Source organism: Trachurus trachurus, assembly GCF_905171665.1.
Source record: "Trachurus trachurus genome assembly, chromosome: 11".
In the NCBI taxonomy this organism is placed as follows: domain Eukaryota; kingdom Metazoa; phylum Chordata; class Actinopteri; order Carangiformes; family Carangidae; genus Trachurus; species Trachurus trachurus.
This window is the reverse complement of record NC_139904.1, coordinates 24,290,973-24,553,234: the sequence shown is the minus strand read 5'-3', so window position 1 is coordinate 24,553,234 and position 262,262 is coordinate 24,290,973. Positions and strand designations below refer to the sequence as shown.

Sequence of the window (262,262 nt, the reverse complement as noted above, 5' to 3'; positions counted from 1 at the left end):
GGCAGCTTATAGCCCAACTTTGAGCTGCTGGCCTCACTCCAAGATATAGGCTACGTCGCCAAACGCAAGGCTCTTTCACAAAGCCCTTTAGGCTACACTGAATCAAGGGATTCTGATTTCCGGTGAGATTGCTTCTTCTTTTTTTTTTAAGAAAAGAAAATGTATTGTTAGGTGATTTCAAATCTTAAACAATGTTGTCTTTCCACTTGAATTGTAACCATTAAATCCACTGGCTGACCGCTACGGACAGAGTCAGGCAACACTGTGGTGCTGGTGTACGCCATGTTGAGGAGAATCTAGGTCCTTACAGTAACATTAACTGATGGAAACAGTCCTTATCGATGTTAATGCAACTCTTCTCCTATTTTTTTTTTTGGGGAGGGTCCAGCATATGTGTGCTATTTTAAACCAAGTGCTTTTTTGCAGGCTCCATAAGAAAGAAAAAAAATTGGATGTTTTTTTCCTCCACATATTCTCCTATGGGATGACACCCTTCATCTCATTAGAAAATGGCGGTTTGTGCCCCCTTCAAAAACACATGCCAAGGTACATTTCTTTTTTACACAGCAAATAATGAGTTAATGCTTCCTGGCAAAAATATGAAAAAGACAATTATATCTCAGCTGTTATCTTTGATATTTGAAAAGAAAAAAAGAAAAAGAAAAGAAAGAATAATAGAAAAACTGCAGCTTTTTCTTGTTTTATCCTCTCTTACACATTTTTTTTCTCCAAATAAAAGTTAAATCCAGGAAATTATCATTGAAAGGTTAACTGAGTCTTAATGAGTAGTTATAGAAAAGATGTGTAAATGTTAGGACATTTTTATGGAAGTAATTCATGTCTTGTTTTACTGAAAATAGCCTTTAAAAGCTATTAAGAGCAGCCACACATTGTTTCCGTCACACTATTGTTTTGTTTCACATGTGACAACAACTCTGCCTGTGTTCTTCTGATGAAATATTTGTTTAATTGGATGTAATTTGATTAAATCCTCTGCAGACTGTACTTTCCATGCTGCGTAGTGTGTAAAAGAAACAGCCTGAAAATTCTCCCTTGTTTTTCTTTTTTCACTATTCCAAGATAAATGTGTTTTCTTTTGATTGATTCTTGTATTTTTTGTGATGTTAAGATGGATGTTTTTGTGTGTGTTGTTTTTTAACCGTTGTGAATCATTGGATCAATTAGTTAAACAGAACATGTTCATGTGCTAAAGTCTCACGAAAGTGGGTGTTTTCACGCAGAGTCACATGAATATTTGCAGACTTGGTCACACACTGCAGCCAACTCTGCATGGCCCAGCCTTAGCATGTATATACAGTTTGGTCTCTCCTGCAGGAGAACTTCCCTCCTGGCTGCTGTTGTTTACTGGTTTCAGCACCTTGATTGATTAGTTACACAGTGATTTGTGTTGAGAAAATGTATTTCTTAGCACCTCATAAGCAATCTGCTCCTTCAATATCTTGTTTTCTAAAAGAAGAGAGAAACATGATTTATTGTTGCTTTAGAGTTTTCACACTTGTTATTTTACATTAGATTATGTTTATGGCAAAATAAAGTGTGTGATTTGTTGAATCTGGAGTGGAATATGTCATATTTTTACTTAAGTGGAAAAACTTTAGCAAATTCTTGTTTGAAATTTAACTTTTATTTATTGTACATTGACATAGATTTGGGGGCAACAGTGTTAGAGGTAATTGTTTGTCAACTTTTGGATTTTGATGAATAATTTCATTACACAAATACAATTTATTTAATGTGGATTTAAAAGGGTTTTTGAACCAGCAACCTTTTTTTTAGTGACGTAACAATACAATTTATATTTCTGCTGTCTAAATTGTGAGGTGTATTTATGCATAAAACACTGATCGCAAGCTTCAAATAGTTTTTAAATTGAAGATAAATTATTTCACTATGTTGAGACAAATTACATCAAGAGGTGAAAAGTAATATAAACACATTTCTGGCTCAGTAATGGACTGATTATTTGTTGAATTTGGGTAGACATAAATAGATGAATGCATTTAACCTCCAAACAATGTCATCTGCAGAAAATGTATTTCATTCACTTAAGATGAAGAGACACAGATGAACTTAAGTGAAATGATAAAAAGGCTCATGTGACGTTTCTTCTCCACATCTCACATCATCAACAACTCTGAGTGGTAAATAAGATAAAGAGCGTGTGCTGACGAAATAACAGACACTTGTTAATATTTGTTGTTCCAAGTGCACTCGGATGTTTGTTGCTCAGACGTGAACCGCTCAGGAGGACGGGAATGTAAGCCTATACACCCCCACCCTACACCCCTAACCCCCCCCCCCCCCCCCTCCACCAGCCATCCTGTGTTCAGGCCATATAGAACACATGGACCTGCTGCTGCCTGCTAACCTTCAGACATTGTCCTGTACGTTAGGAGCCCGTCCTCCCACATTTACATAAATCACAAACACACGATGGTGAAGCCACAGGTTACATCTGCTGCAGACCTTGGGCGTGTTCACTTCACTACAATAAATAATTGACATGTACACTAAAACTCTATGATAAAGTTGATGGAAAGATGAGAAAAAATGGTGATGGTAACAGACTCAGGAGTGTTGGTTTCAGAAACACCCATTTATTTTGTGAAGTATAGCCTAAATATAACCTGCCTCCTCTATAAGCGATATACTTAACAATACTCCTGATATTGTCCTTTTTCTGAACCAGAAAAATAGAATAATGTTCTTGTATCTGTCTTTCTTAATATTTCACTCCCAAGTTCTATAGGTGAGCTACGGCTGCAGGAAATCCCAATATTATGTAAACCCATTCTGTCCCCTACTGGTCATCCTATGGCTAGATAGCCCCACGACCACGACACCTGTGTCCAAGGGCACTTTGAGTAAGGAATAAGAAATTCATATAGAACGTCACATTTAAGCACAGATGAAGAAAATTATCAGCATATTGTTAAATGTGTGCACCTGTTCTACATGGTGAAAAGTGGCTGCACTTACACATCAGACCAGGGGACAGTGACTCAAATCCTATAGTCTACTTGATAATGACACAAAGCTGTATAGGTCAATGTCTATGGTGGATGTGTATGATGATCAAAGTCCACTTAACAATAATAAAAAAAAAATCAAAGGTGAAAATGAGTACAAAAGGTACAGACTTGAGCTGACTGTGGCGTTGAGTGTCTTTATTGAGAAAGACCTCATACTTTGACCCTTTTATCCTTCCTGCTAGTGGTTACCTTGGAACCTTAAAGAATTATCTTGGAGTCAGTGTGAATGAACGCATAACTCTGAGGGGCCCCATGACATGTCAGCAGTGATTATTAACCCCATTTGAATGAAGTGCCTTACTATTGGGACGAAGGTCTACTGATAAAGAGCCCTCCAATCGGGGTTATTTTTGCGGTTAAGCCACTCCGTTTCAAGATCTCGTAAACCCCAAATATCTAAACCTGTACCTGTTTGAGACAAATAAATTATTTTGATGTTGTGATGAAACAATCTGTTCAGTGCAGGAACATTTAAATGATCAGTGCTGCATGAAGAACACACCTGGCCTGGTTTCGGTCATGTTTTTTTAATAATATTGAGTACACATTTGTTACTTTAGATAGGGAAATGTTCTAGTAATGCGTTTGTTGCGGTTAAGTACATCACATCATCATCATCACATGAAAGTGAAAGAGGTTTTGTATTTTATAGGCACCATGATGATGTATGAGAAAAGCAGAAGCTCTTGGTGTTGTTGCTGTAAATATTCATTTAGAGGCGTTTTTCCCCTTACATGTGAACCTGTGTGTTATGTAAAGAATGTCACCCAATAAAAACGTATTGGTAAAACTCGATCCTTGCATGTTTTCATTCGTGAGAGGAAACTGAACTTGTGGAGAATCTATTGTGACTCCTGATCAGCTGCTTTATATGTGTGAACATAAACTTATCATGCACATCACCTCGCTCTGTGAAACTCTCCCAGCTCCTTTTCCCACCTCACCCACTCAACTTACAGTAATAACTCCCACCTATACAACCAAAGCTCGACTTCAATTTCATGCATATTAAGTCAGAAAAACACCTTACAAACTTTGGAGTTTTCATAAAGTTATATTTCCATACAAAGAAACAACAATTAAAAAAATTGAAATACATAAAACTCTCTGGAGAAACAGAATTGATGAGTTCCTTGTCTAAAAAAGAAAACAAAATTGAATGTGAGCAGAGAACCAACCACTTATGGCATGGTAACACTTTATTTTACAGCACCATTTACCTGCTACTTACCAGTAAACTCACTTGGCGACAGGCAACACAGAGAATAATCAAATTTCTTATCTTTACTGCACAGACTTTATTAGTAAAATTCCTCACGTAATACAGGTTGTAAAACCAAGTGTCACCGTTTACTTACTAAAATCTAATTTTCAATCTCCATCATAATTAGGATGATGTTAACAGTGATAGCTGAACAGGAAAAAAATATATTGCTGCTGCAGAAAAATTAAGAGGGAAGGATGTAGGTCTAAGAGTGAAGCAACAGAAACCAACAGTCGCTGAGTTCTTTGCTCACACCCAAAGTGGATGCGTGAAAAATGTCTACAAATTAAGACATCCTTTGCATGTAAACAAGAACTATCTCAAACTTAAAAGAGTTTGGTTGATAAGGACATGCTAATTCAAAAATGTACCCCTCGGAGAAAAACAAAACAAAAAACACCTCGATGTGTCACACATCAACTACTGGAGGGAAGCTGAACATTGAAAGAAGCGACTTAGTATCGTCCTGTGAAGAGAAAATATGAAAAGGCATATTAGAAGCAGCACAGTCAGTGAAGTATTAACACATTAATCAATCTGCTGAGAGACTAAGCTACAGTTATGTGCTTAAATATGCAAACTAGCAGCAGTCTGACTTCATGTTCCGGGATGATACAATGGATGCAGATTGGTGAGCTTCTTTATTGTATGCGTTTTTCTCTTCACACTTACGTGGGCTGTAGGAGCGAGACCGTGAGCGAGACCTGTATCGACTGTAGTAGGGTGATGGAGAGCGCCTGCGACTGCAAAGAGGCAAAACAAGATTTAATACATTTTCTCCCACGCAAAAGTGTCGAACGCCGACTTTGTTCTCACAAATTACTCACCTGTACCTGTAGTCGTACTCATCGTATCTGTCATAGCGGTCGCGGTCGTAGCCGCGGTCATAGTACGAGTCTCTCCCTCTCCTGCTGCTGCTGCCTCCGCCGCCGCCGCCGCCACCACCACCACCGCCGCCGCCCCCGCCTCCGCCACCTCCTCTTTCTCCTCTTTCTCCTCCTCCGCCGCCATTGCTGTTGAAATAAGGAGAAACAAGGGTGGTGACTTTCAGGCTTCTTTCTTTCTTGCGAAACACAGCGCTACGTCAAAATCGGCATATGTGGTAACAAATCCTAAAACTTTGTTTCAAGAAAATATTCGCAGTTAGATCTCGAATGATATGAGTAAGCTCTGACATCAGAGCATTACGCTATCCCAGCTCTTCAGTCGCGATGGCTCAAATGAACGTTTATGCTTCTCGGGGACTTCAGCTATGTGATGTAAATCGAATGCTTTCACGTGAAACCGATATGTCAGACTTGACATTAGTGTTGATCTTACTGAGTTGGTCGGCCCATGTAGATCCCTGGTGTCGGGGTATGAGGACGCTTGGTAATGGAATAATCTACCCTGATCCGCCTCCCGTCCAGCTCCATGCCGTTGGCTCGCTCCATCGCCTAGGGAACGCAAGAGGGAGGACAAGACAGAGATGTTATCTGACTGTTGCAAGCTCTTTGGCAAATATTATTTAATTCACAACAACCCACCAACAGTACACACAGTAACCCCCTGCTCTGAGATGCAAGGTGAGGGAATTTGTGGCAAGGCAGACACCTAGTGGTATACTTGTGTAATCACAGCTGAATGAATTGGAAATGAGACAAAAAAAAAAAAAAAAAAAGGACCCAACAGGTGGCCTTATCTTGAAGGACCTTTGAACCTGTATGTACTACAACTATGAAAACAAACTGCAAAACAATATGTAACTGCTAGTGACTATATATGGCTGAAAATCTTACAGAAAAATTTAACAAACTGATAAAAAAAAGTCTGGATTCAACTTGCCAGATCTAAGGATTACTATATTTTACACCCCAGAGACGGTAACTATACATATTAAAATGTAACTACATAGAAGGACAGAAAACAAGTGAGTGTCTGGAAACAGGACTGAAGCTCGCTGGCATCTGACTGAAAAATAAAAACCCCAAACATTTCCAATACCTCTTTGGAGTCATCAATCCTCTCGAAGTAAACAAAGGCAAAGCCACGGGACCGACCCGTGCGCTGGTCGTACACCACATTGACCCCAGCCAGAGGACCGTAGCGTGAAAACACCTCCCTCAGGTCGCGCTCTGTGGTGTACAGGCTCAGGCCAAACACCCCCAAACAAGTGCTGGGGTCAGGGTTCGCCTGGAAGGGTCAACAATAAGGGTCAGAGTTGATGGTACCGCCAACCAATGATGTGCATACAATTACTACTTTGGTATCCAAAACACAATTCATCATGCATGCATGCAGCATTTTACATGTGGAGAGCAATCTCTTTCCAAAATACATACAGATTTAAAAACATCCTTATTTATACATTTGCTTCAGGTTAGTTTTCACTTTTTATGGAGAAAATACGAGTCCAACTTCATTGGATACTTACTCTTTACATTATGACTTCTGGCTAACAACTGTGGCTAGGTTACTTGATGAAAACTGAAAATGTGTTTTACAACAGGGTACTAAAACTTTCCCTCTAAGCATCTCCACTTGTACCAGTGCAAATAACTGCTCAGTGGGTAAACTGTGACAGCTTTAATAACCCCTTAAACTGCTTCCAAAAAGATGCCCTGGGGACACCTATACAAAGTACAAACCCATTCCATTTGCCATCTGTTTGCTTGGAGATTTCCTGCTTTGCATTTTCACATGGACCTCTTAAAGCAGCATTGTGCTACAGACATACTGACCTTACAAACAATCTATTTTATGATACTCCATGCCACATGAAAGACAGAGGAAGTTAATGTACTTGATTTTTATTTATTATTATTTTCTATTATAAAAGCGTAGATTTATTTATTGATCCCAAGCTTGAAACATCAGTGTATCCAGTTTTCTTAAATATTTAATGCGTCTTTGTCACAGTAAAGTTTCAGCATGCATTAACTCAAGATGTATATACATGTAGTTTATCATTTTATCTACCCATACGTTGCTACTTGTTCATATAAAAAGGATAAAGAATATTATAGCTAAAATACATGAAAACTGCATATGCACACATTCATTTGCTTTGGTAATTGAACCAATATATCAAAATCTGTGTAATATGGCATTTTGATTGCAAACAGTCGGTATACTTGCTGTTATTTTCCTTCCACCAGGTGGTATTTACACACATATCCATCATCCTGTACCACACTGGGAGCAGCAACTTTGACCCACACAAAAACATTACATGATTATCCCCCCAAAAATGTCAGAAGGTCCACATACCCTAACATCAGTATCGCCGCCGCCGCCGCCATGACTGTATGCTTCTTTTGTGAAGTCATGGCTCTGTTGATATAATGAAAGGAGGGGAGGGTTAAGGAAAGGGGTTATTAAATGTCACATCAGAGTGGTTTCCCACAGCATTAACCACAGTCTTCTGAAAATTAACTTTCTCACAATTAAAACAATGAGAAGTCCACCTGCACTTGACTTTAAACTATATCATAATATCCTTATGTGTGTTTGTACCAAACTCAAATCCATGTGCAAAAAGTTGTTTTTAACAGATACATGTTTTTCTACTCAGAGATAGTGCTGAATGGATGATCTTAAAATGAGAATGTGTCCGAGTCTTTTTAACTTACAGAAAAAGTATGTACGGTATTTCCAAAACATTTTGACATGACTCATTTTGTGTTTGATCTATCAAGTGACTGTATCTGCTTAATAAACCAAATATGTGAGAAAACATATGTCAAGTGTAGTTGCTTCTCCTCTGTTCTTTTCTCAATCTCGTCAAACTCACCCTGCTGCCAGTGTTGCGGCGCCGGTTGGACATTGGGGAAGTACTCTGGCTCCTCTTGCGGCGGTACTCCGGGCTGTAGGAACGAGAGCGGGACTTCCTCCGATGGGAATAGGATCGAGAGCGTGAGCGGCTGTAACGGCGGTTTGAGTGCCGTCTAGATCGAGACCTGCAAAAGATGGGACAGAGGAGAAGAGGCACAACAGAAAGGAGGTAAGCGGTTGATGGATTTCAGTGTTACATTTCTTTGTGATACGACAGAACAATGGCAGAAATAATAGAAAATGTAGACAGCATACCTAGATTTTGACCGAGAGCGGGATCTGGACTCAGAGCGTTTGGAGGCCCGGGATGGGCTCGGGGTGCCGGACCTGCTCTCCGACTTGACCCGAGCTGGACTCCCACGATCCGATTTAGATGGGGAGCGTGACCCCTATTGCCACAGCAGCATGTTAACAATCTTCTCATGGACACATTCATTTATTTCTTTACACAAAAACATAAGAGTATGTTGCACACATACAGTTCAACTGTCTAAGATGTACAGCTTATGTACTGTGAAGGAAAAGGTTAGTAATCTTACAGTGTCACTGAATAAATAGGTGGTGTACAATGTGGTATGTCATTAACCCTATATAGCAATTGTACATGACAGGTCTATTTCCATGTCCACCTGGGCCATCACGGGGAAAGTAACACATGCATGTTTATGTTACAGAAAGGGAGCATAGTAAAGAAAAGACATACGTGACACAAACAGTATATTTACTTAACCTAGAGACACATTCATTCTTCCAGATTCTTTACACGCTACTGCCTTCTCTCAGGATTTCTATCCTTCTTCATTCTTCTTTTTTCAGTTTTCTCATTTTCTGATTCCAGGTCTGTTTTTCCTCTCTTCACCCAAACTGAAACCAGTTTCATTTTAGCCATTACACCGCAAGCGCTTCTATCTGACACCATTCTTCCGTCACATTTCCTCCCTTTCCACTTCTATGTTCTGCTCTGTACATGTTTTCATTAGCCTTCTTTTATCTTGAAAATTTTCTTCATCATTCTTGGATAAAACTCTTCAAATCCTTCTCGATCAATAACCTTAATGAAAAAAGAACATTCAATAAAATTAAGATCATAGGGTTTAAAAGGAGAAAATCTTAAATGAAATGAAAAAGAACACTGAATGCAGTACAATTACATTAAGTTTTAATTATTCCAGAAATTATATATATGTATATTTGAAAAAAGTGAGCAATATTACAACAATTTAAAATACTATATGATAATAACAAGTAAAGCTCTTAGATAGATAATGTGTTTTTAGCAGTGTTTCAGATGGCTAATTCAGAGCGTGAAAGCAGGGCAGGAAGAGTGGCTTGGTTCAACTACAAGTAGCCTAAATGCTACAACAGACAAAAACCCAGGTGGCCGATGTGCAGTAGCGTGTCGGCCATATTATATATTTAATGTCCGAATTTAAGGCTCGCAAAACGTTCGTGTACCAATAAGTCATGTACAATGGAAATAACCGAAAACTGAAGGTTTGGTCCTCCAGCGGTGCTCGGCCTCAGTGAAACCTGCAGAGCAGCACCGCTGTAGGAGGAGCAGGTCGGCTACAGCCGGTCCTGCTAGCAGAGCGGGAACCACCGGTAATGTGCGACTAGTTTCGGTTACATGGTCGACTAGTAGGGGCATGTACACAGCAACACCCCTGGCTAGGTTTAGCCAAAAACATAAATAAAAAGCGTATAACGTCGATGCTAAGCGAATAATTTAGCATTAGCTCGAGTTTAGATTAGCTCGCGGTGAATCCCTCTACAATGTCCTTTATCGGCAGCCACACGGAGGAGAAAGGAAAAAGGAAGACATGAGGAGATACATTCACGTAATCACTCGACGTGCTCACTTACCCGAGCTTCGCAGTTTCCATCGTCAATGTCGCTCATTGTTGAGTATAAGCTAACGCGACCGCGTGCTTCTAACAGAGAGTAGCTGCGACTGAGCTTTCACACAATATATTTGTCTCCCTGGATGATTATTAGCTAGAAGAAGATGGCGCATGAGGTGGGTGTTATGTTTATGTACTGCAGCATCTACGTCATCTCCTTTCTCGTCGCCCACGCCCCCTTCACAAACAAAATCCAAGGCGTCCTTGAACGCCTCATCAAAACACACCCCGGAGACTCAAAAAGTGACGGCGGTAATACAACGCCATTATCACGAAGACTTTGAAATGACTCCATTACAAACAAAAGTCCGGCAGTGGGGTCTGTGAAATCTGAATTCAAAACCTGTCTTATAAACACGCACAGATTTAAGACACATGTGTATGCCCCATAGACTGTATATAAAAGAGGTATTGCCCTCTTTGGAAAGTGGAAACCACAGCAATGTTTGCATAGAACCAAATAAGGCTGAATTCTTTGTGAGGCACATCTCACCACCCAATGTTTAAGACCTCCTGAATCACATTAAGCATATTTTTTTTTTACCCCTGTCAAAATTAATCTACAATTATCAAGCTGAAGGTGATAATGGGATCAGTTTTCCATGAGGTTAATTTATTAGTAAAGCTATATCACAGCAGCTGACTGCATGGCTCACCACCATCTTTTCAACTTTAGCATTATGAGGCAAAGTACAATATGCTGTCACTCAGAGTAAACACAGTCAAAAGTCAATAAATTCATTCTAGTGACCCGGATATACATACAGGTGTGTCATATGTCGGAAACATGATGTTAATAAGTAAATAAGAAATTGTGACTATTATCTTATAATTTAATCACATTTCTTCATGTCCCCCCCCCCCCCCCCCACTTCAACCCGCATTTACTTTGTCCCAAATAAGTGAAATTGATGAAATTATTGCCCATTTTTGTGGCAGGACCGAGTCATCGTGTAAATGAGTACTGTGATGAGAAAATTAAAGATTTTCCACCTATGGGCAGGACAGGATGAGGTATTTTGCCTGCGCCTCAAATATTATAGAGAACATACTCAGCAGGCTGGCTGGAAGAATGAATATTTCAAAGCCTAAAGTATACCTAAAGTCAAAGTTGGATGAGCCCAGTATTTTTAGAAAATCTCTCACAGAGTCACAGTGCAACATGAACCCTGAACATGTGTAAGCAGTAGGTCAGTAATCTTAACAGCACTACAGGGCTAAATACTGACCACACAGTACATTCAGTCTGTTCCACATCTACATTAAAACATCTCTCAGCAGAGAAACCATTGGGTTACAATTGAGATAAATCTCTCTCGCTCTCACACACACACACACACGCGCGATCATGTTTACAGTAGCAAATAGACATCGTCTCATCATGTTCTGCATATCTCCCCACATTCAATTGTACACACTTATGCTTTCTTCGGAGTGCAAATAACATTCTTTGGATTATGTCTTAGCAGTGAACTATACAGTTTAATTCACCTTGAAATGACTGCATGTCTAAGCTAAAACCTTGTTCATATGTTTTTCGCAGCTGCAACAGCAAAAAAAACAACAACCCTGAAATGTTTCTATTCCTTACTATAATGACTGTTTAGTTCAGCATGTTGATATGTTGAAGCAGCATTGTAAACATCTTTACAATGTAGACAGAGAAACATTTTGAGCCATGTTACATGATTAAGCATATGGGATTCAATTTGAGTTCCAAAAGTTCATATGTTACCTTTGCTTTCGCTTTAACAGTCACCCGATTCAAATATGGCATTATCAAAATTGCTAGAATGTAAGCTGAATAAAATCAGCAATGAAAATATAAAAATGCACTAAACAGTCTTGGTAAAAAGAAAAATAAATATCAGCATATGATAGGACATAGCATGAAAAAGTCCTCTCTCTTCTTAGATGCATCCCAAACTTGAAGGTTCTGGATGTCCATACGTCTCGCTATTGCTTTTCAGTTGTCTGATGCTTTTACATCAGTGATAAATGCTGGAAAAGTGTGATGTGCTAAAAACAAAAACAATTTCCATCTATCAGAGCTATGCTCCTTGATGTGGTCGAGGCCTGTTGGGCATGTGTGGGTGTAGGCGGGATGTCCCTGGGTGGCTGGAGGCCAGAACGCCCCCTGCTGTGTGGGAAGTGTTAGTGGAGGAGGCATTGACCACCAGTTCGATTTTCCCCTCCAGTTTGACCAACCGTGTCAGGATGTCATCCAGCAGCACGGCTATAGTCCTCTTCAGATCCGCTGCGTGTATAAGAGGAGAGACAGTAAATACCACAAAAAATAAAAAAAATCAATGCTATAAAAGTGTTCATATAAGATTAACTAAGTTTGTCATTTAATTTGCGGGAAAGAAGAGTGATCGGCCCCCCAACTTCTTCCACTTACCGTAACCAGCCATGGAGGTTCCCTGCGGCCCACCTGGTGCATTCTGGTTCTCCTCCGTCAGGACCTTCACATATCGCCGACTGAGCTCGAGGATTTGCTCACGCAGCTCAGCGCTGCTCTGATGTCGAGGCTGCTGCACCGTGTAGCGCAGCAGCATCAGACCCCATGCCAGGCCAAATACCAGCAGGAGCATGCTCAGCTTTTGGGACATGTTCCTCCGCAGGAGTGCACCCAGCATGGTACTGGGCGGGGGCAGTGAAGGGGAGGGCCGCTAGAGAGGCCTGGTCTGAGGCTGATGGTCTTGTCTTTGATAATGAGTGTGACAGTTTGTTGATTCCTGTAGGGAAATTCCCGTTTCTGCTGTCCTTATCCTCACAGAGGTCGGGGGGTTAAAGTCCACTGCAAAGCATTCCTAGAGCTGGATTCAGTGTCTCGCTCAAGTAAACCCCAGCAGTGCTTGTGCAATAACCGTACAGTTCAAGAAGTTGCTCAGACTACTAGAGCATCCTGTCCCTGCTAAGAAAAAAGTGTGAGAAAGTGACTGAACAATGGCAGATTGCAGGAAGTGGCTCAAGACAAATGCAGACGCCTGAAGACACTCATAGTCAGTCGGCTTTGTTGACGCCCTGTAGTTTCAAGATTTCCAGCACCAAACCACGCATGCAGATTCAGCCTTCAGGCAGGTTGTCCACAGACATTGTTGACTGTTGAAAAAGTAGAAGAAGAGATGAAATTAATAACAAGGAGGAAGAAACACAGGCTATTATCAACTTTTTATAGATTCATTGAGCACAGATAATGTCATGAATTGGCAAAAGAACCCAACATTCTGCAAAGCAAAAACCATAATCTTTTATGTAGCCCATCTAGGTTAACTCATACTATCCTCAGAGCCCCACTGGGAATTGTGGTTTTTAATGAGCAAAACTGTGAGAATTTCTGAGTGAATAAATGCAACATTTTCCAACACACACAAACATAACCGCATGTGCTGGATGAAGAACAAGATCCACCTCATCATTATTGGCGAAGAGGCTGGTGGCTACATCAAAGTGGCTTTCTAGACTATTAAGCTATTATAAAAAAGACAGATTTCTTTTCTGCTTTGGGTCAGGGTGCACAATAGCCCACTCATCAACAAATCTTTTTCAGCCCTCTTAGCCCAGAAACCTGATTACCAGTTTAGATTTCATGGGTCCCACTTTGCAGCTCCAGATAAAAGAAGCAGCAACAGACAGAGGCATAGAGGGCATTCAGTCCCTAATCCCATCTCCACAATGGTTATCGGACTGACAAATAGCCCGGGAGTGCACTGTGCACATGCAGGGGGAAATTAGACAGTCATTTCTCAGTTTTCACAACTTTGTCACCAAGTTCATTCTCTGTGCTCCCTCTTGGGTGTGGTAGTGTCACTGCTGAGGCCTCCGCAGGGACAATGGCAGAGGAAATAAATTATGAAAAGAAAAGTAACAGAATCTGTTTAGTGAAGCATCACATTGTCTCACACACATACGCATACAGGTCCTTCCTATGATTGGGAGCTACTGTGCATCAGCAGCACACATACTACCTAGTTCGGTAGGTGAAACTGAGATGAAAGAAACTAGTCAGGAAGCAAAATGCAGTCTGAAAAACATGCAAATGCACTTAATAGCTTTGCAAAGCTCTACTACCTACTACACGGTCTAGTGCCATCGACTGATTGATGTTTAGGTGTACAGTGCTTCTCTCTCGTCATAAAAATACAGACGTCACACTAACTGAGCTAATTTTAACTGTTCACCAAATTGCTGCAAAATTTCTAAGAAAACAGTTATTTTCACAGCGCTGGGTTATCTGGTCGACACAGCTCTGCAGATAATGCATGATACACAGCAACCCTATACACAATCGAGGACAGATAATACTTCAGGCTCGAGTTCAAACTCTCTGTGGTAGCTGGATTGTTAACGGATAAGGGTAAGCTATGTCAACCACAGAGCAGAAACTGATAAGCCTTCAGGATGATTTTTTGAGCCATCCATGTGTCAACAAATGGGTCGTATTCACCTTAGGGTTGACACCAGAGGAATTCTGGTATTTTGACACTGACTTCTCTTCACTCTCATGCCGGCTTATTCACCAGAGCCTGTCATTGTTCTGTGGAAAGCCACACCATTAAGACCATAGCCCCAGTGCAATGAATGTTCCACTTGTTTAAATATAGTGTTCCTAAGTGGGATGATTGACAGTGATAAGGCACACATTACTAGCCTGCATACCTAAACTACAAGTTGAATATTGACCACAAGAGCAGTCACGTGTGACTCAGCCGTAGCTGGCAGGGATCTGCAGAGCTTAGACTGAAAATTGAAATGTTAATACAGTTATAGCGAAGGTGGTGACATATATGAAGGTTTGGATGCTGTGCTCAAGTGTCACTTTGAGGCTACAGCAGCGTTAACACAGCGTCAGTAACTAGGCACAGATTGGCACAGATTGACCAGTTAGCTAACATGCTGACTTGCTGAACTTGTTGTGTTTATTTCGATGCGTCAGGTAGGAAAAGTAGGACACCAAACCACACTCTGATAGCCAAGGACGAGAAATGCAAAACGCACTAATGTCAGACACTTGAATACAATACTTTTCACTTAATGTTTGCTTTAAATATTAATTAGCAGCCGAAGCTGTTTCCAACTCCACTGACATTTCATGTTAGCTTGATGCGTTAGCTCGGCCAGCCTTAAACTTGGCCGTTATAAAAAACTAAAACAACAAAAAGGCTTTAAAATAGTAATAATACAACTGCGAAACATTAAAAGAGAGAATTTACCTCCACGTGTTGGCTTCGGAGCTATCTTGCGGCTGAAGCAGGCATGACCAGGCTCCAGAGCAGCAGCGACGAGGCGCCTGTGAGCTCCAGCTGCTACCGCTGGCTGACACTCAATGATGCTTGTTGTCTGACAACACCCGGGCTGCTGCTGCTGCTGCTGCTGCTGCTACTGCTACTGCTGCTGAGGGAAACAAACCCGCTGTCTCCGGAACAACAAAACTTCAGCTGCCGTGGGATCTGCTCACTCACTCTGGGAGTCACTTCTGCGTCTTCATATGGTCTCGACTACGATGGGGTCCTTGCGTACGAAAGTCAGCAGCTTGAATTCCAAGCATGCGACTGTGCGGACTGTCATGGTTCCCCCGAACGTCCACTGCGTGCGTCATTACCACGGAATCATGGGAAATGTATTCACATTCATACACCATAGACATGTATGGCACATTCAATGCAATAAAGCCGCCGAGATACTGACAAAAAATAAAGCTATAAAGACAGAACATAGCACTGATTTGCGTTACTATCCACCAAGAATTAGACGATATTTATTGCGTCCATCGGTCCAAGACCAATTCTGGACGCCTAAACGACGTGCAAACTATTTGGACGTCTAATCATGACCCCACTTGGACGTATGCAGTTAAACATTTGAACGTCAGGCTTGGTCACTTTTTTGGACGTCTAAGACAGGAAATTGACATGATGATTGTAGTAGTAGCTAATGGTGGACAAATAGGCCTAACAATTATCAACATGATTAATAAATACGAATACTGTTTGTGATTAATAATTATTTACCCACTGTGCAAAGAGACGTCCAAACGACATCTTGTCTTTTTATAGCCTAGGTCTAATTTTGGTCCCCTTAAGGTGCAGACTCTTACTCCAGATGACGTCCAGATGTGGGCATTGTAGACATCTTTCCTATGTTCAATTTAAACTCATTTAAGACATTGTTCTTTTTTGAGTAGGCCTAAGCCTACATGTGATATTTTGTTATTTTACATCTTTCTATTTTTCCTACTGTTTTTCCCCCCATTTCATTTCATTTTATTTTTATTTAGCCTATTTATTTAATTGGAACTGCAATTTGTGGAAAAATGTTCGACATGTTTTTCATCTCCTCCTAGGCGTGTGTGTGTGTGTGTGTGTGTTTGTTTTGATTAATTAATTAATTAATTTTATTAATTGTGCTGTTCACTTTGCGACCGTTAGAGGGACGTCGTCTACGTTTCTACCATTGATTTCCATAGCAACCTGGAAGCTGGAGGTAAACAGCAGTTGTTTGCTCACATAACTTTAGAAATTTCTGGCAATGGAGACGATAGATCTGGATGGTTCGGCTCTAAAAGCAGTCGATGAGTACTGGGAGTACAGAAGGTTTGTCCCATCGAAAGACTTTATGCTTTTATGTGCTTGGTTTTAGCTATAGCCTACTCTCTAGAGGGGTTTACACTTGGGAATCATGGCTGATGTCACTGTGCCAGCTTGCTGGAACTACAAAACATAACAATATGTTTTGCTACTGGGTGCTGAGTTTATTGTGTAGGTAAATATATATTTAAAACTGTACTTTACAGTGGTTTGTATTTTTCTAGGATTGTGGGTGATGATGATGGAGGCAGGCTGTTCACCCCACAGCAATATGAGGACTACAAGAGGAAGATGATCCCTCTGCGTATGAAGAACAGGCTGTATGTGAGCTTTGGGATGCCAGGAGGTATCGACTGCAAACTCATTGGTCCTGAGACACAGTGCTTCTGTGCACACAGGTATAGTCCATGACGCCATTACACATTAAATCAGACAATCCGTCTTCCACATGTAGAAGTGCACAAACTCATGTGTGGGTGACATAATCTTGTCCAGGTACAAGCAACATAAAACAGACTTTGAAGTGGTTCCCTCTGAGCGGCCCCTGGCTCTACCATGCCAGGTCAGGGGATGTCTCTGTCCTGCCTATCAGTATGTTCCCCAGATCGGACCAAACCATGTCCGCTGCCGGTGTAAACACTTACCTCAGGATCACAGTGAAGCTTCTGGCCACTTGTGCAAGAAATGTGAGTCTGAAATCACCACATTTAAAGACAGCAGTAGTTCACAGGAACTCCTATCCAGGAGGAATCATGATATAAATGCAATCAATGATCCAGATCATTTTGACATCCCTGTTTCCTAATAACTTCTCTTTCAGGCAATTCCTGTTCTGGGTTCCACAGCCCCTTCATCTGTGGATGTGGCCGGCCGTGCTCTGCCCACAAGACCCTGGTGAGTTGAGTGAAAAATCAAACACATTTTTTCACATGAATTTGCACACTTCACATGATTTCAATTCAAATCAAATTATCTTTTTGCAGGTTGAGACAAAATCTGAGAGGGAGGCACGGGGTCAGCCAGTAGGAAGGGACGTCCCGTATGCTGCCATGGGGGGGCTGACAGGGTTCAGCTCCTTGATGGATGGCTACCTCGCACTGGAGGCCTGTGGTTCAGGTACTGGATATGTGCTGACATACTGGTATCTATATCTATCTGACAATCTATCAAAACAAATAGGTATGTCTGAGCAATATTGTAAGTGAGTCTGCAACATTAACAAAAAACATCAGCTCCAAGGCAGAACAAATATCAGTCAGTGTAGTTCTCTGCTGAGATGTATGCCAGTATTAGACTTTTAGTAGAGGTGTGTGCTCTGAACAAAAGGTAAAGAAAGTTCCCTTCAGAGGCATGTGAGGGCAGCAAAGAGCAGTGCAGCCTCAGTGTTGAATAAGTCTGCAGAGCAGGTTTTTGTTCAGGTCAGAAGTGTAGATGCTTTTCTCCCCCCCCCCCCCCCCCCCCCTCTTTCTGAATGCATTTGTATGGATACATACAAAAACCCATGTTTGTCACGTTTCTGAGAAACTGATTATGTTCTTGTATAACACATTTTGTTAAAAAAAAAGAAAAGAAAAGAAAAAGAAAACATACAACATTAAGTTTGCAGTTATTTCAGACAAATAATGGCTTGGTCTTTTCTGAAAACCATGTAAATTTGATTAATGATTGAATGTGCAACATCATTTACACATTTTTGTCCATTTATGTGTAGTTAATTATGCATGATTTAATATGCTGGTAATTGATTACTCCACAATTTGGCATTTGCATTCCACACACACAAGTAGTGAGTTAAAAGTCACATGTAAATGTGATGCAGGTCCTGGTATAGGTAGTGGACATAACATACTGTGGATATTAAATAAGCTCCACACCTGAGAGATACACAATATTCTCTGTTGGGAACCAAAATATCTGATTTCCCCAAATTCTGCTGTACCTTTTTCAGATCGAGACAGAGAGGGGAGCAGTCATCAGAGCAGAGTCAACCAAACGTCTACTGAGGCCAACCGTGTTCTCAGTAAGAAAAAAGAAAAGAAAAAAAGAGACCAACAAATGTTAGAATTAAATTTTAACTCTTAGTGACAATACAGTATGTCAAACTCTGATAGGCTATTATATTTTGGACAATTAAAATCTACCATATATATTTATGATTTTAATTTGATTGTTTGCAAAGAAGTGCCTTGTCATAACCTTGTAACCAGTGTTGGGGCTCGTTACTCAAAAAAGTAATATATTACACATTACATATTACTCTCAAAAATAGTAATGCCTTACATTACTTTATTACTCCCTAGAGAAAGTAACTCGTTATATTACTAGTTATATTACTCGTTACATTTTTTTAAAAATTGCATTCAAGAACCTGCTTTCAATCATGGAAAGTAAATTAACTCGGGTGGTAATTTTTTTCGATCGATCAGCTGTGTTTACAGTTTCATAGTTCTGATGGTTAGACAGATGAATTAGTCCTCTAACACATCCGTGGGTCAGTTTGACATGTCAGAGTTTTTCAGAAGAGGGGCAAGTCAGGTTTAAGTGTCGGGAGTCACTGTCGGGATGTGAGTAATCTCGTCCCTCTGCAGTCTGTCTGTCTCTCTGCCGGTGCCGCGGTCACACTGTGTGTGTGTTACAGGACTGATTAAAACACACAACGTAACGTACGGATTGTCGAGTCCTTCTGACCTCAGTTTGTCAACTTTTACCCGGTTTCTCTGTGTCCACCGCTATCCTTCACCACGTTGAAAAGAGCTAGCAGCAGCAGCATGTTCTGGTCTTGTTGACGCTTCCATTTTTTTCTCATCTGTCCTTGCGGGTGCCGGCTGCCGGGTGGCGACCAATCGGTGATGGTAAATGATACCTCGTGCCGAACCCCAACCAATCACTGACCCATTCACGCCCCCCCCCCCCTCCCTTCTGTTCTGTGTGATGTCTGTGTGGTGATGGTGAAGTTGCTGCTAGCAATGTAACGCAAGTAACGAGCTTGGAAAACTGTAATCTGATTACTATTTTCAGAAGAGTAACGCCTTACACTACTCGTTACTGGAAAAAGTAATCTGATTACAGTAACGCGTTACTTTGTAGCGCGTTACACCCAACACTGCTTGTAACATAAACAGCAGTCAACAACAGCAGTGATTAAACTCCACCAACACAACTCAACAGTTGAATGACAATGTATTGATCCAATCAGAGGCTTAAGTGAGGGGGAGTCATCAGCAGCGTCTCTATGATCCAGATTTCAGTATATGACATAGTTTTTCTTGTTCACTTTTAAGAACTGAGACTGGAACAAATACCATTTTGATAGAGCTTGAACCAATCTGAATACATATTAAAGATTAAACACATCCGTCATCAGAAGATATTATCTGTGTCATATTGGATGTTGCTTGTGAGCAGTAAAAAAAAAGTCTATAAGGGTAAAATTGCGATATTTAGATTAGTATAATTTAAACATTGTTGAAGGGAGCTTCTTTAAGTTTTAAGTGTCCTATGAAAGATAAAGCCATGTCTATATAAATAAATATGTCCCAGCTGATACGCTACTCCAACTAAGCCATGCTCACCAGCCCCCTTACATTTACCTCTTATTTACCTCGCTATACGTTCCATAAATTGGTCACTTTACACATCTGACGTTTGTGTGATTGATGTTCCCTTATGGAGAGAAAGCCACCCACTCAACATGTCTCCAAAATAACAGCAGAACCGTGGAGCTACGTGCTCAGCGATGAGCGCAGTTTTTAATTTGAAGATAGATGTACTGCCGTCGATTGATTAATCCCATTCCTCACGGCAGATCAGCGGTGATGAGAGCTGATTTAATCCACGTAGTGAATGGAGATTGAAGCGGGTCATGTTGTCGACATTGGCAGCCCACTTTCCTGCGTCTTTAACCGGGAAATAAAATTAACAGGGATCTAAATCAGGATTCACTCCCACTCAAATGTTCCCACTGTGTGGATGGGAAGTCATACTAGATCAGCATCTACATTGGTCAAGTCACCTGTGTTGTAATGTAATTATTACCTGGGGGCACTTGGTTTGTGTGTGTGTGTGTGTGTGTGTGTGTGTGTGTGTGTGTGTGTGTGTGTGTGTGTGTGTGTGTGTGTGTGAGCTGAACAGGTGGTCTTGAAGGAAAGAAAGTAGGGCTACACCTGAAGCACAGCACAGATGCACCTGAGTCCAATCTGTAAACTGACACTTCAGATTCAGTGTGTAGCTACGATGACTATGGCATCAGGTTGCCAAAGCATAAAGCATGCACACACACATTAATGGTCACAGACACACTTTGAACCGCACTTTGAATCATGTTTCTCCTTCTCCACTCAGAAGAGCTTTGTTGACTGTTTGAATCAAGCACCTTTTAAAAAATCACTTGACCTGTTTCCACCGCTTGCTCGTGGGCATTTTTTCCCACAGAGTGGTAGAGGCAGTTGTTGGAGTGTGATGGGGAGAGAAATAGCAAAAAACCCAATTAATTTAAAAAGGGTAAAGGCCTGACACATTAGTCTGCCATAATTACAATTTAGGGTAATTGCCTCTCCATAGCAACCCTGTTTAGGAGGCTACAGGTAATTTACTTCGGCCATTGGTTGAGGGGGATGACTACTACCCTTACCTAATCCCCATGGAAACCACGCCCAACTTGACTGACAGGCTCGACATCACAAATCAGGAGGCAAGGATAGAAGAATAAATTGGCAATTACTGCGCACGGAAACACTTAATTACTCCAGTGACAGTTCTGGTAAGCACACACTGACTCAACTGCAGACGAAGAACACACTCCCCTAATTTCCCCACAGGCGGAGAAAGAGGTAACAAAAACTCAGGGGCACGAAGGAACACAACAGACTGACAGGTACTGACAAATCACTTAAGACTGTTGAGACATATTCCCAAGCAGATGCTGCTGAGAGGAAAAATATGGCTTGAAATAGAATCAAAATGCAATACAGACAAATGAGGACATCCGTTAACTCCCTACCTGTAGGCTATATTTATGTACTGTAGGTTTGAGCCCATTCGAATGGGAAAGTATTATGAGTTCATAATAATAATCTCAGTAATCATCTAAATCTTTGCTTCTATTCTTTTTCATTGTCTTCACATATCATTTTTTTTCAAGTGAGTCAATATTAACGGTGTTCAGAAATGGCCGTTTGTCCTGTTTGTTGCGCCTCCTTCTACGAGTTTCCACGAGTTGCCACACGAGTTTACCTGAGTAAGGAAAACAAATTTGATTGGCCTTTATCGATATTCAGTGTTTGGGGCGAGACCGAGCTCGGTGTGTGTGTGTGTGTGTGTGTGTGTCTCAGACGTTTGATTGACGGATGACGGATCCAATATCAGTGGCTGGTGAATCGTGAGCAACGTGACGCATAATCCGTGCGTCTGCATTATCCAATGCAAAGAAAACTACCACACTTTCATCCCGGATTTACTCGAAAATAGAATTTTGCACAAAGTTTGGGCTACATCGTCTGATAGATGAGTTATTACACTAATTTTATGACCCACAGTGGAATCAAATTCATTTTTCTTTTCTGTACACCTTTAAAGATACACATCTGATCTGTGTAGTGGTAGTCGTTGCAAAGTGTGTTTTAGCACCCTTAAGCTTACTGTTTTGCTTTTTCCATCCTGCAGCTGTAATGTTTTAGCTCACTCTCACATGCTCTCACTGGCAAAGGTTTTGGAACAGGCAGCTGCCTCAGTGAAAAAGCTTCCAAAACTCTCTGAGATCAAGCATCAACCTCCAAGGCTGAAAAATGAAGCCAAGATGGAAGAACCAAAAACTGCACGTCTGGCTCCGAAAGCGAGTCAATCCCCTCTAGACTCCCATGTTAAAATATCCAACTTTAGAGCAGAAATAAACATGTTTACTGTACAGTTTCGCACAAAAACGTTCTGCATAAGTGAGAGCAAAAGCGATCTAATTTCTGATAATATTATAGCATTAACAAAATGTTTCAGAGAGTATTATTATTTAATCTAACATATACGACATTGACATTTGGAGGGAATGCAGATTAGATAAACACATGTGACAGAGAAATAGACTGTGACTCATTCCACAGTAATGCAATATTATTTTCCTGATGTGAAAATATAATTTATTTCTTAAATTTATTTCGCTGTATTATTGTTCACCTATCACAATTCCACGCTGAACATTTGAAGATTGAAGGTCTAGAGCCCTGACAGCTCTCTGTGGTAAAGCTAGCTTTTACCATTTTTTACGATCGCTATGACCCGTTTTTCATTCACACAGTTAGCACAACATCAGCCTGTGTGGGCTATACAATTAACACATTTCTTGTTTGTTTGACACAAAATACATATTTAAAATGTGTTTTCACTTATTTTACACACAAGCTCAACTAAGACCAAAACAGTAGATGGTAACTGCTACATTTTCAATTGCTTTCACACTGTTTGTCAAAACAGAAAACCTCATGTTCAAAACCAAATCTAAAGGCCAAAGTGAACAGCAGTTCACAGTGTAGACTGAAACATATTTACGACCTGTATTTTGTTTCATTATTTTTGAAAAACAGTTGATTGAGCTCATGCAAATACAAATACATCACAGCTGATTCTTTTTTCTTTTTAGTGAATAGTGAATGACAACTAATGTAGATGCTGATTTTCTTTCTCTTTACTCTAAGTAATTTTCATTTGCAAATACTGTTGATACAGCAAATCTTGTAATTTACTGTAAACTCTACATTCTGCAAAGCTGCTCTGAGATGGGTCGTTCACTTTTTCACTGAGTGTTACAAAAAAAGGAACACAATTCATGCCCAACAAATGAAAAATGAAGAGGTGTTCAAAATAAACTACAACACGAGCATCAATTTATGATCAATACAATAATCTGTCTATTGTAAAACAGTAGAGCATGTGACACATGTAAAGTGATTCAGTTTGTGTTATTTCTGACAGTTGTTAGTGTTTTTTATGACATTGTGCTGTGACTGACTACATGTTTCTGTTGGAGGCCAACATGTGTCAGTGTTTTGGTAGATTTGGTGAGTTGTGTTAGTGTATTACGTAAGGGATTTGGGAAATGTGTGTCTGTGTTTAGTTACACTGTGTGATTTTGAGCATGAAATTAACTGTGTTGGGAATTGTGTGTTTTAGGTGTGATGTGTTAAGAGTTTTGAAAAAGCGTTTTAAGTATTGAAAAACGGGTCTTAGCGATTGTAAAAAACTGTAATTATATAATAGCCCTCAAAGCAATTTTCAAGCATCAACTCATTAATCTTCTCAGCCTCACATCAGTCTCCTTTTTCCTCTTATAATCTGTAGAATCAGAATCTTCAGACTGTTTTCTGCTCAGAGCACACGGCTTGTTCAGGTTTAAAGACGAACAAAAAATAATCACAGTTGCCCAAAAGTGCAGCACAGTCCAACATAAGATTCAGAACACGGCAAGCATTTGTGTGTATGTGTGTGTGTGCGATTGTGTGTTGCCTCTCTTTTGTGGAAGACACAGTGGGAAACTGACAATGCAGCAACTCAGATTCGATAACCTCCTGTGAGTGCAGACTTGGGGAGTGGTGAGAAATGGATTTGGCTTTTTCACAAAGTACTGTGATAATGAACAGAAAGGGATGTTGTATGGCTGGGTTAAATCAATAGTAATGTGTTTGACTAACAAAAATGTGGTTCAGCACCTGCAGGCACACACACAAAACTCATACACATATTAATGGCATGTGTCTAACATAGGCCTACTTAGCATGCTGCATAAAGGAAGTTATGGAAGTTAGTGTTCATTCTTGTATGAACAGAGCGGAGACAGCGGTGCCACTTACCAATGGCACACAAAGGGTTTAGAAGAACACATTGTAAATGAAGGTACTGAGTCATAAAGGACTTGATGTATGAGGAGCCCGAGGAGTAAAAACAGCTAACAATGGTTGTCTAAGGAAGAGCTTTGTGTAGGTCTTGTTTTTTGAGGGGATCGAAAGAAGATGGTGTCCCGGCCTAAACCCAGAATCTTTTTGAACACACTCTTAATAAGAAAGAAATTGTTTATATTTTTACATAATGGTAGATACATGGTAGCTACATAATCGTTAGTTGCAGGTTAGTTCCTATCAAAGACTACTCCAACTCCTTTACTACATTTGTGTTTTGATCAAAAATGAGTTGCCTTAATCTGAATTAAAATCAATAATCATTTAGTATCAAGCCTAATTGTTGACCTGGTCTTCCAACGTCAGCAGATTGTGCTGCATCAGTATCTATTTGTCTGTTGGTCAGAATCATGACTCAGGCTACATTGTGATTTCTAATAACAACTTTTCACCATCTCAACATGTGTCTGCACATGTTTCAGAGATCTGCTAATGTGTCCTTTTGCATGACTGCTTGTGCTCAAAGTAATTTTATGTGTACCCCTCCACCTGCTAACTGAATGATAACATTAAATCTGAAAATGACTTCAATTTGCAGAATAAGTATTTGGACACACATAATGGCTGACTGACAACCATCAAAAAAACCAAACAAACATCGTGAATGCAGCACACACTTGAGAATTGATGCTTTTAACCGGTTTTCTAATGCATTAGGTGGATGGATTGCTTATATCATACATTTCCTCTCCATTATCAGGCTCCTTGTCTGTGAAACCCGCACATACAGTAGCATGGTCTCCAATGTGCCGCTAATATATTTAACTTGACTGCATCAGTGCTGGTGAGGCATTGTGATGTTTATCTTTATTTGTGCATAATGTCTTGTGTTAAATGTGTTAATTTCCTACATTAGCATAAACACAAAGCCCAGGCTTTCAACATGTGTTTAAGGTTATTTCTATTAATTAATTTATTTTGTCTTATATAGCCTACATTGGGTCTTTGTTTTAAATTCAGAAATGACTGGACATAGCATATAAACTCTAAAAATGGTCAGCAATTTAACACAGATTTTGTAGTTTATAGCCATATTCATAATTCATAGTAAGCAGTTATTCTTTATTGGATGAGGAAATAAGTTTAAAATGTTTTCAAATTATTATATCCATTCAGTAAGACTGAAAAATTCCTATTCCAGGAGACACGTATAGAAATTATGTGAATACAGAGCACAATACTGGTAAACATAATATATTTGCATTATATGCATTAATATTTAGTATCTTTAGGTGCAACAAACACGCTGAGAACTTGCCATAACACTGACACATCCAGACTGTGGTCTGCCGTAGGTCACAACAGATATTAAATCAAAGTTTGCTGCCCTTTGACGTGGGTATACAACTTTCATCAGGGTTCCTAATGTTCACGCTCAGGACTCTGACCTGCACACCTGAGCCGAGCCAACCTGTCACAGCTTGGCGGCCTGACCCTGTGTGTGTCTGTCAATCAAAAGACCTTATATGAGGTTTCTGTTGACGTGGTGTCTGTGCTGCTTTCACCCTGCGGGAGCAGATGTGGCAGGGACACATTTATATACACAAACAGAGGCAGACTCACTCTCACACAGATTGCAGACGACAGCAAGGAACATTGAGTGAGGAGGTAAAGACAGGTCAATTAAAACACTAGAGTCTAGATGGGGTGACTCTTACAGCTGTGGGGGCTTAATTAAAGCCATAGAAGAACAAATGAGAAAACGACAAAGGACATTCATTTCTTGTTATTCCCTCATTGAGCAGCTGTCAGTATTGTGCTATACTCTGAACTGAACGTGGAGAAAAGCGTGTGTTCTCTGAGATGTTATATGGTTCAGTAATTGTTTGCAAAGGCTGTCAATTAATGTCAAAGCCAAAACAAAGAAGCCGAATTTGGGGAGATGCAGCTTTGAAGTGTTGATAGCTAACAGCCCAGAAGAGTGGATCGCAGAAACATCTTTGGTGGTGAACCAGCTTTGTGAAAACAACCTAATTATTGTTAAGGGATTTGTGCGTATCGCTCCAAAACTGCATCAAAATTGTAGATTTGTTTTCTGTTTCGTTGAACATCAATGCAACACACAAAATAACACAAAAATATTCCATAAACCTCCAACATGGACCTAACATCAAAACCTCTGTTATCAATTTGAAGCCGCAGCCCACAAAAGGGGAAGCCAGGGGGGCTGCCCCTGCCCTATCTAATAGTAGTCCTTGCTTACCAGGAGTAACAGATTGTCGCCAGAGCACAATAGAGAAGTCAAAAGCGGCAATTTAGATGTCAGAGTTGTGTGTAAAAACAGTGTAATAGCCAAGAAAGAACCTAAGCTGCACGAGTTTAGCCTTGTTTTTATTTGTCTCCCCGGTCCGTTCGCATGCAGCTATAACTGCCTGAGAGAGCCGATACAGGCACTGCTGCTTGTCAGTGTTTCCTTTTACAGTTGTACGCACTGTAAATTTGACAAGTGTGATTCACAGCAGCAGAAAATTACAGGCCTTTCCATCTCAACAAATCTTGGGGGAGAACTTATTGTCTAAAGCAGGAGGAAGGCTGATGAGAGGAGGAGAAAACTAAATTTGCATTTAAACAGCTTGTTCTCAAAAAAGACCCGTTCTCTGCTGAACTGATTTCTGGGAACGACCAACCAAGCTGCAAGAAATGTATCTGTACTGTAATGTACTGCTTTACCGAAAGGTAACAGTCTATCACTGTCACACTACTTGTAGGCATATTGATAGATATAATTATGAACAATCAGGTCTGTATTGAAGATGATTGGCATCTATCTTTCTAATAACATTAATATTATTAGATAGATTAGAATGAGTGACCATCTTTCCCCTCATCCCTGTTCACAACATCCCATTATCATTTGTCTCCCTTTGAGCTGGAAGAGCGCCGCCCTCTTCTTCTATTTGTGCTGCACAGAAATCCAGCAGGTTTCCACCAAAACCTGACCTGGTTGAGCCGTTTTAATTATAGAACATATAATACATATTTAATGGATAGAATACTGCCTGAGACTGATACCAGCCTAAGCTTGGACTAATCCTCTCTGTGTCAAACAAGCAGAGAAGATGGCTTTAGGAAAACATCTTCTAACACTGCAGGGTCCTAAGGTGAATCTGTTTATTTTTCATTTCTCAATGCTCCTCATTTTCATTATTTGAACTCACTCTCAACAAATACTTTAAAGGACGTTAGTGAATGTCTTGGTATTTCCTATCTTCTCTACCCTGTCATTTGGCCCCAGGCCCAGTTGCTCCTGCTGATGATGTACATTTTTGAAAGGTTTTGAAAAAGATCAGTCATTAACTAAACTAGGTGGGCTCGTTAGGCTTAGGCAACCACACCTTGAATTAGTTTCAACTGTGCATGCATTGATACACAAATGTTTCACAAATTTCTCTAATGTCTCAACTAATGTTATGCTAAACATATAACCGTTCAGTCAGTCAGCAGAAGCAACTCTGGCAGAAAGATGTATGTTTCTATGGTGATGATTTCGTTTTTATTGTATCAATTACACCTCTCTGTCTGAATGTTTAAAGGCAGTTTGACTCCTGCTGCCATGCCAAGTGCTTCCTTAAAGACACAGATTTGTCTGTGAGTGTTTCTTAATCCACTGTGTGACAAGCATATTTAGTTTGGGATTCATCCACCGTGTTGTTAACATTTGGTTCCACCAGGTTTAGATCAAGGAGCTACGAGGGCTCCGTGAAGAAATAAATGTCACTCTGTAGTGGAACCATTTGGTGCAGCATTTGGTTTGAAGTTCTGGGGAAATTAAATGATAGAGAGAGGGACCATGAAGAGATGCACACGGTCTGCAACAGTATAGAGATGACACACAGGTGGTAATGAGGAGTTCAGAAAAACACTCCCTAACAAATCACTCCCACAACAGTGTGTACTGTTGACACGAGGCATGGTGGATCTACAGCCGGGTTTAGTTCAGGCCAAATTCTGAACAGGGTTTTTTTTTTTTTTTTTTTTTTTTGCCAAAAGTCAAGATGGCTGTCTGACTTGTTGGTCACTTTGGCCCTTTCTAAACCAAAGTAAAATAAATTATTTATTATTAATTATCATGGTGGCTGATCTGTGGTGGTTGATGGGTAAAACATAGAGCGTCCAATGAAGTTTCACAGAGAACCAATATCTATTGTAAGCAAAAATCCAAGTTTTTTTTTATAAACAAAAGTTTCAATATAAACCAATAACTCATTTGCTTAAAAAAGCTCACCAAAATAAAATACAAAATAAACACCACAATAAATGCCTAAATGGCTCCTACAGATGGATTATTATGGAAATGTGTAGAGTTATTGATGAAACATTCATGGAGAAAATGGATTCAAATCCCCTGGGTGACCTTATGACCTTTCCTCTCAGTGGAATGGCTCAGTGTGTATTGGTTCAATTGCTCTGAACATGCACATGGTTCCTGAACTGTAATAACATTTTTGATGCAATGTCATCGGGTCTGAAGCATGTCTGCACCACTCTCATGTGTGTTTGGTGCTAATCAGCAAATATTAGCATGTCACCAAGCTAGTGTTCGCATTTAGCACAAAGCAGCGACATGCAGGCTCACAAAGCTGCCAGCACGGTGGACGACTTGTGTTTTCGGAGCTGACATGAGTGTAACCCTACATGACCTGTCTGCCTCAGTGACTGCTGAGTCTGAATTTAGAAGATGAACATTTGGGCAAATCAGAAGACGTCACCTGTGTCTAGAGTTGACGCACTAACACAACTGACCTCTCAGCTGTGCCGCGGTGCTTTATGCATCTATTCCATTCACGTGGCAGACACTCACGAAGGTGCAAGCTGTTTGCTTTAAAAACAGTCTTATACCTATTGAAGTGAGTCAGTGAGTGTGCATGATCCCCTGAAGAGGACGAGAGGCACTAATTCCTGCCTGTGCTCATCGTGATTCGGTCATGACTTTGTGTTTCATATTCTCTCACTTGTATCTCATTCCTCATCTCCCTCTTGGCATCCTGTGTCATACAAAAAGCCCTTAACACATCCTCTGCACAACTTAAAAAGCAGCTCCGCTGAAGAATACTGATTTTGATAGATTATATGGCTGCGAGCTTGTATACAAAAGGATTATGAATAGGAGGTAAATGAAGCACTTGGTGATACAGATTCATTTGAAGTGCTATTTGGGTTTTCTTATTAAGTGGGTATCTTGGAGATTGGGCTCTTCTTTGGCTGACGTGTCTCGATATTCACATTTTATGGCTTTTGTTCGCGTTGAGTGTCCCAGTCTCTCTTTCCACCCGATGGATTGAACTGCAAAATGAAATTAGTGGACTGATTCAGTCAAACAGCATGTCAAAAAAAGCAGTCGTGAACATGAGTCTGTTTGAGATCTTTTTATCCCAGATCACCCGAGGCGTCGTCATAGCAGCTTCTTTTCGTAAGGAGGCCGCCTATTGAAGGCTCATTTGAAGTTCGCCCACAGTGTTGCATTACTGCCATTCTTTTGTGACTTCAGATGGGATTATTGATCTCATTATACAGAAGAATCAGTAGTTGATTGTGAAATCATCAATCACTGTCTTTCGCACCAACACCAAAATATCACACTGTACGCTTGTATAGGGTATTCATCATGCTGTAACTTTCTGTGAGGATATGGCAGATGTGTGTGTGTGTGTGTGTGTGTGTGGTGTGTGATGTGCCTGCCTACAGACACACCTGCATGTGAGATGTAGAATATAATACGGTAGCAGCACAGTAATTTCTGTTTCCAAATGGAATACATGACACATGAGCAACAGTGACTAATTGGTGAACTTATTATAATGGAATTACTGCATTATCCATGTAATGGTCTTATATGGGATATAGGGATGTGGGCTGTCTTATCTGATCACTTTCCTAAAATGAAATTGTAACAGCTGGATTGGTCGTGTTCTGAAAAAAAAAAAAAAAAAAACACTCCATCAACACACTCCATCTCTCCCTCTGGATCTCATTGAAAACAAGCCTTATTAACTCACTCTATTTTTAGTTTGCAATGTTATTTTACGTCTTAATTTAATAAATAAATAAACAACTGTAAAAAAAAAAAAAAAAAAAAAAAGGACACTAATGACAGCATCAGCTGTGACGTTCACACGGGAAAAGGCTGAGACTTGCGCTAAACGGGCGCAGCTCTGACGCGTGTTTCTGCAGCGCGTCTGGCGCACACGGATATAAAACCCAGCGCACTCCAAGAGCCCAGAAGAGCAGAAGAGACGCCTCGGGACAGCGCGCAACTCTCCCCTTGACCTTACTGGGAATAGTAAGTATCTTGATATTTCCTTTACAGACATCTTGACATGAATGTATTAACTTGTTTAAAGTCTCTCTACTTGACTTCTGGTGCATACGTCCTGGTGGTTTTTGGAGCTCCATCACTATGTTTTTACTTCGACCAATAAGAAATGAAGATGTCTTGGCAATGATTTGCTTAGCTCAGTGAATAATAGTTAATTTAAAGAAAGTGGGAATTGAAGGCACGGTGATGGGAGACTGACAGTTTTCACGTGTCTGTACAGATGCAGCCTAACTTGGTGAGCTGGTTGGGGACTCTGGGGTTCCTGCTATGGGCGCTGCTGTGCCTGGGCGCCCTGACGGAGGGATACCCGGTGAAACCGGAGAACCCCGGGGAGGACGCCCCGGCGGAGGAACTGGCCAAATACTACTCAGCACTGAGACACTACATCAACCTCATCACAAGACAGAGGTAGGCGGACTAATTACAGCTCTCTGCCAGAACAACAAAGGAAAGAACAGAATGAGTTTGCACTTCGAAGTAAATTTAATATATAATTTGAAGGAATACTTTGGATTCATTTTCCTGCTCTGCTAATTGAATCAGTAAAATAGTAGTCCACTGGTCACAATATTGTATTTCTGCTCAATATCAATATACCAGTGTTAAAAAAGCTTTTTTCAGATGAAGAAAATGTTCAGTGCTTCATAACATTCTTCTATTTGAAGCCATTCAGCTGTATCTCTCAACATTCTAGGCAAGGCAAGGCAATTTTATTTGTATAGCCCGTTTTTACAAACAGTTTGTCTCATGGCATCATAACAACATCCTCTGCCCTTAGACCCTCACATCCACTGAGGAAAAACTCCATAGAAAACCCTTTTAACAGGGAAAAATTGGAGAAACCTCAGGGTGAGCGACAGAGGAGGGATCCCTCACCCAGGACGGACAGACATGCAATAGATGTTGTATACCATTTCCAAGTTGTAACAGAGAGAAATTTTGGCAGGTTGCTTGTTCTCCTGGCTGTAATGTCATGAGTTCCTCAAAATGAAAAAAAAAGTAAGCTGTTTCTTCATAATATATCATTGATGTGGCCTTACCTTAGTAACTTGACAGTACAGCAACAAGATGTGAAGGTTGTCCATAAGTCCATTTCTCTTTGTTGGAACTGTCAGTCAGATTCTTGCAGGTCTGCACCTTCTTCTATAAGTCATAGAGCAGGAAACACCTGCTGCCCAGTTACCACCTGTAAAAAAAAAAGAAAAGAAAAGAAAAGCAAAAAAAAGTGAGGAGAAGCGAGCGCCACGGTCAGCATGCCGTGTCAAATCACCCACAGCTTTCAGCTTTCGTCTGAATGTCAGGAGCTTGGACGCCGCTGCAGGCGTTTATCCGTCCCAGGGGCACAAGCACGCCGACACGGCTTATCATCTGAGGGACAGAAAAGGAAATACGACCACCTGTGATGCAACTCCTGTCTGTGCCTGCTGGGTCTCGGCCTGGCTGTGTTCACTTGTCACTGTACTTGTAATTGGACATATGACACAAGGACATGCAGAGTAATAGAGTCAGTTATCTATATTCCTTTTTATGGCTTTAGTCAAAGTTTCTTTGATCTTTTTTTTTTTTTTTTTCATTTGAGTGTCACCTCAGCCTGACACTAAGTCACCAGTTTGCCTGTCTGTCTCTGTGTGTCCCAGGTATGGGAAGAGGTCCAGTCCTGAGATCCTGGACACACTGGTCTCAGAGCTGCTGTTGAAGGAAAGCACAGACACACTCCCACAGTCGCGGTATGTGTGTTTGTCGTACGTTCGCTGTGTGATTGTGGGCACAACTTGTCTATAGCTGACCCTCGACCTTTTTTGCTCCTCTCTCACCAGATACGACCCGTCATTGTGGTGATGCTGACCATCAGCTTTGGCTCCACTACTCTTCACTGCCGCCGCCGCCCCGCCGCTGCTGACATTCTGACCTCTACACATCTGGCACATCACACCCTCCTGCACCAAGATACCACTCTGCCTCTACCCCCTTTTACCCCCATGGGCCGCCACATATATTCAGCCCCTCCTCTATAACCATCAGCTACTGTCAAAACTGCTTATAGTATGTGCCATAAAATTGTAAATAGTTTATTCAGAGTTATCATCTGTGAAACCTCAATGTAAAGTGGGGTAGGGGCATGTTGATTGTATTGTATAATTGTGCTATTAAAGAATCATTGTTTGAAGGAAAGTAGTTCTTGGTATTCATTAAATGTTGTTGATTTTTTACACATGTGATTCACTAAATCATGGAAAACATGTGTAGTTGTCTGGGCTATACACAGTAGATTGTAGTGGAGATGTGAAATCATTAATATTCTACATGATTAATTAATTGAGCCAGCAGACATCCCAAGTCTTGAATGCCACATCTCAAACACTTGTCTGCATGACGTCTTCCCCTCGTGATAAGATCAAGTATGGACTTGCTGTGCCACACCTCGCTTGCCAGCTGGAACCGGCTAATGTGTCTCTATGAGACGGGATAATGGGACAAGCGCAGGAAAAAGGCACATTCAAACTGGGCCTAACAAGCATGAATGGTTCAGTTCAGTAACAAACCTACATGGTCAGAAAACATTTGGCCGATTTGAAGCTGCACAATTGGGTGGCTAATGGCGCTCTCTTGTGGCCATGAAGATAAGTACCTACTCTGAAAGTAAATGGGGGGGGGGGGGGGGGGGGGGGTGAAAGGATATTTTCAGGGAGCATTATTGCAATTACATGAGTGCATGGTTAGTCTACCCGCAACCTGACATCAGATCAGCCCAGAGAGCACAAATCAAGCAATTAGGGGTTGCTGCAGACACATAGTCTCCATATGAAATCAGATAGGCCTATAGCCCAAAGACTGAAGAAACATATCCTATATACCTGCTTTCCTACTGCTTGGACATTTAACCATCAGTGTAGAACCAAACAGTAGGACACCTGTCCCTATATTACACTGAACCATGAGGTGGAGACTTTAAATAAGCATTCGCCGCTTCATTGCTCTTATTGTCCCAAGTGAAAACTCAGATAAAATAGCCTATATGAAAAATAAATGTGGAGTGTGGTAAAGCTTTGTATGCAGCTGTATAGAGCCTCACCCTGATCTCTTGGTGCATAAACGAGGCCTGGTGTAACTGGGTTTGTGGCCTGATTGTGTGTGCAGGTACTCTGGGATGGCTGCATTGTTTATTTGAAGTCATTCTAAACAACAGCTGCTGAAATGTGGCCTGTTTGTGTGAATGGACGCGTGAATGATAGAGGGAAAATACTATATGCACAATACAATATGTAGCTATTCTCCAAGGGAGGGTTGAACCTCGGCCGCTATTGGCCGTTTCTCTATGACGTGAGGGGAGGGGGCGGGGCGTGTCTGTTTGATTGGCATCGTGTTCTCTGGTAGTCTGCTGCGGGACCAGGACAGACAGCTGAGGGGGGTCTGAATGTCCAACCGGGACGGTCGGCTGGACTACCGCGAACTCACGCGCACAGATTCACAGGTAAGCCCCGGCTCGTGCTCATATTCGCGATGTGAAGGTTTTACGTTCATTCATCCGCCGCCGCTCCAGCGGGGAGACAAAGACACTTTGCCGTGTTGGAGGTGCAGCAGCAGAGTTTGACAGAAGGGGAGGTTTTGCCCCCCCTATAGAGCCCGCTGCGCTGGGAGAGCGGGCTGGATTCACACACAAACCAGTTTGCTTTGGGCACCTATTGTGCAGTCGGTACGCGTCCCTTTCCCCCCTCGTTTCCCCCCTTTCTCTCTGCACATCACGAGGAAGGATCCAGCCAGCGGATGGGGTTGTAGTCGCAAGTGTGCGCACGCCACAATGGCTCGGATGGGTAACAAAAAATGGCCGCACGTGTGTGTGTGTGAGGAGATCGGTGTGAATGTAGGGCTACAGCTGTCTGGTCAGCCAACAAAACGGCACGGGCATTTCTGGCATGGATCTGGCGCACGGTTCGAGCCAAGCGCACGGATCTGGATCTGGCGCACGGATGTTTGGCCGTGCGTCACAACCCGTGGCGTAGATCCATGACAGGGAAAGATATACATGAGGAAGAGCGGCCGGTTGGAGCTTATTGGAAGGAAAGACGCGGCACCGTCCCGGAATGATACAGACTGCAACATCTACGGCCAAGCAAAGGGTGGTGGGCTGGAGATAAGACACAGAGCGCACACACACATAGTCATATCTGTATAGTCTGTCAGGTAACATGTTCACACCTGCTGTTGTCTGGATAACTTCCACAACACAGATATCAACACAGCATTATTTGTATTGAGCTGGTGCTGAATGAAAACGGAGAAGGCTTGGCACAGACTGAGACTGGCCAACCAGAGGCGCAGCCAGACGCTCCTATTGATTTTTATTTTTTGTCCCCCCCCCACCTCCACTGAGATATATGAGTGCACCATCTAGCAAATAATAATGCGCTAACACGATGTCAGACCCACTTTATGTGAGCACTTAGTGGAAACATAAAACCACCTACATATCATAACAGACTACAGTGGGTCTTGGGACTCCCTTGCTTCAGAGGAGCATAGGTCACTTGGCGAAGGTTTATAAGCTGTTTAGCCTCCCGCACGTGATGGGGGAAGCCCATGCATGCACATACGCAATATCCTTGGGGATCCTTCCTGGGAGGGGCTACATAGGCCACCAGACCACCAGAAGAAGGAGTTTGCATGGATCTGGTTGCATCAAAATGACAGTTTATATGGGGCCTTTCTTTTATCCATTCAGTTGTATAAGAAACTAATTAGATTTTTTTTTCAAATTGAATAGGAAGAACAAAGGGAGGAAGGGAAGGAGACAGAGACAGCTGAGTGCATTAGAGGGAATGTGTGGTGCCAGGGCAGGGATAAGAGTTTGGAGTCATGATCCAGGATGACCTTTATTGTTGTGCCTCTTGACAAGGCACAAAGTCAGATCTCCCAGCCGTCAGAACCATCCTCCCATCCTCCCATCCTCCTTCCCGTCATTAGGGCGGAGGGAAACACACACTTTTCATAACACACATTCCTGATGTTGGAATGTATGAGAGTGAGTCATTTAGAGATCAGATCCAACACTCTGAAGCTTCTACTATTCCATTATTAATACACAGCTATGGGAGAGATGGTACAGAACTAAAAGGAGGAGGGGGAGAGCATGAGAGAGACAGAGACATGGGAGTGTACACACACACACACACACACACACACACACACACACACACACACACACACACTGGAGTGACTCAAACCTCCCAGCTCCAACAACACATCATTATCTACACACCTACAATCAACCCTCCCTCCAGGCTCCAGGCGGCACCTTCCTGCTGTTCACACACAACTGACCATGCAACAGTTACCATAAGTTAATTGCATCTCTGTGCAAAAAAACAAAACAAAACAAAAGACCTCATCTCTACAGGGAAGAACCTTATATTGAACTGAATAACAGATTTGTTAACAGGCAAGTGAAGGCGAACGTCTTTGGCCATTTTCTTTTTCTTGCTGCAGCCTATAGTGCTGATTCACCAGATTTCATCCATCACCAAGGCCTTAAAGGGGCACGCCACTGCAGATAAACAATAACATAATCCATGGACCACAAGACAGTTTGAGTTTGTGCAGGGAAACACCTCCTTTTGTCCAATCATAGCAGGGAAATGTTGAACCTGGGACGCTCACCTCGAATGTTAGGAGAATTGGGAACAAGATGCGTTGAGATAAACAGCATATTCAACTGAAATGCATTAAAATCATATAAGATGATCATGCATGTCAGATCAAAGTCCATTCATTTTTACTGGAGCAGCTCCTGCTAGAGGAGACCATATAGTCCTGCCTCTATGATGTGTTTGTAATTCTCACCAGTATTCAAAACCAAGACAGAATGAAGCCAAACACACTCCAAGCCAGTGAACTCATATGAGCCTCATTCCTTTTCCTTATCTCTTCCTCTCTCTCTCCCCGGTGCACCCATCACCCTTTTTCTTTACCATCCAACATCACAAAACATCACTTCTCTCATTCCTGAAACTTTGCAGTCTCGTTAAGTGCTGTTGCATCACTCCCCCACCCCCATCCCCTCCCTCTCTTCTCCTTAATACTAATGATCACTAACAGGAGGAGTGGAAGGCAGAGAGACTGAGAAGGAGCAGGCGCAGCCATGTGGCTGCTTAGATTATGTCACGAGGTGCTCGTTATTAAGATCGCTGCATGTGCGGTGCCCAAGGGTTCTGACCAGCTGTGGACGGCAGTGTGGCTCCATCAGCTGGTGAAGCCCAGACGTCCCACCAGCTGGATCATCACCCAGGAAGAGAATGAGGTCACTTTTTTTGGGGTGATGTGGGGAAAGTGCACTGATGCAACAATTGATGTTTGCGTTAAATGATGGTAATTTAGACTGCAGTGTCAGGTGAGGTGAAGAGATGAGCATGAATCAGCAGAAAATGCGGATAAAGCTGCGCCCTCAACATTTGGAGGTGGATTTGGAGAAACGGAGCTGATTGCATCAACCTCCTATTGACAGCCCCGTCAACAGCTGCAGTAATAATAATAGGGCAATGACTGCTATGATGGATATATGCAGATATCGATCTGCTAAGATGGCCATCTTGGGGGGTAGCAGTGTAATCCTCTTACTCAGTGGCTGTGTTAACACATGGAGTGACCTACATAGAGTTTGTCTGGAGGCAGAGGGTGATGGGTGGGAGGCGGGACAGGAACAGCCAGTCATACACGTATGTCGACATGTGTGTACAAACTGTCTCCTTCAATACGTTGCTGGCTGCAGTGCTCACTACCACACCAGCGTCATACAGAGGGGGAGGCTGCTGCTGCTGCTGCTGCTGCTCAGCGCTCGGGGGAAGTTTACTAATTGCTCTCTGCTACCCCCGGAGTCGGCCAATGAAGTGACATCTGGACTCGCAGGCAGGACAGAGCTCACTGGCCTCCTTTGTGATTCTCAAGCCATTGAGAGGAAGCAAGAGTGACGGCTGCTCTCAGAGGCCTGAGCGTTAAGTGTTTCAGGGGAGAATAGACACGGAGAGAGAGCACACAGGCATTATGTCAGCGTTTCCTCCAGGATGGATGCCTTATGGCCATGACAGTTGTGTGTATTCATGTTTCATTTAACTCCATCTGAGGCCGTAAACTCACAAGAAAAAAAAAGCACTCAGTGAGACACGGAGCCAAAGGTAGAGTGAGATTTCCTGCTAGCGTGACTGGAACTGGAGGAATTAAAACCACACAGGCCCTGCTGATGTTTGCCTGTGCTTTTAATAGCGCACGTATGCACACACACACACACACACAAGCTTGTTTACATGTGTGAGACAGCGGTGATGTTTCGTACAAAAACAAACACTCTGATTCCCCCCCACCCCACCCCTTCTCCCTTCATAATCCTCCTCCTCCTTCCATGAGCTGTCCATCATCTGAGTGCTTGGCAACCGGGGGCACTCAGAGGGCTTTTGTTGGCCCACACGCCAGCCAATGGCAGCTGCTGTTTGCAAGTGACCGCTTCCTGTGATTTTCTCTCCGTCCCAGGAGGAGGGAGCAGGAGCGGACAGCGGTGGAGGTAACAGGACATCAGGGCATCGCTGAGTCCAGTCCAGTGTCTGCTCGGTGTTACATTCACTGTGACACGCTCTGGCTCGGCTGCTGAAACATTTAAGTGTGTTGTAACCTATTTCCTACGAGTCCTTGAGGTGACCAGGCTTTTGCATGCAAATATGTGCACGCAGAAACTCCCTACAAATGCCCTATGTAAAGCAGATTCTAAGAGGGCACTAATGCACAGTCCGACACAAAAATACAGTTTCGTGCAGCCATCACTAGAAGAAACCTAATTACCTGTCAGTTTCTAGAGAGTGAAACGGATTTGAAAGGTGTTTGCATGCACACGACCTCTCACGCCACCCTCTTCTCTCTCAAGGCTCTCGTTTCTCCTCCCCTCCTCTCATCCCCACAGGGGAGAGAGGCTTTTCCCACAGCTCGGTCTAATCTTCGAGGATTCTTTCCTCTTTCCTCTTTATGACTCCTAATGTGTCTTTTATCTATCCCCCTCGTCCCATGGTCTAAATCTACTCCTGAAATGCTCCCATTACTTCTGTCCCACCCCCCCTTTTTTTATACTCTTCTCTAAAATCAGGTTGTGAACTTCCCAGTTTTTTCTGATGAGTTTTTGCTCCTCGTTCAGACCTCTGATTGGCCCGTCTCCTGCTCCATGGTGCGGATGACTTGGTGACGAATCGCCCTGGTGGCTTTGCCTCCATTAACATTCTTGCAGGGGATATCTTTCACTTCCAATGAGCGTGTCAGGCCTGATCGTAATCTGTGTTGCGTAATGAATCGACCCCTCGCTTTCTCTCTTCCTCTTTCTTCTTCTTGTACAATAAAAGACCAATTAGCTTGAGCGTGATGAGTGAAAATACGCTGGTACAGCAAAAAGGGGTAATGGCAAAAACCAGTGATGATGAGTGGACTTCCTCTGTGACCTTGTAAAAGTTTTAGCACTTGGGAACTGATCTGACTGAGCATGTTGGTGTGAGTGGAACTAGAGTTGAGTTTAAGGTCAAGCTTGAAGTGGTCGGTGCTGTCGCCTCCTGACTGTGAGTGTACACTAACACGGAGAAACACTCTCAGCCTTCACAACGTTTAGTAGATGCTTTTACACCTGGTGCGTAGGCAGAAGTTGTGACTTTTTCCCAGACCATCTCTCCTTCCCGTGCAGCTCAGGGCGACAGAAGTATATAGAGAAATGGAGGGAAAAGTGGGAGAGGCTGAACGAAATGAAGCGTGCAAGAGTGAAGAGTGATAATCTATTGAGTGCAGGCATCAGTTATTTGTAATCACACAATTTCATTGTTTTTTTTGCTGGCTTGCATTCTCTTAATGGTCCATTTCACAATGGTTATTCACAGCAGCATGAATGGGTACAGAGCTGCCAGACTTTGCACTTCTATTAGACAGATAACGTTTTGAACGTCACACAGCGAGGCAGGGGATGTCGCAGCGGTGGTGGCGATCCGTTCTGTCCACACTTGAGGACAGAGATCAAAGGAAGAGAGGCAAAGAAATGGCCTCTGAAACGCTGGCTTTATGGCCGACAAAGAAATTCATCTTTAATTTGAGTTTGACCTTGAGCATGCTCACTTCCTTGTTCCGCTGCTCTCAATAATCTTTTATGATCTTCATCAGCAGATGTAGTTTGCAGCTGACTATAAAACCTATAATGGTTTTACATAGTTAAAGGTTGAGATTGACATGTTATATTATTAAGGCCCAGAACAAGAGAGTAGGAGGACCCTGAGTGGAGATTTTCCTCAACATGGATCCATCAGGGTTTTTTTTGTTTGTAGCATCAGCTCAGAAATCACATAAATCATTGCACAGATATTTTGGCTGTTTCTAAATGACCTCTTTCTGCTGCACCTGTTCTTGCATAGGAGCCGACATCTGTGACTGTGCAAATCAATCCTTAATTTGACAGTATTGGTTCATATTTGTAAGCTGCTGAAACTTCACTTGATAAGGTTATGATGGTGTTGTATACGCATGAGTGAATTTGCGACATATGAGCCTCTCTTCGAATGAATGCATACTGCTTTGTCATTACTTTCACAGAATAGTGGTCATTTACTACGTTGATGGCGCTGTGCCAGCTGATGATGCGGGCCTCCCTGAATAGCTAAGGGCAATGAATCGCCCCTGAATGGCATAGACAGATGAAGCAGATGGAGAGGGCGAAAGGAGTCTGAACGCCCAAGCAAGTGTGTGAGGAATGATGAAAACCAGTGTGGAGGAATGCAAGTAGAGCTGAATATTCATGCCTCATGAGGCTCGGCCTCACAAAGTTTCATGCATCTCTCTCTCTCTCTTTCTCTCTCCAGGTCTTCACAGTTGACTGATGAGTAGCCAGTAGGACTGTGGTTGGGCTACACCGACTGGCACAGGTAAACACGATTTCCTCCCCGCCTCTTCCTCTGCACCGACTCGCTGAAGATGTTCAGGAAAATGTTTTCTGCATGCTGGCATGATTTTGTCAGTTCAGTGGGAGAAGTGCCAGTCTTTGAAGTGAGGATGTGCCCATCACTTCTCTTAGAAAAACAACTCTCAAGGCAGGAAGGGAGCGGCTGGTTTTCTCATGGCTGTTTTATGCTCTTGTAGATTACAAGGTTATGAGACATTTACTGCACCTGAAGGTTCCTACTCATATCCATCTGAACTAATTAAATTGAAGTCTCAAGGTTTTTAATATACAAATAAAATGTTAATTTTCATTCATTACCTATGAATGACTGTGACTGGAAGGAAGCACATCTGTTACAGATGTTGGGTATCAGAAGGCCTATATGATGTCTCCACATCCTGGTAAATGTTCAGGTCTGGTCTCAGGTACAGAGTGTGTGTGTTTTTTTTTTACCAACAGAAATAGCCTAGGCTTATTGCTCAATAATAAACCAATTATTTTAATTGTATCGCAATCTCTTTGTTCTCAGTAGTGACTGGGAGTTGGTGATTACTTGTTCTCCTAAATTCTGTCGACTTCCCACGATGTTTTGTTTTACCCTGAGTAAATTGTTTCTTTTCACACAGCTGTTCTGCCTCAGTCAAACTGTGTAAAATCAGCTCTCATCTTTTTACTTTCTAAAACCTTGTGTGTCTTCAACAAACTGTGAACTGCCTGTAGTTCTGTGGGGGCATGTAGTTGAAGGGTGCACTGATTCCCACGGCTGGAAACCATCCTCACACTTCAGAGGCAGCGAGTAGCGACAGTGTTGCTGAAGGCCGTTTCAACCCGTCGACAAGCCAGCGCTGTAGTTGTGGTAGAGATGTTTGGGCGCCGGATGTGAAAAGAGAGGGAGAGAGAGAGATTCTGTAATCCCGTGCTTTTTGTGGCCGGATTAAAATCCCATGTCCCGAGTTGGGGGAGGGGTTGACTCGTGGAGTTGAGGATGGAGTGGAGGGAGTGGCGGAGCGGATTAAAGCCTGCAGATCTGCTCCTTGCACAGCTGTGTCGCTGTAGGAGGGGACTGATGGGCGGTGAAGGGGAGGAGCCTTTTTTTTCTTCTTTTTTTTTAACATTATTCACATTATTCTTTTGCTCTGATTGTTGATCGTACAACAGACGCAAGAAGGACTATCTAACAAAAAATAGTCCAAAATATGCTGAGCTTTTGTAGTTGGGTTGTTTTATGTCACTATATATTTGCAATGGCTCAAGGGCGTTCCCTGGCTGCTTGGCAGAGTTAGTCCCCCAACTGCCATCGTACAGTCATTCATTGTCCCCAGAGGATGAATCCTAGAGACTGGAGCTCCCTTGACTTTTAATCTGAAAATTTCCCATTCATCCAATGAAACATCCCATTTGATTCAAACATTCATGATCCCCCAGTTCATGCTTATTTAATTCACAGTGATTATTCATTTGCATCATCACCATATAAAAAAAGGATTGGAGAAAATGGTTTTTAGAAAGGAAACAAGGTTTCTTCTATGAAAGTGCTGCACCCAGTAAATTTGCCCAAAAGTATTTAGCCCCAGGAGTGCAGAAGCTCAAGTTGCAGCCAAAGAAATGTGCATAATCCTGTCAGCACTGTAAGTCCACTGACTTAGTGAGAAGTAAGGTAGTAAGGGTGCATTAATTTAAGGAGGGATGGAGATGAAAGAAGAAACCCAGAGAGCAAAAAGCTCACATTAGGCAGACACATGCTGCTTTAAGGAGGTGGATGACCGCTGAGGGAACACGTACAAGTACAATCTGTCCACACTGAGAGTTTCTGAACCCTGAACAGTGTGAATGAGCGAAAGAAAGAGGGAAAGAATAGGAATGTAAGGTCAGGCTCCATTCAGTAACACTTATGTAAGATTACTTACATAATGGGCCATTGAACTGCTGTCTATGTGCATGTGTGCCTCCTTCCAGACAAGAGGGGCAACTTGACTTTGGGTGGGGTCAGGGAAACACAAGGAGGGGTACTCAAGCAAGCCCTCCACAGCAGGAGAGGATTGTGGGATTATGTGTGCGTGTATGTGTGTGTGTGTGTGTGTTATCAGCAGAGGAGGGGGTTAGGGTTAGGAAGGGAAGGTATTAAAGCCAGAGTGGAGGGAGGGGACCGACCAGCACTGAACGCATGTCCACATCTGTGCGTTCAATCCAGCTCTCTACCTCTCAGCCTCTGGCCATGCCTGTCTTTCTGAACTCATCTTCACATCGGTATCTTCTCTCCTCTTAAATATCTCCCCCTCATCTCTCCTTCCTCTCTCCTCCGCTCCTTTTCCTCTCCTCATCTCTCAATATTCCCCGATCTTAATCCCACTCTATTGTCGTTCTCTTTGTGTTTCTTTGTTTCTCTCATTCCCTGTCCTCAATCTCTCCCCTCTCTCTCTCTCTCTCTCTCTCTCCTCTCCCTTTTGTGTGTTTTCTTCGGGAGTTTAGAGGGTCAGCAGTGCCAGACAAGAGGATTGGAGGACAGAAGACATAGTTGCAAAACTGCTGGTGGTTTACTAGTGGTTAGCCTTAGCATACTTGTGGCAGCAGGGAGGAAGAAGGAGGGCTTGGCGATGGTCACAGCTATGGAGGATGCTTCCCCCAATGGGGTACGGGAGGAGGAGGAGGAGGTGACGCCCCAGGGACAGCCTGGCATGGAGGCGCCACCGGCCATGCGGTCCACCCAGGGAGCAGATACACCTGGAGGTGAGGAAAGGGGGAGAAAGCGGGGTGTTACATACTCAAATTTAGAGATACTGTAGTCCTTTGGTTTGAAATTTGAGATATACAGACTGATGAAAGTGTTTCATGAAACATTTCTAATCAGAAGGGAGCATTAGTAGATGATCTGATCATCCTTTAGAGCAGTGGCTCCTAACCTGCAATGACTGCACCCGTCAGATGATCTTAAGTATCCCCTTCATCAACCACCGATCATGTTCAAAATCTGAATTCATGTTTAAACTGTATGTTCCCTAATATAATTAATATTCTGTATTTGAACTGACAGTATTTAGTCTGACTTGGTAATATTGTTTCATCTATATTAGTAATGGTTCAAAGATGTTTTCAAACTGTCAGTTTTAAGTAAATCTGAGTAGACTTTAGCCTTTCAATTTCTTCATACGGATCTTCAACAATTCAAGTAATTTCCAACCATTTCATACTCTTCATATATTGTTTCATCTCTTCAAGATTGCTTCAGCAGTTTCTTCACTTAATTCAGCGTTGTTTTAACAATTTATTCAGCTCATTCAGCTTAAATTTATTCAGCTCATTCAGCTTCCAGCTTTCAGCATTCACCCGTATTTCCTTCAGGAAATGTATTCTCTAGTTTCAACTATCATTCATGAGCTAAAACGTCTGTTGTACTTTACTTTAACCTTTTGCACATTCATTTAGTCTTACCAATCCATTTTAACCAGTTAAACGTCACTTTTAAATAGTTTAATTGTTAGGTCATCTGTTGCACTTCGCTATTTCAACAGGTTATGCAGTAGGCTACTTTCAGCAAAATGTTTACAGTTCTCTGGTTTTAAAATGTAGTTTCTGCACATTATCAATCCCATTAATATTAATTTCATCAATGCATATCTTTTCATAGTAGTTTAGCTACTCGACAGTCTCTCAACGCAGCATCTGGCAGCTGTAGATCTATGAGCCCTTGGGTATAACTGAGGTTGGGAATCTCTGCTGTAAAGGAGCTTTTGCTGTGAGAGTTGCCTATTTTCCCCCCAAGGTGTGTCAGTGCTCAACCTGCACTGCTGAAAAAAACACAGAAATATATTTTGTTAAGGGCGATGTTACTTTTTTTTTTTTTTTTGCCAGTCAAGGTGCTCCTCTGATCTCCATCTCACAAGCAAAAAAAAAAATCACACGTAATACAGGTTGCCAGGTCTTTCCTTGTGGGATTTGTCTTGCGTTCCTTGAGAAACAGAGTTAGGAATTCTTAAGCAGGGAGTCTCTGCATTGGTATTCAGTCCACACAGAGCCGGTAGGTGTACACAGAGGCGGTGGTTAGATGGTGAGAGACAGCAAGCGCAGACCAGAGAGCCACAGAGGGAAGAGTTAAGAACAGGTAAGCAGGATGATTCATTAACTAGATGAACCAGCTGGGGAAAAAAACACTACTGCACACTGTCCAGTGCTGTAATCTCTTGGCTTTTACAACTTCTTCAGGCCAGGCTTAGCAAGAGGCTGGTAGGTGGTTGTATCACCCATGCCATATTTCATAGGATTATAGAGACTTTGTAGTATAGGCTTTAGTTCATCTCAAATCTCTCACTAGATAGGAAAACATCTCGTGGTTGCCTGTGCTGATGAGTAATGTACACACAAGTACACGTGGCGATGGGGGCTGGGATGAGCAAACATTCCTGTGGTTGAGGACGCAATGTCACAATGAGCTGACCACGCGGGTAGAGGTCAACACACAGAGAGAGAGAGAGCACACAAAACCTTAGTTGTGCAGTCATTGTGTTTACACTGGTGTATTTTTGAGATTCCTGTCCAAATATATTAGTGAGGTAGGTTTAGCCTCTGCTGTGTATTTTTATTCTCCTTCACACAAACCGGCGACTTTATTTTAGATTTACTCCCACAAGTTATTGTGTTTTAATTGTGAAATAGGAAACACATTACTCTCCATATTCCCAGAGGTTGCACCATGACTAATCTTAATTAAAGTGTGAGTGACTGCACTGCAATCAGGCTGGTGTTTTAATACTGGTTTGTGGTTGTGTGGTTGTGTGGATGCTTTTACTAAAACTACCACTCTGTTCTGAAGGTCTGTGTTGTCCCTAAAGAAACTGCACATCCTGCTACTATCTATTGTATATCAGAGCCGAGGTTTAGACTGCGACTTCTTATGGTCTCAAGAGATACATGTATTGCTTTGTGGATAACCAGGTTTAATAGTCTGCAGAGCTTCTCCTATTTGTCCTTTAAAGAGGATCATAAATATTTAAGGTTTGTTTTTTTTGCATGGAGCCTGCTGTTTATGTAGTCTGTCTGTGCTCTGTGTTCAAGTCACAGTGAGGTTCACTTCACTGTGAGATAAATTGTTTTTACAAAATGTCTTCCTTTGTAATCATACAACTATGTGACTTCAATGAGGAATCGCTGAATATGAAAATTAGACTGTCAAACTAGTTTAAATGGTGTGGCAATTTTTCTACTGCAAACCAAAAAAAGTAGAATTGAGATTCTATCTAGAACAGAAATATACTGATTATGAAAGAAGCACACTATCCAGCCCTCACGAAAGGAGACGTGTGAGAGAGTATTTGATGCAGTAGATCCTACTGACATTTTGAAGAAACATATGTCAAACTGCCATGTGAAATGCTCCTCATGTGGTAAAATTCTTACGTAAACTATCTGAAACAACAACTTTTATGAATTTATCACATGTGAAATGGTGTTCCAGCAGCGTGACTGTTTTTGGACGGGCTAAATAGATTTTTATCTCAACACTGCACATATCGCAGCAGAAAACACCTCAAACAACAACACAGTTTCTAATTCCAAGGCAACAATTTAATATGTGTTACTTTGTGTAAACTAGAGTGTGGCTTTATGACATGAGTCAGGGTTATTATGGCGTAATAATGAGCTAGTGGAGCAACGCGTAAAGATATCATGAGAGAGGATCAAGTGCATACAAGTGCTGACTGGACATTTTAACTGCCCACATAAGTGTGTAATGGTACGGAGACACACACATACACACACACACACACACACACATTCCCAGGGCTTTAAGTGTCTTAAATGGGCTTACATGGGCTTTGAGACCCTGGCATTAGGGTGTTAGCTGGCTGATACCTACAGTCCTCACCACTCCCTCTCTGTGTTTGTGAACTTTACAGAGTTCATTTGTCAGGACAACAACATAAATCCTGGACACCTGGAGTGTATTATGTTTTATTACCTATTTAATGGTTCAAATTATATGTTGGCCATTGAACAGTCAAGTTGTGCAGAATGGCATATCATAAGTATATTGAATAGGGATGTCACGATTACTTGTTTTCACAATTAATCGCGGTATTTAACGCCACAATTAATTGATCGTAAAGGTTCATGAATACAGTCGCTTTCTGAAAAAGATTATGTCTGAACCATATCGGCAGATGTGTGCCAAAGTAAAGGTAAATGCACAGATACTGTTCCATTTATCTAAAGTAACACTGAATTGGTAGGAATTTAAATGTTAGCGTGTCATTTGTATTTAAAAAAAAAAAAAAGATTAAAATAAACTTAAACATTTGGTATAGCTAACAATTAATGACTTAAATATTTCAAACACTTACCCCTGGGGATTAATAACTGGTCCTATATTAGGCTATTATAGGATTATTTCTAATTGTACCAAGAAGATTTATTATCATGACATCCCTAATATTGAATATTGTGACGTTTTGTAGCATTTGGGCCCATATTTGCTCCAAGCGGGGAACATGAAAGTGAGAGGCTTGTTCTGACATTCTCAAGCCAAGGACTGTCTCTCTCCCTCTGGCTGCTGCAGTATCCTCAACACCGTTGTGTGTGTGTTTATGCTTTGTATGACTTTCACGCCTGGCTAACTCATCTCTCTTATCTCTCTCCCTCTTTGTCTGTCTGCGGGCGTATCTGTGTCTCTCCACCGTCCACCCAGCCATGCAGCAGGTTGTGGATAACCTGGGTGAGCTGCCCACCTCCACGGGCGCCAAAGACATTGACCTGCTCTTCCTACGCGGCATCATGGAAAGTCCCACTGTACGCTCCCAGGCTAAGGTAGCACACACACATAGCTCGGGGTGAGCAGCAGTGAGCAGACTAACACTGTAGCCAGCTCCGAGACGTTGGCCCCCCCTGCTCCCAGCACTGCTTCGCTCTGCTGTGGCTGAGGCACAGTAAGGCTTTGACTAACAGGGCGCACACAGGAATTACACAAGTGGATACAAGCTGTCAAGTCACAAAATGAAGTATCTCTGCCCTGTTGTGCCTGTTTACTGACAGTGCATGTCTTGCCTCTGCACACAGACACACGTCTCCAGTGCTGTTTGAAAGCTATAGTGTGCTGTGAGTTCAGGTGGAGGACAGCTGCCTGTCGGTCCCGTCAGGCAGGCTGCTGTCATTTTCCACCATTCAGCTTCTGCCCTGCAGGGCTGGAACTTGTACAGATGACAGATGACTAAACATAAACAAAGACTGCTTTGACTTTTTACAGCATAACATCAGGCAGACGGCGGCTTGCTTACACAGCGAAACTAATCCCATGATAACTCGCCTCTATACCCTGTATGCAGAATACAACATGACATCAGCAATCAGCTCTCTTACAAAACAGAAATATTCCTCCATTCATCACATCCGAAAGAAATGTTCCATCCCTGAGCCACTCTGTCTCCCAACAACCCTCCCCCCTTCGCAGGCTCACGAGCAGCTGGAGGAAGTCAAGCTGGAGGCGGTGCAGGACAACAACATGGAGTTGGTGACAGAGATTCTGGGTGACATCAGCCACCTCAAGGTTAAAGACGACAGTGCGGCCGAACTGTCCAAGATACTGCAGGAGCCACACTTCCAGGTGGGAAACTCATGCACACACACACAGGGCCGTTGCTAGGAATTCTAGGCACCCTGAAAGAATACTAAAGTGGGCCCCTGCCCCCTGACTTTTCAACTTTTTTTCTTAGACTACATATGTATTATCATTTTTTCTTTGTTTTGATGCTAATGCAGCATTACTATGAGTATTAGTCAGGGTCTTACGCAGAATAATTCAGTCATACAAAGATTAGACTATGGGGTTTTTTGTGGGCCCTACTGGGCGCTGGGCCCCTAGAATTATCATCACCTTTCTCCCCTATACAACGGCCCTGCACACACACACACACTGCACAATTTACATGCCGCATGTTAAATATTTGTTCTGCCAATAAGCTAAATACAACCTGATTTATGAATGTAGTGGTGCTGCCAGTGGATTGAATATTAACTCATTTTGGGAAGTGCAGGTGGGAGGTGACACTGAACTGGGCGTGTAGTCGTAATGTTTTGACTGTAGTTACAGTAACACAGAGCTGATGTTTTGGATCCTGTCCTCGTGCATCAGTAGGACACTAACCTCTATCCTCAGACTGACCAGGGGCTTTACACAGGCCAGACCAATAGGAGTTGGACTTCTGAGCCTAACAGGCCTCTGCACCAATCAGGGCCCTGTGTGCTGTAAGCTGGAGGATAAGACCCTGTTGACCTACTGAGGGAGAAAGAGAGAGAAAGAGAGAGAGAGAAAGGGAGAGACAGGGAGGGAGGGAAAGGCAAACTGGGGAGAAAAGAGAAGAGGAATGAGGGAAACAGATATTACATCACATACTGAATGTGTGAGTATATGGACTTTTTTTCTGTCACTTGTTGGTGGGTAGTTAAAGCGTAGTCCCGATAGTATATCAAGACACAGGCTAGGACAAAAGCTGGTGGACGGACACTCGGCAAACCAAGAATTAATTGAATGCATTTTGGTTGTAATCCATATTTGGGATTTGTGCCATTAGACGATTAGTTTTTTTTTTTTTTTTAAGCCACAATTTTTAATATGCTTGTGAGAAGGCACATCTGGGAAGTTTGTTGTTTAAACAGCTTTGTGCTCACAATTATCATGCTTTTTTTTTTTTTTTTACCCTGAAATTAAACCCGAGAGACAAATGGTGAATGTTAACTGTTACAGATGCTGCAGCATTGCAAATGAAACACTTATTCTGTGGCGGTACAGGTTTCTGATCGACTGTCTGTCCATGTGCCGGCTGTCTTTGTTCCACCTCTACCATCTGTCAACGTCTTCTACAGCTGTCATCACTTTATCTTTACTTGAGACATCAAGTCACAGTTTTGTGGGCAGTAATAATGGTTCAAACTTAAATGCAAGTGCAGTAGCAGCAAACAACTTAATAACAGAAATACACAGGTCATACCAGACCGTGTACAGGTGTAACAGCAAAACTTGTGAGCGTGTACAGTACAAAAGGTTTATTTTATAGCTCATGGATTCAACTTTTCATTTGTCAGAGGAAGAATGTTCTTTTCTCCTCTTTCAAACTTACGTAAGCATGGTCACTCACTCTCTCTCTCACTTTATCCTTCTCTCTCTCTCTCGCTCTCTCAGTCTCTTTTGGAGGCACATGACATGGTGGCCTCAAAGTGTTATGAAGTCCCGCCCCCGGCTGAAACGGCCAATGACGCGGCCGTGAACAGCGCTCTGATGCAGGCCGATGCTGTGCGCATGATTGGCATCCGAAAGAAGGCCGGAGAGCCATTGGTGAGTGGAGACACAGAATGACCGAGTGTGTGTATGGATCCTGCTGGCAGGGAGTGGTTGAGCACATAACCACATGAATAGCTGCGTGAATCATTCATTGTGTGAGTACGTGTCAGAACAAGGGGGCTGGTGGTTGGAGGTGAATGAAAGAGGGAGTGGATGAAAAAAAAAACAGATATGGGAGGATAAACATCACCGTCCTCCTTCTCTTTGTCTCAGGGTGTGACATTCCGTGTGGAGAAAGACGACCTGGTCATTGCTAGGATCCTGCATGGCGGCATGATTGACAGGCAGGGCCTGCTCCATGTGGGTGACATCATAAAGGAGGTGAATGGGAAGGACGTCGGCAACAACCCCACCGAGCTGCAGGAAATGCTCAAAGACTGCAGCGGGGGGATTACGCTGAAAATACTCCCCAGTTACCGAGACGCTCCTGCACCTCCACAGGTACAGTCGCACACGAGTGTCAAATGAGATGATAATGTAGACACAAACATGCACACTTATGTAATGAGCAGGCAGATGTTGGGCAGTGGTACAGAGCTGGTGATCTGTCCTGCGGCCTTCCCACAATCCCCTGTGCAGGAATGTGAACCCTTGGAGCCCTATTAATAACACTCCACGTCCTATCTAGGTCACACTAGCTGTTTCTGTCTCTTACACACACGTTCCCTGCATGGAAAGTACAGTAATGTACGATATATCTAGTTATTTCTCTCTCATTCATTCATGCACCACAGATTTTTCGAGCTGTTATGCCTCCTGCATAGAAAAGTCCTGCAGAGATTGTGTATCCTGAATAAACAGACATAAACTTGGAAATGCCTGTTTGGCTTAAATTGAATGAACAGCAGTAGAACTGAATGACACGTAATGTAAAATCACATCCTGCTCTGTGGCTCACGGCGCACTGCACTGTATACTTTACTGGCTTGTTTTATTGCTTCCTCTAGCTGCTTGTTTAATCTAATACATCGGCCAGAGCACTTACTACACTGGCTGGCAAAAGCCTCCACCGTTGGCGCAGTGTGAGCAGCTGTGTCGGGTGCAGTGTGGGACGTAATGGGCGTGAATGAGCCGCTGTTTCTGTGTTAGAGTGTGAGACAGCATGCTGGGCTCACGGCCCTTTTGTTTTTCTAGTTTGTGTGTGTCCGTGCAGTTTGTCCACAACCACTTGACCCACAAACATGTAGGAATTAACTTCTGCAAAGGCTCAAAACACTTCATGTGCTCATCACAGGTCTATGTGAGGCCGTACTTTGACTACAACCCAGCCAATGACAACCTGATCCCTTGCCGAGAGGCTGGGATGGCCTTCAAGAAAGGCGACATCCTTCAGATTGTCAACAGAGAGGATCCCAACTGGTGGCAGGTGAGCCGTCCTCTATCTCTTTCTTTCCTTTGTGTGTCTGTCACTGAATCACAGGCACGAAAAAGATTCCAAGTCTTAACTATGACCTAATCTGTAATCTGTGCCAGGCGTGTCATGTGGTGGCCGGAGCCACAGGACTGATACCCAGTCAGTTCTTGGAGGAGAAGAGGAAAGCGTTCGTCCCTCGAGACTTTGACGGATCAGGTAGGCCGCTGCAAACATTTCTTGGCGCTGGTGTGTATAAACACTGTAAATCGTGCTTTGGTTAGAGCTACAACTCAAGTTTCCAGTTTCTCTCTTTAGCGAGGCTGATGTTGAAAAGATGGATTGCCTTTAACTCTGTCGGCGTGTTTGTTGCCAGACCTCTGTCACCTCGCTATTGCTTTTACCACTGAAAACTGATTTATGGTGAAAAAGCCTGGGTAGCCCATGGTTTTCAAACGATCAGAATATGGTCCACACCTGCCCCCTTCTGACCAGATGCTGTAATTGCAAAAAGAGAAAAAGCACAAGTGTCTAAATGGTCATTCTTGTTTTGTAGGGATCCTTTGTGGCACTATAGCTGGCAAAAAGAAGAAGAAGATGATGTACCTGACAGCCAAGAATGCAGGTCAGAAAGCTCTTCGTCGCTCTGACATCCTCATTATCTTTTTCTTTGGTGGGTTCATAGTGTAACTGTGTCTGTGTTTAAACAGAGTTTGACAGACACGAGCTGCAGATCTATGAGGAAGTGGCAAAAGTGCCAGCATTCCAGAGAAAGACTCTGGTTCTCATCGGTGCACAGGGCGTTGGTCGACGCAGCCTGAAAAACCGACTGATGGTCCTCCAGCCCACCCGCTTCGGCACAACTATACCATGTAGGTCCCACATGTTGTCTGTCTGTATTTAGGAATTCTGTCACACCCTAAGCAAGAAAGCTTCACGACGTCCAAGCAAACACTTAACTCTGCTTCTGTCCTCTGTTAGACACTTCGCGGCGTCCTCGTGACGACGAGCTGGATGGCAACTCCTACCACTTCACCAGTAGGACGGAAATGGAGGTCGATGTGAAGGCTGGCCGCTTCCTGGAGCACGGGGAATATGATGGCAACCTGTACGGCACCAAGATCGAGTCCATCCATGAGGTGGTGGGCACGGGACGCACCTGCATCTTGGATGTCAACCCACAGGTGAGAGACAGATTAAGGACTGTAAATTCTATGCAGGGTTAAAGTTTGTCAAAAGAATATTTAACAATATCTCCAGGTACATTTGACTAATGCAACTGTACTTTTATATATTTTGACTAAAATGTCACCTTTTGGTCACCTCTCTCCAGGCTTTGAAGGTGCTGAAAACAGCAGAGTTCATGCCTTATGTGGTGTTCATTGCAGCGCCAGATTTTGATACACTCAAGGGCATGCACAAAGCTGTGGTGGACGCAGGCATCACAACTAAGCAGCTCACGGTAGGTGAACACCAACACCACCTGGAAGAAAGAGAAAACCAGACATATGAGCATCTGATTATACATTCTTACTTCGTACTTTATTTTAAAAGTGGAAATACTACATTATCAACATACTACATCCACACACATAAAACACCTACATTCAAAGTCGTAGTAAAGGTGGCAGTGTGGTTTACATAAATATCCAAGTTTTAGGCAATTTTAGGCCCTTCAACTTGCCCCTTTCAGAACATAGCAAGTATTAAATCTTATTTATGATTCATATTTTTTGTCAAATTTAAAGGGACATTGTGTAACTTCTCCTGTTATCTATTCACGAAAATCGATTATTTCGTTCAAAAGTATGTTTTTCATTAATCAGTAATCCCCCCATCAACAAACTGAAGTGTTCCTTTCAGCTCTGAATTTGCCGTTCATATCATTCATATCTCCATGGAGCGGGTAAGCTCGGTGCTGGCTGCCATGTCGTGTCGCCATGTTTTTACGTTCAGTGGCAGTGTGACGGTAGGAAACCACGGAAACTCAGCGGAGACACCGGAGCTGTCGGCTCAGGTGGAGGTGGCGTCTGTGAAAAGTCACCGTGGTAACGCAGTGAGGAGGAATGGAGCGTTACACTGATGCTGCATTCAGGTGCAGTCGGGCAGACGGCCGTCGGTAACAAACCAGATCTTATTTTAGTCACAGAAGTCGAGAGAAAGCCGGTAAAACGTGGGTCAGGTAAACAATACGACATCGCCATGACAACATATTGTCACGTGTATTGTTTTGCCTCGTGCTGACGGACCACTTGTTTACATAGAGGCTTGTTTATTTTTAAAGGTACTTTATTTGTCACATATACAGCTAGTACAGTGAAATTCTTTCTCTGCATTTAACCCATCCCTGAGGAGCAGTGGGCAGCCACGGTGCAGCGCCCGGGGACCAACTCCTGATTATGAGCCAGTGCCTTTGGTCAGTGGCGCTGACTGGAGGATTAGGCTAGCTGACATGTTTTTAGTGGTGGGGGAAACCGGAGCATCCGGAGGAAACCCACGCAGACACGGGGAGAACATGCAAACTCCACACAGAAAGGACCTGGGCGGCCGGGGATTCGAACCCAGGACCTTCTTGCTGTGAGGCAACAGTGCTAAGCACTGTGCCACCGTGCCGCCTTTATGCCGTTACGTGCAGCGGCTGTCTTCTGTCCACCGTCTACCCAATTTCACGTGCATGCAGCATGAAAAATACGATTGAGTTGCTTGCGATATACAACCACAACACTAGATGGGAGTAATTCCTACACAATGTACCTTTAAATTACAAATATCTAGTAACTGCAACTGTATAATAAATGAAGTGGAGTCAAAATTACAATAATCTCTGAAATTGTGGAAAAGGAATAAAGGAGCTTAAAGTAGCTGTCCTCTTTTTCATTCTGATGCTGATGCAAAATGCCTGGAAAAAAAGTTATTCAAATCACATAATACCTCTCAGTCATTCATCATTTTCCTACATTTTACACTATTTGTGCGTCTCACATTAGCAGCTTGTACATGGCTCCACAACTCACCTGTCTTCTGTGTGTCGGCAGGATGTGGACCTGAGGAAAACAGTGGATGAGAGTGCCCGCATCCAGAGGGCCTACAGCCACTACTTCGACCTGACCATCACCAACGACAACCTGGACAAGGCCTTTGAGACGTTACAGGCCGCCGTGGACAAACTGTGCAGTGAACCCCAGTGGGTCCCAGTGAACTGGGTGTACTGAGGACCAGCAGCATGTGTGTGTTTCTGACCATAAAGGCCAAAGAAGAGAAGAAAAGGGCAGAGATGCATCCGCAAAAAAAAACATAAAATAATAATAAAAAAATACTACTCCTACTGCTCTTTCTCCTCTTAGGCCTGCACGCCGTGCAACTTTTTTTCTACTCAAAACTCAAAGGGAAAGAGTGCTTATTTATTTTATAACTTTTTATGAAAGATCTTTCTATTCAGTGTGGAATTCCAGTGAGAATGAAACAAAAAAAAAATCTGGTCACGCACTTGGGCCATATTTTTACATTAATTTATTGTTGTAGTAGTTACATGTCTTATTTTGTAGTTGTTTCTCATGATTTCAAGTGTTTTTGTCATCTTCCTTCATGGACATATAGGATTTATGATCCCCATCCAATTTACAAATTGAAGACAAGGAGCGAGGAGAATCATCAGAAGATCTTTGATCTGCCATTGTCCAAGAAATCTGTCAGCATCACACATCATTGCCATGTCTGAGTAACCTTTGGAGCTGTGTTTTATTTTCACCCCCCTACAACTGAAACCTTTAACGTTAAGTAGCTGGCCCTAGATCCTGTTCACAGTGTCATCCACGGGATAAATTGGCTAAGAAATACAGAGGTTGAAAGGCATGTTCGTGCACAACTCCTCTGCTTTGTGAAAGAAAAATAACTTTTATTATGTACCTTTTTCAAAGATGAAACACTGGTAATTTGTCTAGTTTTGTTTTCTTACAGTAGTTTTTCATCAGTGTGGTGATTTCTAGTGTAGTGTTCTATCACACATGATCCTTTGCTTTGTTTTTAAATTGTCCTCTTATGCCAGTCAGTCTGGAGTGTGATCATCACAGTGGCATTGATCATCATCCTTACTGTCTATACATGAACCAATTTGTTATATGTGAATGTGGCTCAAACCGACTCCCTCCTTATTGTCCTTACTTTCAGTGTTGCAGTATGCCAAAGCCTGAATCAATACTCCAAATAAAGTTTGAAATTCACTGCTGTTAGATCTGATTGGTATTTCAACTACAGCCTTTAAAATGGATAAATTCTTACTATACTAACACAATAAGACTTTGGATGGTAAATGTATCTAGCAAAGCCAAAGGGTAAAATTTTAGCTGTACTATACAATGTCTCATAATGTTCTGTAAACTTTGTCAAAACAAGGAAAATATGTTTAAAATGGTGTTAAGGTGAGGCCATTTAATTTATCCCCCTTTCAAATTTCTTCTGACAATAACCTATATGGATATTCTCTGTAATATATGTAACATTTTATTATCCTGACTGAGGTCAACCTGTGCCACGTCTAGCCCTGTTTATGTGTTTCACACCAACCTCATGTCTACAGATTTGTTTTTACATTTTTATCAGCAAAGTTATGATGAATAAAGTTTATTAAACCTCACAAAAGTGGTTCTTTAAAAAAAAAAAATGTGTACAGTATATGATTCTAATATAAAGTTAGGGCTGGTTATTAGGAAGGCTACCTTTTGGGGGTAGGCTATATGATCCTACTTAGCCTAAGTGTATAGCACCCCAGCTGTCTGCTAGCAGAGATGATCAGCCAGTAGGCTACTTAGTGCCCGACTGCAGACGACTGAGAAATGGTTTCTTTTTTGAAGTCATATGTAACATTTAATAAGTCTTCCATAGAAATGATAACAAGCACCACACACTGTAGGCTAGGCTATAGATACAGGTTGTAGGAATGAGAGTGGGGGATACAAAGCTGATACCATGTTCCTTAATTAGCAGTTAACGTGCCAAAATGTTCCCTGAAATTGCTAGTTTAGCTAATTGTTAGTTAACCTCTCCATTTACTCGCTGTACTCGCGTTACTTCTACAGTTCCTCTTCTCAACAGGTCACTGACTGCTCCAATCACAAACTGTGTCCCAATCCTGGGGCCACATCCTCCGGGGGCCCTGCTCAAAGAGGGAACAGCCCTCCATCGCTGTCGTAGACACAAAAATGAGACGTCTAGTCCAGAGCATAACGTTTCCAGAGCGTCTAGTCCAGTAGATTGATGTAGTTCAGCGTTTCTCGAACTTTTTTCAGTCAGGGCACCTTTCAAAAGTGCATAAAATCTCACGGCACCCCTGTGTAAAATATAATTCAAAATGACACTGCATAGCCTAAATGTAAATGTCCTGTTTATTTAGACGGGACAGTATTACAGTATTTATGCATAGGTGCCTCTTTAGCCTACATATGCACACACACACACGCACACAATAATCCGCAATGTGAGAGGAAGAGAAAGGTCTACATGCGCGCAGCGCGCAGGCACGAGTTCACATGAATATCCACCGGCGTCTCCGCTCCGTTCTGACTCCGTTGTGAACAATCAGAGAATTTCCACCGGTGGAAGAGGAGAGAGGAGGCTGTGACTCACCATCAATGTGAGACGTGAGCCTGGTACGACGCATTTTTTTCATAGTGTCCGGTGGACACGGACCCTACTGCTCTGAGTGCCCGTGACCAACGGCCTCTCTCTCTCTCTCTCTCTCTCTCTCTCTCTCTGAACGCTGCCGAAACGAGCCGCCAGCGCCGCTTGATATAGCCTACTACTGTAGGCCTATATCAGGGGTGGAGTGGGGCAGGGTTAGAATAAGAAAAATAAGAAATATGGGTAGCTATATTTTGCTATTTCCTTCAGAAGTGGGCACCAGTTAGATCATGGATTTGTATTAAAAGTAGGCTACAGAAATGCTGAATGGTGTGAAAGAGCTGCAATTAGTGCCACTCAAGCTGTTGACCATAACATTACATCCAGTCAGGTATATTTCCCCCTCCCTACTCTGCTCTGCGAATGGATTTTACCGACAGCGGTTTCGGGTCTTGTCCTACTCACCAACATGCTTCGGTGCCCATAGGTTCCGACTCTCAAGTGGTTAAAATCCAGAAGTAACGGTACCGCGTACCGACCAGGTACCGACGTACCGGCCCACTTAGCACGGACTGTGTTGTCTTGTTAAATTAATATAACTTATAAATAACGTGACACACGGGCAGGACTGATAAGCTTTGCTGTTTAGCTTCCGTGAGTCGTTCTATTTTTAGCCGTAGCCGCTAGTTTAAAGATAACTTTCTCAGTTTTTTTCTAGCGCGTTTCCCATTTCCCATGAGGCTTTGCGCCATTCTACAATTTAAGAACGAACAAACATTGCTGGTTATTTTATATGTTTGGTCATGAAAGTTCAGTTATATCTGAACAAAAAGAATTAGATAAAGACAGGAGGCTAAACAAAAATCATTTAGTAGTCTGGATTGATGAGAGTCTGCGTCACCGCAACCATGAGTGAGATGTAAAAAGACAAGAAGTGGTATAAATAATGGTTGGACTGTTAACATCAGTTAATTCAAGGAAACCTTGAAGATTATCATGAGAACATAATTGACTTACATTAGCCTTAACTCACTGAGGCTGGTCATAAAGACCGCGCAACCGCGCAGGGCGATCTGCTCGCTGGTTCGCTGGAGCATATTGGCTGGGCGGCCGACCGGGACATCTCCTGGTCGGTCCTGATAGCCATATATATATATATATATATATATATATATATATATATATATATATATATATATATATATATATATATATATATATATTCAACTCTGAGCGCTCTGAGCGCCGCGACAAAAAAAGTTAAGTCCGACAGCTTTTTTCCGAGCTCCATAGGATCTGAATGGAAAGTAGACATTTCATAGAATACATTCTCTTTATATATGCAAAGGGGCCGTGTCCACCGTCTACTTTCTATTCAGATCCTATGGAGCTCGGAAAAAAGCTGACCAAATTATTCAGAATACCATATTTGTCTGCCACTTTATATAGCTTTTATTATTCTTATTTATTTGATTTATCTTTTATTATTTTGTTTATTACTATTTTTTCCTCTTTTTCATATTTAGTTCATTCGTGTATTGGGATTTGGAAATGTCTGATTGCTTCTACACTTTGTACCTACTATTAGACTTTGTTTATTGTTGAACATAAATAAAGACTAAAAACAAGTTAAAGCAGATATCAGTGGAATGTTTTTGTTAATATAAGTCCTAAATAGTCCTATTTTCCGTCAGCAATCACTTACATGAAGTATTTCAGCCTAAACACGAGTCTCTCCGTCACTCTGCTCTGCTGTAACCCGAGGAGAAAATTTTCCTTGTGGGATACAAGTGTTATCCAATGAGGAGAGAGAACGGCATGAAGGGCTGTGTGTGCAGCCAAGGGATGCGCGTGAATGTGGTGACGTAGCACGAGGACCAATTGATGCCTGACAAGGGCGGGGGCTGCTAACTCATGGTGCGTTCAAAGAAACTCGTACTTTGTGTTTTTCCTTCCTGTGAAGTCATACCAGTTCGATCTGGTACGAGTTCACGGGTCGGAAGTTACGAGTGGCCGTTATAGGGAACTTTCACAGACAACAGGATGGTAAAAACACGAGCTACGGGTTACCTGGAACGCTACCAAGTCGTAGTTGTGACTTGAAGCTGTAACTTACGGTTTCAAAAGCCTGCCTTGAACGCAGCATTAGCCGAAACGGCCGTGAAGCTGATATCTGCTTTAAGCAGTGTAAATGAGCCACCATGGCTTATACTCCACTTAGCTTCTCTCTAGGACCGGTCACTGCTGCACTACTACAGGAATCTGAATATAATCAAGCTGTCTTTTAGCCTAGAAATCTAGACGCACCCTAGCGGCAGCAAACACATTTTAATGATATAGTCTGGCTTGTCAGGCTAGCTGTCTTTGACATTATTAAACAAATTACATATAAACAAAAAATAAATAAATTAGACAAGAGGACCTTTTCAACATTTTTATTAATTAATGCAACTTACAGTCAAGCCAAAGAGTGAACTATATTAAGTGATACGTATTCACATTATGTCCTAACAGGGTTTACAGCATATCTTGTGTTCTGTAAGCATAATTGTTAACAAAAATAAGGAAATGTAAAATAGAAATCAAAAGCTTACAACTTTACAACAACAAGAACAAGGAGCTTAGCAGTGGATGTGAACAAATTAAATCAGCAACATGAAGACCCTCACCAGAACAGGAATGACAGCAAATTCAGTTTTGGCATGTCGTGGTTTAAATAAGGGAGGAGAGAGAGAAAAAAAGAGAGAGAGAGAAAGGAGAGAGAGAGAGAGAGAAGAGAGAGAGAAAGAAATAAAAAGAGAGAGAGAATAAACAACTCAAAACTGAGCTCAAAATGACACAAATGAAGGGAGGTTTGAATTCACACGGCTGTGCAAGGCTGCCTTTGCCAAGAGACTTTGGTCACTTTGCTTCTCCATCATGGCTTACAATGAAAAATCACACAAGGTATAAAATGAAAATGGCCAATGAAGGGAAAAAAGCATTGAGAACAATGGAGTGTCCTGGAATTAATTCTAAGCAAGAATGAATGAGTGGATGAGGGATGTATTATATATTTTGTCAAAAATCTACAGATGATTGTCGTTTTTTTCTGAAATGAGCAAGAAAATCAAAGGTTTTGCAGTCGATTACAACTCCAGGACAGCCCCTACATTCATAGGAGGTAGATAACATGGCAATGATGCGACACAAACTTTTAAAAAAAAATGTGTCTGAACAGGAATCAAGCTCTGTCAAGTCTGTCAAAGTGTAGTGCATAATTTGTTCCAACGTTTAAGGCCAAATAGGAACCTCACTAGAACTAAGGCTACTTTAAGACAAAGGTGTGGAGGGTGGGGGGGGTTTGGGACAGGGACACAGTAAACAGATACAGCCCTTTCACGGCAATACCTGAGTCAACAGTCATTTTATACCTCAGGGCCTCACAGGATGCTCAACGCACATCAACTCTTTGTCAACTGAACCCAATATCTTTTTTTTTTGGCTACACAGACATGGAGAATATGCAAAAACAAAAAGACAGAAAAAAAAAACTAAACAAAAAAACGATGTGGCTACAGCTTAGAAATATTCTGATGAGATGCAGATATAAATTGCATAAATGACACATTCTCATTTGGCCACAAGGAACAATGTACTCCTGTGTTACAACAGACTATCAGATTAACTGGATGTGGCATTTGCACAGCCTGTAGTGACCTTCAACCCTCCCAAAGGGGAAAAATTAAAATTTTTATTGGACAATATGAAGTACACTAAAGAAAAAAGTCAATGCAGCATATATCAGGCTTATGAGGTACTTCATGAATATATATAGATATATCAACCTTTTTAGAAAAGCTCTTCAAAGTCATATTATTCCTTATAATTCCTATTGATAGCATAAAATACCTCGTCATTTCTTTTTACTTTCTGCCCGACCTCACGTGGGCTTTTTTTTGTCTTGAGACTGCTTTGAAAGTGCAAAACACAAATACTGATCGTTCTATGCAGCATCTACACGCAAGGTTGCATGATAATTAAGATTTTTTTTTTCCTATGTGGTGCAGCAGATTTTGTAAAACCTCTATGTTTGAAAGGACTCAGAAACCCAAAGTCGGGGCTGATGGAAAGGAGAGATATCCCACAAAAGGCACACATAAATCGACTACAAACACACCGGATGTATTCAGTTTAGACTAAATGACAAGAATTAATTGCCACACAACCTCATATGTACCTTTTGTTGAAGTTTACAATGGCTCGATACAATGTAAAGTCTGTTCAAATGTGTGTATTCCCTTTGTAAATTGTCGCATGCAAAACCATATCTTAAACCCTTAAACGAAAAACGGCATCGAGTCTGGCTAATCATAGGAAAAGCGGAAATGAACTGAGTAAGAGACAGGGACATCCACCCTGATTTTATTGCAGTACTGGGATAACAACACGGCAGAGAAATGTAGGCATTTGATCTCATGGAGTGGCTCTATCCAGTATGAAACCCTAATATTTCCACATTCTGGTAAAACAGAAACAGAAAAGCTGGTTCTATATGTTTATCTACCCATTTGCTTGAGTATTGTCCTACTAACTCTTAAAGTCTACGATGGTTGTTGAGAGTTGCCTTGACCTTTGTAAAGAGTATAGACTGGTGTATAAAAGAACAAGTGATTGCCAGTAATCCACAACTCACCCTCTGACATTATTGCTGTACATACATCTTTCCAAAAACACCTGCACTGCCACTACAGACATTTTTCAATACCATCAAAACTTTGCTGGAATACGAACACACACTCATAGTGGATGGTAATTACGACGGCACATTTGTCAATATATGGTCCGGTCATGACCACAGTTTATTATTAATTACCACAAGAATGAGTCCTAGATTGCGCTGGGCTATTTTTGTTGCCATCTTTGGAAAAATGAAGGACTTACAGAAAACAATGAGACTCCCAATTACAAAAATTTGGTCCCCTATAAAGTGTAACCAACTAAAGCAACCAACCAGTCATACATGATTACTTGGTTTTCCATTTATTAAGGTTCAAGAAAAGAACAGTGCTCTCACGTGATATTGGCTCGTGTTGGTTTGGTCACTACAATTTTTGATTTTGTTACCATTATTATAAATTAGGGCTAATATTAGCTAGCACCTGTCACTGTTCTGAGGTAGTTTTTTCCAAGTTGGTAAATAAAAAGCCAAGTTATTCAGAAGACTAGAAATGCTTTGAAAAAATACAAAAATACCCACCAGTCTTGCATGATTAGATGCGTGTAGATCAACTGGATGCCACTGGTTTGGTGAAGCTCAGTAACAGTTACCTTCTGTTGAAGCCATATTTACTATGGCCCCATGTAAAACCCCAAATGTCCACCGGATGCAGCTGCGTCACATTCTAGCTGGTTCGGAGGCTGTTTCCCAGCTCCACCAGCAGTTTAGAGCGTTGAGTAATTAAATGAGTCACATTCAGCCACAGAGTTTCAATATGCAAAACAAGAGTCCATAGCCGGGCTTGGGACTCTGTGAAACTGTGCCAACATCAACATGCTAACATGCTTATTACGACAAAGCTAACATGCTGATATTTAGTGGGTGGACTTTTACCATGTTCACCTACTTAGTGTGTTAGCATGCTAGCATTTGATATTCATCACTGTAAGTACATCTGAGGTGGATAGGAATGTTAGTACTTTGGCGAGCATTTGGTCGTAAACCAAACTGTTGGGCAAATTAAAATTTGATTTGATGGTGGCACAAGGTGGAAAGTAAAAGAATTGTTAAATGGATATTTATCGTCTGGACCTGGATTTTTGTACCATATCACTGAATGAGTAAAAACTTTGATCTGCTGGTGCCGGTAGAGGAGTAGTCAGGGGATCAACTAAACTGGTTATGATTCATCCTCCTGGGATCCTGAACAAACTTCCACAGCGATCCATACAATAGTCATTCAAATGCTGAAGTCAGGACCAAAGTCAAAACAACAAGGTGGCTGCTGAGGGACTGCCTGAAGAAAACAACAAGACACTAAAGAACCAAAACACAAAGTAGCCGCATGTGGTGGACATGAGAGATGATGGCTCTTTCCTCAGGTTTGTATTCAAATGTGTACTCGATGATTCAGACTTGTAGTTAAAAACAACGACAATATAGCCAAACTTATATTGTCACATGGCTGCAGGTAACTGCGGACATTGGCATGACAGAGACTCACTTTCTTGGACAAAGTGATGCTTCAGAAAGGTTCATCTATGAATAGGAACAGGACCCATATGCCTGCTGAAGCCAACAGAGTGCCATGTAAACCAGAAGCTGTCATTTATAAAACTGGGAGAGAAAAAACCACACAGCTGTGTAATAATACAATCACTGAAAGTAAGGAACAGAAGCAACACTCAAACAACCTTAGCCTCATTGCTTCCAAGTGGCACTGCACCAGTGAGTTAGTGAGTCAAACTCATGGGAGGATTTTACAGAACAACTCTGCTAGGACAGAAAGATCAGACCGAGGGTTTAAGCAGAGGACAAAAATCTAACGGCAAACAACGTCACACACCAAAGCAACCATCATATATACACACACAGCTCTTATGTTACAGCACAGCTCACAAGCATGACCAGAACTGAAAAAATGACTACTCTTTGCAACCAGTGTGAAAAAAAAAATCATGTCTCCTCGAACTACAGTAGCCAACACCCAGAGAAAGACAACTGTAGACTCATTTATCTGATGCTAATCAGTGAAAGGATTAATGATATCAGCTGTGATGTGGGCAAATATCTATGTCAATGAAATATTAAAGTAGGAAACATAATACTTTCTGCAACTGTTAAAGCCTATAAATAAGAGGAAAAAAACAAACACCTAAAATGAGAAGAAAAGGCTGTACACATGAAGCAAACATGAGTATAAATGTACTGGATGGATAGCCTATACAACTTTACAAACCACGCAGGCTCTAAGTACATTCATTGTTATTATTTGGAGCTAGGAAAATAGGTTTGACTCTACAAGAGGTTCCTTTATGTAGCAATAGTTTCTCTACAAGAGACGGATGAGAAGCAGAGAGGAGAGACATTACTGTACAGAGAGTAATGGTTTGGAATAAGCTAAAGGGTGTTGCTTCTATTGAAATCTTTTTTTTTTTTTATTATTCCAAGACCATTAAAAAGCCACTACCTTTTCAACCCTAAATTTTAAACATCTATAATAGAAGAAAATCTGCTATCTTCAAAATAAAATTAACTTAGCTTATGATATGTTATTTAATTGTACACATCAGCTATTTCTAGAACCTGCTTTGTCTCAGTTTTGTTCACTCCACAAAAGATGATGGAGAACTGCCAAACTCAAGCGAATGTGTGAATTTAATTAACAAATCTAAAATTGTATTAATATTATGGTTTCCACTGCAGGCGTTTTGAAAGCCTTACTAAGCACCTTGAGCACGATTTCTACCGAGAGAGCAGTGCCACAATCATCTAGGCTGGTGTATTTGTGTCATACACATTCTTGTTTTAGCTCAATATAATCAAGCAGATTTCTGTTAAAAAGGGAAAAAAAGCCTCTTCTGAATTTGGATATGCATTGTATACAGTGTGGTGGTGTCACAACGAGGCCTTATTTTCAGTATGATCAGTTTGCAGTCTTGAACGGGGACTGTGACCATGTAAAACCTTCCGCACTTTGGCATCACGTCTGCAACGAGCAGTGCGATAAACAGAAATCTTATTATCCACAGCTATTCGGCTCTTCAGCTCCAGTCGGTTGGTTTATAAAGCACCTTTCTCCCACATCACTATGCAAAGGCAACCCACCCACGCAACTACAAGTTTCACTCTTTCATTAACATTTAAGGGCATCGGGAGAGTTTTTTTTTGTTGTGAAAGACGACATGCTGAATGCTGGTTGGCTAGACAAGTGCGCACACTGAGGCTCAGAGGCCTGTTGACTGTGTGTCTTTTATTTTGAAAAGCCACCAATGCCGACAGCTCCTTTCTAAAAACAAAAGGAGAGAGAGAGAGAAAAAGAAGAGGCTGCCATTCTGCCACCCGATAAATACTCTTAATGCTGCAACAGCTACAAAGTCCATTCATGTTTAGTGCAAAAACAACATCATCAAATGTTTGAGTTACATCTCCAAGAAAAGCAATGCCATTCTGATCTGGTATTTTAAGGTGCTGGTATAGGTAATGTAAAACACAAAGAAGCAGTGACAACAAGTACAAACACATCTCCTAAAATGACACCTTGATGTTTGGAATTTTAGTGAGTTGCTCCTTTAGGACACCTGTCAAAAGGCAGTCAAATGTTCCTGATCTTGTTGCTCATTTAAACTTTTTCACTTTAAATATAATATAGCGAGCGTCTTTTGGAGAACAAGAAACCGCCAACTAAAACGCTAAATACCCAGGCATCCCTTTGAGAGACAGTCTGAAGACTGGACATTCAAAGAAGTGAACGATGCGGAGACAAGCACATTTACATTTTCTAGTACGGAGCCAACGACAGGCTTTACCTGACACGTATGAGTAATATGTTCTGATCCAGTCACACTTGTTTAAATTACAGAGATATACAGAGACAATTAATGTTCTGTGGTGAAAGTTACCTGATCAGATTTACTTTGCTGTGCCATACGTTTTACAAACATCTGTTGACATCGATTTCACTTATCTTTCAAGCTGATCCTAAGACGGGGGCTGTTTTCTAGTTTGTTTCAGCTTTCAAGCAACTTGTATTAACAGTCTGACTGACAGCACCACTGGGATACAATTAGACCAGATGTGGGCTTTGCATTTGCCAACATACGTTGCACAGGTGGGGACAAAAAAAAAAAAAAAAAAAAATCAAGGTGTCGAGCGAAAGTTCATTGGTGCATAGAATTAAAGGAAAGAAAACAGGGAAAGCTGTGTGTGTGAATACAAACACACTTCAAGAATTTGGTCGTACAGCTCAACACTCAAAACTCCTATTAGGAAAAAAAACAAAAAACGAAACTAAAAACACATTCTCTCTTATCAGTCTGAGTAAAACTATGGGAAAAAAATCACTACACAACTACATAAACTAAGAAAAGCGCGTTCACCATCATGCACACCAAGCGTTTAGAACCTCTACTGTCAATGCAAGACTCAAACAATGCCAATTAAACAGATAGCAGGGGTAATTATACAGAAATGGCCAGCAGTGTGATGTTACCATAACACTTAAACAGGTAACAAGAGGTAGAACACACGGCCATTTCCATACAATTACACCAGTGTCACACAATATGGCCGAGCCTCCTGCTTCGATTGAGGAACACACATCTATAGAAGTCATACCAACGTTCTGCTATCAAAAGTGCATCCAAATTTACATGTTGTGAGACCAGCACCGATAAGAACAATATTGACATCATAACAGTAAATATCAAGTACGTGATTTTCAGAATGCCCCACAAACACAGTCAGTCGGATTTTCTAGTTGCTTTTACAGGTAACGAGTTGAAAGGGTTAACACAGAGAGGTCGTCAGAGGGAGAGAAAAGATCCTCAAACTGATGAAGCGTCTTTTCACATACGAGTAAAAAGCTTTGCGGACCAATCCAGTGAGGATTTAAGGTGGTTTACAGTGACAACATCTAGCACCTAGAATCAAGATGTTGATGTTTGTGCTTCCATGTTTTGTAAAAGTTTGTAATCTTGTTTGGCTAAGAAAGATTGTGTGTTACAAAGGATACACCCAATTTTATAGGCTATAAAATCTACAATGTTACAAATGACCACATAAATACTTCATCCCAGTAGAAAGGCATGAAGATGCTGATAAGCACTAAGAAACGCTACTAAATGCAACATGCTAAAAAACAACAATAACAAAAAAAAAAAGCCCTGATTATCTACCTCTATAAATGACCCAAATACATGTGAGACACCCCGCTGTTAAATCTCTTGGCTAAAAATGATGCATAGTTAGAAAATATAGACTACTCGCCTCCAATCAAGACTATGAACATTCGCCAGCTTAACTGAGCAGTAAAACTTAGGTGGGATGTTAGGAAATGTCTAGAATTATTAGTAAGACTGTAACAGTCTTAGAAGGCAAGAGAATATCTGCATTTAAAATCTGTATACAAATAGACAGTGTTAATTTAGACTACACGTGGGCCGGTCATTTAAAAAAAATTCTTTACAATATTTTCAGCAGCCTCCACTGAAAGCTTATTCAAAATATACCTTATTACCAACATTACTATATATAGTAGAAAGACTCACAAAAAGTCATTTGCATAAAACCCAAGCTGTTGTGCGACGACTGCTCCCAGTTCATGGAGCAAACACTATAATTCAAGAGGTTTTTCTTTTTCTTTTTTTTTTGTTTTAAGGGAATTTCAAATCAGTTCGACTCTAAAATGTTGCAGCTTTCACTCCAATGTACCGAATGCCTGAATATCGAGACACCACACAAATATCGCTCTGACAAAAGACACTGCAGAAAATACTATTCTGCTGCTATATACATTTAAAAAATAGAAGTAGGGTTAATATGAATAGAGGGAGAAATTAACAATTGTGGCAAATGCCTAAATGTCTAAAACATGAGTCAGCTACATGCATATTCTTACAAAAAATGATGATTGAAATTAAAATAGACTTAAAAAACAGAAGGGAACAAGGGTGAATTTTTATCAAGTTCCCTTCTATGTTGAAATCATGTGTTTTTCATCAACACGGCTCAGAGTACATTAAAAAGGAGTCCTTGTTGGGAACCAGTCCCAATATGCTATTTGTCTGCAGGGGGATTAGGTGACTGGTGCATCTTTGTCAGTTCAGAGTAACAAGTGAGGCAGAGGAGAGTAAAATCGCTGTTCTTTTAAATCGGAACAATAAAAAGCCCACCCTCCCATCTATAATAAACTGTTGGTTCAAGGGTTGATAACAGATCTGACGCAAAGGATCCTTTAGTAAGCCGTCACCAGATTTGGCATAAAATGATCACCAATGTAAATCAAGGACAAATACTGAAAACCCAGCAGATGTGGGCCAAATAATTCATAGTTTTACATAGAAATGACGACAGAGAGGTGGTCTCGAATGGCACTTTTTCATCACATAGTGCCCTATGTGAAAATCAAACACAAGCCCCAATGTAGTAAGTACTTCTGTCCTGGTTTAAAGTACCCGTTCTGGTCAGTGCACTTTGCTTTGATTGGCTGATAAATAATGTTTGTCAGAGGAGCAAATCATTAGGCATATAAACAGTTAATGGGCCCCTCGTATTTTTTGATGTCTCATTCTCCCTTCAAGCACCAAGACCATAAGAAATAATAAAATCAGGAGAAGGAGGGTGAACAGCCTTGTTCTAAATCATTAACCACCCCAATGTAAAATGTTACTGCCCACTAGTTTAAAAATGGTAGATTCCATCTATCAGTGTACAAACTTTTCCTTTCCCTCTCAGACTTTGCAACATGTTTCCCTACAACAAATACAAACACACACAAATACACAACATGTAAATAAAACCTCTTCTAGCACAATCCCCGTGATAGAGGGACTGTTTTGCATCTTAGTCTAATAGCTTGCTTGGTTTGGGGTGCGTTAGGGGCTGAAGTACAATTGTAGACTTGTGGGTAACTGACAGGTTTGTTAAGTAGGGAGATCACGATGTGAAACCACTGTGACGCCATCTACCGCTGAAGAGCGAGACAGCAGGGGGTAGTGTGTTCCATCAGAGGGTCTCACCCACGCCAACCTGGGGTTGTGTGCTCTCAGGCAAAGTACATGGTACGCAGCGTGTCCTGGTGGATCTGGACAGCCTTGGCCAAGGCCTGGTGGTCACGCCCATTGCTCTGGCCCGATGTATGACTTCCTTCAGCACTGAAATCACAACAAATTTATTTATTCCATCACTGAAAACTGTTCAATAACATTTCACAAGGTTCAATTTATCGGATGACGTGTACACGAGGTCGTGGAGACGGCGAATGGCTTCAGGTCCTTACCTGTCATGCTCTTTGTCCACCAAGTGATAGCGAGCCCGGAAAGCCACCAAGTGGGCGTAGTAAGCTGGTGCTGGGATGGAAACTGACCGGGTGCAGCGCACGTAGGTGTGGCACAGCTGGTATGTGAGAACCTGCAATTCATCTGAAGTGAAGTGGTTGTCGTCCCAGAGCACGTGGTAGTGAGACGGCCTGCTGGTGCCCTGCGAGGAGAGAAGAGGAATGACAAGTGTTACTCGAGTGCTCACTGTGCCTGCAAAGCGCTTCATGTGGCCTGTTTAACTTGCTGGTTGAGTTACAGCTGATGCCGTCTGCGGTTATTACCTGAATTCCAGCGTGACTGCAAAGGTAGAAGTCAAATTCTGATGGGTGAGTGATCTTGGTGTCCACTGTGGTACCTGCGGGGATGTTGCCGCTCTTCCCGACCTACAGAAAGTTCCACATATATAAATAAATAATAGAGCAACACATGCAGGAGCTGGTCTGGTGTTAATGTGCGAGTATAGCTTTTAGTGCATGCACTCCCTCTCATTTTACACTTAAGTTGGTTTATAAAACAAAATTCAAATTCACATCAATAATGCAGTACAGACCCTCTCATTTCTGTCCATGCAGAACAGTCTTGTGTGGTGTCTCTTCTGTACGACAACGAAGGTGATACCAGGCTGGTAGTCCTTCTCTAGTTTGATGCAGGCCTCACGGATCGCCAGCAGCTCGTGCTGAAGAACCTGCTCACATTCGAGTCAAACAATGTTTCTCATTAGAAGCTGAAGGAATGCAGAGAAATTAAATGAAACAAATATGTACATCTTGAAAATAACTTGTCAGATTTTTACCTGGTTGAACTGGCCCTCTGAGATGCCATCACGGTAGTAGATGATCCTTGTGGGCTTGAAGCGGGTGGACTTGTAGAACTGGATGAGGAGCTCTCTCACCATGGTGGCCAAGTCCTGGATGATGTCTTGACGGTGCTGCTGCACCCGGACTGTGGCACAGTATCTGCTGGGGTGAGCATCCATGCTACCAACAACCTGCAGAGGAAAATCAAATATCATTTGTTTGATAAATGGAAGGAGTCACTCAGGGACTTCATGTACACGGACCATGTTCTCTTGATGACATCTTACTCCCAGTTATGCTCCATGTCCTGTGATTATGAGGTTGTTATGGCCAATGTGTTAAAGTTAAGGCAAAGTAGCAGAAACGCACGTACATCCATAGACAACACTGTGTGCAGGTGCAGAGCCAAAAAACAAGACTGAAAAAAGTGAAGAAAAGCTTGCACACTGCAAGGGCTCCTATAAATATAATTTAATAGTCCTCAGGTCATGACCAGGTCATGACCCGAGGAAGAGCAATAGCTCGAAACGTTGTCACTATTAGGGTCATGACCTGAGGAAGAGCAATAGCTCGAAACGTTGTCACTATTAAATTATATTTATAGGAGCCCTTGCAGTGTGCAAGCTTTTCTTCACTTTTTTCAATGTGTTAAAGTTACCAACTCTCAATTCAAGATGACTGTGTAGAGGTCATGTTAACTGTGGCCACCTGTCAAATATTCAGGGGCTGAACTCTCAGTGTCCTTTAGCTCTCCATTAACAGGTCAGGAACTTATGGTGCGTTCCAGGCAGGCTTTTTAACCCGTAAGTCACGACTTCAAGCCACCAGTTACGAGTTTGTAGCGTTCCAGGCAAGTTACAAGTTACAAACTGGGAACTGGGAGTAGATCGATCTAGTACGAGTTCACAGGTGGGAAGTTACGAGTTTGACTGTACGTTCTAACGGGTAACCATAGGAACAGGTCGGAAAAACACGAGTTACGGGTTGCCTGGAACGCACCATTAGCCTGTACCTTCCTAGGCTGCACAATTCAAAAAATGCAAACTGTGGTTACAGGTCATACAGTACCCATGTAACGCTATATACTTCAAATACATTGATCTGAGGTGTAGTGACTGTTTGAGTAACGGAGCACACCTATGACATGCACATAAAGTCAGTCTAACATTTAATCATTTAAACAGTTTCATCATGAGAATATGGCGCAGCCTCACGCATCCAGCTTGCCCATGTTATATCACAGGATACAAATGTATAGCAAGTTGTTTGTGTGGCATTAAACAGCAAGCGGGAAATGAAAACAAGTAGTTTGCGTTGTTTGAATGGTTTCATTTACTCAAAGGTTGGGTCTGGAGTTTTGTGCCCAAAAATAAACGTTAGACTTAAGACAAATGAAATCCGTCTTAATCGTCACCTATGGGCTTCTAGTCCTGTGTGGTGGTGGCTGTGTCTGCGGTCCTGACAACTGCGGCTGTCAGGGGCAGGAGGCTACACAGTTGAGCCCGAGAGGAGGGGCCCAGTTGAAATGTTTTGTTTTCAAACTGCAACGAACAAAACTCCAGACTCTACCTTTAATTGTGTTGAGCTAGTTGAGTCGCATTCAGAGGAAAAGTTGCAGAGCTGAGCTTGCTTTCATTTCTTTCATTTCATTTCAACAGGCTGACTTTGCCATGCATCTTTGCTAATAAACAATAAAATCACTGAGCATCTACTGGCAACTATGAGGGTGGGATGTTACTGAATATATGATTTGATTTTTCTTCAAATTTATGAATCATTTTTGAATCATAAAGAGGAAATGATTCTCCTGCTGTAAAAGTACCATAGTGCAGATTTTTACTGGAAGCTGTTGCCTGCAGGGACTGATGGGAGCAGCTGAGACTCAACCATACAGATAAAGTGCAGGCCATTAAACGATACAAAGAGCTGCAGAGAGATCTGTGGTGATTTTCTGTGATTTTGGGACATTGAGTGAACTTACATTATTTGCGCTCACATTACACCACATTAAATTAGTTTGTTCATCTTGTGTTGTGTGCTGAGATGCTACTTACAGCAGCAATGGAAGGCTTTTTTCCATCTCCTGCAGGCGGATGAGTCACATCTGCGCCAAGGAAGATCACTGGCTGCTGGAACACCATTGGCCTGGAACAAATGCGCAGTACAGACAGAGATTAGACACACACAAAAAAAAACATTCCTGACATTTTTGGTAATAAATTAACAAAAACATGTTATTGTTGTTCTGCTTTTGTATTGAGGGCCGCCTCCCGTCTGTTTGCTGTTGAGATTTCAATCAGGCTGTAGAAGTTATTCCACTGACCTGCCCTGTGGGAGGAGGATATTATTGACACCGCCCAGCTTCACGTTGATCTTCAGACAGAGGTTGGACAGAGTCTGAGGTGTGGTCTTCTGAACGTTCTTCACCTGTACACACTGCGTGGCCATGCCAAGCACCGTGTCCCCAACACGTTTCACCTCAGCTACAACACACATCAGGAAAACATGGAGATATCAGTTAGTGAAACACACCAATCACAGCAATTAAGGACCATGAATGTATGATTTAAGACCATTGTTGTTTCAGTGACAGAGTTGAGAAGCCAATGGGAGAGTCACAAAGAAATTCATCTTTATCTGGTCCTTATTTCCCTATGGTTATTTCCTAAAATAGAGGCAGCGACTGAAGCAGCCACCATCTTACAGTTGTTCCCTACTGTACTACACAACAGTTGTTCCCTAGAACAACTGTAAGAGCTACAAATACGACACTCTATTCAGTACAATACAAATCCTTGTTCATTTGGGAAAGTGTTTAAGACATGAACAACTTGAGTTTTTTTTGTCAATTAGTATTACACTTCTGTTTAAAGTGGTTGAACAACAACACTAGTTGTGTCTTCTTGGTAGTATTATTCTGTCAAATTATATTTATATTCAGGTTTTACACACACAAGGTTCATGTGAAGTATATCTTGTTTCAAACAGAAAACATGTATCTCTGCTGGAAAAACGTTAAAGAATGAGCAGGAACATTTACATTGATAAGTTGGCTATGGTCCATTACTTTGTACTTTATTTTCATAGTTGTCAGTCTGAATTTAATCTCATTAAAAGTGCCTTGGCTTTTAAAACGAATGTCCTTGACATCCCTAATTTCTGGAGAAAGAAAACACAGCATATTCAAGAACAACAAAATGTGCGTGGATCCCTCACCATATACAGGTGTCTTTCCTGGTAGGATGACCACCACCAGCTGGAGGCCCTGGTAGGTGTACTTGAGGTGCCTGAACATGGGCTCCACGCTGTCTGCTCCCTGGGCGTACTTACAGAAGCAAGGCTGACCTTGGATGGGCATTCCTGCATCCCTAGAGATCTTCCTCAGTTGATCTGTGAATGCTCTGAAATGGATGGGGAAGAGGTTTTAACCCACAGTTCAGAAAGTTTAAGAAGTTCAGTTTCTCTTCATTTACATCTGAACTATCAGATGTAACACGAGTCTCGTTTAAACTGAAGTTATGGAGCCACATCAGAGCAAAAATGAAGAGGAGGTCAAGGATTCAAAACACATAATCCCTTACTGCCTGCAAAAGCCATACGCACCATGTCTCAAGGGTTCAAACTCTTCTGATTTAATTCCTCTTTAACTAAATACTACATGTGGCATGCAACATGTCTGAGCTTGTAATATACTCTGCATACAGTTGAGTACATAATTTCAAATAAAGGTCCCTGTGTGCTCAAATTAGAGCCGGTACACTTGGTCTTCATATCGAGACAGGCAGATATGTAAGCATAGCGGAAGAGGATAGAATTTGTACTTAAGATGTGGAGAACAAAATGCATTTTGTGTTACACTGTCCATTCTATGACTCTGTCAGACAAAGACTGTTTATTAAGGTAGACCCAAAAACTGAATTTGTGTGGTTGGACGATGTCTAGAAGCTAAAGCGTCTTTTTCGGTTTGATATTGATATTGATATTGATACATACTGTATGTACAATCTCTGTATGTCACTTACTTGAGCAGGAGTTCAGTGCATTGTCTCTGTGGTGCAAAGCAGGCGATGGCCCACACTTTGATCTCGATGCCAGTGTGAAACTGCTTGTTCCTCATGTCCCACACTCCTTGGATTGGCGTGGCTATTGCTTTGTTCTGAAAATCATAACAGCAACCTTATGAGTGTTGATCACTGTGCAAAATGTGAAGTTGCAGCTATGTACTGGACAAATATATATATTGAATCAAAGATGCCAGCAACACATGTTAGCTGACAATGAACATACCCTGCCTCCATACAGAATTGAAGGTGCCTGCAGGACACGGCCGTTCACTTCCGTCATCTCGTCTCTCACCATCACCCCAAATTCACGAACGTAAGGATCAGTGTTGAAGTTGGCACTTCTCATCTAAGAGAGACAAAAACATGAGTTGAAAACCTTCAAACTGTACAAACATTTGAGCTAAAATGTTTCTTTTTTTTTTTTTTTTTACATATTTGCATTTGCATGTACATATTTATAACAAAAAACAATCATCTAAAACAACACCAGTGTTTGAATTTAGAAGCAGTGTAAACAGTATAAACTGAGAACAATGACAGGACAGGAGGGCAGGTCAGTTTTCACTAGCATCGTGAAACCGCTACTCAAGTAGCTAATTGGCAAACACCACTGAGCCTGTGCTTAGTGTCAAACAGAGATGGGATTTATGGCTCTCTGAGGGGAGCCGGATCTTGGTGAGCCGTTCCTTACGAAGAGCCGTTCAAAAATCTGCCTCATTTGACTGATTTTTATATTTAAGTTTAAGTTTTAAGAAGCCAGCCTGGGGGTAACTCATTTTATCTTGGAAATAATCACTGGGAGGTATGATGGGGTGAGATCTGGAACAAAATAATACAAAATTAGTTAGAGTTTGAATTATCTTGAAATAACCTCATTTGATATGTGTGGACTAGATTTTGGATTCATTGTAAATATTAAGACCGCTGCAGCTGCTCTGCTCTCCGAGGCAAGGGCACGCGCGTGTCTCTGCTTTTTCTTTTTTTACTGGAGCACTCACGTGAAGGCAGCGCGCACAACTCAGGTGGTGTCATGCTACATTTGCATATCTAATAAGCACTGTGGTGTGCAGCTGGTCTGCACTCCTCCCCATGTAACAGGGGAAGTACACTGGGAACAGCCGTGGCGCGATACGCAAGCGGGGCGGAGCGGAGTCTTTTTCCTGCTACACCAGGCACGGACGTGACGCGACCAGGACGTGACAGTTCTATGTAGTTTTAACCTGTTGGAGGACCGCGTAGCCGCACGTTGAGGAAATAAAATAGACCAGCTGTGCAAAACAAGGACTTCAATTGATGTAAAAAAGAAAAAAAGAGTGGTTCCCAGCTCGCATTGTTGTTGTTGTTCCCATTGTTCATGTTAACAAGCCAAGAATCGGTTCATTTGTGAACGTCACAACACTACAAACTAAAGAACTTGGCAGCACACACAGAGACTAGCCTCTAATGTCATTTTTCTTGACTAGAATGATATTGGACCACTGTGTACGTGGCCGTTTCATGGCAGTCACCATGAGCACAGACAACTGGCTGGTGAGAATATCTGTTGGCAGGAGCAGCTGTCATGTGCTTGTGTTACAAAGTTCTCTGGTGTAGACAGTCATGTGCCAGGAGACAACAACAACCGCGTTACAAGCGTCTGTTGTTTCGTTTTTGGACGGTGGTTCCAGCTCTGACCACCGTCCATTTTGACATGGTTTGCTACTGAGCTAAGACTGTCGGACAAACATCACAGAGGAATCCTGGCATGAAGCAGGCCAATGTAAACAAACACTTCCAGTGTTTACTGTGTCATATCGTTGCAGAAGCAGTGTCAAGCTAAGCCGAGGTTTAGACAAGGTTTAAACTTTGAGATCATGGCGGTTTTCAGACACATCTAACATTTGCGTGCAGCTCTGTAAACATTTATCTCATGGTTACTCACCAATTTACTAATTTCATCCTGACGGTCTGGTGCTGACCTGGCTGTAGCACGGATCATAGTGGATGTCTGATTGTCTGTCAGCTTTTTGATGCAGCGCTGTCCTGCCACTATGTTACACACCTGGAGAGGAGACGCAAAACAAAACACGTTTTAAAGAATACAAGCTGGGTCGCTGGGAAACTGATACTGGTAAGCAGACAAATCACAGGTGACTTACCTCCAGAGGTAGGTAGGTGTGCTTCTGCTCCTGTCCCACCTGTAGACATGGGAGGTGTGGGTATCGCAGGATGAGCTTGTACTTGTCTTTGAAGTACTGTGCTACCGTGCATTCAATAGTTTGGCCGTTCTCCTGTTGAAGGGGGAACCTAAAGGAATGGATACAACATCATAAATTGCATTTATTTAAAACTGTACGTCATGGCCGACTACTTCAACAACAGCATAACCCAGAGAGAGAAGAGTATTGTTACGTTTGGTGGCTGGCAGGTCTTCGGGTCACATTGCACACTCTGTACTTCCTCTTCATCTGCCCGCAGTGAGTGATCTCCACCTTCAGACCTGATTATAGGAATCACAAAGATTTCAAAAACATCACACAACCAGAAGAAAAATAATTGTCGATGACCGTGTGATAAATCATAAGGAGAAAGCAGAGAAGCAATAAAGACTTGAGAATCACAATTCATCTCAAAGGAGTTTAAACTAACTGGTTCAATCAAGAGTCTGTTTTAAAACTGTGCCTCAGCTCCCAGTTTTTTTATATAAATACATTTCACCAAGAAAAATCGAATCGATCTCTGTCAACTTGTTGCCACGTGGGCTCCTGGGCTTTACTTACCTTTGATTTCTTTTGTAAATTTCACTCGTTGAGAGTCTGTTAAGGGCTTCTGTTGTTCTTCAATGCTTTTGAAATCCAGGACCTCACACATGAACTCAATCACAGGCTGGGCTTTGTAGAATGCAGTGGCCGAAACTGCAAACAGATCCAAGCACAGAGAGGTGAGCTTCACAGAGAAGACAGACTTATTTTGATGAACCTTTTGCAGAAGAAACATCGAAATTACCATCAATGTTGAGCATCATTTTCCAGAGGGAAGGCCTGACGGACTGGTGGAAACCAAACCACACTTCTCTGCCGCCGCCGAGGGGGTTTGAACATCCCTCAGAGGGAGTAAAGAAAGAGCGGCCCACCGGGGTATACCTGTAACAGAAAACATGAAACCTGATTAACATGCTCAGGGAAACGGAGGCAGTTCAACAAACCAGTCAAATGAAGGACGAGTAAACGTTTAGGATTTGTGGTAGAGGGTGCATCCTTTGTGATGCTAACAATCTCTGCCTTTAGTTGTGGAACCATGTTGTGCTCAGAAAACCACATAAATGAAAAACAGGTTAAACAACACCTTTCTATTGTGCTAGGTTTATTCCTTCTGACCTGATTGCTGTAATCAGGGCAGAAAATGAATGTGGCTTCTTTTTATTGGGATACAACTGGGTTACTCATATTGCATGACACGATTTTCACTTAGTTGAATGGATTTGTATCAGTTGTGACTATACATCTGCACCTCACATGACTGATTTAGAGGAGTGGTCTGCGAAATGTCTACGATATATTGTTTGTGCTAAAACAACTATTTTAATTGTAAATGCAACCTATCGCCCGTGAATATATCAATATACAACAATCAAAGTCTCACCTCATAGAGGGCAAATGTCTCATGACCACATCCAAGGCTTGGATGGTCTCGAAGGGGACGCTGGGTAGCCGACCTGATAGTGCCTCGTGCAGAGCTTGCAGACTAACGCAGGACACCCACTTGATGGATACTTTGAAGCTGCGGTCCTTGCCTTCACCAGGAATGGTCACCTCTAGTTCCACCTGTGAGGTAGAGGGACAAGAAAATAAAAAGGGACTTATTACAGTGACAATGCTGTGATGTTTTCGGTCGAACATTTTTAACTCTTGATTTATGCGTTTGTCTTTGGGTGGAGATTTTATTGTTGCAGGTCGTCCCACATAATACTCACTTTGTCTCTGCCTATGGGCAAGGGCATGGCAGTATAGAGATTCTTCCTCCCATCATACACTGGTTTTCGATCACCGAAGATCTGTGTTTTAAAGTGCTGGACCATGTGCTCCACAATTTCACTGGGAACAAAATAAACAAATAAGTTGCAACAATGACCAGAACACCGCCAACGATCTTTCATTGGGGCTCCAGATCAACTACACGTGTGCATACCGATTGACCCTCCTGGGGCATTTCTCAGGCTTGATATCGATGTCATAATGGTAGACCTCCAGTTTGGGGATTTCCATCTCAAAGAAGTTGGCCTGGAGCTTGATTGTCCTGCCCATGGTGCCAAAGTCTGGCCGTGAAGGTGGCTTGAACACATATTCTGGCACTGGAGAAGATGGGGGTTCTGCAAGGTTGAAAGAAGTTGATGGAGGAAGACAAAATGCATAATAAGTTTCACAGGTTACAGATCAAGAACATTTACATCTAAGTATATTTCTAGACCTGATAAATTAGGGATGTTCACATTTATAAACGGAACAGTTTTTCAGATTTAAAAAAGTACTGCATGTGAACAATTAAGATTTTCTATAATCATAATAATTAGTAAACAAAAATATCATGTGCCAAATCAGGGGGCTGAAAAAAAGATTATCCAACTGTACAATCATTTTACAGGATGTAGATTGTAGTGCTGTTGAACTGTACTGTATATCAAAGAGAGGCGTTTCTGTTATTTAGCCTTCACTCACTGATAACAATGAGGTAGACAAAATAGTAGCTACGCCTATACTATACTGTATGTAGTCAATTCATTACAACAGCACGTAACAGTAAGATGAAAGAACACCTCTAAAACAATTTGCACACAAATGTAATAGACTACATTCGATCTAGCGTTTATGAGTTGAATGGCAAAACTCAAACTGTTACCTCTTGATAAGGTGTATGAGTATATTCTTAAATAGGAACCAGTCTGTTCTCCTTACACCCTGAAGGACTTTGTGGGGTTTCATTTTTTTATATTATACCGGAGAAGTATGTAATAAGCTTTTGTTCAACATGTTGAACCAAGAAGCTCCATATCTGCAACTTCAGATACGAGTCAGACTGACAGAGCACACTCTCCATTCCCTTCAGTGCCTTATCTTTGTGCCGCAGCCTCTGCTTCAACCAAGCACATTAATACCCATAAAACCTAACAATATATAGTGGGGTACCCAGTATATACTATTAGTCTTATTGTTGAATGGGCTTTGGTGTGTGTACATCCACTGCTATTCAGAGCACATTATGTGGTGCATTTAGAGGAAACTGCTCATCTAGAACGACATTACCTTCTTCAGAAACTCACCTCTAGGCCTATGACAAAATCACCCATGTCCCATTCCCTGGATAATTCTATTATTCTGAATTTTCCCAACAAATTTATGCACTTTGAATGAATATATACTTTAAAGCTTGAAGTATGTCTTTACAAAAAACTATTTCACATAATGTTGCCATTTGTCGGGTCCACTCTTTGGACCAGTTCATCAACTTAATAGCCCAAATACGGGAAATGCTTACCAGAGCTTAATGACCCAGAGGAACGGGGTCCCTCAAGCATCTCGGCTGCTACAGAGGACAAAAATGACATGTTATGAATACTCAGAAATCCACTTGATTGCCTGATACATGCTGTACTTCAACATATAAAGTGGTGAAGATGCACATCTGGGTCACTTATTTAAGGACAGAATACTTTTTCCATTTAGTATTTCTCAACAAGTTAAAATTAGAAATTTCTTTGTGGAGTTAGCAGCAAGACACCATACACCATCTTTACTTGTACTTTCCCATGGCAAACTCTTGCTTCATTTCAGCAGGTCTTGCTCTCTTATCACCTCCACAGCGCTGTCCTCCACAATCAAGGGAGACTTTTTCAAAACTCTTATCAATGTGCACACAGAGGCAATGGTGCAAGCTGGCAATCTTAACAGTGCTATAACCACCCTTTCTCCTAGGAATAGGCTAATGCTACATGTCAATTTATATTTCAGCTCTACGAGCAGACGCCTCCCATAACACATAAAACAATCCCTAAAAACAACTACTATATTTGACAGGCACACCATGCAGTGTTGATGGTGTTTACTCTGTTTGATAAAAAGTCAATGATTAACAGGAAACCATATATAAACAGCAGATGCTACAATATCCAACATTATCTGCTTGTCCAATGGGAATCAGCTGTTTACACTGTTACTGTAGCTAAACTCAGCCAAACTTCATCATCTGCATAATCATCTTTAATGTTATGAAGTCAAGTGTTAACACTGTAACGTTACATCGACACTGATTTGAAGGCGTCGGGGAATTTATATCGTAGCCAAAGAAACGATGTCACGTTTCCAAACCTCATTTAAATTGGATACTGCTAGCTTAAACCATAGCTAAGATTGGTGATTAGATTAGATAGCATGGTCGGCCGCTAAATATTGCTGTATCTCTGTAGCTTTGTGTTAAATAAGGATACGCAGCAAAACTAGGGTGCGCGTTTGTTGTCGTGTGGTTTGTTGGGAAAATGTACACCAATCGACCCCGCCTCGTGAAATTACACCGAGGAGCAAAGTAACAACAACTTAGTGAAACGAGGAGGCACCGTGTGAGCTAACGTGGCTAACAGCAGCTCGTTGTTGTTGCACGCTAGCTAAGCTCACCTCCACTACCAAAGCCTCCTCTTAGGACTAGATTTCTTTTTTTGGTCAAACAGATTTGTTGACTTTATCTATAATTAGCTAAAAGGACACATACATGTACCCTGCGTTTCACAACGACTCACTGCGATGTGGAATAAAAATGTTACAACTAGTTAGTTCATCGTTGCTATAGCCGCATCAGTTAGCCGATGCTAACGTTAGCTCGGGCACTTACCTCCAGTAGAGGAATACATTTTGTCGACTTTTTAAGCGTGTGTCGTGGACGTATTGATGATACTCCACTTTATTTTGGCCAAATTCCACCGAAACTCATACGTGGTCGAAAACTATTAGTATATATAAGAGAGAATAAGGGAGCCCAGATCAGAAATAAAGATATTTAGTAAGCCAAGTGGTAAATATTTGGAGTCTCTCATCCTCGGCGCGGCCCCATCCCCCCAACACACAAAACAGGAGCCGAGAAACGATAGCACGACAAAGACCCATGCAGAACGAGAGGGTTCCCGCCCATCTACTTCCGTCTTCGGTCATTTCCTTTAAAGCAACTTAAACCTTCACAAATGGGGTACACTTTCGTTTGATATTTATTCTTTATAAACGTTATGAATATGTCGTTATGTCCAACCAGTGCCACAATTTGAGCGTTTGTGACACCCGATAAGCTTTACACTCTGGTAACAGAAATAAAAATTAAAAATCACGTTTTGTGTTGTATAAAATATTTACACCATAAATATAGTTATCTGGCATATTAAATAGGCATATATAAATCTATAGGACAGAATTCGTATGTCAAAAAGTTGCACACGAGTTTAACTTTGTTATTTCGCTTCAAAATACACCCGTTATATGTCTATGGACGTGAATAAGAGGGGCACTATCTTGCGGTTTGAACTCTTTGGTGACGTCAGACGCACGCTGCGCGCTTTCAGCTTTGACCCCGATTCAAATCGGCGAACCGCAGAAACGCTACTTTTCTCGATTAAATATGTTTAGAAATACGTATATATGGCACTGTATCGCGTGTATTACGACATTTTCAGGCTACATTCAGGTGTTAGGCACAACCCGAGTCAGTAAAAACTTGTCAACAAGCAAGACATCACAGGAAGAAATTTGTGTACCCGGCGGGGGATGTATTTCCGGGTTGGCGGAAAAGGTAAGGTACCTGAGAGAAGCTGTTGTCATAAGAAAGGCATCTCTTATTACTATCACTGGGCAAATTCAATGTTTTGTTTATTTTTAATTTTGAAATATATAACAGCCTACGTATAGTTTTTTATGTTTGCAGCATACATACATAAAAATACTTTAAAATATAAATGTAATTTTACTGTTTATGTCATGAATTTAGCATGGAAAAAATGGCATATGCAAAAGGCTTGGAAGTCTGCTGAAGTTGGTATTAAATAGTTATGAATCACTTTTTGGTATTTATCACAGCTTGCAAACACTTTTTTGTAGCAGTTCAAAGTTTTTCTGTTCTTAAGCTTTCACCCAAAATGTTTTATGCTGTCGAGCAAACACATTTTCCTGTAGGTTTGATTCAGGCCACTGTGAGGGTTGTGCCAAAAGTGTTTTCGTGTTTGTTTTTTGTAGGCTAGATCATGGTGGGTTTTGAAGCCTGCTTCAGATGACTATCCCAATTTAGAAGTCAGTCTTTTCACTTTCTGACTGCAGGACAATTAGGCCTATATCTAGAACTAGCTGATGTACAATTTAATGTTTTCAGAACAACTAGCTGCTGAACAACCCTCAAGAATAGCACTTAAATGCAGAACAGTTGGCACCTTTTGAACATTGTTGCTCTTCTTTTTTTCCCTCTCTTTTCTTTGTTTGTGCTTCGAACACTCCCCCCCGTGATTGCATTCAGAGAGCTCAGTTTTAGCTTAATATTAGCGGCAGCACTTTCTAAAATAATTCTGGGTTAGAGTCTTGTCTGACATCTGCAAAACAACATCTGGATAAACATTGCTTTGCAGATGTCAGACATGGACTGTTATGATGACTTGGCTGCTGAGGTTTCTTTCTGGTTACTCACATAGGCTATAAAACCTGGTTGTGGATCAACTCTGTACACATGAATGATGCACAGTACAGTGTTTTCTGCCAAGGAGACATGAAGTTTTATCTCAAAGTTTTACTGGTCTTACAGATCTTTTATTCACTTCCTTGTCTTCAATGTATCTTTACTTACTGCCTTACAAGTTCTGAGAAGCCAATCAAGATATAGCCTACTGTAGCAACTGTGACTTTCTTTTTTGATTTGAAATGGCCCTAGTATTATTTCCACATAAAAAAGAGAAATGTTTGCATACAACAGTATTAGTGCACAGTTTTTACTTCTTGCACTACAGTAATCAGGATGTGGTTTATGGCCTGGACAATGAAAGTTTGTGGTTTATTACAAATGAGAAAATGTAAACTGAGTGCAGCTCAGAAAGCTCAGTATGAGTGTGGTCTCTCTTATCTGTGTCTTGTAGGCCTACTTCCGTCCCCTGTTCACTGTGTTGACACTGGATGGTGGATACAGCGTATCCATAATGCATGATACTGGCCACATTTGATGTAATGTGTACCAATATTGGTGATTTCTATACTCACAACTGTTGTCTTATAGACGTTTGGTTTGTTTGTTTTATTTGTGTCTCTTCCGCTTTTAACATACTCATATAAATATATCTTGACGGTGAGCTCTTATTCATCTGGCATGTCTCTTGTTAAAAGACAGTGAAAAGTCCATGGGTTCGAGTGCAGTGAGCTCGGCGTGCAGTTCCACAGTTTGTCCACTGGTCGGCGCTGTTCACCAGTGAATGTGTGTGGACTGAGGCGCTGAGCATTGCTTTTGCTCGGCAGCAGCTTTCCAACAGATAAGATAAGATTAATCCTTTAATGACCCTGTTGGTGGAAGCTGTTCGATATTGGTATTATACATTATCAGTCGTGGGCCAATGGAAAATATTTTTCTCGTGGCTGAGTAACTGTTGTTATTATGTTGTTATTGTTGAACATATCATAACTGGCGCATTGCATATATTGGACTTGTTTATAATATTTTGCATACAGGACATGTAACACTCTTGGATTTAATGGTGGCTATATATTATGGAATGGAACATGTGATTTTTTTGTGCAAATAGTACATAACAACCAATTAACTCAGTGTTTGACTGAAGGCAATTGATATTTATGTTTTATTTCTCTTTAAAATTAGATTATTGTAATATTGGATTTCACGCTCATTCTGACCTTTTTATTTATCCAACCAACACAAATGAAATAAAATAGAATAGAATAACGTCGAGTCTGCTTTAATATAATGCATAAATAAAGAATAACGCAGACAATCGTAATCATCGGTCAGTCTTAAAGCAGAAGGCCTTTCTGGTAATGAGGTTTTGTCCCTCTAATTCGACCTTCTGAAAACGTCGACTGGCTACACGGCCAGCACTTTAATTGTTCCCATTGATTGATAGAATAAAAACACAACAATGCAGCCAGATAGCCCGGGTGGTTTCCCTCCTATAAGGAAGCTGGCTGAGTGAATTGGGTGTAGCTGTGTCTGTGTGCGCCTTGGCCAATGGAACCAGATCCTCCCTGCAGTGCGTAAGAGCGCGATTTAGGATTTAACCAAGTCTTTGCTGCGAGGCTGGCTGCAGTCTTCACCAGAGCCCGACGGCCTGAGAGCCTTTCAACAATGCCAGTGTAGTTTTCACACCACTTTGGAGTCAGACTGCCTCGTTTTTTTTATTATTATTTGCTAATTAAATAAAACAAACCCACGCGATCGCTCTCGAAGTATGACTGGAGTATTCGACCGGAGGATCCCGAGTGTGAAACCCGCAGACTTCCAGAGCTCCTTCCAACTCTCCACCATGCACCATCCGTCTCAGGAATCTCCTACTTTACCGGAGTCCACCGCCACGGATTCTGGCTACTACAGTCCGGCCGGTGGAGTCTCTCACGGCTACTGCTCGCCCAGCTCCACCTCGTATGGGAAGCCTCTCAATGCCTACCAGTACCAGTACCCGAGCGTAAACACGTCCGCTGGAAATTACTCGACAAAATCCTACGCTGATTACAGCTCGTACACGACCCCCGCCTACCACCAGTACGCCGGGACTTACAGCAGAGTGCAAGCCCAGCCGAGTCCACAAGGTACAGCCCGCACATTTCTATTCTGTAAAGAGCAGATTACTATTTTGGAATCGTGTTACCTTGTTATGAAAAAGGTGTATTCATTTTTTTTTATCCAGATATATCATGCATCTGTTTTTGCAGAAAAAAACAGACGTGTTCTTAAAATAAAGAAATATATAAGGAATTCATTGTTTCTGTTTATTATAACTGTAATTTTGAAGTTTTGCACAAGATGCACATCGTTTCCCTTTTTAGTCGGTTTGGAATCAATTTGTTTTTTGAAAAATGATTTACTCGGATTTTCAGGATTGTAGATTATGAAGTGGTATGTTGTACAAAAAAAGATCTCTGAAATGTTGCTATAATGGGGGCACATACTTAAATTGTGTTGTGAATATTTTTGGCAGAGAAAGAGATAAGTGAGCCTGAGGTGAGGATGGTTAACGGCAAGCCGAAGAAAGTAAGAAAACCCCGGACGATCTACTCCAGCTTCCAGCTGGCCGCCCTGCAGAGGCGCTTCCAGAACACACAGTACCTGGCGCTGCCGGAGAGAGCCGAGCTGGCTGCCTCGCTGGGGCTCACGCAAACACAGGTGGGATTTCACATCGAATATTCTTTGTTTGCTTTGTTTTGAAATGCGGGAAAAAAATCGCTTAAACGGTTTTTATGAACTAAAATAATGTGTATTTTGGGCGAGTTTTGGTTTTTGTGCGTCTTTACGCACCATGCCTCTTTGTCTTCAGTCTATTGTGTTTGCGGGTAAAGCAAAGCCTATATGAGACATTAATTGTTAATTGTTTTTCTTTTCTTTTCTTTTTTAGGTCAAAATCTGGTTCCAGAACAGGAGATCAAAAATGAAGAAGATCATGAAAAACGGGGAGCTTCCACCGGAGCACAGCCCCAGCTCCAGCGACCCCATGGCATGCAACTCTCCACAGTCTCCGGCCGTCTGGGACACACAGGGCCCCTCCAGGCCGCACAGCCTACAGCCACAGAGCATTAACACGTCGGCTACTAACTTTTTGGAAAACTCGGCGTCGTGGTACACCTCAGCCGGCAGCTCCATGACTTCCCACCTGCAGACCCCGAACTCGATACAGCACTCACTGGTTCTTGGAGCGGGGACGTTATATTGAAAAACCTGTTGTTCATTTCAAACCTTTTTTTCCCTCCTTCTATGGGACTCGTGTTCAAATTTCAGAGGAATATGCAATGTATTTGATGACAGTCATAGAAGAAAACGTGTAAAATGTGTAAATGTGTGCATGTAATTTATTGCATTTTGGAAGAATATTAAACGTTTAAATGGACAATTGAACTTTGAAACCTCCGGCCTCAGTACAGTCTCTTGTCATTTTAACCATTTGGTTTTTTTTGTTGCTGTTTTTGTTTTTACACTGAAAACCACGACACAGACTCACAGACATAAATAATGTTTGTGAATCTCAGGTGACATTTGCCACACGGTTGTAAATCACAGCTGCGTGTTGACATGAATTATCTGTAGAAAATGTAAATCTAATCTTTGTAGTTTCCATTTACCAGGACAGCCACGGCCACTATTTATTTCTGTGGATTTTTATTTGTTATTTTTGATTAAAGGCTGTGTTTTATTTCTGAAAATGTTACGCCGACAAACTTAATCATTGTCTTGGGAGATGTGAATTACAAATATCTTCAGTGGTTTATTTTATACTTAAATAGCAGTTAAGGGGGGAAATAATTTTAGTACAGACATCAAGCAAAAGGGAAAAAATGTCATAGTAATATATGAATGAGGAAAAAATGGCTACTATCACAGGAAGCCCATCATAATAATGACACTCATCCTAATTGAATTTCGGTGCTTCTTAATTGAAGTTGATTGATTTGTGCTATAATGTTACTGTTGTGATTTCTTCATCATTTTACAGGCTCGTTAGAGATTATTACTGCTTTAGTGGAAGTCATGAGGAACATTTTCTTGATAGTATTGTTAACTAAATTACATTTCGGTCATCATAGCAAATTATTATAATAAGTCATCATTTTAAATTAACTCAATTTGTTATTAAACCCCGCCAGTATTATGCCACTGATGTATCCTTATATTGACCGATTTGAAATCCATGATAATGATATAACAATTATTATTATCATCATCATCATCATCACATCGGTGCCTTTGAAGGCCTTCTTATCATTGATTGTATTTGTAGTGGAGAACCTGGCTGAGCCTCTCAGTTGGTTCCAGCTGGTCTGGAAGGAAAATGCCTGCGTCTTGCCTCTTGCTTCTTGCAGCAGACAGTCTGCAGTCGCTCTCGCTTTGTGTCCCCTACAATTAGCCGCTTTGAATGGCAGAGAGGAGGCGAGGGGGGCGGCACGGAGATCTGAGACAATCCGCATTCCTGTGGGGGTAGACCGGCTCCAGAGCTCTGCCAGTCCCGGCCGCAGCCCACCTTCCGGGTAAAATAAAAAAAATGAAAAAAAAGAAGAAGAAAGAAAGAAAGAAAGAGAGAAAGAGAGAAAACCCTCCACAGTTTCACCATGTTATTAGCAGGCAGTAATACCGCTGCAAACCGCTGAACAAACCGCGCCACTGTGAGAAACATTGGGGGTTTGGAAATTGATCTAATTGAATTTGCCCGGCCATATGCACAGAAATCATATAAGTGAGTTTTTACAAACGACCATGTTGCACTAAACCCCCTGTGCCCCCTCCCCACCCATACACACTAACACACTAAACAATACTGCATCTGACCCACACACTGACCCATGCATGTTACCATATCCACCTGACACAGTCCTCTTCCTTCTCCCTTTCCTGATTGCAGCCTAGTGAATACACCACACACACACACACAAACACATACACACTGGAGCAAAAATACTCTTTAAAGATACTCTTCATCTAAAACTCCACACTGCTTGCAGTTGTTGTTTTTCAGTCTAATTTCTGATGCAGACTGAATGTAATTACTACAGTGGGAGCAGGTCACTCGAGAAATTTTGATTTTCACATTGCACGTGCACGCAACCAGGTTCGGGCACAGCTGCACACACACACCTCTATATCTCTCTCTCACACACACCACTACTGTACGTCTATCCATCCATCCATCCATCTCTCTCTCTCCCTCTCTCACTCACACACACACACACACACACACACACACACACACACACACACACACACACACACACACACACACACACACACACACACACACACACACACACACACACACACACACACACACACACACACACTCTTTTTCACATGTACACACACTCACACACACACTAGTGGTGCCATTATATCGAGAGCCCCCGTTTATTTCCAACCGAACATTTTCCACTCAGCTAGTTTCCCCCCGTTTTGCAAATCGAGTCTAAATAATGACAGTTAGCTTTACTGGACAGCTTCAACTGTAACACTCCACAATAATTATTCTCCAGGATTAGAGCCTCCATTATCATAATCTGGACATTGACAATTACCTATAATTTGCAAAGATGCGCTTGGTTCTTGATTGCAGAGGGCTTTTTTTTTTCTTTTTCTTTTTTCAAGCTCGCCATCACTAAACAGTGACAGTAATAACAGCTAATTTTGCAGGCAATATATAAGAGCTTACCGGGGTGTGCAAACACTTTCCCACCTGGATTTGCTTATTCAACCACCAGCAGTAAAACCGTGCAGCAGCAGCAGCAGCAGCAGCAGCAGCAGCGTTTGCTGGGTTAGCCTGTGTTAGAGAAGCGGAGCAAGGTAAGGATGAGTCTTCTACCTTTCTGTCCTGTGACTGTTCCTGGGCTTAGAGCAGGCTGCGACACCCTTGACTGCAAATCCACTCAGAGCTTAGAGTCATTGCTGTCAACAGAGAGTCTGAATGTTCCTAACATCTGATTTCTTCTTCTTTTTTTTTATTTGTTTGGTGGGAATAATGGATGTCTTTACGAGATTTGTTCCGGCTGATGTTTTTGGTAATGTTGTGTGAAATCTTGTCAGGTGCTACTGGAGCTTTTATGTGAGACCTTTTGCTGTAGTGAATCAGCCATAGTGGCACATCCCTCCCTCCCTGCAATCCCCCCAACCCCACCCCCACCACTCTGCTGCTGCACTTTACATCTATCTATCTATCTATCTATCTATCTATCTATCTATCTATCTATCTATCTATCTATCTATCTATCTATCTATCTATCTATCTATCTATCTATCTATCTATCTATCTATCTATCTATCTATCTATATGCACAACCATGATGAAACCTGTCACTGTGTGTGTTTCTGATGTTCTCTCTACCTGCTGCTTCCGGGCTCCATGCAGACCCCACAGATCAGGGTGCACATGGCCCAGGAGCAGATAGGGCCCCCCCACCCCCCCTCTACCCCCCACCCCACCCACCCATCCTCCCACCCCTCCTAAGCCTCGGGGGCCCCAGGTAGAGCTGAATGCGCGCCAGTGGGACATCCGCGTCTTGACAGCTGCATGGAGCTTTTCAGCGTTGTAATTTCAGATAATATCCCGAGCGCTCACTCTCCTCAGCAATTTGTATATGAATAACCGAATAATTTTCTCTTTTGTTCCATCTGTGCTACCTCAAATCCAAATAAAGATGCCTTTTAGTATTAAAAGTGGTAGAAAATTACAGGTAATTATCTTTGACGGTAAAAACGCTGTAATCAGCGGGCTACATCAAAAATTACCCTAATTATGCCTGCATTTATGAGAATGGAAAAAAAGCCTCACTTGGATAAAAACCCACAAATTGTCCCAAATATCTCCTTCATATTGAACGCCACTGCAGCTGGCTGCTTTGTTCAACATCGATCCCGTGGAGCTTGGCATTTAACGCCCTGCATTAGGACGGAGAGACGGGAGAAAACATTTTGTCAATACTTCTAATAATTGAGGGTGAAATGACAAGATAAGCTGGACCTGGAGCAAGTGTCTTTTGAGGTGAATGTAGACAGCAGCAGCGGTGCAGGGTAAGTTCATTTCCTCTGCTGTTGAGCGCATTTGATAAATCTATATACTACTGTAGCGTTCTCCATCAGCCCACTGAGCGCCGTGGATTTATTTAAGATGTTTACTCTAGTGAAATGGGCTTTTCACTTGAGCACTGTGTCATTTACTGATATTCACACACACCGGGGAGACGGGAAATAGGCCTGTTAGACTGTGATGTTGGCCCAATATGGAGCATTAAGGGGGAGAAAAAAGAATAGGCCTCGTTTTGAAATGCTTTTCATATTTGGAAATCATGCAACAGCAGGCATCTGTTTTGAGTCACGGTTTACTCAATCTGACAAAACATAAAAAGTGTATGTACAACTAAAATCGCAGATTATATTTACAGACAGACAATTTGCTTGGTTTTGCATGTTGGAGAAACAACCAAAAAAGGAAAGAAAAAAAAAGAGAGGAAAAATGAAAAGCAGTCAGGAGGAGTCCACCATGGCGACAGGTTCTGGGCGCCACAGCGCACGGAGAGTGTAAGCAGTCTTTGCCCAAAGTGGCTTGAAAATGTCACTGATAATATTTGGTATATTGACGTTCAGATGTTGTTGACATGAATGAAAGCGTGACAGAGATGCGAGTCCACTCAACAGCCATGTGCGCTGGACAAAAAAATGGTTAGTTCCCTTGTTTGTGTCATCACGCCGAGGCTTGGGCTGCGTGTTATCCTTCAGCAGAGAGGCATCGGAGGGGGTTTCATATGTGTGTGGTGGTGGTGTTGTTGTTGTTGCTTTTTTTTCTACCTCCTCTCCAGCATCCAGTCTCTGCGCTGACACAAATTGTAGGCTACGTTGGAAACTGCATGGCGGAGATCCGGAGGCCTCCAGACAGCTCACTGACCTTTTTTTTTTTCTTTCTTCCTTCTCCCTGCCTCATCAGTCTATCTCTGCATTGAATCTTGATGTGGGGAGGAATACCAGTGAGAGTAGCCGGGCATGTAGCTGTTGGCCGGCATGTTTACTCCTTTGGAAGAGGCCGAGACGTCCCAGATTGGAGGGATGGTCGGGGAGCGCGGGGAGAGCGACATGGAGCCCGGGATAGGGTCGTTCTCGTGCGGGTTGCCGCCTTGCTTGAGCAGCTTCTTGAACTTTGACCTCTTATTCTGGAACCAGATCTTTACCTGCAGGGGAGAGGAGGAGGAGGAGGGAGGGGGGCATGCAGTTAGAAGTGGACACGTGGATAAAGAGCATTTGTTTCTAGCAGGGGGTCTATAATACCAGAAAGACCATCAAAATAAAAGCACATTGTAAAAATAGCATAATCGTAAAATAATGTATTATAAATAATAGAGGAATGTTGAAGGAAGCGGTGTAAAGCAAAATGTAAAAAGAAAAAAAAAAGTGAAGCAGTGCATTGTCCTCGCCTACCTGGGTTTGTGTCAGTCCTAGAGAGGCAGCCAGCTCGGCGCGCTCCGGTAAAGCGAGGTACTGTGTTTGCTGGAACCGGTGGTTCAGTGCTTGAAGCTGCAAACTGGAATAAATTGTCCGAGGTTTGCGAATCTTCTTGCCTTTCCCATTAAAACGAATTTCCCCATTTTCAATCACCGTCGTTTTCTGCTGCTCTGCAAAAAAAACAAGCAATGTTATTATTCAAAACCACAACAGCGAAGATTGTGCTCATTTTTGTGTGTAAAGTGTGTGTGCAGGTGTGTGTATATGTGTGTCTGGGGAGGGGAGGGAAAGGAGGGGGGGTATCAAACAGCATAAAATATCTACGAAAGGTGAGGATAAAAATCAAAGGCGACCGATCAAAGTGTTTTTTAAAAAAAGAAGAAAGAAATAAAAAATAAAACAATCGCCTGATAAACGTTGGCATCTTCACTTTGGCTTCACGCGCCGTGGCAGCCCCAGTCCTCATACGCTGTCATATTTAGGATATTGCTGGTAATGACATGTCAATTAAATGCTAATTACAACATTCAAGGCGTGCGGGCTGCCTAATTTCCAGTAGTTGGTGAGGATTGCACGGTCGTGATGATCACACCCCGGGCATTAGCACAGGTTTTTGTGGGAGCCGAGGGGAGTGCTAAACGGGACAGCGGTGCAGGCAGCAGCAGGCTGAGGAGGTAACAAGCTGGATCTCCAGTCATACGGTGCCATTTACGCACGATTTTTTTTTCTTCCTCCGTGTAATCGCCCACCTACGCCTGAAAAAAAAAAATCAATCGTCCGAAATTCGGAGTGGCCGAGTCGGGCAGCGGGGCAGGGGAGCCAGGCTCGATCCCCTCGGTGGGCCACCCCGCATAGGCTACTAAAAAAGAAAAAAGGTACGCGCTAACGGTGCTGTCATGAGGCGGTGCATTTTCCACTCGCGGCTGTTGAAAAGGGGGTCTCTTACCTGTGCCGTCTAACCTTGTCTGTCCTCCCGTGTTGTTGTGATAGGATGGCAGGTACGGGCTGTGGTGCGGATGGCTCACGTAGGGGTAGGGTAACGACCTGTTGTAGGTGTTGGTCCCGGAGTACGGGGTGTTGTCGTGCTGGTGGTGAGCGTGTGAGCCGGAGTGCAGACAGTGCAGCGGGTAGTGGCCGCTGGCCATCGACGGGGAGCTCTGCTGTGAGTGCGACTGCTGCCCAAACTCCATGAAAGCAGACTTGGACGAGTCCTGAGCGTCCAGACCGTCAGCCATCGTAGTCATGGTCATCATCGAATTTTCTGCCTTGAGAGCACTCACCCCCCTCTCTCTCAAGACCAAATCGGTTTTCTCTCTCGCTGTGTTGTTGTCTCTCTCCCCTCTCTCCACCGCCGAACAGATATTGTCCTATTAACACCCGAATTTTCCAGACGCGACTTTATTTCCCCCCCTTGTCCTGTGATATTCTCACTCAAAGTGGCGGAAGGTAGGCATAAGTTAAGGGAGAGATTTTAAGGTGGATTCTGTTAAAATTGAGCCCTTGCTTCCAGACTTGATGCAGACACTACAAGTAAAATGGTTTGTCTCCAAAGGGCAGCGCCTCCCGATTGGTCATCCAACCCAACGTCATCAGTGCTTTGCGCTTCACGGAGACTTGAGCTGGAGTTAACCCACCTTACCAGCTCCCACCACAACTATGGGGGAAATAATATATGGTGGGAAAGACGCCTAATTCCTACAGACAAGCTTCACACGTAAAACCAGCTCTTTTGGAATTGCCGAGTCGATTTTGTTTTGTACCCAAACCCCCCAAATTACGCACGACGCGCAACATATAGTGCGCACTTTGATTTAGCCTGATGAGCCAGCAGTGTATATGTGCCTCTTTTTCTCCTCAGCTTTTAACTCCTCCTTTCCTCTGGAATTAATTACAGTATATACATATAGGCTAGCAAAGCACCACACAAGCACCCCATTTAAGAATATTAATATCCCATTTAATATAAAATTGATTTCTAGACCAAATACAAACAAATTATTTACAAATAAACAATTTACCCACGAGTCGTCTATCGTCGCTCAGGAGGATTAAATATGTTCTCTTCAAATGTATAAACATTTACCATTGCTTGTGCAATAATCCCAATCGTATTAAATGTTCATTAAAAGACTTTTCCACATTTAGTGGCACTACACATATTTACACTAGTGGAGTGATCTGTTTTATGTCAAGGGGAACTCCAGAAACAGGTGGAATTACTTTGGAAATAGGAGAAAACAGGCCCCCAGCTCTACTGATTTATATGTAGAAAAAATAACTTTTGCATTTATTTTATGTTTTTTTTTTTTTACTCAAAGAATTGCATGACACATTTTTTTGCAGTGTAGTATTTGCTTTGTTGGCGCCTAATGAGCAGTCCCTCTTCAAGCCCCCCTCTGCTCTGAAAGTAATATATATTATAACTGTTCGTTTTTTTTCTGGGGCTACTGACCATATGATTAAGGATCCTCAGACAATTCAAAATACAGTACATGTGACACATCAAATAACAATATGCCTGAGGTACAATAGGTTATTTTGCAGATAGAAGGGTGGATACCGAGATAAACTGACAGTGTCTTTTATCCCTGTTGTAATATGAGGCCTGATAGGGTCCTCAATATATGTAAATTATACAGTTTGCCTCTGAGGGCTGCGATCTTCGATTCGCAAATAAGAATAAAATCTTATTTTTTGCCTATAAGCACAAATGCAATATGTATTCAAAGCATGTTTTTGCACCACTTTCAGCACTTTTTTTTGCCGCAATGTAGCATTCAGTGATTTCACACAAAAAAAAAGGCGATGAAAAATAATTATGGTTGCAATCAAGTTACTACGAAAACCTATTTGATTAGCGGCCACACTTTACTCAAATTGCAGCTATAAAATTAAGAACAATTCGCCTGTAATGATTATGGACTGGATTTATTTTGGGAGGGTGGAATAAAAGTGGATATAGCATAAATTATCCCCTAATTATACGCCAGTGTCGCCTCAATTATCCTCTTATCAAAAATGGTTGTCTAAATGCAGCGTTTAGTTTCAATTTTCTCCTTTTCTGTAACAAGAACTTGGTACCTTGCTATTATCGTCAGCTACGGTTGTTATTTACTTTGTGGGATTTAAAAAGTGCACAACCCAGCCGGATAATCATTTTACAGCAGCGGACCAAGAGAGGAGCACAGAGGCTGCTGGGGATGTGAGCCGCGCGACACCCAGGCGGATTCATTTGATTCTTCTTCCACCACACTCTTTGATGAATGAATAGTTTAGAAAAATCCGAGCACTTCTGTGTCTTCGGGAGGGGGGCTGCAGGTAAGAGCTGCTTTTCGACCATCCTTCCTGTTCACTCACATTGATGAATGACTTTTTTATATAGGCTGTAGTCTGTATTTTTGAGGCGCACTCCAGTGGCCTCGCAGACCTCAGCACACCTTGGTCACCCCTCAGTGGTTTAACATAGTGGCCAATTCCCCTGTCCGTGTTCCACTTGGACACGCAGAAGAGAAACCAGATCCCTGCACCTTTTCTAATCGCTCCTGAGCGCCACTACAAAGACATGCTTTTGCTTTGCAGCGACGCTATATGGTCGCGTCCTCCTCCCCCCGAGGGCTTGAAACCTCTGGGCTCGGATGTATGGGACATCTAGTTTCTTAAGATTTTGCAGCATCGTGCGTGTGTGTGTGTGTGTGTGTGTGTGTGTGCTACCGCAGGATAATAAGTTGCGGGACGGCAGCGCGGGTAATGTCACAGTCCTGGTGTCCCGCAGGCGTGTTGGGAGGCTTTTCTGGGCACAATGAGATTAAGTGAAGTGGTGAAAGGACGGATTTGTTTGAACAGAGAGAACATGACTTGCTCGACCTTGCTGCTTTGGAAATGTTTAAGATGTGGCCTATACAACATGCATGCTGACAGCCGTGTGTAATTGCAAGGCACATTAAGGCAAACGTGGGCCAATCGGATGTTATCATTCAGAAATGATCATTTTCTTTTTATATTTATATTTTTAAAAACCTGCAAAAACAATTTGCATTTGTGCAAAAAAAAATATTTTAGAAAATGAGACATTTATACCTGACACGCATGTTTCACCTGCTGCGCCGTGGCCTCTGTTGTGCGCTGCCCCATTAATCTTGGATTACAGGAGTTCATAGCCTTATTCTGGAGAGAAATTATTTTATATTTCAGTTCGTGGAAAATGTCAGTCACAAAATGAACACCGTTCAGCTGCTCTAGATCTAGAAATCACTTTGTCCCTAAGTAGATGATTGACCTTCAGCACAATCAATGGCCGTGGTGGTTTAACAGAAGTGGTCTTTATTTCCAGCTGTCTTATAAACGCTGATGAATGACTCTCTAAAATCACTCCAATAGCCTACCCAATCGCTGCGGATGTATCAGACCTGGGATTCCCCTGGCATCTATTGTCTGGGATGGGGGGGGTGCATGAAAAGTGAGAATATTTTACACTACAGCAACCTGGTGATATTTTATAGTTAACACGGTCAGTGGCAGTTTATGTCTTCAGAGCAGCTTTAGGTAAATTGGAAATATCTGTGCGCACATGGATAGACGGTGGATTTACGCACAGATTCAGAAGGCCAGTATAAAAATATAACTAGTTGCCTCTCTCCTCCTCTCCCTGTGTGTGTGTGTGTCACCGGCTATTTTAACACCGCGCCTCTCCCTGTCTATCTGGCCACATGTGTTAATCATCCCCGAGCGTTAACACCGAGCTCCACCGAGGCTCAGATCATAATTGTAGCGAGAGGCTGCGGCGCTTGCGGTCGGTCTCTCTAACAGCTATCGACTGACTCGCATGGAAAAGCTGCACCTCCTTGGTATAGCTCGGGGACCCGGTCGGTTGGGGACGCTGAGGCTTGTCACTGCAGAGGGAGACCGGGGAGCCACTTAAACAACATGTCTCCCTTCTCCAAAGCGAAAAAAAGCCAGTGGCGCGTCACAGACAGCCAGGCGTCAACGATTCTTCCATCTCTGCAGCGCGAGGGGCGGGAAGTGGCGAAGGGAAGCGCAGATGCATACCACACAGCTGTCAGTGTAACACGGTTCACTGTAACTGGATTCAGGGGGAGCAACACCCCCGCCCCCCTCACACACATTTACACACACGCACACACACACAAACCAACATCAGCCCAAAATGATTAACGATCAGCCTCTAATGCTCCAGTAGAATGTATCTGTGCCCAAATGGTGGCGCGCCGCTTTTACGCACATAAATTGCGCACATCGCACTAATGCAAACCCACTTATGCAGAGCTTTGATGTGTTTTGTAAAAGCCTGCAACTACACCAAGAAAAATTAGTGTGGTTTTGTCATAAAGAAAACCATGCGCTCCCAGGCAGGCGACTGTTTACAATAAGTTTTGCATCATAAATTAGGATTGCATTATCTCGCCAGTAAATAGCGAAATTGGCATATGCATGGCCCCAGGTGCAGGGCCCTCAGATAGACCCGGTGTAGCTTGTTGGTAGTGGTAGCTTAAATGACCACAAATAAGCAGAGGCCTGCACCACTGAGCCTCCACAGCCTCTCAAAGACTAATGGATTTAATTTGGCATGGCTGAAGCTGCACTGGTCGCACTCAGGGCCTGTGTCCCTAATTAAGACTGCTTGTTTCTCTTGTCGCCCTCTGTCTCTACATGTTTAGGTCCACCTGAGTGATTGCATCGCTCGGTTTCCTGCAGCAGCCAGATGGTTTTTATATTTTAGCATTTGTCACTGAGACGAAAAGGGGAAACGAAAGGCGTTCAATTTAGTCTTGTGTTGAAAAGTGTGAGTGCAGGAAACAGAGGCATGAAAATCCTCATCAGCACCTATAGGCGTGGGAATGAGAACGCGCTCCTTGGATTTTAGCTGTATTTTCAATATTATTAAAACAATGGAGGGAGGAAATATGAAGTGGGTGAGATATTCTGTCAGTAACTATGTGATCCTGCATGTCAGATCAACAACAAAGGAGCTATATCCAAAAAGTTGATGTGAACTTTATGTTGGCGACTAGTGAGTACCGGGCGGGCATTGCCCCCCCACCCCAGATTTTTTTTTTCCTCTCTCGACTTAATACGCGACATTATTAGGTCTGACAGCACAGTGGTCGGTCTTGAAGGAGAGGATTTGGTCGCTAGATGACAGACAGGAAGGCCAGCAATCATGGGCTCTTTTTTTATCAGAATGTACTGTTCGATGCCGTTTATCCCTGATGATAGAAAATTGCTCTGTTGCCAGGACGCTGCCGCCGAAATAGAGGGCAGGAGCAACATTTCCATTTTCCAGTTTGAAAGCCATTGAAATGAATTAGTAAAAAATGAAAAAAAAGGGGGGAAATGAGAAAGAATCCCCCGGTAAACAAAGGGGAGCAAACAAAGATACCATTTTCTTTCTTTTTTTTTTTTTATGCCGAGAACCCACCCTCCTCGTTTTGCCGTTTCCCCCCTCTTCCTGCAGCAGAGTGAAGGTTTTACTTCAACAGTTGCAAATCACATGCTTGGCTTCTAATGTAGTCCAAGGCCCGGGCCTACTTCAAAGACAATCATTTAGTTCCCAACCTCCTGGAATAATTACAGCGCCTTTTCATCTGTCGTGACAGAGAAGAAGAGAGAGAGGCAGAGAAATTAAGACAGAATACATGGCGACGAGGAGCATTAAGGAAACTGCTGAAATGTTGAGCCAAATGAAAAGCAACGCGTCGAAATGAAGAAGCCACGCATATTGAAGCACAGCATTTGATTTTATTAGAGTTCAGAAAATGTGAAATGTTTTTATATGTGTGGAAAATATAATAATTGGACGTTATTTGCTATACTATTTGTTATTCTTCTGCATTTTACATCAAAATCCTTCTTATTATCATGATAATTGTTGCTATTATAATTGGTATTTTTTATTACTCGGCTAATACTGTTGATGTTTGTGTGTCTGCCGTAGTTAATACCATCATAATCATCACGTTAATGGCATCTACAGTACCTGCAAAGAGTTAAAATCCTGTATTTAATATTATAAAGCAAGTGGTCTTCAAGAAATTCAATTCAATTCACCATATTGTAAAATATTAATAATAATAATCATACTGTTTAAAAACTACCTAATAAATATTGCAGGCCTCGTGGTTCTTCGTTCATTATCAACAGTGATTTGAGGATTAATAATGGTTGGCACTGACGGACCCTGTGGCGAGGCCATAGTCAGTTACAGGAGTGATGACGGGGTAGGGTGTGTGTGGGGGGGGGGGGGTCGTGTCCGTGTCCGAACAGGCAGGTGGTTTTAAACCTCCACAGGCTCTGAGCGCGCCGCCGGTGCGCGCCACACGCAGCATGGCGCCTGCAGATAGATGGAGAAATGACACCCGAGGCACAGGATTATGGTCAAACCCTTAAGGAAGGATCTAATAAATCGTGTGGGGGATATTAAATGTCCCACCACAACTGTGTCAGTCCGTTGTAGGATCGTAATAACAGGTTGTTAGCGTGGCAGCAATAGTGAAAAAAAAAAAAAATCACAGGAATAATAATGATTTCGTTTGGAAATCAATTAAAAATGGCAAAATTCTCCATGAGGTCTGGCATCCGGCCAAGCAATAGCAAATGGGCTCAACTCGTTGTTAGTATTATTATATTAAGGAATTGAGATCTGCCTCACAATATCACGTCAGTTTGAAGTCACATAGTATCTCAGCATCTTTAAAGGGCCTATATGTAACAATGGTGTCAGGGGGGTTTATATTTGGAACATGCAGAAGCTGGGTAAATTAACAAACTGCAGCTATTAAAATCTTAATTAGACCAAAGGCTGAGTTTCATTTACAAATACAACCAGATGAGTGTCATTAAAGAGAGAAAAAACACTAGGAGAAAAGAACTAAACTCTGCACAAGATGCTTTAAAGATGCATTGGAGAAAATATAAACTGTTAATATAAATGTTTGATCTTGCAGTATTTTGTAGATACAGCTCTAGTAAATATCAACACACACACACACACACACACAAAATAAAATCTTGAATGCACACAATACAACACACTAATAACAAAATGTGTGTGTATGTGCTCCAACGGGAAAGTCCTGGCTCTCATGTAGGAATGAATGCTCCAGTGGAGGAAGTGCTGCACACAATAGCTAACAGTGACTGAAAAATAAAAGAGCTTGAAATTTAAGAGCACAGTGTGAAGTGAAGTGTAAAAAAGGTGAAGAGAAAGAGAGAGTCACACCTGGTGAAATACAGCGTGGTGGACAAGCACAAGTCTTATTCTCAGACGCTACTCGGGTTCTCATGAGCTGTTGCAGGAGGTTGTCAGATGAGAGCTGTGGACCTTTGTCTGCTGCACCTCAAGACACTCCTACCTGAAACTGCATTTCAGGCCGGGGCTGGGTTTTGGTCTGGTCTTGTGCTGTGTTAAGTCATCGTCTCGCTCACAGAGAAAGTTTGAGTGAGTGAGTGAATGATGTGAAGCTGTTTATGGAGGCCATGCACTGCAGATTTCATGATGAGGAGGTCTGCCATTGAAAGGTCCACACTCTGAGACTCGCTGTAATCCTGCTTATTTTTGTATGGGAGCAAAGAGAGGAAAGAGACGGTCCTCCTCAGACAGTCTCGTTTGTGTGAGGTGCAAGTTTTAGGAAATTACCTGTTTTGAAGAAATGTGTCCTTTAAGGACACACCGTAAAACATATCGTTTGTTTACCCTGAACAGTAATATCATAACCCAAAGTTCTTGTATTTAAATAACACATTTTATAAATATTGGGCAAGTATTTTGCACTCAGATATAACCAAATATCAATCATTTTATCATTAACTGGCTATTGATGCTTCTGTTCTTGCTTGTTAATCATCATTATATTAATACTTTTCCAGTTTAGAGCCTTTATTTGGTTTTATACTGCAGCTAATGCTTGAAACAATCCCATATATGTAGGGGAAAAAATAGGAAGTGAATTTCATAGAAATATTATAGAGGGTTTAAAAAAATCTAATATTGCATCACAGACACATTTAAAATTTCTCATAAAACGTCAGAAGAATATAGTGAAGGTACCTGTAGGAATATTTGGCTACACGTGTAACACAGAGTGATGGGCTTTTATATTCAATTTACTTCAATTCAGTTTCATTTGTGTAGCACCCAATAATTATATACATTATGTTAAGGCACTTTACAGCCTAAGGTCAAGACCTTACTTTATTATAGAGAGAAAGCCAGCAGCTCCCACAGAGTAAGGGAGAGTGTTGTGTAGTCTTACCGTTAACACTGATAATAAAATGAACATGCTTCTTTCAAATGTTCAAAATAAATAAAAGCAATATTACATCAAGTCCATCCGGGGCCTGTCAGGTGAACCTGCAATATTAATGTTATATGAAATGAGTAACGCTGCATTTTTTAAACCAACCAAGACTCGACCATATTGACGTCACTTGGGCCTAAAACATTGAGTTTATCAGCTTTCTAACACAAATCAAATCTGCTGCTGTGAAATGCTCAGCCCAGTGTGCTCTGAGTTAACAAACCACAGATCACAGATCAGCTTAATGACTTGACCAGGAGCTCATGTCTATAACAAGCCCCATAATATCATAGTTATTAATTTGTTGGCTGGAAAGACCTCCGAGCCTTTATTTTCATTTGCTCTGAACTGTCAGACTCAAGTGGAGAGATTTTTTAGGACTTTGTCCATTTTGGTGAAGTGAAGGTAGCCAATTATTGTCATCATTGCCCCTGAAAATGCATTACGCCTCACCTGAGGGCTCACTCAATCAAAGAGACTGAAGGGGCGATTAACAGATGACTTCTGACCTTAATCCATCGCAAAGTCACCCAAAAGGGCCAGACAGCAATCAGCAAACTCTCGTTCAGCCTCATGTTGCAAACTTTCTTATCGCTAACATCTGACCTTGGGCGTCATAATGGCAGCTCTGCGTTTGGGGGCCTTGAACATTGTCTTTCATCATTAGTGTTTCAACATGGATTTGGCCACATTCTTGAGTCAAACAAAGCAGTTCAAGGTTGTGGATCTCTTTGCTTAATATTAAAAAAAAGTAGATTTCATGATTTAATTTGAATCTCATTATTAAGCATCAATCAGCATTTAACTTGTTTAAGCAGCTTTCATGGTATTTTCAGTGTTAATTCATTTATTTCCTTGCAATTACGTAAGTCTCCTATAAACACATTTTACAATATCATTATGTGTTTTACTTTGGCATTCATTTTCAGTTTGTGTCCCCAGGACATGAGTTGTTTGCTCAGAACAACATTGTGAACATTTATTACATTAAAATATCATTCTAACTCTCTTACAAAGCATTTATTTTATTAAAATATCATTTTAACTGTCTTACAAAGCATTTATTATATTAAAATATCATTTTAATCAGATGGTTAAAAATTGGTTTAATTAAAGGAAATTGAGAAAAAAAGAGAGATGAAAATAGGGACTTAATTTGTGGCATTTATAATCAAATTATTAAAATATTTAGCGTTAAACTGTTAATAGGCTTGCTGAAACTGTGCCCTGCAGTTTTAACTCACTTCAGATGAGCTCACTGTCTCCTCTGTGGAGGTTTTTCATGGCCATTATTGGCATGAGTGCAGCTTCTTCAGCTGCACTCATAAATATGATCAGGTCATGGTGTCCTGGTCGGAGCCTTTTCTCTCTTTTTTAATTGAAATTGTCAAATTGTTGTGTTTTTTAATTTTAACTATCTGCAAAAGGTGATTTTTCTTTTCTGAGAATATAAATATAATAACCTTTTCTCTCTTTGTCTCCCTGTCTCCCCTTCTCCCATATCTCTCCCCCTGGCTTCTCCATCACGCCCACCTTCCTCTCATGCTCTCTCCATCCCCCCCCCCCCCCCCTCCCTGTGCATCATGTCCAGCCACTGGTCTCCGTCTCGTCCCCTTCTCTCCTCTCCATCTCCCTCTTCATACCCACTCTACCCCCTCTCTCATTCCCCTCAACCTCGCTCCCTTCTCCCTAACCCCACACCTCTCTCCCCCTTTTCCTTCAACTCCCTCCCTCCCTCCCTCACACCCCCACCTTTCCCCCCAAAATAGGTACGCCTCCACCCCCCCCTCTTGGCAGCTCCGTCTCCTGCTCGCCTCCCCCTTGTCTCTCCTGGGTTGGTTTCCACAGCTGTGGTGAGTGAGGGGCAGATGACCGGAGAATTGGCCCCTGGGAGAGCGCTGAGCCATCCTGGTGCTATTAGGCTCGTGGCTAATAATAGGTGTTTCAGACCGGGGGAAGATCAATCAGGGGGAATCATGGGGAATGTTCGGAGCAGCGCTTTTTACACATCGGCCCAGATGGATGAAATTACACTTGTCAGTTTTTAGTTGCATTACTCCCAAATTGGTTGTCTACTCTTTTTTCTCTCTCTCTCTCTCCCTCCCTCCCTCATGCTCTCTCCCTCTCTCTTCTCTCTTTTCTCTCTCTTTGCCCTCATTCATGTGTCAGTGGCCTGCTAAAAGGATTCGGTGGTGAAATCCCTGTCATTTTTGTCTTTTCCTTGTTTAGCCCTCAGCCAGCAACTCTGTTGCCTGCATATATGCACTTAGGAGAAATCAGCGTAAGATCTTGTCTTGCACCTCAGGCAATTTCCATAACTGACATTCTCTATGTGTTCTGCATGTATAATAAAACAATTTGATGGACGGTTTTCAAACATTCAGAGTTGAGTTGAAACAATTAGTCCTTTAATTGTCTTGTTTATTTTTTCAGGATTTTTTTTCCAAGCCAAAAAACATTTGCTCATTGCCTGATGTGAAGACTTGTTGTTATTTCTGCCGACATCGTTGTAAATTGAATATCTTTGAGCCGCAGACTGCTGGTCAAACAAAAAGAGAGATTTATAAATGTCACCTTGGATTCTTAGAAGACTGTGATGGACATTTTTTCACCTTGTCACTTCATGGACTTATAGGATTCATTAAGAAAATAATCGGCGTAACCCTAATTGAGAGTGTGAAATAAAGGCTTACAATTATAATGTGTTGCTAATAATACGTTGATTTACAAAAACCTGCACTGTAACCAAACTGATAAATGTGTTAAGTGCAATAATTATATTGTAAGTGCAGGGAATTCTTGTCTAACAGTAATGTAATTAAATCTGTCAGGTGGAAATGAAACCTTCAGGCTGGCTCAAAGCTAAATAAAATCTACCACAAAAACACAGTGTCTCTTTGCTGTTTATTTTAAACACACATTGGTTTTCTTTCATAGACAGCTTGTCTGAACTTGTTGCTATTTTTCTTTAAGGAATAACCCCTTTGAGGAGGACAAGAAAACAATGAAATAATGCCACAGGAGTTCTAAATTGAGGCTTGGAGCAGCAGCACAATGACTCTTTAGTAATATTCCACCCTAATACTTGGAACACCTCTTGAAAATGATCGATTTGGACAAAAAATAAATACAAATTTGAAAATGTTTCACCAACAAGACAGCTGAGAATATGATAGCGGAGCCAGAGATGTGGTAATTGAATGACCTGAGCTTCAGCGCTCCCGTGCAATTGCAGGCAGAGAACAGGCTCAGTAAGGTGAATGGGGTTTATGCCTGGCAGTGCATGCAAGCCATACAGCATATCATCTAAACCCCCTTAAGCTCCCGATGTGTTACATGATAACTAGCACAGCGTGTCAGTCGGAAAAGGTGACTATGGAGGCTGAGAGGGATCATTTTGAGGCAGCCACACAACAGCTATTTGTGTCAGTGATTTCCACTTCTGACTAGGCGCTGACAGACTAAAATGTTTAGTGTTTACAATGCTTTCCTTACAGCTTGTCCTCACATTAGCAATTTCCCCCCTTGATATGGCTACCGGCTAAGTCTCTCCGGCTCAAAGGGGGGTATGGGTATTGATATATTAAAGTGCTTGCTTGTGTTTTTTCCTGTGTAAGACAAACGCTCCTATACTGACACCCTGCCATCAAAACACTGGCATGACAATCACAGCAGAAGATTGGCTGTGTGTGCTAAAGTAGCTGCTCTGAATAGCTTGCTGGGGAGACATTTCAACCCCCCCACCCCCCCACTGGAAATCAATAAAGCCCCCAGATGTTGGGGTCTCCTCCTCCCGGTCCATGGAGCAGCAGCAGCAGCAGCAGCAGCAGCCTGCTGCATGATGCTGAGATGTTCCTCAGTGTCTGATTGCACAGCGACAGAAGAAGACTGGAAACAGAAAGGCTCCTTTGACTGAAACCACGGTGACCATGGGGGAGGGAACCAGGGCCTCTGTGAGAGAGAGAGAGAGAGAGAGAGAGAGAGAGAGAGAGAGAGAGAGAATCTCCTTAGCAACGGGAAGAAAATTAACATTGACATCCTGACTTCCCAGCAAAAAACTCGTCTCGGGGCTTCTGTTGGATATTTCCATGGACGAGCAAAAAAAAAAAAAAGATGTTCAAAAGCTGATATAAAGACACACACTCTCTGCTTGTCTTCCATTTATATTGAAATGAGTTTTTTTTTTCAACCTCAGCTCGGCTTGTGTGGAGTGAATACAGAGAGTCCTAATGTATGTATTTTGCTCATTTTACTGTGTCTGGCGTTTCCGCGCCTCTCCTCTGTGACTCTGTGTTTGCCTCCTGCTGTGGTAAACACAACATTGCTATGATAGCACATGCATTTCAGAAAGCTCAAAACACCGCCAAGGAGCCGAAACATTCACTCTCTCTCTCTCTCTTTCCCTCTCTCTCTCTCTCTTTCCCTCTGCCTCCCTCAGTCTTCTCCCTCACTTCCAGCCAAGGTATTCAGCTCCCATGATTGCAAACACGCATAATGACAGCATCTCCCGGGGGCCAGCGGAGGTACCCCACTGATGCTGAGAGACTCTATCCTGTCGTCACATTGCAGGAAATTTGTCAGCAGTACACATTGGAGCCTGGTGAGCTTTGGCAAGGCACCGCCAGAAGCTGGGCTGGCTGTTTTTTGTTAATAAAATGAAGTGCAAATTGTGCCGGGGCTCGTCTACGCATTGGAACAGCTCACTGCTTCCTCCCATTACGAGGCCAGGGCGAGAGCGCCATGGAAGCATAAGCGTGAATACATTATAAAGTAATGAGGAAACATCCAGGAGAGGGTCACGGGGGGCGTCAAGCGGCTCCAGAGGCCTTACCAAGAGCTTTCAGTGTGCTCCGTGATGGATTAGTCATTCGCGTTTGAAGAGCGAGCGAGAGGTGGAGTTCAACAATGTTACACATAGCAACAGTTGCTAAGAGTTGTGAGGCCTATTCAGTTTGTGAATATACTGTACAGTTGTCGCTGAAACAGGAATATAGGTGAATAGAGATAGAGCTGTTGTGTGTATCAGTGATGATGATGATGATGATGATGGTGACATTTCTAACAATGCCACATAATATTCATGGACACATGCTAGGAATCATGGGTAGTGGAGAGGATAATAATGTAAACCATTCATACCATAGCAGCCGTGAGAGTGGTTAAGACAAAATGTCAGTGATATTTGGGATTTGAAGCAAATCGTGCTTTGTGGATGTCAAAATGACACTGCAGTTATATCGTTGTGAAGAATCCCTCCACTACGGTAAAAATCAAACCCACACAGCCTGGTGGTAGCCTAGGACTTGGAAGGCCTGGGCCTATAGGGTTGTAGCCTATGCACATCGCTCGATGTTAATCTCTTTTCAACGTGTCACAGAAAAATGTGAATTTGCAGTGACACACTTAACAGAGAGAGCCAGCCGCCAGTGCATTATACAAACCCTCCCTGTCAATCACGCGTTGCACAAACAGGTCACCGTCTATACATTCCCATATGTGGGGTGGGTGGCAGCAAGTAGCTAGAAAGGGTGGAGGAGGGGTGGAGGGGTGGTGGGTGGGGGGGCTGCTTTAAGCCCAGTGCTTTAGAGCCACTTTCGGTTTCTCCACGGCGTGAACACCCTCCCATTGGCATTCAGTCACTGATGAGCCCGCTGAGCCGCAATGGAGTCGCCTGATGGAACGCCATGGCAACGGCCGACACCTGGCAAGAGTTCATCCCACCTCCTCTCTCTCTTTCTCTCTCTGTGTCTCTCTCACTCTCTCTCCTCCATCATCCCCCTTTTCCCTCCCCCTCCTCCCCCCCAGATGCTGGAACATATTTCCCTCAGACTGACTGAAAGCCCCTGTGAACAAATAATGGGTGCACGCCAGTCTAAATAAAGTGCGGTTTATGAGTTGCGGTCAGAAACGTCTCCCTCTGCCCCTCTCTCCCTCGCTCTCTTTCTCTCTCTCTCTCTCTCTCTCTCTCTCTCTCTCTCTCTCTCTCTCTCTCTCTCTCTTTTTAATGTTCTGCACAAAAAACAGTTGCCAACATTTTTTTTCTTTTCTTTTTTTTTCAGGCCACATGGCTGGTTGGTGATTATACAAAGCCATTTTTTCCTCTCTCGCAGTGAGGCACATAGTCAAATAAAAGAGACCGGCTCCACACCAGTAGTCTGCAAACCCATTTCTTAGAATGGAACAAGGCTCACAAGCCAAAACAAACCAGTGTGTCCCTTTGCCATTTCTCAGCCTCAGCTTTTCAATAATATGCTAGACCTTGGCTTTGGATAAATGTACAGCGAGCTTCAGCAAGGCTGTGTTATCAATTAATCAAATTAATCAAGACTGGTGGGAGTTTTGCAAGATCCTTGCAATTGACTTAGAGGTTGCATAAATGTTCAGGTAAATCACCATTTGATGGAGACTCCTTAAGTATTAATCATATAAATCAAACTAACGATGATAGAAGATCTTGTAATGTTGATTTAGCCCTGTTTGCACTGAAGTCACAAAGTTTTCGCTATTATAATTGGCTAGTATAATTGGTTCAACATTTTGGGAATCGTGCTTATCTTTGCAAAAGTGACCTAAGAAGAAAGACTGATTTAAATATCATGTTTTCTATATGGAGCCTGGAGTCAACCCTGTTGAGCCTAGCTCAAACTACAGACAGCTAGCTTGGCCCTGTCCAAAGAAAGAAAATAAGCCCACTGAGAATTTAAACACAGACTAATGAACATATTCTATCATTGTACATTTAACTTGAAAATAAATCTGAAATGGGCAATTTGTGGTCTCCGGAGGATTTATGTGCTAAAGCCTTGCTAACAAATAATGGAGAAAACTAGCAATCCTTACTAATGGATAACCATAACACCGTGTGTGGAGGCAGTTTGATTTTGACACCTCCAGTGGAAAATCTTTGGATAAAGGTAAGGCTGTTTGCTGAGTCTGTAAAACTTAACTACCTCACAGTAGCGTTAGCTTGTTACTCAAGTGAGGCAATGGAGGCAACGCTAATGAACCGAAAACAGACCAGATTTCACCTGGCAAAATTTAACATGCATGCTGAGGCAAAAAGCAGGTGGGGCAGGAAAACTGCATATGCACTGGGGTTCTAAATAAACTGCGGTAGTTAGCGTGGCCAGGCTAGCAACACCTCTCCACCAGCAAAGAATCTTTCTAAACACTTTTGTCATTTCCGTCTATTAATGTCTTTAGGCTCGCTACAGCCAGACAGCATCCCTCCTTCTTTGCTGCTTCAAATCCAATTTTATTTGTTCGGAATTTTTTGTCAACAGAGAATCTCTGGGCTATAGCCTATCCCCCACAGAATTATTCTCTACAGCTTGCCGTTCATGTGTTAAATAAATAAAACGCACCATGTAAAAATTAAATCTTAAGATTTCCTGACCAGCATGTTTGTTCTGATAAGGACTGACCCAGGCCAAATGCTTCACCTGTAGTCAAGCAGATGATCAAACACCCAGTCTCTATCTGAGAGAAAGAAAATACGCAGCCTATGTATTTTCCAAATCTTGAACTATTCTTTTTAGCTGGAAATTCTCTTGGTTTTGAGGAATGCTGTGCTATTATATTCATTGAGAACATTTTTGCGCCTGTTTGAGTTCAAGGTATCAAGTAACATCAGCGATGCGTCATAAGGTACACCTGATACGCCATTGTACACAAGACATGACAAGATGAATTTTGTTCCAGATAATAATAAAAATAGTGGAGGAAGTAGATGGCAACCGACTATTTTCACTTAGTCCCCTAGTGATTTTGCACGTTCATAAATACACTAGCTATCAAGACTTGGTTTAGCAACCTGTGATTAGTGGCTGGTTCAGTGCTATGGTTTGGTGAAGCCCTTAGTCTCAGTTTCCCAAGGTCTGGCAGCATTTACATGCCTCATTTTGTCCCCCTAAAACCGATCTGTGGAGGCCAAGTTGTGCCAATAGAAAAATCAAGATGGCTGCCGCAGTAAAGAAAATCTAGGAAAAAGCCTTGAGGTTTTTGAAAGGAGACTGGCACGACGGATCGCATTTTTAAATGTAACACGTTTACCAGAAATTATGTCTTCAATTTGAACAGCTCCCTCTTGGAGTTAGTGACCGGAATACAGAGCTTTCTTTTCATCTTTCTGTTTCTGCAGTGAAGCATGTGGCCATCATCAAATCATTTATGCTAAATTGCCAGGTCTATAGGAGGTATGAAGTAAAAGTGGAATGGAGAAAACTGTAGAGAACCATTGAGTTGTTGCTCATAAAACCGAGAGAGAGTAATAATTTAAAATAGTGTAACAGAGCTATGTTTAATTCTGGTAGGTGATCATGCTGCTCACACCATCACATGCATGCAAGGAGGAAAATAACGATTTGTACTGTACTAACAATCGCTGCTTGAGCCAAACAACTCTCAGCAAGTAATCCCAGTCACAACGCGCTATTATAACTTGGAGGAAGGTTTAAAACGTTGCCAAAGCTACAGTAAACGTGAATGTAATGTAACAAAAACAGAACTGTGAATGTTCTGCTTTCAGTCTTTCTGTGACAAATTGTGCTTAATGTGTAATATAATGTGTGTTGATTATTTAAGTGGGTTTATATAAAGTTATACCAGCAGCAGGCTAACCCAGTGTTTGTGGAGGCTTGAGAGGGTCTGGATAATGTCTTCATATTGTGGCATTTGCACAAAAAAAAGCCACTCAAGTATGTCAGAATGACACAGACTCACTCATGTATCAAAACTTCTGAGGAATGTCTGCAAAAGTCATTCACAAATTTAGAGTTGCTCTCTTCTATTCTTTTACGGCAGGTCTCCAAGGATTCAAGAGTGTAATTCATATATCAGGTACAGCCTCGTGTCAACTATGAGGGAGAAAAAGATATGATTTAAACTCAGGCCTGAGAGGAGCCAGAAGTGTTAATGATCATTAAAAAGCTCTTCAAGTGTAATCATCTCCTTGGACCCTCGCTCCAAGTTACTTCCCATCACATGGCCTCCGTTGGCATCCTCAACCCTAACCACAACCCACTCCTCTCCGGGCCAACAACAATGAAAGCTGAGCTCCTGAATCGACCAGCTCACTACAATGTTATAGGACATGCACTATGGTGAGAGGGAGAAGATGTAGCTATGGTGTGATTGTATTTAACACAGCAGTCCACTCTAGGATAAGCTCAGCTGTGAGAATTCAGCTTAACGTCAAAGTCGTTCATTGGGAGAACACGTCTATGGCTATTCATGAATCTTCATCTTTGTGGGCATAATTAGTAGGTAGGCTGTCTTTTGTGTAAGTTGGACTATCGCATATTTGTCCATTCACTGGGAAAATGAGTGTAGTTCACAGAAAAGAACAGACTGGGAGAGATGTGAATGACAGGTGTGAAGTGGCCAAAATACTCCACACACAACCAAAAACAACAGTCTTTGTGTTTGCTGGAAGAAGACAAATAGGTGACAAAGAGCTTGTGCGTGACATGCTACATCAATGTCATATTGAAGTGGCAGATGTTTGTTTTTCTTTAGATGGACTACTTCTTTCTGGAATTCCACTTTAGTGGGAAAGAAAATGAAAAGTGGATACTCTTGTGTCTTACATCAGCCAAACAACCATCTCAAGAGACAGAAAAAGAGGAACTTCCATCAAATAGTGGTTCTTGGTTCGGTTTTTGAAGGAAATGTTCTGTCTAACCCTGTTTTCATGTGTGGCAGTGATACCAAAGGTAGATTTTGGCTGAACTGCCTATAGAGGTAGTCTGTAAATACAGTAGATGAGGGCCTAGATTTGAACAGACAGAACAGGGTTATAGTCTACTTGCCAACAACGAGTACCTGGAAATGTTGAGTACCCCAAAGTTTTATGTTAGAAATATATGGTATGGGTCCCCAGTATTCAGAAACTGCCGGATGCTAACTTATATATATTGGGCAATTAGCATAATTTCTGACATTTTCAAAATTCAAAATAGCTGTCTAAACCGATGACCAGATTTTGAAATCCATCAAAATCGGCCCACTGGCGGTTAAAATCTGGTCACTTCCGGTTTAGACAGCCATTTTGAATTTTGAAAATGTCAGAAATGGATTCAGCATCATCAATAACCCCTAAAACCACTCCAATATTGCCCAGATCAGCCAAGTCAATTTTGTTGAAATATTGCCCATATAGGCAATTATGCTTATTTATGCTAATTATGTCTGTTATGCTAATTGCCCAATATATATAAGTTAGCATCCGGCAGTTTCTGAATACTGGGGACCCATACTATCTATTTCTAACATAAAACTTTGGGGCACTCAACATTTCCGGGTTCACAATGGGGCCCTATGGGCTGGCAAGTAGACTATTACTGTACGTTCACACCAAAAGCTTCCAAAGAGGCAAAGTCGCCCGAGGATGCGCTTCAGACAAGACAACTTCCAAAGCGGCAAAATATTTTTAGCCGCTTTGGTCGCTCTTCACGTGACTGATGTCAAAGTTCGATTGCGCTGGTCATTTGAAGGAGCAGGAACACATGGAAGGACACCTCTATTCTGACTGGTTGCCGCCATAGCTAATTACCATAAAGTTAATAACCAAGACTCAACTTCTCATCTGGTGATGCTTTGGAAGCGCGGCTGACGGCAGTTGAGGCTTTGGTCTCATTGAAAATGAATGACTTCCAGCATTTTTGAAGCTTTGGAAGCTTTTGGTGTGAACACAGTTAGCCATTGAGCAAGCTCCTATCCCCAAAATATTCCGAGACCTCACGAGGTGGGTAGAAAATTAACCAGAAACACAGGAGGAGTTGTTGTGCTCAAATCGCAAACAAACTCACAAAATCCTCCAGGTAGGAGTGCGTAATTCGATTTTAGCAATCTGGCTAGCACCCTGGATTTGAAACTCCATTTAGGCTAAAGCAACATACTGAGTTACTCTGTCTTTATGGCTGTGGCTGTATTCAATGTTTCAGTGTGGAACTGGGTGTTGTTCTAAGTGTAGACTTGATATTGATTATATAGACGGGGTACACAGTCTATTTCCATTAATTGATATGGGTAAAGTATTTATTGAGCCCTATATTGGCATGCTTTCTTACATGACAGTCATCTGACATCAGGTTTTGCTGTAACATGAAAAATCTGGTATAGGCCTACAATAGGACTACAATACACTATTGCTAGACTACACATAGCCAGAATTAGCATTGGCTAAACAAACACTCAACAAGAACAGTGGTAGAGAGCAACCCTTCAGTTTTGCTTCTCTTTCTGTCCTCTTCTTCAATTGAACACATCTTGCTAAACAGTCATAATAAATGTAATAATAATACATTTTATTTATAACACGCTTTTACAAGTGCTCAAAGATGCTTGAATTGAGTTGGCCCGTCTAATGACTTTGCAATATCGATCACATTACTCCAATGTGACCCGAGGAAGTTGTGTCTTGAAAACACAATGTTGGCTGAATAAGACTGGCACGTATAGGCTACAACAGATAAAACTAACATTTGCTAAATAGCAAAACCTACACATGGCTCCTGTGCTACCTCACAATGGTTTTGGAGATACCAGGTCATTTTTTAGTACAAGAGCTCACTTTGTGCAGACTATTTAGTTTGATTACTGTCACTACCACACAATAACTCTGTGTGTAATGTTAACTAACCATAACCAACAACTGTCTATTAGTGTACATAATAATTATTATAATTGTAATAACTTACTAACTTGTGACTTAGCCAGTCAAAAAGTGCTATACATACGTCAAAAGAGAAGAAAGTAGGGGAGAGTGGGGTAAAGTGAGACACTTTTTACATTTGCTCCCCTCTAAGCGAGCTAAAATGATTTATCAGTAAAATTTACACATTTCCCATTAATTCAAGATGTTTCCTAGCAATGGAAATGATCAGAATGTATTCAGGATGAAGGACAGTGAAAATATGATAGTTTAAAAAAAAGTGGTCTTGTGTCTCACTTTACCCCAGCTCAGGGGTAAACTGAGACAAACCAGAGAAATCAATGGGGTAAACTGATCCACTTACTTTTTCCACTCTGAAACTACAATAACAACACATGTTGTAGCCTAACAGTTAGAATCCTGACAGCTAGCTTGACAACCACAGTTCCCAAAACTAATGTCGGACTAGTAACAGAAACATGGGGATTGGTCAATTAAGCACTTTTGTTTTCTCAACACAAAGTGACTCAAGAACAAAATCAAATACAACACAAAATGTTTTAATTAACATTCAAATGACAGATAGAATCAGTTAGATAGTCTGGGGGTCAGGTTGTAGGCCCCGACAAAGTGGAATGTGACTAAAATTGAATGTAACCAATAAAGAAGTGAGCTGACTGAAGAGCACATCATAACAAAGCAGTGTGGCTACAGATCATGTTTGATCACGCGAGATTTCTGGCTTGGGGGACGAGATTCTAGTGTAAATCTTTGTGTGTGGTGTGCTCACAGTGTCTCACTCATGGATTTATTATAACACATCCATGGTCTCACTTTACCCCGCAGCATTTGTCTCACTTTACCCCAACACCCCCATTTTAGAAAAAACTACTTCTCTTAGAAATTCAGGCTAATTTTCAGCTATCATCATCACATGGTTTTATATGTTATAGTTCATCATCATGTATCATATAAGTTTTTCTATTCTATTTCTATTTTTTTGATTAAGTTGACAGCAAGAAAATTTACTTTTACATGCAAAAATCATATTTTTGTGAAAGAAACATGCTTTCCACAGCATCATGAGGTCCTCTCCTTCATGACCATGGGGAAATGGGAGGGGCTTGAAAACATAATGGTCAGATGACCGTTTTCTAGATACAGGGGGTGTCTCACATTACCCGGTGTCTCACATTACCCCACTCTCCCCTACCGGTAATAAAAGAGAGATGCAAAGTGTCCATTAGGAGGAAGAGGAAGAAGATGATGATTTGTTTATAGTGTGCCTTTCATGCAAAAAGCAACTGAAATGCTTCACAACAGAAATACATGTTTAAAAAAAAAAACGACAGATGGGCAACTTTAACAAGGAGCGTTACCAACATGTACATTAAACAATAAGATCTATAAACAGATGGACAGGCATGAACAGCAGCTTTAGACATATAACAACTGGTTTTAATTCCATTGGGGGATCAGCAAACATAATAGACTATATCTACAGAGTGATTTCGGACACAGCTCTTCTGCAATATTTCTTTTTTCAGAACCAACAGATTTCTATCAACACGGTGAATGTGAAGAGTATCTCTCTTGTGGCCTTCAGCAACCACACACCGACAAACAACCTCTTTGAAGAAATAAACCTGCGTAATCTGTAATTTCAGCGCACAGTGATACCAAATTTCTCTTCCCTTGTAAAGTACATCAACACCTACTGGGTGTGACTAATATTCATCAAAACAACAGTTACCGTTGCACTAACTCATGGCTACCTCAGGGATTTATTAGCTGTCAGTGCAGAATTAAACAAGCCTGCTTTTACATAGCCACCTTAAAATGTCCATCGTAAATTATCACACATTAACAGACGCTTCTGGTGTGTAACAGTGTTGTGCCTCTGCTGAAAGAGGAATCGCAGCAAAAACAGCAAGCTCCAGTGGACAAACATCACTCTGTTCACTTGATTACGACAAATAAATACGACTGGGAGAGGGATACATCTTCCCTCGGAGTGTATATGGAGCAAAGCACTGGGATATATTTATGAATTAGAGCAAAGAAACTTGAAATGTCAATCTCTCCATGAGCAGCGGGGTGGCGATGGTTGGTTACAGAACATTTTCTGACTCCCTCAGTCAAACTTTGTTTTACAGCGCTGACACGCACTCATGACAAGCAGCTAAACTGCTGCCTCATAAATATCGCCTTCGTTTTTATGCCTGCTTTGAGGTAGCTCTAATTAACCAGGCACTACACGCACTACCCAGTGACATATGTCCCAGCCCGAGCCAAAAATAACACTGCCCTGAGGGAGGACGGAGAACGAAGGAGGAGAAGGTGAGTGCTTTGTTGTGTGTCTAAGTTGCATGCGTAGGTATCTGTGTTTCATCCTGCATGTGTCTGTGTGTGTGTGAAAAAAAATGTTCCACAGGGCCGCACAGTCAGACTCCGATTTTCAATTCAAGTGTGGCGGCACATTTGCATTAAGAGTGCAGGCCTGGGTCTCAGGTGGAATCTCCCAGAGGAGTGCTTCAGAGGCCGAGGCCCCGGGCGCTGAGAAGAGCCTGCTTCCATGTGAGCGAGGCCGAGGCACAGCAACCTTTGAGGAGCTGGAGGAGGAATGACGGGAAAAGAGAGATGGTAAGAGGAAGCTATACGGTGATTAATTAGATGCAACAATTCAGCTTCTACAGTATCAGTCACTTCATATTCACATACAAGCCGGGTCATATAAGGAAAAGGAGCTGATCCTATAAATCCAAACCAGCGTTGTTGAGTCTACACAGAGCAGTGTGTGTTTCTTTACACACCTGTAATAACCTTTCTACGAAATGGTTGTGTGCTCTGTCTTCTCTTCAACAGCCTTTACTCATCCGTCACCTTATGTTTTTTTGTTCTGCTTGACTTAGCCTCAGAGCAGACTTAACCCTATATGCCAGGTAAATGTAACAGGTAGCATCTCTGTAACCTTGGATTGCCTTTAAGTGAGCATCCATCTTCTCAGGCAGGGAGGAACTATGAGCAGCTATATAGAGGGGACAGTATTGGTTTTTCGAAATAACACCTTTTATTCACAAAACTTCCTCATCTAGTGCATTGTCAAAGCTTCTCAGGGCTGGCCCAAGCCTCCATGGGGCCCTAAGCAAAATCTTTATTTTGGTGCCCTCTATTACTGCCAATAATACAATTTCATTTTTTATTCCTTCATTACGAATCATCATATCCTGGCAGGTTTTTACCCATCTAAGGTTTTTATTCTGAAATGGCACCAAATTCAGCTAAAAGTGCAGCCTGCGGTTGATTTACATTTAATCTTCACATTGATATAGTAGTACTGGGATACTGAATGTCAGCTAAGTCGACTAAAAGTAACAAAATAAACCAACAGACAATGCATTTACTGTAAACACATCATCTGCTTTTGGTTTTAAATATACTGCCACAGAAAAGTGGAACAACAATTTGAACTGCAACAATAATTAAAGTTTTTTGTAATTACGCAGTGTTTCTCTAAGGATCAACAAAAGTTACACACTACAATTTTAAAAAGTTACTTGCCTTTTGGGGGCTCCCCAATAGTCACAGGGCCCCAAACAGGTGCTTAGTTTGCTTATGCCTTGGGCTGGCTCAACATTATAGACAAACAGTTTATCTAATCCTCCATGGTAAATTTTTTGTAAAAGCATAATCTTTTTTTTCCCATGGAGTTTCCAGCAAAGCCAAACATCTGGCACAATCAGGTTAATATTTCAGGGCACAAAGAATAAAGTACAAAGAGAAACAGTGGGATGCTTTATGTGTCCCGTTGACATTGTTCTACATGTCTTTTTATTTGATCAATGAGAAAAACTCTGCCTCCCTCGGTCTTGCTCTCTTAATATGCACAAAGAACTGTGTGGTTTATGATGAGGAGCTTCATTTAACATCTCTAGGTGCTGTCAACCAGCAATATAGTAATATAGACATTTGATTTGATGTTAAAACTGCCTTAATTGACTTTTTGTCTACTGCGATGCAACAAGCTGGAAACACAACACTGACATACCTTTTTTAAATTCCTATAAATGTGTTGGTAAACGTCCTTCAAGACGACACAGACATTAACATTCATCTGGGTTTTGTGTTTCTGGCCACATGATGAATTAATGAATGTCCATTACTGTCCCTGTAGTTCTGTTTGCGGTCTGAAACTACTGTTTTCAATAAATTTGACAGTAATGACAGAAAATGTCATGTGAAAAATGGTTGAAATATAGACTCAGTAAATTCAAGTGTACCCAATTCCCACTACTTGTTGTAACTTGGCTCTCTTAAATTAATATGGCACTGCAAAATCCAAAACCCATGCATCTACCACTAAAACCAAGAGCCAAGAGTTGAGGGGCTGGTCCTTTTAATCCAAGAGTGATAATTATTTGCTTCAAGCCTCAATACAAAAGTGTGGTTTCAAGAAACAGCTGTTTCTTATACATTTCTCTCTGTTTCTTATACAGCGCTGTATATGTGCCCCTTAATGTTCACTGAGAGCCAAAACGTAAGATCCAAAACATAAACCGCTTCTTCGTAGCCAAGAGCTAATTGATATTTTTCCACAAACAGCATCCAGTAAAGTTCTCTAATGGCCTTAAATCTTAATCATTGCAGTTGCCGTAGACTAGACATGACATCATGGCAACAGGTAGCCCAGTTTGTTCCACGGGTCTTTAATCATCAAGATTGCCATCATAATGGCTGAGTGGGCCACTGGTGCACAAAAGAAGGCCTCTCTGTGTGGAGGAGTCAGATAAGGTATGTCTCTGCTTCAAACGCCTGGAAACAGAAGAGAGGAGAACACTGTTTCCTTCATTTTGATCATCTTGGATGAGACGATGCTCCAAACTGTTTAAATCACAAATACCTGCAAGTTGCAAAATAATCAACAGGAGGGGAAATTCACAACAGAATATCTTACTAAAATTAAGACATTTTCCAAATATGTTGCAATGGAATTGACTAAAAGACCACAGATGGCGCTCAGATTTTTGGACTCCCTAGACAATCAACAGTTATAGATTCAAACCATCACCAATAACCAGACCTCTGCCAAAACACAATCAGCTCCCTGTCAACACATTCACTGCACTCCTTCCTCTTTTCTCTCTCCTCCTGCCTTCTCTTCTGTTTAGCCCTGCACGTTGGATGCCTCGGTGTCAGCCACACCAGTTATTCCCCTAATCCTAAACAGATTGGCTTCCGCCACAGAAGAAAAACCCTCAGTCTGGCCGTCTCCTCGGCGCTTGCTCCGCAGAAACCCCATTAATCGGCAGCACATGGCGATAGGTTATGGAATGGATTATGGGCCTTGCAACGTATGTGGTCCTCTGGCTGCTCCGATGGTTACATGGTGGCGTTCAGGGACACACTCTCTTAACGAGGAGACAGAATTGATAGGCGCTGTTCTCACTTTTACAGCCTCCTCGACCAAAGGGGGAGGGGGACAGTTGTCAGTCATTCCTAATAGTTGCTCCCCTCAACAGCGGAGTCAATGGCTTTCTCCCTGATGTGAACACTGCATAGAAACTCATGCGGCGGGCTGAACGTGTAATTATCAAACTTGGAGCTGCTTATTAAGATGAGAAAGAGGACAGGGCGATTGTGTTTCTTTTATTTTTTGTTTCTCGGCACAATGGAGTAAGTGGAGGTCTGTGAAATCATGGTGAGGAAGAAGGATCCGAGAGGAGGAGGACAAGAAAGGGAGAGGGAGGGGGCAGAGAGAAAGACATGGGGAGAACGAGATAAAGGAGAAAGAGACAATCAAATACACACACACACACACACACACATATTCGTGCTTGAGCATGTACACACACACACACAGTAGTCACAGAATATAATAGTAAGGTGGTCTTTTTTCCACTGCTGTGCCAGTAGGTGGGATGTGCGAACAAGTGTGTGTGCATGTGTGTGTGTGTGTGTGTGTGTGTGTGTGTGTGTGTGTGTGTGCGTGTGCGTGCACCTCTTAGGGGGTGGGTGAGGTCTCAGAAACACAGCTGCAAGGCCTGCTCTGCCTCTGTCATTTGTAGAGCACTAGTCTGCCAAGGGTGAAAAGTGACCAAAATTATCCAAGCATCCAGGGTGTGTGTGTGTGTATGTGCGTGTGTGCGTGTATGTGTTGGGGTGGGGGGTGTCCTAATTCGGGAGGAAAGAGTGAAAATTACACCTCTGCACACATGTCCAAAAGAGTGGATCATACACCGGGTGGTTGCAAAGCCTTCTGAAAGGAGAGAAGAGTAGAAAAGAGAGTGTGTGTATGTGTTTGTGTGTGCGTGTGTGAGGGTTGTGCTATGGATTGGACAGTGTTGGTTTATTTGTTTGTTTGACAACATGATATTACTGAGCCAGTTCCGATGTTTAAGGGGAGACACTATAGGTGAATAGGGTAAAATTATTAAATAACAGATATCACCATGAAACTTCCCAAGTTTATCACTGACATTAAGACAAATATTTTTTGTATTACAAGTTTTGTCAAATTTTATGTTTAAATATGTAAATTAGGCAATATCTAATGAAATATCTGCTAATTTGCATCTGAACAATGGATGAGGCCCCCTTCAAAATTCTTGTTTTATTTTGTTGACATATTAGAGTCAGAAGTTTTTACAGAGAGGATTTTGGATATCTCTTTTTATCACTGTAAATGAGAAAATACTGTCACAAGCCCTAAAAAATCCAATTTCGCCCTGTTTTTAGGAATGAAATGTTGTATAAATCAGGCTTTGAATGATATATCAACAATCCCCTCTGTAAAAACCTTCAGAATATAGACAGGAATAAGGTTTGGGGTCTCTAAGCTGCTGAAGTGGAGATTTCGGGCTCAGAGTTGTACTGTAAAATTCCATAGATTGTTAATGTAAATCACAATTTTATGATTGGTTGCGGATACAAGGAAATGACAATTTTTGGAGCCTACATAATTGTTCAGGAGAGAGAGAGCTTTACAATGATACATGACATGACATGGATCAGACAACAGGCACAGCACAGTATGTCACAGTAGCATGTTAACTTTGGGTGAATTTAGGAGAAATCTACTGACGAAAGAGACAAAATGTAAAATAATAATAATAATTAAAGCCGCAAGCGGCGATGGCGGGCCCTCGCTCGCCCATGCCACCGCGGGGCCTGAGGCACGCCGGGGCCGTGGCGCGCAGCAGAAATGGAGAAAAAACCCGGAAGGAGGCCAAAAACGCAATGTTTCGTTCATCCACCAGGGGGCAGTCACCGCATGTGGTGTGGTGCGTTCAGGGGCCGCCCCTCATCACTCGTGTGAAGTTTGGAGTGAATCGGACAAAGCATGAGGGAGTTATGAGCAGTTAAAGGTTCGTCCACTAGGGGGCAGTAATGAGATGCGTGCAGGTGTGTTCAGGGTCAGCCCCTCATCACACATGTGAAGTTTCGTGGAAATCGGACAAAGCATGAGGGAGTTATGAGCAGTTAAAGGTCCGTCCACTAGGGGGCAGTAATGGGATGCGTGCAGGTGTGTTCAGGGTCAGCCCCTCATCACACATGTGAAGTTTCGTGGAAATCAGACAATGTTGATGCAAAAAATGGCACTTCCGGTTTCCACTAGGGGGCCACATGAGCGACACCCCTATCAGATGGAAGAGGTCTCCACCCTGGACCTGTGTATCAAATTTCATGATGATACGAGTTCATTAAAGCCATCAAAAAGCCAAACGTATTTTCATGGCGAGGAATTGATGGTAGCCACGCCCCCACAGGGACGCCATTACTCGTAGCTTCACAGTCTTCATAATGTAGCTTCACCAACTGGTTCTGCATGTTTTAGAAGTGGAATGAAGTTGATGGGGTCAACTATGTATTTTTAATGAATTTTTGCGTACTTCCTGTTACCACCGGGGGGCGCTATGAGCCAGGCAGGAAGTTGATACATCAAAACGTTCAGGGCGGAGCCAACGTCATGTCCTTTGAATTATAAGTGGCTACGACGAAGTATGTGCGCGTGAAAGGCAAACGTAATTTAAATTGGGAAGATACACATTCGCCGCGGCGGCACATGGACGCGGTTGCTCGTAGGGTCAAAGCGTTGATGATGTAGCTTCACCATCCGGGTCTGCATGTATTAGAAGTGGAACGAAGTCGATTTGGTCAACTATGTATTTTTAATGAATTTTAGTTCACTTCCTGTTACCACCGGGGGGCGCTATGAGCGACGTAGGCAAATAATATGTCGGATCGTTCAGGGTCTCTCCATAGATTTTTGCACCAAGTTTGAAGCGTCTACGATCAAGTATGTGGGCATGAGAGCCGTTCGTATTTACATGGCGAGCATCGAAACAGTCGCCAAACTTGGGGGCACGCCAGAGGCCAACCCCTTTGAGCTACAGACCTGCGGAGCACAAGATAAGCTCAGCTAGGTCTGACGATGTTCTCTACCCAATTTGGAGCCGATCGGGCGTAACCCCTAGGAGGAGTTAATTTTAGGCGGGAAAAATCTACACCAAAATGGCCGACTTCCTGTTGGGTTGAGGTCATGAGGTCAAGAGGCTTTTTTGCATATTTGGGTATAATACATATGTGTACCAAATTTTGTGAGCGTAGGACAAAGTTGCAAAATTCCCTATGGGCATTTTTGGAATTTGTAGGGGGCGCTATTCCGCCATTTTGCGTCGACCGTGTGCGACCACTCAAAAATATCGCTTTTCGGATCCGGCCGGACGCCCATGCAAAAGTAGACGCATTTTCGCCTTTGGGAAAGGGGCGAAATTGGGGTTTTAAGGGTGTGGGAATAATAATAATAATAATAAACAGCGCGATTTCAATAGGGCTTTCGCTGGGCGACTGCAGTCGCCGCTCGGGCCCTAATAAAAGTAAAATAACCACCTTAATGTGGATTTTCTACCATTTCTTTTGACTTTCCTGAGAGAATATATGCCAAGGAAGAAAAATAGCCCAAAATCTCAAAATTGATCAGTGCATGAAAAAACAGTTTTTGCCTGTAGTGTCTGACAACATGGTGACATTTTGTACCTATTTTATATTTATGTACGAACTGATTTCCTTTGCCAAATTAGATAAAGCACAGTAATTTGGTTAGAGTGAGCTGCATCCGTGTCCTGTCTCTCGTGTCTATACATAGGCACCCATAACTGCACCCTTAAGTGGTTATGGGTGCCCAAACATAACCATGAGAACCTCAGTCTTGCTGCTTTAGTTACCACGAGAAGGTTGAAGAAATGAAACACGTTGACAATGACTGTTTTGCAGATATGATCACGGGTCACGTTCAGGCCAATGTTGGAACTGAGCAAGCAGTGTGTGGGTTTGAAGTGTTTTAATATGATTCATTTTCCAGTTGTTGAAAATATCACAGTTTGAAATTCACATGTCACTGTCAGTTCAGGATTTATGAAGTTCATTTTATTTGGTGTCTTAATTCCCTCTCTGTGTAATCATTGGAAAAACTGGTCAGGGACGAGTTAGCATGGTGCGGCAGCTGGAGGTGTATATAGGAGGTTAGCCAAACCAAAGGGGAGAAATTTGTTTCCCACTAATTCTAGTTGCCTTATTTTGATGTGATTTGATCTTGGTCGAACAGCTATAGCCTCTGCCCAAGCAAGGTTCAAGGGTCACCTGACTCTGTTTGGATCTGAAAGCATCAGCATCCTCGTGGGCTTCAGGTTCACATAAAAAAAAAACTTCAAACTATAATGTATTGATCTCTATTTCTACATGAATTAAATGCAGAAGATATGAAAAGGCATCTCTGTTTGGCAGAATAATCAAAGGTAACTTAAAGGGATAGTTCAACATTTTGGCAAATTGGCCCATTGCCATAATCGCTATAGTCATAGCAGTAGGTTCGTTACCTTTAATTGTCGGTGTAAGCGATTTTTAGAACGGAGGAGCGGAGCGTCAGGCTGCTCAGGGCTACGCTATGGAGGCTAATGGAATTTCTTGGTTTTCCTCATCAAACTCATCAAATACACAACCCAACAACTCCAAAAGGCTGTGGTGGACAAGTTGTGAGCTGCACAATCACCACGCTATGAGATAATAATGGAACGTTACGAGACGGAGCCGTTTTAGAGGTAAATTCATGCAAAACCGCTGATGCGCGTTGCGTTCAGGGACAGTTTTTCAGCAAGCAGACTCTGTATTTACCCTGTATTTACCTCGAAAACGGCTCCGTTTCGTAACGTTCAATTATTATCTCATAGCGTGGTGATTGTGCAGGTCACAACTTGTCCACGAAAGCGTTTTGGAGTTGTTGGATTGTGTATTTGATGAGTTTGATGAGGAAAACCAAGAAATTCCATTAGCCTCCATAGCGTAGCCCTGAGCAGCCTGACGCTCCGCTCCTCCGTTCTAAAAATAGCTTACACCGACAATTAAAGGTAACGAACCTACTGCTATGACTATAGCGATTATGGCAATGGGCCAATTTGCCAAAATGTTGAACTATCCCTTTAACAATGTTAAGTTATTTTTACTTTTGCTAATAAGTAATTAGAAATGTAATGTAATAATAACATTTCAAATGTGAGTAATGAGTGACTCACTGCATTATCAAGTAACTTATCCAACACTGTAGGCAAAGAAAAAGTCCAAGGCACTTTCAAATGCCTTTAATTAATCTGGCATTGTCACAATGACATGTTTAAAATGACTATGACGCGTTTCTGCATCAAGCCTTCTTTAGGGAATAAAACAGACAATTCAGAAACACCGAGTTCTGTTCATGTACATTTTATTAAGGACCATAGTTCACTGAATGAGTGTGCTGACACTTGATGTATGTGCAAGCGCACGAGACTGACAATTATGTCCAAGTGTGTGTGTGTGTGTGTGTGTGTGTGTGTGTGTGTGTGTGTGTGTGTGTGTGTGTGTGTGTGTGTGTGTGTGTGTGTGTGTGTGTGTGTGTGTGTGTGTGTGTGTGCGCGTTGGCCTATGTCTGTGCATGTAAGAGTGGAAACAATAGGACTGGTTCATAGACGCCACTCCAGGCGGCCCAAGGCCAGAGAGACATCAGGCCGACAACAGCTCACACAGACGACTCCCTGGCTGCACGCCCATTATCTTCCTCCAAACAGTCAACCAGAACTATTCTGTCTTCTCTGACATTTTACAAGAGCTAATGAATAGACTCAGTGGCAAATCGCGAGGCTGTCTGAAAGGCTGTCCGGGGCGTAACACAATTTTGAAAGGACTGTCTACTTACTCACTAACTAGTTGAGGAATGGAAACAGTTTTGGACATTGTGTCTTAGAATCACAAAGATATTGTCATGTTTGATCAAAATCAGAATACTTGAAACTTGATGAACACTTCTTTGCAGATGACAGTCCTTTTTTATTTAAAATTAAAAATCCTAACCTATTCAGGTGTGTTGTTTGTGTGTCAGCCAGTGCTGTAGTTTTTAAATTCTTATTTAAAATATTTTATTACATCCCATAATCAGCTGTATTTTATTTCATTCGAGCCAGGGGATCACCTCTTCACTGCTGCAGTATACAGTGCGCATTGTTACTGTTCTTTTTTTCCCCCACCCAATACTTATTATTTTCAGCTGTTGATGTTCACATAATGGAAGAGAAGAGGTGTTTCACTGAACAGGTCAACTCAAAGTTAGATCATTGTAAACTCTTTATCGTCTCTTCACAGAGTTAAAAGCATTTAAAAAGTGCACACTTTAACTGCATGAGAGGATTTTCGGGAAACTGGAATAAAACACTTGCATGCTCACTCATGTGTCCGTGTGTGCTTTGAAAACTGATTCTGTAGGCTTACGTGTAAAAGCAACTGCAATGATAAAATACCACTGAATTAGCATTAGCCTTTTAGAGAGGTATTCTTTGACGTCTATGACTACTAATACCTTTTTTTGTATGAAAAGGGGAAATTTACTGTTGTCAAATGTTTGGTCGACAGCTGTGGAGAAGCATTTTGATTTTGATTAAATAACTCACTCTGAACTAAAGGACCAGGTTCTCCATCATATTTCTAGGCAGGTGGGTGGATGCCATTAACTTTGCTAGTAATGAACTATAATCTTATGTTAAAATTACTCCAACTCAATCTGAACCTTTAGGAAAATCTCATTTCTGCTTTGCAATGTTAGGTGGAAATGATCCAGAATAACCATGAGCTGCCCCGTGTTTCCCCTGTTGCGTGTGTCAAGATCTGAGAACCTCCCACACAATCCCAGACTGCCTTGCTCTTGATCAAAGGTGCAGTGTGTTATTCCGAAAGCCCTGAAACTATGATAAAGGAGCTCCTGTTACAATTAGTGGGAAGTTGCACCACTAACCGACCCCCGCCCTCATCTTGTACGGGTTTGTCCAAAGATTGTGGACATGAGAGCAATGTTGTTGACTGTCTATTTGACAGGACTGATCGCGCCTCGACCTCAGGCTTTTTTTTTTTTTTTGCCTAAGCCTTGATGACCCTGCGTGTATTTCGCTGAGACATGCTTAGCACGAGCAGAGGTTAGATGCTCGGCTGATATGAGCGTACAAAACGCCACACGCACCCACTGGAGTTTCACTGGCTGTAACCACAGCTGATCACACACACTCTCCTGTCTTAACTTCATCAGCCTGTCGGACTCTTTAAATCAGCAGCTGCAGTTTCAGAACCTCACATCCCATAGGCACGAATGCATGGGAACTTGTCCTTTTTCCCCTGCAGTCCCCCCCTCCCTCCTCCTTGCATCCCCCCATCCACTTCCTGCTATCTTCAGGGCCAATCTAAAGCTGCGCTATTATGAGTCCTGTACTCGGTGTGTTGGCGGCCGATTTAGAACATCAACACCATCAATCAACTGGCCGATGGGGCCAACCAGCTGGCTGAACCGTCCTGTCCCAGTGCCGGACAATTTGTCATCCAACGAGGCCAAGTTGCGTTTATGTAACTACACTCAAACCTTTCGTCTCTTTATCTCCCCTTGCTAAAAACCTCTTTTGATGACTTTTTCGACTACTACTAGCTACTTCCTTGAATCCTCGACTCACAACAGCTTCTTTACCAAAGGCTTTGCAGTTGTTTTCTTTCTGTCCTTCCTTATGAAGATAATTGAACACCTTTGGACGGACGTGGGACATGGCTCACTTTTGTTTTTCTTGAGTGATGATTTGGGTTCTGTTTGCAAGAGTAGCAGCTCGTTTTATTCACTGTTTTGGCAATTACATTGGCTGGAAAAATAAGCTGTGCATTGTGCCATTACAAATGTTTCCCCTTTTGCTTTATGTGTTTCGCTGGGGTGGGTCATTATCCACCAAAAATATGCAGCCAACAAATAAACAAACAAATAAACATGCAATGGAGAAACCATGAGTCATACTTCTATAAAACATTGGATATGGCTATCCTGCTCACATTAACTACGCAAATATTTGATTTTATGTATGCTTCCTGTATACTTGAGCGATAATAATAGAGTTGGACAGACTTTATATGTCCATAAAAGTCATAGACACGCTCGATAAAAAGGAAGGCTTTTCCCAAACGAATAAAACAGAGGCAAAATGTATCTTTCAAATACATATCATCACATTATGCAAAAAAAAACAAAACACAGACGCTGCAAGTTTTTATTTATTTAAACGACTTTTCATTATTTTGCATAATGTAACCGGAAACCTGAATTACTGCAGCTATGGATATAACAAATGTCTTTTATAAATTCCCTTTAACAATGATGTCATGGATTCCTTGTCACCCCATAGCTCATAACACACACATACACACACACACACACACACACACACACACGCATACACGCACTTCCCTTCTTAATTGCTCAGTGGTCACTGCTTTGCTTTATTTCTTCATGGCCCTCACTCCCCAGCCCAGCTGAGAGGCCCCTGGGGGCACTGTGGGGGCCTTAGAGTTGTCCAAACACCCCAAATGAAGGTCTGGGGAAGTTCCTTGCTCTTTTGTCTCTGTCGTCTCTGCCAGGGGAACAAGTGCAGCACAGTGCGCAGACTTTGGAGTGTGTCTGCCGGGGTCACGACGTGGCTGCTCGGCGTTCCCCTCGCAGTCACGCTACCATTTCTCCTCTTAGCGCCCCCACTGCCCTGGACGGCCAGACAGCGGGCCCCAGCTGCACAACTGGCTGCCCTTTACCAGTTCAATCAGCCAAGGTCACCGACAATCAACCAGTGATGATGCACATCTGTGTGTGTGTGTGTCTGTGTGTGTGTGCAAGCAGGAAGGTACTGAGCAGCATGCCTTCTCTGAATTCTTTAAATAAAACATCCATGTATCCCCCCTCCCCTTTTACCCTCCCTCTGGTCATGTCGCCGCAGTTCGGGCATGAGCTGTGTTAAATTCAGATGATCAACTTTCAAGTGTGTGCGAGGGATTAACAAGAGTCTGCAGCAAATCGCAGTCGACACTTCCAAAGATTTTGGAGCGAAAATGATTTCTGCTAAACAGAACCATACCCCGAAATACTGGGCGCCTTTTTACACGGTCGCACGCAACTTTATTTGCCTGTAAATAATTTTCCAACATCCCATTCAAGAATTGGAGCGTTTGATTTCGGTTTTATGAGAGCATGTTTTACAAATGCTACACGGGCCAAGAGAAACTGTACCTGGCAGTCACACTGAAAAAGGCTTTCCTCACCTTCTCTCAGTATTAATGAGCCCAGAAACAGCTCGTATTCAAAGCCAAAATAGATTACACACAGTGTGGGGCAGCTGCCAGACTTATTGCATGACAAACATTAATGCAAATACTGCTGCAAAGATACTGGAGCGAATTGCGACTCATTAAACAGAGACTGCTTATAGCAATTAATGTTTAAAAATATTTCTGTCAATATGATTGATTGAAAATGCAAGAGGGAAATTTATGGCAACATTACAAAACATTTCTGGCATTGTGAGCGATCTGATATTTTGGCATTTAATCATGCACTTCCAGTTGCAACTTGTGTGGCGTCCTTTGGATACCTAGAAGAAGAATGTGTTTAGGGGCATGGGGGAGCGATTGGGGTGAAATTATAACAAGCATGAATTGGACCCTTGGCTTTGGCCTTTCTTTGAAAAAGTCTTAATGACAAATCACCACTTTCCCTTTCACCTCCTAGTGTTTCATCTGGGCTCTACGCAGGGCGCTCTGCTCCGATACTGCAGCACCACATCATTGGCTGAGCCGCTTAAGCCTCGCCCATGGCCATATTCTCAGGAAAACATTTTTGGTTTTATGCCTGCCTGGACTTTAGTGCTAAACTGACTTTTTACTGTTACCGCTGGCTGTTACAGCAATTTGAAAATGCAGACTGGCAAAGCGTGTGGGAACTGTGGTGTTTTGTTGTGGTGGGAAGACACAATCTGGCTTAAATGTTAAATCATACGTGTCTGAAACAGTTTGTCTGGTCTAAATTCAGTCTATGTGACTAAGTCTGTGACTATGCATGTGGGATATACTGTGGCCTTACTCTACGCTTGATTTAAGATGGGTTTTTTTTGTCTTTTCCACCCCTTAATCTTGTGAAATTGATAATGAACACGCACACACACATACTCATACACATACACACACAACTGTGAATTTTGGTGAAAAAAATAATTGAAGGAGAAGAAACAATTAAGAAACAGTAATGAGGGAAGGGGGGAATGGCGGGAAGGGGTTCAATGCCTAGTGTTGCATTATCTTTCTCCCTGTTTCATCATTAACTTTCTCAGTACAAAAATAGCACCTGTGAAGGGAATCTAATATGATACCAATGGGATGAATTTACGGACTGAATATCTTGTGGACAAAGCTGAATTGTTATCTTACAAATAATGAATGAAAACCAGTTGACGTTTGCCTAGTTGTTTAGATTAAGTGCTCATAATTACATCTCTTTACCTGACCAGGCTGAACAAACACACGACCCTTGACTTCAGTGCAGAAGAGAGGATTGTGTCTCATTCACAACATGAAACCACAGTTGGACCCCAAGATTCGACTGATGGCTGAGGGATACCAAAACTAAATCCAAGTCCAGGTGACCACCGGCGGTCCCTGTCTGCAGCCTTGTCTTGAGGGTCTAACTACTTAATAAGTGGCTGTCCCAGGTTTCCTGGACATAGTCCAGACCCATGGAGGCCCCCTTCGAACGGACGCCCAAAAGCATAAGGAGAGCTTCATTTATCAATCAGACCAATCACAGACTTTTCCGGGGCTAGGGACAGCCACATGTTGGGGATTAGGTGCAGGGAATTCAGTACAACTAAATTGTGCAGAGTAAGTCAGCTAGAGATTATAGCAAATCAACAATGAAAAGAGTTGGATTATGTTACAGTTGCAGCTGGATCAATGGGCTGTTGGCATCACCTGTCAGTGTAAATTCAAAACACTCAAGTAAAACTATGTGACTTTTGCTTAAAGAGACCCAGAGGAGTTTGCTTTTGGTTATAAAAGAGTCTCATATTAATGTGGATGAATCTCCGTTACCCACACTTGTTAATGGGTCAATTTTCGATAAATATATAGTTTTGTCTTTATAGTTATTTTGTTATTATTATTTAGTGGTCGGCTCGCCCAACATTTCCTAGTTTCAGTTTTGCGGACGCTGCCAAGCGGGTCATGGGAATAACACCGCCGAATCGCTTATGGTCGGAACTACGACAGTATCTGATCGTCTTCCAACCTCCGACTTTCATTCTTGATGAATGAAAACATTCTTGGCAAATGTTTTCACTTTCGTCCGTCTTGCGCCGGTCCAAGAATTTCACTGTGCGCGCAGAGGCTCATGGGAAATGTAGTGTGAAAACACTTCACTTTCCAAAACTCCTTGTAGTCCCTTTAACAGAGGCCACAAATAAAAATTGCAGCTTATACTACATGCAAATACTATTCAGTATTTGGCTATAGGGTTCTTTGTTAACAGCACGGCGGAAGGAGCAACGTAAGCTACTGGTCATACCAGAGCAAGTGAGGATGTTAGAGCAAAACCCTTCAGTGTATTAAAAATGAGCAATAGTACATTTTATTGCTGAATCCAACAGCCTAGTAAAAGGAGAAAAATGAAATTGCTTCCAGCATTATGCTTGTATGCAGACTGATGTGTTCGCATTAATTCCCAACTTGCAGATGGACGTACACCATGCATGATTCCCACGCCACATCCACAGCATCCCAACTCAGCCGCCTGAGTAATGTGACATCACTGCACTACAAATAAGGTTCCTCTGAAAGCTGGGAGTAGATAATTATTGTTACCCAGCCTGCACACGAGCAGCGAGATGTGCAATTGATTTAGAGGCTGGCGGAGAAGAGGTGAGCCGTCACCGTCACCTCTGGCATGTTGTGTCACTCCCGCTCATTTCCATCTCTGCACACAGATGACAGATGAGGCTCTGACAGGTGTCAGAGAAGAGCAGAGCAGGTCCTGTCACTCATTCACTGAACCCCCCACTGTGTGGGACACGCACACTTTGACATACCATGACTATAACTGGCGAGAGAAAGAGAGAGAGAGAGGTGTGTCCGTTTCTGTGTGAGATATATAGAAATAGAAAATGACTGGGGAGAAGGAGAGGGAGAAAAATTGGAGAAAAGAAGGACGTGGGTGATAAGATATGGATGCAACAAACAATATATAATGAGGGAGTGTAGATGTGTGTGTGTGGTTTTTCTTTTTGGCACACGAGTAGAGAACTAAAGACTTTTAAAAGCAAAAGAAAAAGAAAAGGTTAGACATCCAGGTATAGCCAGCATCTCTCCCTGGACATGTGACATGTGTCATCTCTCACAAAGCCCCTTTTGTGCCGCTGATCTTGGGACATGTCACGGCACAATAGATGCACTTTAGGCTTAAATCAGCAAAGCTCAATAAGCAGATGTAGAGAGAACATGTATCATTTTATCATATATATAGCCTATATATAGCTTCCTAAACTGCACCATTATTATTTTTCAAACAAAGAATGATTAATGAACAAAAAAATGTGTGAGCGGAATTATGAGACGTCATGGAGCACTGTGATTTCAACACACACCAGAGTGTAATATTTTATATCCGTGGATTTCCTCGCTTAAATCATCTGCAATTCATTTGCAGCAGTCAATGGAAATATGTTTCAATTCACCATGCACCATTGGCAAAGAAATTAACTATGATTTTACACAGAGGACAGCTTAAGCTAATGACTTAGTGTCAGCATGAGGATAGACTTTGCAGATAATGGGTACTTCCAATAAGAGTGCTTTTCACAGAGGGGGTTATCACCTATGGTAAGAGTGTGTGAGTGCTTTTCACGTGCAGTATAGGTCCATGGCATTGGACCATGGACACAGAGGTAGCGCACTATTAGCACACTTTACTGGAAATAAATTAGCATGTAATTTTATGATTTTATTAAATGATATTTTGGGGGTCTAAAAGTACACCTGCTGTAATTGTGATTGAAAGTGTTTTGAGCAGTGCGACTATCATGCATTTATGCAAAGAAATTAAAAACCCAATGCCGTTGACGTGGCTTGTAAGTGGAATTCATGACGCATCATTGTTGGTTACAAAATTCAGCCGTCTAGGGAAGGAAACGTTATGAATATTGTGAGTAATATTCTGTTTATTCCAGTCGTATAGACAGTCTAGATCCACCAATAGAGGTGTCATTGTTCCTCAACTCTAGATTTCAACTAGGGGCTCAGGCAGAATGGAGCTAGACCCCCCATATTTCATTTCTCCCTCGCTGAGAGCATTTATCAGCAGTGTCCTGATAAAAACAAAATATGCAACTTAAGCCCGAGCAGGGCTAAGCCGCCGAGGTGGACAGGATTACCTGGAGGCTAGCCGGGACAGGCATCAGATTGTACTGTCATAAAGGGCCATTAGCCTCTTGGCAAACTGTACCTCAAGCCCAAGATGACAGAGCTTTTCAAGACGGACAGGGAGGAAAATATGAAACTTAAATTCGTCATGACAGACATCTCAGTGAAAGAGACCGGCAGGAGAAAAAAAAAGCAGAGAGCTGTAAAGCAAAACAAACAGAGAGAGATCCTTTCTTTCCTCTTTTTGAAATGAATTTCATGCCTACAGGATGTAAAGTTTCTGCATGAAATGATCGATATCTGCTGCTCTCGATACTGGACATAATGATTCAAATGAAAACAGAGACAGGGTTTCCACACAACACACAATAGAGCAGACTTACTGAATGGCTGGGATTAAATTTAATACAGGATCTTGACAGACATATCCTGGAAGCATATCACTCTCTCTGCTGATTTCCTAGGAGCAGAGCTTACATGTTTTTTCTTGGATTTGCCTCATTAATTGGATGGTTAAGTCCCCTTAATCCACGATGATCACTCTCTTGTGTGTCTTATGGCATTTTCTTTAAGCTCATGTATCTTGTTACCTTGCTGCCCTAATACTTCACAGCTCTGAGGACGAAATTAAACTCAAACCAAAGTTTCTAAGGGATGAACATTTTTCATCCGTTTTGAGTGGCACCATATGGAGGCCCCATTGACAAAATATAATAACGCCATGATAATAATGTCAGCTGCCTTCCTTGGTCTCTGACATGTGTGAGAGGAGGTGTTGTCCCTTATCTCAGGGAGGCGATCTGGATTGTTTGGTGACACACTCACACACTTCTCTCTTTTCTCTCAAATCCCCACCCATTTACATCCATCTACTTTTCACTGCGCACCGCCTGAAGGCCATATCATGAGCCACGGCCTGTTTTAGGGGGGTTGGAGGGAGGGGGGGGGGGTTTAGAGACTGTCAGACTGGCTGGGCAGGCTTCGGCTGGAGTCGTCCTCTGTGTCCCCTGTCTGCCTCCGTCCGTGCACTTACAGCGGCTGCCAACCTGTCCCTTTTTCCCAGAGGGCTTTGTGAAAGGACAGAAATGTGATGCGGGCTGCTCAGACACAAGTTGCTGTGGAGTCTGTCTCCTGTGCGTTATAGCCATGTTGTATTTGCCGTCTATGAGCCCCCCCTGCCCCCGCCACCTCCTCCCCCCTATTTTCCCCCGAGTAGGAAGACTCCAGGCGCCAGACGCGGTGTAACTGCAGTCTCAGGTATGCTGGGTGGACACTGCAGCCACTTCCCAGGGCTTTACCTGCACCTGAGGCTGAGTGATGCGGGCGGCGACAGTCCATCATTCATAAACCAATTTCTCAAGACGTGAATGAAATTGCCTCTCCTCCATGCCATTACAGCTTATAGCATAATTAAGTTTGATGAAGGCCAACACTTGAATGTTATAGTCTCTTTAACCCTTTAATGATATTCTCTATCGTTTGCTAGAGTATATTTAAAGTTGTCACATCTTGTTGAATAATTGGTTGTCACTTAACCTGATCATCACTAGCACCCTGTTGAAGTGTGTTCAGCCATAGAATCCATGCTTTTCATCTGGTTTCCTTCACAGAGCGCTCTAAGTGCTTGGGTCCAGACATCTTCTTCTGTTTTTTAATAACATGCTCAACCAATTGGTAGGTATGTTCCATCATAGCTAACAACCAATAGAATCTGATTATAAACTCTTTGTAGTTTGATAAATGTTATTCTACTGAACCATCACCATCAAAAGCTGGGGGAAATGGAGGAGATTTAAAATCTCCTCCATTTCCCCCACCTGTTATTTATTTTCAATTCAACGTCTCTGCACTGATGGAACTGTTCTTACAGTAGAAATCACATCACAAGTTCGTCCCAACACAAATATGTCACACACACAGACTGGCTCCATCCATAGGGTTGAAATCTGGAGACTGAGGGAGTTCTGGTTGAGTTCTCTTCTTCTCCTGTTGTGTCTACTGCAGTGTAGCCTATTGATATTATAGGCTGACCTCCTGACCAACCAGTTTATCTTCTCTTGTTGTTGTTCTCTTGTGTGTCTCGTCTCTCTACCGCTTTCCCTTCCTGAGATATTCCTCAAAGGGCCAACTCAACGTGTGGCTGAAAATGTTCTTTCTGACGGTCACTATACTTCCTGCATTGAAATCATCTTAATTATACCTTTTGTTTAGATTAACATTCACAGCTTGATTTATGTCCACTGCTGCAGAAAGCTGGTAAATTAACAAACTGTTTTATATTAAATGTTAAAGATCTCCCAGTTTTTAATGACCTAAACTTTCTTTTTGTCTCTCTTCTCATCTTTTTTCCTCTTGGTGTTCATACCATTTAGACTTAGTGCTTAAATATCAATACAAGTTACCACTTGTATTGATATTTAAGCACTTTAAGTCTACTTTAAGTCTTCTGCTTTATGTTAAAGCAGAAGTAAGCGGAATGTTTGTGTTAATATAAGTCTTAAATAGTTATATCTAGTTCCGACGGCAATCACTTACATAGAGTGTTTGGTCTGAAACACGGGTCTGTCAGTCACTCTGCTCTGCTGTAAGCCGAGGAGAAAACTTTCCTTGTATCCTACAACCTTTATCCAATGAGGAGAGAGAACGGCATAAAGCGTAAAAAAATGCCACAGTAGTATAGGCACTAATACCAAAAACGAGATAGTTCACAATGTCTGGATAAGTCAGTGGAGGGAGTAAATCTGGGTCTTGAATCCAGTCCCCACTCTCTGTTTACGTTTGCGTTCCTCCAAAGATGACGCCGACGTCGCACAATGCAAAGCGGCGTGAGTGACGTCAGCTTCACATTCTCTATACTTCCCACCAAGAGCCAGCAGTTGGTGATGGTGGTGAGGAAAACTGCCTCAGCCAATAAGGTAGTCTGTGTGTTGTCGGGTGACAGAAAACATGTCAACTCTTCCTTCATCCTTTACAGCTAATGAAATGAGTATTTCCAGTCTTCTTGATAGGTTGATTTTATTCTAATGTGTGTCCAGGATCTTCTTCATTATTTAAATCCCACGTCTTTCTAACTGGAATGATGCAGTTCACACAGTGACATTTACTTCCTGCACCCGCTCTCCCTGTCTCGTTCCCCTTCCCTGCGAATGTTGTGGCATTGTCATGTGTAAAGGCTTAGGATGATTACAAAATAATTTGAAAATAGAATAAGTACGCACAGCCTAAGTTGAGGTTTGCTCCATCTGTCAACATATGACAGCTGCAGAGCAATTTTCATTGTGGTACAAGTGGTTTTGTGGTAAATGTGCGCTCTCATTTATCTAAAATGCATCCTAAGCTGTGGCTAACGCTTCATTATTGGAGCAGGCCACATGGGTTACAATGTGCATTTGTTCCTAAATGAAAAATCTTTGCCGAAATTTGACTGACTGAGTGCATATGTTTTGAGGAAACAGAGGACTGCACAAGGCTTTTGTGGTGGTGTGGGAGAGAGAGTGTGTCTGGGGAAGAGAGTGGGAAACATACAGGGAGAAAACAGAGAGGATGAGAGAAAGACCGTTCTGTTTTCCAAAATATTTGCAAGTGTTTTCTACGTGTTGCTCCACCTTTTCAATGTCAAACCACTGAAAACTAACCATGCTGAAAACAAGGAAACAAACAGATGCTTCACATTAGCCTTAACAAAAGTAGATCTATGCTCCACTATACTGATGAAAGTCTGGCCTGCACACATGTTTTTATCTATGAGCTACAACTGCCATAAAAATACTAAAACTTTGCACAAGGCTAGAGACCCTATAAGGGGATATTAATCAATTACATTCAGTTCACATCAAATTAAAAGTATCATTGTTTTAAGCTTTTTCTCCTCACACCTTTAATTATGGTGCCACACTGTTAGATATTAACATACCGGCGGTATTCACATTAACATGTGTTATTGTCACATGGATAGCTAAACTACATCTGATAGGCTCACAGCCATCACAAGAAACATTTGAAATGAGTATAAGACTGACTGATACTTAGTTAATAATAAAGATGTTAATCGGCAGTGGCTCAGGTGGTAGAGCGAGTCGTCCAATGATCAGAGGGTTGGCGGTTTGAATCCCGCTCTGTCCCGGTTGCTGCCGTAGTGTCCTTGGGCAAGACACCTTACCCACCTTGCTCCTGATGGGTCGTGGTTTGCGCCTTGCATGGCAGCTTCCGCCATCAGTGTGTGAATGTGTGTGTGAATGGGTGAATGTGATGTACTGTAAAGCGCTTTGGGTATCGTTTCAGGTATAGTAAAAGCGCTATATAAATACAAGACCATTTGAATTCTTTTGTCCATGAAATTTGAGAATAATATTTTGTAATGTTGAGCAAATGGTAAATTAGAGATTTTAATATATTTTGAACAATTGATTCACAAATTCATTAAAATCGACTCTATAATAATGTAATGAGTTGATTTCGAGGCAAATGCGTAGCCTGAACTACATTCCAGACACATTCAAAAGCACAAGTAGAGTACTTGCTTCATGTGTCCTATAGCTACATGATAATTTAGCGTAGCGAATTTTGCAGGTCACAACTTCTCCACAACAGTAGGCCTATGGAGTTGTTGGATTGTGTAGCGGTAGCCTATAGCTATTTGATAAGCTTGATGAAGGACAGGGGACCAGTAGCCTACCGTTCACCTTGTGTTCACTGAGCAGCTAGCATCTCTGCCCCGCGGATCTCAAAACAACATGCACCAATAATTAAAGGTAATGAACCTACTGCTATGACTATAGGGATCATGGCAATAGACAAATTTGCCAAAATGTTGAACTATCCCTTTAAAAGTTTCAGTAGGCTAGCCTATTTTATGTGTTTGGATTTATTTCCAAACACAGCCTATTTTATGTGCAGATCAGCTCCTGTAGATGAGGTGAATGTATGTTTTTCTCTGATTTTGAGTGTGTAATGCATTTTAATATATATAGCCTACTGCCTATGATTTTAAAGGGATAGTTCACCCTAGAATGATATTTCGCTCATTATCTACTCACCCTCATGTTGACTAAGGGCTGGAAGAAGTTTCGGAGCCCACCGTCCCTTCTCTGAGTTACAGGGGGTCTTAGCGTAGCAGTGCATTTCAATGCCATGGTAGCAAAGGGACACCAGAGCTCTTTGTAAAAAAAACACACACAAAAAAACATCCAAATACCTCCATGATGCTCGTATGTAATGTCCGTCTTGTGCTGAAGCCCCAAATTGCGGAATTGTCCCGAAAAAAATTAAATAAGTCCACATTCCAAGCATGTTTGTAGCATTAGCTCCCAGTGTTGTTGTCCGGTCTTCCGCTGCCAGCGCGCATGCGCAATGTTCGCACTGAGACTCGAGTCGGTCTCAGTGCTCTCATGTGCTCTTGCGCATGCGCGCTGGCAGCGGAAGACCGGACAACAACACTGGGAGCTAATTCTACTGTGACGGTGGTGGTCCTGTCACTATGCCTCCAATTGATCATGTGCCCTGGCTACTTGGCCAAGGGGATGTCCCTTTGGGTGACTGGCAAGCGCGCATGACTCTTACCCGGGAGGTGTGGGTTCAATCCCCGCCCGGGCCCTCTTCACCTTGCCACACTACAAACATGCTTGGAATGTGGACTTATTTAATTTTTTTCGGGACAATTCCGCAATTTGGGGCTTCAGCACAAGACGGACATTACATACGAGCATCATGGAGGTATTTGGATGTTTTTTTGTGTGTGTTTTTTTTACAAAGAGCTCTGGTGTCCCTTTGCTACCATGGCATTGAAATGCACTGCTACGCTAAGACCCCCTGTAACTCAGAGAAGGGACGGTGGGCTCCGAAACTTCTTCCAGCCCTTAGTCAACATGAGGGTGAGTAGATAATGAGCGAAATATCATTCTAGGGTGAACTATCCCTTTAATGTAGGCTAGCTAAGAAGACGCAGTGAGTTGACTTGAATTGAGAAACGCCATCCAGGGAAACCCGCCTCACTTTCCCCTGGTTGTGATCAGGGCGATTAATATATACACACTGTGTATAACATAGGCTAATGAAACTTTTGAAGAGGGAACTCAGAACTGTATTAGTGTAGTTTGGTTTTATCTAATTTGTGAATCAGTTGTTCAAATTTAGGAATATAAAACTATTAAAACCATAATTTACCATTTGCTCAGCATTACAAAATATTATTCTCAGATTTCATGGACAAAATAATTTCATCTTTAAATAAACATCTTACACTTATTTGATAGAGACACATCTCTCTCTCTATGGCACTGGTTGTGTGACCATACAGTCTATGGTTGTGACGCGGTGACTGCTGCGTCGTCCTGCGCATTTAACGCAGTCTCTACCTGCATGAAGCGCCTCGACGTCCTGCGGTTCATTCAGAAACAACAGCGGCAGCAACAACACAGCGACAGCAAAGCGAACATGTCGGACAAGAAACAGACCGTGGACCTGGGTCTACTGGAGGAGGACGATGAGTTTGAAGAATTCCCAGCCGAGGGTAAATAATAATAATAAACACATTATTTAAAGCCACGTTGCTCTTATTTTCAGCAACACGTCGGTAGCTGTAAACGCGTTTCTCTGCGCTGGGCCCCGCAGCAGTGACTCAGCGGGCCAGGCCGCGTTAGCATTAGCATTAGCGTGCTAAGCTGCTAGTGACACGCCACAGGTAGCTGATTTAGGTGGCTAAACTGGTTGACTCGTGGAGCTTATAGAGATTTAATGTGATAGCAGTGCTGTGTTTACATTTAATAATTATTTTAAGCATGTCCACTGCGTGTGCACGTTAGTTAGTTGTGCTAACGTTTGCTATGGCTATTAGCCTGCCAGTGATGTAGCATTAAGCCAACAAGCTAAGCCGCTGACGGCGCATCTTATCAATATAAATAAAGACTTCCACTCCTATTGTGTTTGAGGTTTACCTGATTTATTTGAATGTTTCAGACAGGGCTTATACATGTGGATTTGTGTGCTTAGTGCATAATGTTGTCATTTTCTTGGTTCCACTGTGTAATCGCCAGACTGGACGGGGCTGGATGAAGACGAGGATGCTCATGTTTGGGAGGACAACTGGGACGATGACAACGTAGAAGACGATTTCTCAAATCAGCTGAGGTAAATACAAAATACCAGAGTCAGCAGTGTGTAGCTACAACCCCTCTATCCTGACAGTGTATCCAGTACACAGTTGGTCTGGATTATAACTGTTTAATCACTGTCATTCTTCGTTGTGAGATGCTTTTGTTATGTAATTCACACTGGCCAAATTACTTTACATATAAAACACTGCTCTTTGATACACATAATGATGCACACCAATTGTGGTTGTATTACCATTTTCCAGTAACTGTACACCGTATCTTAGTCCATATTTTACAGTTTGTGATGATTATTTGTTTGTGCAATCTCCACTGTTGTCTGTACTGATGGGACATGTTTGGATTTATTTCACTTAAGTTTGTCTTTAAATTTGTTATCAACACAGAGGTGTGTAGTAGTACATACTCTACTAATCAAAAACGTTGCAAACATTTTGAGACTCTATATTTATATAACTGCAGTTCATGTTGAATCACTTTCCCTCTTGTTTGGAGAAGATTACACAAGCAAACCAGATATAATTTGGATCTTTATTTGGCAATCCTGAGTTGCTGGGATATTAAGATGAAGAGATCCATTTCATTTTTCTACTATAAATACTGAGCAACAGCCAACACGTCAGCAGCTACAGTAATGATGACTATTTTTCAGACTGTAAGGTGACAATTTCTCCAATATTATTATTATTATTATTTAGTAGTTGTATCTATAAGACCTTAAAATGTACTCCAAATGCAATTGAGAATGGAATTATCAGTACAAAGCATATGATCTTTTTAAAGATACATGTATAGGAGGATGTTCTCTGATATTCAACTTGAAATGTAGAACATGGGAGCATGGACCCTATACGGCATCTTTAAAAGATATATTATACTAACCAATACTCAATTAGGCTTCCTTTTGTTTATTGGATCCTTCTTTCTTTGTAACACGTTGTTAAAAACACACTGAAAACATAAAAATTGACTGAGTAAGACCAATAGCGTCCAAAATGTGTTTTTATTTTATTTTAAATCAAACTTATCATCATAGCATATTTTCTGCATTACAGGCTTACTCTTACACTTATTGAATAATCAATAACTTCATAGATAAGTGGCTGTTTTGTTTTTATTTGAGTACACTTTAGATAGTAATATGCTATTGTTTTATTTGGGTCAATTATGACAGCTATGCTATTAAGCTGTTTCTTAAAGATATCATTATTGTTAAAGGGCACAGCTGCCATATATGTAATCATCAAATCCATAGCTGCACGCATTATGCAATATTTATATATTTTTTCACTCCCATCTCTTAATGGTTCTCACAATCAATAGAGGGTACTTATGCCTCAGCCACCCACCTGTAATCATCTCTGCTGACTTGATCTTTCTATTTTCCTTTTCCTCCCTGCAGAGCAGAGCTGGAAAAACATGGTTACAAAATGGAGACATCGTAGCGGCTCACAAGGCCTTTTCGGTATGCGATGTCATTGGATATGGACATTAATATTTGACCATTACTGGTTGACCACACCCCACCGGAAGAGATTTGAGGATCTTCATTTGTTTCTTTTTTTGTAAGAAATGTTGTTAAAAGTAAAGTGTTTGGAGAAAATAGTTCCTTTGCGTGTTTTTACTGACCAACTACACTGCAAATGTTAAAGTAATGACATTTGCAGATAAATCCTCTTGTTTATGAACCACATAAGTGTTGAAGTCTTTTGTTCGTAGCCCACCACAATAATGCTGAATCATCTACAGTGTCACTGTTCATATAATCTGAAACAAGAACATATTTGTTCTTTAGTAAGCATTGCTGAAAGAAGTCATTAATTGCCTTCATACCTGCACATCATGCAGCATAGCCACTGATGAAACAAAACAGATATTTAAACAGTCATTACCAGAGACTGAACCCTCATCATTCTGTTTCACCACGTTCTTACACTGCTCTTATTCTTTGACACATAGACTTAATCCAAAACATTGAAGTTGGAAGATGACAGGCAGGTGTTCCAAGTCAACACGACCTTCCTGTGTTTGGTAGCTTGTTATCCGGCTCTGACACATTGTGCATGAATTTTGCGTGATATCACAATAATATCCAGGGATATTAGTGATCATTCTGTTGCAGCCATACTTGTGTATGGCTCTGTTTATAGAGATGTCTGAGACAAAGAAAATGCACCTAAGCTAAGGCAGACTGGAAATACACACAATGCAAACAAGTATGTGTAAGTGTTTGTGATGCATGCTACGCACATACAGAGGCAGTTCCTCTGCACTGTGCTGTATAACATCCCCCTTCCCTCTCAGCCCCACAGCGCTGGGCCGAGTCCCTGAAGGAGAGATTATCCACTGCCGTGTTTGTCAGAGGCAGGGAGGGGGTCTCAGCATGGGGTCTCCCAGCCTGCCTTGCCTGGGCCTGCCCCTACTGCCAGCCAGGCCCTTCTCTTCCGCTTGGCACAGCGGGGACTCTGGTACTGAACCAGAGGCCAATTTATCCCTGCCACACTCCCTCGGCAAAATGATTTCTCTCAGTGTTTTGTCGACTCTCAGTCCCAGGGTCCTAATGAGGTGAAATGGATGCTAGTAAGACCGAGGCTACAAGAGCAGTTTTCAGCCTGAAAACAACATCTATCTTTTGCCTGCACAAGTGGAAACTTAACCCAAATGCATTCACTCAAGTACAGTATTTTCATACAATTTTTGTACTAGAGTATTTCCATGTTGTGCAGCTTCTAATCATCTTTGGAGAAAATCTTAATGGACCATTGGATTATATGGACTGAAACCCTCTAATGGACTATAGTTACCCAGTTTATGTAGTTATATAGCCTACTGTATACGAAACACTTGAAGCTATTATACTACTGTCGTGGAAATAGACTATGTTACCACTTATTACAAGGAGAATACCAGTCAGTAAATTTCCACCACACTACAGGTGAGCATATTCTGAAGATATTTCTGTACATAATGGAGTCATATAAATACTATTTTCCTAAAACATACTATTGTTTTTGCAAGAGTAGATTTATACATTAACACCAGTATAAATCCCTTATACAATATTTCAAGTTATTCCTTTAATGTCTTGCTTCAGAAGAGTAAAACCCAAGTATATATGAAGTGATTAGATGATGTTTCTATCATCATAATAAATACTATAACCTATTAGAAAAATTGAATGCGTCAGAGCTTTCATCTAAGTATTTATAAACTGATGATTTTTATATTTAAAATATTTTTCTACCACTGTGGGTTGCCAATCTTTCTAGCTTTTGTACTTCCCCCATTACCAGCACTCCTTTCTGTTTTGCATCCGCTTTATATTTGGAAACAGTCGTCCTGCACTTCAGCGTTTCGCTCAGATTTTGGCATTAAAAGCTGGAAAAGGTAGAAGTGGAAATCTGTTTGCTCAGGTCAAGCGTTTAAATGTTGGCAACTGAAAGCATGCTGACAAGTCTGTCGTTCTCTTCTGGGAAAATACACAATCCCTGTTTACGACTAGTTATTATCTCAATCAGCTCCATATCACGGCCCAACAGCTCTCCTGAGTGCACAGCCCATATTGGGTTTGAATGATGGGGACCCAGCTCCTACTGATACACACGTATACCAATAAAAAATAAACATTTTATTGGCATGCACTGCGGGACATAAGGGTTACATGTTCACCAACTGAACTCAAAGAGCTCTGACTCATACATATGGGATACTCAGATCTGTTTATGCCCTTGAAACTAGGGGCCCTGGGCCAGATGATTATTCTAAGGGTTGGGAAGTCAGTGAAGTGAGAGAATCGTTAAGTGAGAGCAACAGAGGAGGACCTGTGACCATTTTGTTTGTGCTGAGAGCGTAAGATTGGTCCCTTGTGTTTGACGCTGCGAGGGCCTTGATGGGCCCTCAATATTCAACCGCACACAGATCGCCCGGCTTTTCAGTGTCTCTGCAGAAGTTGGTCTTTGAACCCATTTAATCATGACTTTAATTTGTGTGAGCGTATTTGTTGTTCTGTCATGACCCACATGATTCATCTTGACATGTATTGACTGATTGGGTGAGAACTGAATAAAAATCTGCTAGATTAGTATATTTTGATATCATTCAAAGACTGCATTTTAAATCTTTTAAACAGTGGATTACTTTTTAAAAAGAGCGATCCAGTTTCCTTACGCAACTAATGGAAACTCTGGCCTTCAAACAGAAATCCGAAACACCTGTATCACTTTCACCAGATTTCTTTCTGGATCACTTAGATTGGAAACTACTGAATGCAGCAAATTCTGCAAACGGGATTGTTGTCTTTCTGAAAGCACAGATTCCTTGAAAAGCATTTTCTTATTTGCAAATCGTTTTCTCCTGGCCCACGCAGTTCTGAGACCACATGACTTCATGCAGCCGAGCAGTCAATGGAACTGTGGCAAGCACTATTTCATAATACTTCATGTTGGGAGATGGCAGATCCATTGTTCTCCAGGCCCACGAGCCTGTGGGCGAGAGCCCCTGCTGTGTCTACACTGAAGAAACACACCAGCCTCCTAGGCTATATTTTCCTCTCTTTTCTACAGACACTGGAGGCTACTGTGACCATAACTCTCCCCACTGCTGCAGGCCCTGCTCTCTCTGCTTCTCTACTCTCCAAACCCTCCACCGCCGAGCCAGGGTGAAGACGAAGCCGCCGCTGCACAGCTAGGAAGCATGCAGCTGCTACTATAATAGCCCTAATTGCACGTTTCTTTTGTTGGGCTGAAATTAGCGGTGGGGCTACAATACTACTACTAAAACCCCCAAAAACCTCCAAGTAAAGATGGAGGGGAGAGAGTAAAAAAAAAAAAAAAAAAGACACTCAGGGGTGCGTTCACCAGTGAGACTGCCAAGCCACTGCCGAATGGCCCACACCTGCACGCTCGCACCCCCGCTAAAGTAAACACAGATAATAAGGTATAATTACTTTTGAAAATAATAACGAGGAGCAACCCTCCAGACCCCCCCTGCTCCCACTGACAAAGGGCTGCCTGTTTATTGTGGGAGGTGAAACAGCCCCAAAGGACGTTGGCGAGTGCCCTATCAAAAGACCCGAGGGCCCTACTGAGGGTCCCTTATAGGACAGCCATCAGTGTCAAGGAGGACTGAGGCTTTTATGTCTCTTCTACCCTAACTGCCTCAATTAACCAGTATGGATTGACCGCAGACTACTTTTTCAGCTCCATTCATTCTCATCAAAATGATCCTATGTTGTCTTGAGTAGTCTCCCCCCTTTTTGGGGGGGATCAGAAGGAACACATCCAAAATTATACCAACAATGTGATGTGCGGTGTAAAATAAAGGTTTAACCTCTATGTATGTAAAACAACTAGACTAGATTAATACAATTTAAAAATGCAGATGTAATGTGGGTGTTATGGATTCAAGGTTTTCCATAATCATGAATGTTCTCTCTGGAAAGCTGCAATTTAATAGGACAATAATGTTGGGTTGAGTCCACATGAAGCCAGGAGATCACTGATAGCTTATAGCACTGAATACTGTCAGCTAATCATAGTCATGTTTACACCAGGAACCACGAAGAAAATAAGTGTTATGTTAGAACAAAAGTGATGAGGATATCAATGCTGCTAATATCTGTCTGAAATTACATTCAGCTGATGGTTAGCTTAGCTTAGCATACATGGTCACAGCCAAATCCTGTAAAATGGTGCATTGTCATTTATTTTCACACATCAGTTTATGATTTTAATATTTCAATGAGCAGTTCTGACAGAGCCATGCTAGCGGTCTCCTCTTGAGGTTTCAATATTCGTGCTTAATTTGACAAACTGCCGTAGCTTCATATGTCAGTCATTATTACTTTACATCACTGACCAAATAGGTGTGTGTTCTCCAAGATGTTGCTATTTCTTTAACTACCTTTCCGTCATCATGTGTGTTTAAGGTTGCATTTGCCCCATGTTAAAACAAGCTGTGTCACCGCAGATTCAGTTCATCATTCATATCTGAAGCCTCCAAAATCAAATTCCCTTTTAATCCAAAAATAAATGCATGAAGTTGACACATCTAGTATTGATCTCAAGAAAAGTTAAGCTGTTTCCACACTATGAAGTAACCATCAAACGACATAGCCTACTTTGACCCAAAATTTCATACTTGTGGTTGAGGGGAACGTAAATGTCTAAAATGGAAATATTTCACTCCACCTAGTTACACATACAACCAACAGATACAATATCTGGATTATATTTCAAGCGAAGCCATCACAGCTCGGCTGAAAATGAGGATAAACTCATCCAAACATGTGAACATGACACTGGATAGTTCACACAGTATGGGATCACGCAGCGGCCTCACTGTCACTTAAACCTGTCCAGATTTTAACCTGATCTGACATGTTGGCACACAGAAAGAAACAGATGGGTATGTTTCAGTTTACCGCTATCCCTGGTGCTTGAGTCACTATGAAAACACAAGACTCTGGTTTGATGTCAGGGCCGATTATGAGTCCCTGTCTCAGCCGCGCAGTTTATGACACGATCCATCTCACAGGACTTTGACAGATAAATGTATAATTTCACAAGTATGAAAAATGGAGCACAGAGAATAGTGCCCTGCAAAGCCAAGACCAGAATATGACTTATTATTATCATACCATAAATACAACATTTTGAGGGGTTAACCAGATTGTACATTTACAATCATTTACAAGAACTAAAACAGGTAGGTTAGAAAACAAAGTGTGAATAGCCATAGTTGGTCTAAACCAAGGTTTTTATGTTGATGGAAAATATAGCCTACTCTGATGCTCCGACATGTTTACAACAGATTGTAGTAAATTTAATAATAGCCCAAAGAAAAAAGTAAAAAAGTAGCACAGACTGCAGTCATGTGGTGAGTTAGCCCTATAGTGAATAATATTTTACTCACTTTTTTTATGTTCTGCATTTCTCCAGTTTATGTTGACGCTCCAACATCATAGTAATTTGTTGTTGTTTTTTTACTCGACATAAAAGCACAAGCAAAATCTAATCAGTGTAGGCCTAAATGTAACTCCTGAACTTGTCCTGCTAAAAGGTAACTTAGCAGTGAAATAGTAACTTGCAGCCTCTAATCTCATTGAATTAAAATGCTAAAGTTACACTTACGTCACATATTCAAACAAGAAACATTTTTGTTGCTGCATTTTCTATATTAGATTGCTCAAACCTAAATTCTGGTATCAAACTGTTGCATATCTAAGGTCTGTGGCAATCATTCTGAGAAAAACTAAGGTTTTACAACAATGTGGGTAATATTGTCTTCAAGCTTCTACCCCTTTTTTTTGGCTCAGCATTGTACTGCTCTTTGCTTTTTCTGGGGAAAAAAGGTAGTTAGACAACAAAACCTAACAAAACCAATACTGCTTTATTCATCCACTAACCACCCAATTCAATCACAAACCAGGTTGATAGCCTACACCGTGAAATAGCACACATGACTGAAGTAGAAACTCTCACTGAGTAAATGTTTTGCATCGATTTAACACAAGTCTTGGTGGAGTCCAGTACTTTTACCAACACAATGGAGGGATAATAGCTGCTGTGGGTCTAATGTAAAGTGAATCAGTGTTGCATGTGAGTCATCCTCATGCCATCATTAAATCACAATGTGCAACCGAGCCAAATGGCCCTGCGAGGATGGCAGCGTGTTTTTAACTGTGACGTCTGGTAACAACACCCCCTGCAGAGTTTCCTTCCCGTATGCCCATGATACCTGGCAATTAGGGAGTTTGTTTTCTATTTTTACTCCTGATTTTTTAGCCCTCGTCCCCTCCCAAACCTCCAATATTTGAACACAGTGGATCAGCCATCCACCTGTCCTGCTGCACTTAAAAGCATTGGACAGTGAAGGAAGAGAAATTAACAGGGGGGACAATTTAGACACCGGAGAGGCTTTTTTCCGCCAGAGCAATAAAGCACACTTGATGTTATTATCATCTCTGGTGAATTATCAGGCCTCTGATAATTGTAATTAATCAATCATCAGACTCACTCATGCACTCCCATGAAACCCAGCATCACTGTAGATCAACCTGAGCAGTGTTGACCTATGAGAAATCAATGTGCAGCCATGATTCAAGGCAATAGCTAAAGCTTCTTTCACTTGGATCAAGTAATTAGAGCATGGTTAATTACACGCCACAGTATCTGCATCATAACTACATGAGGGAGGGAAACAATTGCAGGAAAAAGTCCATTAAAGACCTTTAACATTGCACAGTCCAATTCAAGTGAACATAAAAAGGTTGCAGGACAAATTCATCCCCTCAATTCGCATCGATCACTCTCACCACATTCAACCAAAAACCCTCACCACTTCACTGTGTGGCCGGCGTTCAAAACAATAGCACATGCTTAAAAAGAGAGTACAGTGACAGACAAACTCGTAAAATAGGACATAACATTCTTTCCCTCTCTCTGTTACTGTCTTTGCCTTTCATCACTCTCTTTCTTGCTTGCACACACACACACACACACGCCTGGAAAGGCTGGGTGGGAGGCCTTGGCCCAGACACAGTCAACTGGTCCCAGTCCCAACAAGGAAACAATTAATCATGTGTGAGCGGCTGTCTGAGTGTCTGCTCTCTGGACAACAACAACACTCAGCCATTTATCTCCCCTCAAGGCAGGACAGCGAGCCAGCACACCACGCAGGCATGCACTCTCTCATCCTCACACACACACATGCACACACACACAGATGTGGAAGAACAAAAGTGCACAGACTCAGTTACATTCAAATGTACAAGAATGCACACATGTAAAGTGCATAAACACATGCACGTAGGACAGCAGATATGAATGACATTTGGCAAAGCAGCACTCGTGCTCGCACACACACACTCATGCACAGGTGCTGGCTGTGTTGTCATCCTAATCAGATAGATGTCAGCACTTCCTAATGGCCATGTTGACATATACAGGAGCTACATATTGTTGGCTCGCTACAAATCTCTGAGATCAAAGACAGACTAAAACAACTCAACTTTGTTTCATAATTCATCTGAGAGCGGCGACTTCTACCTCGGGTGCCTTTGATAATTCAAAGTCTGTTTGCTGTTCAATTGGCAAAAACAGAATGGAAGGACTGGCTTATTTTTCTTGCGCTCTTCTGAGGTGATGGAGCAAAGTTGAGTTGACAGTCATTTCATTTCAGGAAATTTAGTCCTCTCTAATTTAACTCTTGGTCTTCCGATGTGGCAAGGCGGGTTAGGAGTGAGCAAAAACAGGCGAGACTTGGTGAAATGAAATAGGAAATTTGTCGTTTATTCCCCATTGCTGCATCTACCTCAGACGGGCACGTGCGCGTGGTGGGGGTGGAGTGCATGGGGTACCCGTGCATTTTGCACTGGTTTAAAAGTGTGTATCTGTGCATGTGTGCATCTGTATATGTGTCAGTGCATGTCCAGTGCTTTGAAAAAAACAGGGGGGGCTCTAAACTTCAAGTGGAGCAAACAAAGAGGCCGGTGTGTGTTTCAGGATGGGGCATCTGGATGGCATCAGGAGAGCCTGGCAGATTGGTAGTGACACAGGTTACTCCCGAGGTCCCTGGTGAGAAACATTTCGCTGCAGTCCGCGGTGGAAAAGAAGTTTTGAGTGCTACTGCAAAAAAAAACACATCTGCATTTCAGTGTTTCCATGCAGCTAGTTTTCTTTATTGCATCATCATCACATCAAATTGTTATACTGAATTTGAAGTCATTATGGAGTTATATTTGATGCATGATGTATTAGAGAAGAATCAACTGGTGAGTGGCAAATTAAACTTGTTAGCCTAGCTTAGCACAAAGACTGGAAACGGGGGGTAATCAGCGATCCTAGCTCTGTAGCAACAGGCCTACCACTTACTAGCACCTCTGAAACTTATCCATACATTTTTTTTTAATATTGTTGTTAATCTGTACAAAACTGCAGTGTAAAAACAACACATTGTGGTTTAACCAGGGTTATGAGCTGGACTATTTCTTGGCTGAAAGCTGTAATTTTTTGGGTGACTTGTTGACAAGTGGCTGTTGGCTGTAGCTTCATATTTACAGGGCAGGACATGAGAATAGTATCAATCTTCTCGTCTCACTCAAGGCAGCGAAAAAAAAAAAAAAAAAAAACGCACTTCAAAAAACGTCAAACGATTCCTTTAAAAGAGGACAGACACGACTGACTGGCAGGTATTTATCCTATAGAGAGAGGAACCACGAGCAGGGTGGCAGCTCTGCATCTTCAATCAAGTGCACTGCTGCGGTGGAGAGCTGGTCCAGCTAATGTATAAAGGAAGTCACACAAAAATGTAATCACGCCGTTCATGTTAGTGTAAAACTTCCTGCACCGACTTGAACTTCAATTAAGTCATTTAGACAAATGCGACCATCACTCTCTCACTCCCTCCTTTTTCTCTCTCTCAGTCCAGGTGGCAGTTTGACAGGAAGAGGAACAGGAAAGGACTTAAAGATTTGCTGCTGCTCTCACTCTCCTTCAAACGCAAAAACGCCCCCCCCCCCCCCCCACCCCCCTGATCATTTCCCACAATGCTCCATGCACTGAGGCCTCTGTGATCAGTGGTTATGAGAAAGTGCAGAAATCTGACAGACAACTGCGAGAAAGAGAGAGAGAAAAAAGAGGTAAGCCTCCTCTTTTTCCGTTTCTACCACCTACTCCCCCGCCCTCACTCACTCCCTCAGCCTGGTCGCTCTGCATTTGCGGGAAGCATCTGGGTTCATTTATCCCAAAAAGCCAGGCAGGCTGGAGGACCCCTGTGCCCTCTCTGGTTGCAGGGTCCGAGCATGCTTCAGTGTGGGTCCTTGTTGTTGTGGGAGAGGAGGAGGCCTGTCTGGACCGTCTCAAAGCTCCCATCCTCCCTCACCCCTGCCTCCCCAGGCCCACCGCCCATCCCAGATGCCCTTAAGCATGGTTAGTGTAGCGTTTCATCAGAACTGAAAGATACTAAACAGATTCATCCAGAAGCTACAGAGAAGACAAGCCCGCCTGGAGGGTTTTTGGGAGAGTTTCATGGGCACATGGAAAAGAGAGGGAGAGTGTGTGGACATGAAGCAAAGCTGGTGCTTCAAATAAACGTGTGTAGGCGGGGCTGATATTAACTGTCTTACATGTTTATGGATGCCCACGTCGACATTTGCATAATGTGACAAGCGGATGTACACTGCATCCGAAAGTGTGCACGCACAGGAAATGCACTCGCATGTCTCAGGACCACAGGTGAACTGAATGAGACGTCCATTCAGCCCCTACTGTTTGGTCTAATCCACAGTCAGCTCCACGCCAAACGTCAGTCCAAGTTATCAAACCGCACAGCTGAATGGAAGCAGAGTGAGTCTGGCTGGTTACTTAAAGTCACTGAGAAGTTATTCAAACACCCAGTTATTATGGTGTAAACAAAAGCGGCTTGTCACACACTATTACAGATATGGTGTTTACAAGAATGCCACTTTAATGCAGTGCACACTATGTATGGTGATTAAGCATAGTGTTTGACAACCAACTGATTGGAGAAATGAAAGTAGATTATAAGAGGCATTGTTTTGTTGTTAGACAGGCAGCATAGAGAGAGAAGGCTCCCCTATATGAATGATAAAGGAAGGACATGATGGCTTTTATGTATTAGCACAAATAATGCTTTTCTTATGGAGGAGTAAGTAGGCTAAACCAGAAAGACGTATGAAAGAAGCAGAAAATAGAAGCACTTCTTTGCTTTGTCAGTGCAGCATATTAGATGGATTACAAGGCTGATTTCATAAGAATGGCTTCCCCCATTCAGTTTTCTCCCATCCCCTTTATTCTTGCCACCTTCTTGTCTTTTATTCAAAACAGATTTGTCTAAGTCATCCCACACTATCTGGGTAGTCTGTCTACTTTGTGGTTTTTTTTTTTTTTTGGTGGGTCCCCTAAGTTATAAAATTCCTGCTTTGGCAAGTGTGAAGTTTGCAATGGTCTGTCGTTGCACAATGGGTGTTTTCATCTCAGAGTTTTTCAAACGCTGAGCACAACTGGAACGACTTTGGCATCAATCTTGGTTCTCACATGAAACATAGTTAATTAGAGGGGGAAATAAAATGGCTATAATCAAGTGGTTGCAGGTTTGTAGCCACTATGTGTCCATCATCAGCAGCCATGTGTCCTGCTGATGTGTCATTGAGCAAGACATTTAACTTCTCAGGCATGACAGGTCTAAATAAGAGCGTTTGAAACTTTTAAAAAACAACAAAAAAGTGAAAAGAGAAAGAGGGTGGAGGTTATGTCAGGGTCATAACCAGGGTCAACTTGAAACACATAAATTCAGATTTTGACAGTCATATAAAAAACTTTCTTCTCCACTTTCAAATGCTTTTACTTTTATATAATATTTCTGCTCTGTGTGCACACTGAGTGAAATAAATCAAAGTCAATAACAAGGAGTCATAATTCTGTCTGTCCATAATATTATATGGTCAATTTGGTCATAGAAAACATATTTCCCCGGTTTATACAAAATTCTGAAACTTAATGGTCATATTCTGCCTATTTATTTCGCTGTCCACAAACCCCATGAGAAGACCAAGACCAAAATTGTACATCTTTTATTCACTCACTCACCACAGCACTCACAGCACCAAACTAATTCCGTTCCTACTGAAAATGGGTCACAAATATCGCGTCACTTTATGAAATTAGAAAGATAAAAGGCTAGGCACTACCAGTTTTCAGCAAACATTACTCAAACAAAAGTAAGAACTGGACCTGACCTCAAATATCAGCTGTGGATGAGGAGTTTTGTTCACAAGATTAACAAGTGTTTTTGATGAGGACGATATTCAGCAGCGGATGAATACACATTCGATGTCCTGATGAGTATTCAAAGCAGCAGAAGGGTGTATGCAGGTTATGGCATTTCAAAATTAGAAATGTTAAAATGTAATATTCCACTCTGACTGTTTCTGTCTTTAGCTTCAGGCTCATGTGTTAGCTGCTTAAATTCCCAGTGGTGCTCAAGAGACTGTCCATCTCTTAACATGTTTGTTTAATAATTCACAAGCAACAACACAGAGACATGTAGCCCTCATTTATAATGCATCATCGAAACCAAGTATCAGAATCAGAATGACTTTATTGATCCCCTGAGGTAAATTCTGTATCAAAGACATTGCAGGCCTATTGGTCACTGCGCAGGCTCAGACTAAAGATTTTGAATCTAAACTTATGAAGCAGCAGAAAAAGAATGAGTGAGAAACTTTCCTGCCCTCCCTATTCATGTCTTTGGGATGAAGTTTGTAAAATGCTCCTTTTCTTTCAGTTCACATTCATTATTGTGCTTCCACTTTATAATAATGTAAAGTCATGTAATAATGAGTCATTAACTTTGGATATAAACTGTTCTACTCTACTAAAAAAAATATGTTTTCTGTTCAAACAGATACAATCAGACAACCCCTAACAAAACAACACATTTTAAGATAATTCAGTGCAATAAAATAATACAGTGCAACTTGCCAATGACCCATGCACTCCTTGCTAAATTTGTTTTGACAGTAAGTGACAGATCAATATATTCCGTCATAGTTACAGAGTTTTCTTTCTACATTTTATGTCTTTTTGGCTTTGTGTCTCCATACAGTGTTAAAATATTCTAAAAATAAAAAAACAAAAAGACAAAACTGGGAATACTGAGAGTGACGGTGTTCCAGAGCAGTCAGAAACAGGACAAAGCCATTGCCACAAGCGGCCTTCTTTTTCAGGTCAAAAATGTCTTACAAATTTGAATCTCATTACCATGTCATGAATACGTCTTTGGGAATCCATTAAGGCATTTCCTGCCTAAAAATACAATAAGAATTCACATTCAACCCTAAAAAGAATAGAAAGTGTGGGGAATGAGAATAAAGCCCCAGTGAGAACATTACTGTAAATCTGTTTTAGTCCTTTCAGTCCACTTAAGAAATGGCAGAAAAAACGAGAGAGAGAGAGATGTGAGTGACTGACAGATGATAGCAATAAAAGTAAGAACAAACTGGCCATTTTAGTGCGGTAGGGCCATTTGAGAAGGGATTATTAACTTGTCAGCATTTCAAACTGAGACACAACTTTTTCTCCTCCAAAACACATCCCCATGTCTGTGTTACTTTTATTAGAAAGTCTTTAAACCTTTTGACCCCAGAGGCCTCCGTTATTGGCTGTTAATAGGGACACACTGGTCAGTGGGGAGGCCCTAAGTGCCCTATTAATCATTTGTTTAGAGCTCGGGCCTATTTTGGACGCTCTGTGTTTAGTGTGGGTTAAAAATAGGAGGGAGTGAATTGAGACAGCCGTCCGCCACTCATCGCTCAAGCTGTCAGGACACGTGGGCCCTTGGGGACGCGGGCAGGAGACCCCTAAAGCCATGGAAGTTGAAAGGTCATGAAGGTTTATCATTATTACCCACTTACTCTGTGGCGGCTGACAGAAACATTGTTGGTTTGATTGCTAAAAATAGAGAGCTTTGTGTCAGAGTCGCTAGACACCGTAGTTTATATGCCTCAAGAAAATTTTCAGATCATGAATAATACAAGAGCAAAGCAAATGCTGCTACATGCTTCCTACACTAAATGCCACAAGTAAGAGTTGTTTGCTGGCAGATTGACAGTGATGGGAAATAAAATGTCATGGGATCAAATCATTAATCTTGTCAAATATTGTCATATGACAGGAGAAAATACAGGTGTGGAGATTGCATCTGCTGATAAAACATTACTTACAGCCATTTTTCCAATAAGCGATGGACTCAGTGCTGTCAATATTTGGAGGGGATGCGAGGTATGCCCTGGCGAAGGCCATTTTGCGAGGAGCAGAGAGCCTGCTGGGAAAAATACAGTGGTTCATGCTGGGTCTCCGGGAAGCTGAAAAGCCACCAGCAAAAAGCTATGAATTATTCTGAGCGCAAAATACATTTTCTTTGAAGACTGTCGGGCCATTAGAGCCCTTTTGCTCCCTTTTAAATTGTTTTTATGCTGTGAGTAATGTTAACCTTTGCTTTTGTAGTCATGAAATTCTCTCTGCACCTTTTTCCCTCCCGGCACAAAGCACAGATGGGCTGGAAAAGCTGGAAATAAAGTATAGGAACCATTTACTGTGTGAGGAAAGAAGAGGCGTCAGGAAGGAAGTAAGACGTTTATACTGACGTCAACAGGCATGTGTTCTTTAGTACAGTAGAGACTCTGTGCATAACAATAAACTCCCACAAAACAACTATATTTCATATACAAAAAAGACCAGAGTGAATACTGCAGCAAAAACTTTGAGGTTGATGGAGGATGAAAATAATTTTACAACACTACCACAGGAGGTATAATTAAGCCCTACAACACATGCACTGTTGAGTATGAATTATTTTCTTTTTCTTTTTTTTTAAAAGCAAGTGGTCCAGTAGGATGCTGTATATTATACATGTATATATTTTTGCAGGTTAATGATGATGAGACCAACTACAGGCTGTCACTATAGCCATCCATGCTGACACTGTTTTCTTCATGGATACAAATGACTATAAATCTGTGCATAAATGTACAGAATATGCAGCATTTGAGATATTACAGGAAACTAGCTATCAAAAGAAAAATGTTATTTCAAACAGGACCATTTAAATTGCATAACTTATTTCAGTCTAAGCTAACTGTGTCTAATTATTAAGCAGGTGGATCTGGACACTATATGTAAAGGAAATATATAAAAAAAAATCAATTTAGGGTTAGGACTTTGTATCATACAGTGTTCATTACTGTGTTAAACATCAGGGATGTCCCCAGTTTCGACTGCTACCACTTAAGTCAGTAAAAAAAGAAAAAAGGGAGTCATGTGTCCTGCAACACCTAAGATAAGTTACGTGGCATTTTAAAAAGTTTAATAGACACACACAGAGAGACATTAATAGACTGAATGGATTTGACATGCACAAGCCACTGACCAGTTGACCTCTCGTGCCCCGCACCACGTGCACAGCTGATCCTCTCTCATCCTCCTTTTCACTGCACCGGCGCGTGATCTGATCTCCATGGGAACGTCGTCACGCAGGAGGAAGTGAACGGGACTATTTGACGGTGAGCTTGCTTAGCATGGCAGCAAAGGTAAGCAGCTGATGAGTTTTTCCACATCACCGTCTCCTCTCTCCCCCCTCCTCTCCCTCTCTCCTCGCCGGTGAGGTGCTGTCTGCCGGCGGCGTCTCCCCCGGAGCCCTCCGGCCGGCAGCCGGGCAGCAGGCAGCCTGTCTGCCCCGGAGGGCTCGCTCTCCACCGGTTAGCCTATTAAGAGGATGTGCTAGAGGTTAACACTGGCCGTACGGCAATGACATTGAGGCTTTACTATAGCCGGTTAGCTAGTCCATGTAGCTGTCCATTTGGCTATTAATGCACCTGAGTTAAAGTGACTGAGCTGTCGTCTGAAAAAAATGATGCGAAGTGCACCGGTGATACCGCTGCTCATTGTTTTTTTTTTTATCCGCCCTGTTCCTCCCAGGCCACAGCTCCTCTACCTGCTGCTGTCTGCTCAGTCTGTTGTACTCACCGGTAACCTTGGTTAGCTCCATGCTACATGTTGTGGCATCCTGTGTTTAACTATCTGCAGGTGCAGAAGTTTCCTCAGGCTTTAGGTGGTGGTGGGCTGCCGCCATTGTTTGTTTGCAATCAATAAGTTCAGTAAACTGCTTCAGTTTACACTCTAGTGCACACACACCAACTTTTAACATGATTAATAGCACAATTTTTGACAGCTGTTTTTTGTTAAGTTGTTTTTTTTTGGTAAAGTTATAACAAAAGCATCATCTTCTCTCTGCAGTGGTTTCCAAACAGAGGTCTGGGACCCCTCATTGGGCCACAGGATACATCTGAGGGGTCGAGAGCAGGTTGATGAGAGCAGAGCATTAAACACCTCTCCTATAGTAGATTAAGTTTGTGACATGGACATAGATAATCTCCTTACCTTTCACTGGGGTTTTAAAATGCACAAACTGGTTCTTCCTCACAACCTGCTCACGTTTACAAAAGGAGTCAGAAGCTTGATAAAAACATAGCCGTGAACCTCCAGTGGGGTTTTTCTTTTGAATCCCTGAATGGTTTTACATCAGCTAATAGTATGAAAAATGATTCCTTACCGACCACCATGACAACCTGTGACAAGAGGTCAGAAAAAGACCAAACTTTCTATTGAGAGGAGCCACTGTTCTTCAGTGTTATTCAAAGTGTGGTGTTGATACAAAGTGGCTTGTTGTGTTTATTCACTGTGGATGAAAGTTGCATTCACCAAATTCACTTATTCTTTTGCAGGCAATTCTGCCAAAGAGGGCCGACCCCACTGAGTTGAAAGCCATTTTTGAAAAGGTAGGACTTTACCCAGATGCTTTTGTTTTCCCTGTTGTGTTTCCCTCCTTATAAAAGAAGCTTTTCATTCATCGTTCAATTTATGTTTGTTTCTTTTATTCAAAAAACTCTAAAGCTCAGCATCTGCCTTCCCGTCTCCACCTGATTTTCTCTTTACAGTATGCCAGCATTAAGAAGAACGATGAGCACTTCATGTCACCGCAGGATTTTGTGAGCCGTTTCCTCCATGCCCACACAGACATCCGGCTGTCGGATGAGGCCACAACACTGCTGGCTGGAGTGGTGGACCAGAAGAAAGATGGGTAGGTGTCCTAACATTATGTGATGTTTCACACATTCAGATCCAGTTACACTTTGAATTGTCTTTTCAGACTAGATGTGATAGATACAAAGCAAAAATAGCAGTAGCTTTTTTTTTTTTTTTTCAAAATGATAAAATTAGAGTCTCATGAGGATTGACATCACCCGTCTTTGAAAATATCTCTGATAAGTCTCTGCTCATCTGACTGTGAAATGTCTATGCTGATCCTCTCATTATGCCACAAATTCATCTACTCTCATTGATATTAAGCCACCTATTAAGTAAGCTTATGACAGACTCTTATCAAAGCTATCACTATCTCCATTATGTGTCTCTTTGATCTTGTATAACTACCTTTCTAGTATTGTTTTGCATTGTATGAACAGATTTATGTTGTACTGAGTCCTTTGGTGTAAAAAATTCACTGAAGGATGCTCATACTTGAATTATATAGCAAATAGACATCAAACCACCAAAGGCCCCTTTCAGGTGTTTCCTTCTTTGTAGATACACCCCCAGTTTCACACTTACTCCTCCCCCCATCTCCATCGCTCCTGTTTTTTACATTAATATGTATGTATTTAATGATACATAATGATGGGTAATAAAATGTTAGGGTAAGTCAAAAAAGATATAACAAAAAAAAAAAACCCTACATCGCCATGGTAACCACCTGGGCTTCTACAAAGAGCAAAGTGCACATGGCTGTGTAGTTTCATGTTATTACATCTGCTTTAAGGTGTGTGTGTGTGTGTAGTGTGTGTGTATGTACAGGGGATGGTGAGATGGAGTAGTGGGGGTTTTGGAATTGGAAAAAGAGAGAGCAAGGCACATGCACGCAGAAACACACACACGCACACACACACGTGCACTATAATTGCCCATGCTATTCAGGATCACTCTGTTGCATTGTGTAGCTTTGGAGCAGGATAAATGGTGGCCGTGGCATCAGGGTAAATCTATTAGGAACCCATGGCCCAGGCTTTGTATCTAAACCTCATTTTGGTTTTGTGGAGGGGAATGGAAATGATATGGGGGCAAAACAGAAAAAAAAAAAGTTTTTTTTTTTTTTTTTTTTTTCATTTTTAAATGTCTGTTCTCCCGAATAATGTTTAGACCTTCGTTCAGATGCAATCCATTTTTTTTTTTTTTTTTTTTTTTTCAGTTGATGTAAAGGCCTTATGCTACTAATACTTTGCGGTGGGTTATTTTCCTCCTGAACTTTGATAGATAAATGATTTGACGAGACAAAGAGAGGAGATGATTATTCTGCAGACCAGCGTCTCATGAACACAAAGCAAATAGATATAGAAAGTGGAGATGCGGCAACGTCAGTCCCGTCTGCGCTAGCTGAAAAACACAAATGCATTGTTTTTCAAGCGCTCAGCCGTGCAAACCTTATGAAAAGAATAGGGAGCAAGACAAAACAAACCACTTTAGTGGCTGTATTTTCCATCCAGCTCTGCCCGATCTCATGCAAATATGTTTGTGAACAATAAGTTTTGGTTGGTATATGAGTGTAGTATATTTGAAGCCAGTGCGCCTGCTGCTGTTTTTGTTCAGGTAGGACTCCATTTTCAACAAGATGAGTCAGGGGTAATAGATTTAGCGGGGGGTCGGACGGCAGGCAGCATGCTTGCTTATACTTTTGTGTCGGGGTGTATCTGTGTGAGAGAAATTTTACTTAGATGCCAGGGTGTAAACAGTGAAAACGCATTTGTCTGCCTCCCTCTCCGCAACTGTGTAAATCAGGGGATATAGTGACAGTCGTAACAATCTGTTATGTGGAAATCACTTTTCTCCCTCTTATTTTTGCTGCTCCCAGTGAGACAGAGAAACAGACAGATAGATGGATAGATGGATAAAGCGAGAGAGAGAAATGGAGATGGGACTTCTGAGATGTCTCCATTTCCAGGGATCAAACATTTTGTCTGTGTGAACTGACATAAAGGAGCTCCAGATGGTTTCAAGATTTTCCTCTTTCACTCAACTTATTTATGTCCACTCTTTTCACTTTTGACTTTCTTTACATACTTTCTCTCTCATCATCACTTCTCTTTACACTCTCACATACAGTACCATAATGCACTCTGAGCTTCCTCCATTTCGTTTTGGCTCTGTCAGACTCCCTGCTTCTCTGCTTCTCTATTCCCTCTGATATATTGATAGAAGCATCTGTTCAAGTGTGAAGAAAAAAACACTTTTGCCATAGAGTGAAAAAAAAAAAAAAAACTTTGTTAAGGGAGCGTGCTGGGAAAATAGCAGTCTGCCAGCTGCTGTGGGCATTCTGGACTTGGACTGGTGGGTGTCCACTCTTGTAAACCGAAAAGATCCTGGCAGCTAGCACTCACCTGGGTGTGTGTGTTTGTGTGTTTCTGGGGTGTGTCTGTGTGTGGATGTCTGTGTGCAAGCACGCTCTAGGTGGGTGGAAGGCTGTCAGTAACAATGCCAAGATGCCAGGGACAGGGGATTATTGAAGCCCCTCTCTCCCACTACTATCAACCAAGGAGAGCTGTCTTTCTATCAGCCAGGCCTAACAAACACCATGCATTTATGTTACTTGTAAACAACGTTTCCAAGCCTGGCTCTCGGTTCAGAGGAGAGTATTTAGATGCCTGCTGAGATGAGATGGAGATAAAAGCCGGGTTGGCGAGGATAATATAAAAACAAACAAAATATATGGAGTATAGGGTGGACTTTTTATGCGGGAGAGACACTTTAAATCGAAACGTATTGGCATCTTAACAGCAGCATCTTTCAGCTGTCATAGACTGAATCTCCTTGTTGTTTACAACTACTTCTGGGTAGAAAACCAGCACGTAATTTGAATGAGAACAGTAGTAACGAACAAGAGTTTAGCTATATATATCATATTTTTCACACCCTATCACTGTTGAGACAAATCTGAAATGATTGAAGAAACATTACTATTTCTGTGTGTGTGTTTTGTGTTGCTATGTGTGGTATTTATTCAGTTTGGGGGAATCACAGTGTCTAGAAAGCATCAGTGGCTCAGCTGACAGGGACAGCTAACGGCGGTAGCTAAGCTAACATCAGGACGTCAGCTGTTAAAACCCTCCCGCCTGAAACTACTCCAGTTAGCTCAGTCATGTTGTAACTAAGATTACTAAGATAACAAGAAAATATTTTTTCATGGACCGTTTATTGAGTCACTGAGTTATTAAAGTTAAAGCAGAAGTAAGCGATCTGGTCGTTTTGGCTAACTTCTTGTCAACAGATGGAGTTAGCAGTCGTCCCTACGTCACCACATTCAGGCGCATCCCTTGGCTGCACACAGAGAGAGGAACGCCCCTTTATGCCGTTCTCTCTCCTCATTGGATAAAGGTTGTAGGATACAAGGACATTTTTCTCCTCGGCTTACAGCAGAGCAGAGTGACTGACAGACCCGTGTTTCAGACCAAACACTCTAAGTGATTGCTGTCGGAAGTATTTAAGACTTATATTAACACAAATATTCAGCTTACTTCTGCTTTAAACAGCTAACCGTTAGCCCGGCTAATCTATGATAACCATGACTAATTACAAAAATGTGCACACATAAACAGTAATGTTTGTCCAATCATTGGTTTTATAAAAAGCGATATAGTGACATGAAAAATGAGATATAGCGAAACTGTCTGCTATTGTCTGCTGGTTTTCTACCCGGAAGTAGTTGTAAACAACAAGGCGATTCGTTCTTTAGAGGCACCTTCTCGTTCTCGGAATGAGTCTTTGTTTATGCAGTTGTGTGTTGCGTCTCCCGTCTGATACATGTCATGGATATGTCTGGGCCTGTTTAAAGATTTAACAAAGTTCCTCTCAGAGTTAAGCAAACACACAGCTCGCTGAGGAGATGCCATGCCGCAGTATCACATTAGCCCTCGTCTCCCCAAGTTCGTCCCGGGCTGCACAAGCGCGAGTGCGGATGGGGCAGCCCTGGACACATGCCATAGCAGTTGATGGTTGGGAGATGCTGTCGGTTTATTTGATTATTGAGTGTCTCGTTTGGGTTGGGCCTGCATAGCGAAAAAACGATGGCTTCCCCCCGTCTCGTGGTAATCATTTCTCAGCCGTCATGGCGCTGCTAATCAACCATCATAAGCTTCATCCCCGGCTACAGAGCTGCACGTAAACGCTTATGAGTATGTGGAATGTTTCTTTGTGTGTGTGTGTTATGGAGATGCCCCCTGGATCTTGTCTGGACTGCTCCGGTCTAAACCATGGTCCAATCCCTCAGTGATCAACAGCCCTCTCAGTTACACTAATATGCTGATTATCCATGTCTGGGAAAACACAGACGAGATGACCAGTGTGTATGTAAATTGATGCATGTGAAAAGAAAGAGAGAGGGGGAAAAAAAAGAAAGAAAAAGAAATCTGACTTTCTCCCTCGGTTCTGTCTGCGAAACTAGAGCTCTTGAGTCTTTGCGTCGCAGCCTGTACCTGCGAGAACTCCTTTATTAACCGCTCAGAGGTATAATTTTAGAGTGCACTATACATCTGTCACAAAGGAATGATCATTATTGGAGAGTTTGATAATACTCCAGCAGCGCGCAGTGGAAATGGTACTGGCTTTGTTTTTAACAGTGGATCCACAGTCACAGCTGTGTGTTTTTGTGGCCCCTTCCACCTACTTGCCATCAGCAGGGCCTTGCTCTTAAGAACTACCTGCTTCGTTAATAAAACAATTAGTCTTGCCTTTGAAACAATGACAGCTGATTTCATTCGCCACCGTACGCTCACATTTATTCCCTCCCCTCGTTTCTCTTTGCCTCCTTTTCCTTTTTTTCTTCCTCACACACCTCTTTTCTTTTCCGCTGTTGCTCCGCTTGTATGAGACAAGTGCGTGTATTTCTGAGTTTTTATTAAAAGCAGCTTTTGTGTTCACTGTTTCTCTGCCCTGTGAATGTTTGAAGAAAGAAATAACATTCTCGCAGACTAGACTCAAAAGCCAGTAATCTAAACATTGCTTTTCAACCTTTATGAAGTATCTCTGTGGCGCTCAACAATTTTCAGAACCAATACTTTTATCTTCTCCTTCGCAGTCTGTCTCATTGACAGTTTATCCTCTGCATACATGGCAGTATAAAGAGTATAAAGATACACATAAGCATCTAAACTCAAAACAGTCCACATGTAAACAAACATCTCTAAATTTAGTTGGTAACATAATTAATTAAAGCAACCAGGAAAATGTAATCATTGTACCCCCCTCCCTCCCTTTTATTCTCCACACTCCCCCTTGGAAATAGAAATAGGTTTAATAGATGGATGCTCGGGGACTGCTCATTAGCACTGACCCTTCCTGTAATTATCAGATCCATTTGTGAAATTCATAATGGACTTGTGTGCAACTGTGAACCGGGACCTAAATAAAGGCTAGACTGCGTGGTCCAGTTCCCCACAGCAGGATTCTCCCAAGGGAGCTGTCTTTGGGTTCACACAATAGCAATGTTTATGTTTATTTGATTTTTTTTTTTTTTCTTGTTGATGATGCTAGTTGGCAAATGCGTTACCATGCAGAGCCAGGGCACATGTGTAACACTGACCCCTATGTAGAAAGTCTGATAAAGAACAAAGAGACGTCTCATCTGCTCATATTGCTCACGTAGACAAATTATGTTCACATTTTTTCCAATTTTTTTTTCTCCCACCATGCCTTCTTTTGACTTCTACATATTATGTTACATGTACATTGAAATATATCATATTTCTTCAACTGGCTCCCAAGTCCCGACTCCCTCCTTGCCTGTCTACTTGTTTAAAATGGCACACTAAAATATAAAACTTCCTATTTAATAATTTTTTTCCCCCGGTGGTGTAAAGTTGGCTCTCTCCATACCAGCTGCCAGCGCAGACCGGGAACACACACTGAGCTTTTTAAAATGTTTTCTTTTCTTGCTGTCACACTCGATGAGTTTATGACATTACATATGGAAGAACAGACTACTGAATAAAAGGCAGCTTGAATTACTCACACTGCAGATTGATGGGTTGAAACTGGTGTACTAGTTTTTAGTTTAATGCAGTGGTAAAATAACTTGTTTTGTTTTTTTTATCCAATATTTTATTTTATTAATGCAATGTGTGGCTAAACGAATATCAGATTGTCAGTGTTTCTGCATGTGTAGCGGATGAGGTTTTTATACAGCTAACCTGAAAGACAGCAGTAATACATCAACTCAAATGACAGCACGTTACACCCTTTGACAGTCCTGCATGTCCTCTGTCTCTCTACCCTCCTCTCCTCTCGCAGGTTGATCTCCTTCCCGGAGTTTGTAGCCTTTGAGTCGGTGCTATGTGCTCCGGACTCCCTCTTCATGGTCGCCTTCCTGCTGTTTGATAAAGCTGGCAGCGGAATGACCACTTTTGGTGAGTAACTCTGCCTCTGCTTCACAGGATTAGATAAAGTAATACGGTAGTCAAGTTTGCACAGATGTGTTTTGTGTCTCACTCGTCCATTGGTATGTACACAGCAGGTGTTGTAATGTGCCTTGCAGGAGACCTGGAGTGGTATATCTTTCCTTGAAAATACAAACCCCAGCAATGTATGATCACTTTTGTTACAGATTCCTCGCTATATTTTTTTTACAGTGTTGTTAGTATGATATTTATTTTTGCCCATCTTCTGGGCGTTTTGTATTAGCATACTACTTTTTTTTTTTAAAAACTTTATTTAATCTCTTCTTAAAAATCAAATATACTCTACTCCATTATCTTACCTCTTCTTTTGCCAGGATATTATGGAAACTAACACTGACAATAATTTTCATGATTAAAACAAAGTTGTGGACAAAGTAAATCTGTGCTGGTCAAATAACAAATTACAATTGGGATGCGGTGTACAGTACATCTAATGGTATTATATAAACATGAGGTAAAAGTTCAGGTCTCCGCACAGCACTTATTTCTTTGCATTTGACATTTAACTGAGACTTTTTTAGCCAATCCAGGCTGAGCAGTGCGCAGACTGCTCCTCTTAAATGTGTCACTAAAGAAGTTTGCATACAAAGTCCTCTTTTATTTATGTGGGCTTCTGACCTCTGCTCATCTACTCCACAAACAAAAATACTGTACCTTGTCTGTAAAGAAGGTGAGGTTAGATTTGGAGGTGGAGGGGGCTGGTGGCAACTGCAGGATGGAGATGAAGATTGAGGAGGGGGTGGGTAGCTCTATGTGTGTGTGTGTATGTGTGTGTGTGTGTGTTTGTGTGTGTGTTTGTGTGTGTGCATTGATTGGCACCATTACTCTGATGCCTGGAAGCTCTGAGGTGAAAAAGGGAAGACATTTGTACTCGTTGCTTATTTCACATTTGCCTAATTGATTTAAACAAGTCTAATGCCAGCCTTCTGTAGGTGTGCGAGGCGTTAGCACATTAGGCTTGATTTGAAATGCAGTGCACACATCCCGCTAGCAAACAGGGAAGAGTAAGTGAATTTCATTTTAATTGTTGCTGTCGACAGGGTGCAAGATCATTGCTAGTGATTATATATGCACATATGTAAATTTTCATATTTAAAAGGATCAATTAGAGTGACGTTGTCTTGGTGGCAATTAAAAGGTCCGCTTTTTTTCCGCGTCTCCCAAAGGTTAATGAATATCCCAATGCCTGTGAGTTATGAGACTCACATACAAGTGGAAAATTGCATGAAAAACACAACACACATCATGCCACGCACAAACAGTGACTGCAGTGTCTGCCACTTGCAACGGGCTACCATTTCACCAAAAGCAAATAACTTGTGACTGAGATTATAGACTTGTCAAAGTCGCTTTATTGTGATACATTACAGAATTCACCCTTTTTTTCCCCTCTCACTCTCTTTTTCTCTGTGCCGTTAGATTAAAGAACTTCACCATGGCACCAAGTAAAGAACTCCCTTTATTACCTTTTAAAAACATTAATAGCTGCAGCTTATGTTGCATTAAAGGCCTGCTTGTTCTCTCGTGCAATAAATGTCTGTGCACTGATTTCTTTTTTATTTCATTTTTCTGTAAAGCTGTTTTAATTTGATAATAACCTGAGTAATTTCTGTTAAGTACAGGCGGTACAGTGCTCTGATTTTTTAGCACTTAAAATATAAATGCATAATTTGGTGGAATGTCGAGTTCATAAAAATTGCAATGTAACACTGCGTATGAAATGCGGTCATGTCTCAGCCAGAAAGACAAAAAAGAAAAAAAGAAAGCCTGAAAGACGACTGAGTGTTGACAGGTCTATAAAAGCTGATAATATAAACGGCAGGCTCCGGAGCAGCCTCTCCTTTAAAGAGTTAAAGGCTGTATATTTATTGCCTCATTAAAGTGTAAAAAAAAAACAATGCACAAGCTGTCTTCTCTCTGAAGGTAAGGCTCAACTGAAGTAAATATCACCTTTTTCTCGCTCTCCCTTTTCCCTCCCTGTCTGTCTTTATAAAAAAGTTGTTTCTTTCCTCCTTTCCCTTCTCCCCTCGTTCAGCGCGGCTTGTTTGGTAATAAGAAACAGGTCACTCTATTGGTTTGTTTTTGTTTCTTTAGTAAGGCTGTAATTTAGGACTCATGTTCAGTGTCTCTCCACTCCACTGGCTGTAGAGGCTTAGAGGGTTCAGGCAGAGGAACATAAGTGAGAAGAAAAGGCTTTCCCTCTGAATACAGAGCCTACACAGCTCAGACAACTTCTGCCATGTGTCATTCAAAACTGATTTAGAGTTGAGGAACTTAAGTCTCAATCAGAGTTGAATTGTGTTCTGGAGATTGACGTTGACATTTTTGACAGAAATAATCACAGACTTTTTTTCCCCCCTCAAAATCAAATAATTACTAATGTTAACCACAAGATAGGAAACACGTGCAGTTTGTTAAGACTTGACTCACAAGACTTCATACCGACAGATTTTAGGTCTTAATTGGAGCAAATTAAAAACTTAAGCAGGAAGATAATTGTTTGTTATATTATAGAAACATGGAGAGGAGAATATGGGAGGTTTTTGATGGTGGTGACGGCCTCATGTGTGGTTGATGCAAAGTAATTTGCCTTAGAAGTGGGATGTAATCTGTAAGACCTAAACAAAACTATTCAATAACTGTAATGGTTATGAAAACAAAACTTTTACCTTTGCTTCACTGCTTGCAAATTCTTATCTAAATTGTCTCTATTTGACTCATGTCAACATGGGAAATCATTGGTGGGATGTCATTTAGTCATATACTGCACTTTTGTAGCTCTGCTGCACTTAAGAAGGAAATATTGTACTTTTATATGCACAATGTTTATTTGACAGCTGCAGGTATTTTGCAGTTTGGACATTTACATGGAACAAATTTAATCAGCTTCTGTAACATGACACATTTTTACAGTTTAAATCGCACAACAGTGTATAATGCCAACTACAATAACAGCCACTTCCACATTAGTGTATCAAGTACCAGTACAATGCAACAATATAATATATGACAGTGAAATTATCATTTTTGTGTGCATAACATAAATAAGACTTAAAGTGCATCTTTGTTTTAATGCTTGTGTACATTGTACATAAAACTCACATAAAAGTCTTTTACAATGTTAGTGCTTCTTCCACTGCAGTCAGATATTGTCGATCCACTATCACACAGTTGTGACATCTTGTTGTTATTTAGCCATTGTTAAAGCAGCAGCTTGTCGCTTGTGTCTCCTCTGCAGGGGACGTGAGGCAGGTCTTCAGCCAGACCACCATCCACCAGCACATCCCCTTCAACTGGGACTGTGAGTTCATACGGCTGCACTTCGGCATGCAGAGGGACAAGCAGCTCAACTACGGAGAGTTCACCCAGTTTCTCCTGGTAGGTGTAGTGTTGATCACCTGTTCTCCCTATGCCCATGCCCCCGCCCCCCTCCACAAAGGACACTTGACTTGTTGCTCCTTATGTTTCTGTCTTTGCCACTTTTTGTCATTCTGTCTGATTGTGTCGATGAATCTGTATCACCCAGTTTATGTGCCTGTATACACCTCACATATTGTTTATAGGCTGTTCATACAATCCTGTCACATAACTCTAACTGTTCTTAGATACATACCTAAGCTTGGCCAAACGAATGTGTGCACGAAAAGACGCAACCCTCCCAAACACAGCGCCCCATATTGACCACATTAGTCGTTAATGAAACACTGAGGTTATGTACCGTGTTTTGAACATGCTCTGCATTTGTTTTCCATTAGCTGACGTACACCTAGCATTTCTCCACTCCACCTATTCTGAAGCAGGTAGAGACACGGTCCTACCTCCATAAATAGTATAGCTGGAATATTCCTGGTGTATTTGTGGCGTGTGAGCCATTTTCCAATATGATGTCTAGACTTAAATCAGGCCTAAGCAGGGAGAGGTGGTAGAGGGGGTGGGAGAGAGGGCCCGGGCTGTGCCAAGTTTGCATCCACACTCACCATGTATTTGAATGAGCTTTTTATATTACACTTAACTTAGACCAGATGGCTTACACACAGTGGGCAGCAGCGCATGGATATTGGGACATTGTTATATGTATGTGTGTCCTTGCGTCTGCTTACTGTATAAATATGTGTGGTTCTATGCATGCATGTTTATCTTACCTATCCGCTGTGCTCTACGTGAAAGCTTTGTCTAACTGTCTGTCTGTATTGGTGTGTTTGGTTTTGCCCATGTACTGTATGTGTGTGTGTGTATGTGTTGTGTGTGTGTGTATGTCTGTGTGTGCATGAGTGCAACTGTGTGGCGTTGTGGCCAGTAGATGCTGTACTTTGCATTGACAGCATGCCCAGTTCCCTCCCAGTCAGTCACTCCGTGGTTTCCAGCCCCTCACAGCAGCAGGCCAGCAGCCAGCCGCACTCATTGCTCAACTATGAAATGCACATTTCCTGCTTACGCTCTCTGCATTTGATCATTTCTCATAGCCTTTGATTCATGCCTTAATAAATGGCAGAAGAAAGCGGATTTCACATTATTATAGGATGCCTCTCTGCGTAGGTAAGAGTAAGAGATGTTCAGCAGAGAAATTCTTTTTTTATGTGTTGTCAAATATTATCCCTGGATTTCATCTTTTATCACCTCACTTCTCTGGACTACACATATTTGTGAAAGAATCTTGTAAATATTTGAACTTGAGAGGTCCGCTGTTGTTGTGCAGCCTTACAAACTAAGTCACATCATTAAGACACAGTAATAGCACTGTGATGGTGCATTACTTACTGCAATTATAGTACTTAGGTACAAGTCAAATCCAGGTATTGGCAGTTCACTCCTATAGCGTGTTATCTGCGACACCAGTGATTGATGACAGGGCAATTAGGACAGGCACAACAACATTTCCTGAAGCACAGTTTAAGCCCGTACAATTACTACATACTTTGTGATTGCGCTATTAGCCGGCGATGTGACGATACTTTCGTTTGCAGACTAAGCATTCGTAAATGTCAGCCTTAAAGAAATGAAGGGATCAATGCGCAGCTATAGAAGTTCTCACGGAGTTGGTGACTCCCACCCATGCACCATATTCTGAATATTTCTCGGTTATTTATATGATTCCCTATACCCAACTTTCTCCCCCTGGAATGTTCCTGTCCTTTTATTTCCTCTTCCTCCTGCCATACATGCATGTGTTTATTGTGTTTTTTCTGCCATTGTAACCATGCCACTGCCAGATGCTCACAAGATGGGATTATCGGGGAAAACGTTTGCGCCGCATATTTCTCACAAGGGCTCTCTCTGGCCAATTACTGTCTTGATGGAAGCCAGAGATTCTCACCAATTACATGCATTTTTCTCGTCTCACGCGTGGACGCTGGCCAAGGCTCAGCTCGCACTGTCAGTGTGGTGTTGTCTCTGGCAATGGCATCACCGATGTCCAGAGAAGTGGCACATAGTGGCACATTTTCGCCCATATTATAAACGCCAACAAGTAAAGGGCTTGAATTACATGAAGGGGACAACACATGTCCCACTTCTTGCCTAAGCACTCCAAAAAAAAAGTGAATTGTTGGCATTGCTCACGTTTTTAAAAGACCCAATTATATGTTTGACTCTCCCAAGAATCATTGGGCAGCCGTTAACATCACTGCGTAAAGGGCTCAGTGGCACACATGTAAATGGGCAGTTGTGCTTAAGCTTCTCCTTATAATAACTTCAGCCCTGTGCTGATGAGAAGCAGAGACTGGAAAAGAGAGAAGCAATCTCCTTCCACTCATATCTGTTGTTTAAGTTGTGAAGTGAGAGGGAGGAGAATCACAGCCATTGAAAACAAACAGAGGTGGCTTGTCATGTGTTTTTATTTTTATTCTCGTCCAAGGACAATTAAAGCGACTGCGAATGCCTCGGCGGTCTCCTGTTGGCTGTCTTAAGCCCCCAGCTTTGTGTCTCCTGCCTGCATCGCTCCCTCCCCAAATAAAAACCATGGCCCTGAAACACTCATACAGTTGCAACAAGTTAAGGTTTTAAGAGGCTGAGTCTACAGCCACAGTTGTTTTGTTGATCTGTGTGGTTGGTGTGCGGCTTTTCAGACTTTTGACTTGTCCAAAGAAATGGGATCTAATTCTTTTTTCTACATTTACAAACACATAGATAAATGTTTGCTCTTATTTTTACACATGCACACTCCTGCATGCAAAACAAATCACTTCCACACTTTCTTTTTTTGTTTTGACTGTAGATATTTTAGTTCCCCTCCTCCCTTTCCTCTCCCCAGTTTATTTCTCACCAAAGTGTTTTGACCTACTCACAACCGACCGGAGAAGTGAGTCACGACACTCAGGATGCTGACACCAAAATATCTCACCTTATTTACTTTGGAAGTGTTTACGTGTGTCAATCTCTCTTCGTTTCCTTGCCTTCCACTCACTTATACACTCTCCACAACCCCTGCTGTGCTCATAGGTGATACTGACACATGGCTGCTACATTTGCTGTTTTCGCAAATCTGGCTCTTTTGTTGCAATGTCTATTCTTACTCCCCTCCGGTCCCCATTCAGCTTTGTGTAAATGTCACTCTTCCCCAGTCGTTTCTCTTGGGCGCTGCGAATTTAGAGTTCGATCAGTTATGCTGTCAGTGAAATATCACTCAAATTCAACACAACAATAAGTCATAGTCTCATAGGGTTTTGTGTTGTGGTAATACCACTTTTTTGAGTTCCATTTATAACAATAACATCTGAATCAATCAATTGAATAATGCCACGCATGTTCAAGATTTTAATCAGTCCCCTTGCGGTACTTTTTGTCCTTCACATGTGGATTGGAAAATAATGTCCATTCTTCTTGGATAAATTGATTATCGTTTATTTTGAACTGAAAAAAACAACTTATTGTACTAAAACTACTAGCCAGTACTTTTTTTACAAAAGAAACATTTTAAAAATCTTCTCCTGACATGATTCAGCATTTACACTTTTTTTTTTTTCAATTTTGACATACTGTCATTCTTTCTGTGTTCCTATTGAATATAATCTCTGAGTTTTGGACATGTATGGGGATATGTGTGCAATAAATTGATTAATTATTTCCCAATTAATCAGTTATTCATTTATTCGCCTGCAAAGCACTTTTTTTCATCAGGTAAAATGGGAGTTGACATTTTCAGATTACTCACACAAATACTAAAACAAAAGAAAAGCAACAAATCCTGACATTGGAGAAGCTGAAACTAATGAGCTATTCTCATTCATGAAAAAAAGTTTAATTGAATATCAACATTTTCCAGTGATTGACAAGAAACTCTTTGGTTGCACTGATGCTTCAGTTAAGTTACGACTGATATGACCTTAAAGTGAGTCAGCTTGAATTGGTCATTTATATCATTGTTGTTACGTTTTTGTTTTTTTTATGTATTGCTTATTTAACCATAATGCACTACGGGTGAGTCAACAGCCAAATCAGCCAGCCTCAGCTCACTGTCCTCCTGCCTCTGACTTTCAGTGTTACACAATCACTCTGTAGATTATTATTGTTCTCATAACCCCGTCTTCTGCTGTGACCGAGTGTCTCGTTGTAAGACAGAGAAAGCATCGGTGGCAGCGGTTTGTTTACAGCCATTCTCCCTAGACTTGTGGTTGCAGGTACCGATAATGGCAGCTAATTTCAAAGGCCTTGTGGGATCTGTCCCCACCGCAGCCTGCTGTCGTCCCTCTGGACCTTTGTGTGTATGTGTGTGCAAGAAGAGAGACAAAGTGAGCAGTTGGGTGATTAGCCGTCTTTTCCTGTGTGTGCACGTCTGTGTGTGTGTGTGTGTTTGTATGTTTCTCCCTCAAGTGGGTTTAATGGGGATTTGGGGAGGGTGTGAAAAGCCCAAGTGACGCCTCACAGTAGGCAAGCCGCTGTTGGGAAAGGAGACCGAGCTGAAGCCGGGCCAAACTCTGGCTACCCGTAATAGAAAGGGGGAGATGGCACCAGGGGGCCCATCAAAGCAAATGCTGTGTTTTTATGTGTATGCGCTTACGCATAGTAGTGAGTATATGTGGATTTTAATTTATGAAGGCAACTTAAAGAGGTGTATGACCCACATGCGTGTGCAATAATATGCATTCAGTGTATGATCTAACACCTAGACTCCCCATTCCTTCTTCTCTCCACTCCCCTCCGCAGGAGATGCAGCTGGAACATGCACGACAGGCTTTTATCCAGCGGGACCAAGCCCACAGCGGCTCCATCTCAGCCCTGGACTTCAGGGACATCATGGTCACCATCCGGCCGCATATGCTCACGCCCTTCGTGGAGGAATGCCTCGTGGCGGTGGGTTTTTTTGTTTGGCCTTTGCGGTGTTCTCATCTCATTTGTTTTACTGTCATCCACAGAGCCAAAGTCAGACTGGATAAAAATAGCAAGTTTGACCACAGCTGTGCACCTGGGAGTTATGATATTTTATGATTTATGTAAAAAAAAAAAAAAAAAAGCTGCACAAATTGGATGTTCTTTTTACAGCAGCACCAATTTGATAAATTACAACTTTGAAACACTGTGATAATTCAATTTCCCTGACCGCCATCACTTGGTTGCAATGTTGTGATACAGCAAAGAATAATCTATATTATTTTGACCAAAATTTTAATGCAACATGATGCTCACTCTGAATATCAAAATGCAAACAGTCTTTCGCCAAGAGCACTTTTACATCCATACGTTATAAGCAACGTTTGCTAATGGTTTGGTCGCTAGAATGAGCTCGTGAACCTAACATCCTAATATTACCACAGGACTGTTTCCCCCGTCTTCTTTCTTCCCTTTTACTATATCTTCCCTGTGTCCAATTCTTTCTCTCAAACTCCCACAACCAAACACCATGGCTTTCCCTCCAGCTCTCTATCTCTCATGTCCTCCTCTTCCTCTTTCTGTCGCCTCTCATCCGTCCTCTCTCTTCTTCGCTCCCTTTATTATTTTTTTCTCCCACTCTCTCTCTCTCTCTCTCTCTCTTTCTCTCTCTCTCTCTCTCTCTCAACTGCCCCTCTTTCTATACTTCCCTCCCCCATGTCTCTGTCTCCCTCCCAACATGTCATTAAGTCTAACCTCTCTGGCAGTGTCAAAGCCAAGCAGGCCAGCTGAATGGGGAGATAGAGACAGAGATAGAAGGGGACTGGAGCTTTACAGTCCATCATCTTTGCCTGTGTGTTTGTGTGTGAGCAGCTGTGCATGTGTGCTCTATTTGTTTTCAACTCTGAGATGTTTGTCTTTTTTTGTGTCTTGTCTCTTCCTTCTGTGTGCGTTAGTGTTTTTCTTGCTCGTGTGTGCGTCTTGTGTCTGTGTCCATGTCTTGCCCCATTTCATAAACACCTTGTAGACTCTGTCATTTTCTCCACTGTGTTTACCTCACCGACCAGACATCTTGGTGTGCTGTTAGTAAACTCTCTCGCACGCACGCACACACGCACACACAAACACGTACGCACATATATCAAAAATCCCATAAACACTGCAGACACATTAAAGGCGGTATTATGGCAGGACACAAACAGTGAAACGGCAACCTTTAATCCACTCACCAGAAATGGTAAATGACCAACGCCACACTCTCTCCCCCCAAATATTGTTCTCCTCTCCCCCTCTGTGAAAGACTCTGTGTTGGATATCGTGGGAAGATCCATGTCTATAGGCTCATAGATATGAACAGATACAAAAGTGTCTCTCTGTTAGGGCAGTTTCACTCAAGCCAGAGCTTCCCTCCCATGTTGCAAACACAGAGGACGCTAGCAGTCCTGCCGCATGTGTCTGTAAAGCAAACAGTGCCATCTAGTGAAAGGAAGCTCTCAATTTTGAGTGGAGAACAGCAAAGGCCCAAGGCTCATCTGATACTCTGGCCTTAACTACCCCAAAACAGGCAAGAGCATTCAGGGCACGTACTTGAAGACCACATTACTAAACATGCAGCAGTTAGAGCCGCTTCGCAAAGAGTGAGAGAGCCTGGTTTGATAAAGATGGGATCCTGACTCTCATAAAAGAGTCTGTGGACAGTCTGGAATGTCCTCGAGGGCCCGAGCGTCTATTTTTAATCCTTTACCTTTTTTCTATTTTCTGTTCTTTTACCACTTCCTCCGCCTCATAAAGAAAGTTAATTAAACTCCCCGAGAGCGCTCGTGTTGTGATGGAAAAAGTAGCGGTCGACGCAGGTTTACTTCTCCCTGTGGAGCGATAGTAGATAGCCGCTGCTGATTAACCACTGGTGTTTGTCAAGATATCCGCATGATGTGTGACTTATTATTTTATTTTCAGAATCGTGATATATCTCGAGCCTTTATTCTATTTTGGGTATGACTGCATTTTACTCCATCTCCTTTGTCGCCCAGGCCGCGGGTGGCAGCACATCCCATCAGGTCAGCTTCTCCTACTTCAATGGCTTCAACTCGCTGCTCAACAACATGGAGCTGATCAGAAAGATCTACAGCACCCTGGCCGGCCACCGCAGAGACATAGAAGTCACCAAAGGTACACGTGGAGAAAAAAAACAAACTTACATTAACGTTGGCATCCAAAAAGCAGAGGCACATTAACGACTATGAGACCAAGCACTCACACGCTGCAGTGCAAGAAGATAGCCAGCATACAGGACACACACTCAGCAACAAACGAGAGCATGGGACGTATAGCTCTCATGCACAAACTACTAGTGGCTTACAGGCAGTATTGACAGCCTGTCCCAGATAATGTATTTACATCTGTTTATGTGTTGAAAGGAGGGTGGAAACTTGTTTTTGTTAGGTTTTCCTCCTTCCCCGTGGCATTTAAATGGGCACGCTGGATGTGACCCAGCACACGTACTGCATACCCACAATCCCTGATGGTGCCTGTCTTCTCTATTAAACATCCTGGCACTGAGCTGTCGACCACTTCATCTTTCCTGGGATGTTTTTTGGTTGGAAATCATATTTTGAATCTTTCAAAAAAACAGCCAACATTTCATGTGTTGAAGAAAAGATGGGAGGTCACACCATGGAGATCAAGTGAACCATCAGTGTTTATTACCTTCAATTGTTGTAGAACAAGTACTGTATGTAAAAATATGAGATGCTGAAATTTGGTGTTTTGATATGTATTGATCCAAGAAGACCCACCAAGTTCACGATTTCGCTCTTTCTCTCATGGTTAGACTCTTAAAAACCTTATCTCTCTCTCTCTCTCTCTCTCCCTCTGTTTCTTGCCCCACTTGCTGTCCCTCATTCTTTTCCTCAACACTTGGCCAGGAGCCCGCTTGGCTCTCTCTGTCTGTCTCCTTTTCTCTGTCTCTTTCTTTCTGACTCCCACTCCTGTTGCGGTTGTGTTTGAGAAACCGTTCCGAGTTGACCTCTCTCCACATGGCCCAGGGCCACTAGTGTAGCCTTATGATGCTATCTGAAGCCTTATCAGGGGTGTGGACCATAACCGACTCAGACCAAGAGCCCATGTGCTCCCCAGGCTGTTCCCACCAAGGGTACACCAAGACTGGGCTTGGCTCGACCCGTAGTGGCCCATAGCCAGCCAGACCTCCACAGCCACCACCCATCCACCCTCCACTCCCTGAGTCATTAAGGCCTCCTCTGGGACCTGCAAGTGCTCCGCTCCATGTACTACTTGCTGGCCCACAAACACATACTGTACACACTCCAGCATGTATCAAGTGTATGTGTATTTTTGCAACACATTTCTCCCCTCACATTTCTCACATACACACAAGCATTCAAATACATTAACACAGCCAAGCATGCACACATGCGTAATAATCCTGATTGATTCCGTATGTGCAACAAGGCCACTGTTTTGCCTTGGGGATACCGCTGCAGCGCTGAATGCATACACAGCTTTTATTGAGCCAACAGTGTACAACCACAAGGCAAATAATGAGTGTGTGTTTTTGTGAACAGGTTAAAATCAGGTGTATGTTGATGAAGCATATGTGTTAACGTGCAATTGATATGAACTAATGATATGTGAGCCAGTTCCCTAATGAAGCTCCTCGCTCTAAAATGTAAATGAATGAGGTTATTTTCTACTTTCTTACTTTCTTCTTTCTTGGCTATTTAACTATCTTAGATTTTTTATATGAGTACCTTTAATCCAGTGGCAGTATTGGTCTCTTGTTTCAAACTTAAATATCAATCAAATACCTGCAAAACATGATGTTCCCGTCCGTTAGCATCCCGTTAGCGTGCTGATGTCAGCATTTTCTCATAGCATCGATGCATTTTAGCACATCCCATCCTCACAGAGCTTCAGGCCTGATTGTGTATGGTCTTTTAAAAACTTTTTTAACATAATTGCTTTATGTAATTGCTCTTTATTTGTTTATTTATTTTACCTTAGTTGTTTTTTGAAGTCTCTTTTATATTTAACCCGTATGTTTATTTGTTGCTTTTCTTTCACTACCTTTTTCTTTTTTTTAACGCATGTATAATGCACTTTGTAATGAAAAAATTGCTGTATAAATAACAATTATTATTATAATACGCTGAAGAGACCTCCATTAGTTCGCACTCATTAGCAACAAAGCACTAATTGTCTTAACAAAGGATGAGAGGATGAGTTTAATTTTCAATAACTCTGTAGTATTTAGCTGTTGAAATGCTCCAAGTGTCAGTTTGCAAATGTGAGCAGTTGTATCTAATCTGATTGTTGTTTTTTTTGTGGTTTTTTTAAAACATTTTTCATCCTGTGTCAATTTGAAAAATTTAGACTATTGCAAATAAATTCACGGCAGTTTATTCGATGAACAAGTAAAACAAATGTAGTAAAATACAGTAGTCCTGCAAAAAATCCATAGAGCTGTGGATTCAACTGTATTGTGCAGTTGACTTTGTTGTATCACATTATACAAAGAGGAATGGTTGACATTTAGCACGTTTAATACAATTTAACACCACAAACTGCAGCCTCCAAAATAACCATTACATTTCATAAACCACTCTAAAATCATTTCTCTAAGAACTAAACGTTGTAAATGGAGGGAACGTGTATTGCAGGTATTTTTAGATTAAAGGTTTGTTGTGGTTATGAGTGTATACTAACAGGTAACTATGTGAACAATGCATTTAGATGTTACATTGCTTATCAATCAAATAGACTAATGGTTCAATTACTTTATTAATAGGCAAGTAAAGATAAAATGTGTATAGAGGTTAGTCAAGTCTGTCTGTCTGTCTGTCTGTCTGTCTGTCTGTCTGTCTGTCTGTCTCTCTGTCTGTCTGTCTCTCTGTCTGTGTGTGTGCATCAGTCAGTGGTGACTACAGGCTACAGGTTGACGGGTTATCAGCATTGATATCTGTGATCTCTCCAGACAGAACTCTGTCTATGTCTGAGGGTGTGTGTGTGTGTGTGTGTCTCCAGTCTTGTGTAAGTATGCTCTCTCACATGCTTGAGAGCATTACCTGCATGTTACCCATGGATATGTGTGTGTATGAGAAAGGGAGAGAGCAAAAGAGTGCATGCCTCAGGGGTAAGCTGAGCCTCGGCGGGGTGAATGGCTCCAGTGTAGGACGACTTTGTCACAACCCCAGCCTGCTGCTCTTTGAATAAAGCAGGTCAAACAATGCTGACTCCTCCACTGTAAGCCAGCCTACAGTCAACCTGTTCTTTATTCTACCAACAATAGCCCAGCTCTCAAGTTACGGCATACTAGAGCTGCCTCAGAGAGCTCCATGAAGTCCATAACTCTTCATGGCCATATTTCCTATTCTGTTTTCCTGTGATGGATTTAGTATGCTTTGACACTTCTCAAGTGTAAATTTCAGCCATGTTACAGAGGCAAATCTGAAGAGAAATCCACCATAAAGCATCAACATTTAAAAACCTTCACTGTCAATGGGTTCTGCATGTCACGGGCAACTAAAAAGAGCAACAAGAACATAATGTGACTTTCAGAACAACCCAGCAATTCACTGCTCATTATCTAATTGCCCATCCACCTCAACCTGAGATTAAGAAGGAGCAGTGCGGACGCTGTCCTGGTTGTGGAAGCGGTGGACACGCTGTTATTTCATGTGTAGATCCGGCTGCAATAGGTAGTGCTGCTACAAAATGAGCCAATTCATCCGGTCTGTATACAACTGTCTCTGCGTTGAGTCAAGAGTGTTTTCAGTGAACTTTTGGATCCACCAGTTCTGTTCTTTGTCATCTATTCTGTTTGTAATTTTCGTGGACAGGATCCCAAGGTACAGCCAAGGAGTTGAGAGTATCCAGTTTGGTACATCACAATTGCATCTCTTTCTCTACTGATGATGTAGTTCTGTTGGCTTCATCAGGGCATGACCTGCAGTATGTGCTGGACCAGTTTGCAGCCAGCTGTGAAGCTGTTAGGATCATCATAGGTGCCTGCAAATTTTAGGCCCGGAAAAGGGCGGATTGGAGTTAGGAAAGAGTCGATGCCTCAAGTTAAGAGGTTGCTGAGATGAAGTTGGGGACTCGTGAAGATGTACCGGTCCACAGTTTTGTGGATATTGATGCCTGAGAACAAAGCTGTTGATTTACTCATCAGTTCATGCTTCAACTCTCACCGATGGTCATCAACTTTGAGTTGCTGTCAATCAGGAGCGTTTCAGAGTTTATCTATTGCTCCATCAAGTTATAATAAGCCAGTTTGAAGGCGCTGAGGTGATAATGGTGGTGTCTGATTACAATGCTCCTCGTGTGCCTTCTTGTGGAGTAAATTGTCCGGACTGATACAACATCTACTTAGTTTGCTGTCACCCCAGATAGGGATGTATTACATGTCTCTTTTATTTCATCTTTGTGCTTGTCTGTAAATGTTGGTTTGTGTCTTAATTTCAGTATAAACTAAATCAAAACTTCTCTCTTTTGTAGAGGAGTTTATTATTGCTGCTCAGCGGTTTGGCCAAGTGACGCCCATGGAGGTCGACATCCTCTTTCAGCTGGCTGACCTGTCACAGCCCCGTGGGTAAGACGGACACTAATACACAAGATTCAAGGTTCAGGGGTATGTCCTTTGTACCCATATGTACAAAACATATCTGAAGCCTCAAGAAAAGTCATGGTAGTCTGAAATGACACCTCAGTTTTGATAATGTGACATTGTTTTGGATGTAACCTGCTGATCTCTGAGAAAATGATGGTCAAGCTGGATAAGACATTCATTGGTAGTTTGACTGAGATCAGGCACACTGTAACATCAGATAACTGTGGCTGTTACATGGATGTAATGTAGGAATAGCATCTAAGGATTCATACGTCAAATCATTTAATTTTTCATTCAGCTTGACAGGGAGGTAAGTCTATCTACTCGCCCCCCCACAGCGCACCTTTAGCCTCAGGGTCCTTAACTCAGAGAGACGATCGCTTTCTTCCCTCTCAAACTTCTCTGCAGTGGATCAAAAGAATCAGACATGACTACATCAGTGCCAGAGAATCCTCTTTCAGTCCAAACCCAATCCAAACTCCCATTCATCTTAAAAAAGGGGGCAATTCCAGCTCCTATAATCCGTGGCACAAAACAACTGTATATGTCTCACATTCCCCCACTTCCTCTGCATCTGCCTCGCGGCCCGACCAGTGCACTCATAATTTCTAACCCCGGCCTGAGACACCACCTGATTATTATTTCTGGGCAATGGGATACTTTAATAGCCCTCTCCACTCCCCTTGATTGGAGATGCGAGAGATAATAGCCCCAATATTCAGAGGAGTAGGGGCAACGGGGGGGGGGGCTGGGGTTCTCCATTCTCTCAGCCTGGGAAATCTGGGACCATTATAGAGATGCAATGGAAAGACTTATAAAGGCACTAGTTTTCAATCCAAAGGTTAAACATCTTTGTTATCCTTGGATGAAGGGATAAAAGAGTGGGAGTTCCTGTAGATCGGTTGTCTAACTCAATCATGCCAAGCACAGGTCTGGATTTCTGAATGTCACAATATTTTCATATGGAGCGATGGCAAAGCACCCGTACAGTTCGAGTAACTTCACACTGACAGATTGAGCTTGCAGAGGTCGGGAACTTTGTGACGCATCGATGAAACATTATAATCCTATGAGAGTTTCGACAACAGTTGAAAGTTACTCGAAACCTCTCTCTCTCTCTTTCTCTTTCTCCTCATTCTCTCTCTGTCTCTCTCTTCACCAGACGTGTTGGTTTAGTGGACATCGAGATGATCGCTCCGCTGGAGGAAGGCGCCCTGCCCTACAACTTGGCAGAGGTCCAGAGACAGGTACAGAATATGAAGACTTGTTGATGTGTTTGGTTTCCTCTTCCACATTGGCAGCTCTTTTCCATCTCGATACAATCTCCGGGGTTAAATGTCACCATGCAGATGACTGAGATTTATAATTAAAGATAGTGATATCTCCTTCACAGGTAATTAATCTGCCAAAACCAAAACATCACTTTGATTTAGGGTTCTGGCATGAATGATATAATTAATCCACTGTGACATGTGTATTAGGGTTACACAGAAGTGAAATAAAGTAACGCAGGAGATGCAGGGCCAAATAGGTTTTGTTTGTAGTTTGCCCCCAAATTGCCGGTCAGCCAGCCCACATCAGCCCTACTCATTTTCATAAGTTCATACTAAGGTTCAGAACAAGTTGTGTCCAAGCAACACCACTAGACCTCCCCTTCACTTGTGGTTGGTGCCTTAAAAAAGGCAAAAATCCACACAAATGAGGAAAAGCTACAAGATCTATCTTCAATAGTGAATGTGAAACATGCTCCGCATCGCAAACAATAAAAAGACTGAAAAAGGATTTGTGACCAAGAAGAGGAAGGAGGACATATTGGGAGACACACAGATGAGCAGAGGAGTGTTTTCTTTCTGGGGCTGTTTGGTCCGAGTTGTGTTGCCTGGTGGGTTCCAGCGCTGCAGTGAAGGCTTGGCCTGGTCACAGTGGAGCAGGCTGGGGCCAAAGGGGAGCAAGCAAAGGGGCCCAGCACTACACAGACGCCAGTCCCACCACAATGAGCCACTTTAGGCCCTTGTGGTTCAGCCTCAGGGGCTGGCTGCCAGCAAGCTGGAACTCTCTCTCTCCTCATCTTTCGCTTGTTCTCTCCATTTCCTTTTTGATCCGCTTCTCCCTCTCTCTCTCTTTTTCCCTCGCTCTTATTTCTCTACATGTTTCCCGGTTCGCCCTCTCTCTCCCTTTATGTCCTGTTAACTTGTTCCCTCTTTCTCCCTCAAACATCCTGACAGTTTGCGTTGCCAAGTTTCATGAGCCCTCAGGCAGACGGAGCTTGGGGAGGATGGGAGAGAGAAGTGGAGGAGTTTGTGTAGGCGACAAGGAGACTTTTCGGGCAGGATGGATGAATTGTGGGGGTGGGGGGTGGGGTTTCTCTCTGACAGGTGGACCTGTTTTAGAGACTCCCATCCCCCTCACACAGTCTCACACACACACACACACACACACACACACACACACACACACACACACACACACACACACACACACATACATACTTACCACACTCACCCCCCCTCCTCTCCCCAGGGTCGAGAGGCCAGGGCTGGGCAGACCAGACAAGGCAACAGGTACCTCAGGTGGAGGAGGGAGTGTGGCTAATGTTACTGTGTGGCTAATGATACTAACACCCTGCTGCTCTCAGATCAGTTTGATTCTAACTCTGTTTGACAAATGGTTTTGCAGACCAGTGTAAGATAGATTCAGTTACACAGAGGCTGCAGACAGAGAATGTATTATATATGCAACACAACTAATTGATGTTTTTAAGTGATAAGAAATGTCTCATTTGTAAGAAAAAAACATTTGGACCAAAAAATACAACTACGAGACATAGTTTATTCTATAGACATCAAATATAAATAATTACTTATATTCATTCACTTATCATCTTGTGTGGGCATTGATTTGATCAGTTGAATAATCTATTTACAGTTTATTTTTAGTTTTTTTAAATGATTCATTATTGTTATGTTTTTATGCAAAGGTGTCAGAATCGTCTGCTTACGAATTGTTAGATGAAACGATTGGTTGCTTCTCTGTTTAAATGTATCTGTAGTATTATGATAAGTAATTTATAGACTTTTTCTTGAGCTATGGAAAATAGCAATCACAGTTTGGTAAAACTATTTCCTCACATTTCACGGTCAATTAATCAGTTACTAAAGGACTAACACAATACCTGTTAAACGTCATTTTAACGCATGATTATTTACACTCACCAGCAAGGACCTTTACTCACTCTCGTTTCTTGTTAGCATTGATTCGTCAAATGACCATTGTACTTCAAACAAATGAAATTCAGACATGTCAAACACTGGACAACATGTGGGACAAATTCTTGATTTAATAGCCTGTCACTTATCTTGCAGGGTGGTGCAGTTAGGTGTGTGGCATGCAGTGTTTTTATGATCCGTATCAAAGTGTACGTGGATTGATACAGAGAAATGTCTGTGGGTCGTCTGTGGGCACGTCTCACTGACTGTGTTCGTTTGTTCTGTTCCACTGTGAGCAGCAGTTGGGCAGCGACGGCTCCCGCCCCATCCTGGTCCAGGTGGCAGAGTCGGTCTACAGGTTCACCCTTGGCTCGGTGGCAGGGGGTAAGAGTCACGCCCCATTGGTTCCCTGCATACCTTCGACCCACCACGCACCCACCCACCTACCCGTTTGCCTGCCTACCTGCCCCCCCCCGCCCTCCACTGTCCTCATAAGAAAAGGGTGAGAGGGAAGGAGGACAATGGCCCCTCTATTGGCTTTTTCCTTTTCTTTGCTTACGAGAGCAACGGTCGCTCCCCTGCTCATAGGGAAGTTCACCTTCTCCTTCTTGTTTCTCTCCCTATGTCTCTTTTTCCCTCTCTTTTCCATCCCTCTGTCTCGCTCCGTCCCGGGTCTCGCCCCTCTGCGTGCCATGGGAAAACCCTCTTGTGTGGATTCTTTTGTACCTGTGTGAGTGATCACAAGAGGGAGGATGAAGGTGGGGGTGAAAGGTGGTGCCTAGGCCTTGTGTTTGGCTCCAGACTCCCCACTGTTTTTCTTCTCCTCCCTCCCTTCCTTCATTCCTCCCTTCTCCTCCTCCTTCTATCCCAAGAGAGACAGCTTAATAAGGAGGTACGGGCTATCCCTTCTTCTCTCTCTCTCAGTCTCTCTCTAATTAAGTCTGTCGCCTTGGGTCAGTTCTTTTTGTTTGTGTCCGTCTGACAGGCCAAAGACCCTGAACTCAAAACACTTTTTTTTCTTAACATTACTTCCACAGACTTCCCCTTCCTTCTCCTTCTCCTCCTCCTCCTCTTCTAACTCTTCTTCCTCTTTGAAAGTGTCAATTCACCGAAAATACAGAAACACCTCAAGTGGTATCAGTGACAACAGTGTTTATTTTTTCACCTGAATATCCACCTTTTTCCTAACGTCAAAAACGTAAGCCGGTTTTGCTCTTCCGGTGGAATTTTATGTTTACGTTTCCATGGTTTCGGTAGTCGCGGTAAATGCATGGATTTTTTTTTTTTTTTTTTCACTGAAAATCTGTAAAACGCATGGCTCATCACACCAGCTTTTAACAATGGATATCAGTACAAATTAACATCCGTGTTAAAATAATAATAATAATAAACTTTATTTATATAGCACTTTTCAAAACAAATGTTACGAAGTGCTTTCCAGTAAAAACAATTAAAATGACAACCAAGACAAATTAAGTGACATCAAATAAAATCAAATAAAATCAGGGAAGTGAGTTTTGAGTAGGGATTTAAAACAAGCTACTGATGAAGCTGACCGATGTCCTCTGGCAGATCGTTCCAAAGCCTTGGGGCCCGGACTGAGAATGATTTTTCCCCTTTTGTCATCAGTCGGGCCCCAGGGACAGCTAAAAAAGCCAGCGTTAATAGATCCATGCGTTTACCGCAACTATGACAACAACTGAAAACCATGGAAATGTAAACGTACAATTCCACAGGAAATGAAAAACCGGCTTCCGGTTCTGACCATAGTTGACGTTCGGAAACTTGTGGATAAAGATGAATTTCACTTTGTTCGCATATTTTTGAGACTTTATCATTAGCATAATCAATGACCCTTAATTGCTTTATTAGGCCACCTCTTCCACTCAGTACTGGCATCATATGTAACCACCTTGAGATTTAGATGTTGGTTAAGATGAGGGGAAAGCAGTGGTCATAACAGTAAACCACTGAAGTGTAAAATATGCATTAAAATAAACAGATAACACCGTCATAACACGTGGTCAGTGTCTAAGAAATGCCTCTGTTTTGTTCTCTGTAGCTGTGGGTGCCACAGCAGTGTACCCCATTGATCTGGTGAAGACGCGCATGCAGAACCAGAGGAGCAGCGGCTCCCTGGTGGGAGAGCTTATGTACAAGAACAGCTTCGACTGCTTCAAGAAGGTGGTGCGCTATGAAGGCTTCTTTGGACTTTACCGTGGTAAGTACGCACGAATGTTTGGAGCTGCAGTCGTGATTGTAAACAGCACAGTCAATACAATAACTGATGCTTTTATCCTGCAGTACTGAAGCTGCTGTTGCTTATACTTGCTGGATTCTTTATCATACAGAGCATTGTACAAGTGTAGGCTTGAATTACAGAAGATGCTTTAAAGTCAAAACTAAAATAAATTGGCCAGTCTGACATCTGTATGTACACACACATCTTAGGAGAACAACTCACAGTCAAATGGGTTTTGGCAAAAGAAAAAGAGCTGGGATGAGAGAAAAGAAAGAAAAGGCGAGTAGTAAGGACAATAAAAGAGGAGAGAAGCTAGAGGAGATGAGAGGAGAAGAAAAGTGTACGGCGGACAGGGGGGCGGTGTGAGTTCACCTCTCTGTTGACCTGTCTCTTTTGAAGTGATTACCGACTGGCTGGGGACTTTCAGAGCAGGACAATGAACATCACATGCAAGGCCACATACCTTTAGGCCTGTGTCACGATGCGGTGATGTCGCACGTCTAGACCTACACACTCATACAAAGTCATACACAGACACACTGAGCAGATGCGCAAGTATGTAGACGTGCACACGCGGGCGCGCGGGCTTCTACTTGGGCATGCAGGTCTGCACATACCAGGGCATGACATCCCTAATGACTACCTGCCCCATCTTCAAACACTGGGGGTTTGTGTGTCTGTGCGTGTAATGCTGGGGAAGGATTGAAGAAGGATTGAAAAATGGTCCCCTGGAACGGTGGCGGGCTCTTTTCAAAATCCCATGATTTTGATTGACAGCACCGCGCTCCTGAGAGGAAACTAGAATGCTTGAATTTCTGTGGGAAACACAAAGGCCATCAAAGGTGGAACGGCTCCACAGACACAGAGACAGAGACAGACAGGTCTGGCTCCAGATAGATGGCCAGACAGGTATCCTGACAGCCAAACTGTAGTTATGTAATACAAGTTGAAAGTGCATTCACTTTTTGGAAGAAAGAAAATCTGCTGAAGGAGGATTTTTAAATCATCAACACAAAATTGGTACAATTACCCGTGTTTGATGCCTGGATCCCCCATAAACAAAACATTGTCACAGTTTTATATGGATTATGTTGAAATAAAAGAATGGTATGTTCCAAGTCTCTCTGTGTGTGTTCACATATATCTTGTGTCGGAGAAATTATGTAAACGGTTGGAAAAAATATTTAAAAAATGACTTTGGTTTGCATTTTGTGAGGTCCAGGCTGGTCCTTCCACCAAGCTCCAAATTGAGTATATGATTGTGTGTGTGTGGCCTTGCTGAACACAAACTACTGTGGACTATTGCAACTTTGAGGGAATTGTGTGTGTGTGTGTCAGTGCATGTGTGTGCTTCTGGCCTAGGGGCTGGGTAGGGGGCCAAGTTTCATTGTGCTCTGTTGTGATTATTTTGTTTATTTTTATCCAGCTCTGGGTTGTAATTGAGGTCTGTGTAAACTTTTGGTTGGTTTGTTTTATACTCTGCCCTTTTTTCCTATTCTGGGAAGCAGTTTCTCTTTCTTCATCCTCTCTTTCCCCCCTTCTTCCTCTCTCTCTTGTTGCTACTCTGATGTCCCCGCACTCCACATCAATAGATTTCATTAGTGTCTGGGGGATCTCGCAGGGTTGGACGCATTGCAGCAGGAAGCCACACTTCATGTGGACTTTGTGGAAGTGGTATATGTTTATGCATGTATGTGTGTGTATGTGTGTGTGTGAGGAGGGGTACCACAGCACTCTTTTTTTCTAATCATCTCGTCGTTTCCTAATGATAGGTCTGGTACCACAGCTACTGGGTGTGGCACCCGAGAAAGCCATAAAGCTTACAGTAAGTCACTGCATTAGACACACACACACACACACACACACACACGCACACACACACACACACGCACACACACACACACACACACACACACACACACACACACACACACACACACACACACACACACACACACACACAGACCCATTTCTTTTGGATGGATTTTCTATTGTTTGATACAGTCACACGTAGTGTTAACACCTTTTCTCAGTGTTTGTGATCAATTTTTATTTTATTTTAGACTATTTCATTACACCAACCATTGGCTACTGCATTTAACCAAAGCTGTGACCTCACCATACGGCTGCTCTCAACCCAAACCCCTAACCCCCACACTTGTCCCGAGCGTAACATTAATTATAGACTATTACAGGAAAAAACAAAAAAACAAGAACATGAAGGAAAAAAAAAACACAACAACAGTATGACATGAACCTTAGCGTTTTTCAGTATTTCTGCAATAGATTTTCTACATTTCAGGTTCTACAGAACATATTGTATAATATGAACTATATTTAAAGATATAATGTGTAGGAATTACCCCCATCAAGCGGTGCAGTTGCATATCGGAACGTATTCTTGATGTTGCATTCATGTGAAATCGGGCAGACGTCAGACAGACAACAGACGCTGTATGTAACAGGATAAACAAGTGTCTATGTAAACAAGTCGTGCACCAGCACGAGGCAAAACAATACAGGCATGACAATATGTTGTCATGGTGATGTCGTATTGTTTACCTGGCCCACGTTTTACCGTCTTTCTCTCGTCAAGTAAAATGACATCCGGTTGGTTTGCCGATGGCCGTCTGCCTGACTGCACCTGAATGCAACATCAGTGCCTCCGTCCTTCCTCACACTACACAGTGGTGACAGTTTTAACAGGCGCTACCTGGAAAACTTTCTCCCCAAACCGAGAGCTCCGGTGAGTTTCTGTGGTTACCTACGGTTGCGCTGACACTGAACATAAAAAATGGCGATGCAACATGGCCGCCTCGGTTCGGTGCGTCGCCCACTTACAGTATGTATTTGTAACGACTTAACAACTCATTCTAAGGAAAGCTTTCATTTGTGTGATTCGACTTCAGTGAAATACGTATTTATGAAAGCAATATTTGATTTTTGCTAATAAAAAGCCAAATAAGTTACATACTGGGGCTTTAAAGTATGCTGGACCAACTTTAGTATTTAGTATGACACTATGACTTTGTGTTTACAGGTGAACGACTTTGTGCGAGGTAAGACCAGACAGAAAGATGGCACCGTCCCTCTGCCTGCTGAGATCCTGGCTGGTGGATGTGTAAGTGTCACGTCAGCTGTTAACATTAGTTGAATTAAAGTATATTATGAGACTCTATTGCTACATTTGGAGAGCTTTAATTCACAACCAGGACACGGTGATATTGCCAAAAGTTTTTTTCATGTCGGTCAAAACCAGTTAATTGTGGTGTTAAACTAATCTTCATGGCCAGAACATGACAAACACTTGCCAACGGAACATTTCACGCACATCTGTGGAAGAACATTTAAAGTAATTATAGTCTAAACTCATCTAAAACCTAATTTATGCAATATTCCTGCAATGGGATCGGCAGTTTGTTATTAATTTCTATGCATGCTAAACATGAAAATTAAAGTTGTTTTATTTTTCATTGAAGAAACATACATTGTAATCATTCTGCTTTCATTGCTCAGCTGTATTTACAACCTACACAGGGGTTAAACCAATGGACCATTTGATGTTAGAGTCAGGAGCTCTTTAGAGCCCAAGACCCCAAAAGACGCAGCAATCTAAACATTTAGCCAAGACCCTATGTAAGAAAATATTACAAGCAGATGTCCCCCTCACAGACATTTCCAAAAGAGTGACCACAATGGTAAAAAGCCATTTAGATTTTCTGTTATCCTAACTATTTTACCCTTTTTAACGTTTTGACTTTCACAGCAGAGCTATAATTATAACACCAACTGTTGAGTTCAATCCAATCAAACACAGATGTGAAATATTATATCATATCATTCATAATGATACTGCCAGGCTTTTTAAAGTGATCAGAAACTGTCAGATAATGGTGCCGACATAATTATGTCATGGCTGCATATGGCGGCAGAAAGCGCAGCTGAAAACAACGATAAGCTAGGTTGGGCTCCGCTGGTAAGAAGTTGATCAGTGCAGGATGGAAGTGGAGGTGATGAGATGTAAGATCTACAGCGTGGCCCTGCAGCATGGGCTCTTAACATCTTCAACTGCAACAAGGGCCAGTACAACAAACTGTACAACTGAGTCGTAGTTATTTTATTAACAGTATAATAAAGGGGCGGTGTTTAGCTCAGTTGGTAGAGCACCCGCCCCATGTGTTGAGGCTACATGAGGCTACTCACTGTGAGGCTACTCACTGCAGGCAACCCCGGTTCAAATCCCGCGCCGAGCGGCCCTATCCTGCGTGTCATTCCCCCTCTCTCTGCCTCCCATTTCCTGTCTCTCTCAACTGTCCTGTCCATTAAAGGCCAAAAAGCCCCCAAAAATATACTTCAAAAACAAAAAAACTGTATAATGAAGTTATATATTATATTTATAGCGAGCCACAGATTTTTATGCAACATAAATGGCTAATTTTTGTTTTCACACAGAAACAGTGAATGCGTATTATTGAACTGTATAGATATGCAGTGAAAAGCAGATACAAGACACTGTGCACCATATACTGTATGTCACCATGGTGTCTGCATCTATATGTGAATGACTAAAACAGCACCGCTGGGGACTGGTCTAATCAGCCTGTGTCTATTCATATCATAAGATTTTCAATCACTTTTCTTGTTCAGACTCACCCTGAGAACTTCTCCCAGTTCTCCGACAGTGTGAATACATCCCAATAATATTCAGTGTGTTTCCAACAGTGATCGAGTTTTTGCCTCAAATACGGTCAACATGACATATTTCAGCATCCACCTTTTTTTTCTTCCTAAAGAATCCCAACATGGAGAGCCTCTCTTTCACTCTTCATCATGGTGGCTCTTCAAAGTGCACTGTGCAGAAACGATGCTGTGCACTACGCAGACAGCGTGCACTACGGTGCTAAGGCAGTATACATCTCTTAACCATGTTTACCTGTTTTCTGAGCGCCGCCCTCCTGACAGTTGAGCAGACAGACACTGACCTGTTCTGAGGCCAGCCGTCGCTGCGTGTTGATGGAACGTGTAGAGATCACACATGAAAGAGCAAAACGCACACGCTGTACATCACACTCGCAAGACTGTGTGCGTGCGTTACAAACAGTAGAGCGCACACTCACACACACACAATCACACTCTTACAGGGAGGAGACGAAGATTGACAGCAGCTGCTACCTGAGACCCCCCCCCCCCCCAGTCTGTTACCTGCCCCCCTCCTTCCCATCATAGGTTTTGATCATTGAGCTGTCACAGTCCACCCACAATCCATGTATGCACGCACACACACACACACACACACACACACACACACACACACACACACACACACATGCAGTGAGTCCTCCAAGGCCGAGCAAATGAAAGAAGGTCTTTCACTCAAGCCTCTTTTGATGCTGATCAGTAAAGCAAAGTATTTCAGGATACACAAGTCATTATGGGTTTAGCTCCACTCAGGCACATTCAATTGACCTTATTTGTTCTGGGAATAACGTTTAAGAAATGTTTTAACATGGTACATTTGCTGTAATTTAAATTTTGGATGCCGATTTTGTTTTTAAAGAGAAAGAGACAGAAATAAAACAGCAAAGTAACTCTAGGAAAGCTCATTTACTAAAGAAGTGTTCTCCACTGTGCTGGCTGTGAAAGGCGGTGTCTGCCTTTTTTTTCCAATTTTTTTTTATTTTTTTATACAACCCATATGGATTCAGAAGCAGAACCATAACAGAGGCAGAGGGAGAGGATAAATGTAGTGGAGAGGAGTGTGGATGGATGGATTTTTCCTCTTTTCCTCCGTGAGCCGTCGTGACAGCTCCTTTCATCCTGGCTGAGGCCCCGGTGTTAGTGCTGGCACTACACTCTGCCTGCCACTTTATCTCACACTCGCACACACACACACACACACACACACACACACACACACACACACACACACACACACACACACACACACACTGACACGCTCACACATCGAAGTCGAACCCTCCTGAACCCTGTTTTAGTGAGGCTCCAGCCACAGCACATGAAATCTGTTTATATCATTTGGTAGCTGTGAAAGTGTTGGTTTGGACCACAGTGTCGGCCTCAGATCCGCAGTCTATAAAGCAAAAGAAAGAGAAAGAACAGGGGACTAGTAATGTTTTATGTGCTACTCTCTGTGTAGTAAACTTGGCTTCTCTCAACACAACTTCTTTATCTCCTCTAATGTGCTAATTGGCCTCGTACCTTCCTCTGTTCTTCTTGTTTCTTTTCTTTTTATGTTCCTTATCTGTTTACCTCCTTCTGCTCTCCCTCTACTCACCTACATTTTCCTCTCCTCACCCACTCTTCCACCTCCTCCTCCTGCCACTACTCCCCCCCCCCCCCCCTTCCCCTCTCTAAACCTGCGGCTCAGCACCATTAAGCTCCAGTGCGGGTTGCCAGTTTCTAATGATTATTTGGTAAGAATGGCATGCTCCGTTGACTGAGCTGGCTGGATGCTTATCTGGCAGTTACTGGCCTGCGTTGCGGGACTTAAGTTACACAAAATGTGCACTGGGTCATTGCTGAGTGGAGGAGAGGGGGCAAGAGCCTGAGTCAAAATACACTAATACTTTGTTCATTTTCATTGTAAATGTATCACAGGTTTGCATGGTTGGTTTGAGTCTTTGTAATGGGTTTCTTATTCAAGCCTGACAGGAATTATGAAACATTATCGGTGGATCACACTCACACACACACACACACACACACACACACACACACACACACACACACACACACACACACACACACACACACACACACACACACACACACACACACACACACACACACACAAGGACCTGCACATGTAGCATAAAGGCTGTTAAGTCCAAATCAAAGTGAGATTGTTATTTATGGATGGTGGGTAATGTGTTTAGCTGGTGCTAATCTCTCGTATGGCCTGAAGTGAGTGGTGAGAGGGAGGAGGGAGGGGGGCAGGAGGGGGTGTGGGGGTCCTCCAACTTTACTAAGCTCTTTTTGCAGCACACTGTGCTCTCTCACTCACACATAGCCAGGAGCTGCGATGCGTGCATAAGGCGCTGACGTCCCAGGTTTCTAAGGATCACCTTGCCTTGTAATTACCTGAGAATCATCAGAGCCACCGCCGCCGCCGCTGTCACTCCATAATCACAACCCTCAACCTCGCTGCCTCAACCTCCACCTTCCTCCACTTCTCTTGTTTCCTAACTCCTCTCACCATCCCTCTCTCTCTCTCCCTCTCTCTGTTTACTTGTCCCATTCTCTCTCTTTTCTAATCGTCTCCCTCTCCGGCCTCCATGTTTAAATGGTTTTCCAAAAAATATTTGATAGGAATGCAATTTTTTTCTTTTTTCTTTTTTTAAATCCTCCTCTCCTCTGTCTTTTTTTTATCTCATGTTGTCGGGTATAATCGTCATCTCGCTGAACAAGTTGTTGTTTACTCTCCCTGAGTAAACAACATCTCCATCTACAGTCTCATCAGAATCCAGCTGAAGCAGCCAACGCTGCTATGGGCTGCAGCCAATAGCCTCTTAATGCTCGCACTATTAGCCAGCATGTAATCAACTAGGTTATTTCCATAAAACAAGTCATAAAGAGTTAGCTGTGAGATGCAGCGGCTTTGGAGCGGCAGCAGCCCTCCTGCTATTCACAGCCTCTCGTTGGGTCTGGAGGGAGGCTGCAGCCCACTACACTCCACTGTGGCTGCACACACCTTCAATGAGACGATTATGATCTCTGTCTCTCCCTCCTCCCTCTCTTCTCTTTAGGCAATATATGGCAACACTTAAAACTGGGGGACTTTTAGCAGAAAAAAGAACTGCCCATGTTGCAGATTGGAGCGTGATGCTTTCCCGTAAGGCAAGAGGCGACGGGAACAATCCATCATTCATAACGAAGCCGACGGAGGAGGGGGAGAAAAGGAGAGAAACAACAACAAACAGACCAGGCCTATTTAAGACAGAAGTGGCGCCATGGCAACCGATTGCTATCTAATTGCGATGTGCCGCCCTTTCGCGTGTAGCTACTGTAACCACGGGCAACTGCAGCGAGGGAACACAGCATTAGGGAAGATGAGAGGGAGATAGTTTGAGAGGAAGTTAGAGACAGAGAGAGGGGCCGTGATTAAATGACATCAGGTCAAGAAAAGTCCGTTTTCCAAATGAAAAGCTTCAAACAGTAAACATTTCTCCGTTTCTGGAAGCGTCCCGTGTCCCTCCCTGACTAGATACAGAAAACCATTTGTCTTGCCACCGGCCGCTCCACCACAGCAGCTACCTCTTAAACTTAAAAGCTCTGCCGACCTGAAAGGCAGAGGAACCGGTCTGAACTTGCTGCAGCGCCGTCGCCCTCCCCTTCCCAAGTACAGGTTTGCAGAAGAGTGCAAAGTGAGAGGTTAGAGAGGAGAAGAGAAGAGAAGTGAGAGAAGTCCCCGCAGGGTCTGTGTGATGAAGACAAACAGCTGACAGGCTCGGCTGCATCAGCTGGATTTCCCGGCACTCTCCTGTACTTTCCTCTTCTTCACCTGTTTGTTTTGCAGCTGGTTGCTGAGGCTGCACTGCTGCGACGTTGCATCACATGCTGCATGTAGAAGCAAGACGACATAAACTGTTTGGTTTTTTTTCGTCTTGATACAAACATAATGGTTTTTGTGCCATGTTGAAACGTTAAAACAAACACATCTTTAGACAAAGTCTCACAATAACTGATGTCAAAGCTGACATTTAAATGGAGTTTAATTTGCCTGTATCTCTTCTATCTAATCCTTTTCTGTTTTTCTTGAGGTTCACTCTCTTGATTTCCTTTTTATCTTCTTGTGCCTTCAGGCCGGCGGCTCCCAGGTGATCTTCACCAACCCTCTGGAGATTGTTAAGATCCGTCTGCAGGTGGCAGGAGAGATCACCACAGGGCCGAGGGTCAGCGCCGTGTCCGTCATCAAGGACCTGGGCTTCTTCGGACTTTACAAGGTGAGAAACAGTGTTGAGGTCAGAGGTTCACGTACTGTGCAACCTGACACTAAAGGCTCATATATATATATATACATGATGTTGTTTAGATGCATTTTGTGTTGCTGTTTTACTCGGTGTGCGATCCAATGTCTGATCCTTGTAAGGCGAGACACTACAGGGAAAAACACAGTTTTTTCATGCACTGATCAATTTTGAGATTTTGGGCTATTTTTCTTCCTTAACATGTCTTCTTTCAGAAAAGTTGAAAAAAATGGTAGAACATCCACATTAAGGTTTTTATTTTACTTCATTTTGTCTCTTTCGTCAGTAGATTTCTCCTAAATTCACCAAAAGTTAACATGCTACTGTGACATACTGTGCTGTGCTTGTTATCTGACCCATGTCATGTCAGGTATCATTGTAAAGTTCTCTCCCTCCTGAACAATTATGTAGGCTCCAAAAATTGTCATCTCCGTATCTGTAACCAATCGTAAAAGTATGACTTACATTAACAATCTATGGAATTTTACAGTACAAGTTTTCTCAAAATTAGTTTTTCCTCAGACTCTGGGCCCGGAATCTCCACTTCACACCAAACCTTCCTGTTTTATTCCAGTCTATATTCTGAAGGTTTTTACAGAGGGGATTGTTGATATATCATTCAAAGCCTGATTTATACAACGTTTTGTTCCTAAAAACAAGGCGAAATTAGATTTTTTTTTAGGGCTTGTGACAGTATTTTCTCATTTACAGAGTGATAAAAAGAGATATCCAAAATCCCCTCTGTAAAAACTTCTGACTCTCATATGTCAACAAAATAAAACAAGAATTTTGAAAGTAGCTTAATCGATTGTTCAGATTTCTGTTCTGGAAATGTATGCAAATTAGTGCATATTTCATTAGATATTGCCTCATTTACATATTTAAACGTAAAATTGGACAAGACTTGTAATACAAAAAATGTTTGTCTTAATGTAAGTGATAAACTTGGGAAGTTTCATGGTGATATCTGTTAGTTAAAATTTTTACCCTATTCACCTGTAGTGTCTCCCCGTGGAAAACAATTTTCATAATTTAGCGACATTCTTGGAACAAGTGGTCCATCTTTTGTTGTGATCTTGTTGAATCATATGCCACAGAATACACAATTTTAACACAATAAAGAAATATATACTTACAATCAAATGCAGAATTGGCAAATCAGCCAACTCTTTTGAAATATAAATAGATTTTTTCCCATAAGGAATTTTTGTAGTAAGTCTTACATAACTATTGCTTTATTCTTATAACTGTAATTACATGGATGTTCTCTAGTCCCACAAAACAGCCGACGAGGACGCTGTCTGCTACATTGGAATGTAAATCACAGAAAGGTTCTCTAACCTCCTGTCTTTGTCCACTCTCATATTTTCTGCTAAACTTCAGATTGTTTTGGCTCAGGTCCTTTTGGGATCTGAGAGTTACACAAGTGCAGGAATGCAGAGATGCACACATGTGCTTTTCCTACATCCTTACATCCTCCGCAGTAAAATTATAACCATTGGGTTGCTGCGGTGACCAAGGGATTAAAACGCTGAACTAGGGACTCCGTGTCCCAAACTGTGTTGGATGTTGCATGTTTCTGACCTCATTTCCTGTCGCAACTTTACCACCACAAACACAAAGTGCTCAACAAGTGTTAATAAAGTCGTCACTCCCACCTCCAGTATCGCACTGGACACACACTGACCTATACTATAAGGACATCACTGTGGAGTTTGCTGCTGCGGTTCATGCACCGCTCTCTCCTTTACTCTAAATAACGGCCTTGACATGTTAACTTGAACTTCTGGTGTAAAATCACAGTGTTTGTGTTATTCCCCCAGTGTTAAGTTGTAAAAGAATTAAAAGAACATCCCTGTAAATCAGCTCAGGTGGACATCTAGGGGGCTCTCTAGTATAGATTGTGGTTATGACGTCCTTAAAAAGGATTTAAAATACGCTGATTTAAACTGACCAGTGATGTAATGAAACAGAAACCTGCTGCTGTCTCCTCTGATTTGCTCGTTCGTTGCTGTCCCAGAAAACACGGTGGGAGGTGCAGGGTGTAAAATGCTCACTTGGAAACAAGTCATGCCACTGTAGCAGTGGATGAAAAAAAATCTAACCACTGTAAGATTTCAGTCCAACATTAGACACTGACCAATTTAATGATCAAATACATCACATGAGATTTCCAGTCTCTTAATTGGCTTTATGCACAGCTCCACTACTTCCTGAACTTTAGCAGCTCCTTTATTTCCTGTCTTACATTATTGGACAAACTGATTAATCCAGGTGTGTCTGACCTCACAACAATGGTCAGACACACCTGGATGAGTCAGTTTGTCCAGTAATGTAAGACAGGAAATAAAGGAGCTGCTAAAGTTCAGGAAGTAGTGGAGCTGTGCATAAAGCCTATTGAAAATCACATTTATCTTTAAATGAAAAGGCTTTGGAAGAAGGCCTGCAACACTTTTCATGTAACACTGAATTCAAGTTAAATTATTTGACAAATCACTGCCAAATGTCCAGTATCCATCTATTGTACTTTCGTCAGCCTCACGACTTCACAACAATCCATTATACTTATTACTGTTATGACTAAATCATTTGTGATTTTTCTATTAACCATTGTACAATTACACATATTACCTTACCCCACATCATCTATCATTTGAATCAACAATTCCGTGTGGTCTTCTGTTCAAGAACAAGAAAAGGCACAATTTATGTTAAAAGCTGTATTTAACCTTAATTGCCATAATTGTTATTTTTCAATGGCACAGGGGCTAAAAATTACAGTGCACTGTTTGAACATATTAGGGTTGTGTGATATTATGCACCAACGCATTGTAACGCGTGAAAGATTACAGTGTCATATATCAGGGGCTAATATAGCAGTATTGTTTTGTGTTTTAGAGGATATTTCCTGTATTTTCATCCAAACTTGTCTCATAAATATTATGACTCCTAACATCAGTCTGTTGGTGCCAGTGAGGTGCACAGTTACAGGTTTCTTTTTTTGGGTAGCACTTAGACAGAGGAGCTGTAGGAGCCGGTGAACGAGCTGCGGCTACCTCTAACATTAGCAGCTTAACAGGCTAGACAGGGACATTAGCCCTCAGGGTGAAACGGAGCATGTCTAATTAAATTACATAAATAAATCCTAATGGAGCTTGGCAGGAGAGATTCTGCCTCGACTGTAAACACAATCAACTGTGAAAATGTCAATCTCATACCTGGGGTTGGATTAATTTGCCTCGTTTTATTTAAGTAAGACGACGGCACCCGTGTTGTCAAATTCATCGTAGTAAACATGATCTCAATGGAGATCAAGTCGTCCTTAGAAAGGACTCAATTTTCCTTCCTTCCTTCCTTCCTTCCTTCCTTCCTTCCTTCCTTCCTTCCTTCCTTCCTTCCTTCCTTCCTTCCTTCCTTCCTTCCTTCCTTCCTTCCTTCCTTCCTTCCTTCCTTCCCTCATCACTCTATACCTGTTTGCTTCGTCCCTGTGATCTGCAGATGTGACGACTGGTCAGCGCAGACAGGCAAACCTCTAGCTTCTGTTAACAAGGCTGTGAAAGAACGTGGAGCCTCCTCTTGTCTCTGTCTACCTGTCCTACCTGCACCTGTGTGTGTGTGTGTGTGTGTGTGTGTGTGTGTGTGCGTGTGCGTGTGCATGCGTTCACTCTCGTAGCAATTTATGACTGTGCTGAGTGTGTGTGTCCATAATATACTGTCTGGGAGAAAAGCAGCTTGCGTCAATGCGTGCATGCTCATGCACACACTTGATTGCATTCGTCTCCTGGTCCATGCACAGAGAGGAGACAAAGTGCATTGAGAAAGCAGCAGCGGTGTTGGTTGGTGATGGTGGTGGTGGAGGGGGGGGGGGGGGGGGGGGGGGGAGGAGACGAGCTTCAGCCTGCAAGCCCCAGACGGGCTGGCTCCGGAGGGGCTGCACCCAGGCACAGAGCTGCCTTTGTCAGGGTAATTATCCTGACGCTCACCCTCCGCTGGTGGAGCTACCGGTTGGTAGGGTGGCTAACGCACTAGCGCCACCATTCATCACAGGGGGAAAGCTGTCATTGTCGGAATATGGATCCAGATGACGTTTAAAATAAAGTCATTGTATAAAAGTCTACTTATGCGCAGAAATGCATTTTGCCTGTTCTGAATTGCATTTGATCTAGGTGTAAAAGGACTCGATACAGGCCCTCGCACTCAGCTGCCGCTCTGCAAGTGCAAGTGCATTACTCAACCCAACACTATTACCCTGATATTAAGTCTTCCAGTCCCAGTCCTTGTGACGCTGCCTGTCTGTCCTGCCTCGATAGAATCTCCCAGCTTTCAGCAGCCGCTCGGGCCCCAGTCAGCGAGCAGGAGGGACAGGCAGACAAGAAGTGCCAGAGGAAAGAGATAGCACAGGTATCTGCCTGTGTGTGTGTGTGTGTGTGTGAGTGAGAGAGAGAGAGAGGAGGAACTAAAGGATTATCCCATAGGAGTTAAATGAAGCCTGTCCAAAACAGGGAGACCCTGCCCAGCTCTTTAAACGCCTTCTGTTGACTGTAGTTGCTGTATCAAGACGGTGGCAGCGTGCCAACAGGCTTGAAATACAGCAGGAAACTCAATAGGCTTGATGATATAGTGTTGTTTACAGTGGCAGACAAGGAGCCATCTTCGTCAGCCAGTCTGTCTTTCTCTCTCTCTCTCTCTCTTCCCCTCTTTTTTTTTTTCTTGACAGTGTTGGTTTGGGAGCTGCCGTCTCTCTCACCTGCTGCTGAGGACACAGATCGTTAGCATTATGCAGAGACATGATTCATCTGGCATGTTGTGGTCAATATCTCCCCCTGCCAGAAGAGATCCAGGAGTCTTTTTGGAAGTTGCTCATTTGGCAGTGACATCAGTTGATGCCTCGTGAACAGACAGTTGATGTTTCATATTGTGGTTTATAAAAAAAAAACACTCCATCCATCTTTCAAGCTCCAAGCCAAGAGTCAAGGTCTGAATCCCCCCGAGCCCCATCGCTCTCTCTCTGCTCCCCTGTCTGTTTATACTTTGTCTTTGTTTTCTCTTTCTGAGAGTTTGACTCCAAACCTAATATTATGATCTGAAGTCTCCTCTTTCTCCTGCTCTCTCCCTCTTCTGTCTTTAGGGCTCCAAGGCTTGTTTTCTGCGGGACATCCCCTTCTCAGCCATCTACTTCCCCTGCTATGCTCACCTCAAGTCTTACTTCACTGAGGAGAACGGGACGATAGGGCCAGCCAAGATGCTGTTTGCTGGAGCTCTGGCAGGTAAAGAAATCCTCCCACCCCACCCCCACTACTAGAGTTACACCTGTTTGAAAGGTACCGATCAGGTATGACTCAGATGTGACTGATCCAAATGAGATTTAGTTACTTTGTCAGTGTCAATGTCGAATTCAGTGTTTTTCATTAACATCCATTAATTCACCAGCTCAGCTACTATGTAGCAGAGATTACTGATTGTTAATCTCTATCAGAATAAAGAGAAATCAATAGAGAAATTAAAGATTTATCATCAGCTCTGTTCAAAGCTGTAGGACCCGTTCTTTAAATAAATAAATCATGACAGTGTTGAAATAGTTGGCAGCCTCAAAATAATTGCATGTTGTATTTTAATATTGTAACCTTGTAGAGTACGTCTGTGACTTTCCCATGAAAATACAGTTTTCTGTTAAATATCTGACTGTCCGTAGCGAGCCAGAAAAGTCCGCCTCGGTCGCTGACACAGTGTGCAGAGCCTTGAAATGTAGGAAATAAAAACCTTTTGGTGTGCTCCAGTTTTTGGACAAAGTGTGCGAGCAGGTCTCGCTCTGCTCTGCTCTGCTCTGCTCTCTCCTCAGACCTTCACGAGGCTGCAGTAACAGTAGCAGAGCTCAAGAGTTTGGAAGCCAGGCAGCCTCTGACCGCAGGCTCCATGGCGGTAGCTGCTAATTAGAGCGCTGCTCAGTGATTGGGGACTGGGGGTTTGGAGCTCTGCTGCAGGGAAGCGCCTCACATGCCTGCCAACCAGGCTTTCCAATCCTAATATATTGTACATGCACGTGGGAAAGCGCACGCTGTTGCACAAACATGCTTGTGCATACCTTAAATGTGTTCACGCTGCAGGAATGCACACAGACCTGTACGTTGCATTAGTTTGGCCACGGACGAGAGCGAAGAGACCAGCGGGGCCAGAACATCCACTGATGACTTAACAACTTTATCATCTCCCTGAAAACCTGATCTATTCAAAGCAGACTTTTAATATTGGATTTATCCTTAGGAAAACACTAATAACAGCCCAGCACTCTCCTGCCAAGTTAAAAAGCTTTAGAGCATTTGCATAAAAGACTTAATATTTGTTTTGAACCCTCAGAGATGTGTCAGCAGCACTCTCGTTTTGACGCAGAGGCACAGCACAACACGGAAAAATCATAAATCCAGCCTCCCTCCTCCATTTTTACTCTGGGTTTCTCACCACAAGACTGGCAGCCACGGCCCACAGACTCCGAGCTGAAACGAGCCTCATGATTTCTTTATTTTTTTCGTTACGTCGACACATTTATCATTCCGCTTTCACATATATTTATCAGCGGTTGCAGCATTCTGGCAATTAGTGTTTTACAGTCAGCACAGGAAATTGAATTACACGCTCAGTTTGTGCAGCATTATTTAGCCAGGCATTAGTCTGCCCCTGTGAAGAACACGGTGCCGGTCATCTCCAGCTGACATCACCTCTGAATGTGAGAGAGTTTTTGCTGAGTTCATTAGCTGAGGAGCGTCCTGACAGCTACTGTCCAGTCTGATGTAAAATTAGGAATATGATCAAGTCAAATGTTTTCAACAGTTTGTCTCATGACAGGGTGGAGTAATGTTTTCAAGGGGAGGTGAAACAGCTGATTTATTATTGAGTCAACTGACAGATAGATTATCTACAGCTATTATAATTATTTAGTCGCCTGAGTCACTTTTCATGTGAAATTTGCTTCTTCTCGCTTCTTAAATCTGTTAAATTTCTGTTAAAGGTACCCTGCGGATGTTTTGACCACTAATAACAGTGCCATGGAACAATGTTTTTATGAGCTCGGACGTTTGTGCACGACATAACAGGCACATGCACGAGCACATGGTGGTGGCATTCGCATTAAGCTGCTCCACCGACCCGCAGTTTGTGTGGTAACGCAGCAACGACTGCAGCGATGCAAAGGCAAAGATGACGAAAACTGCTGGCAATCATACGTGGATGTAAACAATATATGGTTTTAGATATTTTTTAAAAGAGGCTGTAAATGTTTTATAAGGGACAGATGGTAATATTGTGGTCCTGATTTCTTTTTAAATGTAAACAATAATTATTTCATCTGTGTCTATCCTGGAAAAATAATCCCTTTGTTTTCTTTTTTTGATGTTTCTTCCTTTTTTCCCACTGTTTTTAACATTTTTTTTGCATGTCATGTGCATTTGCAGGGTCACCGTTTTTCCATTAGCCCTACTTCAGATCCCTCTCCTCTCCTCTCCTCAGTTCAGTGCAGGTGGTCAGTCTCTACCGGTCGCTAGTCTGCTACCTAATGCTGAGTTGATCAGGCTTGCTGAATAGCTCGTTTGGCCGTTACAAAAACCAAGAAGTCAGACTAAATCGTCAAGAGGGCAGTTGATGGTAATGACCGAGCCATCAATGATTGAGCCCATTCATGGCTGAAGTGGCTGGAGTGGGGCCTTGCAGTCACTCCCTTCAGTCAGCCAGTCACTTTCAGCGGCGCACGGGGCACAGTGTGCATTGCTGTCATTACCGTCCATTGTCTGGCCCCCTTTCAAACGGCTGTAAGAAAAGTGGGAGAGAGAGGAAAGGAAGAAAAAAGGTAGAGATTAAATAATGGCCTCGCTGGTGGTATGGATTGGTGGATGGTGAAGTGATAGGAACTGGCCCCTACTTGTGTATAGTGTATGTACGCGCCAGACTTGCTGCGAAATGGTCAAGATCCGAGATGGCGTGTTTTAAAAGAGGGAACAAAGAGCGCTGAAACCACTCTATCAGACGCAGAGACGATGATATGCAAGAGTCCAGTCAATCACTGACGGCTGCTTCCTGCAAATCAGCTCATGTGTTTGAGACTTGATTTGAGATATCTGCTCTATTTAGAATCAAACACATCACTCAAGGCTCAACAGCTGCTGTGTTTGTCTGTCCAGGCATGCCAGCGGCCTCTCTGGTCACCCCAGCAGACGTGATCAAGACCAGGCTACAGGTGGCGGCGCGCGCCGGTCAGACCACCTACAGCGGCCTGGTGGACTGCTTCTGGAAGATCCTCAGAGAAGAGGGGCCCCGCGCCTTCTGGAAAGGAGCTTCAGGTACGTTTAGTAAAAAGTCTAATAACATACAAAATAATATCATTTTAACTTTAACATTTTAACCAACCCCCTCATGTTTCTGCTGTTAAAGTTTGATTTTCTCACCAAAAGTCTCCCTGAGCTTTGTGGTCCTTCCACCATAAAGAAGATGAGAGAGCTCAAAAAGCTCAATAAAAATGTAAATGTGCTCATGTGAGTCGTACCCTGCTCTCACAAAACTACACTTTACAAATAGCAGCTTTGCAGGTTTTTCTCTGCCCTGAGTTTTGCCTCCCAGGCTACACACAGGTTGACCTGGAGGCCGTGCAACCTGAGGAAAGGAGATGTGCGGTAAAGAGACCTGCATCACCTCCGCAGGTTTTAGTGGGGATACGAGTTTAATGTGTGTTTCTGTTCATGGATTATATTCTCATAAAAATATTCCACAGTTGAACAGATAAAGCCGTTAAAGACGGAGCTCTTTGTTTTCACATATTTCCAACACAATATAATTTGAATGTAGGTTGTCACTCGTCAGTAATATGTTTGCACATGTACAAACTTGGAAGTAGAAAAGCTGATTTGTTTCCAGTTCAGTCTGAATCATGTTTTTACCGGGAACCAGGCAACATTCTGTTTAGTGAGATAAAAACAAAACTTTATTTTGTAAATATGGAGGATCGCTAAAGACTGAGTTGGCTGTTTACAGACTAAACATTTAAATTAGCCGTAAAATCTGGCAGATAAGAAGAAAGAACATTTATCAGGATAAACTTTAGGCCTGTAGCTTTTCTCCTCTATCCTCTACTTTTGGTTTTATACATGTTACTCTTAAGATGCACGATACATTTTTTGATGTTTGATTTCAATTTCAATGTATTTTTTATTTTTGGAGGACAGTGTACAGCATTCAGCACTCCCTTCAAGGGGGTGCGGCTGTACCCAATGGGCTCTTTGCACAGCTCCACTACTTCCTGAACTTAATGCTGACTTACATTATTGGATAAACTGATTAATCCAGGTGTATCTGACCATTGTGACTACTCAGACAAACCTGGACTAATCAGTTTGTCCAATAATGTAAGACAGGAAATAAAGGAGCAGCATTAAGTTCAGGAAGTAGTGGAGTTGTGCATAGAGCCCATTGCAGCCTTGGCTGATTCACATTGGCAGTCCCCCTGCCGGGTGTTATTAGGCACAGTCCCTTTAAAGAATATCAAAAACAGTAATAACAATGATAATACAATGAAGTATAATACAGGCGTGTGGGCAGCAGTCTGCCATCAAACTATACAGTACAATACAACACAATACAATTATATAGGTCACAGTGTAGTGCAAATCATAGTGCAGTGTGAAACTGCAACAATGCAAGGTCATGTATCTTCAGGTAGTTGTGATTAAATTAAATAAATAGTAGTAAAAATAATAATAATAATAATAATAATAATAATAATAATAATAATAATAATAATAATAATAATAATAATAAAGAAAAAAAAAGGAAAAAAAAACACACTAGTAATGTTTTGTGAAATTAGCCAAACGTTTAGTGTCACATACAGTAGAAAGTAAAAGTAATTTTTTGTTATATTACCATTATTATGGTAATTTAATCATGATTTTTTTTCTTGCCTGAGTCATTTAAATGTATATAAATGAAAGGAACTGTGTTCATATTTTACATACAAGCCTAATTATGCACAAACCCAAGCCCTGGATGATATACTTGTGGAGATAAGTGTCTATTTGTATTTAAATAAACTCATTTCTACTCCCTCCTGCAGCTCGAGTGTTTCGGTCCTCGCCTCAGTTCGGCGTGACCCTGGTGACCTATGAACTCCTGCAGCGCTGGTTCTACATCGACTTTGGAGGACAGTGAGTCTCACTCTTAGCTACAAAACTCTCCACCACATCAAAACGTCAGCTCCTCTAATATCAAACACACAGAATTGTATTAATTCATAGACAGTGCTACATCAAGTATGTCATGGCTTGATTTCAGCATTCAGTGGCTGTGAACTCTCTCTCCTTGGTGAGAGAAAAAGAAATACCACAAGACCAAAAATCTCTGCACATACATTGACAGATTGAAGGCCTCATTCAAAGATCAGGATGTGACAATTTTCTCAAACTTAAGAGATTTACAGCACCATGATCAGGGCGGACAGCGCCCATTTGACTTGTACAGACAGACACTCTGTCTCACTTCTGGGACTGAAACGAGCTCATTCTCCTCGTCCAAATAGGTCACTCTCAGGAATAACTCTTTAGCTGTGTGAAGTTAAAAAAGGTCCAGAGGGGAACAAGAGGCGGCGAACCTCTCAGAAATGACTAAGAAAAATGCTTCTTTTAATGGACAGCTGAGACTGTGTTACACACGCATGTACTGGCTGGATGGCTCATTACTTTTATATGAAGCTGCTTCTCTCCCAGAGGCTCAGAGTGAAACAGAATCAGCTGCAGATCCAGTGAACAGTCAGTGTGGTTTGGACCCGGTTCATCTGTGTTCCTTCGCTGTCCGTGACGCGTTGGCAGCGAATCACAGAGCGTGAAATCACAGAGGGATTTGGTTCGGTTGTGTTTAAAGGGAGAAATATTCAATTGTTTCACCTTTGATTTTCTATCAAGATTTTTATTTCTGTGGCGAAACTTTGTTTAATGTGATAATATTAATCCAAGATTTAATACTAATGATAATAAAACTCCCGTCGGTGCACTCTCTTTCTCCCCTGTTTGGTTAAAATAACAGCTTGCACCATGTTTATGTTGTTTAATAGTTTTCCCATTTCTCCACCACCACCACCACCTTTTTGCATTTCCCTCCTCCTCCTGTTTCCCTCTGCTTCTGGCTTCATCCTCCGTCTCCCTCCCTCTCCCTCCCTCTCTCTCTCCCTCTCTCTCTCCCTCTCTCTCTCCACACCGCAGAAAGCCGGCTGGCTCGGAGCCCACCCCCAAGTCTCGGATCAGCCTGCCGGCGCCCAACCCAGACCACATCGGAGGCTTCAGGTTGGCCGTGGCCACGTTCGCTGGCATCGAGAGCAAGTTTGGACTCCATCTCCCACGCTACACGGTGGCGACGGCAGCAGCAACAGCAGCAGAAGCAGAAGCAGAAGCCCCTGCAAACGCCCCCTGAATCCCTCCACAGGTGGGCGGGGTGGGCTTGTTTAGTGAAGTGGAAGAGAGGGCTTGAATGTTTTTCGTACAAAAGCCATTGTTTGTAGTATTTAAAGTTATTTATTTAAAGTAATTTATTTTCTCTTATATATAAATATAGTCGTCAATATGCAACCACGTCAATCAGCCGGTTAGCATGGGTCACTCAAAGAAAACTCTTTGCAGAAGCCGTGCAGTGTTTGCTTCACCTTTGATTGACATTGTTATAGAGTTGTATTATATTGCGGTTATTTTTTTTCATACAGTTTAGCTGGTACAGTATATGCACACAGGCAGTAGAAGGGCTGGCAGATGTTGAAATTTACCTTAACTGCTTTGGAAAATAGCATCAATAACTACATACAGCTGCAGCTCTTTCCAGTGTCTTCCTATTGTTGCTATATAATCAAAAGCACATTCCTCATTGCGATGATATAGCTGGCTGAGGAGGGATCTGTTGATCAGTAATGTGGCACTTCAGTACATATGAGATATCCAGAGACATATTTTCATATCTATAAGGCTGTTTTGATCCTGAGTTGCTCATTTGATCAAATGTATCTAGAATATGACCAAAAAAAGTACTTGAATGTAAAGACACAGTGTAACATTCTGACTGTACGCGATGTTTACGGCTGTAAGGAGTTCAGGTTTAAATGTGTGCAGATGTGTAAATATCTGGAGGAGAGAGCTGGCACCCACTGCACCTCTGTAGTGTGTCATGACTGAGTATTTAAAATTGTACAGTACAGAGAATGTAGGAGTTACAGATGGTGTGTAATAATTGTGCCTTACTGTACGTATGGCAGCAACATGTCTACTGAGAGTAAAGAGAAACTTATATTAGTAAACTGAAGGTGTGCTGGAGTTTTCATTCCCATTCAACACACAGAGGCGGGAGTTCATCGGCTATGCTTTAATGGTGAACATAGCAGGTTTAACAGTGAGCAGCACTCTGCAGTACAATATACCTCTTGTTAGAATATACAGGTGTAGCTCTCGTTCAGAACCTAAGACAAAAGTGTCAAAACGGCACATGATTCTGTTTCTGACACCCCCGAAACACTGACATCAAGCAGCCACAAACGCCCCACGTGTGAAAACGTCACCATAACAACCCTAACCCGGGGATATTTCAGGAATGTGTCGCATGCAGGCTTAATACAGAGAAAAAGAAGCACAACGAAAAGTGAACGTGACATTTTGTAAACAATACGTGACTATTCTATGGACCCTGCTTTATTTTCACGGTAGTGCAAAGCGTCGTTACAGTACACATATCTTCATAAGGCTGCCACTTTGTATATACTGTAGGCTCACGAGTTGCAAGCAACAAATCACCTTAATTCATTAAACGTATAAATAAGAGTGGATGTATCAGTAGAAGTAACAGTTTACCCATTAATAGACAGTTTGCATTTACATTTGCTGCAAATGCAAATATACGGTTAAAGTGCGGCCGAGTTCGGACCGCGACAGGAAGGTGAACATGAAGGTGGAGGAATGAAATGGGAGGAGAAGCACATGCTACAGTGACACCAATATAAGCACACCAGCTCTCTGATTCACTCCACTTTGGTTCCGAGTCCTGTTCTATGAAGCCAGCTCCATAGGCCCCTCCTCCTCGCCGTCCGCCCGGTTAGCGCGGATCTCCATCAGGGTGCGGGCGAAGCGCGCCCAGTCGTCAGTGTGAGTCACAGACAGCTGGAGGGAGGACCACAGAGAGACAGGTACAACATGTTATCCACTGGGCGGACACTCACTGAATGGTTGCTTGGTAACAGACTGACTGTTCATCATTCATCGTTCATTTTTACTCAACACTGTTTCATCAATAATGATGAGAAATCAACAAATTCTATGTTTGCATTAAAAAAAAACCTCTCTTGTTCATCTGTAGACCTGCACACCTTGAAGACAGTCTAATCTTCTAGAGTAGCACCTTAATGGAGAAAAACCCAGCGCTATGATTGGTCAAACTCTTCCACTTCCTTCATTTTCAAACTTAACCCTCCTGTTGACCCAATCTGTTCACTTCCTCCATCATTCCTTCTTTCCTTCCTCCCTTCCTTCTTTCCACAATCCTTTTTCCCTTGCTTCTTTCCTTCCTTCCCTTTGTCCTTACTTCTTCTTCCTTCCTCTTTTGATCCAGTTGTTCCCTCCCTCCATCTATCTTTCCTCCCTTTTCCCTTCCTTCTTTCCTCCCATCGTTCCTTTTGTCCTTCCTTCCTTCTTTCCCTTCGTCCTTCCTTCCTGCCTTCCTTCTTTCTTTCTTTCCCTTCGTCCTTCCTTCCTTCCTTCCTTCCTTCTTTCCCTTTGCCCTTCCTTTCGTCCTTCCTTCCTTGACCCAGGAGGACAGCAGGAGGGTTTTAAAAGACCTGAGTTCCCATTTCCCAACAACTGTTCATACGCAGGTGGGACAGTTTTTTGCAAATTGTAGAGAAATAAATCCCAACAATGTTCTTTTTATGTCAAGAAAACTGCACAAACAGGTGGTGGCAGGTCTGTATGTGGAAGGGGAACAGTTCAGTGTGGCAGCAGCAACATCACATCAGGGCTCCCAGGATTGTCTGACAAAAGCAACCTTTGCTGAAACTCTTAAGCGTTCACATGAATGCTACTTTAAATATCGCTGCAGTGACTGTGTTTCTGTAGTAATATCCAATCATCTGGAGCTGAGGAGCCGTCACCTTCCCTGATTGATAGATTGATAAATCTGTTGTTTCTGACACAGGGCTGCTGTCTACATCCAAGCTGCCGGCACAGCCACTACAGAGAGGCTACATAAGGCTAATGAAGGACTTGTCAAACTGAATGTTGTTGCTCTTCATGTGCGTAGCTACAGTCGTGCACTGTGGGAGTCGTGAGTGAGTGGGACAGAAGCCACGGCCGCCACCCAAGCTGTCTGCAACCGCTTTGCATGGCCAGGCTGTAATTAAACAGGAACCAGGAGGAGGAGGGAGGCAGCCATTTTGAACCCTCCAACCCCCCACAGAGCTGGGCTGGCCGCAGCGGGGGGCGCTGCCAGAACATCGTCTATATGGTGCCCAAGTGACTTCGGCATTAGCAGCGTTTTAACAGCAGCTCCAGCACCTTAAGAAACAAAACAAAACAAGCAGCAGGTCCAAAACATTTCCACGTCATGGAACAGCATCAGACCACTGACCCTGATCTGTTGGAGCTTTGTCCCATGGCGTTTGTTTTACGATTTGGACTTTCCATGCAGAGCAACACCAGCACAGGACTAATGTAAACAGCCCTAATCCCTGCTGATAAATGACCTACAACTAATTTGTACTCAGTAAAATAATACTGAAATAAAAGTATTTGGTGTTTTGTTTTCCTGGAGGCGTCTCAAGGTTTGCTATTGGTCCCATGACCGCACTGCTCTGGATGGAATTGCTGGCATCTCTTTTTTTTTGCTTGCTGTTCCTAGTTTTAGCTCTATAGGGGGAGTTTCAAGTGAAAAAATACCCCCATCACCACCACCACACACAACTCTTTGGAGTCATAAAACCTTTCAGCCCCGCTCACTTTTATTGATGACTCTTCGTTACCATGGGCCCAGCGTGGAGGCCACCGGCTCAGCTCGGCCTCAACCACACAGCAGAAAAAGAGGCTAAAATTAGCCGAGCGGCTAGGCTAACGCGCCCTCACATGGGGATCCTGACCAGAGCCCTCCAAACATGAGAGAACGTACAGGCAACAGGCAGAGCGGTTGGCCGCTTTGTGGTGGTGGCAAAGTCATGTGGAGGCCATTTTTACAGGGACACGACAGAGAAGGGGGGAAAAAAAAAATCAAACACATACATCCATGGCAATGCTGACAGTTGGGTAAACATACAGGGCTACAAGACCTAAACTGGCTGGTTGTGGTGCATGTGGAGGTTTAACTGAAAAAAATCCACTCATTTCTCCTCTTTCAGAGCCGGTCTTCCTTCAGAATCAGTTAAAAAATGTGTTAAATATACATGAAACACGCAATGTATAAGTATAAATGTGTAAAATTAAGATTCAGTTGCTATTGCATAAATAACTTCCCCACCACATGACATTTTATTTTGAAATCTGGAGAGAGGGATTTATTACTGATGTTTTATTTAGAAAGACCACATACCCTAATTTTAGGCACTAAAATATCTCAATGTTCTGTAAAACAACTTAATTGCAACAGTGCAATCATTTCTGGTCACTGTAGTCCTCTCATGCTTTTGGCACCTTGGGTCTAATTCATTTTTGATGGTTTTAAAAACGAAGTTCGAGAACCAGCGGCTCTTTGCACCAGAGCACCTGGAGGGAATCCAACAACAAGGAGCACAGTAGTTTTATTTTAAACCTGCTAAAATATTAATGTTTTATGTGAGAAACACTGCAGTGCATCGGTATTTCTAATGCCAGTCATTATTCTGTAATGATAGACCTGTACCTCAACAAACCAGCGTTCTTTTTTCTGGGGACCAAAAAAGATTCTGCTCACAGACACATGGAGTATGTCTCTGCTTTTTTTGTATTATGTGATTTATCTATTCATAAATTGCACAGTTATTATCATCTGTACCTCTCCAGTGTCGTAGATCCAGACTCGACCCTCTGAATCCCCCACAGCCACTTCCTTCCCTCCTGAAGACCAGCGGACCCTGTTCAGGGCCGACGCCCCCTCAATGGTCACGCTGGCAGTCGGGACCTGGTGGAGCAACAAAGATCAGAAAGTTTAGTCCACAGTTCCACTCATCTAATGCATCAGATTACATCACCACAAACTGTGCGTTCACACTGGGATGTATATAATAAACAGCACATTGAGATGAGAGGACGTATACTCAGTCACAGATGATTCAGATGGAAACAAAGAAAGGCCGACAGTGATCCTGAGTCGTCAGCTGAACAATTCTGACTTTTTATCTCGAATTCTGCTGTGTCATGCTATGCAATCTTTCCCAAGCAACCTGACTCTGACCTAAATTAGAAATGCATTTGAGCAACTGAAATAGTTAAATATATAGAGAACTGTCTGAAGTTGGATGCATCGCAAAAGGGTTGTTCAAACCACATGAAGTCAGAGGGATTTATTTCAAAGTGAAATACCTCAATGCGATAAATCAAATGTTTTTGTTTTTTTAAATGTCACATTAAGCATTCAGCGGTGGCATATGCAGCATATTCAGTTGCTAAGTGTAAATACAATGTGAGGAGGTGACAAACCTGCTGTGACCTATGACACCTCCATCCTGCCACCTGCAGGCGGGGACTTGTCTTGTTTACAGCTGCTGTTCCAATATGTTTCAACTGTGAGAAATGCAGCTTACTCAAAGTAAATGAGTGAAATTACAAGTTTCTCATCACAGATCTCAACTTTACCCTTAAAGGGACAACGAGGAGTTTGTATTTAGTTATAAAAAAGTCTCATATTAATGTGGATGAATCTACGTTACCCACTTGTTAATACTTTCGGTTTCCCGGACACTGCCCGGTGGGTCACTGGAATAACGCCGCCGAATCGCAGTTTATGGTCGGAACTACGACGGTATCTGATCGTCTTCGAACCTCCGACTTTCATTCTTGATGAATGAAAACATTCTTGGCAAGACGTCCGTCTTGCGCCGGTCCAAGAATTTCACAGTGTGTGCGGAGGCTCATGGTAAATGTAGTGTGAAAACACTTCGCTTTCCAAAACTCCTCGTTGTCCCTTTAAACTTGTTCCTTGAGCCCTAGTTTATTCAATAGCCAACTTGCTGTTTACACCAATCTTCTTGATGTTTATTGGAAAATGGGAACATCTATTATAGTCTAATTTACTGAACACATTTGCTACATAAAAACAGCAACTTTATCCAAATATCCTACAAGTTAGACAAACATTGCTGTCAAATGTACAACTTCTCATTCAGATGTGGACACAGGAATATTTAGTGTATAATAACCGCCTTCATGTTTGCTGTTGTGGGTGAGCCCATGCTCTTTTTTAGTAAACACCAGTGCTCGAGTTGCACCTTTCAAAACCTCAAAAAAACCATCTGTAGTGTTTCCATAAACTGTTCCTGACATGTGGCAGGCGAGTCTGACACATGTCACCGGTGGAGACAGAGGCCTTGGCATCATGTCGCCTCACACACCGAGCTCCTGCGTATTTAAAGCAGCGCTAACCACAGACTCGCTGCCATTAGTCTGCTAGCTTCCACCGCTCCGCTCGAGTGGATCTGTACTGTATCTGTATTGGCTGTATGTATGTGTGTGCGTGTGCGTGGTGGAAATGAGAACCAGCCGTGCTTGCACTGCTCCGTTAATGTCGTTATGTTTTTAATATGACGGCAACAATGGGAAGTCTGTTGCTATTAGGCCGACTGTGTGTGAGTGGATGTGTGTGCGTGTGTTTGGTACATCCGTTTGTGTGTGTGTGTGTGTGTGTGTGTGTGTGTGTGTGTGTGTGTGTGTGTGTGTGTGTGTGTGTGTGTGTGTGTGTGTGTGTGTGTGTGTGTGTGTGTGTGTGTGTGTGCGCGTGTGTGCCTTAGCAAATGTTTCTCATAAAGCACATTGTTAGCCCAGTTAGACCATCGGTAATGAACTCTTCCTCTGTCAGTGAAAAGGCCGCTGTTGAGCGAACCATGGGAAACTTGTCATCTGGGCTGCAGAGGGAAGACACAACACCGGCGATGGAGTCGGGGATTGAGAGTGGGGTTAAAACGAGAAGAAAAGAGAGATTAGATGAGACAATGGAAATGATTTCACCCACGAAATCCTGGGTGGTGAGATGTGATTTTTTTTTTTTCCCGCACACGTGTGCCGCGCGAAGGAGCTGCGAGAAAATGAGACGAACAAGCAGCAAAAGAGCATTACGAGAGAGGGAGGAGAGCATCTGTAGAGAGATGCAGACTCGTATTAAGGTCGAAGGCACTGTGGGTGTTGTCTCCATGGAAACCAAGAGCCAAGGAGAATGGAGGATCCTTTTATCCCTATTTTACCTGCGTGATCAAAGGTTCGGTGCCTCCTCCTCTGTGAGAGTTGGATCAAAGTATGGTTTTCACACTCACGGCTGAACTTATATTTTCTCTATAATGCAACTTCTTCTCTCTTCTCTTATACCTGAAGGAATGATAAATGGACTGCACTTATGTCGCGCTTTTCTGGCCTTGTCGACCACTCAACGCTCTTTACACTGCCATCCACGTTCAACCGTTCATTCACCCACTTACTGATTAGCAGACGACCTGCTCCAGTAATAGCTCGGACATTCTGGGGAAACATAATTATCTGCTTTCTTGCCTGGAGTTCGATGAGAAAATTGATACCACACTCATGTCTGTACGGTAAATATGAAGCTGCTTAACTTGTGTGTTTTCCTCAAGATGTGGAACTTTTCCAAAATTACTAACAAACTGCAAACAATTTGTGGAAAATATTTCAAAGACTAAACATGTTTGACAGTGAACTGGCGTGGAATTGGGCTTCATAAAATTACCTTGAATAATTCATTTCAGATTGACAAAATCTTGGGGAAAACATGTGTCTGAGTCATTGTTTTGAATTATATTTTTAATACGTTTTATTAACTATTTTATATCCAATGCATTTGGGCTGTAAAACAAGATGAGCGGTTATTTACTAGCCTTAAATGCACTCCCCTTGTCCCCGGGCCTGAACTTTCTCCTTTTATTATTTTCATCTCCAGCATGGGACTGCGGACTGAGGGCTGGGGCTCGTGGTCGCCTGCACATCTGTGAGCTTCACTGATGGGACAGATTGTGGGAGGGAGATGGGACAGGGTGGTGGGTTAACGTTGGACAGAGGTTGGAGGAATGTTGGCCTGATGGCTGGGTGGGAGCCGGGATGAGGAGATGTCACCCTGTCTGATTTAAAGCGAGGGCTGTGGGAAACGCCTACAGGGGAATCGTGTGTGTCTGTGTGTGTGTGTGTGTGTGCGTGCAGGAAGGGATGTGGAGGGTGGTGGTGGGGTGTGGGGTTGATGGGAAGGAGACGGCCGGGGTGTTTGGTTGTGCGGTTCAGGCCTAGCGACAAGCCCCGAGGACACCAAACACACACAAAGAGATGACATGGAAGACACGCCCACAATGACCTGTCTTCACCCGGCAGCACACTAACAAACACGCACGCACACACACACACACACACACACACCTCAGTGTCGTTGTTGAGGTTCCACAGGTCCAAGCGGCCCATGCCGTCCACGGCAGCGAAGATGGCGGGGTGCACAGGTGACCACATGACGTCATACACGTAGTCGGCGTTGTCCTCAAACGAGTACAGGGGCTTGTTGTGCTGAAAAAGAGGAAAAGAGGAGATCTGTGTGAGAGTGAGAGAAAAAAACACTGTAAAGAAAAAAAAGAGAGAGAGAGTTAGGGATTACAGCAGATGACACACCAGAAAGAAAAGAGAAGAGAAGAGAGAGAGAGAGAAGGAATGGAGAGAGGGAGTGAGTGAGTTTCAGACAGAGTGGCGCTGCCTCAGCCTTGGGGCCTGTCTGGGTGCAGAGCCTAATTAAAAAGCCTAGCACATTCACACAGCGCCATAAAACCGCTGGGAGAGATGAAAGGGAGGGCCCCTCCACAAGGTGTACTGTAACCTCAACACAACAGCTGTCTGAGAGAGAGAGAGAGAGAGAGAGAGAGAGAGAGAGATGGACGCAGAGGAAGGGGCTCTAGAAACGGAATATGTGTGTGTGTAGTCCGACCAACACTGGAATATTTTGGTCTATACCGATACAAATAATCTACCATGTATCAATACGGTTATGTATTTCAAGCGTTTTTATATACATTTTTATTGGTTTTACAAGTAATTGGCTAAAATATAAACTAATACTGTGTGATAATGACATGGCACACAGCATTGTTTTAACAATTTATTCAGCTCATTCAGCTTCCAGCTTTCAGCATTCGGTATTTCCTTCAGGAAATGCATTCTCTAGTCTAATCTACACTTCATATTGTAGTAGCGATATGGCAGCTCCAAGACACACTCCCGCTGCTCATAAGAAGCTATTACAGGCAAATAGCTCGATACAAATATGAGCGTGTGTGTGTGTGTGTGTGTGTGTGTGTGTGTGCGTGTGTGTCCATCCCTCAGACTGGCTGTTAGGATTCCAGAGGCTTACAAACTGCATTCCTGACAGGTAGAGTGGGAGGGGTGGAGGACAGGAGACAGGTTGGCTAGAGGAGCAAATGAAAGAATGTAGTCACTCTCTTTCTTTTTCTCCCTCCTCCTCCTCCTGCCTTCTGTCTTTTTTCCTTTTCCTCCATCACCTTTACTCCCTCGCTCTGCGGTTGCTCTGAAAGGCTGTGAGACTCACACGCACACACACTCACACACACAAACACAAACAGGGCCGAGGCAATTTCAAGCCTCGATTGAACCTGTTTTCCAGCCGAACAGGTGACAGCAGAGGTCATTTCTCTCCACCTCACTGTTTCAGCATTCGATCAGCTGGGTGGCCGCTGTTTATGCTCTCTCCTTGTTTCAGTCTCTGTCACCATCACAGTTTGACTTAACTCTTTTACTCATCTTCTCTCTCTACAATATTTCATATCTACTGGTAAACATGTAAAATGTCATTTTATTTAAACGTCTGGTTTGCCTCTGTACGTTAAGGTAACACATAATGTAGGAGTTGAGAGATGAGATGAATAAAGTCTTCTTTCTATCTACTTACTATTCAGAATGTAAACTACTATTTTACTGTTGTCTGGCCATAATCTACCTTTCTTAAATAAGGTGATTTGGGTAAATAATCTGCAGCACCAAGTCTTAAAACTAATCTTAAAATGAAGCTTAATCCTTGTGGCGCCGCACATGAACTAACTGCTTGTCATTATCTTTCCTGTGCTCAGGAGCTGGGATGTTCCTGGCACGTTTAAACTGGAAAACCAGTTCCAGTGCACTGGATACCGATAGTTAACGTCAAAGTGCTATAATGATTTATTGATATTAAGTCTGGTTTCCCTCCCATGTCTCTGAGCAAGTTAACCAGCTGATGAATGGGTGAATGGTTAGTTAGGCATTTAATTCTTAAGATTGTCATGCCTATTTACATATTCTTGGCAATCACAGTCATACTGGTAAAATAACACTAAAATAATGCAAATTATAAATTCATACCCAGCATTACAATTGTTACAGGTCCCATATTTTACACTTTTATTGTGTTTTATCTGAGGTTTTGATATCTATCAGAAGATATATTTATGGTTTTAAGAACTACAAACCATTTTACACTCCAGACTCTTCTACTAGGGGCTAGTAATAACAAGTTACAAGTCAGCCAATCAGAGGAGAGCATTAAAGCCTCTTTCCTGATTGGCTGGCTGTTTTCTGAGTGATTGAATAACAACAGAGCAGATTGCAGGTAAATACTACAAAGAAACAAAATCCTGCGAGGCTGTATGATGGGTCCAGACAGGCTCAGTGTGGACACAGCTGAGAGTTTGTTGTGACATCATAAAGTTACTGAAGTCCTGACGGCTGGTTTTAAGGCTCAGTTTCTGACTACAGGCTGCGAGCATCTCTCTGTGGACTGAAGTGTTGATATTTTCACAGTATCCATACAGAACCTGGACTTGATTGATGATAAAAAACAAACATGGGAATCTACCTTTTTACAAAATGGGACCTTTAACACCTTCATGATTGCTCTTTCAAAATCCAAAATGTTAGAGAGGTAGTGAGTTTTACAGAAAACTACTTCTCATCTCCTTCCAGAGGGATCCAAGCTGTGTCTTTTCTGCAGCAGCCAGAACTGTACGATCTCTCCGCATCACAGACGCCATACGATCAGAGTTGTCCTCAAATTAGACATTGTTATGAAATGCTTCATAAGCGGAGCTGTAAGAGAGCACACGCTAAACCCTTGACAGAGTCTCATTTTCTCCTTTTCCAAATACATCTACAGACACTCATCTGAAATATTATCAACACTCATTAACAATCACCTGAGCTGACAGTGATGCAGACCTTTAATTAACTTCTTAAGAGAGCAAAAGTGGAATGATTACGCTCCATCCAATCAGTTAGTAGATGCTGGTTTCAGGGTCAAGAGAGCATGACGGTTCAAGTTATGCACAATTATGAACCCACTCCCAGCTGTCGCGACGTCTTCTCACTCTGGCTGACTAGAAATGTTTTCACTAACCACAATATTTGCACCGCTGAGTGTAAAAACATCAGGAGACTCCTGTACGACGGCCCTTTTGAACTGCGAGGGCAGACGTGCGTGTGAATGCAAAGAGGATCCAACATCCCAACATGTATGTGTGTTACAACGGTGTGTGATGGCTGTGATTGGTGGGTTGAAGGCAAACCTCAAGGGGGTTTTAGGTAAGCAACGGCAGCTTGCTTAAGGTGTACGTGAGGCATGTGTGGTGTCTATGTTTACACACAGACATACACACACACAGGTATTTCGCCTGCCCACATACAAACATGAGTTCTGTGGGATAAGAGACAGACGCACATTCCTGCGGTACCCCTCAAAGGAAAGGGAATTCCCAAATCCTGAAAAATAACCCGCTCTCCTGATGAAAATCCACAGAAATGTTTTAATATGTGTCATGGGACCCTTCGCACGTGACTTATGGACCGGCTGCATGCAAACATGAGCTAAAATTCATCTTTACTGCCTGTCATAGCCAAGTATGAACCCTGTAACTGGATCTTGCATAAAGTTAAAGGTATTATGCAATATGCATTATGTATTTTCCTTACATTGAATAGTTCTCTCTTTGATTTCTGCCTGTTTTTGCTGTTTGACGCCCCGCTCCTGTTGATCTCTCTGTCCTTCAACGTTAGCATAACTTTCCACTATAACCATGAATTTTCATTACTCCTGCTGACTCCTGCATCCTGCGCCCTCTCTTGCAGGTTTCTCTCTATCTTTGTTTCCTACCCTCTTCGATCTTTAATTCTCCATCTTATTAACACAATCCTATTTTCTACTGTGTGTTAATCCTACATGTATATACAATCCCATTTCAGCCACAGAAGTCATATGTACCTTGTAAGCGTACTCCTTTGTGTCTCGCGACCTTCACCGCTGCCAAAAGTGTCCTTTGAATGAGTTGGCTAACTTTTCTATTCTCCGACACTCACTTTGACAGAAACAGTGACCGTTTGCTTTTTACTGCCACTAAAAATGCTGCCAAATGGAATTCATCACGTCGGTTTGAAAGGAGAACAAATGCCCTGAGTGGACGAGGTCACTCAAAACCAGCGAGAGGAGGAGTGCCCACCTTCAACAGTGTGTCTGACTTAGATCCACTGAGTGCCCCTGCAGGCGGGCAGCCAGCACCGGTCCCATCAGTGCATTTGGGTTTTTGCAGGGACGGAGGAGGGAGTGATGCACGCATACAGGACACACACCATGTCTGAACAATATCAAATAGCTGTAAGTGAATACAGAACTGTTGGTACAGCTCAGTTTATTAGTAAAAGACAAACTACTAATTGGCCAGACCCTATTAATTGATCTGCAAACAATTTAACAAGCTGCGTTGACAATTTAGCTCCTTTGTCACTAGACTCATCTTTTTTTTTTTTTTTTATAAAAGCACCTCACAACAAATCTAGCAACTTTTTAGGACATGAGAGTTGCGCAAGGTCAGGTTTTCCCTTCGCAGACACATGTCAAACTCTTTCTCTGAGTGATTGTTTTACAAGAAAAGTTGGCCAAAATTCAACTTATAAAATCAGCATTTTACCAGCAGCTTGGAAAATAACTGCTACAGTAGTTAACATGTGGTCTTGACGGGCACATTGCAATCACACAAGTTGTTCCATTGTCTGGCAACAGAATCAGGAAAAAAAAAAAATGCAAATACAGCTTTAGGAGGAATTTGTCCATATTAATATCTATCATCGAACACATCAGAATGTAAAGTCCAGAATAAGTCTGGACAGGGGATTTTGACCCAGTCTTGTTAAAAATAAAATCATGATCAAGTCATTTATTCTTTTTCCCTCAGTTCCACCTCACAGACAAACCTTCATCTGATGCTGGGCAGATATCCAGCCGACTCCTGTACTATTGGCAGTAAACCTGTTTTACCATCTATAAAACTAAAGCATTTTATTAGTACATCCAACTGGTGGTGCAGCACAGCCTGAGAGGAAACTCCCTGGCAGGCGAAACTCAGGTTAAATTAACCCATGTTCCAAAAAGAAACTGTGCAGCAAAAAGTGCAGCTTGTCAGAGTATCGATATCACAACAGTTGTGTGTGATGGTCTTAGTGGGGGGTTTACAACATCAGCACCGACTCTGTTACTTTGCTACTGAATGATTTCACTGCACACCCACCCACACAGTATCCATATACACACACAACTCCCTCATAATGCCCACACACACATTCGCACAGACACACAAGTAGTAAGAGACTGATTTTCAAAAAGAAGTTGCTCACCTGCAGTTCTCAGCTTTAGCCCCCAACTCGCTTGTTCATTTCTACACTCTCAACACTCACACACACACGCTCACTCTGTCTCCGAGTCCACAATCAACCCCCCACACATCCCCTCTCTCTTACTCACACACAGATACACAAAAGTACACACCTTGGTGCTCCAGAGTTTGACAGTCCAGTCGAAGGAGGATGTGATGAAGAGGTGGGAAAAGTCCACGGTGCCCACCGCGCTGTGACAGCTGATGCCCGTCACTGGCCCCTGGTGGCCCTCGAACATCTCACAGATCCCTGCCTTACTGGAGAGGGACGACAATGAGGCACGAAGAATGAAATTCATAACTCGTCATGCAGTTGTCTCACACAGGCTAAATATAAGGGGGTGAAGTGGTTTGTGTGTCATTGTGGATTATCATGCTCAAAACTAAATCACAGCACATGAAAGAGTTAAAATAATTCAATTAAATTCACTTAAAAAAAAAAAAAAAAAAAGCAACAAGCAATACTTATTTAATCTTATTCCAATTAAATGTTTCGATAATGTCTAAGGCATTAAAGCAAATATTAACATTATAAAAAAAAAAAAAGGGAAGGGAAAGGAAAGGAGAAGAGAGATGGGGGATCGCCTCACTGCTGTCCTGTGTGTCTCCTACTGGGCTACTTTTCTATTCAATTTTTATTTACCATTGCAATAATAAACAAAGCAAAAAAGGTTTTGGATCAGAAATCACTCCACACTCTTTACTGTTCCCTGGTCTCACTATACTTCCAATACTGTGCTGAAGTTTGGGGCAACAACTATAAAACATCACTACGGCCACTAATCACCATGCAAAGAAGAGCAATACGGATCAATCATAACGCTGGCTCAGGAACACACAAACTCATTATTTCTACAGTCCAAATTACCAAAATTTACAGACATCGTGGGCTATCAAACAGCTCAAATAATGTTCAAAGCAAAAAATAATCTATTACCAATAAATATACCGAAATGATTCAGTATTCATGTGGGGACCTATATTGAAAAATTACCTTTAATTTAACTTTAATTCGCACAAGCAGGAAAGGTTTTTGTGTTTCAGTCAGCGGGGTCAGACTATGGAACAAGTTCACTATGGAGTTGAAGCAATGTCCAAACATGACACAGTTTAAAATGAGGTACAAAGACATTATTTTCCAGAGGTACAGGCTGAGGGAGATGTTGGGTCGCACCAAGTGTTAGGAGGATATTGTGTTTGTGAGTATGTGTGTGTGTGTTTGTGTTATTGAATGTGAAGGTGGATGTCGGTATTAGACCTATTTTATATTTTTTTGTATACGTATATGTTTGTATGCATGGAGATGTGTGTACATGTGGATGTTTATGTGGACATGTATGTAGGAATGTGCATGTGTATGCATGTGTATGTGGGTATTTATGTATGTATGTATATGTGGATATGTAGGTATGTATGTATGTATTCTGTATTAGGTGTATATGATATTCTTGTTTTTGTAACATTAGACAGGTTTAGGTATTCATTATTTAAAGAGAGGGGGTGGGAGTCTATAAGTTTTACTTCTCACTCCTTTTCAAATATGAATTTCTATATCTCATGTTTAAATGTTTTGTCTTATTGTCGTTTTTAATAATATATTCAAAATAAACATTTAAATCAATCAATTATTATATATATATAATTATATATATATTGTATATATCAATCAATTATATATATATATATATATATACACATGTATATTTATTACCTATTCATTATTATTATTACTATTATTATTATTTATTATTATTTTTGTATGCTCTATATCATATTATATATGTATATACTGGCAATACCACTCCACCTGCCTCTCATACACACACACACACACTTACAGTAATACTACATTCATGTATCATCGTAACACGTAATTTCCTGTTGTTGTCTGTACCTATGTCGACTGTTTGTATGTTTGTCCATGTGTTGTAACATATTTGTCCCTTATGTCACCTCGTCTATCACTTCACTTCACCAATAAAAAAAATAAAAAAAATTAACATTATTACCCTTCAACCTCAACATGTCCTGGATTCCTAAATGTATATTTACGGTTATTCTACTGTAAAACTATAAGTCATATTATGTAATGTAGAAACATTAAACAAGCACCTAAAGCACCACTCAACACTATGATCATGTGACGGTGTTATTTACTGTGTAACTTTATGCCTGTGTGTTTAACAGCATGTCTCTGTGTGTGTGCGTGTGTGTGTGTGTGTGTGTGTGTGTGTGTGTGTGTGTGTGTGTGTGTGTGTGTGTGTGTGTGTGTGTGTGTGTGTGTGTGTGTGTGTGTGTGTTCACTTACCTGCCGTGTCTGGATGCAGTGTAGACAGTGCCCTCCTCACTGCCCACCACATAGTTGTTAACGTCTCCCGTGGGAAAGGCCATACCTGTCACCGCCACCGGCTTAGATTTATTGTACACTAGTTCCATGGTCTCCTACGCACAAGCACACACACACACACACACACACACACACACACACACACACAGTGGCAAGCATTAATGTGAGCCCATAAACACGCCTGTACAAGTCCATCAACAGTTATAGAACATAGATGGGGAATCACAGGTAGATTTCACCACTTACTGAGTCATAATATATTGAACGTTATTTGTGCTTTAAGACGTTAAAGACACATGTTGTGGCAGGTTGTGTGATGAGTGAAGAGTGTGTTGTGTTGTGTTGTGTTGTGTTGTGTTGTGTTGTGTTGTGTTGTGTTGTGTTGTGTTGTGTTGTGTTGTGTTGTGTTGTGTACCTGTGGCTGGGAGAGCATGTCCAGACTCCAGGAGCACATCCTGCCGTCTGTAGACACAGTGATCAGGTTGTTGGCGTTCTGCGTGCCGACCACGTTCACGCAGTACACTGGATGCTACACAAACACACACACAGAGACAAATACATACAAAGTGATTCAGACACACAGATACACAAAAGGACAAGATGGGTGGGAATGTACACTTGCACAATACATAATACCACGTGTTTTCAATATCTCCTAACTCTAAACTGAGAAGATTACAACAGTCTCCACTGAAAGGCTTGTTATCCACTGCATGTTGTCAGTAAGTCATGGTTTTTACTGTCATTGATTAGATGCATAAGAACTTCTCTGCACCTTTGGCCCCTTCTATAATAAGTATTAGGATAGCTGTCTGTCCAGGAAATTAAATACTCCAATAATTTGTTATGTTAATATTAAAACAATTAGATTTTTAACATGTTACTTTGAGTTACCCTTAAGCATGACATCATTAGTTTGTGAACTAGTTTGTGATTAGTCTTTTTTTTTTACAATCTATGGAACCAACACACACCTCACATGCCTGTGTTGTCGTCCTTATAAATGACTCTACGTAACCATTATGTCATTACTGGGCAGTAATTAATTTGTGTACTGACTGAGCCGAACAAAGATCCCGTTCAGCGACCAGCAATGGACTGGCTCACTGGAGAAGACAAGAGGGACGACCACAGCCAATATGGATGTATGGATGACACGTAGCGCTGTGTGTCCAGTTATACCTACAGTATGAACGCTCATTTCAACTCTGTGTGTGTGTGTGAAAATGTTGATTCTCAGATTATAATGACATTTTCTTATTACCCTTCCTATTTATTATAAGATACCTACAATAATATATGAAGTATGTATTAATCTGGCAATTTATGCAGAACACTTTTCAAACCTTTTAGCCCCTGAAAACTCCTTACATTAAAAAACACAAAAAAACAAATGTACCTAATGTGAATTTTGATTGTTGTATTTAATCATGAACATCCCTGTGTCAGGAGCTTAAACTCTCCTCTGTTATGTTGCTACTACAGTAAATCACTGTATTATGCCCTTTGAAATGCAAATACTGAAAGCTTTTTCATGTAAGTCAGAGCTTGTTTTAACATTTACAATCACACTGAGCTGAAAATAGCAATTATTTTAATTGTTGTAAACAAATCATTTTTTTCGTCTTTAAAATGTCAGAAAATATTTCCCAATACACAAAATACAATTTCCCAATATCTATGTTTCAAAATAAACGTTTATAAAGTCTGCAATTGTTTTCTGCAGACTGATTAATTAATAATTGTTTAAGCACTAAAAGCAAAACACTGTAGGACTGTAACTCTGAGAGACATGTCTGAGTTTTTTCGTTTGTTTTAGATAAATGAGGACATTTTAGGTTTCTGTTCTGAGTAATACTTCTCTACAATAGCTTATTTTTACTCATTCTATTTTTATGTTACAGTGGTATTGAGCCTCAGCCTTACAGTGTGCGCAGCAGCAGACAGAGGAGTCCTCTGAACAGGGGTCCGACGGTGACTACGGTTGTCCCACAGTACGATCTGGCCTGAGTACGTGCCCCCCACCACCAGGTTAGGATGAAACCTGGCAAAGCCCACAGACACCACCGGGGACTGAGGAGAGGAGAGAGAAGAATACAGAATAGGAGAGGATGAGAGGGGAAATCTCTGCATCTTATTCTGCTGTGAGGTTATTTCATACATATATTCTATATACATATAGTCTAACATATTTTCATGGAGATCAAGATGGTGAGAAAAGATAAGATGCTTAGATAAAACAGCAGACAGTGAGAAAAAAGCAGAAACAAAGAAATATGTGAAGCGAAAACAGTAATGCTAGACGAAGCATGAGTGAGAACGAGTGATCAAGGCGGCGAGATGGGTGGCAGACACCGGGCAGATAGGCGGAGAAGGAGATGATGAGTCTGGCTATGGTGGGGGTCCGCCGAGGAGAGGGGAAAGGGGTGATGCTGGGGCGGAGACCAGACAAAGAGGGGAATTGTAGTCCTCTTTCCCCCAGCCGTTTCACATTACAGCATCAAAACCCCAGCAGCCACTGGAGCGCTCACTGTAGCCTCCATCATGACAAGCGCCCCCTTGAACTCCCTCCCTCGCCAGTGCCGTGTTTATTGAGTTTTGGTTCCTCTTCACTGCCTGTCCCATGCGGGCTTCTTCTGCGTGCAACAGCTAGCCTCGCCTGACCCAGAGCCACTCAAGCGTCTGCGCTGAGGAGTGATGAGAAAATGTCTCGGCCACATAGTGCTACAGGAGGACAAGTGATGTTATGCACTGACAGAGTTACCCCCCCCCCCCCCCTGCTCCCCGTTCCCCCATCCATCCATTTAGGCAAGCAGCACAATCATGTTGTTAATTATGTTAATTTATGGGCATGACACGGCCCAGAGAGCATCCAACAAGAAGCTCAGAGACACAAATCATCATTTTGCAACATGCGAGTGGGTTGTTGCCTGATACGGTCGTAGATTCTGCTGGAAGAAGAAACCCTGACAGATTTAGTGTTCCTCTGAGACAGTCACTTCATTCATTACCAGAATCCTCCCAAATCAATTAATGTATTAAAAAGGCAATGGTTGTTTATGTGGATATACTGTAACCGAGCATGTGTTAAAATGTTCTATAAACTTTAGGATAACATTACTTATAGTTGTCTTTGAAACAGTGTGTTACGGCCATAACATGTTTTCATAAGTCACGTTGACCTTTGACCTTTGGCCACCAAAGTTGTATCACTTCATCGTTGAATTCACATTTGTGCAGCATTCAAAGAAATGACCTAAGGCTGTTTTATTATATTACAATCATGGGGATCGGATGGATGAAAGACAATATAATCAATATACCTTAATAAAAACTAATTAATTAATGTTTGATTAACTTAATGACCACTCTCCGAGACAACACTGACCTAGAATGCCATTTACTTACATCTATCATGAAACTCAATGGACAATGTAACTTCATAATTTATCCTTTAAGCCTCATTTCAACCTTGAGCCTAATTTTATGCAAATTCAGAAATATTTTTCAATCAAGAGCACGGATATATACCGTATGCCACTAGAAGTAAAAGAACAAATCAATTCATTGGGATTAACACTATAGTGACTGTGCTAAGGTAGCGTCATCATTTCAGCTGTTCCCTCACATGCGTCCTGGCTGACAGCAGATCAATATAAAAATCCTTTGGGCTGTTTTTGAGATGAACCGACTCAATCTGAAAATCTTCAATAGCGTAACATTTCTTTTTCAATTTCTTTCCCTCCTGCTCCATCCCCCCTGTCTCTACATCCCCACCACCACCACCACCACACCATGTGCAGAGCAGCCAACTCAAAACCCAGTTCATTTTGAAAGGAGACTGGAAAACAAACCAGAGGGAAAGAAAACACTGCGTACTCTCTCCCTCTCTCTTTTTTTCTCTCTTTCGGTTTCTTCTGAGGAGTCACGGTTTCCAGACGAACGGCTCGGGAGTCGCTTCAGATGTCAACACTCAAAATAAACTGAACTTCGGTGGTAAAAATAAAGCCGCTCGCTGGCTGGCAGTCAGGCACTCTCAGAGAGGTTTATTTACACAATCAGATAAAAAGAGTCAACGTTTTTGGTCTATTAGCCTGTATTAGCTCACAGGAGTTGATGGTCTGACCTGGAGGAGCTACAGTTGTTTGACTTATCATATGTGACACTGACCTTGCCAGGTTTATTCTACAGACTATGTACAGTAAAGGCAGCTGTGCTTAAATGAAAAGAATATGTGAAGCTCAATCCAGAGTCTGACCTATCAACACAGACTAATCCAAAAAGTATTGAAAGAAGGTTTTGTAACAATAACATCGCTACTCTGAGCACTTCTACTCACATTGAACTTGATGACTTTTACCATCCCTGAATATTGGGATGACCTTTGCCCTCTGTGGTTGTCTGACAGGCTGCTGTCTGAGGCCTGCTTCCCTCAGACTCCATCAGTGGGCTAATAAACCAAAGTCCTGCCCTCGCTGTCATCCCTGTTCACAATAACACACGTCCACACCAGTGCTAAGTAGGTGCACCCCGCCGCCACTGAGGCCATTCATCAGTCCCCACGAAAGCAGGGAAACTCTAAACCTTGACGAGCCTCCGGAGGAGATGGGAGAAGCAGGGAGAGGGAATTATAAACAAACATCTAATAGCTGAGTTTTAACTACTCTGTCTTTACCCACACCCCCCTCCTCGCTGACTTTGTTAAGGCTTATCTATTTGCCTGAAGTGATAGTAACCATAAGACTGCTATAAAAATGTCACTTCTCATTTCAGTTTTAAATATATTTGCCAAATTGGAACAGTATGTCCTATAACATAAACTGTGCGCTACCTAAAATATATTAATAATACTCTTATCTTTAAACTCTCTACAGAAACCTTGAAGTCTTTGATCTTCCCAGTAAAGATTCTACTTTTACTATTAACACACCATAAAAAATGCTAAATAAACACGCAAATCCATGAGCACAAATAGAAAACATCCCTGCTCTCTAGTCTCTCTTGTTTTTCTTCCACCGGTTATCACCCTGAATAAACATCTCTACCCCACATGAGTAATGAAAAAGAGGAGCGAAATCAAGAGACCCCTCTATTTGCTCCATATGTTAGTTTAACTCCTAAGCCCTATCAGTGTCCCCCATCTTAAGAGGAAAAATCCCGACTAAACTCTGAATCCCCTCTTTAAGAAACCGCAGGTTATGCCATCATTCCCCCTGGTGCACTGTCAGGCTTAGTGAAAGACCTACTGAAAATTAGCCCGACTTTGTCCCGTTACTGCACTTTGAGGCGCCTGCCAGCCACAACTTGGACCTAAAATAAAAGCCGTTCTCCCCCTAAACGCTTCTAATCAAACGTCACATTTGCACATGTGTTTTCGGAGTTGCGTTCCTTTTAAATCCACTGTATGTCATTAGGCGTTGAAACGAGATCAATTTGTCCCGTGCTATAAGGACGTTTATGATTTAAACTCAAGGGGAATTGGTTGACGGATTCTCAATTTAGATGTCATGTAGGAAGTTAACGACCGAGTTTAGAGCTGAATTATAGGGAGCCGGGTTGTGTTCTACTTTTCACTCATTCACGAGCTGTTGCCATCGTCAGTCCAAATACTTTTGCATCTATTACAGGCAATTTATTTCAGAGTGTGTAAAATGTGACTGTTCAAAATACTGTGTCTGTTAGTCTGTTATTTTGAATTGGCCAAAAATCTTTCACACTTGTTTCCTGGCAAGAATTGGATGATACCACTGATGCCGCTCTCATGTGTGTACAGTAAACGTGACGCTACTGCTAATAGCCAGCTAGCTTAGCTTGGCATGAAGAGTGAAAACAGATAGACTGAACTATTTCTTGGCATGGAACAGTTCACAGGCAGCCAGAGGAGGTGATTGGTCTCCTTGAGCCTCCAAAATAAGCTGTATTGTCATTTTTACACCTTGGGTTTTGTATGTATTAAAACTGTGGTATAATGTGTTGTATAATGTGAGATTTAGAGATAATGGTAAACAGATCTGATTCTTTGGGCAGAGCCAGGCCTGATCGGTTTTCCACTTCCAGTTAAGTTATTTGGTTGTTGGCTGTAGCCTCATCCTTGGCGTACAGACACATAGTGGTATCAATCTTCTCATCTATAGCCCCCCTGACAGAAAAGCTCCAATGATAGCTTCTTTAATAATAAGCCTATTTCCCCCCCAACACCCCACACCCAAAAAATGCTGGAACTTTTCCTTTAAATCAGATGCAGCCACACTCCTCTCTTCCCCTCCAGCTCCTCTTCATTTCAGATTCATAAGTCTGGACATACCAGCCATACAAGCACCACATCTGTCTAAATAACACCTCGACAACTCTCGTGCCGGCAACGCTCCCGCTACGACTGCATCTCCATATCAGAGCTGACTCAGTACTGAGCCTGACATTTCATTTCCAAACGCTGAGCGGCTCCGCGCATGGTTCTAATCTCACATGCGGCGCAGGTCAGACACCTGCCAAGTCATCTCCTGCCAGCCCAGACGAAGAGGATGTGGGGAGTGACGGCTCCTGGAAGAAAACGCAGCGGCGAGAGTCACTTCGGTGTATTGGGCCTGAGATAAATTGTGGACGTTTTACAGGGAGACAACTCTTGCAGTCAGTACAGTGGGTTTCATTTCTTTCCTCGGGCGAGGTCTACACTCTGTGTGTGTGTGTGTGTTTGTGCGAGGGAGAAACTGACACACACAAAGTATCATCTAGCATATCTCACACAGGCTCACAAGGCTAAGTGCTTCTGGCAGCCCTTATTATATTAATGGGAAGTGTTCTGTAGAGGGTAATACACACATGGTAGGCAGTGATGAAAGATGGCACCCAACGAGGGATTAGGGAGATTGGAAGGAATGACAGAGAGAGAAAGAGAAGTTGTAGAGAGGGGAACACTCCCTCCTTTGTTGCCTCCTCCTCTCTCTCCTTCTCTCCTCGGGCGTCAAACTGTTGCTGAAGTCGGCTCGGGAAGGTAGAGACGGAGCGACGGCGCTATGGTGAGAAGAAAAGAAGAAGGAGGTGGTGGTGGTGGGGGGGTTGGGGGTTGGGGGGCTGATAGGGCACAACAGACAGTATAACGTCCCAAGTAGATCCACGGTCCACCCCCCACTCCACCCCGCACACAACCCACTCCTCTACCCCCACTCACCGCACTCATGTGTTTTCCACTCTGCCTTATCAGGACCAGATGGATCCGTCTGTCTTCTCTTGCATCCCCGCTTCTCAAACCCGCACCCACCCCCCCCCACCCCCACCTCCTCCACCCCTGCAACCACCTTTCTCCTCCCTCTCCCTCTCTCTCTCTCTCTCTCTCTCTCTCTCCCCCTGGCTTTGCTCGTTTATGACACCCCACGGATTTTGTCACTCTGCGGTTTCTGGCGCGGAGAGAGAAATACCAAGCAGAGTCTCCATTTCACCGAGCAAAGAATGAGGGTTTGACGGAGCGAGAGCGTGAGGAGGAGGCTCCGGGAACACAAACAGGCCTTTCTCTCTCTCTCTCTCTCTCTCCCTGCTCCTCTCCCTTTATTTTCCATATCTTGTTTGTTTGCATGGCTCAGAGTTTCACTTTGGCTGCTGATGTATTCATGTTGATCAACTCAACCACCCTCAGTTCAGTTCAATTCTATTCTATTCTGTTCTGTTCTAAAAAAAGAAAAAAAAATAGTAGTGTAATCAAATGTAATTAGAGTAACTGTATGCTCTAATTACATTTGATTACACTACTAATTTTAATATGTTGTCAAATGACCTCCAGTCTGAAGTTAGAAACATTTGCTGATTTAGATCATAAGCTGCAGGATTTAAATGTTAAAGGTATAATATGTAGGAATTGCCCCCATCTAGCGGTGCGGTTGCATATCGGAACGTATTCTTGATGTTGCATTCACGTGAAATCGGGCAGACGTCAGACAGTCAAGGTACGAGAAAGCTTTCATTTGCGGGTGTGATTCGACTTCAGTGAAATACGTATTTATGAAAGCAATATTTGATTTTTGCTAATAAAAAGCCAAATAAGTTACACACTGGGGCTTTAAAACCTAATTTTTTTGTATAGATTTGATGCTCTCAGGGTGTCACCTAACTGCCCAGGAGAAATTGTCTGCTTGTGACACAGCATATTAATAATATTCAAACACCCCCATTTCCTTCATGACGTATGTCAACTGATGCATAATCCACCTTCAGCACAGAGTTCACAATACAATCCAGTTCACTACAAAATCCATCTTTGCCAGTAGATGCCTCATCTATGTCGTGTGCCACTAATCAAACGCAGTCACACAGTCTTAACTCGTCTGCTCAGTGAGCACTTAGAGGATTTCTCTGCTAATCTTTTGAACACAATGCTGCTCCATCCTCCTGTGTAATTTCATGTGGGCTCCAACTCAGACAGAGCCAGTGAATAATGCTGCTGTATTGTTCTTTCTCTCAAACTCTCTTCACCCCGCCACCACTACTCTCCCCCCCCCCCCCCCGGCTGCTCTCCTTCTCTTACTCAACTTTTCGGAAAGTGCCAAAGGCTTACGGAGCGACACGAAACAGAGAGATATTAATAAAAATATGACTGAGTCCAATGGGATATGACAGTAGCGGCGGGGGTTGTTGCAGGGAGGCGTGTGGTTTCAGGGGTTCAGCAGAGGTTTTAAGTCAAACGGGCTCTTTAATGTGGCCTGACTTTGCCCACTTGAGAGGCTGGTGTGAAGTTACAAGATTGGACCAATCTGGGACAGGGCGATGATGGGTTCAACTGCTGGGACGGCCGTGATGAGGGGAGGCACGCTCAACTGGTACCAGAATCCGCAGCACCAGCAGCCCCTCTCCTGAGGTACAAAACCCAACCCACACACTGATGGATCACACACTTCCTTCACCATATTACAGATCAATGGCAACTGAAGTGGGGTCATGAATCTGCCTCAGGTTCTTGAAGCGGCTATAAAGAGTTTCCCTGTACAACGGGAGGACATTTAGATGATGTCTAATTACAGATACAGTTTATTTAATGTCTTAAGTAAGAGAGCAATAACACACTACTGTACATCTCTATGGTGCATTTCACGGCATAAATCTGAATAAAATAATACAACATGACAGTACGTAACTAAAACAAAATGAAAAGAAGAGAGGATTCAATTATAAGAACTGTAACTGTGAACTGTTTTTATAAGAAAAACTGAATCCATACCATAGGTTTGACATCCCTAGTGTGTTTGCAGTATAGAAGATAGAATAAAATTATTGTCTTTTTACAGTTTGCCATTCAGTGAATGATTGAAGTGTAAAATAAGAGCAGAAATGTAACAGAGAACCAGGAGAAGAAGTGAATGCACGGCTATGAGATTTCTGCGCCATCTGTTTGTTTACCCCACATGGGACCAAAAATTTGTCAAATGCTGTCTGTGACGATTGCGTTACAATGCAATATTACAACACCGCTGCACGTTGCCCAAAGTGTTTATGCACGATCAGCAGATTTCATTCGCCCCCCAAATGTCACTAAAACTCCTCCCAAAACCAAACCAGTGACAGCTTTTAAATGATTTACATCCCTCCCTACCAGCACGGCAGAGACATGAACCCCAACTGCACTGCAAAGTAAAAAAAACAAAAAACAAAACACTTAATATTCTTTAAGACATCTAATGCACATCAGCAGGTTACTCTGCTTTTCTTTATCTTTATATTATTTTAAATTCTGAAGGAAAAATGGCATTGCTAAGCTTTATCGAGCTGCACACAGCCAGACAAGAAATATAGAAGCTTGACCTCACCAAAACCCCATCTGTAACATGAAGCCTTCTATAAGCCATAGCCTTATACAATAAAGCCCCCGCTGAACCAGACCTCAACCACAAACCCCAACCCTCCAATACTGGCCCAGCACTGTCATTCTTTTGTATCTGTGCTCTCTCCCAAACACACACGCCACAGGCTTTACACACGTGCACAAAGCACACACACACACATACACACAAACATGTGCATACACACATACAGTACAGTAGTCAGTCATCTACCTATCCATCCACCAGATGAAAGCTGCTTCTGTGGGCAAGTCTGGAAGAAAAAATAAAAAACAAAACAAAAAAAAGTCTGAGAGGCTACAAAACCATCCGCTGGGGCCGGGCCAACCCAACCCATACATACTGTACATATGTGTGTGCGTGAACCGCATGCGCACAGTAAAAACGGCGTGTGTTCCCGTAGCTGAGCATGGGAGGTGGATGGTGGAAAGTAAAAAATATGAGAATCCAGAGGAAGAGAGGGGAAGAGGCACACAGCCCTGTGGTTTGGGGGGGTTAAACGGCAGAACATGCTCGCACATTAAAAGCCATCTGATCCACAGCTAACTAGAGTCGCAACTGCAGCAGGCCCCTGCGCACGCGCACACACACACACACACACACACACACACACACACACACACACACACACACACACACACACACACACACACACACACACACACACACACACACACACGCACACACACACACACACACACAGAAAGAGAGTCACAAAGTAACGCAATCCACTCGTTCTTCTCCTTCCATCCAAATCCAATCTGTCCAATGTCTTCTCCGGTTTCACATGTAGTTATTTCATCTGTATTTTATCCTCCACTGTTTATCCCTGTTCATTTGCTGCCCACTCTGTCTTTCTTTTTTTTATGTTTCTGTTTTCCTGTCATTGACTTTCATTTCTCCCCTCATGAAAAGACCATGGCACGGCCCCAGGCCACATTGACTCTGACTAACATTGGGGGAGGATGTGGGGCGGGTGTGGGTGGGTGGGGGGTGGTAGGACTTTTCTTTTCTTTTCTGTTTTCCTTCAGTCTTTCTTCTCCCTTTTCTCCATCTGATATCACTTCATCTAATGCACATCCTTCCAGTAAACACTCACTTAAAACAAATCGACTGTGTTTGCAGAAGTGGTTTGTACGTGTCAGAAAATCAAAACAAACTACGATGACGATGCTTCATTCTGGTACAAATTGAACTTTCCCGACGTTTCGGTGCGACCGCGCGCCATTATGTTCTTGTCATTGCATTCCCACTTAAACTCGAATACACTTCACCTCTGTTGTGCGCGTTTGTGGCTCTGATTGCCCCCCTTTTGATGCACTAAGCATTTTATCAGCTGCTTACACAAATATTCTTGTTCCCCAAAACGTCTCGTGTTTAACACTGACAATTCACAGATCAGCATGTCCCGCAACCGCACTGTTAATAAAGTCTGATGCACTGAACGCACTCTGTCAAAGACCCACATGGAAAAACTACTGAATCCTGCAGCTACAAGATGCATAACTGTAATCCCTACCTAAGACCACATGGATTTCAGCAGCAGCAAAAATTATGGTGCAGCGAAAGAATGGAGCACTTTAAAAATCCATTATGGAGCTGGACATATGTGGCAAGCTTCTTATTGAAATTTTTGCGAGCGGCGTGCGGTCTGAAGGAATATGTGCATTTGAGAAAAAAAGAGAGAAGAAGAGAGAATTTCCTCTGGCTAGAAGAAGCTTTAATGCAAGAATATATGGCTGCATTTCTTTTTCTAAGACAGCGAGGTGATTGTTTGTGACTCCTACAGGTGTATTCCTGTCTTAACAGCGATTTGTAGGATGTAGACCTGTCAATTATTGGGGAACAGCACTGCCGGGATTAAATGCTGCTCCATGTGGGTGGGCTAACACACATGTGGCAGCCTCGGATTAGGAAGTGGTTGGCCACATCATTTTACTACCAAGACGTCTCTATATGGCCTCGCCTGTCTCCTGGGAACCGTGAAGCCCTCACACCCAATCCTTCCATCCCTTCTCACGTCCTTCCCTCCCTCCTCTTGCCGTTTTCTCAGTGTCATTTACCATTAGCATCACACTCGTCAGTGAGTTCCTTTCCCACCAGTGCCTTGGTTTCTTCCACTGAAGCTGGCCTCCCGTGGCAGTGTTCAGCTATAATCCAATCTACTGGGTCAAACGAGTGCATGTGGGGCCGCCTTTCATTTCCCTTGTGCTTCACGCATTATTTTTTACTCACAAGGATGCTGCCCTTACAGTGCAGAAAGAAGAGAGATTACCGGATGTACTGATGTATACATATCTGGGTTGCCAGATATGGTATAAAATGGAGCTTTCATTCTATTTTTTACCATTTAGCTCTGTGTACTTGCAATCCATCCGGGAAAGAAACAAATGGCAAACCTAATTATTTCCTTCCTATGGTATATGTGGATGTATATGAGTGGTTTGATAAGTTCAAGTACCTGACAGTGAAAGATGTACTCAGGTGTGGACTTCTTAAACTTCATGTTCCAGACCAGAGCTACACCATCCGGTTCATGAGGAGCATCTTCATTATTATTATAGGAGGCAACCAGCAACTCAGGGTACTGAGGGAGAGAAAGAACAGAGACAGAGGGATGTTTATTAAAAAAAGAGACACCTTAAATCAACCATATAAACAAAAGAAGAGAAGCAGAAAAATGAAATTTGTTTAAACTGATGCTGGTATCTCTTGGGAAATTATTCTTAAAATGCAGGAGAGTGTTACAGCTTTGGATTTAGAATAACATATGAGGTGGTGTGTCTCACCTGAGGAGACCAGTCGAGACAGGTGATAACACGATGTTTGGACCAGTGTTCGTCATAGAAGAGTCTGCTGAAAGACAGACTGGAGCCACTACCCAAGTCTCTGCAGGCACACAGTGACAGAGGTAAGGGTTAAAGGTTACCTCAGGATCAGACCTGAGGACAGGAGTTAAAAAGTAAAAAAAAAAAAAAAAAAAAAGGTACCTCCAAGAAAAAAAATGGCTTCAGTCTGTAGAGGTGAATGACTGAACGAAAATAGAAATTCAATTTAAAGGTTTAGGGTGAGGCAACAATAGACTTCAACTATTGCTGCCTTGTGGTTCTGAAATAGGTTTCTTAAATTTGGAAAAGTAACTCTAGTCGGGGTCACCGGGCTTAATGTAAGACACTATCAAGTTGCATTATGGGAATCACAATATCCAAGTTTTTTTAAGCTTATTAACGAAAACTCATGGACATAGTTTTTTTCATCTGTATCTTTTGACTATTTCAAATTCATAAGGGTCGATTATTGAATCAGTGAAGTGCCCCTTTAAAATGCCTTATTTATTTTTTTTGGACAAACATGAGAACAAACAGTCCTACATGCTGAATCAGTGCTGGAGTAGTTGGTCAGAGCTCTGATTGGCTGCTCACACTGGTGAGTCAGTAATTTCAGACAGTGGGGAAAATGTTCCTTCTCAAACTGGATTTAGATCGTTATCATTAAATGACTGAAACATATAGATATGTTTGCTTAAATAGTGAAGAGGACCATGTCCCTGGTAGCACAGTAGTACCATCATAGTTATTGTTTATGTCTGAGTCCTGCTTGTTGCCTCAGTAATGGAAAGATTAGCCAGTAGGCCAGGACAGAAAACTGTTAACTCAAGTGTTATACAGAGTAAAAATACTCATGACACCTACTTTGTGTGCCACACTGTGAGAATTAGTGATGGTAGTGAAATGAGGGTTATGTTGCTACATATTCAGAGAAACCACAGCGATGGAAAAAGAATGGGACTGAAGTTAAGCACAGGGCCATGGCCTGTTTTAGACATAATCTCTATTTGACCACAGGCTTGATGCTCCTCTGTGGCTGCAGCGGTCAGAGTTGAAGTGAGTCAGTGAAAACAGCATTCATCTATCAGAGCAGCGCTCTATCCCAAAACAGCTTTGCACTTATGACTCTCACAACTTCAATCACCACTTCTATAACCTCTGCTCAGAGCCAGCCCTTCAAATGCCAAGACAATGCTCTTTAGGTTGTGATGGTTTTCAGTTCACAGGAGTTTTTCACCCTCTGAGAGAGTGACATCAGCAGGAAGACATATATTCTGAAGAACAAAGGATCCTCCCGGGCCCCTGGAGTGAAACAGTGGGCATGAGTCAGGCTTAGCACATTTCTTAGTTCCAGGCATGGAAGTAAACACTCACATGTGCTCGCACATCCAAACACATCCTCTCTCCTCCTCCTTCCTCCCTCCTCCTCCCTGCTCACCCCTCTTTGTCCTCCAGGTCCCGTCCGCTGTAGTCGAAGAAGATGTCGCTGTCCTCAGCCAGAGCTCTCTCCATCACTCGGATGCTGCAGTCAAAGAAACTCTGAAACTCAGAGGAGTGAAGGATCTGCTGCCTCTCCTCTTCCGTCAGCTCCCTCAACACAGGAAAGGAGCCTGTTGGAGGGAACGTACACGTGAACACACAAGCACAAATATGCACAACCTAATGCCCAGTGCAACAACTTTTATTTACGGGCTCAGCTAAATAATGAAATATTCGATTATTGCTTCTTTTTTCCAAAAGTCCCAACCCTAACCAAAATGAGACAGAGAAAGAAAATAAAATCCTTACAATTTGTTGCTACATTGACATTTGGTAATTTGTTGGATTAATTGACCAAAAAGTGGTCTAAAGATTTCAGATGATCAGCTAATTTATCAGTTTTGGCTCAATTTAGGTAATTTAAGTTTCAATACCACAGTACATTTTGAATATTTAAAACATGCAGCAGATTTACTATAGACCATACAGCAAAATGTCATTAGTTAAAAATATTAGAGTTTGACATCTTTAAAAAAAAAAAAAAAAAAAAGTTCTCTTTCCTGATTCCTAAAATTCCAATGTGACACAACACAAAACATCCATTATTTTTAGGCATTTATAGAAAAATGTATGACCTTATTTAAAATCTAATAAAAGAGATGTGACTTTGGACTTGGACAAATATTCTCTTGAGACCCACCGCCTTACTGTCATCATGTCTACTACTTCAACAGAGAGCAACGAGTACTGTACATGATGTCAGATTAACATTCATTTCATCTCTATCAAAACCAGAATCACATCCAGGACATAATAAACTACAAACAGTTCCTAATGCATCTTTTCTAATAAAAGCCTACAGTAGGAACTTCATAAACAAGAGAAAAACAAAGCCCTCTGAGCGACCCGCCTCCCTTTGAACGTAATGGCTGCACAGCACGGCGTCCGGGTTTTGAAGTCACTGTCACCGAGCACACACGCGATTTTACACACACACAAACATGCACAGACACACATATATCGACCTTTACCCTGCCTCTTGACTTTGATCCACCCCCCATCCCTTTGTATTTCTTACGAGTTGTCAGAAAAGACCCAGTGAATCGAGTGGCAGAGATCAAAGGCCAGACCTTCTAATAGGCCAGGATGGAGTGGAGACGTATGACTGTGTGTTTATGAGTGTGTGTGTGTGTGTGTGTGTGTGTGTGTGTGTGTGTGTGTGTGTGTGTGTGTGTGTGTGTGTGTGTGTGTGTGTGTGTGTGTGTGTGTGTGTGTGTGTGTGTGTGTACATGTCTCTATGTGTGTGTGTTTGGCTCAGACTACAGTGCAGTCACTGATGTGTTTCTGTGGTTGAATATGAATATGTATCATCTGTAGTGTATATCCATCATGTTGTTTTTTACTTCACTCAAAACCTGTTTGTCGTTTTCTGATTATTTACTATGTGAAACCTCCTCACACACACACATGTGCACGAACAACCCCCCCCCCCCCCCCCCCCCACGCACACACAACCACTTCCTTCTCTTTTGCACTCTCTACTTTGAAGTGTGGTCGAGGGGTCAAGTGACAGGTTTTTAATCAGTGCTGACCCTCACATGCCACGGCGCTGATAATGCTGGACCCGCCTTAACCCCCAGTGTAACCTACCCTCACCCTCCCATCTGATAAACCCACTGACTGGCAGCGGGTGTCACACATGAGTCGCCGTGTTTCGTGACAGCAAAGTGTGAGAAGTGGAGGGAATGAGAGGAGTCAGGGATGAGGAATGAGGATGCCTCTGGTGACCCAGGCTTGAACTGCCTCATACGTCAAGTTAATTTATGTGCAGGAAACATCCATGAAGTTAAATGTACATTGTGTAAGAATTACTCCCATCTAGCGTTGCGGTTGTATATCGCAAGCAACTCAATCTTATTTTTCATGCTGCTGCATTCACGTGAAATTGGGCAGACGGCAGACGGATGACAGCCGCTGCACGTAACGGCATAAACAAGCCTCTATGTAAACAAGTGGTCCGTCAGCACGAGGCAAAACAATACACGTGACAATATGTTGTCATGGTGATGTTGTATTGTTTACCTGACCCACGTTTTACCGGCTTTCTCTGGACTTCTGTGACTAAATGAATCTGGTTTGTTACCGACGGCCGTCTGCCCGACTGCAGGTGAATGCAGCATCAGTGTAACGCTCCATTCCTCCTCACTGCGTTACCGCGGTGACTTTTCACAGACGCCACCTCGACCTGAGCCAACAGCTCCGGTGTCTCTGCTGAATTTCCGTGGTTTCCTACCGTCACGCTGCCACTGAACGTAAAAACATGGCGACATGACATGGCAGCCAGCACCGAGCTTACCCGCTCCATGTAGATATGAATGATATGAACGGCAAATTCAGAGCTGAAAGGAACACTTCAGTTTGTTGATGGGGGGGATTACTGATTCATGAAAAACATATTTTTGAACAAAATAATCGATTTTCGTGAATAGATAACAGGAGAAGTTACACAACTTGGACATAACTTACGAGGTGATTGACAGGAGTCAGCCATTAGAGTTTTTACATTTCCAATAGTCATTAGATTTACCGTCTTTGTTTTCCCTGTTGTCGTCTTCATCCTGCTGCTCCGATTCGGGGCCCGGCTTCGCCTCCATCATCTCCTCATCTTCCTCCTCCTCCTCTACTGAGAGAGTAAAAAAAAAAAACAAAGAGAGAAAGCACTCATGTTAATCAACAGCTGTTCCAATTTTCCTCCACCTCCTGCTGTGTGCCGCCTTCCCCCCCTGCTTACCAAAGTAATCATTCCCAGACATGAACTGGTACACCTGACTAACAAACATTTGGTCCAAATGGGTTTCATTTACAAACACACACACACACACACGCACACACACCAAAAAAAAAAAAAAAAAAAGTGAAGCCCAACCACTGCAGAATTTCCATTACTGTTGCTTATGTACATAAAGTATACATCGTCTTGGGAAAAGAAAATTTGCAGGAAACAAACCCGTGCCCATTTCCGCGTTGCAGCTGAAGCATGAGTTCACATGGTCCCCATGTGTGCAGAGACTCACTCATCATGCACGCACATGGGACGCACACACAGACACACACATACACACAGTCAGCGGGAAAAGTCAGAGTTGTGTGCGCTCTCCTCTTTCTTTCACCTTTGACCCCATCCAAAGAGAACCAGCTATGTGTGTGTGTGTGTGTGTGTGTGTGTGTGTTCAGAAGGGGATTCCCTCTGCATTCCCCCCAATCAGGCTCTGCAATTACACGCCACTCGCCAGGATTCATTGTAAGTGTGTGTGGTATGTGTGTTTGGGGTTCAAGTATGAAGGGTTACTGTCAACATAGGCACCTGCTTGTCAGCTACTGCCTCACTGACCCCCCCACCCCCCCGACACACACACCCCTTGGGGTATGTATTACTAACCCTCGCCAACCTCTCCTCCTCTTTTCTGCTGCTCCCTCCCTTCCTGAAACAGATGCTTAGAGTCGGGGGGGGGGGGGGGGCTTTTTGAAGACCTCTTAACACCCTGACACCGCGGCCAGACACCTGTGGTCCAGGCCAACACACACTATGCACACAAATACAATCTGTCTTTCTCTCCCCCCTCACCCGCGGTGCCAGGGGTGGCGAGGGGTTAACTGGCGCAGGGTCAAGCTGACAACAGTCGCTCAGTCCGGTGGGAGGAAGTGACTACATCACACCCTCAGACGTGTCATGCCTCTCTCTCTCATACACACACACACACACACACATACACACACACACACACAGTCACACAAGCACACACGTCGGGGTGTGTTTAACTCAGCTGGAGTATGGCCCGGGGCGCCGTGGAAACCACTCGCTCAAGGGCCTCTCTTGCACTGGATGAACTGTCCATTTATCTCTTGCCTAAGCTTTTGATGAACTCACTGGTGCTCTTTAAAAGCAACCAATATGATTCTAATTGGTGAAACACTCTAGTGATTTTACTATTATTATTAGGGTCCGGGCAGCTAAGCTGCCAGGACACTATTGTATTCCTAGGAATTCTTCTTCTTCTTTCTTCTAATTCTTCCGAGGAAGTCATACTCCCCATGGGCGAAAACTCACCAAACTTTACAGAAGCGTCCGACCCCATGCCAGATTTACTCAACTCCGGGGGGCCACAATAAGCGTTTAAATTTAAAAACATTAAAAATTCCTACTAAAGCAATAGTACATACTACAGTTTTGCAACTTTCACCAAAATGTCGCCCCAATACTGCTGAAACTTTTGTCCACTTAAACTCATTACAAATTATGAAGTCCATCACTCTGTTTTTTTCAATAACTGTAAAACTTATTAAATCTCTTTTGCTCAATTGTCACCAAACTTGCTAGAGAGCATCTTCAGACTGTCCTCCACAAAACTTGTTTCTCAGATTTTTGATTTATCAAAGATTGAGCCTACAGTGCATGAAAACGTTTGACTGTAAACAGTACTGTAAACGTATACCATCCAATTCTTGCTAAATACATTTTCAATCTTCCTGAGGAAATTGAGAATATTTTGGAGCTGTGGTTGATGAAGTTTGGCAAATATCTGAATTTTATCTCAAAAACTGAATTTTCTAGACCATTTTCAATTCTGCTCTCATGGGAACAACTGCAGTCAATGTAAGAGTGGCATTTTTTAAGGTATAATATGTAGTAGGAATTACCCCCATCTAGCGGTGCGGTTGCATATCGGAACGTATTCTCGATGTTGCATTCACGTGAAATTGGGCAGACGTCAGACAGACAACAGACGCTGCATGTAACAGGACAAACAAGCCTCTATGTAAACAAGTGGTCCGTCAGCACGAGGCAAAACAATACAGGCGTGACAATGTTGTCATGGTGATGTCGTATTGTTTACCTGACCCACGTTTTACCGTCTTTCTCTCGTCAAGTAAAATGACATCCGGTTGGTTTGCCAACAGTGAAATACCTATTTATGAAAGCAATATTTGATTTTCGCTAATAAAAAGCCAAATAAGTTACATACTGGGGCTTTGAAAGCAACCAATATGATTCTAATTGGTGAAACACTCCAGTGATTTTACTATTATTATTATTACTACAATAACTTCTGCCATTATTTTACCATATTGTTTCAGCCTCCCCAGTACCTCGTTCTCTCGCTCTGTCTCCGTGTTCCCTTTTGCTTTTTCACTTCCAAGTCAAGTTTTGATATATGACTTTAATTTTCATAGTGTGTACATAATAAATGACTAAGCTGAATCAAACACATGGCGGCGAGGCTCGGTCCAAGTTGGTGGTTAACAGCCAACTGTAGTGATCCAAACACCAGTGACCCACCAGTGTGGAGGAGAGAGACCAGAGAGGACCAGACAGGCAGACTGCCAGACTAGCTGCATGTCTGAGCTGCCAAAACAGACAAGCTGCAAACACACACGCACACTCACACACACACAGGGACAGCCTTCTTTCAAACACTTTTGTGTCCCTCTTTATGCTTGTTTGCAAAGCTACGTTTCTCTCAGGTGATGTTTTCCTTTGTCATCTCTCCATGACTCCCCCCCCCCCCCCCCCCCTTCCCCCTCTCCACAAACTGTGGTCACGAAATCTTCAGATGCAGAACAAGCAAGTGGAAAGTGGAGAGTGTGGAAAGTGGAGCTTACCAACGTTGTGTAGATACAATACACACAACTGCTATTCTGTTCGGCTCCATCCTATTTTCTTGACCTCATGTGACCAGTCCGGTGGTTGGAATGTGTGGTGACGGGGATGGGAGGAGCGTGAGTAGAGGAGAGAGACCACATTGAGGAGCGGTCAAACTGTCAACCCCCGGGACCACAGGACTATGGAGCAAGGCAGCATGATTCATGGCCTATGGGTTACCTCACTAAAGGGGAGACGGTCCAATTCCCGTACGGAGATACTGCTGATGTCGTTGCCAGTGGCCATGCATCAAGTTGTTCTGTCATGGTCACGCACCAAAAATATCCCAGCAATTTCCTTTGAATGGAAATTTTCAGATACATTTCTGCGTGGGCTCGAAGTTAAAGCGCAGGCTACACTGTGGTAAATGATACTGGGAGATAGGGCTCATGGGTTAGAAGAGATAATACAGAACTTTATGTAAAATGTACATGCAAACACACACGGAGACGCTACAGGGTGTCCCCGTTGAGTTGCAAAAGAAAGCAGGGGAAGGGGAATTCAAAAGAGACAATCTTCCACAGTTTGAGTGTGCCTGACTGCTACCCTGCAAGTATCTGCACACTTTCTTGTTTCCACCTCATTCCAGTCACGGGATGCTTTCTCTTTCCACCTGCTGCTTAATACCGCTCCTCGCTGCAGGACAACAGGTTAACCGGTATCCTCCCCCTCTCCACAGACAGGGGGTCCACCTTGATGAAACTCCGCTTGGGGGCTCCCGTTTTGGCCGGCTACACACCCGGGGTAATGATATCCTCGGTAGCCGAGGGCCACCGCTTCTGGCTGCCTCAATCTTCCCCTGGCTGCTTCCCCATGCTGACCAGGCCCAGTCAATTCAGCACAGCCTGGCAGGTATGTGCACACACACAGATTCATGGTGTGGAGATACAAACATGAGTGCACAGGCGCACACACCAAAATGTGTAAAGGTGTTTGTAAAATGCATATGGACACACATGAAAACACACAGAGACAGACACATACACACAAATGTGTAAAAGTCTGTGCAAATCCATATGCACATCTACACACACATACAAGTGGAGGCATATACACATACAGTACTGTATATGTGGCTTTATAGTATTATGTCGCTAAGTGGCTGATACTGTACCAACCATACTAAATATTCAAAAATGTATTTTGTTTCTGGCCATTTTCCAAGAGGAACAAAGACCATTAATTTGAGAAACATTGTGCTAATTAAACTGTAATCAGAGTTTCACATTAAAGAACCAAGTGCAACAAAAGACATACAAGCCTAATCAGAGACAGCCCTGCCTTTATTTCTCAAAATTTTATATATCTGACTTTATTTTTGATGCTCTCTCCTCTTGGGCCGTGGATGGTACCAGAGAGATTTTCTTCACAGGTGATTTTTTCGACTCACACACTTTAATTCATACAGTACAGTCACCTCTTCAACATCTTTGCACTCATGTAGCCACATCTCTCACACTCCCACCTCCATGTTTGACAGTCAGCACTGACCAGTCACTGTGATGATCCTGACCAGATCCACACCAAACATGCTGGACCCCATCCGATCCAAACTAATTTATTTTGTTTACACCTGACCAAACAATGAGCTGCCAGTATTCACCAGGACTCTTTTCGTGGCCTTTGGTAAAGTTTAATCTCACAGTTTCATCGTGAGTAATGATTTTCCTCCTGGACGTCGTCCACTGAGCAGTCGACTTCACAGTCTGATCAGTCGCTGAAACACCGATTCCCTCAGATTCACTGATTCGCCTGCTTCTCTTGTGCTTCAAGATCATTGTGTCTTTACTCGTTCAGGCAGTTTCTTACTAAGTAAAGTCACGTTGCGTTGACACAACCCTGACCAATACTGATGAAGCTGTGGTGTTCAAAGGAGCGATGGTGTCAGATCAGCTTTTGTTGGAATTTGTGTAGTGAAGACATTACTTCATAATTTTTTATTAAGTTTTTTTTTAAAATCTTGTTTATACATCCAAAATTAATTTTATTAACAGAAACTACTAAGAAAACCAACAAATATTTACATAATTGAGGTTGTCACCTGTGAGCCTGTAAAACATTTAATTTAAAGAGACCCCGAGGAGTTTGCTTTTGGTTATAAAAGAGTCTTATATTAATGTGGATGGATGCACTTGTTAATGGGTCCATTTTCCATAAATATATAGTTTTGTCTTTATAGTTATTTTGATATGATTATTTAGTGGTCGGCTCACCCAGCGTTTCCTACTTTCAGTTTCCTGGACACTGCCTGGCGGGTCGTGGGAATAACGCCGCCAAATTGCCGTTTATGGTCGGAACTACGACGGGATCTGATCGTCTTCGAACCTCCGACTTTCATTCTTGATTAATGAAAACATTCAAATGTTTTCGTTTTCGTCCGTCTTGCGCCGGTCCAAGAATTTCACAGTGCGAGCGGAGGCTCATGGGAAATGTAGTGTGAAAACACTTCGCTTTCCCAAACTCCTCGTTGTCCCTTTAAGAACAGTTGTTGACTCTCTGTCATTCCACTAGTTAATTAAGTAATATAAATAATTCCTGACAGTTTATTATATTACACATAAAACTCTGTCATGAAAAGTATACGTTTAAAACATCTTTTTTTTGCATTGCTTTATGTAACTCAGCAACGTTTGCTTGTAGCTTCAGTAAAAATAAGTAACACTACTGTATATGCGCTTATATTTTGACAGGATATTCTTATTCATTCCCACCTTTATCTGCACCTACACCGAGCTCCTTCAAATACAGAGATGAGTCATAAATAAGAACAAGTAAGCCAGTAATTACACTGCGACTGTCTACTGTATTGTGGCTAATTAACAGTTTTATTATCATGTTTTCTGTGCATGAGGCTCTGGTTCACCACTATAAGCATCATTATTGTTTTTATGGACTTATATAGGAGAGTGAAATAGTTCAAGTGAGAGTAATGGGCTGATGTGTTTGTGGAATAAAGAAAACATAGTCTTAATGAAGGCTGATACACCGCTGAGACTTTCATTAGTTTAAACATCTTGCATTATTTCACAGTAGGCGGCAACTATCGAGCCTGTGGAGGGAAGAGCTTTAAAGATACAGACGACATATAAGGGATGCACGCTGTCTTCTGCTTTCCTTCGGCTGGCACATGAAGCACAATGGCGTGGTGTGTCACAGCGAAATGAGCGTGTGTGTGCTGTTTGGTAAGGATCAAAGCCCGAGCTAACCTTTTATTCTCAACCCAATTCACAATGAGTGCTAGTGTGCTGAAATGTGTTAGCGCAAGCTCGGAGCGATTGGCGTAGTTATCAAAGAGCTGCATGTGTGTGTGTGTGTGTGTGTGTGTAGACGGGAAGATGGGACCAGGCCCCACGTTTGTCATCGACTACATTACAGGGGCAGAGCTGCAGACTTATCACAGCAGCATGGAGGTGACTACTAAACTGAGTCACACACAATCAAAGATGACAGTACTCATAATTTTTATACATCTCTATTATATTAATCACAAAGAGAGACACTGATATGAGAGGAGAGGCGGCGGGAACAGGGATGGTGATACAAAAGGAGAAATCCAGCAGGATATTGGGGGATCCCACGCACTGGGAATAACCCTACAATATCATATATGGGCGCACACACGCGCGCGCGCACACACACACACACAGAGAGTTCGCAGGGGTTCTGGGAGGTTGCCTGTCGAGCAGACCACAACACAAGCACTATGCAGAGGAGTAGGAGGAGGTCGACAAGACTTGAAAGGCTTCTCTAATGTGGCCCTGGCACGAACACACACACAATTACACACACACTCACGCACATATGCATTAACTTCTCTGAGATTAAGACACAACAACCACTACATTCACTTAACCTCTGCATATATCACATACGACCTGAGGCATCTGGGGAATTTTTCTCATTTTTATTGGTCCCACCTCCAGTAATCTAACCCTCGCTCGCATATTATTGCCAAAACAAAACAAGATATACAGAGTATAACCGCCATGATTTAAGATGACTGAAATACGATGATGAGACAGGTGACAAATAAAAGTAGCAAAATGACACTGGAAATCACAACACCCGCCATCACATTCATTGCGGATTAGAGATTAGAGAGTTTTCAAAACTCGAAAAGATTCGACACCTAAAGAGAGGTTCTGTATCTACATTTAATGAAATCTGAGAGTGTGTAAGTTTACTGTACATCTACTTTGTTGCCTATGGCTTTGAACTTCATCATGTAACTGCTCTGGTACATGTGCTTTGATGTATATACTATGTGAGACCCCCCTGAACCCCCAACCCTCCTTTTATTTATCTATGTATTTATTTTCATTATTATTATTTTTATTTTCTTTCTTGTTTGTATGTATGTGCTGTTGTCATTCTTGTAAACGGATAAAGGGTTCCCTCATTGTCCGATCTTGTATCTTCTATTAATGTATGTGTAAAAAAAAAAGTAGCAAAATGATTAATAATCCTGAACTAGATCAAATGTGATGTCATTTTTAACCCAAAACCTACTCATTGGTTGATTATATAAAAATCTAAAAACACTTTCATGTTTAAATAAAGCAAATATTTGGGAATACTGAGCCTTAACTCCTCACAATGTGTACAGGTTGTTTAAAGCAGCGATATCCCCTAACCCTCGCCACCTGTACACCCAGAAATTAAAATAAACACTGCTCCGTCATGCTCTTTGCAAGCCCCGTGCCCGCTCACAAGTCACCTGGTGAACTGTCTGTGCAATCTCATGCAGATCACTGCGTTTTATTAATACTCTTCTGGACTTGCACAGAACTCTCCTTTTTGAAACACAGAGAAACCCTGCCAACATTTTTTTTTTTTTTTGGGGGGGGGACCTCTGTTAGTCTGGACAGCAAATTGTTGGGTTATAGCCAGATGTGCACTGAAGTCAAACAGATCTTTTTTTCTGAGAGGTGAGAGGGCGGCCCAACCTGCTCAAGAACCTCACTGATGTGTCGTTTGGTCAGGACAAACGGGATGGATTGCAGGGAAAGAGTGCAACAATATGGCAATGAATTCAATCTCAGAGTGCTCGCGAGTTCTCGCAGGGTCAGACACATGCTGAGTAACTGTATAATAACATTTTCCCCCCAAAAGAAAAATGTACAAAAAGGATTTTATTTTGGTAAAGAGAGAAAAGTGAAAACGCATTTGAAAAAAAAGCATCCACTGATAATCCTCTAAACCCGTCTACTCCAGTTTGTTAATTTTATTCATGCTTTCCATTTGTTTTAATAGAAAATAATGTTTAAAAATCATCATGGTTCATCAAGTCATGATTGCCACAGTAGGAGTAAAAGTATTTGCCACATACACACACATTAGCAGCAGGACCTGATGTAAAACTGGTGAGGCTAAAAACCGCAGGATGATTTAGATTAATTCATCTCTTCGACACACTTCCCCACACTGATCAAACTTTGTGTTTGTGTGAAAGTCTGTGTACACCCGAGTCCACACCTTACGCAGACACGCATGCTCACACATAATCAGCTGTCATTAATGCAGCCAACTCAGGCCTTTGGGGGTCTGTGGCCAACCCTGGTGTATGCTGTGGGAGTAGTGAGAGTAGATTCTCTACCCCATCTCTCTCTCTCTCTCTATCTCTCTGTCTCCCTCAGTCTCTCTCTTTCTCACCAGCCCCTCTCTCTTTCTAGCAGTGCCACCCAGGCTTGGCCCTGAACCAGACCCACATCTTTAAACTGAGCCATCATACCACGCCACGCCATGCTCTCAGCCTGGCCGCAAGGCCCTGATTAAAACCCATGACTTCAAACTTTCCAAACTGTCAAAAACCCAGTCAGAGAGAGAGAAAGAGAGAGAGGAAGAGGGACAGACTCGCTGAAAAAAAGTCTTACATAAAATCACCGATGTGGCATCGATTCACTTTTCAACACGTCATCTGAGCAGGGTTTTGTGTCTCTCGGAAATAGCACCGTTTGCATCTTTGTGCGTCTGTGTGTGGCTCGATGGTCACTGGTGGTCTGTGTTTGCCACTTGGACGCCGATGGTGTTTCATTTTGTTTTAATGAGGGACGGACGGACAGAAGAGACAAACAGTTTTTATGGGCCTGCTGGATGTTGATGTTTGGGATTGAATTTTTCTGGATAGTAGTAAAATGGACAACTGTATTCATAGAACCTCAGCAACACTCGGATAAATAAACAAAAGCGTACTCTTAGGAAAATGATCTCAATACCTTTAGGAGTCAAAGACAACACTGGATTCAAATCTTGTGAAATCTTGTCAATCAAATTAAGACTTTATAGCCAAGACAAGTTTGAGATTATTTATAAAACTGTTACTTTAAATTATTACCATAATTTAATTTCATCTGATACTCTTCTCTAATAATAAATCTCTGACACTTTAGTAGGTAAGCCTTTGAGAGAGCCTTCAATTATCCATCAAGTGTATGTGCCAAGAGTGCTCCCTGCTGGACGGTTTCAGAATCGCATGCCACTCTCCTGCCAAACAGAAAACCAGCACGGTTATCGAATTTCACTTCAATCAACTGTCAAGCTGTAAACTGTGATAATGATGTGGAAATTTTAGGTCTGAATCATTTGCAACTAGAACAGAGCGAGTTGATTTTAAAGCCTTCTGAACTTCCAGCATTGGCAGAGGAGCAACTGAAAACGCTTGTGGTGACTTGTTAGAAGCACAAGATCTGTTTTTATTTCATAAATAAAAAGGTTTTGATTGCCTTGTCCAGAAAAATGTTTAAATATTGGCTGCCATTTTTGAAACCTATTGGTTATAAACACACAAACCAGCCTTGAAATGGTTAATAAACATCAAACTGAAACAAGCAAAGGGAAGCAAGGCTGTGTGCTGCAGGCTAGCTGTGGCAGTGAACCGCTACCCTCTCAAATGAAAACCCTTAGAGAGTAAAAAGGATCTCAGAATACAAGGGAGACCACCCAGGGAAACGTTCAAGCCCCACTGTTGTTTTACACACGTATAAAAAAAAATGCAACGAGGGGGAGGAAGGGTGGGGTGCACATGTCAAAAAGTCAAGTTCAACGAAATACAAGTAAAAAGGGGAAAAAAGAAAACAGTTGAAAAAGGTAAAAGAAAAAAAAAAGTGTGAAACTGTATTCCTACTCATCTCAAGTACTCATCAGATGGCAAATATTATTTTGGATGATGGTCATTTTGCCAAAGAGAGAAAGAAAGCCAGAGGGAGGGAGATGAAGAAGGGGGTTCATGTACCTTATTATACAGTGGTCATAGGGGAAAACTGCAATCATCTGTGACTCACTTGGAATACCTGACGCACTGTGAAAGACATTATTTTTCTCTAATATCAGTAACGTCTCTGGGCTTCGACTGCCGTGGCCATTTTGACAGAAACCGCTCGGGACACTGCATCAATTTCAAAACAGGAGTGAAACTGGAGAGAGGGCTGCGCCCTTTGGAGTCTGATGACGATGAAAGTCGAACTCAGAGATGTTTTATGAGGGGAGAAAAGTGAGAGGTATGGGCCAATTATGTGCGTCTGCAAGGAAAAGACGAGGGGGGGGGTCATAACAGAGAAACCCAAAGTCTGATCTGTAGCATGAGCGCCTCAACGTGTGTGTGTGTGTGTGTTCACGTGTGTGCGTGACGTCTACATGACTTTCTATTGTAATGTGGACAAATTTTGGATACAAAGTGTTTAGGGAATGCATTATGTCTAGGAGTGTCCTCACAGCTATGTGTGTGAGTGTGTGTGAACATGCATGTACAGTAATTGCACACTTAGTTTAAATGACATCCTTAGAAGCGGCAGCGTTAAGATAATCACTCTTCCAAAAGTCCAGGAGTCGCAAAACATAAAAAAGACAATTCATATTGGTTATCATTGTAGAGATTTAAAGTCAAACAACTGAGTACATTTTGTTCGGGATCCTCTGGATACACTCACTCTAGTTATTCTCTACATGGATTTTGCCTTTAGGAAACACACACACATTCACACATGCACACACACGCACGCACACACAACTCTGGGTCTGCTCCGTCTGTTGTACCCGCCTGGCTGGAACAACAACAATGTATGAGACAAGCACTTCCATATGTGGCTACGCACACATATATATGCACATACACAGACACACGCAGAAACGTATAAGTACCTAACCAAGCAAAACACACACTCATGAAACCACATTCCTCCCTTCAGGGCCTTCAAGGCTGCCCGCAAACCCCTCAGTCATGTCGGTTTCTTATAGAACGGGAGTGTGTTACATTCACTGTTTTTATTTGAATGCATCGTTGCTTCACTGGATTGCAGAGAAGGCCAAAGACAGACATGGGCTAAATTGGCTGAGGGAACTTAGAGGACCTCAACCTCATGAGTTGTGAGTGTTTGGTATGAGTCTCAGGCCGCTGCAGCCTGACGCAGTAATACTTTCCTTCTTGATGTGCCCTGGTAGGAAAAAACCAGACAAAGCCTGACGACTGCGTTCGAGTCTTCCAGCAAACAAACATCACAGTGCATGGACGCAGTTATGTGACGAACGCCATAACAAAACAGTGTCACTAAGCTGTTTACATAATCCTGCAATTTACATGTGGTTACTGTGTTTACTGTGTTGCTGACTTGTGCACCCCTGACTAAACCATAACACTCAAGTGAATGAGAAACTGGTCTCAGGCGTTTGGATCCCACTGCATTTTCTATGACTAGTCTATCAGTAAAACCTGAATGTTATTTACTGTAGGGCGGGGTTTCAGCTGGCATTTTTTAACAATAGTGGCAGAACAAAATTTTTGTTTTGGTAATGCCAATATGAAACCAATACTTATGCGTAAACATTTTTCTACAAAACTTTTTTTTTTTTTAGAACTGGAAAATAATAAATGTTCCCATCTAATTTAGAACTTTGTGAAAATAAAACTGTTTAATTCAGAAAATATCTCACAAAAGAAACATAAAAAAGAAAATACAAATCTTTCAGCATTTCAATAGTTGATACTCCAGACAGATTTTGATAAGTAAACAAAAGCATTAAGACTCCATACTCATTGGAAATCCGGAAATAACGTAATCCAGCAATAACATTTGGTTTTTACTTGCTTTAATCTAGTGCTCTAAACTATTAAACTCATGTAGTAATGGGTTTCAGACATTGATTCCAATACTTTTGGTGCCAAATTCAAATCCACCCCTATTGGATTAAATCTTCAAGGGCATTTTTTTGTACGAATGTTGATTGTAGACAGTTCAGGACCTGTTGAATCATATTTAGGAGTTTGTGGAAAAAAACACCAAAGTAAACACTGTAATTGGACCAATGTGCTGCCAATGGTCAGGATCATTTCATATATTAAACTGCTCCATTATGGGATTATGCAGAGTTCAGGTGACGCAAGTGCATGTGTGTGTGTGGCCGCTTTGTCGGAGTTCATACGTGTGCATTTCTGCAGATCTATGTGTGCTTGTTTATTTCAGTGTATGTTAGTCTGCATATGCATATATGTGTTTACATTTAGGAATCTGTTTGCTTATGTGCTCTTGTGCCGACTAAGAATGTGTGTCTATTCAAATTAGTGCTTGGAAACAGGTTTTCTCTTGCAATTAGAGGCCATTACCAGTCCACCACATGTCAAAAGAAAGCCTCTTATTTCAGTAAATATACTTAAGGAGTGAATTACTGACCAACTATATACTCAAGCTGTACAGACCCTGAAAACTAATGGGCCAGAAAATACTACAGGGGGGAGAGAGAGAGCAAGAAAGAGAGAGAAAGAGAGAGAGAAATGCACATACAGTACTTCTGCAGACAAATGCACAAATCCGAACGCACACTCTTGACCCTGTGAACTTTTAACCCCAACTAAGGGATTTTCCAAAGTTGCAACATCAAATTATTCACAAACACACACAGGGCTGTATTTCTGAAGGCCTGCTTGTGGTTGACTGCAAACAATTAGGGCTGCAATATCATAACTGCTGCAACATAACCTCGGTGGCCGGCCCAGTCCTCCTGTGTCTCTCCTGCTCGCTCTCTTTCATTCTTCTGTTTATCTGTTTATGGACCACACATTTCTCTTCATCCTCTCCCTTCTGTCTTTTTCCCTCGCCTTCATTTCTCCATTTCTTTGGCTACCTCTCCAGCGTGGACTATTATTGGTCTTTTAAGGCTCCACTGAGCGAAACCAATTTACTACAAACTGGGTCAGGCTCGCACTACGACCGTGCCAACCTGCACACATGAATACGTGCGCAAAATGCCCACGAATCTCTTGACCTTCCGTGCTCTTGCCAACATCTCAAGCAAGAACACACACACACACAAATGGACAGATAGTTATCTTCAGATTGGGATCAGTAAAGTGAAAGAGCAGGTTTGTCACAGTACTGACATTGACTGTGTTCATAGCCAAGTGGGACTGGTTGGTTTCAGGGAACGGACGCAAAGAGAAACAAGGAGAAAGACAGAAAGATTGGCCACATTTTCCTCCTCCTCCTCCTCCTCTTCCCTGTTGACGACGAGTGTTTGAAACTTGGCTTTACGGTTATGGTCAGATTTGAAGATAATGAAGAAGGAACATTTCAACTGCTGTGGTTAAGCAATCGACATGAGAGAGGGTTCACAGTCTCAGTGAAACTCCTGAAACACTCAACCAGCATCTGTGTACAAAAGCGACAAAAACGAGGACAATTCATAGTAAAAAAAATCGATTCACATAAGAATTGCAATTCTCATTTAATACGATTCAGAATCGATATAAAATGTCCCAATATCGATTTTAAAAATAAATCTGCTGGCTGTCGGCCTCCATTTCCTTAGAATTTAAAAGGCAGCATGTTTAACTGTACAATTTTTTTTTAAATAAAGAGGCACTTTTAATTTTGTTACTTAAGCATAATGTGATATTGCTCTTATGCAACAGTTTCAACAATTCCATCTAAGCATGGATAAATGTTTAAAACTCAATTAATGTGAAAAAGAGACTTGAGTCATTCTGTCTTGCAAAGCAGACTGGAGTAGATCATGAGGATCCGTTGCACACCAATGGACTGAAGCAGAAATCATTGTGAATTGAAGCGTTTTGAATCGAAAATCGATTTTGAATCGAATCGTAGCCTCAAAAATCAGAATCAAATCGAATCGTGAGATAGTAAAAGATTCCCACCCCTAATTCGTAGCATAATTTCCATTTAGCAAAGGGACTTTTTTCATGCAACACGTTGGAGGCTGCCATTACAGTGTTGCCTTTTGGTAAACCCTCAAAAACTTGAGTGAGACCCAACTTCACTTTTATGATCCACAACAATGACATATTATCACCTTGGGAAGTTATTTGTTTGCATAGAGTGCACAAGAAACCTAAGCATTCACTGGCTGCTCAACAACAGCAAATCTAATGTTTATTCTTTTGGTTTCCAACTCCTGAGGAAAATATCTGATTTTACAGCTGCAAAATATTCAACAATGTTCAATAACTAACTCTGCAGGAAGTGTAAAGTGGGTTTTAACTGGAAATGAACAATGCTGGCGTAGAGAGCGTTGAGACTGAACCAAAACAGCAAAGTGGTGAGCCATAAAGAAAAACAATAAGCCCAAAGACAACAGATAACACTGCAGTCTCCTGTGCCTCTAGTTGCTACAGATGTACTGAAACTCATCCACCTGTCACCTTCTGGCCTCTACCTTGTCTTTTTTGTGTTCACAAATACTTAACCCTCTGGGTCAAGGAAGGAAGGAAATTAGGAAGGAAGGAAGGAAGGAAGGACAAAGAGAAAGAAGGAAGGAAGGAAGGAAGGAAGGACGAAGGGAAAGAAAGAAGGAAGGAAGGCAGGAAGGACGAAGGGAAAGAAGGAAGGAAGGAAGGATGGGAGGAAAGAAGGAAGGGAAAAAGGAAGGAAATATAGATGGAGGGAAGGAACAGTCAACTGGATCAAAAGAGGAAGGAAGAAGACGTAAGGATGAAGGGAAGGGAGGAAGGAAAGAAGCAAGGGAAAAAGGATTGTGGAAAGAAGGAAGGAAAGAAGGAAGGATGAAGGAAGTGAACAGATTGGGTCAATTTGACCCAGAAGGACAACAGGAGGGTTAAATGCAGGAAAATGAGGATTATTAAAGCTAAGACTACCAACTGACAACTGTTTCAGTTTTTTTATTCCAATATGTGTTTTGGGAGGTAAAGTGTGAAATAAAAGCCAGTTTTCTTTCTTGAGACCACATCAAGACGGTTAAACACAAGGCAGAGGCATGAAACGCCAACTACTCTTCACACACTTTGTTTGACCTCAGTGGGTTAGGTTACTATCACACACCACATTAGGCCTTACTTTATTTCCCTGCTATGTCCTCAGACAAAGCGTCCATCCCTCATGACAAGCACGTCCATTCATACCCATTAAGATAGCAGTAAATAGCTGGAGCCAACCGTGACTGGGGCTAATCCGATTGCCTGACACAATGGACACTCGGGACAGACAGATCACTAAACCGTCAATGGGAAAGGGACATAGACGGCCACACATGACAATTATACAGAGGCAAATTGGCACGGAAATGAAAAACCATATCATTAACTAGTTTAAATGAGAGTCACACACACATACACTTCGTGGGAGCTTTAAAACACAAAGTTGAACTAGAAGGACAGACGTCATCAAATCAATCCACTTTGATAAAGCTGCATTCAGGTTTGAACACAGGCACACAAACAAACAGAGACTTCTACAGAGCTTTTCTGCATCATACACACACGCCAGCCGTCATGGGCATAAGGTCAGAGATATGAGGAGTGGGGAGGTCAGAAGTTCATGAGGAGAAGAAGCCATGAGAGAATCCCTGAGTCATCCATCCGGCCGTGACCATTTAAAGTGATCACGATGAGACTTCACTTATCCTTCCTTTCACACACTCTCATCATGCCACGATGTCAATATTACAGTTGTGCCCAGAATGTGACACTATTTCCGACATTGGGAACCATCTAATAAATCCAGGGCCAATAACATGTGACAGGGATGGAAATAATTCTAGTCATAGGACACACATCTGCAAAATGAAAAGCGTCAGCTGGACAAATGTGGAATTCAAAAATTTGTGTCAATAATTAAATGTAATAGTTTTTTGTCATGAGAATGTGACATATATTATTTTATTGGTAACACTTTATTTGATGCATTATTGCCATACTTATGAGTTATAATGCAGTTATAGCACTGTATAACTATAGTTATAAACACTCATGAATGATCATAATGCATTATAACAATAATTATAACACACTATAAAGCATTTTATCATGACTTATAAGGTCAGGTATTATAATAAGTTGTAACTAATGTTAGTAACTCACTGACAATGCCCACAATGTGCATTATAAATATAGTTGTAATGTGTTATAATTGGCTTATAAACGTGTATAACTATCATTATAAACACTCATAAATTATCATAAGGCTTTATTACAATGAGCCTAACATATCTTAGAGCATTTTATAATGGCTTATAAGGTCAAGTATTATAATAGAGTTATAATGCTCTATAATGTGAGTGTTTATAATGATAGTTATACTTTATAAGCCAATTATAACACATAATAACTATATTTATAATGCATTTTATCGATGTGGGCATTGTCAGCGAGTTACTGACACGTATTATAATACCTGACCTTATAAGTTATGATAAAATGCTTTATAATGTGTTATGATTATTGTTATAAAGAATTATGATCATTTATGAGTGTTTATAACTATAGTTATACAGTGCTATAACTGCATTATAACTCATTGTAAGTATGTTTATAATGCGTTATAGAGATAGGCGTCAAATAAAGTGTTACCTTTTTATTTTATTACTTCACCATACATTAACTAATTGTTGGAGATTTGTCTTAGTTTGACAGGCCAGAGGTCAGCCACACACACAGGTTTACAAACATGCTAGATACAAATCCAAACAACTGTAGTTTCTCCATAGAGGTTTACACGCTGCTGGGGCACAACACCATCATTAAGACGGAGACAGATGCACTTGAACCATCCAGTGCAGCCAGCAACTGGTAATCTTCCCCCACTTCGTCCTACTCTTTCTTCTGTCTCTGTAAACTACAGTACATGATATGTTGTAATGACACAGAGGTATCATTAGTTGGAGGCTACACACAATAGTTGAGTCCAGGTCCAAATAAGGAGAGGAAATAATGAACAGACGCAATAATGCAACAATTTAAAAAGGATACATTGTAGGGCGGGAAAGAAATGCAGATATGAATGCAAACAAATCCCAAGCTGATTCAGCTTTTCCTTCAGACAATAAAACTCTTCTGCATCTGCGTGTACAGTCGCATGGTAAACCACCAGGAGCTTAAAGGTGAGTTCACTGGCTCTCCATGCCCAAAATACACACACACACACACACACACACACACACACACACACACTGACAGCCTACAGAAAGGTACAAAGTGATACACTCCAACATGTATGAACTGACCACAGTCCTGCTTAAGAAGCTCAAACAGACTCTTAGATCCACGTGTGATTGTGCCCAGGTGTCCAACCCCACAGCAGGTTGGGGGTCAGTAACATTTTATTGAGCGTGAATCATTTCACAGCCCTTAACGACCCCACTTAGCTATAGCGTTCAACATTTTAAAATACTTACAGTTGCAAATAACTTAATATTAAGCTATTTAAAGATTCCACACATTTCCAGTCGTAGCCTAAAGCGCATGAGCGGCGTGTAGCTACAATGTGGAAAGGGAGACGTATGTTACGTGCACGTTGGGTTTCGGTAATCAACAACAGGAACTGGCCTGAACAAACACACAACCAGAAGTGCAGGCAGGTGCTACCACCACCAGCCCCTTTTTCTTCTTCCTCCAGACACACAAGCTTTGTGGTAGTCTGCAGAGGGAGGGTCTCCTAAGGCCAGGGTCACCTCCCTGTAGACCACCACAGCTCTGCTCTGGCTCCCAGATGTTCTCCCTCACACACATACAAGCACACACACGCACCTCCTGAACACACTGTTAAGCTGAAAACAAACAAACCAAATAAATGGACAGACATGTAGTACTGCTACAGGCACTAACAATTCATGTGTGTTTTATTTATGTGTATACAAACTATTTGATCAGTCTACAGTACCTGCTGCTTCCCTATTTGTTTAGTTTAATTGTTAGTCTTGTGTCTCTTTAACTAAATTCCCTGTACAGTTGTATATTGGTTTGTTTATGTGTGTTTGCTGATTTGGTGTTCTGTGTAGGTACACTGACTCTACGTAAACTTGACTATAAAGCCTGATTGTGATTCTGGTACATATGTGTACACATAAGTGTGTGTACGTCTCCCAGCAGATGTATGCGAGTCAGTGGCTGTGCACTTGTTGAATAAAGGATCTATTCCTGGGTCTGTCAAGGAAATGGGGGGAGTTGAGACAGGCCATTTGGATGCTGATCAGCAGAGACGTGTGTGTATGTGCGTGGCGGTTGCTGGTGGAGGAGGGCGGTGGAATCCACACCAGACCATCTATTATAATGACAGGAAGCAGGAAGTACAACCCCTTCACAGTCACATGGCTGCCAGCTGTCTTGGCAAGTAGAAGAAGGAAGACAGAGAAGATGATAGGGAGTGTTGGTGCATATGTGTGTGTATGTATATATATATATATATATATACACACACACACACACACACACACATGTGCCTGGCAATCAGTTTGGACTGAGAGTGTACAGGTGGAGTAGTATTTGTATGTGCATTCCTACACGTGAAGATGACATTTCTGAATGGGAGATCTGCATTTTGCAATAGGAGCAAAGGCTTAAAGTTCAGTTCAGTGGAACAACTCCAACTGTCGTCCATCCAAATCTCCACTGTCTTTCTCTTCCAATAGAAATATACTCACATCTATAACCCTTGGATGTGCAACCACCGCCGCTGTTGCCAAATCCTGCGCATTGACCATATGGATGTGTTTAGTAACTGCTGCTCAGCACACATGCACGCCCACACAACACAGATGCACACATAACCTCACATGGTTACAACACACATGCAGCAACCTACACGCATGCACAATTTCATATGTTTTCTTATGTACTGTATTTACCCTGTGCGAATCACAATGGAGTGAATGGCACGTCATGACTACACAACGGTGCAGTTTGACAGTGGCAATAGCTATATTTAATGCTAACACTAATATATGTAGAATTCTTTACAACTCACACATGGATATATACTTCTGTGTGGATACACCTCACACACACACATACACACACACACACACACACACACACACACACACACACACACACACACACACACACACACACACACAGAGCGGTTCTCCAATATCGATCAAAAGTCATCTGGGGGTCTTTTCATCTGTCAGTCTGTTTCCACTTATGACCAGGAGTCAAAAGCATGATGTTCTGTGATTGAAGACACAAAAACTGACAGGCAGACACTTGTCAGCTTCTCTAAGCCCCGCTCTCTCCTTCTCCCTCTTTGTAAGATCTTTAAATCATTCCAGGTTTACAGGCCGTGAACTAGCTAACTGAAGGAGTATCAAATTCAGCCACACAACGACAACAATCGTTGCAACACAAAACCAGCTGTTGCCTCCTGTGACCTTTGGTGCCCCCATAGATCCTTTAAAAAAAACGTTTGGATCTTGGATTGCTTTCGCGTTAGAAATTATGGATGATAAGGAATGTCAAGAGAATACTCACTCATGCACACACACACACACACACACACCCATACAGTATATTCACCTTCAGACAGGTGGGCGGTGAGCGTCTGTGTCTCCTTGCTGTAAGAGACCACCTCTTTGGGAAGGAAGTCTACCTGTGTGATCTTAGAGGCCCCCAGCCTCAGCATCCTCCGCCTGGGGAACAGAAACAAGATGGTTTATTAGTGTGGTTTTATTGTGCTTAAATCCAAAGTCTCCTTAGAGTACAATATATTTCCATGTGTTTACAGCAATACATAATAAGAAGAGATTCATTTATTATCATTTATTAAAAGGATAGTTCAACATTTTGGCAAATTCACCTATTGCCATGATCCCTATAGTCGGTAGTAGGTTCATTACCTTTAATTATCGATGCATGTTTTGAGATCTGCGGGGCAGAGACGTGAGCTGCTCAGCGAACACAATGGAGGTGAATAGTACAGATCCCCTGTCCCTCAAAACTCATCAAATACACAATCTAACAACTCCAAAACGCTCTGGTGGACAAGTTGTGACCTGCACATTCACCATGGTATGAAATAATAATGTACCATTACGAGACAGAGTTGTTTTCGAGGCAAATGCAGTGGGAACTACATTCCAGACACGGCTGCTGGGTGGAGTGATTTCAAAAGCACAAGTTGTTCAGAGTATTTGCTGCATGTGTCGTAATGTTACATAATTACACACGATTATTTCATAGTGTGGTGTATGTGCAGGTCACAACTTGTCCACACGAGTGTTTTGGAGTTGTTGGATTGTGTATTTGATGAGTTTTGAGGGACAGGGGACCATACTGTTCACCTCCATTGTGTTCACTGAGCAGCTCGTGTCTCTGCCCCGGTGATCTCAAAACAACATGCACCGATAATTAAAGGTAATGAACCTAACGCTATGGCTATAGGCATTATGGCAATAGGCAAATTTGCCAAAATGTTGAACTATCCCTTTAACATTTATCCTTTAAATGCACAATTAAATTAAAACCAAGCCTCTTTTGAACTCGTCATGCAGTTCCACATAAGGTGTCTTTCCTTTATTTTTTTGTTAGACATTAAACAAGAGGACAGGAGGAAGATGTACCCGAGCTCAGAATCAGCCTGCAGCTGCAGCACAGACGGGTCTGTGTCCCACTGCAGCGTCCTGGTGTCACCAACAGGGGGCGGGGGCGAGAGAGGACATGCATGTTTACAAGCAGACACATTGTAACAAATACACAAACACTGGCACACATCAGTGGTATCAGTGGCACATACAGTATCACCACATGTATGCACACACACTTACACACACACACTCACCCACAGACCACTTATCTAGAGAACGGCTTAACACGGAAATTCCCATCGAATTTCATGCAGAGATGGCACTGTTAATGGAAAAATGTTTAGATAAGTGGATATAGCGTGGGAGGGCCATACATTAGGGAGACATTATACTTCATTATACGTCAATGTTTTCTATTTATTTAAAGATCTCTGCTCATCTCTTGTTATAGAGTTCCTGGTCCTGTGCCAGGGATGTACAAGTCAAAAAATACAGATACATTTATGGACAAATGGTTTGATTCTTGTGATTGTGAAAACTCTACGCTGATCTGGTACAGTAGAAGTTGTTAAATCCAGGCTCTGCAGAGATTACAGTGTTTATTTTTGTATGACAGTGTATCTGTGTTTTTTGTTTTTTTTACTTAAGTCATTTTCATGTGTGCTGCTGGATTAGATTTGTTTTACACTTTAATGATATTTGCGAAACTGCGCCATATAATGCATGAAAATCATGAACGGTATATTTCGCAACATAATTTACACCTTACACCCATAGAACGACACACACTCAGCGCACACTGGACGTATTTACTGTACGTGGCAACATTCCGCATATTAACATCAAAATAAAACTGAATTGAAAGATTTAGCTTGCTCAGCACCCATGACAATATCCTTGCCATGCGTGATCAATGAGTTTGACAAACCATGAGCTCATTCAGTGCATTTGCGGTTGTTTCAGCAGCACTAGCTTGTTTTATATCGGGAGGGTGAGAATCGTTTACCTGCAGGGAGTTTAAAAAAGAAACTGAAACCTAAGGAATCTTATGGCGAGTTGGTTGAAATCTACCAGCTGTGAAAGGATACCACCTCCAACCCCTTGCTACCCTGTTTGATGATACCTTTTGAGGCCAGGGAACACGGCCATTAGGCCTTCAGCTTCAGCACCAGGTGAGAGTGGCAAAGTATCTCTTCACCCTGACAGGCTGTCTGTTTTACAGTAACAGCGATGACACTTTAAGCAGCTGATTGTCGACTCTGTGAAGGCTGAAATGACATCTGTGGCTCAACTCATGCAAGCAGCAATCTTTTGGGGGCTGGTATTTAAGGGAGACAGCACGGCTTCAGACAGGAAGTCACCAGAGACTGAGAGTGGAAGAGGAGAGGAACTGCTCTGTTTGGAACTTATAAATAGTGTTGCGAACAAATCTGTAAGACCACTGACAACGCTTTGGTGCCTCTCTGTGTTCACATGAGGATAACCTCGGCTAAAGAAAAGTAGAAGAGAGGGGGTGGGGTGGGGTGGTGGGGGGGTTCCTGGGTTTGATGTAAAATGCTTACCTTGTGCTCTGTGCTTGGGGCTTGTTTTTAGAGAAACCTGACCTAAGAAGGGACACACACATACACAGCCACAAATGGAGAAGCTCAAAATGGCATGCCATCGTCCAGGGTGGATTTGGGGGGGAAAAAAAGAAAAACTTTTATTCCAGGTATTGGAGCTAACAGGTCAATTTGTACAGGAATCCAATTGGCTCAAGCTAAAACAAAAAAAAAGTGTTTGTTCATCCCCAATTCCACCCCTGGCCATACCAGAACAACACATCACTAATGAGCCCTTAGGGCATCCCCTCACACAGTGGCTGACCGTACAGTCTGCCACCAGAAAAAAGCAAATGGAAAGCGCTTGATGACCACTCCCTTCCTCCCTGGCGTGCTTAATTCACCAACGCAGCCATGTACTGCACAGACCTCGAAGCATATATGGTTTATAATCCAGTCTGGTGTGTAATGAGTGTGATGCAAGCGCAGAACAGTGAAACCAGAGTCAAATGTACCATAAGTTGTTGTTTTTTTTTACATTTTTGTCACTTGTGCTCCAATCAGCTGCCTGCCTGTAAATGTATGGTTTGTGCCCCTAAAGCTCCATCTTCCAAACATTGTCCATTAACTTTTCTGACGCAAGTCTTTCTGTATCTCAACATTAACATCTACTTACTTCCTTAGAGCGTCTACAGCTGCAACTTACCACAAGATCAAACTTATATTATTCTCTCAGGACTAACTATTGAGAAGTAATGAGCTGCACAGTGGTCATCAAAACACCGGGTGTCATGACAAATGACAGATACCACATTCAGAGCCTAACGATGCACCACAACCTCACCAGTAGTGACACTCGTTCTTACCTAAACCTGTTGCGCAATTGACAGAAAAAGAGACAGAATGTGCGTCAAAAAAGGAGATTCATCTTAACTAGGCCACATATTGCCCTCAGGTTAAACACTGTTCTTCCTCATAGTGTTTATTATCAACCCCTTTTAAAGAAAATGCCTGGTACGTGAGAGTGTCCAGTACAGTTTCCTTATATCATATTTGATTAAATAGGAATGTGAGGAATTACTGAGATGTTTTTACCCAGTTTCGGAATTTAAAAATATTTTCATATCATATAAGGGACAAAAACTTATTTTCAAAGTTACCACATAGAGATGAATGAAACTCATCCAGCAAAAAAGACTTGTGACACTGAACTCTAGTATGAAGTGTGTGATTTGGGCCTACCTTCCTGCTGCTCCGCCATCAGCTGAGTCCTGGCTCCCTGTCTCACTGGGTGTGCTCACTGATTTGGAGGGGGACACAGGGGTCGGGACTAAATAATGAAAGTAACATGAATCTAACATTAAAGGCTGCAAAGAATGGACTGCATAAAGAAAAATTGGGATGAGAAGCAACAAATATAATAAATGGATGGACAAATATAATAAATGTTTAAAAGAAAAGAGAGGAAGGGCAGGGTATCAAATGCATTGTTGAATCTGTATGCACTATTTATCTGTATTCAGCTGTAACTGAAGATGCATTATAAATAACTTCCAACTAATAACAGGCATAGATAGCAGTGACCCAGTTCCAAGGTGTTAAGGGTGTTGTTACAATTTCAGACCACTAGAGAACAGTGCTGCCAAAAGCTTGCTAGAGATTTGTGCACAAGTGAAGGGAAGACATTTTTGAGTCGCAAATTTCATTTTAAAATGCCATTAAAGTCCAAATACCTTATTACAAGTAATAATTATACACTCAAGGCACGCAGTGGAACGAAAGATGATGATAAAAGGAAGTTGTCGTAAAAAAAAAAAAAAAAAAACTACACATCAAAGTCACTATGAAAAATGCAAAGCACGGTCCAACCACAATGTGCAAAACAAATCATGGAATAAAAAAAGACGACATGTGTAGTAATGTGATGAAATCTAATACAACATTATGTGTGACAGAGTTACTATTTTTGTAAATGAATTTAAAAAAAGAAAAACACAACTACTGTGTTATGCGGGGTCATGGCAACACAGATGACACATGATACATTAGTTTTACATCATTTCCTTGTCAGTAAGGCAGGACTGGACAGATAATTTTCACCAAATTACATGCACAGTAAGTTTCATGCATTTTATATCTGCATGAAACTGTCTCTCATAGGTAATTAATGACATACTGTATGTTGGAATTTTACTATAAGTGTTATGAGAATTAACTGATCAGTTTCCATCACAATCACAAGAGAAGGTCTGATTTTATTGTTTTTAGGGTATAGAAGTCTTATGTACCTAGAGGAGGCTCCGGTGATATGCCAATGCTCTGTAGGAGGGCCTCAGTCTCCCTGCGCTTACGGTCTAAGTCTGAATCCTCTGGGGTCACCTCAGCCTTCTGCTGGCTCTCTATCTGCACAGGACACACAGAGAAATGTCAACTTACCCATCATGAATTAAAGAAGAGGTTCAAAACTCACCCATCACGAGTTGCAGAGAGAACATAAATGCACCGTTTGGATTAAAAATTCCAACACCGACCTTGTGCACACACATAGATGTTTGTGAGTGAGCACGCACGCACGGACACACATAACCTCAGCCTTTTAAGTGTCACGGCCTGACGAGGAGCAGGTGAACACACAAATAATACACACCAGAGAGTGATACAATATGTGTGACAGACCAGTGGTGCGGATTTACTCACTTTTTTCCTTACCTCTTTCTTCTTCCTCTCCTCCTCCTTTCTCTTTTTTTCCTCCCTGATTTGGGCGAGGCGCTGCTTCTTGCGCTCAAGCTCTGCTTTTAGGTCACTTTTGTCCGACATGGTGTCCCTACAGTGGGGGCTTAAAGCAAGAGGATCGGACAGCAATGAGCTAATACAACACTGTGCTTTGGTTTCATTTTGACATGATAACACCATGGATGAAAACAACCATAATACAGCTGACCCATAACCTTGCAGCATCAGCAATCAATAAGGACTTGATATTGACAATAGCAGCTGTCAATACTAGGTCATATTCAGTTGACAAGGATTTCCACATTGGTGCGACAAGTTGAGTCTATGTGTGTGCACCATAGTTAGAGCCACTGTTTCTTCTGATCGGTTCCTTAGTCAGATCAACTTTCTCATAAAACTGAAAACTAAAACTGTGCATCACAATAATCTAATTTGATGACTATTTCATAGGAACAGTTCCAGAGCTCAATCTTTGTATTGCCACTATCCAATTAGTAAAACAGCTAAGCTTAAGTGGATGGAGACCAGACTTACTGTAGCCTTATAAGGATCTGGTATCAGACTCAATATGACTGCCTTGTTACAGAAAGGTGGGCTCCCCTTATTTATAACAGTGATTAAATGGATATTAGGCCAGTGTCTCTTCCCACAGACACAACAACTTAGTGGAAAGCAACTTGACCCAGGAGGTTTAAACAAATCCACCTAAGAAACAAAACGTGAGAAACAACTAAAGGATGTTGTGTCTCCCAACACAGGGAAGTAACAAATCATCCTCATGACACAAAACTTAAATTGCATTGCTAAATGTCCCTTTAAATTAGTAAGGTTAGGAGAAACTAAATGCATTGGGAGCTAACGTTAGCTAATCAACATTTTTGACATCATTTACTCCAGGGCCCTGCTATAAATATCACAGCCAAGTGAATTTGGCAAACGGATAACGTCAGATGATAAAGGGGGAGGGAGGGGCATTTAATCCCATACAACCGTATGATGTACTGTTATCGTTTCACTCGTACCTTGTCCACTCGCACTGATAATGATGTGTCACCCGGTAAAGATGCTGTCTCACTGCTGCACCCCGAAAAAAGACTCAGCACATCCTCCACCTGGGTCACAGAGTCCAGGCCGCTCGGTCGGTCACCACCGATAAGGTCGTCTCAACCCTTTCGTGTGGCTATTGATGACACTGATTAAAACAGAGCATTTTCAGCGGTCGATGACCCGAATACAACACAAAACAGGTGCACTTGCACGCCGATACATCCCTAGGCGGAGTAGGATGATGATGTGAGGAAGGAGGAGACGAGAGCCCTCCTCCTTTGACACGCGCATTGTCATCGCGGCTCCTGGTGGGTTTTGCAATGCCGCCATCTTGTGGCCAGTTGGAGAACTTCTGACAAATAAACTCAAATAAACAAACGTTGATAGTTTTCACTGAAGGCGTTGAGTCGTGAAAAGGGCGTCTATTAATTTTCCTGTCGGCAGATGAACTTTAATTTATGTCTAAAACTGTATTCCAGCTTAATTCAGCAGCGCGTTAATATTTACGTGAAAAAGAAGAAGAAAGCGGCCAAGTAAGGTCAGTTGAGTTCGTTCGTTCGTAGCAAAGATACCGTCTTTGTTCGTAGCAACGTCTGGTTCCGGCCGGTCTCTTTCTAACAAAGATTT

General features: G+C 42.2%; 11 protein-coding genes across 15 annotated transcripts; 6 read left to right on the top strand and 5 right to left on the bottom strand.

The window, feature by feature from the left end:
* Positions 1 to 4,034: 4,034 nt before the first annotated feature.
* Positions 4,035 to 10,171, bottom strand: tra2a (transformer 2 alpha homolog). Of its 4 annotated transcripts, XM_083982019.1 has the most exons (10): positions 9,994 to 10,171; positions 8,861 to 9,181; positions 8,386 to 8,519; positions 8,090 to 8,255; positions 7,567 to 7,629; positions 6,301 to 6,489; positions 5,638 to 5,753; positions 5,145 to 5,330; positions 4,990 to 5,060; positions 4,037 to 4,783 (listed from the first exon to the last, which is right to left on the bottom strand). In XM_083982019.1, the coding sequence occupies exons 4-10, from the start codon at positions 8,120 to 8,122 to the stop codon at positions 4,773 to 4,775; spliced, it is 669 nt and encodes a 222-aa protein (XP_083838145.1). In that variant the 5' UTR covers positions 8,123 to 8,255; positions 8,386 to 8,519; positions 8,861 to 9,181; positions 9,994 to 10,171; the 3' UTR covers positions 4,037 to 4,772. The 4 variants fall into 4 exon arrangements, with proteins under 4 accessions (XP_083838144.1, XP_083838143.1, XP_083838145.1 ...); XM_083982018.1 differs by lacking the exon at positions 8,861 to 9,181 and having other exon boundaries at positions 4,035 to 4,783; positions 5,151 to 5,330; positions 9,994 to 10,167; XM_083982017.1 differs by lacking the exon at positions 8,861 to 9,181 and having other exon boundaries at positions 4,035 to 4,783; positions 7,573 to 7,629; positions 9,994 to 10,167.
* Positions 10,172 to 10,884: 713 nt separating this feature from the next.
* Positions 10,885 to 15,615, bottom strand: ccdc126 (coiled-coil domain containing 126). The gene is made up of 3 exons (XM_083981785.1): positions 15,248 to 15,615; positions 12,433 to 13,136; positions 10,885 to 12,288 (listed from the first exon to the last, which is right to left on the bottom strand). Exons 2-3 carry the CDS (start codon positions 12,668 to 12,670, stop codon positions 12,083 to 12,085), a joined length of 444 nt encoding a protein of 147 aa, XP_083837911.1. The 5' UTR covers positions 12,671 to 13,136; positions 15,248 to 15,615; the 3' UTR covers positions 10,885 to 12,082.
* Positions 15,616 to 16,562: 947 nt separating this feature from the next.
* Positions 16,563 to 23,793, top strand: fam221a (family with sequence similarity 221 member A; the record flags this gene model as incomplete). The annotated part of the gene is made up of 6 exons (XM_083981561.1): positions 16,563 to 16,627; positions 16,846 to 17,019; positions 17,117 to 17,307; positions 17,442 to 17,515; positions 17,605 to 17,737; positions 23,780 to 23,793. The coding sequence occupies 6 exons, from the start codon at positions 16,563 to 16,565 to the stop codon at positions 23,791 to 23,793; spliced, it is 651 nt and encodes a 216-aa protein (XP_083837687.1).
* Positions 23,794 to 31,097: 7,304 nt separating this feature from the next.
* On the top strand, positions 31,098 to 32,716 carry npy (neuropeptide Y; the record flags this gene model as incomplete). The annotated part of the gene is made up of 3 exons (XM_083982006.1): positions 31,098 to 31,285; positions 32,515 to 32,604; positions 32,695 to 32,716. The coding sequence occupies 3 exons, from the start codon at positions 31,098 to 31,100 to the stop codon at positions 32,714 to 32,716; spliced, it is 300 nt and encodes a 99-aa protein (XP_083838132.1).
* Positions 32,717 to 34,251: 1,535 nt separating this feature from the next.
* pals2b (protein associated with LIN7 2, MAGUK p55 family member b) lies at positions 34,252 to 56,112 on the top strand. Of its 2 annotated transcripts, XM_083982002.1 has the most exons (14): positions 34,252 to 34,349; positions 40,741 to 40,803; positions 43,290 to 43,547; positions 47,500 to 47,600; positions 48,259 to 48,411; positions 49,987 to 50,139; positions 50,359 to 50,586; positions 51,380 to 51,511; positions 51,619 to 51,715; positions 52,053 to 52,121; positions 52,207 to 52,368; positions 52,478 to 52,680; positions 52,830 to 52,958; positions 54,532 to 56,112. In XM_083982002.1, exons 3-14 carry the CDS (start codon positions 43,415 to 43,417, stop codon positions 54,706 to 54,708), a joined length of 1,737 nt encoding a protein of 578 aa, XP_083838128.1. In that variant the 5' UTR covers positions 34,252 to 34,349; positions 40,741 to 40,803; positions 43,290 to 43,414; the 3' UTR covers positions 54,709 to 56,112. The 2 variants fall into 2 exon arrangements, with proteins under 2 accessions (XP_083838128.1, XP_083838129.1); XM_083982003.1 differs by lacking the exon at positions 43,290 to 43,547 and having other exon boundaries at positions 34,261 to 34,349.
* A 3,490-nt stretch (positions 56,113 to 59,602) lies between these two features.
* Positions 59,603 to 81,074, bottom strand: ago2 (argonaute RISC catalytic component 2). Its single transcript, XM_083982093.1, has 20 exons — positions 80,850 to 81,074; positions 79,503 to 79,550; positions 78,159 to 78,339; positions 77,944 to 78,064; positions 77,613 to 77,794; positions 76,977 to 77,113; positions 76,751 to 76,885; positions 76,383 to 76,470; positions 76,130 to 76,277; positions 75,913 to 76,032; positions 74,215 to 74,337; positions 73,950 to 74,083; positions 73,144 to 73,328; positions 72,251 to 72,410; positions 71,982 to 72,072; positions 69,924 to 70,118; positions 69,681 to 69,815; positions 69,412 to 69,513; positions 69,091 to 69,290; positions 59,603 to 68,965 (listed from the first exon to the last, which is right to left on the bottom strand). The coding sequence occupies exons 1-20, from the start codon at positions 80,866 to 80,868 to the stop codon at positions 68,857 to 68,859; spliced, it is 2,613 nt and encodes an 870-aa protein (XP_083838219.1). The 5' UTR covers positions 80,869 to 81,074; the 3' UTR covers positions 59,603 to 68,856.
* A 3,361-nt stretch (positions 81,075 to 84,435) lies between these two features.
* Positions 84,436 to 85,911, top strand: dlx5a (distal-less homeobox 5a; the record flags this gene model as incomplete). The annotated part of the gene is made up of 3 exons (XM_083981654.1): positions 84,436 to 84,793; positions 85,183 to 85,367; positions 85,597 to 85,911. 3 exons carry the CDS (start codon positions 84,436 to 84,438, stop codon positions 85,909 to 85,911), a joined length of 858 nt encoding a protein of 285 aa, XP_083837780.1.
* Positions 85,912 to 90,658: 4,747 nt separating this feature from the next.
* On the bottom strand, positions 90,659 to 92,422 carry dlx6a (distal-less homeobox 6a; the record flags this gene model as incomplete). The annotated part of the gene is made up of 3 exons (XM_083981970.1): positions 90,659 to 90,898; positions 91,146 to 91,339; positions 92,116 to 92,422. The coding sequence occupies 3 exons, from the start codon at positions 92,420 to 92,422 to the stop codon at positions 90,659 to 90,661; spliced, it is 741 nt and encodes a 246-aa protein (XP_083838096.1).
* Positions 92,423 to 137,256: 44,834 nt separating this feature from the next.
* sem1 (SEM1 26S proteasome subunit) lies at positions 137,257 to 139,630 on the top strand. Its single transcript, XM_083981798.1, has 3 exons — positions 137,257 to 137,424; positions 137,948 to 138,041; positions 139,428 to 139,630. Exons 1-3 carry the CDS (start codon positions 137,274 to 137,276, stop codon positions 139,468 to 139,470), a joined length of 288 nt encoding a protein of 95 aa, XP_083837924.1. The 5' UTR covers positions 137,257 to 137,273; the 3' UTR covers positions 139,471 to 139,630.
* A 14,410-nt stretch (positions 139,631 to 154,040) lies between these two features.
* On the top strand, positions 154,041 to 202,910 carry slc25a13 (solute carrier family 25 member 13; the record flags this gene model as incomplete). The annotated part of the gene is made up of 18 exons (XM_083981560.1): positions 154,041 to 154,133; positions 155,328 to 155,381; positions 155,541 to 155,683; positions 161,938 to 162,053; positions 165,343 to 165,482; positions 170,247 to 170,393; positions 172,439 to 172,577; positions 176,922 to 177,015; positions 178,196 to 178,280; positions 180,539 to 180,623; positions 182,302 to 182,460; positions 184,254 to 184,306; positions 185,522 to 185,602; positions 191,304 to 191,444; positions 196,597 to 196,735; positions 199,637 to 199,795; positions 201,562 to 201,652; positions 202,703 to 202,910. Exons 1-18 carry the CDS (start codon positions 154,122 to 154,124, stop codon positions 202,908 to 202,910), a joined length of 2,046 nt encoding a protein of 681 aa, XP_083837686.1. The 5' UTR covers positions 154,041 to 154,121.
* Positions 202,911 to 204,523: 1,613 nt separating this feature from the next.
* dync1i1a (dynein cytoplasmic 1 intermediate chain 1a) lies at positions 204,524 to 260,672 on the bottom strand (the record flags this gene model as incomplete). The annotated part of the gene is made up of 17 exons (XM_083982800.1): positions 204,524 to 204,634; positions 207,489 to 207,614; positions 211,064 to 211,204; positions 216,489 to 216,633; positions 218,684 to 218,817; positions 219,138 to 219,251; positions 220,649 to 220,795; positions 231,008 to 231,133; positions 231,336 to 231,435; positions 232,813 to 232,984; positions 235,441 to 235,536; positions 255,308 to 255,420; positions 256,351 to 256,410; positions 257,877 to 257,918; positions 259,098 to 259,185; positions 260,144 to 260,258; positions 260,553 to 260,672. The coding sequence occupies 17 exons, from the start codon at positions 260,670 to 260,672 to the stop codon at positions 204,524 to 204,526; spliced, it is 1,950 nt and encodes a 649-aa protein (XP_083838926.1).
* Positions 260,673 to 262,262: the final 1,590 nt, after the last annotated feature.

What these genes read in the sequence shown, in the direction of transcription:
- tra2a (XM_083982016.1), bottom strand. Translation starts at nt 10,029, where the DNA reads ATGAGCGACATTGACGATGGAAACTGCGAAGCTCGG. An exon ending in ATGGAAACTGCGAAGCTCGG is followed by an intron (nt 8,520 to 9,993) that starts GTAAGTGAGCAC and finishes CTGTGGCAATAG; the next exon opens with GGGTCACGCTCCCCATCTAA. An exon ending in GCGGCGATACTGATGTTAGG is followed by an intron (nt 6,490 to 7,566) that starts GTATGTGGACCT and finishes TGACCCTTCCAG; the next exon opens with GCGAACCCTGACCCCAGCAC.
- sem1 (XM_083981798.1), top strand. Translation starts at nt 137,274, where the DNA reads ATGAAGCGCCTCGACGTCCTGCGGTTCATTCAGAAACAACAGCGGCAG. An exon ending in TGAAGAATTCCCAGCCGAGG is followed by an intron (nt 137,425 to 137,947) that starts GTAAATAATAAT and finishes TGTAATCGCCAG; the next exon opens with ACTGGACGGGGCTGGATGAA. An exon ending in GATTTCTCAAATCAGCTGAG is followed by an intron (nt 138,042 to 139,427) that starts GTAAATACAAAA and finishes TCCTCCCTGCAG; the next exon opens with AGCAGAGCTGGAAAAACATG.
- ago2 (XM_083982093.1), bottom strand. An exon ending in CTCTGGGTCATTAAGCTCTG is followed by an intron (nt 78,340 to 79,502) that starts GTAAGCATTTCC and finishes TCAACCTTGCAG; the next exon opens with AACCCCCATCTTCTCCAGTG. An exon ending in GTGGACAAAGAGCATGACAG is followed by an intron (nt 68,966 to 69,090) that starts GTAAGGACCTGA and finishes TTGTGATTTCAG; the next exon opens with TGCTGAAGGAAGTCATACAT.
- pals2b (XM_083982002.1), top strand. Translation starts at nt 43,415, where the DNA reads ATGGTCACAGCTATGGAGGATGCTTCCCCCAATGGGGTACGGGAGGAG. An exon ending in GGGAGCAGATACACCTGGAG is followed by an intron (nt 43,548 to 47,499) that starts GTGAGGAAAGGG and finishes CCGTCCACCCAG; the next exon opens with CCATGCAGCAGGTTGTGGAT. An exon ending in CCTGACAGCCAAGAATGCAG is followed by an intron (nt 52,122 to 52,206) that starts GTCAGAAAGCTC and finishes GTGTTTAAACAG; the next exon opens with AGTTTGACAGACACGAGCTG.
- ccdc126 (XM_083981785.1), bottom strand. Translation starts at nt 12,670, where the DNA reads ATGCTGGGTGCACTCCTGCGGAGGAACATGTCCCAAAAGCTGAGCATG. An exon ending in AACCTCCATGGCTGGTTACG is followed by an intron (nt 12,289 to 12,432) that starts GTAAGTGGAAGA and finishes TTATACACGCAG; the next exon opens with CGGATCTGAAGAGGACTATA.